At 37.7% G+C, this 269,504-nt stretch overlaps 12 protein-coding genes across 14 annotated transcripts; 8 read left to right on the top strand and 4 right to left on the bottom strand.

The window, feature by feature from the left end:
* The first annotated feature begins 42,531 nt into the window (after positions 1-42,531).
* LOC137388724 (lactadherin-like) lies at positions 42,532-61,607 on the top strand. Its single transcript, XM_068075179.1, has 12 exons — positions 42,532-42,633; positions 43,829-43,937; positions 46,462-46,667; positions 51,137-51,259; positions 55,592-55,730; positions 56,212-56,352; positions 57,188-57,360; positions 58,760-58,834; positions 59,165-59,357; positions 59,665-59,774; positions 59,881-60,028; positions 60,832-61,607. Exons 2-12 carry the CDS (start codon positions 43,883-43,885, stop codon positions 61,083-61,085), a joined length of 1,617 nt encoding a protein of 538 aa, XP_067931280.1. The 5' UTR covers positions 42,532-42,633; positions 43,829-43,882; the 3' UTR covers positions 61,086-61,607.
* A 157-nt stretch (positions 61,608-61,764) lies between these two features.
* Positions 61,765-86,816, bottom strand: LOC137388725 (nuclear speckle splicing regulatory protein 1-like). Of its 2 annotated transcripts, none has more exons than XM_068075180.1 (11): positions 86,796-86,816; positions 82,860-82,944; positions 82,692-82,757; positions 81,801-81,938; positions 80,586-80,669; positions 79,331-79,454; positions 75,725-75,914; positions 69,279-69,680; positions 68,080-68,135; positions 65,084-65,159; positions 61,765-62,046 (listed from the first exon to the last, which is right to left on the bottom strand). In XM_068075180.1, the coding sequence occupies exons 1-11, from the start codon at positions 86,813-86,815 to the stop codon at positions 61,950-61,952; spliced, it is 1,338 nt and encodes a 445-aa protein (XP_067931281.1). In that variant the 5' UTR covers position 86,816; the 3' UTR covers positions 61,765-61,949. The 2 variants fall into 2 exon arrangements, 1 of the variants encoding a protein (XP_067931281.1); XR_010978006.1 differs by having other exon boundaries at positions 62,022-62,046; positions 65,084-65,147; positions 68,067-68,135.
* A 298-nt stretch (positions 86,817-87,114) lies between these two features.
* On the top strand, positions 87,115-106,902 carry LOC137388723 (apoptosis-inducing factor 3-like). 2 transcript variants are annotated; one of them, XM_068075178.1, is made up of 15 exons: positions 87,115-87,132; positions 92,330-92,412; positions 94,018-94,111; positions 98,354-98,463; positions 99,439-99,548; positions 100,496-100,622; positions 101,126-101,238; positions 102,192-102,278; positions 102,511-102,751; positions 103,145-103,260; positions 103,369-103,504; positions 104,289-104,483; positions 105,194-105,292; positions 105,523-105,595; positions 105,974-106,902. In XM_068075178.1, the coding sequence occupies exons 2-15, from the start codon at positions 92,352-92,354 to the stop codon at positions 106,116-106,118; spliced, it is 1,707 nt and encodes a 568-aa protein (XP_067931279.1). In that variant the 5' UTR covers positions 87,115-87,132; positions 92,330-92,351; the 3' UTR covers positions 106,119-106,902. The 2 variants fall into 2 exon arrangements, with proteins under 2 accessions (XP_067931279.1, XP_067931278.1); XM_068075177.1 differs by lacking the exon at positions 87,115-87,132 and having other exon boundaries at positions 92,268-92,412.
* Positions 106,903-106,997: 95 nt separating this feature from the next.
* LOC137388727 (leucine zipper transcription factor-like protein 1) lies at positions 106,998-108,569 on the bottom strand. The gene is made up of 4 exons (XM_068075181.1): positions 108,015-108,569; positions 107,755-107,905; positions 107,509-107,658; positions 106,998-107,280 (listed from the first exon to the last, which is right to left on the bottom strand). Exons 1-4 carry the CDS (start codon positions 108,521-108,523, stop codon positions 107,170-107,172), a joined length of 921 nt encoding a protein of 306 aa, XP_067931282.1. The 5' UTR covers positions 108,524-108,569; the 3' UTR covers positions 106,998-107,169.
* Positions 108,570-109,214: 645 nt separating this feature from the next.
* Positions 109,215-116,975, top strand: LOC137388673 (EKC/KEOPS complex subunit TPRKB-like). The gene is made up of 4 exons (XM_068075135.1): positions 109,215-109,365; positions 115,198-115,320; positions 116,136-116,309; positions 116,612-116,975. Exons 1-4 carry the CDS (start codon positions 109,219-109,221, stop codon positions 116,699-116,701), a joined length of 534 nt encoding a protein of 177 aa, XP_067931236.1. The 5' UTR covers positions 109,215-109,218; the 3' UTR covers positions 116,702-116,975.
* Positions 116,976-117,056: 81 nt separating this feature from the next.
* Positions 117,057-153,353, bottom strand: LOC137388339 (putative leucine-rich repeat-containing protein DDB_G0290503). The gene is made up of 31 exons (XM_068074825.1): positions 153,345-153,353; positions 151,756-152,298; positions 151,098-151,205; positions 150,912-151,016; positions 149,446-149,566; positions 146,952-147,214; positions 143,950-144,123; positions 143,708-143,854; positions 143,528-143,620; positions 142,364-142,555; positions 139,642-140,306; positions 139,026-139,139; positions 137,849-138,131; positions 137,413-137,484; positions 136,574-136,822; positions 136,201-136,269; positions 135,027-135,119; positions 134,481-134,611; positions 133,826-134,076; positions 133,093-133,298; positions 129,603-129,836; positions 128,111-128,250; positions 126,586-126,766; positions 125,941-126,124; positions 123,411-123,751; positions 121,511-121,633; positions 120,942-121,124; positions 119,620-119,808; positions 119,240-119,407; positions 118,535-118,672; positions 117,057-117,233 (listed from the first exon to the last, which is right to left on the bottom strand). Exons 1-31 carry the CDS (start codon positions 153,351-153,353, stop codon positions 117,057-117,059), a joined length of 5,946 nt encoding a protein of 1,981 aa, XP_067930926.1.
* A 50,549-nt stretch (positions 153,354-203,902) lies between these two features.
* On the bottom strand, positions 203,903-224,075 carry LOC137387065 (signal recognition particle subunit SRP72-like). The gene is made up of 16 exons (XM_068073355.1): positions 223,944-224,075; positions 219,083-219,197; positions 218,526-218,646; positions 216,362-216,508; positions 214,955-215,066; positions 214,761-214,836; positions 214,037-214,175; positions 213,799-213,930; positions 213,071-213,199; positions 211,474-211,611; positions 210,189-210,284; positions 209,897-210,078; positions 209,011-209,139; positions 204,465-204,625; positions 204,228-204,270; positions 203,903-204,136 (listed from the first exon to the last, which is right to left on the bottom strand). The coding sequence occupies exons 1-16, from the start codon at positions 224,050-224,052 to the stop codon at positions 204,013-204,015; spliced, it is 1,953 nt and encodes a 650-aa protein (XP_067929456.1). The 5' UTR covers positions 224,053-224,075; the 3' UTR covers positions 203,903-204,012.
* On the top strand, positions 216,571-217,617 carry LOC137387067 (uncharacterized; the record flags this gene model as incomplete). Its single annotated transcript, XM_068073357.1, has 1 exon — positions 216,571-217,617. A coding segment is annotated over one exon (1,047 nt), but the record flags the coding sequence as incomplete, so codon positions are not given.
* An 8,711-nt stretch (positions 224,076-232,786) lies between the features above and the next one.
* Positions 232,787-233,389, top strand: LOC137388338 (nucleoporin NUP42-like). Its single transcript, XM_068074823.1, has one exon. It carries the CDS (start codon positions 232,787-232,789, stop codon positions 233,387-233,389), a length of 603 nt encoding a protein of 200 aa, XP_067930924.1.
* Positions 233,390-246,682: 13,293 nt separating this feature from the next.
* LOC137388337 (uncharacterized) lies at positions 246,683-247,624 on the top strand. Its single transcript, XM_068074822.1, has one exon. It carries the CDS (start codon positions 246,683-246,685, stop codon positions 247,622-247,624), a length of 942 nt encoding a protein of 313 aa, XP_067930923.1.
* An 87-nt stretch (positions 247,625-247,711) lies between these two features.
* Positions 247,712-249,586, top strand: LOC137388335 (uncharacterized). The gene has a single exon (XM_068074821.1). It carries the CDS (start codon positions 247,712-247,714, stop codon positions 249,584-249,586), a length of 1,875 nt encoding a protein of 624 aa, XP_067930922.1.
* Positions 249,587-255,802: 6,216 nt separating this feature from the next.
* On the top strand, positions 255,803-261,574 carry LOC137388334 (uncharacterized). Its single transcript, XM_068074820.1, has one exon. It carries the CDS (start codon positions 255,803-255,805, stop codon positions 261,572-261,574), a length of 5,772 nt encoding a protein of 1,923 aa, XP_067930921.1.
* The last annotated feature ends 7,930 nt before the right edge of the window (positions 261,575-269,504 follow it).

Below are 269,504 nucleotides of genomic sequence, written 5' to 3'. Positions count from 1 at the left end.
TAAGTATCCAATATGACGGTGAGAACAAACAAGCTTTGTACTCGTATCTAAACTATTTGCCTGGTCTACCAATAGTTGATTTGACTGCTGCTTAGTCAGTTTGGAGAAGACAACTTCTTGCAATTGAACTTGAAAAAAGATGATTAGATCCACGTTTACTGAGATTGAAGAAGTTAATGCAGCGGTTTTGTCTGTTCAATACATCTATTGTTACTACGTTGTTACTAGTGCATATCTATCGTTTGATTTACATTGTAATTTATGGCCGTATTCCTAGACATTATTGTACGCGCGTCAAAGAGCAAACTTGATTGTTGACATGATGGTACGGCTCATTCGAAACTATGTCTGCAAGTAATCTGCTAGCGGTCTGCACTGCAGGTCAGTGTGCTATCATATGCTCTATTCTCACACTCATTGCATGTTATTAGCCATTTGAGTGTACTTACATTTTATTACGGGTGAAAATTTAGAAAGTTTGTTGTGTCTAAGAGGAACTCACCTTAAATGACATACGTGTAGTTGAGAAGGGATTCATTAAGAGCAGCACTCCGAGGTAGTACAATTAGAGGTTTTACGGTACATCGTATATCACTATATCACTAACGCTTTTTGAATGGATACTTATTGAATGTATTCTGTGTTTAGGTCAAACGATTAATAGTTTCACTGCATGACACAATAGTGCTCTAGCTAAGACAACGTATACATTTAATTACAACAATTTTTAAGAATGTTTAAAAATTCAACATGTTTTAAGACAACAATTATTCCCGTGGTGAGTGATATACAATGTACCGTAAAACCTCTAATTGAACTGTCTCGGAGAGCTGCTCTTAACGAATCCCAGTTGAGAATTTTATCTCACATGATAGTGCAGAATTCTTACAAATCATAGTCACAATTCTAGCTGTTCGAGGTTTGCAGGAACGCGCATATCATTTTACAGGTGTAGACAACTTTCATATGATTTTGTGACAAACAAATATATTAGTGCTGTTTCAGTGAATATATTAATGTTATTTTATGGAATATATTAGTGTTATTTCATTCAATATATAATGGTATTTCATGGAATATATTATTTTTATTTTATTGAATATATTAGTGTTATTTTACTGAAATTGTTAGTGCTATTTCATTGAATATATTATTGCTTTTTTACAGATTATGTTAGAGTTATTTTACTGAAAATATTAGTGCTATTTCATGGAATATGTTATTGTTTTTACAAAATATGTTAGTATTATTTTACTCAATCTATTAGTGTTATTTTACAGAATTTTTATTTTACTAAATGTGTTAGTGTTATTTTACTGAATTTGTTAGTATTACTTTGGGGTAACATATTCATCACTCAAAGTCATAATATAATGTGCATGTATCAACTCGTAGGTTTCTGAAAATAGCATTAATTTTTTTATTTCACATTAACACAAGCAATGCATGAAGTTTTTAAATGTATCATAGTTTAGAAAGTAATTTCCGTTTCATACACTTTCTAACATTTCTTAACTATATATTTAAAAATGTTAACTTTATATTGGCCTGTAAATTTACAAGTTTAAATTAAGCAGAGGTAGACAATTTCCCAACAGCATGATATTTTTTCAAATGTTTTTGTGAAAAGCCATAATTACATGTAGGTTAGCCATCATTTTTTACTATTTATTAGCTATAAACTCAATTTGTAAAAAACATCTGAGGAAATTTTGAAACGTCTATCGAAGACCACAGTAAAATAATGCTTCTGGGAAGGTCTCTAATTGGGGAGGTCTTTTGCGACAGTGATTTAGCCTAGATATGATGACAGTTCAGATCCTTAGATAGTTGATAGTTGGCATATCTGTGGAATAAAGTATGCGTTTGTGTCATGTGAAAGTGTGGGCATAACCAAGAGCATGTTTATACAAGCTCTATTATGACAGAAATACATGGATGCAATCGAATGGAACAAACTTTTCTTTAGCTCATAGAAAGCTGGTTTTGTGAACCAATCAGTGATAGCTTCATATTTGAACTAGTACCCTGCAGTCTAATGAGCTGGTAGATATCGTCGGGGGTGCTTATAAAGCACCCGAATAACTACTTGCACTATTTTTATTAAACGCTGAGAGATTGTTTGAATTGCCCAAGGTGTTGGTGTCGCAGTCTACCTAACTAAAAGGCGTGAGTTCAAATCCCATTGGATGTAATCCTTTGTCAACCTCCAACCATAGTTTTGGACAAACAGTTGGACACGGTTCTTGTTATGATAAAGATGGAAAAACATAGTTATTTTGGGAAAAAGCTTTAGTAATCTCACATTCACTTTGCATTCTGCCCACTGGTATAGCGTATGAAGTGGATTTTGGTTAGCAGGCTAGGAGAGTTTGTCCGATCCCAACCCTCTGTTCGCAGGGACCGCAACTCCACACCCGCTACCGCTATTTGAAGGAAAAATACCACTTCTTCTGGGTCCTGACAAGTGAAAATGGCGAGAGAGATACAACTGTCCTGCTAGTGCACTGCGATGCTGGTGTGATTTAAGAAATTGCGAGACCAGTTGCTTATTGAAGAGGATGTTTGCTGGTGCAGTGCGAATGCTGTTGCAATGCAGATGATCTCTAGCTAGTTGATGCTTGTAAAAGCATTCAGAGAAGGTTTTAGTATGTCTCGCACTTTGCTCAAGAATGAATATAATCATACTTGCAAAGGTACATGTATTTATAACATAGATAGCTGCGCACCCGGCGTTGCCCAGGTATTAAAAATCAGTTTATAAACAATGAGAGGTAATGAGAGTTGCCTGTCACCTGCTATTAGCCTGGCACTATGCCAATGAGCAATTTGAGTAAGCTTACTAATAAGAGCAACTTCATGTCGCTACGCCATGACTTTGCGTGGTTACATAGTGATGTTGCTTGGTCATAATATATAGTGACATATATTGGCTAGGGATTCCCTAGCCAATATATGTCACTATATAATATATAGTGACATATATTGGCTAGGGATTCCCTAGCCAATATATGTCACTATATAATATATAGTGACATATATTGGCTAGGGATTCCCTAGCCAATATATGTCACTATATAATATATAGTGACATATATTGGCTAGGGAATCCCTAGCCAATATATGTCACTATATGTTATATAGTGACATATATTGGCTAGGGAATCTATCAAGCTTGTGTGGCTTAGTTAGTATGGTGGTCAGACTGGTGAACGGGAGGTTCTGAGATCAAACCATCTGCTTTATGGATTCTTTATTCCAAAATATGAAAATTGCTAAAGCGAACAATATACAACAAAATATATATATAGAAGAAGATAGAAGGGTGGGCCTCAACTGAACAAGTTCAAGAGAGGAAAGCCTGGTTCCCATATCGGTTGTGAGACTACGGCGGTAACTTGCGCAGCAAAACACTTGTGATGCTAGGCTGTTCACATATAAGCTGCATCGCTAAACATAATTGTGTAATCAAATAAAATGTTCACTCGCCATGCCATTTTTATAATGGTGACCTTCACCTGTACAGTGCATTTCAGGAAGGTCTGGCCTGCAGTTTTTTGCGAAATTTGAACAGTGCTAAAACATTGCGTTGCTGCCGGAAACTACCGGCGGTCTTCGGCGATACCCGTCGCGCAGGTTCCCATTTCACTGCTAATAGCCTGTGGTGCTGTCGCCGATGCTTTGCAACGTATATATAAAAACCAGGCTTAAAGGCTAGTTATATAAGAGTTACAAGGATCTGTAGCTGCAATGATCTGAGCAGAAAACAGGCCTCACCCAAACACATCATTATATACTGCCTCCTCCTATTATAGACATATGATTCCGCACACAAAAGGGAAATATATTAAGGATATGTACAGTTTATTGTTCATACCAGTTCACATCCCATACTTACCTGTTTTCAAGTTTACTTTACAGTTTATTATGGGTACTTGACTACATGTGACTGCTACTTACTTTTTAGTTAAGACTGTGATTTCTTAAAAATGCAACTGGGTAACCAATTTCTGTTGTAGTACTTGTTTTCCAACTATTGGGAGTGCAGCAGGTACTGGGTTCCCAGTCAGTATATTTTATGGAAGACGGCAAATGGAATTTGCACTGCAATCAAACCACATTCTTGAAACTCAGCGGAGACGAGGCTGAGGCGAAGTTGAGAGTCTCGCCTCAAACGCATACTCATCGGCTATATGGAAGTTGTGTTCTCCGTTTTAGAAATAAAGCTCAAGCACCTTTGCATTTGACCTTTCTTCATTATCCTGCATTTCATCGGTTAGCTAAGCCAATATTACTTTGTCACAAAAGGCCTACAGTAATAGTTCTTTTTTACAAAGCAACTGCATTGTGGCAGTAAACAATTATACATGTGCATTTGACCTTGCAAGCTTATTCAAGGTCATAAAAATGATTGCTTGCTTTACATTTTACACCTAGTTTCAGTTGATTAGTCATTACGGTGGAAAACAATTGAATAGAGATCATGTGAAATGTTGCCAGTACAAGCATGTGCTTGTTAGTAACTGTAACAGTGTCAGTTATGTTGCAGAAAATTGTGCATGAGCGTTTGCTAGAAGCGGAGAGAAGCTGTAGTAATGTTTTTAAAACGTGCTATGCCGTTGGTCCAGGTGCAGCAATGGTGGTTTGTCTATGTACGAAAAAATTGACGGCAAGGATAAATTACTATGGGAAGGGAGGTGCCGGGACGCCTCTTACAATTGGCCAAGTAGAATAATTATCTCTAGCACATCACAAATTTGGATCCGGTACACTAAGGGCAAAGAGTGGCCAAGCATACTGCCATACAGGTAAGTGAGACCCAAGCATACTTCCATACAGGTGAGTGAGACCCAAACATACTTCCATACAGGTGAGTGAGACCCAAGCATACTTCTATACAGGTGAGTGAGACACAAGCATACTTCTATACAGGTGAGTGAGACAGAAGCATACTGCCATACAGGTAAGTGAGACCCAAGCATACTTCCATACAGGTGACGGAGACCCAAGCATACTTCCATACAGGTGAGTGAGACACAAGCATACTTCTATACAGGTGAGTGAGACACAAGCATACTTCTATACAGATGAGTGAGAATGTAATGTACTTTTATACAGGTGAGTGAGACCCAAGCATACTTCCATACAGGTGAGTAAGACCCAAGCATACTTTTATACAGGTGAGTGAGACACAAGCATACTTCCATACAGGTGACAGAGACACAAGCATACTTCTATACAGGTGAGTGAGACCCAAGCATACTTCTATACAGGTGAGTGAGACCCAAGCATACTGCCATACAGGTGAGTGAAACACAAGCATACTTTTATACAGGTGAGTGAGGCCCAAGCATACTTCTATACAGGTGAGTGAGACCAAAGCATACTTCTATACAGGTGAGTGAGACCCAAGCATACTTCTATACAGGTTAGTGAGACTCAAACATACTTCCATTCAGGTGAGTGAGACTCAAGCTTACCCATGAAACAAAACACGATTTTTTGTGTCATCTATCAGATTAGCAAAAATATTTCTCTTTTTATGAGGAAATCGTCGTGAAAAGCTTCAGTTTATCTCTAAAAAAACGTAGAAAGCTGCTCTGAGTGATAATTTTTCAGATATAGGAAGACACTGAGAATCATTATTGCTCTTTTGTTCTACTCTAGTGAGCTCATAGTCACACATTCTCTTGTTCTACTATAGTGAGCTGATAATCATACACTTTTTTGTTTTACTTTAGTAAACTGATAATCAGACACTTTCTTGTTCTACTATAGTGAGCTGATAATCATACACTTTTTTGTTTTACTTTAGTAAACTGATAATCAGACACTTTCTTGTTCTACTATAGTGAGCTGATAATCATACACTTTTTTGTTTTACTTTAGTAAACTGATAATCAGACACTTTCTTGTTCTACTATAGTGAGCTGATAATCATACACTTTCTTGTTCTACTTTAGTAAGCTGATAATCATGCACTTTCTTGTTCTACTTTAGTGAGCTGATAATCATACACTTTCTTGTTCTTCTGTAGTGAGCTGGTAATCAGACACTTTCTTGTTTTACTGTAGTGAGCTGATAATCAAACACTTTCTTGTTCTACTTCAAGTAGCTGGTAATCAGACACTTTCTTGTTCTACTTTAGTAAGCTGATAATCATGCACTTTCTTGTTCTACTGTAGTGAGCTAATAATCAGACACTTCGCATTCTACTGTAGTGAGCTGATAATCAGACACATTCTTGTTCTACTTTAAGTAGCTGGTAATCAGACACTTTCTTGTTTTACTTTAGTAAGCTGATAATCATGCACTTTCTTGTTCTACTGTAGTGAGCTGATAATCAGGCACTTTCTTGTTCTACTTTAGTGAGCTGATAATCAGACACTTTCTTGTTCTATTTTAGTGAGCTGATAATCAGACACTTTCTTGTACTACTGTAGTGAACTAGTAATCACACTTGTCATTTTGTTCTACTGTAGCGAACTTGATTTTGAACTTTTACTTTCTCCTGGAACTTTTCGAGCTTGCAATGAAGCCTTTTGTAATAACAGAGGACTTTGTTCTCTCAGAACTGCTGATCCCCCGCGTAACCTCACAACCTTTGACAGCGATAGGCGAGTTGCACAGTGTTACTGTACTCAACTGTATAGTGGGCCAACATGCAGTGAGGTTTGTATCACTTAGAATGAGCAAAACTTTATTGTTTATAGTGTTTATAGGCGTGGTAATGGCTGCTTAACACAAGACTGCAAACAGCCTTGCAAAACCATCATCTTGATGTTCTTGAACAGTACAGTTTGTAGGAGCTTTTTGAGGTTTGTTAGGTTTACTAATAGCCATAACTAATGTATGGTTATTATTGATTAATCTATGTTAACTAATAATCGTGGGATAAATATATAACTTTTATCAAGCTACTTTCATGTAATGTATAATATAGTGTAATGTATATACATGTAATATAGTGTAAATATACTTAAATAGAGTACATATAATTTCCATATAGTGCAGATTGACTAGTGGAGTTGGACTTACACTGAAGCAGTGAAATACATCTACACACTTTTATGTTTATCTGTAAGCATTCACACCTGTTTTTATAGTTTATAAGCCTTCATTTCATGTAGCACCAAAAATTTTCATAATGAAATAATTGTCACTGCATACTGCATAGATATATTAATTTTGTTAAGTAGTAGCTTGGCTAGAAGTTGAGGCATAGACATGTTATTAATATGATCAGCATCATACAGAAGCATAGACAAAGATTTTCTTTAAAAGTGACACTCACGAAATCTATGTAAGCATTCTTCAATGTATTTAGTAACAGCGTAAGTCTGAATACTGTAAAGGATCTCTGTCATTCTTCACTTGCCACACCAAAGACACCAATATCTGTCAAAATATAATAAATATATTTCTCTAACTCAATAAAGTATACAAGAGAAAAAAGTAATACAATAAAGAGCACAATAGTATCTGTGTCCTAGCGCAGTTGTATGCTTTGTGGTGAGGTGCCGAGGTTTTGTGATGGCGACGATTAACTGTTCATTTTGAGCTTTTAAGAGCTTGTAATCACATTTCCACATATTTTGCACCTACAACACAGCAGAGTAAGACATGGTGAATCCTTTGATACAAAATAACTGTAATGTGAATTTTGTTGCAAGTCGGCCTTAAAAGTGTACTTATGAATTTGGAGTTGTCTTCTATATGCCTCCAGCAGTATGCGACTTACATAGCAATAATTCTATTGAAGATCCTAACTCAATAAAACATTTTTCACACATACCAAACGCATTTGTTAGAAGACAAGTGTTTGGTTATCATAGCCTGCAAACAATAAAATGTTTATAAAGATGTCTAGCCATTGATTTTGTTGACGCAGTGCCACACATGCGGTTATCTCTTGTCAACAGATTTGGTCTGCGTATTTCAACGAAGCCAAAGAATCATCATATTTTCCCCATAGGTTTGTTGAAGAGTACACAATTAGAATATGAATGCGTCGTGTCTGCCCAATTGTGTTCCTATATGTGTAAATAATCTACAGACTCCCTTAGTCCTTCCGGAGTATTAACCACTATGTATGAGAATACAACTCCAACTATGGTTATTCTGTTCACTGTCAGTGCATAGACATGTGAGGGAGTTTTTTTTATAATTACTGTTGTTCAGATTAAGTGTTTCCAGTTCTGGTTACACACATTAGAGTCAAGGTGTTGAAAGGAATTTGCGACATCCATCAGCAGCCAAATGCGAACAAGCATACACATGCTTTGATTCTTCGCTACAAACTTGCCTGAGAAGAAAACTCTCTTGCTCTACACTTAAAAAAAATACAAATGGCTACTATGTGCAAGATGCTCATCAAGTAGCATTTATTTGTAGAAAGTAGGTTATTCCTGGCTTGCCTCAGCTAAAAGCTATAAAATCCTATCATGGGATTATACAAAACTCAATTTCAAAACTTTATAGAGCAAACAACTCCTATGGAATACCTGACTGACCAAGCTATGCAGCTAGTTATTACATCCAGAAATTTTTCCAAAATATAGGTTAAACCGGTTGCGAGCGTCTGCTCTAACAATCCGTGTCTCAACCAAGGACTATGCATTCTAAACCATAGCCAAGCTTCTGGATATTTCTGTGACTGCCGGCAGCCATACAGAGGAGAAAACTGTGAGTTCAACAACGCTTCATGCTCACACAATTCTAAAATATGTGGTGAGAATGAAGTCTGTACCAGTTTACAAGGTCGTGTTCAATGTTTGTGTCGAAGCGGCTGGATGGGAATCAGGTGAGTTTTGAGTTTCTTTTTTCTAGCGCCTGATGTTCAGCTCCACAACATGGTAGCAGTGTATTCTTCATGTTTCTATTACAGTAAACTAATACCCCGGCAGTCTGGTGCACTGTGAGAAATTGTCATGTGTGCCAATGAAGCACACAGAATAATTACAGTTAGTCGTCGATTTATGATTTATGCGACATACGTCTACCCGTATTCAGGTAGAATACGAGTAGACGTATTCTACCTTGACGACCGTGTTCAGAAAGGTCAGGCAGTTCAGAGCGAGGTGTAGCGTAAGTCGTTCATTTTCATTAACCTTTCTCGTTATTTTCCGTTAGGGCGAGTTTTGTCTGCCACACGATAACAAAGATAATTTCTTTCAAAATTAAAGTTTGGCTATTTGTGTACTGATTATATATTGTGAATGTTTTATGCGACATTCACTTTCCTCCACTAGTACAAAACTCGGTGCACGAGTTTATACATATATTTCTACATAGTTCATAAGTTGTACAAGAATGATCAAGTAATAGGCAATGAACAGGCCCAGAACAGCTCGGCTCTTCTACACAAAAGTTCGAGCTTATATAGCTAGTAAGCTCCGCCTCCGTTCTATTTGGCTGGACCCGGCACTGCTCGGCCCGGCATAGTCTTGACTCGGCACGGCTCTGGCTTGGCTTTGGCTTGGCTAAACGTAAGGGGACGCCATCCACCACACACCCCTCCATTGGCAACTAAGGACTCCAATTTATGTCCTAAGGGAGCACCAGTTGGGCCAGGGCCTCATGCTGGCGGGCTCCGTAGCGGAGGCACTCCACCTCCTCCAGCAGTAGCTGGCGCTCCTGTCCCTCACCTGTTCCTCTGCTCGTGAGACAGTCCGGGAAGACAGGTGTTTGATAGTCCTCACTATCGTCTTCCTCCGCGGCCTGGTTTCCCCTAGCTCTGGCTCTCTCACGGGTGTGCTTTTACTAACGGTAACAATCGGCGGAGAAGAAGACAACTCCGGTGAGGGCAGGCTGACTCGTCTCCTTTTAGTGTGCAAAGCAGCCACCCAGGCACTCCTATTCCACTTCTTCCGGTCTGGTCTCGTTTAGCAGATCCTCCACTCTCTCCTTGGTTAGGGTTGCATCTAACAGTCCCTCTGCTCCTTCTTTGGTAATTTTTGATACGGCAGAGTCCGGTTGTCATGTCACATCCAGCTCCGTGTTGTCCCCCTTGTAGGCCACCATGTTTGCCGGTGTTGGCCAATCTATTCCTTCTCCAGCTTCTTTCAAGCTAATCGTGACCAAAGTCAGTCAGTCCTGTAGTGATGTGTTGCCTTCGCTATCCCTCTTTTCCAGCACTCTGATGTCGTCCAGATAAAACGAGTGCTTTAAAAAGAAAGCTTTGGTTGCGTCCGTGAGAACCGTTTTACATCCTTCCTGTTCGACCTCTGGACCGTTTTCCGGCAATTCCATAGAATAACATACACCATCTCCGTACCGTTCCGGCTTCCTAGTTGTCCGGGCTGGCCTCAGAGTGTGCTGGACTGGAGTTGATTGGATTGCGGGGTTGATGGGAGCTGGTGTTGTGGTCTCTTCAGTCTCCAATGAGTTTGCTTCAGGTTCTCCCGGAACGTTTTTCTGTATAGCCGTATTGATTTCCTCAGAACTCAGAGGGCGTCTTTGGCTTTCTCCTTCCTCCGGTCCGGCCGGATTTTCCTCCGGAGTTATCTCCTTCCCTCGTTTTTTTTGCAGCTTCTGGCAGCAACTTTTTCCAGCTGATGGCGGTATTATGAGTACAGGGTCTATTCTGACCTCCTCCTGCCTCCTCTCCGGCCTGCTGGGTCGATCTCATTTCATGTTAGGACCTCTCTTTCGCTCCAGGGTGGCCGGGGCTTGTCCCAACCTTTCTGGGCAAGCATGATAAGGTTTCAGCCTTCCTTCGCTCTGAATGGAAGACTGGCCCTGCCATTCCACCAGATATGTGTGTGCCCCCAGGCCTTCAGGACCTGGTATGGTCCCACGAACTTTGCCTGCAGCTTGGGATTTTTTCCCCATCTCTGGCGTTTATTCGTGAGCCATACTTAGTTGCCTGGGGCGTATAGCGGTGGTTCTTCCCTGTCCTCTTGCCACACCTCCATCTGGCTTTGCCGTAGTGCCTTGTGCACTGCCTGCAACCTCCGCTGCGCCTCAAGGGCGTGCTCGTGGGCAGGAAAGAACCTGGTCGGTGGGGGGGTGTCTTTCTAACTGGTCCGGCAACCTCAGCTCCCGTTCCAACATCAAAATTTTGGCCGTCTCTTCGGTCGCGGAATGGGGGTGCCTCGGTATGCCCTTATCAGCTGGGGAAGCAGCAGGTCCCATTCATACTGTCCTCGGGCCATGAGCCTGGGCATTGGCCTGTGGATGATATGGTGTCGTGTGGGTTTTTCCCACGTTTCAGAGTTGGCACAGTTCAGCTATCAGTTGGCTCTTGAACTGCGCCCCCTGGTCCGTGTAGATCTGCTCAGGTAATACCAGGTAGCAGAAGACCCGCTCATCCAGTGCATTAATGACCACCGGGGCCATGGCGTCAAGCAGTGCGTCCTGCCATCAGGTGAAGTGGTCGGTGAGGACCAGCACCCACCTGTTCGCCCTAGGCGTGACATGAAATGGCCTCACCAGGTCCACGGCGACTTTCTGCCAGGGTCGTCCGGCATAAAGCTTTCTTTTTCCTCCGGCCGCCTTTGTCCCTCCATGCTTTGCGGCCTGGCCACCTCACAACTCTTGATGAGCCGTCTGACTGTGGACGTCAGTCCAGACCAGTACCAAGTCAGCTGGAGGCAGCTTATCATTTTTCCCACTCCAGAGCGTGCGTTTGCTACACCATGGTCTCCCGCATGGTTGGTGGCAAATGGCGCACTATCTGGTGAGGCCTTGTGGGGCCACACGTGCTTCCAGCATGCCATCCTGTCGTATGCGCAGAGAGCTGCGCATGTGATGCAGAATATCCAGCTCTCTGCTTCCGATTTCCAGGTTTTCTGCTGGCACCTCTTCTCCTGTGGCAATGACACAGTACATGATGGCCACTGGTTCTTGTCCAGTGGCCTGTGTCCTTGCCAGTTCACCTTTTGGTCCTGTCAGTCCTGGTGGAGCTGATAGCCCCTCGGGGGAACCTCTGGCACCCAGGTTCAATCCCGCCACTGTTGGAACGAGAGTCTCGTGCAAGTTGCCGGCCGGGCCCTGGGGTATGCGACGTTGCCCAGGGTCGATCCCGCTTTGTCGAGGGCGGGAGTCCAATCCAGGCAACTGGTCGTTACCCACGCAGCTAACAGCCCTTGATCCTTTGCCAACTTGTTCCATGAAGGCCATCGTCCCTCTGCTCAAGGCTCGCGCATTGCCGGCAGTCCTCGCAGAATTGCCTGCTCAACCCGTCTGCGTTTCCGTGGCGAGTCCCTGACCGATGCTCTAGGACAGAGCGGAACTCAGCCAGGATCTCGAGCCACCGGGCTACTTGGTTCGAGGGTTCCCTCCTCATGCATAGCCACTGGAGTGACGCGTGGTCCATTCGTAGGAAAAACTCCTGGCCATACAATTACGGCCGAAAGTGCTTAACTGCCTTTATGTAAACAGCTCCCGTCGAGTGACACAGTAATTGTGTTCCGAGGGAGTGAGGCTCTTGCTGTAGTAATCAATGACCCTCTCGCACCCCTCCTGTACTTGGGACAGCACAGCCCTCACTCCACATCCGCCGGCATCTGTGTCCAGGATGTACTGCCTCCGGGGATCTGGGTAGATCGGGGCAGTGCTGATACTATCCTTCAGCATGTTGAAAGCGATCTGTTCCGAATATATTGTCGGCAGTAGCCGACCGTCTTGAGGAATCCTTGGAGTTCTTTCACTTCGCGCAGGCTCAGCCATTCCGTGATTGCCTTCACCTTCATTTTGATTGGGGGTCTGTAGAGACTCCGTGGGCCAGATAGCGGACCTTGGGTTGCAATAGTTTGCACTTGGATGGTTTTAACTTCAGTCCGGCTTTGTGGAGTCTCTGAAAGTCTTCCTCCAGCGGATGCAGTTGCGTATCAAAGTTCGGGGCCATGACTATTATATCATCCAGACATAGTAGCAGCGCTCTTTAGTGGAGGCCGTGTAGAACGCGTTCCATGAGTCTTTGGAAGGTGGCAGAGGCAGACGTCAGTTCGAAAGGCAACACCTTCCATTTCCATAATCCGGACCGTGTCGAGAAAGCCGACTTCTCCTGCGCCTCTGCATCCAGGGGTACCTGCCAGTACCCGCTCACCAGGTCGAGCGTGCTGAAATAGCAACTGCCGGACAGGACGTCCAGGCTGTCGTCGATTCTGGGTAGAGGGTGAGCGTCCTGTTTGGTGACGGCGTTCAGACGCCGGTAGTCAATGCAGAAGCGCCACTTCCCATCCTTCTTCCGGACCAACACCACAGGAGAGCTCCAAACTCCTTTGGCTGGCTCGATAAGCTCTTGCTTGAGCAGATCCTGGACCAGCCTTTCGGCCTACGTCTCCGGTCCGAGTCTGTGGGGGAGGGGGTTGCCAGATTGGCTGGGTGCTCTCCTTAAGTGGAATGGAATGTTCTACCTCGGAGGTCCTTCCTACGTCGTCGTCACACGTACTGAACACGGCGGCGTATCGACGCGGCAAGAAGGCCAACTTCGCCTTTGACCCGTTCCTTCACAGTTCGACCAGGCTGTTTGGAACAACTCCTCAAGGTGAGCCGCCCTATTGATTGAAGTCGGACCGGCGTCAAACAATAAGGGATCGTCCTCTTCAACCTGCAGGGTCTCCACTCCCGTGTAAGTGCCGATAGTGATTCCGCACCGGAAAGTCAATGGCCGCTCCGTAGCATTCATGCAGCGGGTGATGACCTGTCCTTTGGGTCCCGACTAATTCAGGCTACTTGCTACCAGAGGTCCGTCGGGAAATCCTTCGATCAGTCCCATGGGGCAGTAGTTTCGCATGTTGATGCGACAGTGTATTGCCGTCTCTGTCTGGGTGAGAACCACTACCTCCCTTATCCCCTGTGCCTTGCTCTGTAGCAGCCGCCCATGTCGATCCGTGCAGACTAGCTGTCTGCCATCCACTCGGACCACCAGTTGCTCAAATTCGAGACAGCATTGATGGGTCACAAAGAATGGCATTCCGAGTATGGCATTCTCACTTAGATGGCTAACCACAAAGATTTCCTCTATCTTTACATCCCTCAGCCAGATGGTCAAACGGATTATCCGTAGAAGGAGAGCCGTGTTCCATTAGCCAGTAGTCCGTGGCTGTCACTCTCCTTGAGTTGGTCCCATACGGCTCCTGGCAATCAGTCAAAGACCTGCTTATTGATCAGGTTTGTGGTGCATCCTGTGTCTAAAAGAAACTGGATGGACCGCCCCTCCACTCTTCCTGGGAAGAAATAGCTGGTTGAGTGAGATCGGCTGAAAGCTTGCGCCCTAGTGGTGTCCTCCAAGACATCTTCCAGGAGGCCTGGGACACTTCCTTTCTGCGATGGGGCGAGGTCGGTTCCTTGGGCCATCCCCGTTTTGGGGTAGACCCATGGCTCCTGTGATCGCCCCTCCCAGGGGGGAGAAGGGGCCGGCCAAGCTGCTTTTCAGGCAGGCTTCCAACTATCCGGTCCAGTGGGGGTAGTTCTAAATGTCTGGGGTGGAGGGGATTTGGGGGTCACCCTCCTTCGTTTCGTGCTACGTCCCTGCCGTTCGCATGGAGGGACGTAGGCGGTATCCGGTACAGTAGGAATGTCCAGACTGGCCTCACTCAAAGACTGGTAATAGTTTCGTGTCTCCACAGGTCTTTCCTGTGCACAAATTTTCCTCGCCCTAGTCCTTGCTGGTTGAGACCAACCGTCGGCTGTCACTGAATCTCATGTAGTCCTATTGTGTTTCCGGGGTTGTTTGGCCTTTACACAGCCAGTAGTCGGAGCTACTGCTGTGGCCGTTCTTCATTTCCCAAAGCTGGTTTGGTGTAGCAAGGGCAATTCTTCTAAATGTGCCTCGGTTGCCGACATCCTCAGCAAAGGATAGCTGGTTCCTCCTCTCGGTTGGAGTGCGAACCTGCTCCTGGAACCGCTCCACCTTGTCCGTGAGAGTTTGGACCAGCCAGGCTAGCCATCCTATAACATCGGTTTCGGCCGAGCTCACCTGGTCGGAGGCTCTTCCCTCCAGGGTTTGTATCAAAGTTCTGGTGGATTTACGCTTGCCTCCTTGGATTTGGAGGTAGTCGTTCCCGGCTCGTACAGCGTCAGCCAGCGTGGGTGTATGTATGGCCAACAGATGTCGCTGCAGCGCAGGGTTCCTGAGTGAGCTGCAGAAGGTCTCTATAGCCATACTATTTTGGTGTCGATCCGGCAAGTCCCCGTATGCAATGCGTACCAACTTCTCAACCTCCATAGCATGCTCCTGGAGTGTCATCCTTTCCTCTCGCCTAAGGGGTTAAGGTGGCATAATGCCTGCATGGCAGATAGCCCGAATCTTGCCTGGAGGGCATTGAAAATGGCCTCTTGGTCCTCAGCCCGTCCGCAGTCTTCAGCCTGTTCACCCAGTGCTTCCTGGAGATGCAATAGGGTCGCTCCTTCCGTCCACTGGTTGGCGTCGGCTACCTCCGTGAAGCGAGCAATGAAGTACTCCACATCTCCCTTTCCAATGTACTGGGGAGTCCTAAAACGTTGTGCCGGTTTTTGAGCCCTTGGCATCAGTAGTACCAGTTCTAGCGCCTTGACTAGTTGGTCGGGTCCCGGATCAGCACTTCTTGCTCTCCTATTGGCCATGTCTGGCTTTCAGTAGGTTTCTGCTCTCTTCCCAGAGCAGTGCCTCTACTGTGTCCGTGGCCGTCGGTTCCTTTCCAGGTTTCTTCCTTTTGAGGTTCTTCTAGTAGGAGCTCGCTGCTTCCTCAGGCAAGTCCTGTTGGAGCCTTTAGTAGGTTTCTGCTCCTGGAGCAGTACATTTACTGGGTCCGATACTGCAGGGCTTTCCACAGCTCTCTCTAGGTTTTTTCCTGTTGCCAGGAAGTTCCTCCAGTAGGAGTAGTGTCGCCATTTTTCAGGGCAGCCCAGTTCATCCAGAGTCTAGTGATCCTCCCAGTATCCAGTGATCCTGATGCGAGTCCTGTGGTAGAGTTCTTGGGATGGTTAGAAATCCCACTGCTGCTATCAGTGTAAAGGTTTTGTGCGACCTTCACTTTCCTCCACTACTACAAGACTCGGTGCATGAGTTTATACATATATTTTTGCTTAGTTCATAAGTTGTACAAGAATGATCAAGTAACAGGCAATGAACAGGCCCAGAACAGCTTTGCTCTTCTACACAAATGTTCAAGTTTATATAGCTAGTAAGCTCCGCCTCCGTTCTACTTGGCTGGGCCTGGCCCGGCTCAGCCCGACTCAGCTCGGTCTTGACTCGGCATGGCTCTGGCTTGGCTAAACGTAAGGGGACGCCATCCACCACAATATGTTATTAAAAGATATACTTTGCTCGCCATTGCAAGTTCAGCGCTATCTGTTATGATAAAAATGAATATGAAAAAGTTTTAAGAATTTAAAAAGTTTGAAGTTTACTAAAAAATAACTATACTACAAATTCCTTTAAGTATGTGTTTAGTAAGCTAAATTCATTTAAGTCAGATCAGAATTGACAGAATATACAGCATCGACTTCAACTTACGTCTTCAACAGTCCGAATCAACTTATGGCCGGCCGGAACCAAACGCGGTCGTAAGTTGACGACTCCCTGTATATGCACTATCGTTCTAAAATATGGATGGTGAATGAACAAATAATGAAATGGTTAGCGGGCTGTTCAGCAAGCCGATAGATGCTGGTTCAAATCTCGTGTATTGTAATGTTTTTTTCCTAACGACAACAATGTCCTTGGATGGTCATTATAGTAAAGACTATATGATGGAAGTTCCATGCGCTGTGAGAGATCTAACTATGTGGACAATAATTATTCTTGGACATGCAAAGGTGGTTGTGTGGTGCAGATGATAGTGTGCTTGGCTGGGTAGCTGCACATCCTGGTTCGATTCTTGTGTGATGCAAACTTTTTTTTAACGTTCGTAGCATCGTAGCATGGCTTCAGGCATACATGGCTCTCATTATAGTAAAGATTAGGTTGTAACGTTTCATCTCACCGTAAAATCTCACAAGTATAAAATTCAAAGCTAAACAATTGTACAATTCAAATTGTAATGCATCCAGCTGATAAAAGAAAAACTATAGTTATCACTCGAAACTATATAATATACTAAAACTTTATTTTCAAATTAAAAAAACATTTAATTTGTTTGAGCATGCCTGCATTATTTTTTTTACCTACAGCAATAATAAAATAATTCATGTTAAGATATGTCTATTGCTTTGGGGAGTTCTACTGAATGGTGCATCAATTTCCTTTGTCTTTACTGGTTTTTTTTTTTTGTCTTTTTCGGCGTTGGTTGGTGTAAATATAGTTCATATTTGTCTTTCTCTGCAGCAGGTAAGATTTGTGATTAAATCCAATTATTTTGTCAAATATTTTGCCCAGTTTCTTAACAGCATATTTCTAAGTAATGGCTATACACCCTATATGTACCCTGGCTATATATGTTGCTCTAGGACTATACATTTTATGTATAGTTTTAATATATTCACTTCGATAATCTTTTCATAACAAAAATAGGGCAAGGCCAAAGGCTGGTGCAACCGGTGCGCTAATAATATTGACATATTCTTGAATGAGGCTGTTCTGACTCTTTAGAGTGCAGAACTTTTTATGATGAATTTGTGATCAGTACAAGATTGTGACGCAACAATTGTATAAATTGTCTTCTCCTATAAATCTTCTTTTTACAGCATTCCCCCAGACTCTTTTTTATATTGACAGGTGTGAAACACCAAGCCCTTGCCTGAACAATCCTTGCCTTAATGATGGAGAATGCATAGCTGCATCAGTGACCGTCACAAGTTGCATCTGCAAGCCTTCCTGGACTGGTCGCTTTTGCAACGTTTCGTTGCTGCCTTCTACTTTTTCCTCGCTAATGAAAAGTAGCAGCTTTTCCATAGTAGACAGATTAAGCTCTACTAGGAGGACGTCAGTCATTAGCAACCCAAAAGGTTCAGCAACTGCTGACAGTCCATCAACCAGTAGCAGTTTAGCAATGACTTACAGTCTACCGACCAGTATCAGTTCAGTAACTGCTAATAACCTACCACGTACCACTCGTTCACCAACCATTACCAGTCCATCAACTACTGACAGTTCATCAACCATTGTAGGTTCAGCAACTGCTGGCAAATCATCAACTACTGACAGTTCAGTAGCAAACATCAACAGCGTGATAGTCGTTGACAGTTTACCAACCACTGGCAGGTCCATAACCACTGACAGTCCATCAACCGCTGGTAGCTCAGCAACGGCTTACACTCGCTTAACCACTGGTAGCTCAGCAACCGCTAGCATTCATTCAACCACTGGTAGCTCAGCAACGGCGAACACTCATTCAACCACTGGTAGCTCAGCAACGGCGAACACTCATTCAACCACTGGTAGCTCAGCGTTGGCTAACACTCATTTAACCACTGGTAGCTCAGCGTTGGCTAACACTCATTCAACCACTGGTAGCTCAGCAACGGTTAACACTCATTTAAATACTGGTAACTCAGCAACCACTAACATTCATTCAATTACTGGTAGCTCAGCAATGGCTAACACTCATGTAACTACTGGTAACTCAGCAACCGCTAACACTCATTTAACTACTGGTAACTCAGCGACCGCTAACATTCATTCAACCACTGGTAGCTCAGCAACCGCTAACAGCCTGTTGATCCCTAGCAAATCATTTGCTGCAGAAAGTGTATCTACCACTCGCAGTACATCCAATGGTCGAAGCCTATCCAACAGTACCACTGGAACAACTAGTGACAGCCTATTCTCACATGGTATTACAACTACTGCGTACAGGCAATTTACATTTAGTAGTTCAGCAACCAGCCAGAATCTGTCCTTCACTGGCAGTTCAGCAATCATTGACACTCGACTCGTCACCACCAGTTTATCTATAGCTAAAAGCTCGTCTACGTCTAGTCGCCCATCCATTTCTCTAAGTTTGTCTACAACTGCTAGTTCACCCTCTCTAGGTACAATAGCTACTCTTCACAGCTCACCAAACGTACAAAGTTTGTTCACCGCCAACAGCACTGCTGTGTCTCCTACTAGTGGTTTAGATACACGCGTAATACGTACCACTGGAACAAACCATAAAGTACATTCAACACTACCTTCCACTATTTCAGATATCTCTTCTAACATGACGAATGACTTTCTTTGGAATCTTACCAATTTCCCGGAGTTTTCTAATTCAACAGTAACTGCCTTTGTCCAGTCCAACTTCAGTCTAATCCCTATTGAAGAGCAGTTTGGTGAGAGTCTTAAAAGCTATTTTATAAACTACTGCTGTGAGGTTTTGTGATAATGCAGAGGAACTCATATTTTATTTATAGAGAAGCAAATTCCGTTCATATATATATGTGTAGATATGTATGTACATATGTACATATATCCAAATACGTATATATACATACATTCATATACATATATATATATATACACATACATACACATACATATCTGTATATGTATGTATATATGTATCTTTGTATACGTAATTATATATGCACATGTAGATATGTACATAGATGTATGAACATATGTATATGTTGTATATGTACATATGTATACATACATATATATTCTGGTACATATACAAACATACACATACATACAGATATACGTACAAATGTATACCGGGAATTGTTAGGATCATGAAGAGAGAGATTGTAAAAAGGAATTTCCAGTGCAATATAAGCCCTACGTAGTTGGTAAACGCCCGCAATGATAAGTAAATCTAAGGCTGGGAACTTCTTTTTCCTTAATGGTTAGAGCTATCTGCAAATTGTTATGTAGAGACTGCTACTTCGGGCTAGACATCCTGGTGAATAATAGAGCATATCTACTGCTCAGCCATTGTTTTTCACTACTACTATGAGTGCAAAAGCTATCTGCTTTACCATTAATGACAGATAACCTCTACTTTGGGAAGTTTGTGCTGAAGTTACTAGGATAGCTGCTAGGATAGCTGTTAGGATAGCTATGTTGGTATTTTGATAGCTGTACTAACACGCAGAAGAGCTTTGACTGGTGCTGTCAATGAAGCTGTCTAGCAGCCCTTTGTCTGGCCTGAACCCAGCTTGTGATTAAGAAAGGTGCGAGAACGCTTATTTAAGATGACTAGGGTACAACTGGTTACAACCGGTTGCAACCGGTTACAAAGAGGGCTAATATAGTGGCAATGTATCAACAACAAAAATTTCCTGGGATTTCTTCATTAACTATTGATTTAACCAAGATCCGTAATGCTACTGTTAGAATTGTTCAATCATAAAACAGGAACTATGGTAAATTAAATAATGTTAATTATTAGAGTTAATTTATGTGGTTGACCTGCGTGGTCGACCTACGCAGACAACCTGCGCGATCGACCTACGCTGTCGACGGCGTAAGTGGACTGCGTAGGTCGACCTGAGTGGTCGACCTTTGTAGTAACTCTTATAAATTGTGGTTGCTTTGATATGATTGCTTTTTGTCTGCAACCGCTTTTTAGGTTATTTAGTCAACAGACCCTTATGTACACTGTGAAAAACTAGCACAAAATACCTGTGTTTATACAGCTGTACAACAAGGCGCATAGTGCACCATAAGGATATTTTAATACATATCAACTTGTGCATGTGTGTATGTCATGCATACCTATTTGCATACTTGTTGTATGTACTTACCAAACCTTCTGCCTAACCAAGTTACAGTAATAAATAGTCTAATATTTGCAGGCTGAGAAGTCAGCCACAGGTATCACTTGCCCCTCCTGCTGTCAGATCAACTGACAGTTTACCTTTGTGGAGACCTTCTCAGCCAAGTGGCCTCAGTGTGGAACTTGTCGGAAGTCAGTTTTTAGCGACATTTTTAGGTATTTCAAAGATTCTCAGGTAAAGGCGGCTGTTCCATATGATAGTTTTGGCATCAGTCATCAAAGAAAGGCACACCATTGTTTGATTGGGCCATACTTCATATGAGCTGTTATAACAGTCTGTCAAATCAAGAATTTTGATTTGTCCAATTCATAGAGTGGTGTATCGCGACAAGAGGATTTATGAAGATTCTGATGCCTCCATGTTCCATCTACGGTTATTCTATGCCTAGGCGCAGTTCTGTTGAACCTATGTCTGTATGCGAGCTGTTAAGTTTCTCCTGAATGCATCTGTTATATTGCTGGGGAACACGTCTTATATATCACCAGTTGCCATCATATGAGGGGGCCTGACCCAACCCCCCTTTTTTAGGCCACTGATTATACTGTGAATCTTATGGTGCGTGTTTGTTATATTCGCTTGCCTGAACAATTGGTGTCAACAGTACAGCCCGGTCGATGAATAGTTCAGTTCAAGCCGCCAAATCAATAAAGGTAGACACCAAAAAGTCTCCATCTAAAAAGGCTGAATGATTCGCGGTAACATGGTGCCTCACAATACTCCACAAGAGTGAATGCAGAAAGTTCATTAGTGCTTGCTGCATATACTGTAACTATTCCATTTATCTGCAGGTACTAAGGACTACAGTTTTTTGCTATATTTTTTAGTGGGTCTGTATTGTCTCTAAAATCTGTAATAGCGGTAAGTCTGGGCATCTTGTAATCTAAGAAGTGTCTGGATAAACTAAGATGTCATGGTTCCTGTAGTTGACTTTATATAATGTCTGCATATAATCAATGCCACTGACCAATTATAGGTATGGCACCTTATGTAATGCGCATTAGACCTTTGTTGTCGCCCGTTGCGAGTTCCATGACGCAGATCCAGGACAAAACCTTGTTCATGCCAGCATGTCTCATGGGCAGTCGATCAGCAGATTGTAGCCACATCCAGCAGCTTGCGTCATTTCAAACACTGCATCATTCTATACTTTCGTGGCCTTCTGGTTTTGCTATCAATTGTGTAGTTTTTATGATTTTGGTTTGTTAACTTTTTTGTGTGCTGAACTTGGCTTATATGCAAGTGTATAGATTACATTTCTACCTAAGATAGAACCATCAATTATGCTTAGGTAAAATTAAACCTCTGTAAACATTTGGATTCATATACTGATTCATCACTGCCATAAAAAATTATAAATTTTATCATCTGTAGGAATGATCATATATTTTAAAAAATTTAAAAGCTGGCTGACTCACCTCTTCAGGATCTGTGCCTGAAGTAGAAACACTAAGCTATGCTTCAGTCGTAATATCATAGCAATACATTGGCATTGAATGTTATATAAAAGATGAATGGTAAGAGTGAAGCCATGAAAGATTGGCAGGTGTAATAAGTGTGTGTACAACTCAATCCATAGTATAGTCAGTTGGTCAGCGTAGTATATTGGATGAATGCCTGTCTGCAGAACTGGAGGTTGTGAGATCAAATCCAGCGAACAACAGAATTTTCAGTTTAAAGCTTTGTCGCTATAACTAACAAAAGACAAACAAACACTGAGATTTACATATCTATATATATATATATATATATATATATTTGAAAAATTATTGCGAAAAAAGTAAACTTTTAGTATTTGCGTTACAAATTTGTTTCGTGCGGAGCACTCATCAGACGCGATTGTACTAAAATGAAAAGCTTTACCGAATGTCCATTCGGTAAAGCTTTTCATTTTAGTACAATCGCGTCTGATGAGTGCTCCGCACGAAACAAATTTGTAACGCAAATACTAAAAGTTTACTTTTTTCGCAATAATTTTTCAAATATTTCATACTCTACTAATAATCTTTTAGGTTTTTAGTGTAGAGTTCTCTTTTTATATGCTTTTGCACTTGCTTTTAGTTAATATATATATATATATATATATATTTCTCAAAGTTGGTATGTGTGTCCCTCTAGCTATAGCTATTAAAATCTTTTAAAAAAGAGGCCATATCGCAGAAGATTTGAACTCAGACTCTCCGCTCACCAGTTCGACGTTTTTCCTATAATTCTGCCACACGAGCTTGATAAATCCATTAGGCGATATATGTCGTTATATGGGAGCAAATACGCTACAGCTCTCCGTCACGAAGCTAGCTCTTATTAGTAAGCGTACTCAAATTATTCATTGGCAATGCACCAGGCTAATAGCAAGTGGCAGGCAGCTCTCATTACCTCTCATTGTGTATAAGCGGATTTTTAATACTTTAAAAACAATTTTTCTAAGCAAAAATTTTTCATAAATACATATATATATACATATGTATTAAAACGTATATATATTCATGTGCGTGTTTAATATCACTCTTGTACTTACTAACTTTTAGAGGTCACCAATCCTCAAGAGCAGGCCACAATGCTTTATGCACCGGCAAGAATATTCCTCATGGTGATGGGTGGAATGGCTTTCCTTCTGTGTTTCCTCATCACTATTTTATGGATTAATAAAGCTAAAAGTCGCGACCCAAACAAAGAAGAAGCTTTTTTCGACAACCAAAACTTTAAGAGAGACAGCAGATGGAAAGGAATTTTAGCTCTTCTTCCATCACGTATGCATCATAATACAGTTAACCAGGCATCTGTCTGCAAAACCTATATATCATGGACACTTATAATTTTTGCTTGAAATTTATTGTATTTGTGTTAAGTAATTGAAGATCTCATTTGTCTCAATTCAATCAAAGGCTATGCGCTTTCTATCAATCTTTACTAAAGGCGTACGAAAAATACCTTTTTATTGTAGCTGCAATGTAACTAACTACAGCTGTCACTATACACTCTGTAAGCACTTTAACTTATGTATCTGACTCTAAACTCTGTAGGTACTTGAACTTCTGTGTCTCACTCTACACTATATAAGTACTTTGACTTCTGTATCTCACTCTACACTATATAGCTACTTTGACTTCTGTATCTCACTCTACACTGTATAGGTACTTTGATTTATGTATCTCACTCTACACCCTATAAGTATTTTGACTTATGTATCTCACTCTAAACTCTGTAGATACTTGAACTTCTGTAGCTCACTCTACACTATAGGTACTTTGACTCTGGTATTTCATTCTACTCTCTGTAGGTACTACCTAAACTATGCCTCGCTCTACAATTTGTAGGTACCATGACCTTTATATCTCACTATTCACTCTATAAGTACCCATCACATCTATAGCATCTGTCTTTATCAACACTCTGTAGGTACTACTACCTTTGTACCTCACTCTGTACACTGTAGGTAGTATGCCTACTATATCTCACTCCACTCTTTGTAGTTACTCTGTCCTCTTTACCTCACTTTACACTCTGTAGGTACTCTGTCCTCTTTACCTCACTTTACACTCTGTAGGTACTCTGTCATCTATATATCACTTTACAATCTTTAGGTACTATGATTGCTATGCGTTTGCTACAGGCACATCATTGAAGTATGAACAAAGCAAGCTGCTTTTGCCGAGTGTCAAACGCACCCAACAAGCTTCTCTCATTGCCAGCGAATTTAAGAAGATAACTTCTCACACAGCAATGACTGAATCTAAAAGGTTACATGACGCTGCTACTGCTAGGACAGAGGATACCGGTAAACGAAGGTTACAAGTCTCTACAGAAGAACTTATCACCCCAACAACGGTATGAAATACTGTACATGCATATTTAGAACAACAAGGTGCTAGTCAAATAAGATCATTAAAAGGTAACTTGAACCGTTGACGTAATGCAAATGGAATCAATCTATATATATATTTCTCAAAGTTTGTCCGTGGGTGTATTTGTAGGTTTGATTGTCCGGCTATAGCATAGTTGTAGTTGGACAACAATGCAGATGCAAAGTCATGGCTTATCGCCATTAGAAGCCTAGCTTATTAAGCAGCTTACTAGAATTTTCCATTGACAATGCACCTGGCTAACAGATTGGAAGTTACAGTTGTTTGACAAAGTTTTAAAACCTTTACAGTTGTTTTTATTTTTCTCTTAATTTATTTCAACTGCACAAAACACTTCTCTCATGATATGTAATTTGAAAGTTAGATTGGGAAATGTTGTTATATGTTAAATACAAATCAATTTTCTGTCCAAAGACTTTTTTATTACTCGGGCAACGCCGGGTAGCACAGCTAGTATCAATATAAAGCTAAGACATCAAGTTTTAATCTGATGTCAATTTAAAAGCCTTGTAACTCTTATGCTGCTGGTGAAGTTGATATAAATGCTGGCATCTTTCAAGTTTCAGTATTTTGAGTGGATCCCAAAGAGTTATCTACGAAAGCATTCTAACCATCATACATCGTCGGTGAAGCACGACTTGTTGTGTGATGCCTCTATGCTCAGCCGACCTTAGAACAAATGATAAGCTACTTGGTAGTTCTTTTAAAAGACATTCCCTTCAAATCCTATTTGCCAACTTTTATATTCATTTCCATGTACGTGTATGTACTTCTTCTATTCGCCTCTCTCTTTCAACGATTTAAGTTATTACACGTATCATGAAAAATCATGGTTATTCTTGTACAAGCTTTCTATAATACCTAGTATGTCTATACATAGTAGTATAGTGTACAGTATAGCAACAAATCTTTTATTAACAATATAAGGATAAAACTATTAGAGACACTCCAAAACTATTTTAGAGTTCTAGATGTAGCGGCAGCATTAGATTTTTAAAAAAGGCCAGAGCTGTTAAAGTTGTAGCAATTATATGCCCCTTTTTTCACATCGACATATATCAACAATAATTAATATTATACAGTCTTGAGACACTGTTAAATTGTTCAGCATCGCTGATTCACAAAACTTCTAATTAACTATAATCTATAATTAATCTTAACTATAATTTCTCAACCACTAAAAAAAACATTATCATACTATTATGTATTATTATTATATGTCTTATATTATTTGCATCTTTTATTTATAAGCTCAGTATGGTCTTGTTTGGATCATCGACCCACAAAACAGTTTTCATCTGTATACGTCTGGGATAACCTTTCTCAAAAGTGTTTGTTTTAAACTTCATTATCGAGAGTTATTCCCTCTCTGCTGCATGTATGACACTTTATTCCAAAGCAGATTTATCTTGGAACTAAATATACTGTGACCATATGCACATGTGATTTGGTACAGGAGTAGTTATGGCTGGATACCCTTTCTAACATCACCAATGTTTTGTGATTTGAACCACTGACCCACTGATTGTATGCCAGTCCACTAACCCCTGAAATATAATCACTGTTATAACACTTTCATGTTTCAACAGGAAGTGCATTAAATATCTTCACTCTTGTAGTAAATTATCACAAATTGATGAATTTTCAACGGAGCCCAGATATCGTGACAAGCAAAGTCAATGCAGAATTGTCTCTACTTTGGCATATTGTTATAGGATCACTCCATAACGAAAACTTTATAATTTAAAAATTCCCAAACTGTTTTTGTATGCAGCACCATCTAGGCAATTGGTAAAAAAACTATGTTCATGTTTGCCTGCAAAGTGGAGGTTCTAGGGCAGTAAGAAAATTTCTAGCGTTTTTGTTAAAAGGCAGTTTTAAATGATCCTAATAGAATTCCATGTCTTTATTGCCAGTGTTTATGAACTAGACAACCATGCCAGTAGTATATTCGTTGTGAAAACAGCTTCAAGTTTCTTCTTCTCAGCAAGTTCTTCTTCTCTACCCAGTTTAAGGAACTCAACTATCTTACCATGATTAGCTCATTTACCTACCATAGCACAAGTTGTCTAACATCCATTGCTATAAGACTGCCATAGCACAAGTTGTCTAACATATATAGCTATCAGACTGCCATAGCACAAGTCGTTTAACATCCATTGCTATCAGACTACCATAGCACAAGTTGTCTAACATTTATAGCTATCAGACTACCATAGCACAAGTTGTTTAACATCTATAGTTATCAGACTACCATAGCACAAGTTGTCTAACATACAGTATGTAGCTATCAGACTGCCATAGCACAAGTTGTTTAACATCTATAGCTATCAGACTACCATAGCACAAGTTGTTTAACATCTATAGCTATCAGACTACCATAGCACAAGTTGTCTAACATCTATAGCTATCAGACTACCATAGCATAAGTTGTTTAACATCTTTAGCTATCAGACTACCACAGCACAAGTTGTCTAACATATGTAGCTATCAGACTGCCATAGCACAAGTTGTTTAACATCTATAGCTATCAGACTACCATAGCACAAGTTGTCTAACATCTATAGCTATCAGACTACCATAGCACAAGTTGTTTAACATCCATACTAGCCTACTTAAAGCAATCTGTGTAAGAAAGATCATGTTCACAGGTCATACACTGTTTTAGGAGTTGTCTGCTCTGGGCGTTCTGTCTGTTATAAACTCCAACCACACAGGCTCACTAAGCTATACTACAGACTTGAATAGAACTAGTATAGATGTAAAATCTTTCTTAGTTGATGCTGATGGACGGAAGGAGGAGTGGTCAACTCCAAAGTCTCAAAGGTAAAATATGAACTGATTAGGTTTAACCATGCCAGTTTTTGAAAGTAAAAAGAAGTCGCATTTTATTAGCTTCGGTTTATGAAATTTTAGCTAATGGCCAAGTATATCATGAGTTAGCACTCATTATGCCTTTTACCGCTGTACAACCTTAGTCTAAGAGCAGTTAGAGCCATACAGATTATTTCAAGGTCAAACTAACAAGTAAATCTGGCACTTCCTGTTTATGTTATATACACAAACTAGCTGTACCACCCGGTGTTTCTCGGGTAATAAAAAAGTCTGGACAAAAAATTGATTTGTTTTTAACATAGAACAACCTTTACCATTCTAACTTTCAAACTACATATCATGAGAGAAGTGTTTTGTGTAGTTGAAATAAATTAAGAAAAAAATGAAAACAACTGTGAAGGTTTTAAAACTTTGTTAAACAACTGTAACTTTCAAGCTATTAGCCTAGCACATGGTCAATGGAAAATTGCAGTAAGCTGCTAGGCTTCTAATGACGGTACTCCATTACATTGCGTCAGCATTGTTGTCCAGCTGCAGTTATTCTAATAATAGCTAGAGCCGGAATGCAGACAGACATACGGACATACGACACACAATCGACATACTTTGAGAAATATATATATATATAGATTTAGCTGCACTTCCTGAAGACTCCTATATTTTGGTTTTTTTAGGATAGAGTTAGGAGGAAAAGAGGAAATGGCAGACCAGAAGCCAAACATTGAATACTTTAATCACGATATGGTGGGTAAAAATAAAACGAAGTTCTCAAGTAGGCAATTTAACACAGAAAGACAGAATGATCTCAGGTATTCAAAGACTTTAATGAATAATAATAAATCAACAGAATTGCTCCGAAGTCATTCACCATCTGCTAGTTTACGATTTGAACATTTCAAAACAGGACCAGCAACTACCAAGAACAATGATTCTAAACCAACCTCAAAGTTACCAATCAATTCTTTAAGTGGCTCTAAGGATACTTTGCGGGCTAATGTTTTTACGTCCAAAGAGATAGCAAAAAACAAGTTGCTGAGACAAAAACAGATGGTTCAGTCGGAAAAAATTTCACTTGAGAAAAGAACTAAAAAGTCAAGATCTTCTGTTTCAACTCTCGAGGGTACACAAACTTTAAATCCTTATTATAAAAAGTCTTCGCTTAGAAGGCATCATATGCCACTAGATGAAAACTTGGGTCAGTTTAAACCTACTCACCGTCTTCGAGTGAGTAAAGACAAACATGACAGAAAGGTTTCTTACAAGTCACCTACCCACCTTAGAACAAGTCATCCAAAAGTGTCTGCATCTACTACGAGGAGTCATGAGCATTTACGGTCACAAAATGTTGGCAGCCAGATCAAAAGAGATTCATCAAAGCATTTGAAACAGCAAGATGAGGTCAGCAAGTTCAACCGCAGGTCTGATAAAAGCTATTCTCGGAAGTCATCAATTGAAGCTGATGTCGAGGCAAAGCATTCTCACATATCGTCAAGTCAAATACAAAGCGACAAAGATCAATTTCTCAGAGAAACAAGTGCCAACCAGCAGGAGCATGTTTTACTTCATGAACCAACAACTAAAGAGTTCAATGTGAGATTTTCAGAACCTGCGATGATTACCGGACTACGACCAATAAGGCGCCTTCGTGTCATGGAAAAGCAATACCATTTCCCTTCTCATTCTACCAATATCTCAGCAAGACTTTTTTCAGATGCACTGCTGACTTCTGCAAGAAAAGACCCGAGTAAAAAAAGTTGTTTCACTATTGAAAGGTCACCTAGGGAGCAGAGTAGTACACAGGAAACAGACGATGGGTTCATTGACTCACATCAAGCTACAAGTTTAGAAGGGCTCTCTGACAGCAGATATTCCCCACCAGCTGAACCCGTTTTCTTAAATAATGTCATTAGGACAGCAGTGCCTGCTATGACTGCCTCTGACTCTGTTACATCTACAAGTGGCACTCCTGTTGTTCATACAGAATTATCCACTGGTTCTCGGTGGTCAACATCCTTTGAAACTGACTCTAGCTTCACATCTCATACTCTTACGCCATCACATGAGTTCACCCATTCTTTTAGCACATCCAATACCCTAGCTAATTTAGAAATGTAGGAGCTTACGCTACATTTCATTTGAAGTTGTACACATGTGTGGTAAATTTGTGGCTGCTGGTTTACATTGGTAAGAGTTGGTTTTTAAGAATGAGCTTACTTCAGGAAGTTAGCAATAGCTTTTCTATTATGTCAGTAAGATGAAAGGAGAAATTGAGTAGTTATAAACTAATTTGCTTTATTTTACATGTAATTCAAGTGTTGCATTTTCGTGGTTCTTTTACAATATATTATGCTGTTTACAATGTTTTGATTATAATATATTTGAAGAATGTAAAAAGATATTTAACTGCATATAAAGTTATTCGAGCTCGAAAGACAATGTTGGTGGTTGGCACAGCGCTAGCCTTCCGATTAAGTTAGAGTGATTGTTCATCTACCTAACTAACCTTCCGATTAAGTTAGAGTGATTGTTCATCTACCTAACTAACCTTCCGATTAAGTTAGAGTGATTGTTCATCTACCTAACTAATTCTATAGCGAAGCATTTCACTGAAGTACTTTTACTATCAAATAGAATTACAACTTTATAGTTTTTAATGGCTATCTTCTCTTGAGCATATTAATTTGACTAGCAAAAACTAGCTGGTCTTGTCATAAACTTGTACAAAGCCCTTTTATTTTGTCAAGTATCGCAAAAAATGAAGAGTGTTTATTATAAGAATATAATAAACACTTCATTTTAGCAATACTTATATAAGTATATTTCTCAAAATTTGTGTTTGTCCAGCTATGACTATTGAAATTTTCGAATAAAGAATCCATATTGCATAAGACTTGATCTCGAACCCTCCTGTTCACCAGTCCAATACCTTACCAATTAGTCATATGAGCTTGATGGATTCATGCGATATATGTCGTTATATGGGTGCAAATACGCTACCTCTCTCCATGACGTTGCTCGCATCGTAACGTCATGGAGAGATTAGTTAAGTAGTTAGCTCTTATTAGTAAGCTTACTCAAATTAGCCATTGGCAATGTGTCAGGCTAATGGCAAGTGGCAAGCAACTACATTACTTGCTACTGTTTATAAGCTGTTTTTAATACCTGTTCAATGCCGATGATCCTGCTAGTTCTACTATAATATCCTTCGTTTTTTCGTGACGTAATTTTATCGTTGTCGGCCATCTTTATAGACAATTTTTTTGTTAGAAACACGATGTTTTGGTTTGCAATTTTTTATTATAGTATCAAAACAACACTTGAAAGTACTAATAAATCAAAGAAAAACTATTGTTTTCTACAAAAATGGCAGCTTTTTCGTGAAAGAGCGCATGCGCAAACGGCTTGATGACGTCAAAAAAAAACGATGGATAGCTCGTCGGAGCAGTTGTAACCATGTTTAAGACTTGAAACTTGCTGCAGACTACATGTATTGACCTGCAATTGTATGAGTTGATTTGAGCTGTTGACTAAATTCTTCAGTTTTAAAATGTTAGCATTAAAATAATGTAGAAACAGCTGATTCAACTGTTTAAATTACTGACTCGATTTTTAGCTGATAAGATTAACTAATTCATAAGCTTCATTTAAAAATTCGTTAGATCAGCTCTGTCTAACTGATCTAAATGGTCAGCGCTATTAGTCATAAAGTCTGTAGTATTATATAAAGTATCCCAGCGCAGTTTCTACTAACAGTATGAAACAGCAAAACTCTATTTTAAGTGTTGTACAAGCAGCAGCAGCATTGGATTCTCAGATAAAGCCAGGGCCATCAAGATTGTAGCAGTTGTCTACCCCTGTTTACTCCAGAGGAAAGGATCATAGTAAGGTTCTGAAACACAAACATTAGTTGATGACTAAATGATTATACAGTTTTAATATTGAATATAAATGTTATCTATTGGTTGTTCATTTTTAACAATAGTGAAACAAGTACTAACTTTTGTCTGGAAAGAAGTCTTCTCTAGTTTGCATCTAGTTTATTTAACAAAGTGCATCAATAATTGGTTCTACTCTCTGTTCTTAGATTTAGAAAATTATGGGTTACCCATGGTAGGTTGGAGTAAACCCTAAAAAAGTTAAATTACATCTGTCTGCTATATTTACGTTATCCATGTGTGTAAACAAACACACCCAAGTCAGTGTAAATGTTGAATTTCTATCAAAAACTTAATGATCTTGAAAGCTATTACAACTGGCTGTTTTATGTATACAGAAAGTGATGTTGAACATAGCTAGCTGTAATCAGCTGCTGAAAGTATACAAAAAGTTCAAGTTGGCCTTCATATTTCTCACAATTGTTATTTTGGGTCCTGGGCAACCTGCAAAACACAAAAATAGCATTCTTAGTTCACTTGCATTAGGCTGATTTTAAGATATAGTCTAAGAATCTATAAAAAAGTATATAATATACCTGATAGTAATATACTCTGAGACTCTATAAAAAGTATATAATATACCTGATAGTAATATACTCTGAGACTCTATAAAAAGTATATAATATACCTGATAGTAATATACTCTGAGACTCTATAAAGAAAATATAATATACCTCATAGTAAAATACTCTGAGACTCTATAAAGAAGTATATAATATACCTGATAGTAATATACTCTAAGGCTCTATAAAGAAGTATATAATATACCTGATAGTAATATATTCTGAGACTCTATGAAGAAGTATATAATATACCTGATAGTAATACACTCTGAGGCTTTATGAAGAAGTATATAATATACCTAATAGTAATATACTCCGAAACTCTATGAAAAAGTATATAATATACCTGATAGTAATATACTCTGAGACTCTATAAAGAAGTATATAATATACCTGGTAGTAATATACTCTCTGGGACTAAGACACAGAAAGAATATTGCTTTCCATTTTCCTGATTTTTCATCAGCAATTTATGTTAGTTATCAATGTTAGTCTTATTTACTCCTGGTAGCAAGTTTCTGGCTTCTATTTTTCTTGTTTGAAATCACCTTCCCTTGAGTGAGAGCATAACTCCCATACTTTCTCCCGCCGTTTGTATTAGTTATTTCATTATCTCTATTTTTCTTTACCATTGCAACACTGATATACTTAAAAATTTGATAACACTTGGAGTGCTGTTGATTACTGAGCACTTCAATTGTTGACATCATTCAACAGCTGTTCAAACATATAATCAGCAAACCAGCATAATTACGTCTCAACATAAAAATCTTGCAGGTTTAAGCTATAAATTGTTAATCAGACAATATTATGCATAATGACACGTGAAAGGAATTAACCTACTGCTATTGCTGAATTGCTAATTATAGTTGTCAGTTGTTACTTTAAATGGTCGCATCATAAGATTTTTGAAAATTATATTCATTCCAATAAAATCAATCGAGTTGTATGTTTGACAGTTGATTTAATTAAATCTAGATTTATGATCAAGTTTCTGACACCAGATCAAACCGTATTCATAAAAATATTTTATTCAAAGTTGTTAATTAAATAATAGCTGTTCACACTTGTAACTTGAACACATTAAACGCAAATTAATAAAATACTGTTACGCATCAATTTAAACACCTTCTTTTGATGTTGGTGTGAATCACATGAAATGTGTGTAAATTATTATTTAGACGCAGAAATATGCCAATTGTTATGTTCTGTGGCACCAAAATGATATTAGAGTTGCAATTTATGTCTCGGCTAGACTTATTGTGTTTTTTTAAAGCTGTTAACTGTATTGCAGTGATTTTACTTGAAGAGCTCAGCAGAGACGTCTGACTAACCGCCGTGGGAAGCATTTCATGAGGGTGTAATATAGACAAAGATTTTATTATTTTTCGAGCTTCGTTGATTTTTTTTTATTATGTTTTTCAATGTATTATGATATTCAATGAGTGTTCAATAAGAAAAAATGTCAAACATTTTCCGATTTTGGCAATTTTCCAAAAAATATCAGAATTTTTGGCGTATGTCCAGAATATGAGTTACTCTAAATAGTTCAAAATAGAGAGGCTTTTATCTGTTCTTAAAACTTTTATAAATTTTTATAACAATAGCTTACAATAGTTTTCTAACTTTAATGAGTTTTCATAATAAAGCTTTCCAATAATCAGTTTGAAAAATATTGTTAAAATCTTAGTGACGCTGCATATAAAGCAAATGGTGACAGTGTAAAACTAGGTATAATGAGTTACCTTTGCCAACAACGACATTGTTTGTCATACGGTTAAAGCCTTTAATATTTACATTTTATGCTCAGGGCATTGTTTTATGCATACCACTCATTGAGAACTTTACCCTTTCCCAACTGAGACAAGCGTTTGCTCTGTTTGCTCCTTATAATGACTGTAAACATTCCCGATGGCAAGGTGACAGCAAAAATGCAATTCAATATTAATTTACAGCCAAGAAAAGCGGTGAGTGTGGATTACAAAACAAACTTATGCGTGTCTATTGTGTTGAGCTGAGTGCTAAAACCTGCTTACCCTTATTTATGAGCATTTGGGTGTAAGTCGGCATACCTTCGGCCGTCTCTTTAACCAGATGTAAGTACACTCCCATACAGGTATAAGTACAGTATGCAAATTTATTATTTCCAAGCGATGCCTGGTGATACTCTACAATGTGACATTTAAATTTTAAGAACCCTGGAGAAGTTGGAGATGTAAAAAAACTTGACACTCACCATCAGATGATAGCCTCATTCTCTGGAGAGTTCCGAAGGCCTCGCTGTAATGCTCCTCTAGCGATAGGCTATATTTAGATATTAAATCCTGGGCCGGATATATAGATTGTAAGCTATAGTAAACAGTAATGTTTACTAGTTGCTACCCTTTTTGTAGCCGCGGGTAAAAGCAACGAGCGGTAATGTAATATCCTAATCACCTTCCCCAAGGCTTCTTCACTCTTCTTATTGATCGTATTGATGCCTTTGGCCATCGGTCTAAAAATATACTTAAATTGTCATTCGTTGCATTAACACGCGCACTAACACATGCATTAACGCATTGCACTAGCTCGCTGTAAAAAACACAGTGCGAGAGAAGAAAAATTTCTCGTTGATTCAGCGCTTTTGTATTCTTGTTTCCTTCACACCTTATATACTCATTATATGTAGCCAATTCCTGACACACGCACCTGTTCTATGTAGTCACTTTCTGACACATACACTTATCATAATATCTATGTTGTCACTTTGCTATACATTCACCTGTCCTATGTAGTCACTTAATGACACATACATCTATCATATGTAGTCACTTTGCTATAGTGTAGTGACTACATAGCACATTCACCTGTCATATGTAGTCACTTCTCGACACATACACTTGTTATTGGAGCACCTGATACACCTGTCATACGAAGTCAGCTGAGTCAGAGGAGTCTTCTATCCCGATTACTCATAACTAAAACTTTTGTCTGGCCGAATTTATTTTGAGCTCTGCAAAAAAAATTAATATTGTGAGGAAACAATAAAGAAAAAAGTATATATCCATAGTTATATAGTTAATAGTCTCTATCATCTACTTCCTGTTTATTCATTATGTTGACTTTCCTTTTTTATGCAGTAGATCAAAAACATAACTTCAGATCAGGTTGAAGTTGATAATGATACATAAAGTCTCATGCTTAAAACAGCTGATCGTGCAGGTTTAGCAAACTTAATAATTAATAACCTTTTATAAAATGTCTATAGAAAAGAGCTGGCCCAAAAAGTGACATCTTTTAACAGGTGGTTGAGCCTGCCAGAGTAAATATCAAGTAGCATCAATTAGGAGTTATACTAGAAGAACATTCACAAACAATTGAGCTAGGTTTTACCACAAATTTTATTTGTAACACAAAAGTTTTGCTAACGTACAGATAAGATAATAGTACAAATACGCATGTAGCTAGAAGTTGACAGTGGATAGCCTGTTTTCATCAAACTAGCAATTTATAGAGGAGTGTATGCACTATAAAAGACAACAGGTGACAATAGTTAACATGTCCTGAAGAAGCCAACAATTGACAATAGTTAGCAAGCACTTGAGAAGCCAAGTATTTACAACAGATACCGAGTATTCAGAATCCACCAGTAAACATGGTAGCGTGTATTTTGGGAAACTAACAAGTGACAACAGATAGCATGTACTTGGGAAACTAGCAGTTGACAATTTTTAAAATATATTTGCCAAAAGTTGACAGCAGACAACATGTACATGAGAAGTCGACTCCAGACAACAGTTAGCATGTACTGGAAACAGGAATGTTTGACAATAGACAACATATGCTTGAGGGACTAATCAAAAGTAGACAACAGATAAAATGTACTCGTGTACTAAATGTTTGACACTGAGCAGCAGGTACTTCTGAAAACAACTTTTGATGCAAGTTAATATGTACTTGTGAAGTCAACAGTTGACAATGAAAAATATGTAGTTGTGAAATCAACAGCTTACAATAAAAAAGTGTTCACTTGTGAAATCGACAGCTGACGATGAAAGACATGTACTTGTAAAGCCGTCAGCTTACAATAAAAAGCGTCTACTTGTGAATTCAACAGTTCTTGAACCAGCGTTAAGTAATTAAGCTGAATACTTAAAAAACCACATTGATGACTGTTTGTTTTCACAACTTCTAAATAATTCACTCACCAAACAAACCTCTTATAGTTTGCTAGAGAGATTTGGTGTTCGTTACAGAAACTGTGTAGCTACCTTCGCTAAGCCATTCTAAAGGGTTCAATATAATTTGTAATTGAAGGTTAGTTGTGTAGAAGTTTGCCTACCTCACTAACTAATACAAGTTCATTAAGATAACTTTACAAATTTGTTTTAACTGGTCAAGTTTACAAGTTTGTTTGAACAGGTAAAAAAACGTATACCTCGCATTTTGGCTGATTACCAAAAAAAATTCCTAACCGGTCCAAAAATGACATGTCTGTCACAACTAACAACAGTGGATGAACAGAGAATACAATTTGTACAGTTTAGTTAGAATCTCATTCGGTGTCACCAGGGTAGCAAAAACTTTTGGTAAGACTTTTAAAATTTAAACCAAAAATAGTTAAGGAACTACACTGTACAAATTATTACAGAAGAGGAGTTGAATGAGACAATTGTTGGTCCTTTGTGGATATAAATGTAATATAAATAAATTAAGGTCGGTTTTGTCAACTCTTGTGATTTCTGTACAAAATAAAACGCTGAAAATGTATATATCCTCTGTAAATCAGAAACTTTAACAAAACCGCAACACAATTTTAAATAAGTCATTCATAGCTTTCACAGAAACTGTTCACGAAGATGCCTGTAGAATCATCAAAAATTTATTTGAAATAATGCTAATACAGACCCACACATTTTCTCCTAAATAGATTTTATCGTTAATATTTTTATTACTTGTTTATATTTGCTGTATCCATTGATTACTAAGGTCACACTAAGGTCATAAATGCAAATCCTAAACCTAGACAACAAGACTATGCAGGTAATATATTACATATTAACACTCCACAAGTTGTCATTGTTGTCAATCAGATGTCACAAGTGAAGTGATAAATATCTAACACTTGCAGAAGATATGTATTAGACAGGTATTAACTTTATCTACACTAGTCAATGATGTTTAGAGCAAATCAGACCATGAGACAAAAAACAAAAAAAGTAAAGTAAATTATGTGTTTTGAAAGAAAAGGTATTTTTACATAAAGCTGTTCTAAATTGTAAATTGACAAAGTGATGGTGTCTGGTATAATAGTAGTTTTTGGGGAGGTAGGAATATAATGGATGGTCGGGCAGATTTGAGATACGAATTGAGTAATTGAAACAGCAAATATCTAAAAACAGATTTAGCTTCTCATTTAGATGCTGGTCGTAACTGTCTATATCAGGTAGCATCACACTAAACCATATTTTGTTAAAGCATTCTAATTTTTCTTCATCAGTTGTCGATACAAAAGAATACAAGCTTAAGTACAATGGGCAATATACAGTTCTATTAGAACACCTAGTGATAAGCCTTTTTCTTTTATACCTATCTTTTTGAGCTAAATAGAGCACGAGTTGATGATCTAGTTTGTAAGATAATAAAGTTGACATGGCTTGACAACCGTAAACGATTGTCTATTTGTATGACCAGAAGCTGATACTGTCTGTATTTTTATGTTCAGGTTGTTTATGGTGATAGAAGTGCTGCATACAGTAGCCCCCTGAGACGAAATGTAACGCAGACCCACACATTTCCTCTTAAAATTTATTGGGAATATTTTTATTATTTGTTCATATTTGCTCTATTCATTGATTACCAAAGTCATACTAAGATCAAAAATGCAAATCCCAAACCTACACAACAAGGCCGTGAAGACGATATACTACATTTAAATATTTCATAACTCGGGTCTTTGTTACTGAACAGGTGTCTCAAGTGAAGCTATAAATATCTAACACTCGCAGAGGTTTACCAAGACCAAATGTAACTCAGACTGGTGGGAGGAATATAGAATATTGAGAAACCTATCATATGGCCTACAAAGGCATTACCTAACAGGCGAGACGAAGATGACAATGAGCAATTAAGGTCATGTTTTTAAGTAACCCTTTTCACAAATAAGCGCTGTGTAAGATACATGGCGTGATAAGTTAACTTCGGGACGCTTTGAATTGTCAAAGTTATATCAGTAAATTGAGGCCAGAGACCTTGGGCCTCCGCAATCATACAACCTTGACATGATTTGTTATGTGTGAACGCATTAAGGTCGTGTGTGACTTTAGTCCTGCCGTGATTGACTCTTATCTACTCACAGAAATTATTCTTAGTAGGATGGTGTTTAACAACGATTTAAAAATAAAAACCTATTTATAGCTGAATGGTTATATTTCACCAACTTGTGTAGCTTGCAATGTTTGGAGGAAGACAATAACTAGTTTGGAGTTGTGCGATTTCTTTGTATTTGAGGCCTTTTTATCTGTGAGACTGGAGTGGTTGTTCATCCTTGCCTTTTCTTGCACTTGTATCTAATTTAGACGCAGCAAATCATGATGTGATCGTGTTTCTTTATTTCCCAAAGCCACAAGTCACACAAGCCACATAGTACCTTTATCAAGTTATGTATTTATATATCTCTACCAGCTGGTAAAGATCTGTTGGTAGTAAAACTGGTGTATTTGTTGGATAATTCTATTAATCAGTATGTATGTATGATAATTCTATCAATAGATGTAATTGTATGATAGCTCTATTAATAGATGTATCCGTATGTGACTTTTATCAACTGTTGTAGCTGGATGATAACTGAATTAACTGGTATATCTGTATGAAAATTCGATCAACTGGTGTATCTGTATGACATCTATGTCAACTGTTGTATCTGTATAACTGCATCAACAAGTGTATGTGTATGACAATTTCATCATCTGGTGTATCTGTATGATAATTCTATCAACCGGTGTATCTGTATGATAATTCTACCAGCTGGTATATCTGCATAACAGCTCTTTGAAACGATCTTGCCAAAACCCCCATCACACACAGGGCTGCAAGGCACTGCCCTTTCTTGTATACCAAAGTGGCTGCACTGGTAGCAGTTACCCGTAACAGCTAGTGCAAGAGAAAAAAAATGGTTGTGAAACGCCTTGTCAATCAATCATGTGACAAAAGCTAGTGAAGGTCACATCTGCAGAAAGCAATACATTATCATTAGATTGGACAAATATATTCTTATATATGTAATTAATACACATGAATAGCTTATAGCGAGCACGAGGCAATTAAACTACAGGTGTTTTTATGATTGCAGCGACCTTATCCGGTAGCATCATTCATCAGTATTAGTTGGTGAGATGTTGCTCTCGGTGAAAGCCTGGTAACGGCTGGACAATTGCACTGCACAGCTTAAGCAGACATCTGTACAGATGGCAGGAGATCAACCGGTGGTGTAACCAACTTAGTCTGAGAAACCAGTCTTTGTAAGAGCGTATGTTGTACAATTGAGATAAGAGAATTTATCTTTTGTTTGGTAAAAACTTCACTACCAATTTGTTTATTGGGCCAATTACAGAGATAGAAAGGTGCTAAATGTAGCAGCACCGTCAGCCTGGGTGGTCTCTAAAAATACCATGAAGAAATTATGAAAAAGATTATACAGGGTGTTTAGTATGAGTTTGTATTATATGTAAAATAATCCCCTTGTATGTAGTATCATGGGTATAGTCATCAGATCAGGTAGAATATATAAATCTGTTACAGGTAATACCTGTAATTAGGTACTACCTGTATATGGGTCAGGCCAATAGCAACTAAATCATCAACCCCCATACGAATGGAGAAGGTGAGCTGAACACCCTTACAGAATAAAAAAGCAACATATGTAAACGCAGTGCGTTATACCAGTGGTGCACTGTAGAAGCTTCTAGAAGGGGGAGGATAACCAAACCTATTCATCGGTCAGCCACCGCAACAGGATAGAAATGGTAGCATGTCTCGACCTGTTTTTGCCTTCTGTATACCAAATCCTTCCTGTTAAGAGAGTGAATCCAGTTTAGCAAAAGGCAAAAATCACTTGCACACTCACCTCTATAAAATAAATGGCATGGGCGTTCAAAAATAATCTTTAAATAAATTGAATGCTTATATAAACAAAAAATGTAAATTTAGTTTACTATGAAGGAATTATGATAAATATTTTTTAGATATTCATAAACTCAATTTGATTTTATTAAAAACTGGTTTAAAATGCGGAGCGGTAGTTGAGATTCAGATTGAGATTGTGAAGGGATTTGATAAGATAGCGGTTACCTCCAGGCAGCTGGTAGATTTTCACCATGTTATATCGTTGAGTGTAGCTAAACAAATAATTTATGATATGCATTCAACACAGCAAAGTATAAGTAGTCAGGGTCAGCTGATTCAGCTGGCAGATCTCCAAAGGATGGTTCAGACTATATCGCTGTATGTTGCCGTTGATCCCACAATGCATTGGTGATCGTCTGTGATAACAATGTTCACACTATCACAAATCCATCGCCATTTACACATAGCATTTTAATTATTCAATATGGTCGCCAAAACGATGATATATTAAGCCAACAGCGAGTGTCATGAGAGGAAGTCTAGATCAAACAATCTGCAACCAACCATCTGCTCTAACCAACAAATATCATCTCAGGGCTGTGCTCGTGAAGTTGATATGGTGTGTATGAACAGTCTGTGCACCACTATCGCCGAAGTGGTGCACAGACTGGCATGCATGCTCGACGAAATGTCGGGAAAGTTTGACAACTGCAATATTTCCCTGCATATCCACTTTGCCTCGGTGATGGCATCGGTTCCTTGGTTTATGGTGCAGATAGTCGACGAATAATCACTGATAAGACAACCCCCGACATACGGCAATACAGTGTGAACCATCCTTTAAGTGATGGGGTAGTTTTAGAAAAATCAGTCCACCATGAACGCTTCCGCATGTCACATATTAAAGTCCTTGCTTACAAAAACCTCACAGCTCTAACCAACAAATATCATCTCAGGGCTGTGCTCGTGTAGTTGATATGGTGTGTATATAAAGCTGTGATGGTATATGTGATGGTCAGTGTATATATGGTGAACAGGATACACATGGTGGGCATGATACACATGGTGGATCTTATATACACGGTAGACCGGATATACATGGTAGACAGTAGACACATGGTGGACAAATATACATGGTGGACAGGATACACATGGAGGACAGGATATACATTGGGAACAGGATACGCATGATGGACAGTATATACACAGTGGACAGGATATACATGGTAGACGGGATATACACAGTAGACGGGATATACGTAGTAGCCAAAATAGACAAGGTGTTTGTTGATTTCCTTCAACTTATTAAAAGTAAAATTACATTGATAAGTCTATTTGAAACACATTCCCCCAACGCAGTGGCATAACTCCGAATAATTTAAACTAGTTGAAAAATGAGCCCACTACTCAGGTTCTCAGTAAATAATATCAGAAACAAATACAGTACTTGAAGCAAGTTTCTTTGTACCATAAAAAGTGATACCAAATGCATTTGCTCCGCTGCATTATCGCTTGTGTAATAACTGACCTAGAGCTCTTGATGCAAATTGGAAAAAGTACTTTACTTTGGGTAGTTACATATTATTAGATAATTGTGTACCTTTCCTCTTCAATGATACCAAAGTTTGTGCCTGAGTATAGTGTTAATGATAATGATAATATTACTTGTTAATGTATGAATAATGCTCCACCGTCAAAGTTCAAAACATTGAACATTGCTGCCATGCTGTTTGGTATCTTCACCTGGTCTAACCACATATAGTAAAAAAATTCCCTTCAGCTACTTTCTGTACTAACTTGTAAGGTTTTGCTTTTAAATGCCTGAAGCTGCTTTTTGGAAATATTTTGATTTAAAAAATTAAATTATATCAGAGCAGAATTTGCCAGATATTTGATATAGAAGCTATTCACGCTGTCATAGCCTCTGACACAAGGTTTTCAAGCTGTCATGGCCTTTGACACAAGGTTTTCAAGCTGTCATGGCCTTTGACACAAGGTTTTCATGCTGTCATAGCCTCTGGCCTAAGGTCGTCATGCTTTCATAGCTTTTGACACAAGGTTTTTATGCTGTCATAGCCTCTGACACAAGATCTTCATGCTTTCGTCGCCTCTGACACAAGGTCTTCATGCTTTAATCGCTTCTGACACAAGGTTTTCACCTTCTTATAGCCTCTGTAGTAAGGTTTTCACCCTGTCATGGCCTCTGACACAAGGTTTTCACGTTGTTATAGCTTCTGTAGTAAGGTTTTTACCTTGTCATGTCCTCTGACACACTCTCAGTCTGAATAATTGTACTCACTATAAACAATTATTGGCAGGTCATATTGTAATGTTAGATTGATGAATAAACTTGTTCTACAGCCTATCTCTTAGTCTATGTTAACATTAGATAGCGGGTGAAGTCACCTTTTCGCACTCAAACCATGCTGTTAATCAACACCTCCCTCAGTTGACTTAAGCTTCATTCCAAGCATTCCCTCTTGATCTTGGCTCATTGCAAGCATGCTCTCTACTGATTGGCTTAAATGTTCAAACAACTGATTGGCCAGCTGAGAATATCAATGTATTTAGTGTTGAACCTTAAATTATATATTGATACGTACGCTCTAGTCTCGCTAGAAAGCCTCTAGCAGCACAAAGCTTGTCTTCTGTATTAGTGTGGGCGTATTGGAGAGCAATACTATCCTTCAGACAGCCTTACAGCAGGTGAATATTACATAATAACTTGGTTCACTAAACCGTTTATTTTGTTTTCTAAAACAAATGGCAAACAGAAAATTTTTTCCGCCAAAATCTTGTAAATAAAATACCTATTGACAAACAGCCTTTGTTCTGCATGCGGAAAATATCATGGTCGCGAGTTTTTGTTATGTAAAACACATGCATTACTTTTTTGCAGGGTTTTATTAATTAACCTATTTCTATGTGCGTTAAATAGCAAAAGTCAATTGCCAGTTACTAATGTTCAATACATGCAATGCCACCACGCTATGCCTAAGTGTGTAAGGTTGGCAAACAAGTTTGCAGAGTACCCGCTCTATAGCTTGGTTCCATGTCCATAAACATACATGAGTTATGGTAAAACTTACAGAGGTGAAAAATGACAGAATCAAATCAACATAATGACAGGTCACCTGTCTAGCATAGTCAGTGTCACACAAAGAGATTTGGTTTCTGTTGCATTCATCAAAGCTTTCACAATATGATATTCACCTATGTCCATAAATTTCCATGAAGCCTTTACGTAATGATATGAGAAAGTGACAGTTTGGCGGCTCCAGTCTGACTCCAGACAAACTATGCTCCGAGGCAACCATTGCAGTTCAATACCTAAATATATTTTAGCGCTCGACCAAGGCTCTTCTCTGCCAAGATGAATGCATATTTATTAGGATATGAATAGGGGGAACCAATAGTGGGTGGCTTTGTTAGCTTCTTCTAGCAGGTTTAAACGCCTACAGCGTGTGGGACTGGTACGGTTTATCATCTATAGAGAAGGATGATTACATGCTTTAAGATGTACTGTTTAGCTGTGCGCTGCACTGAGGTAGCAGAAGATGCAAAACATTACGGCTGCTCGATACCAAAGTAACAATATAGCGGTATGAATTGAAATATTGGTTGCATTAACTATGTACATATACACGCTTGTTATAGAGCGGCATGACTGAGTTAGCACTTATTCTATGTATAAAACGGGCATCGGCTTGAGCCCATTGTATGTAGAATCAGAATGGAGCCTAGTTTATGATAGATTATGGGGCTGTGGTAGGGTGCTTTTGTATCCAGACAGCTCAACAAGAAGCCTGAGTGCATAAACCATTTTATTTAAACTGTTTATGCAAAACAAACTATTTACACAGCCCATTTACCATTGGTTCAAATCTTTTCTCGCTAACAGGTGTTGAAGTACACAAAGCCAGACCTTCTGCCAAATCTACTCCAGACTTCAGGCATGAGAGACTCTCTCTGCATACTGTTTTTCCTGTTCGTTCTGGCCGCTTCTGAAGGTAAGTTAGCCTGAGGTTCCTTAAAAGACTTTACACGCCTCCCATACGCATCTCATTGAAAGTATGTTTGTTTCTTTCTTAGATAAGAAGTGTGGTCATGATTGCAAAGCCATTATCTGATATCCTAATAGCAAACCCTCTTCCCATTATCTCGTTAAGTAAATGCTAAATTGCTGTGATAAATTTTACACAACTATCTCTTACAAATGGCTGATGGCTTTTTCAATGATAGGAAGATCTTTTTTGCTGCCGCGACATGCGTCATAAGAGCTGCCAGTTCATTTGTGCCAGTCTGTTTTCAGCGCTGTCAATTGGCAGCTGATAATCTGTCAGACCTGTGTGTGTGGGAAATCCACACTAACTGTACAATAACCACTCATCAAATATTTATCCATTCAGTTAACTCGACGTAATTTCACCTTTGTGTGCATCGCTTAGAGACCTTTTTTTAGAAAACTGGCTGGCAGACAAAACCTTAGGAGCTTTGAGGCAGAAAGCTATTATCTATTTAAATTGTTATGATTGTCCACTCCAGCAATCTTCTATCTGATTGGCTGATATTTTTAATTTCTCAGACTGCTCATGGTTTAGATACTATCCTCAGCAGCTACTAATAGCACCTATCAAAGCTTGTCAAATGTGTCCAGGCAGAGCTTGTGATTAGTGAATTAGTCACAAACTGCCCAAGTGAAGAAAAAAACAGAAAATATGAAAAATATATAAGTGCTTTAATGATCGAGTCATTTTTCTACTAAGTGAACGTTTTCTATATTCTTGTGTGAAAAGCGTTTCAAAAATTAGTATTTTTGTCAATTACAAAAATAACCGCGTTTCCTCTTTTTACTAAGAACGGGTACAGAGTTTGATAAAAGCTTTGTCTTAAAAATAAGCAATTGCTAACTATTATGATGTAATCATCACAGCAATATTAGAAAAAATGCAATATAATTAATAATAATCTAGTGATTAAAATATCTACGTAATACGGAGACACTGAATCAGAGACTATATTTTGACGCCTATCGTTGAGCAAAGTTTAATTTTCACATAACCCTCTTTCTGTAATCCTTTTCAGAAAATATTCTAGCTTCACTTGTAGTGTCTCCTTTGCTAGGCTATTGACAACAAATGTAAAATGAAGTTATTTTTATCTGTTCTAGTGTACATATTTTTTTAATAATATTATTGTAAGCTTTTGAAGATGGCTATTGAGATAGTAATTTTTATGGAGTGTAAAAGAAAGAAAAAACTTAGAACGAATTATGCATAAATAGTATAAAAATAGTATAGTATAAAATAATTTTTTTCTAATGGCAACAACCATAAAAACAAACTTGCATGGGCTAAACAATATCGCCTGGTCATAAACTGCAGAAAGCTGCTTAAAGCAAACCATGTTCTTTGGATTTTAAAAATACATGAGACTAATTTGTTAGACAATTATAGTTGAAGAAATTGCTAAAGGCTGGTTCACACTGTGTCGCGTTTAATGTTATATGTTATTGTTAACGTGTGTTAATGTTAACGTCTATGTTAATCCGACAATACTTTGATGATCGTCTGTAATAACAACGTTCACACTATCACAAACCTGTCCGAATTTACATCAGCTAATAGTCTGTGATGTAGCTTTCTCATTATACAGCGAGGTCGCGGAAACGATAAAATACTAGTCCCGCAGTAACTGTCATGAAAGAAAATATAGATCAAGCAATCCATGAGACCCAATCACCGTAGCCAAGGTGGTACACATTGCACAGACTGCCGTGGGAGCATCTGGAAAGTTTTACGGCTACAACCTTGCCAAACGTGGCCGCGTTGCCTCGATGATACCATTGGTTTATGTTTAAATAATTGAAAAATAATGGCCAACAGGACAACACCAACATATGCAATACAGTGTGACCCAGCCTTTAGGAAGAAGCTCATAGGAGCTGATAGACCAGATGGCTGGCACTCAACAATTACCTTAATCTTACCTGTTATCTTTAGGAATTATAGCAATTAGCTACAATAACGAGTTATCAGGAGATGAAAACAAGAGTGAGCAGCGTTTGAGGTCTGGAGACTCTCGCTACCACCAGGTTGCAGGTGGTAAAGGAGGTCACTACATAATGGAGGCCATTATGTAATGCCAGACAAACAGCTAAGGCTAAATTGCTCCTAGCTTCAACTTTGGAATTTCATCAAACTGCATGTCTAGCACATAAAACTTAAAACAGCTGCTAAGCTGAAACTGGAATGTTAGCTTTGCAATTTGCAGTACCCAATCTTCCAATAATGTGTTTAAAAATGAACAACAAAATATTTCTTAGACTACACCGGTGTAGCAGCGCCACATTAACCAACTGGCTTCCCGAAGTCAAGGTTTCAGTGGCGGGATAAATATTCAAATTGGTCTCTGCTGGTGACAGGAAGTTTGTTACCCTTCTGACTAACCATTTTGGCTATTCGTCTCGCTAACTTCTGTTGTTGTAATTCATGCTGTAAGCGTCACTGTTAATCTCTGTCTCTCTCTCTCTAGTCTGCCACAACAATGGACCTCTTGGAATGATTAATAAAGAGATCGAAGATTGGCAGATCACAGCTAGTTCTAGCTACCCGTCTGAGTGGGACGCAGGATGCAGCGTGTCTTATGCCAGGCCTTATCTCGACAACCGGCTTGGTTGGTGCGCCAGAATTAAGTCCTCCTCAGAGTGGCTTCAGATAGACATCGGAGTGGTGACCACGGTAAGGAGTACTAAATAAAAGTGAGGTAGCGATGACTAAAGGCTAAAATGGCAGCACAGTTGCAACCGAACAGCAGCTCACGAAGTGATCATATTTTCAAAGTTTTAATAAAGTGGCCAAACTAAACCAAATATTAAAATTAATGTCGTTTCTGCTATTCATCGTCTTATCATTTTTTTTATTGTTTTTATTTATTTTATTTTGGTGGTTCTGAATTACGATTAAACAAAGAACTACAGGGATGATAAGTTATCTCACCAAAAGCAAACTTTGCCTGCGGCGGACTCAACCAAATTGACCATGACGAAAGCCATTAAATTGTTCACCGGTTATTTCTTCTAATCGGTGCTTTCGACACCGGAAACTTTGGGTTGACTGTCATGTAGCCACAATCAAGAAATACCGAAACAGACGTTCTAGAAAGTTATACTTTGTTGATCTGTTAACGAAATGAATTACAGCCTTAAGCTGTGATCCTAGGCTGAAGTCTAGTTGTGATACGGATTTCACAGTCATTAATGACTTGAAGTATAACATTCAATTCAGGTTATGAATAACTGTGAACAGCTTAATAGGATAGAGTAGGCAGCATTTATTAGATTTTAAACTGACTTGTGGCTCTCACGCGGTCAGCGACAGAATCACAAGAACTCCATCTCATTAGTCATTACCTATAACGTGACGATCCTTCCCACGTCGCCTATTATGTTTCCATGACACGGTTTATCAGCAAGTTTGCATCATCCGCGAGATGAAAATAACAAAAATCTGCAAGTCAATTTTTTCTATAAGTTTTATGCTTGTAAAAGATGGAAACAGCGCACTATGCTGTTTCATTCTAAACATTCTCTACACGTTAGTCGTTTTATTCCGAATGCATCGCTATAACCTCTGGCATAGAGTTTCTTATCTTTTTTAACAAAGCGTCCGCATTAATCCGCATCATGCAAATATTCATTGAAATTCTTATTGTGTGGTAATTCAGCGTGTGCACGACTCCATATCCACATATCCGCACAAAGGAAACAATAAATATATGTTTCTCACATCTTAGCAATGTTCACAGCTCATTTTCTCTCTATATCTTTGGACATCGCCGGTGTCACCAGCTTATCGGCACGGATAAGGACAGGCATGTCCAATCGTAGATATTCATTTATGGCTACCTTTTCAAACCGTATAATTAGATTATCTCTAAAGACCCATTTCACGCCTAATCACTTGCGCCAGGTTAATCATTAGTGCGCTCGGCTTTATAGAAGCTCACCGGCCTCTCCGGAAATGTGAAATAATCTACACACCCTTCAGACTGTCTGGAAACTAATAACACTTATAACAAAATTATCGTAACAAAAGTTTTACGTATTTAAAAAAACTCTTTTAGGAAAGTCAAGCAATTAGTAGAGATCAGGCATTTGCTTTTGGTATTTTGAGAGGCGCGAGGGCCTCCCTTATCTTCTTCAGATAATGACTCTAAATTTCTTGTTTGATTTATGGTATGCTTTGGCGTTCATTAAAATTTTTAAACCGAGTTTATCACAGCTGCGGTTGAATAGTTAAAGGAAACATTTGTTTTTTGAGAGCTGATCAGAGGAGATGGGGCGAGAAAGTTACCACCAAGATTTCATTGACTCATTGGCTTGTTGGATAGCTACATACCGGGCTAGTCCACAGGCTTTCCGTGCTTTTGACTCGATAACTGAACTGTTAGACTAGGCCTATCACTGACTCATGAGGAAAAAATTTAATTACAATTCAACGAGTACGCTGGCGATTCATCTCCTTATGTCCACATGAGTAAGAATGGCCCATGAAATGCGATCAGATGGCAGTGAAAAGGCTCACAAATGAGTACCTTATAATGTTGTTACAGTGAATCTATTTAGCCAGAGAAAACTAGCATAGTTGTTATTAAATTGAGGACACACAGTGCACGTTTGTTTATAAATAACGTTTTTCAGATTTTGATTCATTATATACACTTAAGACAATCAGCTCTAATGATACGGACAAGTTTCCCATCGATAGCCGACTGCGAAAGAAAAACAAGTGGAGATTAGACTTGCAGCGACCAGGGCCGTTGAAAGGGTGCAATGAGCCGAGTAAATAGTCTAACTGTTTCTTATCCACCCCACAAATCTCTGCAATTGTTTGCTTCTAATCAGAGAGGCTGGCTCTGTGCTATTTGCTCGCCCTCGTCTATTATCAGCAATCGCTTATTCGTGATTCGCTTTTGGCCCACACGCATGCACCAAGTCAAGCGGTTTTCTTTGGAAATACGCAAGAACATGAATGCGATGACACGGTAGATTTTCTAAAAGTTGTTATTAAGGTTGGAAGCCACGTTTGATAATCCCATTAGGTGACTAAACACATCTCTTACCCGATGGTAAAGAATTCTTCACTGAGCTCGTGCCCGGCGCACAACTACTATCAGGCGATACCAACCATCTATCACTGTCCGCCTGCAGTAAGATAGATATGAACTATGTTATCACTTGCTCCCCTGTACTTTTGCATCTGTAAACGTTAAATGTAACTACTATTTGATGGCTGAGATAGGTATGAACTTTATTGTCATTGGTCAACACCATTAAAAGAGAATTAGACCATGAGACAAAAACAAAAAATAAATAAAGAATAATAAAGTAAAATTATATATACTGGAAAAAAGCTCTTTATTCATAACACTGGTCTGTAACGTCGATTGCAAGGTGCTGTTGTCTGTTATAAGCTACAGCGACAAACATTTCAAAAACGCTGAATCACCTGCATTTGCTTTAAAACTTGTTGACATAAGAGATGGATAAATATACATATATTTGATATAAAACTTCAGCTTATTTGCCTCAGAAAAATAGTTTCAAAATCTTGATTCAATTTAAAATACTTGACCTAAGTTTTTCTTTCTCCGGCAAATTCTTTTTCAAGATTAGCAAAAATTCGCATTGCTGGATTAATAATTTAAGATTGATTAAACTTGCTGCTACTGCTGGTAGCTCCGCTGGAATCAAATCTCAGTCAGTTGTTCACAGGTTGTATGATGATGAATTGTAACAGCGTTTGACGACAATCCTTATTGGAAAGTGATACAACCTACATGTAAATTATTACATCTTAGTGTAAAAATGGCATTATCTGACATATTATAAATTGTGTTTATCTAATAGAATGAGCTGGGTATCATAAAATGATCGCTTCTGTCACTATCTGACGCATCGGTAATTCACTATCCGATATATCATTAGTTCGCTATTCGACGTATCGTTATTTCGCAATCCAACGTATCGTTAGTTCACTATCCGACGTATCGTTATTACGCTATTCAATGTACCATTAGATTGCTATCCGACAAATCTATTTGGTTCACTATTCGACGTATCATTATTTCGCTATTTGATGTATCGTTAGTTCACTATCCGACGCATCGTTATTACGCTATTCAATGTACCGTTAAATTGATATCCGACAAATCATTTAGTTCACTATCCGACGTATCGTTATTACACTATTCAATGTACCATTAGATTGCTATCCGACAAATCTTTTAGTTCACTATTCGACGTATCGTTATTTCGCTATTTGATGTATCGTTAGTTCACTATCCGACGCATCGTTATTACGCTATTTTTAATGTACCGTTAAATTGATATCCGACAAATCATTTAGTTCACTATCCGACGTATCGTTATTACGCTCTTCAATGTACCATTAGATTGCTATCCGACAAATCATTTAGTTCACTATTCGACGTATCGTTATTTCGCTATTTGATGTATCGTTAGTTCACTATCCGACGCATCGTTATTACGCTATTCAATGTACCGTTAAATTGATATCCAACAAATCATTTAGTTCACTATCCGACGTATCATTCAGTATACTTGATATGTGATGCGTCCACAGCCTTCCAAAACCACATCTACAAATGCGCTGGGAACTCCTTCTACCAAACTATTGTACGATGTCTATGGAGGCTGCAACCAATATTTTTTATTTCAACTTGAGTGAAGTTAGCTGTAACTGGCTACTGGTAAAGCAATACTTGTCAGTTTTGAAGCACAACTTAATGATAATATTGGAGAGATAACAACAGATCTCACATGTAATTTAGATCAAGGTGTAAGAGATATCGGTAGACTACCTCAGACTGTTGACATTTTTATCTCTAAAGCTCAAATTTTTAAAGTTCATTTTGCAAATCTGAATGTCGCAGCGTCTTATGCTGGTCTTTATTCTATTTCGAAGTACCCAAGCACCTATCATCAATCATCCGAGTCACCATAGCGACAATTAAAAACCATTTGATTGATCACTGTTTTAACATTAGAAAATATAAACATGTTTTTGCACCAAACTAAAACGAACTGAGAATGCTGGAAAAGCCATAAAGCTCTGTCTGGCATGCTGTAATGGTTAATAAGAAGATGATATCTAGCAGCTATGATAGAAAAGTGGTATCCCTACAGGTGACAGCGATTCTCACGCAAGGAAGAGGAGACGGCAAAGAGTGGGTAACAGGTTTCCTTGTATCCTACAGCTCTGATGGAGAACTCTGGACCTACATTACTGAAGAAAATGGATCTTCCAGAGTAAGCCCTTTAGCTTCTAGTCTCTCCTTGAAAGAAATCAGAATCGGCAAGCTCGCGATTTCGTAACAAATTTTGACAATTATATATTTTTAAATAGATCAATTTATTTTGGTCATTGATTAGATGTTATTCATGCCTGACGACAAATGAACTACATGTATATTGCGGAGCCATTAAACTTCTCATAATGGTATAACATAGGGCACTACCATCAATAACTCTTTGATCGTGAACCAAAGCTTTCTATTTTAATTAGAGTGGTTTTCTGCTTTCAAATTTCTACCGATTAAGAGGTGATTAGAGATAATAATGCTCTGTGGCAAATGTATTCTCCACCACAATCATCTCGAGAAGAGATAATAATTGCTAGCGGTCCATTTCATGGCTACCGGACTGAGATACGCCAGAGTGCAACACGTGTTGTTGGCAGCATCCTTCTTGTTTTCTTGGCTTGTCGTAGCCAACTGGGCCAAGGAGAACATTAGAAACAGAGGTATAAACTAGTGCTGGAAACGAGTAGGCCTACTTTTTGGGCCAACGAGTTAAAACTCACATCTTTCCGTTCGAATTTTTAGAGTATCGGGTAGCTGGTAGTGCTTGGCACGGGTACTTATTGGCCAACGGGTTTTTTTAGGTATCGGGTTTGTTGATACAGATTTTATGTCTAAAATTTCCAAACATCGAGCATATCTTAAAATTTACAATGTAATTATAATTACATTCAATTTATTTATAATTTTTTACTATTTTCTATCGACCGATATTTGTGCTTGCAACATTAACAGGCGGGTTGTTAAAAAGTGTTCATAGCGCAAGGCGCAATAGACCGAGTTTTTGTTGTCCACTCTACTCGTATACCAAAACTCGAACTCGCAAGTCAAAACCCAAACCCGCAAGATCGAAATACTCTAAATTTTTATTACCCAAGACTCAAGAGAAGATGAACCCGCGAGTTCAACGAGTTTTATTACCGTGCCCAGCACTAGTATAAACCTCTAATAACATGACTGAAAATAAGGATGTATGTTATGAATGGTAGTAATGAGGTGACCTCAAGCTTTGGAGATTAACCAACGACATTTTATTATTAAGCAATTAGGTTTTCTCTGGACTCTCTGCCTGTATGGATTATTCGATTTAGTACATGTGCGGCATTCAGAAACTCTTAGCTGTTTTGACTAATGTCAAAACATATGGTTAGTTTTTGTTCCAATAGAGGTACCAGATAGTATAAGAAATGAAAAGCGTAAGTTTTATTGAGCGCTCTGACTCATCTTTAAAAGAGGTAGGCTGAAATCTTTACAAATAGTTTGTGTGCAGGTTATGTTAATAAAGCGCTAGCGCTATAGAAAACATGCTAAAAATGTTTTTATTGGACTCATTCATAGGTCAATCTATAATCTTTACTATAAGAAGAGCCAAGCCCATCCTTAAGTTTGCCCAAAGCCGAGTTAAGAGCATTAGGAAATAAGATTACATCACACAGGGATCAAACTCGGGTATCCAGATTTGAAGCCATGAATACCATTGCACCTCTGGACCATCTTTTAGTATCTTGGAATAGTTGAGGACATAGTGGTTACAAATGATGATTTCGGCAGCATACGGGCTGCTAGCATAGTAGTAAATAAGGAGTGATAGCTGTGTCTAACGCTTTATCCTTAAAAACTGCAAGTGGAAGATAACTCTGAGTTATCGAGCACTCGGATGTCTAAATAATTGCTTATCTCATGCTTTCAAGAAGTACGAACTACTTTTATGGAGTATGAGCTACTTTTAATGAGTATGCAAAGGTAATCGAAAAAACACCGCAACTTATCTGAGTTTTCTGACAGCAAAGTCTGAATGATATCGAGTTAACATTCAACAATAGATATACTCATTCAATAATCTTGAGGAAAACTAAATTGATCTAGGAGTTGTCAATAAAAATACATAGTTTTAATTTACCTTTTGCCGATTTCAGCAATACTGAGATTTTATTTTGAAGTCGCTGACACATGACCGCACTAAAACAAGTAACCTATGCACATCTCCTGAGTCCAATATTTAACCTTTAGCTATAAAGGCACGAAGTTACCCTCCATGTGAACCGAATTGCTTCTATTTTATATTCCCAGATCAGTGATTTTGAAGCAACAGTTGTGACTAATAATGATCAAATGGTCCCCCAGGATGGAAAACATCGCATAGATATGAACTCTCGACTTGGCTTCGATTATATTTGTAAAGAGAGATAATAGGAGCACGAACACTTATGTTGTCTGGCTTTTAAGAATTTCAACGCTAACGACCTCTGGCTAACAATGGTCAACTTTTAACCAAGATTATTCAAAAACCTAACCAACAGGTGGTATTCTGTTGATTGCTTGTAGCTATAAACAGCTGAATATTCTTCAGTCACAGTCTTGAAAAACTTGCTGAACACTTCTAGAGAAGAAATACTTCTAACACTTCCTGTACGTTTACGCACGTGCAGGACAGAATGGCTGGTTCAAAGATGAACTTAGAATAAATTTTAGTAGATTTTATCAGAAAGTATCAGTATTTTTATCATTTTTTATGTTTGAGATGATCTGACTGCCAGGATGTCTCAAAATTAAAACGACAAAACTTGGCTGCGGTTCAAACACTCAGAAAAAAATGTGCGAAATGACATCATTAGTTGTTATCGTTACGATAATTGATATCAGCTATTAAGTTCAGGTTGCAGCATCACGGGTATCTATTCTGTCGGTCAACTATAGTAGACGTCATAATCGCACTTTCGATTGATCTGGGCGTTTTTATTGTAATTGAATTTTATTGAATATAATGTTGAAACAGCCAATCAGATCACCTCAAACATAAAAAAAGTGCAAATGATAAAAATACCAACACTTATTTGATAATATTTACTAAAGATTTTGTGCAAGTTTATCTTTGACTTTTAATTGGCTAGCAAACTGTAAGATATTTTTTATCCTTGCTTAAAAAACAAAAACTGAAAAAAAGTTATTTTGGTTAATTTGGTGACAAAAAGAGGCCTGGAAATCCTAAATTTGCAAGATATGCAGTTAAAATGAGAAATAAGATTTCAGAAATTTTGATTGCTCAATTACTTATATACAGTCAAACATGGATAACTCGGCCACGGATAGCTCGAAAACATGGTTAATTCGAACAGTTTCTTTGGTCCGTTCCCACGTAATGATAAATTGCTATAGATAACTCGAACTCAACACTGTTAATTCGAACTGTTTTTTTGCCCAACGGCTACCGAAACGGTTGTTATCGCTTTAGAAAATCACTTTATTCAAAGCCATAGAGGTAAACCTCATCTCTTCGTAATTCATAAGCGTTGTTATTACCACCATCGGCAAAATAATTTTGTCAACGACTTTTCTAAAGGTTTGGTCAAATTTGATTTATACTGCTATACGATTAATAGCACGGGCTTGCCGGATCACGCGCGCAAGGATTTTCGCCACGCACATACAAAACAAAAACAGCATGTTGTTTTGTATGTGCGTGGCGAAAATTTTTGAGTGCGTGACCCGGCTAGCCCGTGACGAATAGTTTTCCTACGTTGATTCCGTGTTGAATCAACGTCAGAATGTTGAATGTTTAAAACGTCTTAAAAATGTTTTTATTAAACGTATACGTTGTCATAGCTAAAAAACTATTCATCGTTTGACCTAAACACAGAATACGTGTGTACATTCAATAAGTATCCATTCAAAAAGCGTGAGTGATATACAATGTACCGTTAAGCCTCGTAAAACTTTTAATTGAACTGCCTCGGAGTGTTGCTCTTAACGAATCCCAGGTGAAGTAAGGGATTTTTCTTTGGTAACTTTTTCTTGAAGTTGCATAAACTTCAAGAAAACTCGGCAAAATTGATCGTGGGTAAAACGCTCAAAAGAAAAAGATGTCTTTTCTTTTGAGCATTTCAACAACGATCAATTTTTGCCAATGTCAATCTAAAAAAACGTCCTGGCAATAACATCACCTCAAACAACAAACCAATCTCAAGTGATAGAAAAATCTCTATACTTTTTGATAAAAACGTTTTAAACTTTACATTAGAAGCATTTAATTTGAAACAAGCCATTTGTGCTTTTGATTTATATTATAGTTTGCATATGTACATGTATCTACTAATAAATAAGTAAATACATGGACTTGTGACAGTGCTCTGATAACTTGAATGCTCTGATAATTCGAACACTTTTGCTCGGTCCCGTGAAGTTCGAGTTATCCATGTTTGACTGTACTTCATATTTCCACACCAACCTCTTCAAATACTTCACCACAACAAAGAAACGTAGCATTGTTTACTGTGATGGACAGGTGTTCAAAGCGAATGTGGATTCCTATTCTGTGGAACATGTCTACCTACCAGCAGCTGTAGAAGCCAGATTTGTAAAACTGCATGTTCAAAGCTGGAACAAGCACCCGAGCATGCGAGCCGAGCTTATTGGATGTCAAGGTTAGTCCGTCAACAGCTTACGTAACCTACATGACTTTTAACTGTTGTTTCTATTTTTATCGTTGATCACGTGAAGAAAGTGAAATATACAAAACATTCTCTAGTCAGAACATCTGTGAGACCATAGAACTGTGTAAAATTCCTGTGTGATAACAAGATGAAGCGTGTTCAAGCATAAATTCTTGATAAATCTTTGGCTCAAAGTAACAATACGCACTTAGATTCTGCTAGCCAGTGAACACTTATAAGTGCCGCTCGAGTGCAACCGCTTGGAGAGGATAATAACGGTATGCTCAATACTATATACAAAGCGAAGAAGAGGTCAAGCGCCTAATCCCGGATAGTCGTTGTGAAGTGGCTCCTTGTTTGAAACCAATGGATAAATTTGTTGACTGTATAATTACAAAAAACTTGGAACAAAGAGAAAGGAAGAGACAGGTGAAGAACCTACCGTACGAAAACTAGTTTGTCTATGTTGCAGATAACAAAAAGGTTCTTGGACAACTACCGTACGGACAGTTGCAAGCTTCCTCTTCCCATTACTACAGGTCAGGAAGCTCGTGCCAAGCCTCTGATGGACATATCCTGAGCAGCAAAGCGTGGTGTGCCGCAGATAACAACAGTAAGTCATTTAGGGAGTCATGTGCCCAGTGTCTCGCTATCATATTTCTTGTCAACATTGCGAGTGTTACTTACAGGAGCGAAGTTTGTGACAAGAAACTGAAAATGCTAATTTGGAACTAGGCCGATGACAATGTTATTAATGACCAATAACATTTTCAATGAACTAAATACCACGACATAACGTTTTTGGAGCAAGTCAACTGCCTTAAGATGGCCACAACTACGATGTTTTCAAAAAGCACTAGTGTAGGAACAACTGGGTGCACCCTGCTGAAGCCCTACACAGGGCCGACAAGCAGGTCTTGTTTCCATAGGGAGCTATAATAGTAAGGTGATGGTTGTGCGATACCTTATGTCAAGGCTGTACCTCTAAGAGGTCAAGCACGCACAATTTCGATGCCATTGGTCGCTAAAGCCATCATTTGACAAAGATGGCGCATCGCATGGTTGGTTCGCCTCCAAACAGCGACGTTGAATCTCAACAGAATGAGGGCGACACGGCTGTTTCCATCAAGGCATTGCAGCGCCATATGGCGGTATGTTGCTACGGTATCGCTGTATGGAAACTTAGTATTGGTTCAATTATCTAGCATTCCAAAAAAATGATGCAGAAAGCAAATAGTTTGAAATCTGACCCGAGTCATCATAGCACAGAAGGTGTAGCCAAGTGTATAGAAGACAAACGGTTAACTGATTGTAAAATTGAACTTCCAGCAATTGCGCTTGGTTAGCGCTATTCATTCAGCTGGAATATTGTTCTTCATCTTGTCAAGCGTAAACGTGGGAGTTTACAGCAAAAAAATTTCTACAGACTGGTGACATCTCCTTTTTAGAGAAGCAGTGGCTGCAACTTGACATTGGACCACCAACGAAGATTTCTGCCCTAATCACTAAGGGTAGAGGTGACACAGGAAGGAAGCAGTGGGTTACCAAGTACAAAATATCTTACAGCAATGACTCGGTCACTTGGACCTTCTACAAAGACTCCCTAAGCCTCGAGCGCAGGGTGAGATTACAAACTGTCCACTCCATAGTGTCTGTTTTGATGATAAAATTAGACACTGCTCTAAAACATGCTCATTTCATACCTTTTGAAGAGTTTATATAGGCTATGCAGGTTTGATCATCTCCATGACTTGCTTTTATCAGTTGAGTTTTGAATTGATACAAAAGCTTTACTATGGTACTGAGGCTAAGAAATTTTTATTGGTTTAAAGTTTTGAGGTGATATGGTAGACCTAGCTCATACCACGCAGAATTATCAACAAAGCCTAAAGGTCCGGCCACACGTAACTAATTATTCTTATTCGTTCAATCTGACCGAATTCACGAATTTCACAGAATTTACAGATTTATTCGGCCGAATATCCCAGAATTGTCTGAGCTGCACACCGAATTCGTCAAGGAAACGTGTTTAATTGGCTAACCAATTTTTTTAGCGAGCACGACTCTAGCAGCTTTGACAATTGGTATAGTCCCAGACACGTACGACGACACACAATAAAAGTATAAACGCGATGTGACTTGATACATACGATGCAACTGCCTAGATGCACTATTGTTGGTTCTCTCTCGTTAGTTCACCATAGCAGGAACTTTTTATCGTGTCTCCAGTATTTTATTTTAGATGTTTTAGAAGCTATAAATTGTTTTTTTTTCAATAATAATAATTTCTTTTTATGCAGTAAAAGCTCCGTCGCAGAAACAGTCGCTATTTCTAGCGCAGATAGGCAGTTGCATCGTATGTATCAGGTCATATCGCCTTTATACTTTTATTGTGTGTGGTCGTATGTGTCTTGGACTATACCAATTGTCAAAGCTGCAAGAATCGTGCTCGCTAAAAGAATTGGTTAGCCAATTAAACACGTTTCCGTGACGAATTCGGTGTGCATGCACAGCTCAGACAGTTCTGTGATATTCGGCCGAATAAATCTGTGAATTCTGTGAAATTTGTGGATTCGGTCAGATTGAACGAATAATTCGTTACGTGTGGCCGGACCTTAAGAATGTTAGTTTGATCTCAGTCGTCAAACCTCATCAAAATCTTTCTGGCTGTTTCATCTGGCTCACCACATCAGCACAAATGTCATAACTTTCCACGAACAGTTATCTAATAGTGTAGATTTAGTTTAGTCCTACTTGGAGGGAACAAAAATTATAATTTTTTCCCAATGATCGAACAAAACCTAACATTTCTTGATCACCACGCGACCTTAATAGCTTGGCTCAAAGCAACTTTGCCATAAAGCTTTATTCTAGGTTTCATTCGAGATCCGTGCTTGTGTATGTTAGACATTACTCTGGTGCTAAGACTATGAAGTTTTTGACCAGTTGAAAATCTTAAATTAATGTTCTGAGGCACTTGTACTCGAGCTATGAATATCTACATTATTGAATTTTTGCAGTACACCGAAGCCGGGGCAAATCATTCTGGAATTTATGCCAAACTTAGGAGCACGCTAAGTCCAGATGGAGTTGTGGTAAGCTACTATGTATTTTGGCATTTGCCATCACCTGACTGACCATTATAATTAGTATTTAAAATTCAAGTTACGAAGCAGAATATGCTGATGTACTAAAATAATAGAGAAGAGAATTCAAATCATCTAATCAACAATCAAATTATTAGACAGCCTAGTTAGTTGCATTCCTATTCCTCAGGTTTTGCCTCATTGGCCTAGGACAGATATGAATACAGGAATGTGGGAGTCACCAAGTTAGATGCCTTATCTTCTTTTCCCTTTAAACTAAAGAGTAAAATGAATTCAACTAAATATTTTTAAAACCTATTCTTAAAAAATTAATTGCAGGAGTTTGGAGGGAACATTGGAAAAGATGACCAGCGAACACATTTCTTGGCCAAACCGATCATGGCGAGGTTTGTTAGGTTTCATCCTATCGATTGGAACAGGGGCATCGCCATGCGAGTGGCGGTGATGGGAAAACAGCATAGAGGAGAATGCGGTGTTGGTTTCACTAGACCTAATTCAGCATCTCCATGTGGTGAGTGGCTGGATCAAAAATGCTTTCACTTCACTCTGACCTAATTAAGCATTTCTATGCGGTGAGTGGCTGGATCAAAAGTGCTTTCACTTCACTCTGACCTAATTAAGCATTTCTATGCGGTGATTGGCTAGTTTGTTAGCGCTTTCACTAATCACTGTACAGCTATCTCAGTAGAAACAAACTAATATTAATTGTGTAGGCTACAAGATTTGAATTTTTTTGATAGCCTTGCAATTTGTGTATTAGTACGTTGATATAAAAGGCTTGTCAGCCAGTCTTGATAACTGACAAAAAATTATTTTAGTGGAGAACATAGCTTTCAAGAAAGAAACATGGCTGAACAAGGAGAGGCATAACAAGCGAGCTCTAGTTTCTGGATCTAAAGATGATCTTAACAAGAAGCTGGCAGAGAAGGTAAGTTAAGGAGCTCAACATATTCATCTTAATTATCTGCCGCAGTTTTGCCAAGCGTCGCAGGTGTTTGCTATCCATTTCATCATAATTCGGCAATAATTCTCAGGCTGTAGATGGCAACATAACTAATGCCCTCGACTCCTGCGCCATTCTCGACAACTACTATGATACGGAGCCTCAGCTAACAATAGACTTAGGTGTAAGAAGGGATGTCTCTGGAGTGGTTGTCTACCTTTGGGAAGGACAGAATGGTGGTGAGTATTATTTGGTATACTTGGCAGATACCTGGTACAAAGGCATGTTTGTATAATGTTCTTGCTGATTCTATATGCCTTACGGAGACCAGCCATGATTGTCGATAGCAAATTAATGCCCACTCGAGTCTCCAGGGAGCAAACTTGGCTTTTTAAAATTCCTGTTATTAATCACAAGCAGAGAAGATAAGTTAATGTCTTCAAGGTGTGCTGAAGGTAGGATGCTAGCAGTATACTAAACTAAATGCCTTGAAACCTTCGGTGACCTTTGTAATTCTTCATCCTTGACCCCGGCTGGTTATAGATAGGCATTGACTTCATTTACACCAGCCAATGCTGGCTAAAGAAAATTATTTCATGAGACCAAAAATTAGTGAAGTAAAATTATGTGTATTGAAAGGAAAAGCTCTTTTTGGATAACACTGTTATATGATGTTAATTGGCAAGGTGTTAGTGTCTAGTATAGAGTGTATTGATTTTTGGGGGAAGTAGGAATGTAATGGATGGTTAGGCAGATTGGAGATACGGTTTGAGTATTTTAGACAGCAAATACCTAAAAACACATTTAGCTCCTCAGCATTATGGGCATTTAGACTTTGGTCGTAACTGTCCATATCAGTTGGCGTAACTCTAAAGCATAATTTTTAAAAGTGTTCCAATTTTTCCTTATCAGTTTTCGATACAAAGGGATACCGACTCGTAGCAGTGTAAGCCAAATATACTAACCTCAAGTACTACCAACTGTTTTAGGCAGCCCGAGAAATCAATGACAAATGACTAAGTTGTTGCACGATTCTTTGTAGACTCAGAAGCCTACAAGAACTATGCTCTGAACTTGGAAGCGCTCTCTATATATGTATCATCAGGTAAGACAGGGGAGACATTATGCGGGCGAATTCAAAACAAAGACAATGCATTTCAGAAAGAACGCGAGCAAAAGCTGATATGCAGCAGGCGAATATATGGACGATATATCCGAGTTCAACCAGAGGCTCGCGGCGGCTGGTATACCAACTGGTACAGCGCTGTCATATGCGAGGTCATGGCCTTCACTTGATCCTCGTCTCAGCATGTTTATTATTTATTTTGTGCCACATTTTTATTTATGCAACTCTTATACCACTTAGGAAGTAGTTTACAAAGCACATAGACATAGATGTAATCATAACTGATAATTTGCTAACTTCTTCAGCGTCTATTAGATATTTCTAAACTAAACCATATCAAATCTCTCCTTTTTTATCAGCTCTTAGTGAGGCAACTCGGTGTAAGACAACTACCATTCGTCCTCACCTCAGGACTACTCTTTATTTTTGACTTTCTAGTTTATTTGGTTTTATATTATAATCTCAACGCATACACCATCTAAAGGTGTTCCTCTACCGGTAGGGAAATACATAGATTTGTAACTCTGTTGTTATCATTATTCGAGTGCGTCAATCAATCCCTTAATATTGCTACATTCCAGTTTGCTGTGCCTGCTGCCTAATTGGCTGACAGCGGTCGGCCATCTTGGTCTTTGTAAATATATCGAAAGACTGTGTGAATAGTTGACATTTTGCTATACATTATCTATTTATTTATAAGAAATATAGAAATATAGCATTTACAAATGCAAATGTTACATATTTACATAAAAGAGAACATGAGTTGCCTACGGCGTTCATTCGTAGGAGCTACCAGGCTGATCATTACAGATATGATCAATAAAAGCCTTTGCAACGCAAACAATGGAATCTTTCAAATAGGAAAGATCACAAAATATGGAATATACACGCTATAATTACATCCGTTTTGGCCAACGGTCATTAGCAACCAAACCAGAAGAATCTGATTGGTTGAACAACTGCTGCCTAAGTACTACCATAATGACTATGACAGCAAGATGTGCACTCCTAGCGGTCAATGTATATCTGCTGCTTCATACGGCTGCCCGACCAGCCTTCCTTGCGAGGTAACGCTCCTTGGCACTCTGAATCGAAGTGGAGTCATTCCTCTTTGCAAACCTCTCTTCCGCACTGACATGAGAACAAGCAATTTATTACAACCCAACAAACAGCGACCATCTAATACGGGTGGAGGACAGAAAAGGTTTAAGATGAATTAATGCTCAATAATGTAATACAAAATGTTACCAAAGTGTTATACAAAATGTTACCAAAGTCTGGGTGCTCAGCCGAGTTCAAGAACAAGCCTTGATAAAATTGTGATAGTACATCGTAATGGTACATCGTAATGGCACACCGTAAAGGTACATCGTTAAATTAACAGATGACCTGCACTACTGTGACCAGCTACTACCAGACTACCTGTTCTGCTGCTTCACTTAGCTACTTTCTGATTTAAGACTCATATGTTACCAGCTCCATCGAAGAACCCACCCTACTATGCTATCAGCGCTACTGCAGTGACCCAGGGTAACGTATGGCCAGTGCTCTTGTGTGGTAACTTGTACAACTTGGTCATGTCTTAGTAACTCGTACTGATGTGCAACTTGAAATATCCAAGTTTGCAACAACTCTAGAATGGCTTTACCGAATTGGTAATATAGTTCTCCCTCAGTTCACTAATAGAGGCCTAACGGATGAGACTGACTGACAGCATGTTGCCAACGTACGTACATTTTTATACGTACATATGTATGCACGTTCTTATATACATATGAAAATAAAGGTCACTCCATTTTCAAGGACATCATAAAAATATTTCTAAAGAGCAGAAAAATTCTAAATAAGAGTAAAATTTATTATTAAACAGTAAATTTTGATTCGTCAAATTTTTGAGAAATCTGCAAGTAACTGCAATAACTACTAGCACACTGATGCTTGCGGAGGAGTCTCACTCGGCCAAAATATGGAAGAAACTCATGTATTTTATGAATTTAGTTTTTTACCTTGTTTTAATCAGATTTTCAAATTTTTTATTTTTCAACTACCGTACTTTTCGGACTATTGGCCGCTACTTTTTTCTGATGATTTGAGCCATGCGGCTTATATAAGGGTGCGGCTATTCTGTGGCTTTTTTTTTGACTGCTAGGGCGCATTAACCAGAATCTACGGTTAGCGTACCTTTAGCGATGAAAGAAAATACGAAACGATGCCTAACGATACTGTTCCATTAGGCACTAGATTAAAAAGTGTCGGTTAATACGAAACAGTGCGGTTAGACACTGTTCCGTTTTAAACAGCAAAGTTGCAGCCGTGTTAAAAAGCACCGTCCTGAGTTCTGCGGCCTATACAAAGGTGCGGCCTATGTATTGTTTTATTATCGGTTTTTGGAAAATAAAGAAGATGCGGCTTATATAAGGGTGCGGTTTATAGTCCGAAAAGTAAGGTAATATTTGTTACCCTACGAAGTACTGAAACTGCAAAAGGTGGACCACGAAGTAGCAAGATCACTGTATCAAGGTCATGCGTAGGTCAAACAATCTCCCAGCAATGAAGAATCAAGAAGCATCAAGAACTACAAATTTCAACATTATAAACTAAAAAATAGTAAAGCTCAATGTATTGTATGTCAGATACAAATTTGTTACGAGCTACCAGAGTCTTGCAAATAACAAAGTGAGTAATGCCCATGCACCTGCAGTGAAGATTAAACCGTGAGAAAACATAATTACATGTATATGTACTGGTCAACATGTGATTGGATTTTTAAATTCATGCATTAAGCGTGTGCAATCATCTAATGCCCAGTAATTGCTTAATAACCTTGGAACAAAGCCGAGAGTGGAGCTACATGTAATAATATGAACAGTTAAAAATCCCCTACACCTGCACAAACGCCCATGAGATGCAAAAAATGACCGTGGCTCTACGGTGAGTGGGCTTGAAGCAAGTCAGACAGTTGGAAAAGATCTTAATCTCACAGTACCCCGCATGACATATACACAATAACGGTTTTGTAGAGTTGCCCTACCATGACTGCGCATTTAAGTGAAAAGTTCTACTTTGCCCAGAAAGAGTAATTTTTTTATCTACATAATGATGGTAAAGTTGATTGGTTCACAACCAGTCATGTGACCTAGGAGCCATTTTTATTTAGTTTTCTCAAAATTTGATCAAACTTTAAGTATACCGGAACTATCAAACTGAAAACATGTCACAGAATAAAAAAACTAGTATAATTATAAGAATTATTTTTTTATTTTTATATTATAAAATATGAAGTGAAAATTTGAATATCAGACATAATTTTCAGTCTGAGTACTGCGGGGTTAACCAATCAATCAAACAGATCAAATAAGGATAGACACAGCTCTAAAGATAACAAGTACACACTAAGCATGCTTTTTAATAAAACTCCTAAGTATTTGCCACAGATAAAAGCAGCCTCTATATTATTATAATTCGCATTCACAAAACTATTTTCATATGGTATATGAAAAAGTAAGCTTATCATTGCGTGATTCAATGCATACTTTAGAGTGCGTTGTTTATTTCATTGCGCTATGGAGACTAATTTTTTAAAAGTATTTGTGACAATAACTGAGTCAGTTAACCAACATCAAAGGTTAGGCCTTGGAGAAAGAATAGAGGCAGACATGACCCATAATTCTACTTGAACTGCGGCAGCGGTCAAAAAACTGTCTTTAAAGCTGAAAACCTGACAGATTTGAGGGAAGCTGCAAAGGGTCTCGTCTACTATATGCCCCATCACTATGCCTAAACCTTATAGTCTTTAAATGATGATTCAGTCTGACCATCGAGTCGGGCAGGAGACCAAACTCCCAAATGTTTAGAGAGGATTAGGCTGACATCAGACAGGCTATGTATAGCCTTTGAGTTTAGAATAAATGTAAAAAATTGGAAAGGACAGGAGGTCGAACTAACCAGCATGTGATAATAACAACCAAACTTTGACATGAAAACAGATGAGTGGTCAGGAAATGAGGTAATGCTAGCGGATGACTCATCCTGACATCCTGCTACCCAACCAGCTAACATCAAAGAAGCAAAAGAGCGCAAAAAGGTGGACAATAAGCTTTGGGTAAGAGCACCAAGGAAAAATAACTCCAAGGTATTAGAAGAACAAAGGACAACAACTCAAACTTACCTCTTACTAGCTGTTGGCTTATTATCTGTAGAATGTGTTGGGCTCTTTGAGCTGACCTCATCTTCTTTTTTTGCTGCTGTAACAAAAAATTCAACTAAGAACTCAAGCTGCGTTGAGTGAACCACTGGACTGGACTGTTAGCTCAGGTTAAAACATTAAACCATAACTGCCATGAAAAACTTTTATCGTATTTACTAGGTAAATCAGACACGCTAATTCCGATTTTGTACTCAAAATAAAGATTAGTCCACTAACCTTCAAAGTCATTTAGGCTTTTTTAAAGCGTTTCAATATCCGTTTCGAAAACAACACAATCGGCATTACAAGCTCCGCCCATAAATATGTGACGAAACCTAGGTTTTTCAGGAACAGAAGTTAGGAATGTTTAGTCCGATTTAGAATAATAGAGATGAGTGTCTTAAAACCCATTATTATCTAAATCTAGCCTGTAAAATAATTTCAGTTTTTTATGAAAAGTATATAAACTATTTAAAATTGCTCGTAGCTTGTTACATGACGTTTAAATGGGCTGGACGCTGAGAAAAATGAGCTCAAAAAGCGCGGGTTTTATCACAAGCTAGCGTTGTTATCGCGCTTTTTTAAATATGCAATGTTAAATAGCTCATCTACCTTTCAGAAAAGACTGATATTATTTTTAAGGCTGAATTTAGATATTAATGGATTTTAAAACACCCATCTCTATTATTCTAAATCGGTCTAAACATCCCTACGCAACTTCTGTTCCTAAAAAACTAGGTTACGTCACGTATTTATGGGCGGAGCTTGTTATGCCGATCGTGTTGTTTTCGAGACCGATATTAAAACGCTGTAAAAAAGCCTTCATTACTCTGAAAGTTAGTGGACTAATCTTTATTTTGAGTACAAATTTGGAATCAGCGTGTCTGATTTACCTAGTAAATACGATAAAAGTTGTTCGTGACAGTTATGGTTTAAAGGTTGACTTGCAACAAAATTCACATTACAGTTATTTGGTATCAAAAGGTTCACCATGTCTTACTCTGCTGTGTTGTAGGTGCAAACATGTGGAAATGTGATTACAAGCTCTTAAAAGCTCAAAAATGAACAGTTAATCGCCGCCATCACGAAACCGCCATAGATTGAAATCAGTTTATTTCTCTGACGTAGTCCTTACATTTGGTTATTGTTTTGTCACGTGATGTTCTCACGTAAATTGAAAGGCCAATAAAAAGCTCAATATAAAACCTCTCGTAGCACTAGTTTATGGCAAACACTTCGGGTTTTACCGAAGAGCCTTTACCAAATATAGATGCTCGCTAGTTTACAGTTTTGTTTCGGCTTAGCCTAATCGTCTAGTCGTAATCTGATTATGTGACCCATACTTCCTGCCAAACAGCGCGAATAATTTCTGCAGCATTTTTCGACTATCACGGGTGACCAACAGGCTCATCATGTTTATCAGAGGATGATATGCACTCCTTCGAGCTAAGGTTACAAAATTAAACGAACTTTTACGGTAGGTTTTGAGATATCAGTGCTCAAAGTAACAGCATTACAGTGATGATGAAATAGACGCGTAAAAACAATAGACATGGTTTTATTGAACGGGTGAAGTATATTTGTGAAATTATTTCGACGAATGAGGTTGCGTGAAAGTGTAAACAGAAGCCATCTTGTACAATTATGTTGCATTTGAGCCGTTTTGGAAAGGTATTCTAATCTACGGCGGTCTCGTGATGGCTGCGATTAACTGTTCATTTTTGAGCTTGTATTCACATTTCCACATATTTTGCACCTACAACACAGCAGAGTAAGACGTGGTGAACCTTTTGATACCAAATAACTGTAATGTGAATTTTGTTGCAAGTCAACCTTTATGGTAATATGGCCAATACTGATATAACAAGCTATATATATATTTATATAAATCTTAGTGTTTGTCATTTTGTTAAACCTTGTGTCCAGTTATAGCAATTAAAATCTCGAGATGAAAAATCTGCACAGCACTGGATTTGATCTCAGGACCTCCAGAACAAGAGGCGGTGAACTTAACCATTAAGCTACAAGGAGTACAATAGATTCATTGGGTGAATAGTCATTACATTGGTTAAAATAATCACACTTGAAGCGTTTGCTTGGGGTTAATAACTAGCACTGTTGAAAATTACGCATAATGATTGTTAAGCTGTCCCAAAACGCTGGTATTGTTTTAGTGAAAATTTTAGTAAAGATTTATCTTTCCAGGTAAGTTACTCAAATTTATTAGGTAATTATTCTATTACCCGTGCAACGCTGGGCATTCAGCTAATAATAATATAATAATAGAAAACTTTTGCAAAGAGAACATAAATAACTTGATTTGAAACAGCATCATAATGACCGAGATGCTGAACAGAATTCCAAAACTTATGATCCTGCAGTGTGAGCATTAGGGCTGTGTGAGAATTAGAAATATCTGCAGAACATATTCTAGTTCAGACAAGCTGACAGCTTCACAAGCTGCTTTGTGGTTTATCTGATGGTCTAATGATTTTAGGCAAGATTATAAATTCTAACTTTGTACTAGCTTCCTCAATTATTGTCATTCAAGTTTGGTACGACCTAAATACTGTTCATATACTCTGCTTGTACTACTCTGTAACCTGTGATATCAGGAAGCAATGGCCGCAGGTACACAATAGAGCAAGCAGTATAACGCTTTCATTGATTAGCCTCAGAACCAATCTAGACTCAGTATATGATAAAAGCCTCACCCTAATGTTGTAATTTGACTCACTTTCGATACCACTTCTACTATACACACTCGTGAACTGTAGTACTAGTGTAATGATGGTTTAATATACAAGCCTCAAATCTGACCATTCTGTGAGGCTCAAGGTATCACAAATACCATAGAAATATCATAAGCCTCACCACCCTATAACACCCCTTCCTACCACCAGCTTCACTACATGCACTGCCCTGCAGAACTATGTAAGACAGTACACAATGCCAATCCAACAACATACACGAACTACCTTGATCTCCTCCATTCTCATCCTTTCCGATTTCCGAATGCCTTGACACAGAGCTCCTGCAAAACAGGACTGACCAGTTTACCTACATGTATGTGAGGATAATGGACAGAGTATGGCCTATACATATATGCCTATAATGGACACATGTTTTATTCATGGAGAAGGTAAACAGTTGAGTATATTCTGGTGGAGTGATGCGCCTTTTATTATGGTTAAAATGTCTGACTGTAACGAAGTCAACGGGATGCTGGGCCTGCCTAGTATTACAAGAATCCCTTGAAATCATTTGGAGCACCACCTTCCAAATTTTATCTTTCCATTTACAAGTGTAGGTGCCTGGCTATGCCGACACTTAAATAAACACCTTACAGTAATTCCTGAAATAAACCCAGTATTGTAATCAGTAAAATAAATATACAATTTGTAAGTCCCAAACTAACTGTAACCACCAGAGCTGTGACAGAGTTCCTTTATACCGCTTTATTTGAATCAGGTGTGAGCGTCTCATGAAAGCATTAGTAAACACTCAACATTTTTGCACACAAGTAGTACAAAGGTATTGTCATGGCAGCTATATAATCTACTTTTCTGGACCAACTAAGAAAACTTTATGCTAATGTGGCACATCACTACCACATTGCTTTATCATTTTAAAACTTTATTTAAGACAATCTAATATTGGTTCAGAAAACAAATGGCACACCCAATTTAATTACATGTATGAGTGACTCGCAGTGAATTCGATTTTGTGGGTATACCATGCTGAAGACCTCAAGGGATGTAATAGTATCATGAACCACTGACTATTACATGTATTACGAGTAATACAGTATTGCTGTAGCACTCTGGAAGTCACCAAAGCTTGTTATTATGTGAATTTTAGTTTTAGCCAGATTTTAAATATATATACTCATGAGAAGTGCCGTGTAGGCTGCAGTAAAAGATTTAGTAGGTAGTAGTTCAAAACAAGTGCCAACATTTTTAGTCAACAAAGAGAAGACAAATCCAACATAGATTGTGACAAATGAAACTATGAACCAGCTGTCACAGCTTGTCACACCACCTCTAATATTGATGTTGCTATAACGATCTAAAGTTAGTCAAAATGTTTCCAATGACATGGAGTAAAATCTTTCATACTCTAATACTAGTGTATACCTATTTGAGAATGCACAGCGTGAAGAATTGAACGTAAGTACCTTCTCTTTGCACTGCGGCTCCTAGTCTCAGCTCTCTCCATCCTCCTAACCTCACGCGCAGTTTCATTTTCTGAGTGTGAGCTTTGCTTCCTTTCCCTGGAACTATGTCTATGTGAATCTTTTCTACTTGATTCTTTTCTATCACCTTTACTTCCCTCTAAGTGTTGTCTCCCCCTACTCCTTGATCTCTTCCTCTCCTTACTGCTCCTTGATATCTTTTTATCCCTACTCCTAGATCTCTTCTTCTCCCTGCTCCGTGATCTCTTCCTATCCCCGCTCCTTGATCTTTTCCTCTCCCCGCTCCTTGACCTCTTCCTCTCTTTACTGTTGGAACTCTTTGTAGCTGTGACCTGTCGTTCACCCTCACGAGATGGACTCTCAGAAGCACGCTGCCGGTAGTTCCTATTAACAGATTTTTTATTAGGTCGCCTGTGCGGGTTGCCTAGGCAAGTGCTACCTATAATAAACTAGCACACAACATCCCCTGGTTGGATTGAAAGAGGAGCAACTGCAACTGACAGGTTCTGAGTTCTTACAAAAACTGACAAGCCTCTTCAAGCACTGTTTCTCACTGAACAACTTCTTCACATCAGCCGGTAAACTATGACACTGGCTTATAAGTGAAAAAACAAAAGCTTACTGCCCTCTAAAAATTCAAATACAATGAAAGTTAAATCTTTTGCCAATAATAATTAACATTAAAACAATAATTAGCAATGCTAATTATTAATTAGCATTGCTAATTAGCAGTAACAATTAGTAATAGTAATTAGCAATGATATATAGAAGAAACAGTTGACAATAGTAACTAACAATGACAATTAGCAATACTAATTAGCAATACTAATGATAAATATTAAATAACAACCGAAATTAGCATTAGTAATCAGCAATAACAATTAGAAATTAGCAATAAAGCTTAGCAATGTGAATAAGCTGCGGAAATATCAAAAGCTACATCGGCAATGACACTGAGCAATGACACAAGCAAGAAACAAGCGATTTTTTATCATAATAGTAGTAGTCAAGCATCTCTATGGTGCTTGAGAGGTATATCTAGGTGCTCTATCGTGCTTGAGAGGTATATCTAGGTGCTCTATGGTGCTTGAGAGGTATATCTAGGTGCTCTATAATGCTTGAGAGGTATATCTAGGTGCTCTATGGTGCTTGAGAGGTATATCTAGGTGCTCTATAGTGCTTAAGAGGTATATCTAGGTGCTATATGGTGCTTGAGAGGTATATCTAGGTGCTCTATGATGCTTGAGAGGTATATCTAGGTGCTCTATGGTGCTGGAGAGGTATATCTAGGTGCTCTATGGTGCTTGAGAGGTATATCTAGGTGCTCTATGGTGCTTGAGAGGTATATCTAGGTGCTCTATGGCGCTGGAGAGGTACATCTAGGTGTTCTATGGTGCTTGAGAGGTATATCTAGGTGCTCTATGGCGCTGGAGAGGTATATCTAGGTGCTCTATGGTGCTTGAGAGGTATATCTAGGTGCTCTATAGTGCTTAAGAGGTATATCTAGGTGCTCTATGATGCTTGAGAGGTATATCTAGGTGCTCTATGGCGCTGGAGAGGTATATCTAGGTGCTCTATGGTGCCTGAGAGGTATATCTAGGTGCTCTATGGTGCCTGAGAGGTATATCTAGGTGTTCTATAGTGCTTGAGAGGTATATCTAGGTGCTCTATGGCGCTTGAGAGGTATATCTAGGTGCTCTATGGCGCTGGAGAGGTATATCTAGGTGCTCTATAATGCTTGAGAGGTATATCTAGGTGCTCTATGATGCTTGAGAGGTATATCTAGGTGCTCTATGGTGCTTGAGAGGTATATCTAGGTGCTCTATGGTGCTTGAGAAGTATATCTAGGTGCTCTATGATGCTTGAGAGGTATATCTAGGTGCTCTATAGTGCTTAAGAGGTATATTTAGGTGCTATATGGTGCTTGAGGTATATCTAGGAGCTCTATGGTGCTTGAGAGGTATATCTAGGTGCTCTATAATGCTTAAGAGGTATATTTAGGTGCTATATGGTGCTTGAGGTATATCTAGGTGCTCTATGGTGCTTGAGAGGCATATCTAGGTGCTCTATGGTGCTTGAGAGGTATATCTAGGTGCTCTATAATGCTTAAGAGGTATATCTAGGTGCTATATGGTGCTTGAGGTATATCTAGGTGCTCTATGGTGCTTGAGAGGTATATATAGGTGCTCTATAGTGCTGGAGAGGTATATCTAGGTGCTATATGGTGCTTGAGGTATATCTAGGTGCTCTATGGTGCTTGAGAGGTATATATAGGTGCTCTATAGTGCTTGAGAGGTATATATAGGTGCTCTATAGTGCTGGAGAGGTATATCTAGGTGCTCTATGATGCTTGAGAGGTATATCTAGGTGCTCTATAGTGCTTGAGAGGTATATATAGGTGCTCTATAGTGCTGGAGAGGTATATCTAGGTGCTCTTTGGTGCTTGAGAGGTATATCTAGGTGCTCTATGGTGCTGGAGAGGTATATCTAGGTGCTCTATAGTGCTTGAGAGGTATATATAGGTGCTCTATGATGCTTGAGAGGTATATCTAGGTGCTCTATAGTGCTTAAGAGATATATCTAGGTGCTATATGGTGCTTGAGGTATATCTAGGTGCTCTATGGTGCTTGAGAGGTATATCTAGGTGCTCTATAATGCTTGAGAGGTATATCTAGGTGCTCTATGGTGCTTGAGAGGTATATCTAGGTGCTCTATGGCGCTGGAGAGGTATATCTAGGTGCTCTATGGTGCCTGAGAGGTATATCTAGGTGCTCTATGGTGCCTGAGAGGTATATCTAGGTGTTCTATAGTGCTTGAGAGGTATATCTAGGTGCTCTATGGCGCTTGAGAGGTATATCTAGGTGCTCTATGGTGCTTGAGAGGTATATCTAGGTGCTCTATAGTGCTTAAGAGGTATATCTAGGTGCTATATGGTGCTTGAGAGGTATATCTAGGTGCTCTATGATGCTTGAGAGGTATATCTAGGTGCTCTATGGTGCTTGAGAGGTATATCTAGGTGCTCTATGGTGCTTGAGAAGTATATCTAGGTGCTCTATGATGCTTGAGAGGTATATCTAGGTGCTCTATAGTGCTTAAGAGGTATATTTAGGTGCTATATGGTGCTTGAGGTATATCTAGGAGCTCTATGGTGCTTGAGAGGTATATCTAGGTGCTCTATAATGCTTAAGAGGTATATTTAGGTGCTATATGGTGCTTGAGGTATATCTAGGTGCTCTATGGTGCTTGAGAGGCATATCTAGGTGCTCTATGGTGCTTGAGAGGTATATCTAGGTGCTCTATAATGCTTAAGAGGTATATCTAGGTGCTATATGGTGCTTGAGGTATATCTAGGTGCTCTATGGTGCTTGAGAGGTATATCTAGGTGCTCTATAATGCTTGAGAGGTATATATAGGTGCTCTATAGTGCTTGAGGTATATCTAGGTGCTCTATAGTGCTTGAGGTATATCTAGGTGCTCTATGATGCTTGAGAGGTATATCTAGGTGCTCTATAGTGCTTGAGAGGTATATCTAGGTGCTATATGGTGCTTGAGAGGTATATCTAGGTGCTCTATGGTGCTTGAGAGGTATATCTAGGTGCTCTATGGTGCTGGAGAGGTATATCTAGGTGCTCTATCGTGCTTGAGAGGTATATCTAGGTGCTCTATAGTGCTTAAGAGGTATATCTAGGTGCTATATGGTGCTTGAGGTATATCTAGGTGCTCTATGGTGCTTGAGAGGTATATCTAGGTGCTCTATAGTGCTTGAGAGGTATATATAGGTGCTCTATAGTGCTGGAGAGGTATATCTAGGTGCTCTATGGTGCTTGAGAGGTATATCTAGGTGCTCTATGGTGCTTGAGAGGTATATATAGGTGCTCTATAGTGCTGGAGAGGTATATCTAGGTGCTCTATGATGCTTGAGAGGTATATCTAGGTGCTCTATAGTGCTTGAGAGGTATATATAGGTGCTCTATAGTGCTGGAGAGGTATATCTAGGTGCTCTTTGGTGCTTGAGAGGTATATCTAGGTGCTCTATAGTGCTTAAGAGGTATATCTAGGTGCTATATGGTGCTTGAGGTATATCTAGGTGCTCTATGGTGCTTGAGAGGTATATCTAGGTGCTCTATAGTGCTTGAGAGGTATATATAGGTGCTCTATAGTGCTGGAGAGGTATATCTAGGTGCTCTATGGTGCTTGAGAGGTATATCTAGGTGCTCTATGGTGCTTGAGAGGTATATCTAGGTGCTCTATAGTGCTTGAGAGGTATATCTAGGTGCTATATGGTGCTTGAGGTATATCTAGGTGCTCTATGGTGCTTGAGAGGTATATATAGGTGCTCTATGATGCTTGAGAGGTATATCTAGGTGCTCTATAGTGCTTGAGAGGTATATCTAGGTGCTATATGGTGCTTGAGGTATATCTAGGTGCTCTATGGTGCTTGAGAGGTATATCTAGGTGCTCTATGATGCTTGAGAGGTATATCTAGGTGCTCTATAGTGCTTAAGAGGTATATCTAGGTGCTATATGGTGCTTGAGGTATATCTAGGTGCTCTATGGTGCTTGAGAGGTATATCTAGGTGCTCTATAGTGCTGGAGAGGTATATCTAGGTGCTCTATGGTGCTTGAGAGGTATATCTAGGTGCTCTATGGTGCTTGAGAGGTATATCTAGGTGCTCTATAGTGCTTGAGAGGTATATATAGGTGCTCTATAGTGCTGGAGAGGTATATCTAGGTGCTATATGGTGCTTGAGGTATATCTAGGTGCTCTATGGTGCTTGAGAGGTATATATAGGTGCTCTATAGTGCTTGAGAGGTATATATAGGTGCTCTATAGTGCTGGAGAGGTATATCTAGGTGCTCTATGATGCTTGAGAGGTATATCTAGGTGCTCTATAGTGCTTGAGAGGTATATATAGGTGCTCTATAGTGCTGGAGAGGTATATCTAGGTGCTCTTTGGTGCTTGAGAGGTATATCTAGGTGCTCTATAGTGCTTAAGAGGTATATCTAGGTGCTATATGGTGCTTGAGGTATATCTAGGTGCTCTATGGTGCTTGAGAGGTATATCTAGGTGCTCTATAGTGCTTGAGAGGTATATATAGGTGCTCTATAGTGCTGGATAGGTATATCTAGGTGCTCTATGGTGCTTGAGAGGTATATCTAGGTGCTCTATGGTGCTTGAGAGGTATATCTAGGTGCTCTATAGTGCTTGAGAGGTATATATAGGTGCTCTATAGTGCTGGAGAGGTATATCTAGGTGCTCTATAGTGCTTGAGAGGTATATATAGGTGCTATATGGTGCTTGAGGTATATCTAGGTGCTCTATGGTGCTTGAGAGGTATATCTAGGTGCTCTATAGTGCTTGAGAGGTATATATAGGTGCTCTATAGTGCTGGAGAGGTATATCTAGGTGCTCTATGGTGCTTGAGAGGTATATCTAGGTGCTCTATAGTGCTTAAGAGGTATATCTAGGTGCTATATGGTGCTTGAGGTATATCTAGGTGCTCTATGGTGCTTGAGAGGTATATCTAGGTGCTCTATAGTGCTTGAGAGGTATATATAGGTGCTCTATAGTGCTGGAGAGGTATATCTAGGTGCTCTATGGTGCTTGAGAGGTATATCTAGGTGCTCTATGGTGCTTGAGAGGTATATATAGGTGCTCTATAGTGCTGAAGAGGTATATCTAGGTGCTCTATGGTGCTTGAGAGGTATATCTAGGTGCTCTATGGTGCTTGAGAGGTATATCTAGGTGCTCTATAGTGCTTGAGAGGTATATATAGGTGCTCTATAGTGCTGGAGAGGTATATCTAGGTGCTCTATGGTGCTTGAGAGGTATATCTAGGTGCTCTATGGTGCTTGAGAGGTATATATAGGTGCTCTATAGTGCTGAAGAGGTATATCTAGGTGCTCTATGGTGCTTGAGAGGTATATCTAGGTGCTCTATGATGCTTGAGAGGTATATCTAGGTACTATATGGCGCTGGAGAGGTATATCTAGGTGCTCTATGGCGCTGGAGAGGTATATCTAGGTGCTCTATGGTGCCTGAGAGGTATATCTAGGTGCTCTATGGTGCCTGAGAGGTATATCTAGGTACCATATGGTGCCTGAGAGGTATATCTAGGTGCTCTATGGTGTTTGAGAGGTATATCTAGGTGCTCTATGGTGCCTGAGAGGTATATCTAGGTACCATATGGTGCCTGAGAGGCGTATCTAAGTGCTCTATGGTATATTGAAAGTTCGTGCTGTTCAGCAAACCATGGCATTTACGGAAGGAAAGCCGGCATCACTACTAGCAGAATGTACAAGTAGCAACAACTAATCATTACAGATGAATGTGAGCAAAAGCAAACCACCAACAAATATCTCTATAATTACTATGAAAGCTCAACTCTATCGCATATTATATCACAGGAAGCAAAAATTATCTAACCTTTGTTTGTGAGAATTTTTCGCAAGTTGAGCGGGGACAGGAAATTCAACCTCTTGCTTTATGGTAGTTTCAAGATTGCTGCTAGGCACTTCCTGCTTGACCTCATAGTCTGGTCCGGTACCCATTTCCTGTTTGTAGAGATTTCTGTAGAACCCGGTCATGTCAGCCTGCTTAGTAACGTCCATAGCAGCTATAACAGAAACGCTGTTAGATAGATGACAGCATTTAATTCTGAGAGGTAACCAAATAGCTGTAACAAGGAGATGACTGTAAACAAAAAAATTCTTTTATGACAAAAGAAGATGCCTGTACTAAAGGGAATAACTCTATGAAAGAAGATGACTGTACTAAAGGGAATAACTCTATGAAAGAAGATGCTTGTACTAAAGGGGATGACTGTATAAAAGAAGATGCCTGTACTAAAGACGATGACTGTGGGAAAGAAGATGCATGTACTAAAGGGGATGACTGTATGAAAGAAGATGCCTGTACTAAAGACGATAACTGTATGAAAGAAGATGGCTGGACTAAAGGGGATGACTGTATGAAAAAAGATGCCTGTACTAAAGGGGATGACTGTATGAAAGAAGATGCCTGTACTAAAGACGATGACTGTAAGAAAGAAGATGCATGTACTAAAGGGGATGACTGTATGAAAGAAGATGCCTATACTAAAGGGGATGACTGTATGAAAGAAGATGCCTGTACCAAAGACGATGACTGTATGAAAGAAGATGCCTGTACTAAAGGGGATGACTGTATGAAAGAAGATGCCTATACTAAAGGGGATGACTGTATGAAAGAAGATGCCTGTACTAAAGGCGATGACTGTATAAAAGAAGATGCCTGTACTAAAGGCGATGACTGTATGAAAGAAGATGCCTGTACTGAAGGCGATGACTGTGGGAAAGAAAATGACTGCTAAAAAACGACTACAAAAATGTAAAAGATCCCGGAATATAAAAGCAGGAAAGTTAGAAAGCGACTGGCATGAGAAAGAAAAGACTGATTGACTGGCATTGCATAAAAGATGATTGCAAGGGTAACAAGGCGAGTGAAGCACAGAGGATCTCGAGTACATATTGAATAACAAATATAACACAATTACACGTACATATGTCTAGGCCGATTCCTTGCATAGTAATACAAGGAACTGGTTAGAGCAACCTTGAAGGTTGACTTGCAACAAAATTCACATTACAGTTATTTACTATGAAAAGGTTCACTATGTCTTATTCTGCTGTGTTGTAGGTGCAAAATATGTGGAAATGTGATTATAAGCTCTTGAAAGCTCAAAAACGAACAGTTAATCGCAGCCATCAAGAAAACGCCGTAGTTTTTGCGGTAGGAATTTCAAACTACATATCATAAGAAAAGTGTTGTGTAGTTGAAAAATTTAAGAGAAAATAAAAACAACTGTAAAAGTTTTCAAACTTTGTCAAACAAATTTTAGACATCATATCACGAGGAAAATGCTTCGTGCAGGTTAAATAAATTATAAAAAATAAAATGGCTATTAAAAGGTTTAAATTTGAAATAATTAGCAAGTAATAGCTAAATTTTCTTGGTTTTGCTACAATTACAATAAAAGATGATTAGGTAATGATACAATTAATACAAACTGAAAAAACAAAATAACAAACCTGAATATGTAGAATTAATAATAACAATTAGTGCATAGATGTGTGTGTATAAATAAGGTTACTGTTCCACCAGAGGCTATCCATCAAAACGTTGATTACGATGATACAGGCACCTCTCGATACTGGTACAAACGTGAAAATGAAGTATCGTACTGTCTTTGTCTGACCGAACGGAGAGAGATTGTTAAATGTTGACTTGCAACAAAATTCACATTACAGTTATTTGCTATCAAAAGGTTCACCATGTCTTACTCTGCTGTGTTGTAGGTGCTGAATATGTGGAAATGTGATTACAAGCTCTTAAAAGCTCAGAAACGAACAGAAAATCGCAGCCACGCGAGACCGCCGTAGTTTGGATTCCCTTTCCAAAACGACTCAAATGTGATGTAGTTGTGAGAGATGGTTTCTGTTTACACTTTCATGCAACCTTATTCGTCGAAATATTTTCACAAATATACTTCACGCATTCAATAAAATTATGTCTATTGTTCTTACGCGTCTATTTTATCGTCATCGTAATGCTGTCACTTTTAGCAGTGATATCTTATAACTTACCGTAAAAAATTGTTCAATTTTTTAGCCTTAGCTTGAAGGAGTACATATCATTGTCTGATAATCATGACGAGCCTGTTGGTCACTTGTGATAATCGAAAAGTGCTGCAGAAATTATTTGCGAAGTATTGGGCCACATGATCAGATTACGACTTGCCGGTTAGATCAAACCGAAACAAAACTGTAAAGTAGCGAGCATCTATATTTGATACGGGGTCTTCGGTAAAACCTGAAGTGTTTGTCATAAACTAGTACTACGATAAGTTTTATATTGAGCTTTGTATTGGCCTTTCAATTCACGTGAGAACATACGTGACAAGACGATAACCAAATTTCGTGGCTACGTCATCGAAATAAAGAGATTCCAATTCACGGCAGCTTTTCGTTTTTGAGCTTTTAAGAGCTTGTAATCACATTTCCACATATTTGGCACTTACAACACAACAGAGTAAGACATGGTGAATCTTTTGATACCAAATAACTGTAATGTGAATTTTGTTGCAAGTCAACCTTTAAGGCTTTTCCTACGGATATAATATAATGGTCCGCCTGAGAAGAATTGGTCTTGACACCAGATTTAGTAATTGAACCTTACGGAAAATATTTCCTAACAGGGGCATCATAACGCGTGGGCGCAATGCCAAAATAATTAGCGTGTGCATATGGTATAAGATAAGGTGTTTGATCACAATGCCTTATAAACAAACTTGCAGATGTATTTGTCGTGAGTTCAAATCCATCAGTAAGCGAAACCTCAATTCCAAGATTTCAATAGCTATAGCTGGAAACGCGCACATACGGCAAAGTTATACTAGGTGAATGCACTGCGTTGCACGGGTATTAAAACAGCTTATAAACATTACATTAACTTTAACCTACATTACCTGCAAGTGTTTATAAGCTGTTTTTATAACCAGTGCAACACCATGCATTCACCTAAGAAGACCAGCTGGTAGGCTAATCGTTACGTGTGATACATCGTCGTTTTGCAAATTTTAACCAATGCAATGTACCTTTACCATTATTGATAGCTATATTCAGTTGAATGCTGTAGGCTAATGGCTAAGCCCGCCTCCTCTAAATCTGTAGGATCTGAGATGAAATCCAACGCCATGCGGGTTTTCATTGCAGGATTTTATAGATAAACGCACAAACTATTCACAGAGTCACTATAAATGAAAGTAACTTGATTGGCAAAATATGGGTATGAACTGACATAACTTTGATAAGAAATATTGTAAATTAATTAACACAATTACTGCCGTATAAGATAAAACTGATCCTGTTGAAGAAATATCGCACACAGAAATGAAAGATCAGCCTGATTTGACCAAGAAGCAGCAAAAGCATGGCAAAGCTTCTATTATAGGGCTTCCTTTGTGATGACAGACAAGCAACACAAAGAGTCTACCTTCAAGAGCCTCTTTTCTCTTTTCTTCAGCGTCTAAAGCTTGCATTTCGGCCATCTTCTTTTTGTAAGCAGACGTAACAAACTTTTCCTTATCAGCAAACTCGTCACCTTCGGCTTCCCTTTCCTGCCAGAAAAACATCAAGTGAAACCACTAGACAGGTACTTCATGGCCAATCCGAAATATTTGTTGTGTGTTGATAGCGAGGTTACTGCCACTTATTCAGGCCTAACTGCAGTTTTAAAGTACTTATAGCCAGTCTTAATGCCTGTTATATCTGTCAGCCTAAAATGTAGGGTAAAAAACTGCTAAACCAATTCTATATGTTTACTCCCCTCGTCTTTTACCTAGTTAAAAGGCAGTCTTTGAGATCTTTAAAAGCAGGGAGTACAAGCAGTCCACATTGGACGTATGATGGGTGTATGATGGGTGTATGATGGGTGTATGATGGGTGTATGATGGGTGTATGATGGGTGTATGATGGGTGTATGATGGGTGTATGATGGGTGTATGATGGGTGTATGATGGGTGTATGATGGGTGTATGATGGGTGTATGACGTATGATGGACGAATGATGGACGAATGATGGACGTATGATGGGCGTATGATGGACGTATGATGGGCGTATGATGGACGTATGATGGGCGTATGATGGGCGTATGATGGACGTATGATGGACGTATGATGGGTGATAGATATTTGGAGCTAATTCAACTTGAACTTTAAAAAGTCATATCTGGCCATTCAACTCTCACTCACTTCACATTTCTCCTTCGTTCTTGCTCAAACGCCTAAAATAACTAGTAAATGGTTTTTGGACTTTGAAACCATGTATTAACTATGCTTACTTAAGTGCTTCATGTTTTTTATAATTGTGTAGACAAAGTGTGTATAGATATAGAATATTTAGACGCAACACGTATAGACACAACGTGTATAGACACAAGGTGTATAGACACAAGGTGTATAGACACAAGGTGTATAGACACGACGTGTATAGACACGACGTGTATAGACACGACGTGTATAGACACGACGTGTATAGACACGACGTGTATAGACACGACGTGTATAGACACGACGTGTATAGACACGACGTGTATAGACACGACGTGTATAGACATAGCGTGTATAGACATAGCGTGTATAGATATAGCGTGTATAGACATAGCGTGTATAGACACAACTTGTATAGACATAGCGTGTATAGACATAGTCTATATAGACATAGCAAGTATAGACATGAAAACACGCACCTTTTGCACTTTCTTCTCAGCCCTCCGCTCATGCTCCTTTGTTCTCTTCTCAGCTGCCTTCATAAGACCTCCGATGTATCGGGACTACGAATAATCAGCACAGACACATACAGGGTGTATGAGTAATCACAGGTAGAGTATCATACTATAACTTAGATGATATACATACTAGTAATCATAGGTAGAGTATCGTACTATAACTTAGATGATATACATACTAGTAATCATAGGTAGAGTATCATACTATAACTTAGATGATATACACACTAGTAATCACAGGTAGAGTATTATACTATAACTTAGACGATATACATACTAGTAATCGTTGGTAGAGTATTATACTATAACTTAGATTATATACATACTAGTAATCATAGGTAGAGTATTATACTATAACTTAGATGATATACATACTAGTAATCACAGGTAGAGTATTATACTATAACTTAGATGATAGACATACTAGTAATCACAGGTAGAGTATTATACTATAACTTAGATGATATACATACTAGTAATCATATGTAGAGTATCATACTATAACTTAGATGATATACATACTAGTAATTATAGGTAGAGTATCATACCATACTATAACTTAAGGTGATATACATACTAGTAATCATAGGTTGAGTATCATACCATAACTTAGGTGATATACATACTAGTAATCATAGGTAGAGTATCATACTATAACTTAGATGATATACATACTAGTAATCATAGGTAGAGTATTATACTATAACTTAGATGATATACATACTAGTAATCATATGTAGAGTATCATACTATAACTTAGATGATATACATACTAGTAATTATAGGTAGAGTATCATACCATACTATAACTTAAGGTGATATACATACTAGTAATCATAGGTTGAGTATCATACCATAACTTAGGTGATATACATACTAGTAATCATAGGTAGAGTATCATACTATAACTTAGATGATATACATACTAGTAATCATAGGTAGACTATCATACTATAACTTAGATGATATACATACTAGTAATCATATGTAGAGTATCATACTATAACTTATATGAATATAAATACTAGTAATCATAGGTAGACTATCATATCATACTATAACTTAGATGATATACATACTAGTAATCATAGGTAGACTATCATACTATAACTTAGATGATATACATACTAGTAACAATAGGTAGAGTATCATCATCTGGCTTCCATATTCACCTACCTTTCTCTCAGAGCTGTCTGTCACGTTCATCTTTGCTTCAACCTTCTTTTTCTCCTCACTTTTCATATCGTCATACAGTTCATCATAAGCATAGACATTTGGGTCATCGGCTATAGCTTTGTCTATTTCCATCTGTGTCTACACAAGTTTAAAACAAAGCAGCTACTTATATATAAAGGTGAGAAAATACAGAGACAGCATAATACTTATAAGGTAAGCAGAGACACAAAAAAAAATTTGTGAAACCATCAACTTCGGATGTTGAAGTTTTTTCAATTGTTGCGATTCAGTAAACTAGAAGGTAGCTTGTTCAATTTTTAGCGGAACGTACAACAGACAGCATCAAAAACGTAGAACAGGAAATAAACTAACCACTCAGTGTTCAGAGCAAAACTGAGTTACAGAGAATGTGGTGCAAAGAGACAAGGAAACAGTGAGTGATATGAGGTGAAGATAACATGACATTTCAAAGGGTTTTAAATGAATTACCACAAAACACTAATTATGCGTATGACATTATTAAAGATGAACTTCCACAAAATATTAGTAGATGTTATCAGAAAGTTATCAGGAACTTTTCTATCTTTTATAATTGTTTTTCATGTTTGAGGTGATCTGATTGCCAGGATATTTTATGATTAAAATCAATAAAAATTGATCATGGTTTAAACACTTAAATCAAGCGAGAGTGCTATTATGACATCTATAATTGTACAGAGATCAACATACGGTAATAGAGAAGCTTAACGCTGCGACTCGTACGCAATAGCTGATACCAACTATAGCAACTAGTGACATCATTTCGCACATATTTTTCGGAGTGTTTGAACTGTGATCAAGTTTTTCCAATTTTAATCTTGAATCTTCAATGCCAGTACGAAGAACTCTTACCTGTCTTTTTGTCTTATTTTTTTGCGAAGACAAAATAATCTCCTTGTTAACTGCATCCATTGGATCCTACAAATATGATAGAAACGCATGAGCCAACTTAATTACACCCCTAGTTCAGATATTAACAACACTGAGATAACTCCCTACTAACTAACTATCACTACTCACCTCATCGCTGTCATCATCGAATATGCTAGCTTTGGTCAGCGGCGCGGGCTTCTCTCCTTTCTTGGGCAACTTTATCAAACCGTATCTGAGAACATGCAGCGCATGAAATTGTACCTAATCCAGCATTCAGGGTAAGGAAATGTCTAAACATGATGAAACATAAAACTAGGTAATTGTAAAATCTAGTATTAAGTTGAACAAATTTTGTTGTTGTTGATTGAGACCAACAAAAATTAATCTTGAGTATTTATTCATTTTTCTATTCATTCATAAATAACGACACACTATCGAATTAATGAGATAAAAGTTCATCATTTGAACTTGTTACTGCAAGATAGAGGTTAGCTGAGCGATTGAAAATGATATAATCAACATAGCTGCCACCCTGCCAACAGAGTAAAGCTGCCTAAAATTGAGTCAATAAGCTGCTGCAACACTCAACAACAAGAACATAAAAAGCGTCTTAGAGTAGCCTGTCTTGACAAACTGTTGTTTTTGCGGAGTTGTCCCCCGTCAAGCGGGCGAGCAACACAACAGCTTGTCACAAGACGTACTGCACCTGATGGATCAGCTGCACTTATAGGGAGTTGTTCTCTCCCGTCTATGCGGCTTGGTTGCGATGTTATGTCGGTCGCTCCATTGGTAATCATAACGGATTTCGCGCAAAAACTCATGTAGAAAAAAATAAGATTACAACGTTTGATATGACCTTTGCGGTCATATGAAATAATGCAGCAAGCACTTATTTAAAATGTCAAGGACAGTGTACAAAGTATATAATATTATATTTAACAAATTTTAGCAAGTATAGTTTTGATTATCATTTTAATATAAATATGAGAGAAATGACATTGACATTGAATCTTTATTTACCAAATATTTTGGTAGAATCAATAAGATAATTAAATTATGAACTGTTGTGATGACTTTATGCTATCACACCCTAATAATAATATCTTACTCCCTAATTGTGTCGAAGTCAGCAATTTAGGTAACACACGGGAGAAACAATAGACTGCCATGATTTACGGGGCAATTGATGAATCAAGAGGAATATATACACACTCGAACTATGCGATTCGCTTTTCATGAAATGCATTTGTAATGTAAATGTAGTACAGCTCCTAAAAGATATTTACAAATCAGATGAATAATGTGTGAAGGGATGGCTTGAAAATACTACAAAGAGAAAAAAGCCTATATAATGATGGGTTGAAGAAGGAAGTCCTTACAATATACATTGAATATCTTCAATAGATGTCACAGCTAAGGCAGATTGTAAGCAGAATAAAAAGCTACTAATATTTAGCTTATTTGAAAGTGAGGAGACCAATCATCATTGACCAATCTACTTAGTAAAGTACATCTTGCAAATTAATAAAGCGTTGTGCATAGGAATTTTCTAAAGAAGACTAACCTACTGACATATGACTACATAACATGTATCAGCCTGTAAAAATGTTTTGTTACTTAATATCGCTGCAATCGATGAAATGATTGGTGCTGTGAACTGCAGTGACGGTACTAAACCTTTTGGAGGCTTCCATTGGTGTTCAATAAAAACGTAGCCGTGCTACCCGGCGTTGCCCGGGTAATAAAAAGTCTTTGGACAGACATTGATTTGCATTTAACATATAACAACATTTGCCATTCTAACTTTCAAACTACATGAGAGAAGTGTTTTGTGTAGTTGAAATAAATTAAGAAAGAAAATAAAAACAACTGCAAAGGTTCTCAAACTTTGTTAAACAACTGTCATTTTCAAACTTCATATCATGAAGAGAAAGTTTTGTGCAGGATAACTAAATTAAAAATGAATAAAACTACTGTAAAGGTTTTCAAACAACTGTAACTTTAAAATTTCATAACTTGAAAGAAGTGTTTCGTTGAAATAAATTAGAAGGAAAAATGTGAATTAATTATCAAGTAATAGCTAAATATAGTCTAATTTCACTACAATTACAGTCAAAAATTATTTGGTATACAATTATATAATTTCAGTTCGTTTCAGTGTTGGCATGCAAAAATTGGCATGTAGGCTAATATCGTAGGCTATAAACGTACATATAGTGTTATACAAACCTATAGTCATTATCTAATGCAATCACCTCCTGGTAAAAATCATCATTAAAAATAGTACCAATACACTATGTTAACTTTAGTAACTATAGGTACCTAAAGTAACTTTAGTGCAATTTCGTGGTTATGATCTGCAGGCCCAAGATAATATAACATTACAATGTACTACGTGAAAAATTCTTACCTTCAAGACAGACGTGTAACATAAACGTTGAATCTAACTTAAATGATTTTAGTTCACTAAACACATACTTGAAGGAAGTTTTAGTATGTATTTTAGTACACTTCAAACTTTCAACAGAAATTTTTTCATTTGTCCATTTGCAAATCGTTTTCATTATAATGGATACCAGATATACTGGATATCGCATACGAATAACTTGTCATGGTGAGTTCAGCACACATGATAATGTATAATCAGTACACAAATCGTCAAATTTGAAGTTCGAGATAAATTATTGTCGATACCGTGGGGCAAAATAAATTAGCCCTAATGAAAAAAACAAAGAAGCATCATTTTGCATATATTTAGGTCCCAAAATATTTTTTAACAGAGGCATCGTAACGCGTGGGCGCAATGCTAAAATAATAGCTCTAGCTGGACAATCACATCCACAGACGAATACACACACAAACTTTGAGAAATATATAGATTAATTAACAAAATGGGGAATTAAATATTCTATTGTTGACTGAATGGATAACTTCTAGTCAACTGATCACAAACAACAAGAACGATGGCACCCTATAACATCTGATAGAGAAAACTGGACATTGAAAGTTGTATTTGTTGACTAAGTAGTATTTAATCGGGCAATCACAAGCAACAGAACACAACAGCACTTTGACCAACTTTTTGATAATATCAAGACTATCTACATGAATCTCTGCTGGAATCTCAGAAAAGAATGCTTATGACCCTTTCATGTTTGATTTCAGGAATTATCGAGATTTTTGTTGATTATGGCTTGATTTACCCAACTGTGGATATTACTTATTTCAAGCTAACTGATTCTGCTGCTGATTAGAACACAACTTGAGAAATGAGTTTCAATGCCGTAAAACCGAGTCTCATGTTCAAGAGGGCTATCTAAATACTGCAATATACCAAAAAATGCACAACTATCATATAGAAAATTAATATCAATATATCTGAAAAAGTCTGAAAATAAAAAAAACAGAGTCCAGATGACAAAAAGAACTTGCAATAAGCATCAACAAAGCCAAGCTAATAGAATACTTTGCAAGCCATTGGTCTTCTCAATACTGAATATGTTTCTTATACATAAGCTCCGACTACATATGAAAACATTGCAACACCGGAGAAATGTGACAGAAAATGAACTTGACACGTGAAAAAGCATACTGCCATATCTTACCATACATAATTTCTCCGTTAACGTAATTAATAAACAATAAAACAACTGTGCAGCCTTAATCACGAGCTCAAATCTTTGCGATATTAAAAATAGGCAGCTGGCTCTATCAGAAATAACGAAGAGTTTTAAGATTAAGAACGAAAAGAACAATCAGCAACGCTTTACTAACGACATTTTAAATGGATACATGCTGTCACTTCAAACAAAGGCAGCCCAACTATTAGTATAAAACTTAGGCACCGTTAAGGAGAACAAGATAACGAAACTAACCATTCCTGCTCATAATGGAATTGAAAGATGATAAAAACACAAAAACGCGTGGCTATATTATATAAAATAATGTCAGGAGAATGCCTTTCCAGAGCTATTAACCAGCTACTGAATCAAACCTTTAATAATGCATATTCTAAGAAACTCAAGATATCACAAGACTACACAACAGATTATACCGTAGCCATATGAATCACTTATGCATTACTTTTTGGTGGGCGCTGCCATACTTAGCTCTTTTTTTCAATATAAATTCATAGACTTCAGAATAAATGTTTTTTTTTGATAACTGATTCGTTTTCTGATCATAGAAGTTTTCGTTGTGTCAATGGTTCCAATTACGACTAGGCAACAATTTCATAAGAGTAGACAATAAATCAGAGTATTTCTATGGTTTGTAGGAGAGCTTAAATGAGCGCAGCTAACTGTTTGTTTTTTAGAAAGGCTACTTCGCTAACGAAATTGGATCGTCTCTGACAATTAACTATACGATTGCCAAATTTCCTAGGCGTACGTCCCGCACTATTTATCGGCACCAGCTAATGGTTCGTTTGTGTTTACACTCTTCATTGCTTGGTGCACTGTTAACAATTAATCGACTCGGACGTGTGCGTTTTTTCATTACATTTTTTTTATGTGAAATATGGTTTATTATACTAGTTAGGTAGTTGATTTTAACCTAATTATTTCGACAAGGCGTATCTATTGATGTAGCGATTTTTTATCTTGAATATGTTCGCTACAGTACGTGTTACATTTAAAGTGGTTCTGTACCGATTTTTTGAACCAACTCCAACATCGTGAAATTGATAAAAAAAAGTTGCCTTTCTGGTGTCAGGTGAAAATCTGACGCTAGGAAGGCAGCGTTCTATATGCATTTTACGGATAACATCTTGCTAAAATGGGCAGGGAAGGAAGATGGGGATGGACCCAGCAGATGGGCATGGACCCTAGCACAATTTTTGTGGAAGTTAGCAGAGCTACACCCAAAATTGTTACAATTGTTTATGCTAGGACCAATGGAGGGGAAATTCTTGAAATTATTGCCAGTATTTATGAAGACCCTAATTACAATAGAACAAGTTGTTGTGAACTTCTAAAGATTTCAGTTTACAGACAGGTGCAGGTTTTGGGAAATACACTGGTGCTTAATACACTGGTGTAATTATTAAATCTTTTAAACTGTAATCTACTTTTAATACTTGTAATGTCATATATTTTAAAAATATTTTTAGTTTCTAAGCTATTGCGCGTTACAAACTTTGCATATTTTTGGTCAGTTTTTTATTCCAAGATCCGTAGAACAAAAAATATATTGACAGATGTACCTTTGATGCTTATAAAAAAGTTTAAATTGTGCGATGTTAAACTCGTTGAAAGATTAAAACATAAATTGCTTGCATAGGATACTGTATTCGAAAAACTATTTTAGTTTTAGACTCATGTGTTCGCAAACTATGCTATTAGTCACCTCATCATCTACATCGTCATGATTTGTACACTTCTGCTGTCTCTCCAGCTCAGAAGCCTTCCCTATCCTATTACGCTATTCCTTTTTATCATTGCTAGCTTCTGCTACCTGTTCAAATTTCATTCCTATAGATTTTAGGTCATTTTTGATGGTCTTATTATAGACGAATGTAGGGGCGCACCTAATCTTTTTTATCAGGCGTTTATATTTCCATATTGCTTCCCTGATAGGGATTTCTTTTAGCAGTCGTAGTAGGACATATGCCCTGTGAATCTCAGTCTTGGCTCTCTAATAATTTCACTCTATAGTTTTTCTTTGGTGAGATTATATAGGTTGATGCTAGTAGTGGTTTAATATATGTTTTCAACTATCAAGTAATGAACATCAACATGTCTACCACAGCAACAAGCATAGTAGCGGAAACTAATTATTTTACGTGTCATTATGTATGTCATTAATACATGTCAATGTCATGTCTTATGCATGTCATTGACCTTAAACTGCCTACCTCATTTTAACAAGACAAGCGTATTTTTTTGCTACATGTACTTTCAATGCAATTATTATTAGTAATTGTATTATGCCGTTTCAATGCAACAATATTTCATGTCAGTTAATTTTCCTGTATAAATGTCATGAATGTGCCGTATCATATATCAATAGCACTACCTCCAAGATTTGTGCAGACGTTTATATTATTCATAGAATAGTTGCACTGAAGTTGAAACCAGATTCAGTTTTATTTACGATTATTTTTACCAACTTTTTAGAAGTTATAATCACAATTTAACATTGGCCTTTCAATATGAATATAGCTAGAAACTTTAAATTTTTGTTATTTTTCCTGAACATTACTGACTAATTATATAATTTACTTTTGGTATTTAAGCTCATCTGCAAAGGTATTCTCATTTTCAACAATTACTAGCGGTGCTACCCGCCATTACTTGGGTAATAAAAAAGTCTTTGTTCAAAAAATTGATTTGTATTTAACATATAACAACATTTGCCATTCTAACTTTCAAACTACATATGAAGTGTGTGTTTTGTGTAATTGAAATAAATTAAGAGAGAAAATAAAAACAACTGTAAAGGTTTTGAAACTTTGCAAGCAACTTCTAAAATTCATATCATGAGGAAAACATTTTGTGCAGGTCAAATTTAATTTAAAAAGAATATAGTGACTATAAAAAAGTTTAGATATAAATGTGAAAAAATTAGCAAGTAATAGCTGAATTGAGTCAGTTTTGCTACGATTACAATAAAAGATGATTCGGTAATGATACAATTAATACGAAATGGGAAAACAAAATAAAAATTTTGAATATGTAAAATTAATAATAACATTTTTTTCATAGAAATGTGGGTGTATAAAAGGTTACTGTTCCATCAGAGGCTATCCATTAAAACTTTGAATACGATGATGCTGGTACCTTTCGACACTGGTACAAATGCAAAAATGAGTTATTGGATTGTCTTTGCCTGATTGAATGGTGAGAAAATATAGAGGCTCTTACCACGGAGATGCTATAATTGTCTGCGTGAGAAGAATTGGCCTTGACTCCAGATATAGTTATCGAACCTTACGAAAAATATATCTTAACAGGGGCATGGTAATGCGGCGCCGCATTTGTAAAATAATCAGCATGCGCTATGGCTATGACCGGAATGACAGATCCGCGGACAGACATACTTTGAGAAATATATATATACTAGCTGTGCTACCCGGCGTTGCCCGGGTAATAAAAAGTCTTTGGACAAAAAATTGATTTGTATTTAACATATAACAACATTTCCCATTCTAACTTTCAAATTACATATCATGAGAGAAGTGTTTTGCGTAGTTGAAATAAATTAAGAGAAAAATAAAAACAACTGTAAAGGTTTTAAAACTTTGTCAAACAACTGTAACTTTGAAGCTGTTAGCCAGTCACATTGCCAATAGAAAATTCTAGTAAGCTGCTTAATAAGCTAGGCTTCTAATGGCGGTAAGCCATGACTTTGCGTCTGCATTGTTGTCCAGCTACAACTATTCTAACTATGCTATAGCCGGACAATCAAACCTAGAATGCACATACGGACATACTTTGAGGAAATATATATAGATATAGATATGAAAGAAACAGTAAAATAGCTTAAATTAGCCCAGTTTATGACATAGTTTAGATAAAATTTTCACCAAGGAAGAATGTTAAAATTATGTTTCAAATAGTTTTCTTCATGTCATGAATATATGGTATTTTTGCGCTGTGCTGTTTTTATAATTAATTTGCAGCAGTTTTTATTTTGAGAAAAAATTTAGCATTGCATAAGCGCTATAACTATGACAAATTGTTCGGAATCTATTTTACAACACAAATATCCTGATGATACTGCAATAACAGTCCTGGAAACATCAGCAAGGGCGTCATGGTCTTCGCATAACTTCTGCCAATTCTCATTGGTCAATCTATTTGTCAACATGATGCATCATTTAGTGATGTTGGTGTGGGTAGTCACAGCAAATAACAACTCTACTAGCCAGTGATGCATTTCTTGGTGTGTAGCCAGGCCTTAAACGAGCTACTCACAGATGGACAGAAACCTCTCAACTTGAGTGCTATTTATTGGATTGATAAAGTTATAACTGTCAACTTAATTCGCTTCTGTTAGATCCATCTACCAAGAATCTCTTCAGCAAGATAGCTTGTTTCTTAACTAGTAAGATGAACATTTTACCTTGACCATCTGCTATTTACATTACAAAGTGAAACTTTCAGCTTGACTGTCTGCAATTGAACTTACAAAGTGAAACTTTCAGTTTGACTGCCTGCTATTGAGCTTATATACCCTGTGAAATTCTTATGTTATCAGCATGCTATTGGACTTCCAAAGTGAAACTTTCAGCTGGACCACCTGCTATTGGGCTTACTAAGAGAAACTCATATGTTAACAGCCTGCTATTGGACTTACAAAGTCTATTTTGTTAAACTGATGAAGTAAAACTCCCAGCTTGCTTTTTTAAATTTTCTTGTTAAAAGTTTTAATTTTACTGAAGATGTTTCTTTTTCATTATTTGACAATTGCTTGAGGTAATTGAATTGTAAATAATAATTGAATTGGTAAAAAATGATATTAGTTACCTATAATATAACAAGAAGGGAGCAACCGTCGTTCAGCTGTTAGGGCGCCGGTGGTTTATTATCAGGAGATCAGTGACTTGAGTCACACAAGGCGCATTGGTGGTGTTAAGAAAGGCATCCAACCACATTCTCTCCTGCATCTAATGAGCAAATGATCGCAGTAAATCTTATACTAGAAGGTTGACCATTTGTGGTGGCGACTTCTAACGGAAAATGGCAAACGTAGAAGGGTGATAGTATAACAGGGGCGTTTGTATTGGTGTTAGGTGTTAGCTGCTCTAGGTGTTATTGGAGGTAGTAGAAGTGGTAGTTTAGACACAGCATGCTGCCCAGGTATGGTGCCAAACTGTACAAGATCATATGATGACCTTTTGTGTTTGCATCTCGTTAATTCGCTGTTATTGCTGCTCCTTGCACATGGCAACTCAGCCTATTCTCTACCTCCAATTCTTTTAAATCTGTGATTGCTAATCGATTACACGTGAATTTTGTTTTTTGTTTTGCCTCATCTATTACATCTGGCTGGTTTATCCAAACATGTTTTCTGTCAGCATGTAGAACCTATGGAGAAGCTTAGCATGATTACTTTTGCTGACCCTAACTATAGAATGTGGCCCCAACTTAAATGAGGTTTCAAATAAGGCCAGTGAAAATGTAGACACGATTATTGGAATACGTATGATGAGTTCTATCCATTCTCATACTACCTAGTTAGACAGTATCAAACTAAGAGTACACAAACTCTCCATCTCTCTTTGTCTATCATTGATTTTCTCTTGCATCATACAGGTCATCGTATGTCTCAGTATGGCATCAATGTAAGTTATAAATGAGTTGGTGTTTCTTAAACAAATGTCTGATTTGAGTTAATTGTTTTTTTATAATTAAGTTGGGATGTTACACCGTTTGTCATGTAAGAGCTTTCCTGGTTATCTACATTGAAGGCACAACTCCAATGATTTAAGGTTGTTTACGAGGTAGCCATAAGATTACTGAAAGCATATGCCTGTCACGAGACCGATTATGCAAGCTATACGCTTGAGTGCTCATGCAGTGTTATTATACCAGATTTGCTCTAGATAGCTGGCTTACGGCTGACAGAACAGTACGCTACACTCTACCTTCTATCAGGTAATTTCTTTCTTATAGGAGAACAGATAGAGCTGGAAAGATGGGAAACAGCCAGAGTGGGTCCGCTGACGTCAGCGGTGGTGCTGCCACTGCAGGTACAGGTATGTATAGATTTTTGGTGCATTTCGGTCCTTAGCGAGTGTTTTTGTAGATATATTCATGTTCAAACCATTGTTTGTTGTAAATTAGCCATAGCAAAAGGCGCTCACAAAGGTTGTGACCAGGGGAGTGTCAACAGGTGTGTGATGCAATTGCGACTGGTTGTCTCCAATGTAAACATGTTTCTTTGTCAACAGGTTAGAAACCTATTCGTTTGTTATTGGTCACCAGAGTTGAAACTTGTTTGTTAAATCCACGTTTTTCCAGTTCCAATTGTCTTCAACTAAAGTTTGCTCATTAATAACAGCAAATTCAGTATTATTAGGAAATTCTCAAGTCAAGAAAAACAGATTAACGAAAATGTAGCCATAAATACTTGCCTAAACCCTATCATTAGTGGCCGTTTCGACTTCGTGCTAGATATTTGGTCAAGTGAATGATAGTGTTTTGAAACTGATAAGATGTTTGCCAAACACAGCTTAGATGCAATGGTCTTCTCTTCATTGAGGTCAATTTTCATTAGCTGATGTACTTGTTAACGCTGCGCTGCGTAGGTGTATTGTTAGGAGAGTGAGTTTTTGTGTCAAGCCGTCTGCTGCACAAACCTGTTTGTTAAGTTGCAAGATTCATTTAAAGATAACTTGGACAAAATTTTGGTGGATTTTATCAGAAAGTATCGATATTTTTCTATTATTTGGAAGTGTTTTCATTGTTTTAGATGATCAGGATGTTTTTAGATTAACATTGAAAAGATTTGAACACAATTATGACCTTTATAGTTTCGAAAAGACCAACGGAATAAAGACTCGTAACACTGCGACTTGAATGCAATAGCCGATATCAACTATAGCGACGATAGGAACTAGTGACATAATTTCGGCGTGTATTGTTCTTCTGATCGTTTTATCTGTGATCAAGTTTTGCTTATTGCAATCTTAAAAGGTCCTGGCAGTCCGATCACCTCCAACATTAAAACCCGTTGCAAATGATAGAAAAATACTGATACTTTGTGATAACATCTACTAAAATGTTGTGTGAGCTCATCTTTAAAAACCTGTTCATCCTGGTAGCCATAACAGTAGCTACTAGGAGCATTTGGTGTATCCAAGGAGCGCAATGTAACCTGTCTGGGCGCACACACAGCCTTGCTCACATACATGTCTGTTTTAGCCAATCACAAGTAGTAAATTCTGTCTTTCTAAGGGACGTGAACTAGAGTTGTTTTAAGGAATAGTGCATCGTCATAGTGCCTGCACCGGAGAGCAGGAGGCTCCTGCTCGCCTCTGCAGACAATATAATGCATGTTTATTAGGAATGCTCGTTGCTGTGGAATCACTAGTAGTGATCATCCATCACATGACTATAATGCTCCCGCACCCTGTATAGTTATGAGTCTGCATAATGTACGGCTAGAGGCTTCGGATGCTCCCAATTGTCCACTGAGTATGCCAGCTGATTACTCATAGATGCTGAGACACTCTCTCTGCTCACACGACAGCTTTATTGTAAATTCTATGGATTGTTTACCTGTGTTCGTGTACTTGCACAATAAGTACAAGTATTGTTACTTGTACTTATTGCCAGCACATGTGTCTGTCTGTTGTAAGGTGCATCAAGCAAGAAGCCCTCTAAGGGAGAGGAAAAGCCACCCAAGCCTGTGCAGCAGGTCCTCTGTGACTATGATGAGCTCGTTGATGGACAGTATGTTATCAGATCTTTTCCTCCTTGCTTGCATTTAGATGATCCTAATCTAAAGCCTGGTTTCGTATCAACTGCGAGACTCACTGACGGTCTTTCTTACTGAAACATTGGTAGCCGAGGCTTGGCTGCTCATGTTTACAAAATTTGCATCGCTAGTATTCGCTTGGCTAAGTTCTTTAAAAGGGTCAAGGTCATGTAGAAAATTGTTGTTCTCGTCAGAAAACAAAAGCTGGTAGGCAATGTTAGATAGACACAGCAATCTCATGCAGTAGGCCTATACTTACCAATCCTTACACACACAATGCATTCTGGGAAATGTTTGTATGCGGCTTCTTACAAAAGTTGAACAGCTCTCAATGCTGTCACCTATTATTGACAGGGAATAGCGACATTTTAGGATATGTGAGCCATTTGTCAGTTGTTGTGGTCGATATTGGTCGAAAAATTTGCTATGGATCAGTTGCTGTATGTAAAATTAGAGAAACCAGAGTGTGTGTGTTTGTGCGTATCTATTTACTCTGTTAGGTCTGGTTCCTCATATGATTGAAGAACTGGTGGCCAAAGATGTATCTGCATTGAGGAAATAAAACATACAGTCAAACATGGATAACTCGAACTTCACGGGACCGAGCAAACGTGTTCGAATTATCAGAGCGTTCAAGTTATCAGAGCGCTGTCACAAGTCCATGTATTTACTTATTTATTAGTAGATACATGTACATATATACAAACTATAATATAAATCAAAAGCACAAATGGCTTGTTTCAAATTAAATGCTTCTAATGTAAAGTTTAAAACGTTTTTATCAAAAAGTATAGAGATTTTTCTATCACTTGATATTGGTTTGTTGTTTGAGGTGATGTTATTGCCAAGACGTTTTTTAGATTGACATTGGCAAAACTTGATCGTTGTTGAAATGCTAAAAAAAAAAGACATCTTTTTCTTTTGAGCGTTTTACCCACGATCAATTTTGCCGATTTTTCTTGAAGTTTATGCAAAGATTACCTCACTTTACCTTGCGGATGTTTGGTATAAATCAAATTTCACCAAACCTTTAGAAAAGTCGTTGACAAAAATATTTTGCCGATGGTAGTAATAATGACGCTTATGAGTTACGAAAAGTTGAGGTTTACCTCTATGGCTTGGAATAAAGTGATTTTCTAAAGCGATAACAACCGTTTCGGTAGCCGTTGGGCAAAAAACAGTTCGAGTTAACAGTGTTGATTTCGAGTTATTTATAGCAATTTATCATTACGCGGGAACGGACCAAAGAAACCGTTCGAATTAACCATGTGTTCGAGCTATCCGTGGGTGAGTTATCCATGTTTGACTGTATATGCATAATTTAGTGTTACATGTATACATAAAGTTTGCTTATATCCTAGGTGTATCTATATTTATATAATCCAGTGTATAGTTATTTGATGTGCACGCGCATGTATGTCTGTTTGCTTGTGCATGCATGTATCAGTGCATATATATAGTGTAGGTTTGTATGCGCCGTACACATGTATATTGTATAGGTTCATACACACCGTGTGAGTCCCTGAAATGTGCTATTAACAGAAACTGCTCGGTAGTTTGCGGAAAGGCGACGGATTGAAAAAAAACTTGGATACTAGAAACATATACAAGTATGCAATCACTTGCTGGTTGCTCCTCTTTGGTATTCTGCCATGGTAGAGCTAGTCATGCATAAAATGCTGGTCGGCTACATGAAATAGGAAGTTGAATTAGAGATAAAAGGCAAAAAGTTATGCAACTGGCATTGCTCGGGAGTCATATTAGTAAAAGTTTCACAAAATAAATGAATGGAACATGAATGTTTGATCTAACCGCGTGCTATAATATCCACTAGTACATCCGTACGTATGTGTATATATATATATATATATATATATATATATATATATATATATATATATATATATACACAGTTTCTCGTGTCCGATGGTACAATTTGTATCATACCAGCGCCAAGGGACTCTAGTGACCTAATTACTCATTCTTGTGTATAGCCTTTGTAAAGTCATATGACAGGAGGGTGTTTGAGCTAGCTTTATTATGCTCTCATATACATAAAAGAATTTAAAGATTGTCAGGTCGGGGCAGGTGCTATTGCTTCTTGTTCATGTATAATCTTGTACAGTTTAGTACAGATTGATGGACAACATCGCCTATATAGGAACTCTGCTCTTGGGTATTTGTTCAGCAGTGTATATATCCTGTAATCAATGGTAGATTAGAAGGAGACCTTTTTATCTTTTATGCCTTTGCTTTTTCTGATCCTCTTCTGTAAAAGCTACAATCAGGCTTTACCAACTGCAGATTACTATGTCTGTAACCTCCTGCTTGGAGTACCCTAGGACACTTATGTATTCGCCTCATCTAACTTTCGCGTTTTCGTGGAGTCATCCTCTCGCGAAAATTTCATGTGCGAAACTAAACTATCATAACGAATGAGCGAAAACGCGAAATTAAATATGTAGCTTTGTTTATTGATAGTCCAAGAAACAAATGGCAGCAAGCGATCAAATTGCATTATCGACCTCGCCCACTCCATTCTACCTGCGGTTCACAATTACAAACTAATGTAGTCCCAAATTGAATTTTTTTCTTATCGGTGAGGTGTGAACTGAACCTGAGGAATCTAATTATGTTTGTTCCACTGCATTTATTTACACAGCACTATATTTTCGCACTCATCAGAGCTGCGAAATTAAGGTGCAGTGAAATTTTACTCTGTATGCTACTCACGAAACTAAATACTAGCGAAATATAAGTGTCCTAGGGTAGCTACATAGAGCCTAGTAACTGTTGACATAGTTACAGCGGATATGATTGCTTGCTGATTGATATCCACTCATTACTCAGAGGGATCTTAGACAATTCTAAAACAATGTCGATGCTTGGAACTGCTGCATCTTTCAAACTCAATTTACGTAATGCATCTTCTCACTTTCATGTCTTGAGATATCATTAGGCAACCTTGTTATGTCTAGACTACCGTAAAACCTCTATTGCCATGATGCAGCATTTTTCAAGCCATTTCCTCTTGTGGTGTTATATTGAGGGGGTGTTACAATAGAGGTATCCTAGTCAACAAAGTAGCGTCGCTTAAACAAAGGCTGTAGTCTATGTAGTCTATGTAGGCTGTAGTCTATGGACTACCAAAAGTAAAGACTAGTTCTAAGGCTATAGTGGTAGATCATTAGGTTTGAGGTGTGCTAAAAGCTATAGTTTATGGACCAATGAGAATAGAAGCCATGGCACACTTAGGAGATATACATGTAGAGTGCTTTAGTAGGCATTGATGCTGCGACACACACAAACACTAATTGTATTGTCAGGAACTGCTTTTTGTGATTGACTGGCAGATTGCTGTGAATATCTTTTAGACTGAAACCGGACATGTAGTGAACCAAGTAATTTGATTTCTAAACAAACTGAATCTTTCTAAAATAATATACCATTAAATTTACAAATTGTCTAAAAATTTAATATATTCAAAATGTATAGTACAAAATATATAGTTTGTTACGCCATAATAAAATTGCTATGTATAAATGCCAAGATCATATTTTCTGCCGGGACCGAGAAAAATACTAGCATTTAGCAATGCCTCTCATTCCGTCTGCTCCAATCATGTGACTCAATTTTTGTTTCTTATAAACATTTTAGCTGCTCATAGCTATCCATTACTGGCCTCATCTATCGGTGAACAAGGGAAGATGACCTATTGTGTCGCAATCTGCTCTGTATGTATATGCAGCAGATACATGTATTTCTATTAAAGACTGCTATTTTCTATGAAGGGTTGTTTATATGTGCCATATGTGTCAGTACATGTATATATAGTGTTGGTTTATCTCTACTGTGTATCTATATTTATATATAGTGCATAGTTATTTGGCGTGTTCGCGTCTATGTCTGTTTGCTTGTGTGTGCATGTGTCAGTACATATATATAGTGTAGGTTTGTATGCACCATACACACGTATGCTGCATAGGTGCATAAATTTTGCGTGAGCCCATGACATGCACTGTTATTAGAAACTGCTCGGTAGTCTGCGGAAAGACAAGGGATTAAGAAAAATATGAGAAGCGTGAGAAGACAACCTTTCCAATTTCATCTGGATAGAGTCAGAGCTGTGAGATTGATGAGGGCTTTGGAAACAGACTAAGCCACAAAGCAATAAGTTATTCAGTCCATAGAAATAACCATTCAGACATTTCTTTCAGGATGAAAGAGGTTGAGGTTGAAGGTCACAAAGTCCTCCTCGCCCGGGATCAGGGTGCATACTATGCAGTTAGTCCCAAGTGCACACACTTTGGTGCACCTCTCGTTAAAGGTAAGAATTCATTTTGAGAGAAATCAGATCAATGGTAAGAGTTATCAATAGTCTTGGCCTATTGCTAACTCCGATGGTCAATAGCGGTGGAGAACCCGATATCACAGACTTTCTAGAATAATTTTGTTTTTGACAAAGGCTAAGCTCGCAACTGTTATCATAGCCTTTGTAACAACTTGTTAAACAGGGACAGGACTTTTAGCAAAACTTGATTTCCAGCTGTAAACTGTCATGTTAAATAGTTAAAGACCAATAGCTATAACTGATACTGTTAGCTGAAGATGTCTGTACTGCAGTAGTACTCCTATAATAGTATCGTCATACTATTGGAGTTATCTGTTCTTGCCTTAAAAATGTCCTAGCCTATTAGCAAAACGTGAACAAGCAACCATTAGTGGGCCCTGCTCTAAGTGTTTTTGACAAAGGTAGTTGACAGCGGTTTATTTTTATGTATTTTTGGGATATCAGGCTATATGAGAGAACATCGGGCAACTCAAGAGTTATTTTTTTCAGAACAAGCCTTGATTTGTTTTTTTTTGCATGACTATTTATCTAAGATGAGTTCAAGAATATTCCAACCATTTCTCTGACCAACTGTAATTTATTGGGCAGCCATCAAACTTGGCGAACACACAGATGCAAACGTCTGCTGGTTACTAAATGTGCCTTTGACTATCTCCTTTAAAGCTGTTGGCCAAATCATTCATTACACTCAACATAGAGAAATACTTGGTAAACATTGCTCTCTTATGTATAATACGATGATAATGTCCATAAGATGTACCTGCAGCAAGTCACAGGGCGGTCGCTGTTTTGTAACAGCAAATATACTACCTTAATTGTTATGGAGCACAGGCTATTCATATTTAGACCCATTTAAGTATACATAACAAAAAATAACTAAATGTGAGGTTTTATTGAAAGTGCAAGCTAGCTTTAGCCGACTCTATCCTAATGATTGGAGCGCTGTTATAGGTGCCTTGTGTAAGGGTCGAGTCAGGTGTCCATGGCATGGAGCCTGCTTTGATTTGACGACTGGAGACATTGAGGACTTCCCAGGTCTAGACTCTTTGCAGTCCTTTGAGGTAAGCAGGTTCTTTCATTTATGTGACTCCTTATTACTACGTACAATATCCAGCATACAGCCCTCTAGCACACTGCATGTGAAATCGTGCTTCACACTTGATGTAGTCATGCAATATACTGCAAGTAACCAAACATTACACTACATTTAATCATGCGCTACACTACATATGACCTTGCATTGTATTGCATGTAACCATGCATCGTGCTACTTGTAACCATGCATCGTGCTACTTGTAACCATGCATCGTGCTACCTGTAACCATGCATCGTGCTACCTGTAACCATGCATCGTGCTACTTGTAACCAGGCATCGTGCTACTTGTAACCATGCATTGTGCTACTTGTAACCATATGGAAGACAATAGACATAAACATGTGGTGGTGAGGAGTTGGCTATTGTCGCGTTACTGACAATGACTACATGTAATACCTTATGTTACTAGCGTTCTATGACAATGACTACATGTAATACCTTATATTACTAGCGTTCTATGACAATGACTACATGTACTACCTTATGTTACTAGCATTCTATGACAATGACTACATGCAATACCTATGTTACTAGCATTCTATGACAATGACTACATGTAATACCTTATGTTACTAGCGTTCTATGACAATGACTACATGTAATACCTTATGTTACTAGCGTTCTATGACAATGACTACATGTAATATCTTATGTTACTAGCGTTCTATGACAATGACTACATGTAATACCTTATGTTACTAGCGTTCTATGACAATGACTACATGTAATACCTTATGTTACTAGCGTTCTATGACAATGACTACATGTAATACCTTATGTTACTAGCGTTCTATGACAATGACTACATGTAATACCTTATGTTACTAGCATTCTATGACAATGACTACATGTAATACCTTATGTTACTAGCGTTCTATGACAATGACTACATGTACTACCTTATGTTACTAGGTACAAGTCAAGGATGGAAAAGTAGAGATAAACACGGACACTGCTGCTCTTGCGACTACCAAGCGTGTAAAGAAAATGTTGACCAGAGATTTGGAGTGCACTCTGCTCTATCTTATAGTCGGGGGAGGTAACTACTGCTTTTATGATCCGAGTAACTCCTAGTCGTATAGGCACGCAGTTTGTTTATGGAAGTCATATAGTCGGAGGAGCTAACTCCTAGTTGAATAGGCAACTCGCATCTCACTATTGCTGATTCTCATTACTGTAACGCTGCTTCAGTCGCGTTAAAACTATTTTTGCTCTTATTTATTATACATTTCTATATCTGGTCGGCAACCTCTATATAAATGGGTATCAGTTTCAGGCTTCTGACCTTTAGAGGCTGATCTTGCCCTTCAAAAGTTATGTTAATTCTAGGAGTTGTCTGTTATTTATATTTACCTACAGACTCGCTCATTAGCAGCATTCATGCATTCATTCATATCATACAGTATTAATTGTAGTATATGTATCTGTGTATAAGTATATGGTGGAGTCTGGTTTAAAACAATACAAATCAGAGCTATGTTATATCACATTAATTAGCCAATGATTCTTGGCTGTATTCATGGTATTGATGGGTTCATGCAGGACCTGCCTCTCTTGAGTGTGCTGAAGCCCTGAGACAAGAAGGCTATAAAGGAAAGATTATGATTGTTACCAATGAAAATGATCCACCATATGACAGGACAAAGTTGAGCAAGGTATGTTGGCGAGACACAAATCATTGAGCTAACGGTGGGTGGTACTAGTTGATATAACTGTGGGCGGTACTAGTTGGTATAACAGTGGGCGGTATTGGTTGGTATAACAGTGGGCGGTATTGGTTGGTATAACAGTGGGTGGTACTAGTTGGTGCTGCAGCGGGCAGTACTAGTTGGTATTACAGTGGGCAGTACTAGTTGGTATTACAGTTGGCGTACATGTGTAAAGTTGGCGTTGGTATACATTTCTAATACAACCAGCGGCATGACGTGTTCTAGCAATAATAGGTACAATGTTACTTGGTATAACATGCTAATTGGAAATACATTGAGTTGTTTTGGGAGTTGATACAGTCAACGGCTCTATGTGAAATATACGTAGCTGTCAATTGTGTTGAATTATGCAGCAGGAGGTGGTGCTAGTTCAACGTTATGCTATACTCAAAATATAGCAGAGGGCTGTAATAGATGTTACAACCATGGGTTGTACTAGATGTTACAACAGTGGGTTGTACTAGATGTTACAATAGTGGGTTGTACTAGATGTTACAACCGTGGGTTGTACTAGATGTTACAACAGTGGGTTGTACTAGATGTTACAATAGTGGGTTGTATTAGGGGTTAAAACAGTGGGTTGTACTAGTGGTTAAAACAGTGGGCTGTACTAGGGGTTAAAACAGTGGGTTGTACTAGGGGTTAAACAGTGGGTTGTACTAGGGGTTAAAACAGTGGGTTGTACTAGATGTTACATAGTGGGTTGTACTAGTGGTTAAAACAGTGGGTTGTACTAGTGGTTAAAACAGTGGGTTGTACAAGAGGTTAAAACAGTGGGTTGTACTAGATGTTACAACAGTGGGTTGTACTAGGGGTTATAATATTGTGCGGTAAGTAGTTATTCATATAACAGTACATCAAGAGACCACAGATGAATAGATGTTGATTTTGTTTTGCAGTCATTGACTAGCACTGCTGCAGAGCTTGCTTTGAGGAATGAGGAATTTTATAAGGTCTATGACATCACAGTTAAGACGGGAATGGAGGTAGGTCCAAGGCAGCAGAGCAGTTGCTAGAATGTAGGCAAATCTTGACATCACTAATTATAACATTGCTAATTATGACATCACTAATTATGACATCACTAATTATGACATTACTAATAATATAACTGAATTAGATTCAGATCTATAACAGGCAAAATATGACTGCGATAACATTAGCTCTCTGTTACTATGAAGGTCGATGAGGGTTTAATGTAGAGTATTTTAACAACAGGCATTTGCTGTGGACACCGAGATGAACCACATGTCCTTCAAAGGTCACGAGTACACCGACTTCAAAGTGGAATATGACCAGGCAGCCATCTGTACTGGCAGCAGCCCGATTGAGTTGGATGTACCAGGTGTTGAAACTTTCTCCAGCAGCATCCATTATCTTCGCACACCTCATGACGCCAACCAAATTGCGAAGAACAGCGATAAAAAGAATGTGGTCATCGTGGGATCTGCGTTTATTGGTTAGTTACAGTTTCAGTTGGGTGCGCTGAAGTGTCCTGCCATTGCAGTGCACTGACATCAGCAGTGCAGGACATCAGCTTTGTTGATGTCCTGCCATAGCAGTGCACTGACATCAGCAGTGCAGGACATCAGCTTTGTTGATGTTCTGCTATAGCAGGGCATCAACAAAGCTGGATTTTATATACACTTTCTCTTAGTTTCTCTTTCATAACACCTTTTCATTTAGGATGCTGTCTGAAGCTGCCTCATTTGACTATTTAAGAGGGCTGACAACTCCTTACACTAATATTTTCATAATGTTAAAAAGGTGCTCAACGAGTCTGTATTACAATTTATTCTATTCTAGTTAGTGGATTTGCATTGTGCATAGCTGATATCTCTGTCCTTTTTAGGAATGGAAGTTGCTGCCTTCCTCTGCGGAAAGGCCAAATCTGTGACAGTGCTCGGCCGCAGTTCCCTACCTTTCGCAAGAGTTCTCGGTGAAAGGGTTGGCAAGATCGTTCTTGATGTAAGTCTTGTTACGAGAGACCCGTGCAACCTCTTCTGCCTTTCGCTCTAAGTAGGCATCTTCTCTTATACCTTTTCCTTTATTCCTTAAGTTATGTATTAACTGCAGATGTTTGAGGCGAAGGGAGTAAAGATGATTATGAACAGCGAAGTGGAAGAACTGCTCGGGAATGATGATACTCTGAAAAAGGTTAAGCTCACGTCTGGAGAAACAGTTGATGCTGATCTCTGCATCGTTGGCATTGGTGAGTGTCTCTCCTTTCGCCTCTACACTGAACTCTCACTTAACATGATATGCAATAGTAGTAGTGTTCTTTGGACACTCGGAGAAAGTCTCTTGATATCTGAGAAGATTTAAAAGTTTTCTATAAATCCTCAGTTGGCTTTTTTCTAAATCGTTGTGTCAACTCGCGGCTGTTTAATTAAGTTATCAGACCACTTATACCATTTACATATTATGGAATTCACTGGGTCACTACTATCAGTACATACCATGCCAGATTTATGATTATGACAGTTTTGGCCTGTCATTTGGTATCTTTAAGCAATTAGACTTTTAACCAAGATAAGTGTCTTGCACAATAACAAGCTAAAAATATCCACACTGTATGACTCAGCAGAATTGAGCCTGCGCTTGTTAGAGTAGTAACTGACAAACCGTGGTTACTAGCAAAACATTACCATCTCTATTTCACTTCCAAATTTAAGCTAAAATTGTAGCATAAATTAAATGGAGCCAGGCTAGTTATATATTGAAAGTGCTATCAATAAAATTTTAGCCACAGTTGTCATGGCAATTGATCATTATTTTGTGAGCTACTTGAAGCGTGTCATAGCCTGGTCGCAGTCAGTGGCATCGCTCCCTTAGTACATTTGTCAATAGATCATTTCCAAATCACGGATATTTGCAGAGCTTCATGAAAGCAGATAAATTAGCACCACTGATTAGCATTGCCTCTTCGTTCATCCTTCTTATGCAAACATAGCCTGAGTTTTATGAATCTGTTGTAACTACATGTATGTCAACAGGAGTAAAACCTAACACGAAATGGCTTGAGGGCTCCGGAGTGAAGTTGTCTTCTTCTGGACACATAGAGGTTAGCAAGTACAACAAGACAAGCGTTGGCAACATCTATGCTGGTGGAGACTGCACCACCTTTCCCCTCTTCATTCGTGATGATGAGATGCATACAGTAGGCCATTATCATATGGCACTTTCACATGGTAAAATATAATCATAACAGTAGGTATGGCTGGAGCTTCTTGATATGGCGATTGATTGTTTGGTGACAACTTTTAAAGAAAATATCGCCAATCGTATAAACAATATAATTGTGTGATGGCGATTTATATCCTACCTGATGATTTTCAGAGTGAGTGATACTGGAACTGCACAGACCTTCTAGTTTATAATAAGCTTATCCCATAGCCTCCCACTCACGAGCATCCATGTAATAGTGTTTCTAATTATCACAACCACAAAAGTTTTTTTAAAAGTTTAAATATGCACAAAAATATCTACAAAAATTTAAGTTTTTGTTACATAGTAGTATCGCAATACGTTACGAACCGTCTATTTGCAATATCACATCGTCTGGTGATTTTTAGAAATTGTGAAACTTTAGGTATAACATGGAACCAACCAGTATGTTTTTAACAAATACGCTTATCATAGATATACTCACGGGATATTTTCTTATCATACGATTTCATTGGTTTTGTGTTCACTGAACTCTAATCTATGTTGTTAGTAACAGACTTAGTTTTAAAACTATCTGCATTTTAAAGTTAACTTTTTAAAAGACGAAATGCAGTTATTTTTCGAGAGATGACTCCACTCGCCAGACGTTTCGATAATTCTTTGAGATTAGTATTGTCTGCCAGATCTCTGGCTGCGTGCGTGTTGACTATATCCAACCGGTTGCTTGTTGTAGGCAAATCTGCTGGCATGAACATGTGCCACAAGGATGAAGAACTCCGGACTGTTCCGTACTTCTGGACTGTTATCTTTGGAAAATCCTTCCGCTACTGTGGTGAGTTTAGGATACCGCAGTGATGACGTTTCTCTAATCATGTCATGTTGTCATTCAGGCATTGTGTTGCATAGACCTATTAACTATACAGTATTGTTAATAGGTCTATGTTGTGTTGAGGCTATGCTGTGAAACCATACAGTTATGTGGCGGAGGGTTGGTCGTGTTATGAGTCCCTTCAGTTGCTGTTGTCCTTCAGATATATGTATTGCGCTCTGTCTGTCTTGTAGGCACGGGAAAGGCTACTGAGGCTGAGGTTGTGTTTCATGGAGAAGACACAAAATTCGTGGCCTTCTATGTCAAGTAAGCAACCACTATTTTATCTGTTTTAAATCCATAGCTGTAGTTCTTTAATTTGGTACAAACCAGTGTTATTATCTCATTCTTTCCAGTTCTTTGGCTATAAACTACTTCGACTACTGTCGATTATAAAACAAGTCATGTCACCTAACGTTTTTCATCTAACAGTTGCATGTCCTTTTTGTTGATGTCTTAATTTTCAGCATCGGTTGTAGCAGTTGACTTCTGAGATCACACATACATTATTGCCTATAGTGCAGTCTTACCTTTTTTCTTGATCCGAGGATTCACAGAGGTTTTTATGAACAATCAAATGAAGTCTATCATAAAATATTTCATTCTCTACAGACTCTGTTGTTTGTAAATCTTGCTGTTTTGTAGAGACGAGGTGGTTGTAGCTGTGGCTAGCTTAGGATGGGATCCATTAGTTTCGGTGGCAGCAGAGTTGATGCGAGTCTGCGTTCCCATTCCTGCAGCTAAGATTAGAGAGAACCCTGAGGAGTTGCATTCTCTCATCCCTAAATAATCTCAAATATGCGTTGCTCTTCCTGAAGCAAGCTCCTTGGTCCTTCATCTGGACTGTCCCGCTCTCTGGGAAAAGGCTGAACATTTATGCTCTTGTAAAAATGTATCCTTTGTGGTCAGACCATTAATACCTGTTTTAATTGTGCCGTTTAGGTGGTGAATCTATCTTCATGGCTGCCCAGACTGACTGGTCTTCAATCCTCGCTGCCATTTGCTCCAGACATGACTAGTTTTGCAGGTGGTAGATGATTCAATATTTTGATTAGTTTTGAGAATAGATATTCAGCCTAGCTCTTGGTATTCTGTGTTTCAATTTGCTTTTTATCAAAACATCCATTATCTCTTGTAATTGATGACAAGCATTTTATCTGGTGAATAATATCTGGTGAATATCTATATTTTTGGTTATGTTAATTACCTATTGCTAAGCAATTAGCTGGATGACAGCATTTTGGCCCTAATTTGTGTCATCACTATTAACACAATTCGCACATTTCTCTTTATCTCTCAGCTAATATGAATGCACCGTAGTGAGACTGATGTAAAGCTAAAATGCCAAGTATGTTTTCATCCCAAGTATTCATTCTCTTCAGTTGAAACCAACGAAGATTTGTTGTTTGCTGTAAAACATTTGGCATACTTGTTTCTAATTGGCATTATTTTCTGTATACTAGAATACTCCTTATCAATGGTTCATCAATAATTTCTTGCCTGTATTAATAGTCTATCTGTATTTATCCTGTTATTACTACTATTACGCAATAAAGAACACAAACATAAAATAATGACTAACGGTGAAGAATGTGGAGTTTTCTGCTGTAATCGTACAATAATATGGCTTTTCTAACTGGTGAAAGTGGGACAACTCCAAGAACTAAATGGTGTGACGAAAAAAATGCGCTGAGTGATTGTGATGCAATATACAATATAGTCCCTTTAGTAGGGGCGCCCCAAAGATTTGATTAAAAACAAAAGTTGATCAACCTGAAAACTCTGCTAATAACCACTATTGATATGAATTGCACGAAGATAAGAAATGTCATTTCTTTGAGCTAATCATCCAGCCCTTCATATTTTCCTAGCCGCCGTCTCAAGTCTTTCATCTGCTCATTCTTTTTCTGCAGCATTTGCTTGAGGTTTTTGAATTGTGTTGTCTGGCTCACCTGCTCAAAAGACTTGTGTATGAGTAACCAGCAGAGATAATTGATGAAGTAACATTCTAGGCGTGTGAAACATGAATGTTTGTTGAGCTTCTTGAACTAAAAGTTTGTTACTTGACCACAACAAAACAACTGGTGGACCAATTCGTCTGTCCTAGATGTCTACCAAAGGCAACTTCAAAATCTATCTCAGACACGGTTAATTGATGGATAGGGCAAATAAAATCCCACCTTTTTCTCTAATTCCATGTTTGCCATTTCGAGCATTTCCTGAACCTTCAAAAGTTCATGTTTCGAGGATATCAGATTTGACTGAAGTTCTGTAGCTTTGGATTTGGCTTGTCCTGCATCACCTTCCATTGCGCCCTTTAACTTTTGCAACTAATGTAAAGCAACAGAACTTTGTGAATACGATGTAGGTGTCATATTCACAAATAATGCAAACAATGAAAGCATATTGCTCATACACTGACCTACCTGTTTTTGAAGATCTTCAACTTCCCTAGAATCATAGTTTGCCGTTTTATTCACAGCCGCTGAGAGCTCACCTTCTTTTGATCTCAGCTGGGAGAGTAGTTGAGATTTTTCTTCTGAGATGCCAATCGCTTGTTTTTCAACAGATCCCAATCTTAAACAAAAACCCTAAACACTTACATTCAATCTTAGGAACAATTGAAGGATTTAGCCAATGAAAAAATTATCAACTACCAAAACGCAGAGCAAGATGAGACACTCACTTCGATCTAAGTCGCTCGTTCTCCTCTTCAAGGTCTTGAATTTTCATTGACAACAAAGCAGAGGTACCGCTGTCATTTAGAGGCTCTAACTTAGTCGTTAGATTTGACAAATCACTGTCACGTGAAGTACCAGTAAACTCTGCTTCTTCAAAATTTTTAATTTTTTCCAAAAGCTCTCGGTTCTCTAACTCGGATATGTCGGCTTGCAATTTCAAATGCCACTTTTCAGCTTGTTGAAAAAGCTGCCTCATTAAAAGAACATTTGTATGAGAAGTGTTCAACAATTCATCGTCCACTTCTCCTCTGACTACAACCAGGAGGCCGTCTAGCATCTCCGTAACCTCGTCAGCCGTGTAAGTATTCTCAAACAATCTGCTAGATTTCAAATCCTCAAAGCAAGCGTCAACACAGCGCAGTCTTTGACCTCTTTGGTATTTAGCAAAACGCATATAGTTTACTACCGTAGCCTGATGATGATCGTTTAAACCTAATGCCCCGGTGCCCGACATTGTGTTTTAACTTCGACAGAGTTTTGCAGAGCCAAAGAATGTTAAATTTACGTTGCACCAAGGAGATATCAATATGGAAGCTCCTCGTTAGGTGACGCTTTAAAAAGAGTCGTGCGACTTTCAATTGGAACGTCCGTTGCAACAACGCCCCGCAGTTTAAATGGTAAAGATGAGAACCCTCAAATCGATAACGTAAAGCTGTTTAGGTACAACAGTACTGACGCATTTTATTATACAGGTTTTATTAAGTCATTTAATCATTTTTATTATTAGTTAATTTTATTTAACATTAAATTACGTTTCATCCTTATTTTTTGTTAAATGATAGCTAAGTAACTATCAATTGATTTATTATGGTTGCTATAATTTATTTGAAGTCATCCTCTCATGTTAATTTTCTTTTAACTCTTTCTCAAATAATCTCAAACAAAGTATAAATTGTCCACTGCAATTTTGTATTCAGAATATTTTTATAGTTTTTATTTTATTTTAAAATATGCTGGCAAATAAATTTTTTATTTATTTAGTTGTCACAAAAATAAAAGATTACGAACTAACGTGTTTTGCAGAATGGTAATAATGGATGCAACGTCGTTGCCCAAATACCATGAATGAAGACAGGATCAAACCTATCATCTCGCGACAAGTTTTCGCTACAACCTAAGAATATTCATTGAATTATCTGGCGCGTCTTCATGTTTCAGGCAATGTCGTATAACACTGTTACATTGGAAGATACGCAGGCGTGTATAGCGGTCATCATCAACGTTTCTAATGGTCCGATTTTAAGGAAATCTTTGTTGGACGGCAAACTTTCGTCATCACTTCTCAACTGTACAAACGTTAGTACTAATTCGTCCGTTGGCAAGACATAATTTACCAACGCACTGCAGGATCGTAGGTTTATATGGACCGTGCATTGTTATGGTTTTAATCCTTTAGCGACGGCCGGCTTACGGCTGGGAAAGTACCAGCGGACGGGGCAATTATTAGGGCGATTTGAGCTTTCGACATGGCTGCATAAAATTGCAGCAACTTTCATCACGATTGTGGTAATTACATAAACTAACATGCATAAGAAAGCTGAGGAATTTCTCTACAAGCGGATATTTTTTCTATGCAGATAGCTTGCAAATGCTTACCAACAAAAGTCTCAGATTTTTGAAGCAATGATTTTTTTATTTTCATGTTTCCTTTTCCATTGCATTTTTCTAAATGCTAAAGGTAAATGACAATGTTTTATAAACACTAGTTGCAAGGATTCATAAATTCACAACAATTTGCAAAAGAAATTGGTCGTTGGAGAGCCTTAAAAGTGGAGTTATGAGCTCCGAAGCATTACGGGAGGGCCATTCGAAATTCTCAGTGCGTGACCCAAAAGACCAGCAGAAAATTGAGGCCTCACATGGTCGCCTAAGCTTCGCTATAACTTACATGCAAATTGGCATGAAGCTACAACTGAATATGCATCTGAAAGCTGAGATATTTTCCTACAGACTGAGATCTTTTCCTCCAGGTAGCTTGCAAGTCTTTGCAACTCGAGATCTATTTATTCGCAGTTGGTTTCTGCAGTCAAATTTATATGTGTTTATTGAAACTATAGATATATGTACATGTAATAATTTTGCATATAAACTCATTGCACAGATTCATGTGTGCTGCAGAAAAGATTAACTGGTTGTGTACAAGAAAAATTAAGTGGTGAATCTGTATTCACACATTTGGGGAAGCAACAAAAGACAGGAAGCAACATTTCTTATGAGCAGAAACAGCAAATCATGGACTGCTAGATTGCAGAACAATATAAGAACTGAACTATTTGATTAGGTGAGTGCCCTGAGGAGAGCAACAAACCACAAATACAACATACCAATGCCCAACAAATACAATAGATTATGACATTTCAGCGAATGTAACAATGTACAAGCTAGCAATACGAAGCAATGAAGCATTTGTAGAAACTAAATAAAATACAATTTGTAAATAAATCTAGTTAACATGACAAGGATCAAAACATGACTCGCACAAAAATACTCCACAAGTGACTTCACTGCACCTTCAGCTAGCTCTCGCTCCTCACCGATATATACATACAACTTGTGCACATAGCGAGAGACAACATCGCAGAGAGCAAATAACTTTATTCCAAATCTAGATCTATTAGATAGAATATACTGCTTGAAGCTGAGCCATCCTTTCCATACCAGCAAGCTTTCATCTATAGATATAAATTTACCAGACAGCTAAACAGAATATAACCGGTCGTATATCATGGCAAAAACATCCTCCAACTTAAACAATTTATTGCCAGCAAGCTGTTCAAAATAGTCAGCAAAAAGAAAACCTGTTTCTATTTTGCTTTCTATTTTTAATTTTTATTAAAAATCAGCGTAGATAATGAAGGATTGTGGAGCAGTAAGACAACATAGTGGGCTTTTTAAGAATATTTGTATGCATAGCTAAACAAATAACTCGCCAAATGTATTTACCATCAACAGGCTCCGAAGCATCGCAATGTTTCTGAAAGCCATATTTATTCATTTCGGTAATTATAACATTTACAATGGCCGATGTTATAAAAAGCTTTAAATGATAAAAAAAATTTACCTGTTTAAAAATTCAAACTTTTACTCCTGCCAAGCTGTCAGCAAAACGTAATTCATTTGGTTTTAAGTCAGCTCCCCTTGGAAATCCTTAAATACTCCCGGTTTCATCGCCAGCCGTTGCACTGTCACTTTCGCAATCCAATTCACTCTGTTGATCTTTTTTTATTCCATCGTCTTCTCCACATTTTTCTGACCTAGTATCCTCTTCTTCACTTCCAAACCAGTCGATGTCTTCCTCTAAACAAACTTTTTAGCCGAGCTTGAACAATTGCGTGCGTACACGATGAATAACTTTCCAAAAAAGATCAAATCTTTTACAACGTGTTTTGCTTGCACATGCGTATTAGGGATTATTTATAGCCTCAAACAAGTAGTATAAAGCCTACCGAAATTGATGGAATTATTAATTTTAATTTTTAACGATTTTTTTAATGAATAAAGAATTTTAAAAAAGGTCTATCGAATACTGAATTATTTCGGGAAATACGGGATCCAGCCGCTGAGACATTGCTCGTTTTATGGGCTTTGACGGGCTTCGACTCGAAAGAGTAAGGTTGACTTGCAACAAAATTCACATTACAGTTATTTGATATCAAAAGATTCACCATGTCTTACTCTGTTGTGTTGTAGGTGCCAAATATGTGGGAATGTGATTACAAGCTCTTTAAAGCTCAAAACGAACAGTTAATCGCAGCCACACAAGACCGCCGTAGTTTGGATTCTCTTTCCAAAACGGCTCAAATGTGACGTAATCGTGAAAAATGGTTTCTGTTTACACTTTCATACAACCTTATTCGTCAAAATATTTTTACAAATATACTTCACGCATTCAATAAACCATGTCTATTGTTCTTACATGTCTGTTTTATCGTCACTGTAATGCCGTCACTTTTAGCAGTGATATCCTATAACTTACCGGAAATATTCGTTTAATTTTTTAGCCTTAGCTTGAAGGAGTACATATCATTTTGTCTGATAATCATGACGAGCCTGTTGGTCACTTGTGATAATCGAAAAGTGCTGCAGAAATTATTTGCGAAGTATTGCGTCACATGATCAGATTACGACTTGCCGGTTAGACCATACCGAAACAAAACTGTAAAGTAGAGAGCATCTATATTTGTTACGGGGTCTTCGGTAAAACCCGAAGCTTTGTCATAAACTAGTGCTACGATAAGTTTTATATTGAGCTTTTTATTGGTCTTTCAATTCACGTGAGAACATCACGTGACAAGACAATAACCAAACTGTCATGACTGCATCAGAGAAATTATAAGTTTCCAATCTACGGCGGCTTTTCGTTCTTGAGCTTTTAAGAGCTTGTAATCACATTTCCACATATTTGGCACCTACAACACAGTAGAGTAAGACATGGTGAATCTTTTGATACCAAATAACTGTAATGTGAATTTTGTTGCAAGTCAACCTTTATGTTTGAATGGTGATATGGACTGAAGATGGTGGCATTTCGATAATGGTAGTAGCTGCAGGCACTGGAGGAGACTCGTGGTACTGGTCTTTCTATCAATTCTCCTAACACCACAGATTAGACGCACAGCTCGCCACTGCACAGCCTTCAGTTTTTCAGAGGTACCGCTTGGTGCAAAATGTCAAGATGCTGAGGCATCTTGAGATTTCGAGATCTTAAGGCATGTTCCAGCACAGGACGCACAAGCTGTTTGTTCGCAGTCACTTTAACCATCTCTGATGTTGTGAGGATATTGCGCCTAATAAAATCTGAGGTGGAGTTCGCTTCAGTGGAGGTGCCATTGATATGAGACTGCCACAAAATTTTTAATTTTTGATGCTTTCGGTTTAGCGGTATTGTACAGGTGGACTTGGTTAGCAGCGGAAACGCTCTTCCGGGGGACGAGTTACCATTTTGCAGGATGAAATTCCATATCCCATTGCCTTTTCCATTCTTTCAGTCCGTCTAAGTCGACCTGTAGAGATGCGACATTGGTGTTGTATAAACAAGACGAGACTGTGGACACAGAAAAACATGTTGGGTTTACTTTTTAGAAGATTTACGGGTGAGTGAGTTCCTCGCGATTGACGCTGACTTCTGTAATCTTGGAGGTAAAGATTGGTTGATTCATCGTTTGTGATGAATTCTTCTCATTTTGAAGTTTTGAAATTACTAGTTGGTGCTTTCCTGATTATTGGATATTTTGATGCGTTGAGTGTCTTTCTGTTTGTATGTATTTGTGTAATCTTGTGTTCCGGCTCCTCTCTGTTTGTATTTTGTTCTGGTGATATTTCCATACAACAAAGTGATTGTTGATGTTGAATAGTCATTTATTCGTATAATTTTTTTTTGACAAAATCTACAATGAACCACGATATGAACAATATCTACAATGAACATAGTTTTGCTAAGAATATGCATAGCAGATCATGAGCTATGCATCCAGAATAAGTATGGCTGGCACAATTATTGACTAAACCGGTGAGTAAAATGTAGAATAACTTTCGTTACACAACAGCTAAACCCATGTTTGGTACTAGATATCTTCCATAGGCAGCTAATTAATGTATGCTTTTATTTGGCACCACCGAAGAGATGAGAATGGAGTTACTCTCGCCTTCCTATACAATAAACTTGATTTGACTTTGGCAGCTGAAACGCTATTTTATTATCAGACAAGATTGTGATTCGTAATTGTGAGAGTTCAGAGTAAATCAACTGTCATCTTTTGTTTGAAGCCCAGAATATCAAACAGAACAGCCAAAAATTTGTAACAGATTGTAACAATAAAAACTGAAGATTTGCTTTTAAACCTTAAAACAAGTAATCTATAAGTTTTTGTATGTCCCATTAATCAGGGGTACACCACTAAAGCTACTAGAGAGAATTTCGATTGGCACCGGCAAGAGTGTACACTTTCAGGGGTCAATGTTTTTGTAGGTTAAACCATAACTGTCACAAACAACTTTTATCGTATTTACTAGGTAAATCAGACGCGCTAATTCCGATTTTGTTCTAAAAATAAAGATTAGTCCACTAACCTTCAAAGTCATTTAGGCTTTTTTAAAGCGTTTCAATATTCATTTCGAAAACAACACAGTCGGCATTACAAGCTCCGCCTATAAATATGTGACGAAACCTAGCTTTTTCAGGAACGGAAGTTAGGAATGTTTAGTCCGATTTAGAATAATATAGATGGGTGTCTTAAAACCAATTATTATCTAAATCCAGCCTGTAAAATAATTTAAGTTTTTCATGAAAGGTATATAAACTAAATAAAAATAGCGTCATCTAAACTTCAGTGTCATCTAAACTTTATGGACAGTACAGTGCATAAATACAAACAGTGCAGCGCTTAAAAAATACAAGACCTTCACACATCAGATTATAAACAAACGTGCTGATAGTGAATCACCTGCAAATTGATTAATATTTGGCCGCTCGGATTGGCCTGCGCCGACCTTGTATCAATGCCAAAATCGCACGGGTTTAATGAAGAAACGTAGAAACACTTACATAATGAATATTCACACGCACACATTAGCTAATACTTTTCACATTTTGTTACCGATTTTAGATAAAAATAAATGTTTCATATTGTAAAGAGAAATTATGCGTTTGCCGAGTTTCAATATTGTAAGTATAAGTAAGTATTCTAAGTGTAAGTCAAATAATCAAATCATCCATAAAATAAGCTTATTTTGGAATGACGAAATAAGAGAACAGTCATATTGTACCATCTTTAAAATTGCCCCAAAACCGTTAATATACACCATAAAATTAGCAGCAAAGTGTTGTTTGGAGTGATTTAAGTGGATCACCTCCAAGACAACAAGTGTAAGTAGTTTCCTACCGTAGCTTTAAACTCGGCATGTACTCACACTGCACAATAACCTTAACTCATATTTCATGAAAGAGAGTGGGATACTTGAATGTGCCTCTCTTATAGCACAGCTACTAGTGCTCTATTCAACCTTACAGTATGTTTAATATGTTATAGAGTGCACTATAATATACTCTAATAAACTCTTGGCTGAGGAGTAGTTTTCTATATACTGTAACTATTGAACTTTCAGCTGCAAGTTTTACTGTTCTTGCAGATACTCAACCAAGACCAGCTCAATCTTGCTGTGTTCAAGGCGATTGTATCCCAGGCACAAAACTGCATGGTCACTAGAAATATATACTCAGAGATCATCTATCAGCTCTCTCCCAACAAACAGGTTACACACCTTCATCATGGTCTCGATGACTTCCTATTTTTATCTCGTTTGCGTGGCACTTACCTTGACATTGTTATGTAGTCAGAAATTTGACACCACCTCACATTTTAAGACATTTGCTGGGAGGGATGGTTAACTTCCCTAATTTTACTAAAAAATCAACAAACCATATATCATTTGATGCAGGATTTTCTATTGAATAATATGAAGTGAGGTTCTAATAAGCAGCTGTTGGCAATTAATTTTTTCAATAAAAATGACAACTGACTTTGGGGAGCCAAAGGATAGTCTAGTTCTTTGCGTATTGTATTTTCAACAAATTAATTTTGTGATACTATCGCAACATAATTGGTGGCGTGATAAGGGCCTTTGGATGTCTGTAATTTAGCTGTTCTCGGGCACTAAAAGATGTCACTAATTCCGTCTGCTATAAAGTGAGACTGAAAGCCTTTGTTTTATTTTGTTACAAGAAATTTTTTGCATCCAATTATGTGCGGTATGTGATAATCGAGTGGATTAAATCGGCCTCTGCAATGGCGCCAAGATGAACAGAGGTGTGAATTATTAGGTGGTCTCTTAATTTCCGAAAGCACTGTAATTGTGCTCTTAGCTCGCCTTTTATCATCTTGTTTTTGTGCTGCGTAAATGGTAATCTCCATCAAATAGGGTTGCAAGTGAATTATATTTTCATACAAGTTGCTGTCTTTAACGACTTAATAAATATACATACATCAGTCAGTTGTCAGTAATACCTAAACTTTCTGTGATTGGATGTTATATATCTTAACCTCGGACTACTTCTATTCTTGCTGTAGATCTCTCAAGCCTTTAAGCTGTTCAGTATGCAAGAAACAGATAAGGAGTTTGTTGCTATTACACTGGGCCATCAGAAAGAAAAAGACATGGAGGAAGTTATAGCATTATCTGGTGGGGAGTGCAGGTCACTGGATGACATATCCTCTTTCAACTCTACAGAAGCTATCAAAAAGGTGGCGTTATCATGCTGCCTTATTTATTCCATGAACACTGGTGATTTGTAAGAATAAACAATTTTTAATTTAACTTTTGCAGCTGATGATAATGTATTGCATATCCGCTCAATCCTTCTGAGATTAGCTTTCTATCAGGTTTCTAATGCAGTACTTGCACTCTGTATTAAATGGTTCAAGTACAGATTAGACCCAATACTATTGGAAAATTGTATTAGGTTTCCAATACCACCAGGGCTCAAATACCTTTGCATCTTGAGACATAATGCGCACTGTTATCTCATTTTCATCAATCTTTGCAGACATATAAGATAGAAGAAAGTGAGCTCTTGCTTGGCAGTCTTTCTGACGCAGTCATCAGTAGAATAGCTGGTAAGGAGTTCCTTGCATGATACATGCCTGACAGCCATCGACAAGTGTCTGACAGCCATCGACATGTGCCCTGCACAGCTATGAACGATGTGAATTCAGAAAACGTTTTACAAAGCCTGTGCATGACAGTATGGAAAGATCCAGTCATATCGGTGATCAAACAGTTATGTAGAGCACACCTTAAGAGCACCACATGCTTATATACTATGTTCTATATTGCTACCCGCTAATTAAACAGCATGTACTCTGATTATCTCTTATTCTGTTATTCTCTTTTAAACTAAGTGAAAATAAAGCAAGGAAAAAGGTCTTCAATATAGTGTATATTCACAAACAATAGAGACGAGACTGTGGACACAGAAAAACATGTTGGGTTTACTTTTTAGAAGATTTACGGGTGAGTGAGTTCCTCGCGATTGACGCTGACTTCTGTAATCTTGGAGGTAAAGATTGGTTGATCCCTCCATTGGATGCACTTTTGGTGTGTTTCACTTCTCTGTATTCATTTGCAGAGTCTTGAGCCATGAGGGCTGGTGTTGAGTCTCTAGATAGCTGTAATAATGTGTATATATATATACAAAGACTGAGAATATACTCTTTGAATCACTGTAATATTACTGTAGCAAGCCAAATAGTAGAATGTACAACTGTCAGACTACTGCCTTCCGTTTATCAAACCAAACTCGTGCACTGCTTAGCCTCCCCTTAGCCTACGCTCCATAAATGTGTCTCTTAAGATAGTAACAATTAGTAATTATCAATTAATGAGTAACAATAAAAATTGTTTTACTAATTATTGCTTCAATAATTTAGTTTACTGTATAGTTTAGGTTTTTACATTTACTTTTTTTTAAATGTATCTGTTTTAATGCACTGTAATTAAGTATAGTGGTTCCCCAGTTTTTGAAAATAAATTTTTCCAGATTTTTGTTGAGTCAATTTGCCTCCTTAAAAAAAGGGAGATATCGAACAATGTGTTCCTAGACATAATATAAATTTATAACTTTCTTGAAAAAAAGAATTAATGCACGATCTAAAACATAACTGTAAAAAGGAAGGTAAAAGATGCATGTTGTTGTCAAACTTTGCTGTTATCTCGATCATGGTCTTGACAGTTGCGCAATGTACAAAACATACACAAAGTGTAAGTCTATCTTCGCCCTTAGGCTGACTCACACTGACACCATCGAATCAATGCTCGCTTAGCAGTTCGAATTCCGAAACAAAATATTCTGTAATTTCTTGTTCGAGTCGTGACTTGTTCGAATCATTCAAATACCGAGGTTTCACTGCGTTTATAGTTGAAGCAGATTATAATGAATTCTTACACTGATGAATCGCATATTCTGCGTAGCTAATATATTGTTGATGCACCATTTCGAAACGAACGTGTTGGTCTTTGTTGGTAAATATAAAACTGATGCAATTGTGTAGGCTGAAATAGCTGACTATAAGGATATAAGGGCATGAAATATCTACGCTAGACGCCGGGGATGTATTTTACTGGTGTGTACCCTGACCTTCACTTTATATATCAATGTTTGGCTATAACTTGAATGTCTTGAGGTTAATGCCACAAAACAGATACATGTAGCAGTGAAATAACAGGAGTGTAGATCAATAAAATGCATCACCGTGATTGTAAAATTCGCTTCGGTCCTCGTGCGTCACCTTTGTAGAATAGCCTTTGATGTCTAACTGAGAGTCAAATTACATTTTGACTTTACATTTTCCAGAAGGTTAGATGTCTCGGAAACAACCACTTGCTTGACCAAAACGAGAAGTTGGAGACATAAGAGTTTAAGATTACAATTTTTTCAAAAAGGATATGAAGGCAGTTGAGTAAGACTTACCTTAGTTCTGTTCTCCATGACTTTGAGTACATTGCGAAGATGACTTCTCATCTCAAGTATTTCTTTCTCCCTTTGCTCGAGCAATTTCATTCCTTCTGTACCCATCTTCTTTATCTCAGACCTCAGCGTTTTTACCTCCTATAAACCCGACAGATGTTTGCACATCCTTACACAATCATGAACTTGGCTACATCTATTGCGCAACCTTACACTTTGATATCCTCTACAACCTTTTGGCTGCACTTTATAAATGCCTATAACCTGTGACCTTCACCTTCTATCATATGCAACTAAATTAATTATGCAATGATCAAACACGATCGCACCTTGTGCACATTCAGTACACAAAAAGAACGTGGAGTAATAGTTTACTTGCTAACAATTTTAGCAAATTTAGTTAGGAGCCTGGCAAGTAGGCTTAATAGACAACGAACAATTAGTTCTTACTCATTGTAAAGTTAAAAGTTGGTTCCTCTTGCATTTTAGTAACAGCAACAAGAGTAGACAACTTGTTATTTTTTGTGCATCATTGGTTGTCAAACTTGTTGCATATGACGACATACATGGCTAAATATTTATATGTATAGTTATAACTTCCGTCTGTGTTTTTAACATATACTACTCAGATGTACCTACAACTGCGTCAAACACAACATAGGAGCTTAGACATTCCTTTAAACAGACCCAAACCCTAGTATAGCTTGCCTTGTTCTTCTTCTCAAGTTTGACCTTGAAGTCACTCTCAGCCTTGTCCAGGGAAGTGCTTACTTCTTCTACTTGTAAACTGAGGGACTCGATTTGGGCCTCTCTGTCTTGCAGTAAAGAATACAGCTCAGTAGAAAGGTTTCCTCTATCCCTAGCAATCTTCTCCAACTACGATCAGACAGTGGCAGATGTGATGTCTATCACATTTTCAGTTGAGAATGGCAAAAAATGGTTGAGATATGATTATTTCTTAGACTAGACTGAAGGAAGTCATATACAAATTTGATGAAAGCATAATGCGACTAAACAACAGTCTTTAGCTAATTTTAATGTCTATTCTAGCGATTGAGATAGTTCATAGATATACTCAGTCACAATACCTTTTCGTAGACTTCAGCAGTGTGTTCATCTTTGACCTGAAGAGCCCGAGTGCTGTTCTGCCTCACAGATGCTATTCTCGTTTCCATCTCTCCGTTTAACCTCTCGACCATCTTCTCATAATAATTCTTGTCCGCTTGGCATCTCTCTAGCTCCTTCTTCATTTGTTCAGTCTTTGTACTTAGCGTCTCCTATGGATAGAGGTAAGCATAGAATGGTAGCTGTTATCCTATATGTAAAGCAGATAAAAGCTTAGGAGGTTACTTTGATGTAATTTAAATTCTCGCAATTAGAACTTGCAAATGACAGGATACAGCTAGCCTAATTTTTGTAGTGACTATTAGATAACTTATCTGGGATGAAGGAGATTCAGCATTTATACAGAACCTATGCAAACCAGTAAATCTAAAAATCATTGCTGATAAGTGGCTTCTCTGCAGAAGTCAAAAAACTACCACAAAGTCGCTCATAATAACACAATATAGCTATCAGGGTAGTATAGTACATATTATATACATGTTTATATACATGTATATATACATGTATATAAACATGTATATATATACTCATATGAGTTTTGGTCTTATGATGGGCTGAAATTGTAGCTGAATAAGCATACATGTAGTTCTACTGGTTTCATGCCAAAAATCATCAAAATTGAACATAAATGCAAAAATTTCTATCATGATGTAGGACGAAAACCTGGAAAAACAGAAAAGTGGTGAGGTTGAGTCAGGAGGGAAATAGGAATGAATGTCAGGGTGGGGGTCAGTAGAGAGGTAGTGGGTAGGAGGAAAGGCTACAATTAATAGGGGGATAGCGTGTCACAAATGAAGGTACGGCAAAAACTGAAATGGGAGCTTCCTAGATTGCACGACTTGGCAAAAGTAAAGGCAAAATGTTTTCCAAAGGAGCTTCTGTAAGAACAACTCCTGTTTAGCAGGCTAAAGAATGCATGAATAGGTAAAAGTTTAAAAAGGCAATTGTTTACAGCAACAACTGGTAATGAATGATGAGACAGCTTTTGACAAATGAAAAAAGATGCTACATTGGTATGCTCACTGTTACCAATAGCCTCTACCTATAGACAAGGCTGTAATGATAAACACAGAAAGCAAATAAACAGAGAAAGCAAATAAACACAGGAAGTAAATAAACACAGGAAGTAAATAAACACAGGAAGTAAATAAACACAAGAAGTAAATAAACACAGGAAGTAAATAAACACAGAAAGTAAATAAACACAGAAAGTAAATAAACACAGAAAGTAAATAAACACAGGAAGTAAATAAACACAGGAAGTAGTTTGCTATATGAAACCTACTTTCTGCATGCTTAGCTCTCCCTTTTTTTTCTCAAGCTCCTTAACCTTCTCTCGCAGCTCACTGATGATCTTAAGATCTTTTCGTTGCCCAGCGACCAACTTGTCATTCTCTTGTTTGAGTTTGCTAGCTTCAGTTCCCTTCTTAACATTCAGATGAGCTTTCTCGGTATTGATCTTGTCTAACTACATACAGAGACAAATACTTGACGGGCTACCTACAGCTCTATCGTAGTGATACCTGACTGTTCCGTCTTCAAGGGTGCGTCAACTCAAACATCAGCTAAGGTAATCATATCTGACTGATGAATCTCGATTAGATCCGCTCAGCAAAAATTAAATAAATCTAGGTGTTCTGACACCAAACGTCAAGTTTTCCCAAATGCTTTACGTGTGTTGATATGAACACAGTGTAATGATTGGCCAGTATGACAACACATTGGAAAAAACAGCCATTTTTTTATAACTAAAAATACACAGAATGAGGCTGATTATTTCACGCAGCATTTTCGCCCCTATACTTATTAGGTGTTATTACGATCATATAGCATCTAGAGATATAACCTGCCTACCTTCAATTTCAGTTCGTCTTTCAGTTGACCAATTTCCTTCTCCTTGGCAGCTCCAAGCTTTGCTGCTTCAATTTCAGTTTTTTCGATATGAGCGTTCAGTCTCCTTATTTCTATTTGCTTGTCCTAAAATAGACAGGAGTTCAGCTGTGTACAGAAACTCTCCTCTACACATAAAACTTGCCAAATTGAATTAAACTCTGTCAAATTGTTGAGACAAAGAATAGTAGAATACAACAAGAAGAACATATATGTAATCTTACACTCTATAAGCTAACAAACGCTCATAGACATCGATGTGTAATTTGAAGGCATTTACTTTGTAACTTGACATATCCCTGAATTACTATAAACTTATAAACTGACAGGCAGAATATTGTTACCTCAAATATTAATAAATTGCTCCAATTTCAAAGTGGTTAGTTTTGGGTTTGTCTATGTAAGCTTGATATGTAAGTCTGCGCTTGCCACGAGAATAAGTCCAGAAATTGTAAGGTTTTATTTAGTCTAAATGTATTCATTTATTTCTGTAAACTAACAATATTTTACTTGTTCAATTATAATGAAAACTTTAACAAATGTTTATTATATTACTAGGTAAATGCCCGGCATTGCGCGAGTAACAAAATAATTACACAGTGAATTTGAGTAACTTAAGCTAGTAAATTGATCTAATCTAAATATTTACTATAATAAGAGCCATCCGTCTCTCTAAAACCAGCGTTAAATTAACAGATTGCGTAACGATTTATCATGCAATCATGATCTTCAAGCCTGCTATTTAATCAATCAGCATTAAAGATTGGCAGGTGTAATAAGTATGACGTTCACAATTATTCCATAGTATGGCCAGTTGGATGCACAGTGTAATAGATAGAATGCCTGTCTGCGCAACTGGAGGTTCAGGGTTCAATACCAGTGCGAAGCGGATTTTTCATTCTTCTAACCTTATCGCTACAACTAGACGCATGAACAACAGACCAACACTGAGATTTATATAAGTATATTGTGGCTTCCAAAAATCAAAATGCCTTCAGTTGGTTGTGAGGCTTTTTGCTTTAGTGCTATTTATTGCTTGAAATTCTTATTTTAGAAATGTTCTTTATCAAAAATCCATTCATTCATTAGAATCAAGCCCTGTAATATTATATGTACAAACGCTTAATTTTTGTTTTAAAATTAAACCCTAGGTGGTCATTTATTGCTAGATAAATGCGTAGAATTTAGAAAATTGTATTGGTGAAAATAAGGGACTGAAACCCCGTATGAAATTCAGTGTTGATGATAATTATGGGACCATCTAGCAATTTTTTTCATGTTCTTTGTCATTTATGGCATGAAATTATTTTCTTTATTATTTCAGACCATATGTATTATGCATATTTGAGAAGCAAGCTTTATAGTCACTCTGTTTGCCATCAAAATTATTATCAAGGAATATAATTTATTTATTAAGCACCTATTTTATCTTATCCTGTGATTGATAGTCAGGGCTGTCCAACTAAATATTAAGATACTACTGATTATCTAAACGTCACCAATTTACTCTCATATAGCTACTAGTATACGTATATTCCAAAACCATGTTAAGTTTGAATAATCAAAGCTGAGTTTTCATTGGTTTTTTGTCATAATGTGACACCGAAACCAAGCTATAAAAGCAAATACCATGTATATTCAATATAGAACAGCTCAAACCTTTTATTAGTATTACTTGACAATTACTTGACAAACTGTGAATTAATAATGAATGACATGTTTATTTTAAATGGTCCACGTATTATGATCATTTATGAGTTCAGCCACCTCATTGCTTCACTGATGCAGCAATATATTGAAAAGCACAGCAATTACAGAGTTACTCTCTCTTTCCTCTCTATTGACTGTCGAGACAACATATTACCTGAATCATTTTGGCGCATTCCTCCTGGAAAGTAGCCCGTTCACTCTGGACATTCTCAAGCTCCTCTTGCAGTCTTGCCAGTTCCTTCGTGAGCTCCTTCACCTCACCATGCAGGCTTATATTGAGCTCTCCTATCTCCGTATAGAGTTTGTTAAGGCTATCTTCTGATATCTTCTCGACAGATGCAGTTTTGTTTATCACCTCCATATGCTTTTGTTGAATGACTTTTAACTGTTTCGTTACATTCACCAATTGAATCTCCGTTTCTTGCTTTGGGTTTCCCAGACCGCGCTGGAGTTCCATGTGGCTGCCTCTCAGCCGCCGCAGTTCATTCTCTTTTGCTAAAATAGTAAATGACTTTAGGCTAAGCTATATGCCAAAAATGGGTCTGGGGTACAAGAATTTGTGGCTATGGTTATCGGCAAAACAAAACTTAACATGGCATTGACTAAACGTTACAACCAAACTTGATATGGTATTGACTAAACTTGATAACTACACTTGATATGGTATTGACTAAACTTGACAACTACACTTGACGTGGCATTGACTAAACTTGACAACTAAACTTGATATGGTATTGACTAAACTTGACAGCTAAACTTGATATGGTATTGACTAAACTTGACAACTAAACTTGATATGGTATTGACCAAACTTGATATGGTATTGACCAAACCTGATATGGTATTGACTAAACATGACAACCAAACTTGATATGGTACTGACTAAACTTGACAACTACACTTGACGTGGCATTGACTAAACTTGACAACTAAACTTGATATGGTATTGACCAAACTTGATATGGTATTGACTAAACTTGACAACTACACTTGACAACTAAACTTGACAACTAAACTTTATATGGTATTGACCAAACTTGATATGGTATTGACTAAACTTGACAACTAAACTTGATATGGTATTGACCAAACTTGATATGGTATTGACTAAACTTGACAACCAAACTTGATATGGTATTGACTAAACTTGACAACTACACTTGACGTGGTATTGACTAAACTTGACAACTAAACTTGATATGGTATTGACTAAACTTGACAACTAAACTTTATATGGTATTGACTAAACTTGATATGATATTGACTAAACTTGACAACTACACTTGACGTGGCATTGATTAAACTTGACAACTAAACTTGATATGGTATTTACTAAACTTGACAACCAAACTTGATATGGTATTGACTAAACTTGACAACTACACTTGACTTGGCATTGACTAAACTTGACAACTAAACTTGATATGGTATTGACTAAACTTGACAGCTAAACTTGACAACTAAACTTGACGTGCCATTGACTAAAATTGACAACTAAACTTGATATGGTATTAACTAAACTTAACATCTAAAATGACATGTTCTCTTTTTGTCACTGAGTAAGACAGAAATAGAACATAGCAACATGGCTTAAAGAGACACAGGTGACACGGGTGGACAGGTGATACATTTGTCAACTACCGATGACATGAATTTAACATGTTTGTCAATGTGCCTGACAAAAATAAAAGTGGTTGCTGCTCTTTAATAATAAGGTGAGAAAGAATTGAATTAACCTCCATAAAAAGAAAGATAAAATATACTTGTGCATTGACCATACACGCATAGATGCCTCAGTTTGAACCAGATACACCAGATGAGATGTCAGTGACTAGCAGAAAACTAGAAAATAAAGTTAGCTAAGGTACACATAATATGTCAGCTAAGTTACTAGTATAACTTTTCATGGCTTTTTAAGGCCTTCAGCTAAGTATAGTCATACCTTGACATTCGAGCTTAATGCTTTCCTGGGCCAAGCTCATATATTAATTAACTCGTATTTCAAATTAAATTTTCTCCAAATAAATTAACTAAGCAAAAATTAATCCACTCCAACCAACTAATAAGAAACGAGACAAAAACAGGATATTACTGTTTTATCTATTTACTGGAAAATTGTGTTTTATATGAGTTTAGCTTACCATTCACACACTTAAAACTAAGTGTTCATCTTACGCTACATAATAAATAAGCTTAATTCTGTTTTTGGTGTTTATTTTCAGTCTTTTTAAGTTTCTTCCTCTTTTGCTTCACTCTTCTATCTCTCTCCACTCTCTTGACTCATTTTTGTTTTAACTTTCAACTGACTTTTAAATTTATTTTAACTGATCCAACAAAAGAAACCGACCGATGTGCTCATAAGCAGCCTCTCGCATGCTGAGCCAACTAGCAGCCACATCAAAAAGTGACAAATATCTCAAAATTTTCACGTATCTCAATTCTTTTTCGTATTTCAAGTTTCTCCTACATGTATGCTGGGAAACTTGTATGTCAAGGTATTTGTATACACAATTACAGATAGCTGAATGCCTTCATAACAGCCTGAACTAACTAGAAGTGAATGATTGGATAAGCGCCAATTCGTATACACAGAGACATGCGCAACTATCTAGTACCCATAAGTTAGTAGAAGATGGATAAAAGTCAGTCAAGACAGCCTACTGTAATGTAATGTACATTTATACCATTGAGCATTATTTCATATTTCTCTGTTTGGTCTTTGAGCTCACGATTCTTCTGATCATGCTGTAGTTTCCAGTGAGTGGCTGAACCTTCTTTTGCTTGCGCATCCACAAGAGCATTCGTCAGTTCCTTTTTAACATAGGCCAGTTCAGAGGTCATTTCCTCGATCTGCTCTTTCAGTTTTACCTAAAAAGACTAAGGAGTGTAAGTTTTCAGGTATATTGCAATGAAAGGTAGTAGATGGTGAATAAGCATAAGTGTATGAATACTAGAGGCTGATTGAGATGTGATGCATGTGCGGGTGTTTATTAGATGGAGATCAGTACTATCATAGACCTATTAACTATACTGTATTACTGTATAGTTCATAAGTCTATGGGTACCATATTGGAAAATAACTGAAGTTAGATACTGTATGACAGAGATAAATTCTCTTGGAAATTCACCAGTATAGTAGATACTTGCTAATCTGCTCTGAATTCTAACACAAGAAGTCATCTTAGTTTCATGACAGAATAGGTAGTTGTCTTCTCTTGCCAAACTTGAAATTCATACAAGTCATGACATTTGTTAAATGGTTACATGCCCAGTTAAACTGGTAGACCTAATGTTTTGCTCCAAGAATGACTGCGAGACAGTTTTCCAACCTGCATGTTTTCAAGTTCTTCCTTGTCAACATATTTGTCTTGAGCAACCTTTTCAATGGTCGACCGGCAAATCTCTTCTGCCTCCTCTTTTTCAATTCTCAGAAGATTGTTAGCAAGTTCCGACTCTTTTAATTTTCTCACCGTTTTGTTAAGCTCTTCCTTGGATTCATCACATAGGTTTCTAATGATAGAAATATGAAATTGGCAAGTAGAGGCATGTGTGTGCTGACTTGACATTGTTTATTTGGCAGCATCTTGTTGAAGGAAATGCATAATGACCATGCTAAAGTGTGATGAAAGATGGCAAAGGTTGTTAACTACATCATAAAAAAGGGCCCATTGATCATTTTTTCTGCACCATTTATTCTACATTACATTATATAAATATATAATATACACTGTATATTAATGTACAATGTATATATGTATTTAGATACAATGTAAATTGTATATCGTATATAATGTACATTATAATGTATATAATGTACATGTATTATAATGTATATATTGTACATTATAATGTATATATTTTACATTATAATGTATATAATGTACATTATAATGTATATAATGTACATTATAATGTATATAATGTACATGATACTGTATACAATGTACATTATTATGTATATAATGTACATGATACTGTATACAATGTACATTATTATGTATATAATGTACATGATACTGTATACAATGTACATTATTATGTATATAACTGGCGAACGGCCAGTGTTGCTTGAGTAATAAAAAAATTTTTGCACAGAAATTTTATTTCTTATCAACATATACAACATTTACCATTCTAATTTTTAAATTTTAAATGAAAATGTTTGTTTATTTCTGTATGGGCTATAACTTTAATTAAGTTTATGCTACATGTATATCTATATATATTTATAGCACTTTGGAGAAAGTCTAGGCACTTATTTTTCTTTTAGTAAAAGTTTTCTCCTAGTAAATTAGTGAAGTATGGATATTTTAACTCATCACAATTGAAGATTGACAGGTGTAATAAATATGTGCACAATTATTCCATAGTATGGCAAGTAGGCCGCGTGACCTTGTGGATAGCAAACAGAACTAAGTTTTACGAGTTCAATTCTAGTGCGAGGCGGTTCTTCATTCTTAAAATTTAATTGCTACATCTGGACACACAATTGACAAACACTCACATTTATAAATATGGATGTATTCATAATGCATATTAATATAAATTATACTTTTATGAGCTATAAATAACTCACAAAATCGGTATACGTTATTCAGCCCAAATGTTGGTATGCTACTTAACTTCAATGATAATGGATTCCAGTTTTAAAGAAACTTTAAACTTGTTAAGAAGCCAACAGAATCAATTTTACTAATTGGAGGCAAAAATTATTTTGATGTCAGATAAAACAAAACGATGCTTCTGAAGGAATAAAGGCTAAATCCGATAGAGAAAAGAAGGAAGAATATTTTTGCCAATATAGTACAGCTTGCATAAATGTGTCGCATGACAACCTTTCAACCACACACATACCTAGCTTCATAAACATCAGCGTGAAGTTTGGGCAATGTCACCTTTTTGAGGTGAGACAACTCCTTCATCTGCTCTACATAGTCAAAATTTTCTCCTTCAAGAACATCTAATTTGTCACACAGCTGTTTCATCTCATTCTCCTATGACAGAAGTAAGTTACAACATGTGAATTCAGTAGAGATGTAAGTACAGTAGATTAAGAAGAGAACAGAAGTACAGTAATACTTCAACTTACGAGTGCTCCAACGTACGATAAACTTGAGATACGAGCCAGCTTTTAATCAAGTTTTAGCACCAACATACGAGCCATATTTGAGATACGAGCACGTGAGTCAGTTGCCAAGTATGCCAGAGGTGTTTTATGACAACAGCATCAATCGGTATTTTCAACTGCACAGGTTATACTTTTGTACCGCGTTTTTGTGCACGCTTTTCAGTGCAGAATTATGTGAATTAAAAGTACTGTGCGTAAACCGAAAGCTTGCCAGTAAAATGAAAAATAATGCAAAGAAAAAGCAAATGATAACAATTGATATTAAACGGAAAATTATTGAAAAATATGTGAAATGTGTACGCATGATTGAGCTAGCTCAGCAATATGACAGAAATACATCCACAATTATCAAACAGAAGGATTATATTCAGGGCATTTAGCTTGCAAAAGTACTAACCGTAGTTTCTAAACGGTGTGGCGATCTTCACCACCGCTGATGGATAGACCGCTCAGGCATTGGATATAAGATAAAAAATTGGCCGGTGACAGCGTAACTGAAGCGACGCTATTTGAGAAGGCTGTTGCTAGCTATCAAAACTATAAAAATAGACATTCGGACAAGTTGGCTAGTGGTCGTGCATTAAACCTTTGTGACGACACCTGGGTTCGTCCTAATCGCGACATATTGAAAGGGCGACAAAGGCCAACGTCCTTAGATAGGTTCATCTTAAAACGGCCGGCTAGTCGTGAAAGCGAAACAAAGGAAAAATTAGCTAACTAGCGAGAAACTTCAAACTATGAACACCGAAGAAATTTTAATTACGTTAAGTTAAAAATGAAAGTTTGCTTTTAGATTTGCTTCTAAGTTTGTCTTTTAAGACTTTGATAAAATCCAAATTTATCAAAGTCAACTGTTGTAATGAAGGATAACCTATATATGTCTCTCTGGCAAATGCTAGCGTTAGCTGCTATTGTATGTATTTAATTTTACATTTTAACTTAACACATTTCCTTGCATTAATTTTTATTTGTTGCTTTTTGAAAGCAAGTGGTAAGTTAGGACAATAACCAACATGTTCCTTCTATTACAATATATTGTTTTGAGTGTTTTACTTGCATTTTACAGAGTATGGAAACCAATAAATATATATTTAATTGTTCTATATATAGATAAATTGCACTAACATGCGAGTATTTTGACATACGAGCTCAGTCTCGGAACGCATTAAGCTCGTAAGTTGAAGTATGACTGTACAGTGTATAAATCTATGGTGTTACCTTAGACTCAGAGCCATTGATCCAGTCGTTGATGAGACGAGACAGCTGCTGCGCGTAGTTAGTTCTGATGACAATAATTTCGCTGTCTCTCTCTGAAAACACCGAGTCCTGACGCTGTGACATCGTAGCTATCTGCACCTGCAGTCGACTTAATTCCCCTTCTCCTTCCTTTAGCTTCTTCGAATAAGCATTGAGTTCCTTTTTGGACATGTGGGCTTTGGCAGCCACCTCATGCTGTAAGAGATACGCCATACTATTATTACATAATGACATGCTCAAGTTAGAACACTGCGCACTCGTTATAAGTTGTACATACCAGAGTATTGTCAAGCAGAAGTGGCTCTTCTACTGCTAGTAGTCTCAAAGACCTAACCTTTAGAATGTTGCTAATGGAGTAGGGTATGTCCTCAATATATTCTCATGTAGAAGTTAGTTATGTTTGATACAGTAAGAGAGCTGTGTGAGGTAAGTAAGATGTGTGAGGCAAGTAAGATATGCTGTGAGGTAAGTAAGATATGTCTGAGGTAGGTAAGATATGTGAGGTAAGTAAGACATGCTGTGAGGTAAGTAAGATATATGTGTGAGGTAAGTAAGATATGTCTGAGGTAAGTAAGATATGTGAGGTAAGTAAGATATGCGGTGATGTAAGTAAGATATGTCTGAGGTAAGTAAGATATGTGAGGTAAGTAAGACATGCTGTGAGGTAAGTAAGATATATGTCTGAGGTAAGTAAGATATGTGAGGTAAGTAAGATATGTGAGGTAAGTAAAACATGCTTTGAGGTAAGTAAGATATATGTGTGAGGTAAGTAAGATATGTCTGAGGTAAGTAAGATATGTGAGGTAAGTAAGATATGCGGTGATGTAAGTAAGATATGTCTGAGGTAAGTAAGATATGTGAGGTAAGTAAGACATGCTGTGAGGTAAGTAAGATATATGTCTGAGGTAAGTAAGATATGTGAGGTAAGTAAGATATGTGAGGTAAGTAAAACATGCTTTGAGGTAAGTAAGATATATGTGTGAGGTAAGTAAGATATGTCTGAGGTAGGTAAGATATGTAAGGTAAGTAAGACATGCTGTGAGGTAAGTAAGATATATGTGTGATGTAAGTACGATATGTCTGAGGTAAGTAAGATATGTGAGGTAAGTAAGACATGCTGTGAGGTAAGTAAGATATATGTGTGATGTAAGTACGATATGTAAGGTAAGATAAATATGTGTGTGAGGTAAAGTGTTTGAACCAGTGATTTTAAACCCTTTTTAAGTTGCAGGACAAATTTTACATTAATTTATGAAATCCTGGGTCACACTAGATTTCTACCAAAATGACACGGAATGACACTGTAACACAGCTTTACATATACAGTGTAGTTAATAAATTTTTTAATGTATTTATACACCCACTTAGTGTGCCGCCTTTGGATGTTTTGATACACACAACATGGATATTAGAGCAGAAATGATAGAAAGACACAAGCGAGACCTTTGCTCAACAGTGCGTCTCTCTCTCTCCCTCTCTCTGTTGTTAGCTTTAATCGTAGTCAAGCAAGAGAAGCTCATCTCAAACATGTGATTGAAAATGGAAGCAATGTCATAATGGTTTTGTTGGCCAGAATGAAAGAACTACTTAGCAATAGACAAGTAAAAACTGTCCAAAGGGAGATGGGCAAATTTTATCTTTAAACTTTGATCTTAATTTAGCTCAATAAGCTGCTCTTGCTCCTTGAAACTCATGACATTCAGTTTAGTAGACTGACACTCTAGATAACTCCACTAATCCACCACCTTATTAGACTGACACTCTAGATAACTCCGCTAATCCACCACCTTATTAGACTGACACTCTAGATAACTCCGCTAATCCACCACCTTATTAGACTGACACTTTAGATAACTCCGCTAATCCACCACCTTATTAGACTGACACTCTAGATAACTTCACTAATCCACCACCTTATTAGACTGACACTCTAGATAACTCCGCTGATCCACCACCTTATTAGACTGACACTTTAGATAACTCCGCTAATCCACCACCTTATTAGACTGACACTCTAGATAACTTCACTAATCCACCACCTTATTAGACTGACACTCTAGATAACTCCGCTGATCCACCACCTTATTAGACTGACACTCTAGATAACTCTGCTGATCCACTTACAAAGTTCCAGAATTATAGTTGTGAAAATACCTATTCTGTGTTTGATGACAGAAAAAGCGAACCAACAGATGTTCAACGGCCAATAATAATATGAATGAACTATGAAAAAATACCATTTATTGGTAAGTGCCCATGGTACACTTGACAATCTCTCATGATACACCAGTGCGTTACACCTCACTGCTGAAAAGTTACCGGTTTAAACACCTGCTGCAACTCTACAAAAAAATCTGATGATGGTAGGCAGTTTTTTCACACTATACAGTACACCTTTGGGTTACGATTACCCTGTTATATGGTTTTTCTGCTTTACGATGTCACATGCGATATTTTTTCACCCAACCATACAACATTGTTTTTGCCCTACGACATCAACAAAAATCTTTCTCGATTTGTAATGCTGCAAATGGTGTGCTGAATACGTCAAAATAACTACGTCAGAAATCCTTCCCAGGACGCCTGAAAGATATACGAGGCTTGCTCGAACTCAGTTCAACATTATTCGTTACAAGTTATAGTGAAAACAAAACTAGAAACAGATAGATGATGAAATACTCAGTTCAACATTATTCGTTTTAAGTTATAGTGAAAACGAAACTAGAAACAGGTGATAAAATTTTAGATGATGACAAATGGTACAGTTTCGTTTAGTAAAATAAATACTAAAACTTAACTTTGTGCTGTTTGTTTAGTAAACTTAATTAATTCAAGTTAAATTCATCATTTATATACATCTGTCTTGAAGGTAAGAACTCCCCATGATACGTATCGATAGTACACATACTACATTGTAACGTTACATTTTATTGCAGATCGTAACCACAAAATACACTAAAGTTACTGTAGGTAAATATAGTTACTAAGGTTAACATACTAATTTGTTACTAATTTTTAATATGTACAGTAGGTACATAAAGTTTTGATCTTTTTACTAGGGGCTGTTTACATTAGATAATCACTAAGAGTTTCTAAACCCCTCTATACGACATTTTCACCTTACGATGCCAACACTGGATCGAATTAATGTCATATGGCGAGGATTCACAGTGATTGTATGAAGACTTTTAGCTGATTTGTCCTCTCACCAGCAGGGCCAATTCTTAAAGTAATGATGTAACTCACTTGCTGAGAGAATGGGAACTTTGTTGGAACTAACTTTGATGTTTTAGCATGGTGCAAGTTTGCTAGTTTCGTCAAAATTGAAAACATTGAACTCCGTATAGGAAAACTTGAGAAAATAAAAAAATAACTTGAAGACTCCAGAGTGTTATACAATGCGTTAAGTGGTGTATTGACCCAAGAAAGCATGGTAAATAGGTCAACTTACAAGTTTGAGAGTGTTACGCATCTCAACCAACGAAGCCTCCTTCTGCGCTGAAGAGTTAAGCAAATTCTCTTTCTCATTAGTCAACTGGTCAACCTGTTCCTTGAGCTTCTGATTTTCCTCAGCGAGCACAGCTAAAATAGGTAAAGTAATACTGCTAGTATTTAAGCCAGCAATTCCCAATAGTGTTAGACTCAAACAAAGTTTCTCTGTGATATACATGTAACTGTATGATCAATTCTATATCGTAGAGCAGCCTCTCTCTCTAAGTACCATGACCTGTGAAGACCTAGACAATCATGGTTTTCTCCTCCTCCTATAACCATGACTGTTCTTGGTAGGTTTTAACAGTGGTTTACCATTGCCTTCTGTGGGGTGATTTTATTGAGACATCATCTCGAGCTAGCTGACCGGTGGCTGTCAGAAGAACTCATTCGTCCTTTTTAAAGTTTTGTTTTTAGTTTTGCAGGGATGTAGCAACCCTCCTTATCTATGCTGGAGCACAGATGAAGGAGCCAGTTTAGTCGCCGATGACCTGACTTGTCACAAGAGCAGTTGTGGCTGGATGCCCTTTCTAACGCTGCCGATGGTCCTTAATGTGACTTGAAGCGTTGACTTCCTGATCATAAGCCAGCACTCCAACCACTGAATCACGGCTGCAGTTACTACAGCTTACAATAACAAACAAATCAGTTGGACATGACGGGAATAAAACTAGCAAACATGAATAACTTACTAGTGACAAGAGCTCTATTTGTATTGCTCGTCACCCTTGAGAGCTCAGCAAAACTATCGGCCAAATCCACCTTGCTGACTCTACTGGTGCTGCCTCGGCATCTCCTCTTTAGGGACAATGGATCGGATAAGAGTTGCTTGCTTTGGTTCACCAGGGACCTTTGTAACTCAGCAACCTGACCTTTGAGTTGTTTTATCTCTGTCTCTCTCTCACGCACAATGTAGGCTATACTTGCTGAAGTGCATCCTCCTCTGCATTGAACCAACAGAATCTATGCAAAAACTTGAAACACTTGAGCTCCTAAAACTACGGATAAATTGTTATGTCAACCATTGAGTTTGCCCAAGTCTGGAGTAATACTTGATACGTATTTGGTTATTCAAGTTACTCTACCTATGATTGCTACGTATGTAATAGTCTACCTTTGATTACTAGTATGTACATGTATATCATTTAAGTTATAGTATGATACTCTACCTATGATTACTAGTATGTATGTCATCTAAGTTATAGTATGAGACTCCACCTGTGATTACTAGTATGTATATCATCTAAGTTATAGTATAATACTCTACTTATGATTACTAGTATGTATATCATGTAAGTTATAATGTAACAACTTAGTATTAGTATATATTAGCATTGATATTCTCACTTGCCACAGAATTCTAACTCTTGTTGACTAGCTGTGAGTCGTTTTCCCAACTGGTCAATCTCAACTGCTTGCTTATTTAGTTTTCTTTTCGCTTGTTCAAACTCCGTCAGCACCTCTGATTCATCTGTGTTCTACAGCGACAAACCGTAAACAAAACTAGCAAAGCTATTCTAACCAGTTCTACCAAACAACCTCCTAATCACAAACTAATTACGTTTGTGTTGTAAATGTTTGAGCAGCGAATGCATATCCATCGTTTTTTTGACGTCATCAAGTCGTTTGCACATGCGCTCGTTCACGAAAAAGCCTCCATATTTATAAAAAACGATCGTTTTTCTTCTATTTACTGGTACTTTTTGGTGTTGTTTTGATACCATAATAAAAAAATTGCAGACAAAAGCATCGTTTTCAAAAATTCATTGCAAAAGCTTCGTGTTTTCAACGATAAAATCGTCTATAAAGATGGCCGACAACGATAAAAAGACATCACAAAAAAAACGAAGGATAACAATGGTCATGAGAATTTCAGTGATCTTTAGAGCAAACCTTTGAAGGAATCAATTTTGTGAGAGCGTCCACTTGTTTAGCCAAATCTTCGTTCTGATCCGTCAGCTGTTGGATTATCTTAATTTTTTCATTCTGTAACAAATGACTCATATAAGCGTTGTTGTTGAACTGTCCGTAAATTGGCATAAATGTGAATAACAATGCTATGTAGCGCAAATAATGCTCTATAAATGAGTCTATAGATGAGTCTATAGATGGTTCTACAGGTGAATATTTACACGGCTCCTTAAATTATTCTATAGGCAACTTTAAATCGATCTAGATCTAGACTCTAAGCGATTATAGATGACCTTATAAATGATTCTCTGGATAACATAAAATATGATTATAATACAATTAATAAGCTTGTTAGTTCTAAAAAATTTAAAACAAACAACAATATCTGTTAGCTTTAGGTGTTAATTTTATTTTTGAATGTTATTGATATGTATATTCCATGCTTGCAAGCTCATGATAATTATTACTTCCAATTACAGAAGTACTACAACAACACCGCATAATTATAACAGCATCAGAACAAATTTGCTACAACACTACAGTAGTTCTATACTAATACAAGAACAATACTACAAAAATACCGCAAAAATTTTATGGTTACACCACTTTAGCACAATAGCAATGCCACACAAGTACTATAGCAGCACCACAACAGTACTATTGCAACGTCACATCATTATGACAATACCAGCATTGCCAGACTATGGCAAAACTACTACAGTATTGCTACAATAGAAAAATGCACTGTTGCAGCAAGACCACTTCAGTAATATAGTGATATCACACCAGTTCCACAGCAACTACACACCAGTGTGATAGCAATATCACACCAGTACCACGGCAATACTACACCAGTTCCACAGCAACTACACACGGGTACTATAGCAACATCACACCAGTTCCACAGCAATACTACACCAGTTCCACAGCAACTACACACCAGTACTATAGCAATATAACACTAGTACCACGGCAATACTACACCAGCTCCACAGAAACTACACACAGGTACTATAGCAATATCACACCAGTTCCACAGCAATACTACACCAGTTCCACAGCAACTACACACCAGTACTATAGCAATATAACACCAGTCCCACGGCAATACTACACCAGTTCCTCAGCAACTACACAGTAGAACTAGTAAACTTACCAACTTCTGCTGAGCAAGGCCACCTTCAACGCTGGTGACAGCTGTCAATGGTCTGGCGGTGTCTTCATCCTGCGCATAAAGACCACTCCCCTTATATTTTAAAAATATAGGTGTATATGTAGATTTGTGTGCTTGTAAAGCAAACAATGCAGAGTTGTAGCCATATTTGAACAGCTAGAAAGTGTTTAGGAAAATCATACATGTATGCTTTGCAAAATAACCTACTCAGGGTTTCCAACATGTCCTACAGACAAATACGAAAGCGCAAACATTCTAATATCAGAATATCACATACTAACATATTTACGCCGTAGTTACAAGACGGCTAATACATACTCATGAAATTATACTTGAATGTTTTAGCAACTCTAACCTTTTCATTTTTATCTTTGTTGAATAGTTCTTTAGCATCAGGAGGTAGCTCCTTGTTTTTGTCAGAATCTATCACACCGGTGTCATGCGCATCTACATCTACTTTAACGATCTGTATTAGTTGTGGTACAGAGATGGAATTGTATCTCTGTGCATCTGCTAGCAGTTTTCCCTTGGCTATCATTGATTTAGATTTTTTCAAAGAAATTTCAGCCTTTTCAAGTACTCCACTGTGTGTTACAATAAGTTCCTGCATATATATAATTTCATGGATAAAACAAATGACACATGCTGACTTTATCATCTATATATCACTTACCTCAACCTTATCATCTATATATCACTTACCTCAACCTTATCATCTATATATTACTCACCTTAACCTTATCATCTATATATCACTTACCTTAACCTTATTATCTATATATCACTTACCTTAACCTTATCATCTATATATCACTTACCTCAACCTTATCATCTATATATTACTCACCTTAACCTTATTATCTATATATCACTTACCTTAACCTTATCATCTATATATTACTTACCTTAACCTTATTATCTATATATCACTTACCTTAACCTTATTATCTATATATTACTCACCTTAACCTTATCATCTATATATTACTCACCTTAACCTTATTATCTATATATCACTTACCTCAACCTTATCATCTATATATTACTCACCTTAACCTTATTATCTATATATCACTTACCTTAACCTTATTATCTATATATTACTTACCTTAACCTTATCATCTGTATGATCGCCTATGTCAACCCTATTCACTTCATATAACTTACCTTAAACATTATCCTAATTTAGCTTACCTTAATCTGTTCATCCACATCTGCCTGAAAACGAGTTTTGGCAGTCTCCAACTCAGCCTGCAGTTGGCTAAGCTGTAAAAGACAGTCATAACATATTATTGCAAGGGCAGATAACTTTACTCTTCTCAATTAGCTGAGCATAAAAGAGATGGCATAGGCCTACCCTATCACTTTGCTTTAGTCCCTGCTGCATGTTTTAGTTAAAAACACGCTGTACTCGCTGTACACACGATAAATGACTTGATCCTTGCTCTAATTCATTTTAAAGGATCTAAATGTTATGACAGAATAAAATCAATCATATTTTCACAAATTGCATTTTCACGTTCGAAACAGCCTTCGCCTGAGTTCATTAGACGTGGTTCGATTTTACTCTCTATAAATGTGTATACAGGGATATTTTTGCATTTTTTATTATACATGCATATGCACCAACCTCGGCTTCCATGCGATTCACCTGATTCTTTAAGACTTGATTTGACAATAGCGTGTCATCTACCAAGTCTTCAGCAGGCCCAACTATTTGGATCCTCTTCAGTGTCTCTATTTCCTCTTTCAGTTTTTTGCATTGCTTACACTCAGTTTGAACACCGGAAGCACTCTGTGGTTCAATAACTGGGAGAGAAAGCTGAGCAAAGGATGCTTCTAAATCTGTTGTCTCTATGGAGGCACTTTTCTCTGATCCATGCCCAATGGATTGTTCTGTCATTAGCTTGTTCCTTGTGTAAAACAGTCGGGATACATGTTGAGTGTTGTTGTAAAGGTCAGTCACAGTTCAAATATTAACAGTTATTGAAATAAGGTCACAAACCTTATAAACTCACTGTTACCCTAACTTTCTGTGACTCTAAAACAAAGCTACCCAAACATTCTGTTACCTTGCATCCTGTGACCATAAAACACCATTACCCTAACACCCTATTACTCCAAAGAACTGTTACCTAGCATCCTATAAACACTAAAAACCATTAGCTAGCATCATATAAACATTGAAACTTTTGCGTAGCATGGTGTTACCCAGCATCATATAAACATAGGAATCTGTTGCCTAGCATACTGTTACCTGCCATCATATAAACATATGAACTGTTGCCTAGTATCCTGTTACCTAGCACCATATAAACATAAATAGCTGTTGCCTAGCACCATGTAAACATAGAGAACTGTTGCCTAGCATCATATAAACATAGGCAACTGGTACCAAGCATATTAAAAATATAGCTGTTACTTAACACCCTGCTATTACTGTGCTAGTACTGTGACCTCTTACTTTTTCAAAATCCTGTTACTGTGAGATGCCGCCACGCTACTAGTCTGTTGTTAATATAACAGCCTAAAACCTTATCACACAGTTACACTGACACACTGTTAGCCAGTTCGCTATCTGAAAATTCAATATTTATGACTACTGCTAGTGAAACATCTTGCAGGAGCAACATAAAACTATACCAATGCTAACACAATGAGCTAGAGCTTTCCTATGTACTAGCTTTGTTAACATTTTACTGACTTCAGTATGATGTTGAGAAATAAATAACTTTATTCATATTATGCTCTTCATGTTTCATCATCAATACAGACTTCAAAATGAAAGTGATAAATGTCGTACATACCTCTTTCTCTCCTGTTCTATGTAGATGCACATGTCATGGCATAGCCTGGCTACAGAGGTTGCCCTCTCTCGACAGACGAGGCATTCAGACACCTGGTTGTTGAGCTTGTTACAGCTAGAGAAACAGGGTTATATAGATTTCATTATAATATAAACTTATGCTCATAAGTTCAATCTATTACTACTAGTTTGTGAATGAGCCATCAGATCGATTTGCTAATTGTCTATCAATAACAATTACTAATAATTGCTAATATTTTATTAATATACAGTAATAAGTCTCCAACAGCTATAACCTAATAGAACATCCACTAAATATGTGTTTATTATCCATTCTTAGTGATTTCTTAAATATCTGTCACAACTCTTTCAATAATCATCTGTCACCAATCTTTTGCTCGCTATCTGTCACTACTTTTTTTCTAGCTATCTGTCACTACTCACTCCCTAAGTATCCGCCACTACACTTTTGCTAGTCATCTGTCCCTACGCATGCGGTAACTATCTCTCACTGCTCCTTTGCTAATGAGGTAGGTTTATCCGTCGCTAGTCATTTGCTAAGGAATCATCACTTTAACGTTTATGACAAACAAGCAAACCTAGCAATTACAACTTACTCAGTAGCTACTTGCAGGAGACGTGACAACTCCTTTTTCTTTTTCACACTCTCAGTAGCTTGAATAGAGCACTGCTGAATCCTATAAGACTGTTCACTCATGGCATACATGAGATCTTTATTTTGCTCTTGAAGGGACTTGATCTGGGCATTGGCTGTCTCTAGCAGCCCATTTACCTTTGCCAGCTCTTCTGGGTGCTTTTCAGTCAACACTTTAGAGAACTCGGCATTGTCAGCTGTCAGCATTTTGACTTTCTCTTTCGACCTCTCCAGCTGTTCATTTAACCTGTCTAATTCATCCTGGCAGTTCTCCCTAATGGCAAACACTATGTTACCGTGTTGTTCTTTTAAATTTTTGATCTCTTCTTTGGCTATTTCAAGAGATTTTTTAACCGTGAGCAGGTCTGCTGTGGGAGAGCTGTCATTCAGGACTGATAACAGTTGTACCTTTTCCTCCTCAAGTTTGTTCAGGTCGACTTTAGCTTGCTCAAGGGCGCACTTAGTGTCTTCAATTTCTAGAGGCAGACGTTCGGTTATCGCTAGTGACATCGCATCATTTTCTCGCTCGAGAGAAGCTATACGTTTCTCCGCTGCATCCAACTGACAAGTCTTATCGTGTACCTGCGTCTGAAAGCGTGTCCTCTCTTCGGACCAACTCTTCTGTTCCTACATAAGATGCATAGAAAAGACCTTTATCACTTTTGCCATAATATTGTGGACATGAGTACAGTGAAGCTTTAGTGAAACGAAGCAGGCCGGTAACATTAAGCAGGCATTTAAAAAATAGTCTTAGTACCACACCATGCTTAGGCTGGCTCTAAATTCAGCCTTTGAACAAAAAAATGATATTTACCATTCAAATTATAGTCTAAAAATAACTAATATGTCTATGTAAGTGCTACTTGCAGAACAAAGCTAAGCCTCTACAAAAGAGGCTCCAAGAATCTTGTGCAGAAGTCTAGTGTTTCCAGCCAGTCATCAACCAGAAGGTAGATAGATGAGAGACTGCTAGAAATGGCCCTTATGTCACTACTGTGAGTAGTAAAGAAACGACTGTACTATTTGAGGGGACTGTCAGGATAGCAGAAGGTATGATTATTAGATAGTGAGCTATGCTAACCATCATTTAATGCCTTTAAATACCAGCTAACTACTTTCATAAACAATGATTTATTTGAAGTTGTCTACCCAATACAATGATCAACAATATCCTTATAGTTGCTCAACATTCGAGTACTCAGCACTGTAGACGCCAGGCAGAATAGAAAAATGTCTTCTGTAGAGAAGTTGCTCAATGCATTTATAACTTTATACTGGCATGAGTAATCATCAACAAAACCATGTTTTCCATTACATGCCAAAAGGAAATGAGAAGGCAGAAATCAGGAATTATTGAGTGAGTTGAACAAATGCACTTTATAAGTTAGAATCTAACAGTATTGTAGAAGAGTCGGGAGAGTGAATTGAAGGTTGAAGTAACAGAAAGTTCATAAACTGAAACATACAGTGGTGGATGTAGTATGTTGGTGGCATAGAATAGAATGACTCAATGACTAGTTTAGCTCTATGATATGGCTAAAAGACAATAGAGTTAATACATCTATTCCAGTAATAACCAGCCTTAAAAGAACTAATCTAATAGACTTGGGAATTTAGATAAGGAGAGATAGCCTGCCTGCCATCAATGTACTTACCGCACCAATAAATCATCCTAATATTATATAAGACTAGAACATTTGGCAGTCCTTTGGCAATCACTACGTGCATAATTAACTCTTTTGCTACCAAACTAATTTCTTTAATGGGACATAATTACATATTTTTTAAAACCTAATATTTGACAAGCACGAATATAAATTGACATAACTTTCCAACCAGATGGTCTATAAAAGATATTTTGATATCAAACTAATCAGTATAAAACATTTGCTGATGCTATAAAAATATGACAAATGCATTGTAGAATGAGAACGAACACTTCTTGGCCATTTTCGAAAAGACCATGAGGTTGACGGACGATTTATTACTATTATTACAGTTTATTATTTCTGATAAAATATGAATGACTCGTATATACTGCACTATATATAATATATAATATTATACAAATAATATGAATGACTCTCAGTAGTACTCAATAAAATCACCCAAAGTCCATAGATCTGAAGCTGTAATGTGTCTAGCACGACTGGTCATTGCTACCAGCGAATCGCGATAAAAATGAATTTTTGCAAAGCGAAACTACGCTCAAGATAGGTTTTCAACATATTTTTATTGGCTCAATGCATGCAGATAATTGTTTCCTTTCATTCAAGAACGGATACAATAGAGTAATTTATTAACTACTCAAAAAGTTAAAGAGTTGATGCATGAAGTGGAAAAGCGACTGAGTGGTATTGTGATAGCGTGATTGCCTATGAACCTGATGCCTGAGGTTCAATCCTCACACGAAGCAATTTTATTCCTAACGCCCCTAGCGTGGCTTCTGATAGACAGAGGGATGGACACTGCCCATATTATAGTATAGATTCATTTTTATTTCCAACAGTCAATTTCGTTTAAAGCATATTAGACCATGAGACAAAAACAAATGGTAAATTATGTGTATTGAACGAACATATCTTTTATTAATATAGAAGTGATTGTCTCTATGATCTTACATGTGAAGAAGAATGATAAGTAGTGAGTCTTGAACCACTACTAACTCCATCAGCTTTACATACCTTATCATGCTCTCTTTCTAAAGACTTGAGAGCTGTCTGAGATTCATGAGCCTCACTGTTCGCCAGTCTGACAAGATCTCTCCAGTTATCCAGCTCCTCGACCTGACCCTCGTGTGCTCTAGCCATTTCATCTTCCCACTTTATTACCTCGCTGTCAAACTTTACTAGCCGAGATTTCAACCTGTTCACCTCCTTCAACACACATGATCAAATTAAGTTTCACAACTACAGCAAAAGAAACATTGCGATGTACTTGGAGTATCAATGATTCTTACATCAGTACTTACCCAACATACTTCTCTAAGTACTTACCCGACATACTTCTCTAAGTACTTACCTGACATACTTCTCTAAGTACTTACCCGACATACACTACTTCTCTAAGTACTTACCCGACATACTTTTCTAAGTACTTACCTGACATACTTCTCTAAGTACTTACCCAACATACTTCTCCAAGTACTTACCCGACATACTTCTCTAAGTACTTACCTGACATATTTCTCTAAGTACTTACCTGACATACTTCTCTAAGTACTTACCTGACATACTTCTCTAAGTACTTACCCAACATACTTCTCTAAGTACTTACCTGACATACTTCTCGAAGTACTTGCCAACCTAATTTTTGCCAAGGATCTGCAAACTGGAACTGTTACCTCCAGACCTCACCTAGTGCCATCAACATCTTTTTTCAACTTGTTATATTGATACTAAGTGCATTATTTCTAACCTCCAGCTGCTGCTGTGGTACAGCAATTATTGCATTCAGTGCATTGATGAGTGTGTGATGCGGTGACACTACTTTTACACGTATGACATAACAACACTATTATTACATGTGACATAACACTGTTCAGCATGATAGATGCAAGCCTGTAACATACAGTCAACAATTATATGATAGGCAATTCTTTGGTTCGCTCCTGATTTGGGCCATATAGTGTATGACAGACTTGTTCTTGGTGTTACTTCGTTGAGAGAATTGCTTAGCAAGCGTTGACTGTTAGATGACCACATGTTACAACATATATGACTTGTGATCTACACTATCTATTTACTTGTCTACCACAACCATCTGTATTCCTACCTATACATGTACCTGATAGCACTGAACTTACTTAACTACAGTATTTTAGCTCCGTGGTATGTTTAAAGACTTACTTCCTGTAGGTCATCATTCTTTTCTTGCAGCTCTTTTTTGTGCGCTGCGTACTCCTCGAACTTGGAGGTGATCTCATCCTTCTCTTTGAGCACCTGCTCACCAACAAATAGATGTTTTAGTTCAAAAAAAGTAAAACTGACTAAGAGGTGAGAGAAAACAAGTTTCTGCTGAAAGAATACCTGATTATGTCTTTTCTGGTATTGAAGAAGTTTGTCTCTCTGTTCAGATACTTGTCTTTGGAGGGCACTCTCTGTTTCACTGTAGTTCTTGACTTTTGTTTCATATTCCTTCAACCTTTGTTCCATGTTAGCTGTTTCTCTCCTCAACTGAATACATATAAATGTAAAGAATGTACTCGCACAGACTTAGCCTCGAGTCTGGAGCTTCTAAAAACAGCGACACATCAGCTCAGATTTCCCACCTTGTTAGTCTCTATTTTCAGTTCAGAGTTTGAGGTCAAAAGGTCATCTTTTTCTGTAATCACTTCCTCGAGTAGCTTTTCAACACTTTTTAATTGCCCAAAGGCCACCTTTCTGTCTTCGAGAGCACCTTGCAGTTGGCTTTTTAAATCTCCATTTTCATTTATTCTACATACCTGGGAAACATTGACAGAATTAAATTAGCCAATACAACGGACTTCCGTTGAATAGTTTATAAGAAATCATCCAAATATATTTTCATTATCTAAAATATTATTGGAGCTTTCTGAAAAAAAGTTGAGCCAAAAGTCATGCTTTGAGTTCGTTACCGGCAATATTATTTTTATAATAAAACTTTATAGTAACATATTTATACTATTATAAATTGTATTATAATCGGCTTACATATTAAATGATCACAAAATAAAATAATTAACAAATATACTGTGTCATAAAAATGTGTGATTTCAAATGACCCAAATGGATTTTTTTTGGAATTTTGGATTTCTTTTCATCAACAATAGTAGTAAAACAAAACAAAAAAGCGGGAAGAGTGATGATGCCCATAATACGCATTAGCATAGCTAGTCGTGGTGTCAGGCTGTTGGTCATCGTGAAATCAACATCAATTTTTATGAGTAATTAATTAGGTTTTGTTCACTTGTTAACAGATGTAATTTAAGTTCTTTTGTGAAACTGGCCACTTTCTCTATGCTTTTTATAGTATTAGAAAGTTGGTTCCAAAAAATGGCCTGTTAGTAATCCACCCTGTGATGGCCTGCACGGGAAGATTGTGTGAGATTTAGACAGAAATTTGAGAATCGAGTTGTATATATTGTGCGAGGGATGTAATTACAATAAAATTCATGATGGGCTGAAAGTATAATGTGATATGAATATAGTGAACCAATAGGTAGTATGGATGATGATTTAAAAAGAGGGTTGGTGTGGGTGAGGCGGGATTTTTGTGAATGTTTCTTATCATACGCTTTTGAAGTGTTATTAAACTCATAAGATGGGCGATAGGTGCATCGCCCCATGCCTCAATGCAATATGAATGTTTGGAATTAACCATAGAATTGTATATAATAAAAGCAGAGGTTTGTGGGGTAAATATTCAGATGTGCAGTAGAGTAAGCCTGATAAGGGTCTCAGTTGTTTTAGTTAATATCTGATAGGTCTTTTGAAATGAATTTAGTGTATAAGACTGCAAGAGTATCATTAATGATAGTAAAATATCACAGCTACTACCAGCATGGGTTGTGACACAGCGAACAAATTTTCAAGTATAATAAGCGCTACAAAAGGAAACAAACAAATAAGTTGTTAAATGGAAAATCGCAATGATATAAAGCTGAAGTGAGTAAAACTGTATTTTTAAGCAAAAGTTTGTATGTAGAGGTGATCGTAAGTCGAGATTTGATGACATTATAAAAGAGTACAATGGTGGATTGAAAACTTATCTAAAGCATCTCAGAAACCATCTGACTACACAGAATGTGTTAAAAAACAAAAAGACAAAAAGCTGTCAACTTTAATAATCTGAACAGAGTGAGTGGATGAGGTTAGCTGATCAGACCACATGGCAACATCTGGTCTAGCTACTTTTCAAAAAAGTAACTAGACCAGATATTAAAGCTACTACCAATACGATGTCCCAATAGAATTTTTACTATGATAAAAGCCATGTCAGCCTGTCTGTTCGTCTGTCCAAAGCCAGGGTTGTAGGCTGGGAAAAAGATCACATCATACCAGATTCGAACACAAAACTTTCAACATGATTTTCGGCACTCTAACAACTGCACCAATCAACCACTCACTACCAGACATTATTTAATATTTGTGTGTATAGTTATTACACGGGAGGATCTCTCACGTTGCACTAGACTGCCAGGGTATCAATAATAATGATAGTAAAAATGAAGTCTACTGATAACCAAGGAGGTTGTGCAATGGGTTAAAATTTGGCATTGTTGGTATTACCTCACCGAATACATTAGAGCATTCTCTAATAATAGGTGTCCCTACAAGGTTCTACACTACTTTTTGCTTTGAATGATTTTATATCGCTATGTTTCCATGACGGCCTTGATGCGTGAGTTGGTGTCAATCTACGTGAGTTGGTGTCAATCTACGTGAGTTGGTGTCAATCTACGTGAGTCGGTGTTAATCTACGTGAGTTGGTGTCAATCTACGTGAGTTGGTGTCAATCTACGTGAGTCGGTGTTAATCTATGCAAGTTGGTGTCAATCTACATGAGTTGGTGTCAATCTACGTGAGTTGGTGTCAATCTACGTGAGTTGGTGTCAATCTACGTGAGTTGGTGTCAATCTACGTGAGTTGGTGTCAATCTACGTGAGTTGGTGTCAATCTATGAATCATCCGCAACATGGAAATGATAAAAACTCGCAAGTCAAGTGAGTTTTGTTACTTGCAAATTTTTGACAAATGTTTCACGCTTGTGAATGAAGGAAACTGTACTTGCAAATGCTGTGCAAAAAAAACTGCTCAGGGTACTCCATTTCAAACATCTTTTAGTTATTGTTATTTCGATTTGAGCAGTTCGGAATGCTCTAATGTTCCGAATGCTGCTAAGCGTGACAAAACTGTGTCTCTAATTATTGACTTATGACATAGCGTCCCTTACTTTTTAACAAAGCATCAGCGTTAATCCGCATCATACAAATGTTCATTGAAACAATTATCCCACGGTAACTCAACGTGGGCACAACTCAAAATCTGCATCATGAGCGTCATGGAAACATAGTGTATCATTCATACTTTAGCTGTTACCTCTGTGGCTTTTGAATATATTCTGCCAATATTTCAACTATTTATTTTTTGCAAAATATATAGTAAATTCATCCACTATTGCATGTAACCTTGACCTTGTTAGATCTAACACACGCTGTTACATTGTTACACTTGATACACTAGCATTCAATATTACATCTATCAAAGAGTAATTATGCTCTGATAAACCCTGTTGCAGAACAGAAAATACCTGAGGATCTCGGAGAATGCTCAATTCCATTTCCGCTGCTGACAGCATATTTTGTGTTTTAGATAAATTACTCAGCAGTTTCCCAATTTTAGCCTCAGAGCGATCGAGTTTGTCTGAGGCGAGGGCGTTAGCTTCTAATTCTGTTTCGTATCTCGTTTTATATCTTTGAGCATCGGCCACGAGCTGCTCACCATACAGACCTCCAATGCCTACCTCTCCCTCTAGCCTTTTCACTTCGTTCTCTAGCTCACTGATTCTTTGATCTATTGTGAAAGTAAAATGATAAATGAAATAAATTTCTGTAACAGTTTGAAAGCATTCGTTGCTATTATTTTGATATGTTGCTAAACATGTTCTATAAAAAAACACTTAATTTTTTTTAGCCAAGTCTTATAAAAACTGCCAAAAATTCATACAATTACAGATTCAAAATGTCCTTTTGCAAGATTTTCATGAAGGGAATTATTTAAGTAGCTTTTTTAAATTAAAAAGGGTTTGCTCGCAGCAACATAATCGTATCTTCCTAAAATTGTGACAAGCTAGTTGGAAAATACAGCACCACCCATTATTTGAACATCACCTCTAATAAAATGTCACTATATATGAAGTGTTAAAAAATACAGCGCCATTGTGTTAAAATAGAGGTTTCACGGTATATACCAAACACCAATGTATATACGTAACTAACATTATATTTGGTATGGTATATGCGTGAACACCAATTTACAAAAATTTATTGTTTTTGGAATTCAAGAACTTCGTTGGAAATAATTTTGTATGTCAAGAAAAGTATTTGATCAAATTAATATAAAATGATCTTTGATCATTTTATATATATATATATATAAAATGATCAAAGATCATTTTATATTAATTATATATATATATTTATTATATATATATATATATATACAGTGAAACTCGGATAACTCAAACTTCAAGGGACCGAGCAAAAGTGTTCGAATTATCAGAGTGTTCAAGCTATCAGAGCACAGTCACAAGTCCATGTATTTACTTATTTATTAGTAGATACATGAACATATACAAACTATAATATAAATCAAAAGCACAAATGGCTTGTTTCAAATTAAATGCTTCTAATGTAAAGTTTAAAACGTTTTTATCAAAAAGTATAGAGATTTTTCTATCACTTGAGATTGGTTTGTTGTTTGAGGTGATGTTATTGCCAGGACGTTTTTAGATTGACATTGGCAAAACTTGATCGTTGCTGAAATGCTCAAAGAAAAGACATCTTTTTCTTTTGAGCGTTTTACCCACGATCAATTTTGCCGATCTTTCTTGAAGTTTATGGAAAGATTACCTTACTTTACCTGGGATTCGTTAAGAGCAACACTCCGAGGCAGTTCAATTAAAAGTTTTACGAGGTTTTACGGTACATTGTATATCACTCACGCTTTTTGAATGGATACTTATTGAATGTACAAACGTATTTTGTGTTTAGGTCAAACGATGAATAGTTTTTTTTAGCTAAGACAAAGTATACGTTTGATTTCAACAATTTTTAAGACGTTTTAAACATTCAACATTCCGACGTTAATTCAACACGGAATCAACGTCGGAAAACTATTCATCACGGGCTAGCCGGGTCACGCACTCAAGGATTTTCGCCACGCAAATACAAAACAAAAACAACATGCTGTTTTTGTTTTGTATGTGCGTGGCGAAAATCCTTGCGCCCGTGACCCGGCTAGCCCGTTCTATTCATCGTATAGCAGTATAAATCAAATTTCACCAAACCTTTAGAACAGTCGTTGACAAAAATATTTTGCCGATGGAGGTAATAACGACGCTTATGAATTACGAAAAGTTGAGGTTTACCTCTATGGCTTGGAATAAAGTGATTTTCTAAAGCGATAGCAACCGTTTCGGTAGCCGTTGGGCAAAAAACAGTTCGTTATAACAGTGTTGAATTCGAGTTATATAGAGCCATTTATCATTGCGTGGGAACGGACCAAGCAAATCCAGTCGAGTTAACCATGTGTTCGCTATATCCGAGGGCGAGTTATCCATGTTTCACTGTATATATATATAAATATATATATATATATATATATATATATATACAAAATTACGGCAATAAAGTCTGCTTATGGTTATAATAACTATAAGCGGACTTCATTGTCATAATCTTCCGTTTTAGTAAATTAAGATTTATATAGTGTAGATTTTCATATTTAACTTTTTCACAAAGTTTTGCATGTACCTATTTTAATGCAATATGTAATTACCTTAAGCATTTTTAATCAAATTTTAGAGCCATGGAATAAATTAAACAAAACACAAATGTATTCATGTATGAATACTTGACCCAACATTTTTTTGTTGGGTCAAGTTTTGACAATCCAACAATAGTTTTGACATCTGAGTCAAATACACTTTGTATGTTGAGGTTGATCAGACTGTAGCCCATGTTCCAAAACAGCCTGTAGAATATGAGATAAAACAAGAAGACTAGTTATAAATCAATGCTTGCCTTTCTCATCATCCCTGACCACTTGTGGGTTCATGTCACCTAATGTCACAGTAGAGCACGTGTCTTCATCTAAATCAAACGCCGTTTTTACTGTCACAGTTCCTTTGGTCGGAGGGGTCACCTGTTGTAGAACAATTATCAATCATTAGTTATTAAACACCAATTATCAAATACCAATTACAAAAGAGAGAACAAGAGCATTTGAACATAAAAAAATATAAAAACCAGACAATACATATTTCCTGATCGTTTTACCAACAGCCAAGTGATAAACAGAACAAAGACGCTCTCGGATTGCCTATGTAAAAGGGGCATGCAACGCAACAGGTACGGTGCACATGACGTGTTTGAACTTTAGTTGTGCTGCACCCATCATAATTGTGTTGATAATTATTGCATTGATTGAGGTATATGATGATATGATATAACCGGTCACAGTGCAGTGAGAGTGAAAAAGTGCATGTGGGTAGATGCATGATTAAGTCCTGGGAACAAGTATTTTTATGAATACCGATTGGCTCTATCAACACCTCAGAAGGTTATACTTAGGCAAGTAAAAAGCATCTCATTGATGATATTCAAAGTGCACTTGTCTTGTCTAATAATCTACTAAAAATGGTGACATGGTTTTCAATACCCGGCATTGAGAATACCTGAGGCATTTCAAATATTTCACAAAGGGCTCCCAAAGGGAAAATTGTCTATGCAGCTTAGACTTTTGTGAAACCAAGTCATTCCCAACATTCATGAAAATGAAATGTTTGTAGCATGCGGTTGCTATGACCTTCCTGGATGTCAACAAATTATACTGTTTAAAATCCAATCCATCGTCTTTGAAAACAAATTTTTCAGTTTTTTGTTTTGATCATATTGACCAACACCAGCTTCGACAAAAAACTGTATTTCAGGTTAAACTTCTTCGATTTCAATTCCAAAAACAGTTTTGAAAAGCTGACAAAATTTTCTATTACATCGAGCTAAAAACGATTTTGTGATCCAACATCATTTGTACTAAAAATGATATGGCCTGTCACATTAATGCGCAGACATAATGACAAATTCAGTGAACCTGAACAGTTAGCATATTGACATCAGAGCAAATCATTATTTATACCTTAACAAATAGCCTTGATTGAACATGTATATAATGGGTATGATATATTTGAGGCTGACATGTGAGGCTGTTTATGTGTAGCTTTACTTGATAGTATTACGTATATGGGTTGAAATGTGTAATACACATGATGTTGTGATGTGTGAATTGCGCATATGGTGTGAAATTTGCAACACATAGATACATGTAATATATGTGATGCTGCGTATGGTGTGAAATTCGCATCACATAGATACATGTAATATATGTGATGCTGCGTATGGTGTGAAATTTGCAACACATAAATACATGTAATATATGTGATGCTGCGTATGGTGTGAAATGCAAACAATGATTAACTAATATACTTTACCTGTTGGCTACTAGAATGGGATGAACTTTCAGTATCAAATTTCAATGCTTTTCCTTGAACCGATTGACACTGAGGGAAACATATTTCAGGCAACTTTGACAGCGTCTACAGTAGGACGAAAGGTTAGTGAGATACATGAAAGCATTCGCCGTTAAACTCATACAGGTTATAAAGCATCGGACTTACCTCTACGCCAACAGCACCCTGCTCTGTCGTCTCATCAGAAGGAGAGCTGCATGATAGGAAGTTTCGGGGAGAGGAAACGCTGGATGAAATGTATTCCTTATCGAGGAGCTGAAATACAACTCGCATGTATGTAAGGTTTGAATATAAACATAATGACCATCAAAGGAACAGCTCAGGGCATGAGAACTAAACCTCTCTTCTCACAGATACTACTCACAGCGTTTGCGAAACTGCACCAAAAACCTCTCTTTAAAAGGATTATATTTGTACTGGAATATAGGACAGCTTTAAGATGCCTTGAGTATTGTTTCATATCTCAATATCATCTACTACTATTGAATATAGCTTTTAGAGATACAAGCCTGCAACATTATTAATGACATCTGGCTTTATGAGGCGTGTTACTTCAAGCCTAGCAAAAGAAGGTTCAAATCAAAACCGGAGCTATCAGCCAGTTTGCATTGAACTGGTGGGTAATTTTTTTTTATATTGTCAACTTCAGAACAAATATCTATTCTTTTTCTCGCATTATTATTGTTATCATTATTATTATTATTGCTTTTACTAACACTAGATTTTTATTCAATTTTTGTCAGTGTTTGGATAAGAGAATTTACATATTCAATACTTACAATAACCCTGAGCGTACTGCACTTACATATTTTTCCGTTTTTGAAAATTGTTTTCGAAGGGATTTTTCTAATTTGTCAAAGTCCACATCTATGGGAGCAACCTTTACACCTGTGCTAACTCCGACACGAGGGTTGCCAGGAAGTTCCTCTACTTTAGAACAAGTCATACTGCTGTCTGTCAAATGGATGGTATTATAGCTGTTCACACACTCTTCTTTCTCCCCATCTTTTGGCTCATCACTTGATACAATTATTTTCCCGTCCAAAGTGTCTCCTAGACTTTCTGAACAAGGTAATTTTTCTTGAGTCATTTGTAAGTGCTTAGCAAGATGTTGTCTTTTTTCACACCCTTTTTTCAAAGTTGGCTTGAGGTCATTTCTACTAGTTGCATCTGTCGATGACTTATGATCAGAATGCAGATGTTGAGGTTCTGCGCTGAAGCTAAGCTCTGGGGGCGAGTTCGTGTAAGGCATGCCTGCGGTTGGTGAGCTGCTGCTGCTTGGTGAGTGTTCTTTTGGCTCACTGTACAATCCTTCTCTAAGCCTCTCATCCCTCCGTAGGTTTCGTGTCTACGCAAATATATATGCATCTTAGACAATTTAGATCGCATTACCAGTTAAGCTCTTCTACAACACAAACTCAACAAATTGCGTACAACCACTAACAATTATTTTGAAAGTATCATTGCCAGCTGCTTTAACAATCTTCCACTTGATATCCATTCTCTTATCAGAGAAAGGCATTTTAAACACTATTCGTCAAATTATTTATTCAATTTTAATGGCTAACTGTTGCCCCTTGTTTGTTTTTTTACTACTGTTGTATGGCCAAATTTGAAAAGAATTTATATTTTTGAAATGAAGTTATTGCCAATAAAGTATTATATATATACAGTATATTATATAATATACTGTATGCTCTATTCGCTATTGCAAGGCTCCTAACAACATAGATATACGGTTATTACCTTTGTCGTATGTAGCCTGTGGATCTCCTCGATATGAAGTATGGAATGGCGGTATGGTTAATAATGAGTGTATTTTATTAGCGTAGCGTTAGTGCAATGTGATTCTTAGTAGTGGCTGGCCAGCCCGGTATTAGATAGTACAAGCTAAACGTTGTGATTAGAATACAGTAATAATATATAAGGTTTATCATACGTGCATGTCTCTGAAGCATCAGAATATGGCACACACTAGTCTCTCGTGATCTCGCGATAGCCATGAGTGTCATCATGACAACATAGATAAACGTAATGTTAATATGTAATTAATGTTAATGTAATTAAGCATAATGTTACATCCTTCCTTCCAAATTGGATGTCGAGGTGTAGTCAGATAACCACAGATGAATGGCGCTGATGAAGCTCAATTGAGATGATTGAATAAAAATGAAATAGACAGATGTCAACTGTAGGACAATAATAAATTTATATGCATATGCGTATCCACCAGCTAGTACATTTGGAAGTCTTTGTACTTCGCAGGAAGTGCACCCTGATTGTGCCTTCTTGCACGATGTGATGGTGTTGGCTGTTCAGATCGCGCATTCACGTCATCCGCGGTTTCCAATAGTATGTTGCTGTCCATATCCGGGGTGGAAGTTGAGTTCTCACCGCCGTCATCCGTATTGACAGATTCTCTGCTCCTGTCAATCTTCCGATGAGCACGATTACGTCTCAGTCGGCTAGAGTCATTCTCAATGATATCGGAATATAGGACCTGAGACAAGGATGTTGGCCGACAATAGTCGCTGGGGTCCACTGCTTATCATCCCCTGTCCGTACAAGTACAGCTTCGCCATCCTGAAGCTCTGGGAGTTCTCTGGCAGTTCTATCATAGACCTTTTTTGCTACTTGTTGGCGTTGTTTTAGGAAATCCATAGGCTCTGTGACTGTTGGGGCCAAACTGCAATCAGTAATGGGAAGGCTACTTCTGATTGCACGGTTAAACAATATTTCGCCTGGGCTGTATACACAGCCAGCTAAGGGGGTCTCCCGATATGCTAGCAAGAAAGGATAGATGTCTTGATCCGTCTCCTCACTCTTTTTTAGAAACTGCTTCATGGTCTGGCCATAGCGTTCAGCCATGCCATTGGATCTCGGGTAGTGTGGGCTTGATGTTGTGATCGAGAAGCCCCAGTCCTGCGAGAAAGCATGCATCTTCTGACTGTTAAAAAGCATGTTGTCAGCCATAACTGACAATGGAACTCCATGGACCGAGAATATGGATTTGAGGGCCATGATTACATTACTAGCTGTCTTGTTGCGGAGTAGCCGAAGTTCAGGAAAATGGGAAAAGCAGTCCACAACAACAAGGTAACTGTTGGAGCGAAATTCCATTATATCTATTGCTACATGGCCCCATGATAGTTTAGGCACCTCATGCGATATCAATGCTTCTTTTTGTTGACGGTTAGCAAATCTAGCGCAAGTTGAACAGCTCGAGACCATCATCTGAATATCATTACTCAAACCAGGCCAGTATTCTGATCGATTAGCTCGCTCACGGCACTTCTGTATCCCTAAGTGGCCCTGATGAAGCTTTTCTAACATATTTCTTCTCAATGAGCCAGGTATGACTAGTCTTTCGCCCAGATAAGCAAAACCCTCCTACTCATGAACTTCATCTCTGACATGCCAGTATGGATGTAGTAGGGGAGGAGCAATCCTTTTGCTGTTTCAGTTCTATCCATCCCTGATGGCCTGAAGTAAAGCTCCCATAGAGGGATCGGCCGCATATGCTGTGGCTAACTTCTCATGCACAGCATCCGTCACTTCAAGATTGTGGACCATAGAAATCTGCTCTCCCTCCAGATCCACTTGACCGCTAACTCCATCTGAAAGGTAGGCCCTCGACAGCGTATCACCTAAATGTAGTTGTTTTCCTGGTACATATATCACCTCGTCAATATAGTAGTGCTGTAACCTCACAAGTAACCGTGGCAGACGTGGTGAGGCCTTGTGGAGTAACTTTTTCACAATGGTGACAAGAGGTTCATGGTCTGTCTGAACAGTGATGGGGCATCCATAGACATAGTGATTGAATCTCCCACAACCAAAAAAAAATTCTAGCAATTCCTTATCAATCTGTGGATAGTTCACATCAGTCGGTGTTAGTGAGCGTGACGCGTATGCTGTTGGGTGGCCCTCCTGCATGAGCACAGCCCCTAGACCATGCTGTGAAGCATTCACTTAAAGCTCAGTCTTCTTCTCCAGGTCAAAGTATTTCAGGATGGGGCCATCGGTCAAAATTTTCTTAATGGCACCCAAGGCAGTTTCATGCTCGGGGCCCCACATCTATACAGCATCTTTTCTAAGCAATGTCCTGAGCGGCTGAGTTACTGTTGACATGTTGGGTAAGAATGTCCCAAGAAAGTTCAAGGTGCCAGTTAATCATTGTATCCCTTGTCAGTTGGAGAAAACATTTTCTCAATCACTCTCACCTTCTCAGGGTCAGGTTGTAGCCCCTCACTTGAAACAATATGGCCTAGATAGGTAACTTCAGATTTATTGAGCTGGATTTTCTCTTTATTGAACTTCACGTTGACATCTCTAGCACAACTCAATAGTTTCCTAAGGTTATCGTCATGTTCTTGCTGATTCCGACCAGCAACAACCAGGTCATCAAAGTATATGGCAATATTCAAATCACCAAAGAGTTGTTCAACCCTTTTTTCAAATACATCGGCAGCGGAATGAATGCCAAAAGGCAGCCGTAAAAATTTGTACTTCCATGTGCTGTGTTAAACGTTGTGAGCAGACTGCTCTTATGGGACAGTGGGATGTGCCAATAGCCATGTTTCATGTCTAATATTGTAAATGCTTCATTCCATTGAATTTGAAAGCAATTCCTTCTAAAGTGGGTATGTAATGGTGTTCTCTTAAAATGGCTTTGTTGAGATCTCGCGGATCCAGGCAGATTCTCACATCGCCATTCTTTTTCTCCACTACTACCATGCTGCTGACCCACTGACTGGTCAACTTTGGTAATGATCCCTTGGCTTTCCATGTTGTTAAGCTCATTCTTGACTTTTGTCAGTATACTCAGTGGTATTCTCCTCGCTGCATGAACCACAGGCTGAACACGCTTATCTACTTGAATTTCATGTTCACCATCTATGCGACCAATCTCTTCAAACACATCACTGTATTCATCAAGAATAGACGGAACTGTATCTACACATTGAACTATTGCCAGTTTAATACACGAGTCCAGTCCAAGAATTGGCGGATAATTACCCTCCACGACTTTAAATGATAGTGGCTCCTCTCGTTGTCCATGCTTAACAGTGAGGTCAGTTTACCCTACATTGTTTATTACAGGACTGTCATACCCGACAAGTGTGGTACTTGAGGGTTTCAGCTGACCTTGCAGATCATTTAAAATTTGGTGAGTTAAAATGCTCACTTCAGCTCCAGTATCAATCTTGAATCAAACGTCAAGTGATCTTATCTGACTGCTTACCTTAACAGGAATGACCAAAGACCTAGCCCCATCTACCACCTCATGCGATCTCACTGTTCCAACAAACAAAGTGTTCATTTCTTCTTTCGCGGTGTTTGTTTCTTCTTGATGCCCTGCTTCTACTGCTCGCACTCTCCTAGACAGACCTTTCTTAGAAAAATGGTCCCTTTCACCACACTTGCGGCAGGTTTGCCCATAGGCAGGACACGTACCTTTTACATGATGATATCCACAAAACTTACAGTCAATCTTTCCTTGTTCTCCATGAGTCACAGTCCTTTTAGATCTGGTTTCAACTTTATTGACGGAGGCTGTGGCGTGATCACCAACATCCATACGACTCAGCTGTACCTGCGTAACTTCTGCCGCACAAAGCTCATTCCTATCTCTTTCTAATGTGATGTCTGCATCTCTTAGCATCCGCTCTTTGAGGGAGACTGAGGAAATTCGAAAAACCAGTCGGCAGAGAAGCATACGATTCCTTAAATCACCAAAATCACACTTGGCTGCTTGGGTTTTCAGTCGCTTCATAAAACTGTCCACACTTTCACCATCAGCTTGAACCAATGACCAAAACACATACCATTCATATAAGATGTTGCGACGAGGATTGCAATATGTCTCAAAATTACTCAGCACATCAGCCAGTGTATCTGCATTATGACCTTCTTCATACTCAAACTGTGAATATACTTCATACGCCTCCTCACCAGCTGCATTAAGCAGCACAGCTACTTGACGGCGAGATATGGCTGCGTTGCCAGCAGGTGGGTTTTCCGGATCAGCAACCGGCTCCTGCACTAGATCAATGGCCCTGAGATAGTTCTCAAATCGATCTCAAACCAGTCATCAGACACATTACCCTCAAACAGTAGTTCTCCAGGTGGCTTGATACCCTCCATCACCACCACGCAATTCAGAAACTCCAGATAAACCAACTAGCACAACCAAAACACTCAAGAGCGTCGGAGACGATCACGCTGCCACCATGTTCTATTCGCTATTGCAAGGCTCCTAACAACATAGATATATGGTTATTACCTTTGTCGTATGTAGCCTGTAGATCTCCTCGATATGAAGTATGGAATGGTGGTATGGTTGATAACGAGTGTATTTTATTAGCGCAGCATTAGTGCAATGTGATTCATATTAGTGGCTGGCCAGCCCGGTATTAGATAGTACAAGCTAAACATTGTGATTAGAATACAGTAATAATATATAAGGTTTATCATAAGTGCATGTCTCTGAAGCATCAGAAAATGGCACACACTAGTCTCTCGTGATCTCGCGATAGCCATGAGTGTCATCATGACAACATAGATAAACGTAATGTTAATATGTAATTAATATTAATGTAATTAAGCATAATGTTACACTGTATATATATAAACTTTTTAGGCAGAGCTTTAAAGTAAAACTGTAAGTCAAGAGCACAAATCTTAACGTTATGGGAGCCAACTACAACACTTCAGAAACAAAAGTGTAGCTTTCAAGCATTGATGCTTTGACCTACTACAATTCTAAGGAAGCAAGACTAGGTACATAAGAAGGCTAAACGGCAACACTAAAAAAGCAAAGAGTTTATACTTTACAAGCAAAACTGTAACATTGGGAAAGACTCTACAGACAAGAGAAGCTAATGCTAACTTTAGGAAAGTATCACCTAACAAAACTACAACTTGGAAAAAGCACAACAAACACTCTAGGCACTCAATTAGCAAACAAAAGCTGACAAGATCGCTACTTCTTTTCTTGCAAAACGTAGTCAGCTGTACATAAAGCATACACTATTCATATTTTACAAGTGATCAGTGAAAAATAACTATTAACGCTTCCGGCGTATAGCGCGACTCCACATACTATCGTAAATATAACATACACAGGTTGTATGCTGAAGGTATGTTTCATGCACTATCATAAATATAGTGTAGACAGGTTGTATGCTGAAGGTCTGTTTCATGTACTATCATAAATATAGTGTACACAGGTTGTATACTGAAGGTATGTTTAATGTACTATCATAAATATAGTGTACACAGGTTGTATATTGAAGGAGGTCTGTTTCATGTACTATCATAAATATGGTGTGCACAGGTTGTATAGTGAAGGAGGTCTGTTCAAAGATGATGAGTGTCAACTCGGGGCACTGAACTTTCTTAAAACAAGTTGCTGTTATCAACTTTATCCCAGTAGAAATTAAAATCTGAATTTCTCTCAACAGTAGTAACATAAAGTACAACGACAAAAACTCAAATCTCAAACAGTGTTACACTTGTTGTTCAATGTGACGGTATCTGTGTTCGTATCCGTTTTACTGCATGAAAATACAGAAAACAGATGATAACATATAAAAACAAAATATGTGTGTTTATGTGACAGCCCGTTGCTCACAAATTAGATTGCAAGACATAGTTTCAGCAGGAGTTGTAAACCTGTTACAAATAGAAATAATACTACATCTTTGGGTAAGTAGAGGTTTAACCGTAGAACTAAAGAGTCTTGTGACAATCGCAATGAAAACATGATAGAGTTAATTTTGGCAGTGTTGATAATAATGTTAACAATGCACTGTTAATAATAATGTTAATAATTTCAGTGTTAATTATGGTGTTAATAATGTCAGTGTTAATAATAATTTTAATAATGCAGTGTTAATAATACAGATGCTGACAAGACAGGCTATGGCTCATCTCCCTCACCTGTCTATCTGTGATCAGTGGTTCCGTGTCTGGTCTAGCTTGATCATCGCATCTGTATTGTGCAGATTGGCAGTTTAGAAGGTCCTCCTGCAGCATACAGTATGTATGAACTCCAGCATTAGTTAGTACATTCGACATCTACAGTAGCTAGTCTATATTCGACATCTACAGTAGCTAGTGTATACTCGACATCTACAGTAGCTAGTGTATATTCGACATCTACAGTAGCTAGTGTATACTCGACATCTACAGTAGCCAGTGTATATTCAACATCAACAGTAGCTAGTGTATATTCGACATCTACAGTAGCTAGTGTATATTCAACATCTACAGTAGCTAGTGTATACCCGACATCTACAGTAGCTAGTGTATATTCGACATCTACAGTAGCTAGTGTATACCCGACATCTACAGTAGCTAGTATGTATTCGACAGTAGGTAGTATACTTAACCTCGAGAGTATCTAGTATAATTGACCTCTACAGTAGTTACTATATTTGAACTCTCTATAAGCTAGTATAATTGACCTCTACAGTATAATCACGCAATACTAAAGCAAACTTACTTGTTCCTCTCTTTCAGCTAGTTTCTCATGAAGTTTCTCCAGAGCCTCTAGTTTTTCAGAATCATCATCAAATGAGTCGAGTTGCAAGCCAGAGCTGAAACCAACTTTAGGATTTACTACACGGCGGTGATGGTCGGCGCCTCTCACTGCAACAGGCTCATTGCTGGAAGATTCACTTTCTAGATGCGCTCTGGTTCCAATAAATCCTATATTACTGCTCACATTGCTTACTCTATCCTCTATATCATTCCTATCATTCTTATCATTATTATTATCCATCTCTTTATATACATAAACGCTTCCTGTTTGTTTGTGGCTAGAAGAACAACTACTATGGCTGGTATTGGAAGAGATATGTAAGGTCCCCTGTTGATCACGATTTACCCTCGGCTCACATATAACATCACTTGTTTTTGCGTGACAGCAATGGTTGAGGCTTGGCCATTTTCCTGCGCTCGAAGTGTGACTGCTGTGATGTGAAAATCCTGCAGCAAAACTTGGGTTGTTTTCTTGCAAAAGTTGACGAGCGTGATATGGGTTGATGTTTAGCATTCCGTCATCGCTGGAAGAGGAGGAATGGTGAGAGTAAAGCTTGTTTGACTGAGCCTCGGAAGAGTCTTTTTTATTGCTGAGACTGTATCCTATCTGTAACTGGTTGGGTGTGGTGAAATTTTTATGCGATGTAACTTCTGGTTTTGACAAAATGGAGGCATTTGTAGAACTACTATTGCCATTTTCAAGGCTACAGCCCAAGGAAAGTTGCTCTGCAAGGCCAACCCGGTTAGAATCAAGGCGGCTTACTTTTGGGTTCCAGCCTTTATATATTGTATCTTCAATTTGCTGCATGGCTTCAAAATCATCTGACATTTGAACCTAAATAGAGGAAAAACAGACAGAACCTAGAGCAGTGGTAGCAATCTGTAGCAGACTATAGCGTACCTGTCATTGGTAAAGTTAAACTTATCAGACTACTTATGTATGTTCCATGAATAGCCCTTAAAAACTTACACTTAACACTAACCCTAGCACAGCTGCACCTACAACTAGTATTACAACAAGTATGGTAAGTATTACGACTAGTGTTACAGTAAGTACTACTAGTAAGTCATACAACTAATACTACAGTAAATACAAGATTTGATAGCAACTAAGTAAGCATAAGCGGTAAGGCAAGCATTAGAATTTAAAGTTCAAGCCACAATGATTGGTACATATTGTAATCAGCACTGAGTGGAAAGTTGTCTGATACAGGAACCTTCATTCTTTTTCTAAGTATTTACAGAACAATTTAGTGATGTTGCTATTAATTCCAAAACAAAAAAATACTTTACCGCAGATGATGTGTTTACTCGTGCTGACCGATGATCCATCGTACTAGGTAATGTTGGACAGCGAGTAGAAGAAGGGGTGCTGACATTGCTTTTCCAATATGATGAAACTGAGGTTTTATTGGCTAGTCCTTCAAAGGTTTCAGTTAAAGCTACCGCAGGTTGAGAACTAGAACTCTGACTTGGAAGAGAACTCTAAAATGGCAATGCAATTGGGTACAGCACAAGAGTAAATGCTTATGTTCTAGACCTATTCCTTGAACACAAAGTCAACAGAGTTGCAGGAAGTTTTGGTAGCTTTATAACAAATGACACAAAAAGATATCACAAACAGCTGTACATGAACATTTACAAAATATAGACTATTGCCTTTTTATAATAACTGACATTAGGAAAAGGGTTGATAACTCTTCATATTGCTCAATTGTATCATGCTAGTGTGTGCTAAACTTACAAGAATACTGATTCAGACACACGTCTACTAATCGTGTGCTGCCAAACCAGTCAAAAATATTTTTAATATTTCGTCATCTGGTGATCCGAGTTACAACAAAAAAATTGACATTACAGAAATATCATAAAAAATGTAGATAATACATGTACATTGAATCCATTTAGTGAATATAATATTTTTTAGTGTTGGCATTTGTGATTCTGATATCGCCCATTGATTATTGCCAATTGACCATGGTGATTTCAAATCTAAAACAATAAATACAATAAGTTTATGGCATTTTACCTCATGGCTTGGAAAGTTCTCAAGGTGGTCTTGCGCGTCCAACGGGCCTGCATCTTGCTGTAAGTTGAGTAAAACACAGATGTTATCCGTAGAATTGTTATACATGCTGTGGTCTAGTCTGTGGTCTAGTGTGCACTAGTCACTTGTTATCTTGTGGTCCTTAGACTAGTCATTTGTTATACATACTGTGGTCGTTATTATAAATGTCAGTTGTTAGACATGATGTGAACCCATACACTAGTACTAGGTTGTTGACATCTATCCAACAGGTTAGGGTTCAAATCCCTTAAAGGCCACTGGTATTGACAACAATGACACTCAACGCTAAACTACTCTTATGCCAAACGCGGACACTCATCAGAAACCTCTAGACATCAATGTATTCTGTTTCAAGGCTCTATGGTTGCGCTAGTAATCCTCACAACTAGTGCTATAGCCAGTAACAGCGGCACTTCCAAACAATATTAAATCCAGTACATGAAGTACAAAATTGACCAGACTGTAAGAATTAAAGTTCAAGCCACTAAAAGAGGTGAAATAAAACAAGTTGGCAATATTAACCAACCGGAGTTCTCACCATTGTCATCGCGGAACAGAGCTCACGAGATGGAAATGGTGGCCCTGAAAAGGGCCGAGATGAGAGAGAAAGAGTGAAGTGATTATCAGTCGGTACCCGTAATTATAGGCTGCCAGCGTGCGTAATAGAGTTGATGATGCGTTCTCTGGATTTATCACAGTTTAATCAAAATTGAATAGTTAATTATAATGCGCTCACTTAGTACATGTTCATTGTAGTATATATGTATGTTTTATAATGGCAAATTTTTATGTCAAAAGGTTGACTTGCAACAAAATTCACATTACAGTTATTTGGTATCAAAAGATTCACCATGTTTTACTCTGTTGTGTTGTAGCTGCAAAATATGTGGAAATGTGATTACAAGCTCTTAAAAGCTCAAAAATGAGCAGTAAAAATGGCCACAGGTTGGATCCCTTTATTATGATGACGTACTCAACTTGACGCGGTTATTGTTTTGACGCGTGATGTTTTCAGTGATGTTATCGCCTGAAATAAAAGGACAATAAAAAGTTCAATATAAACTGCTTTGTAGCACTAGTTTATGACATTCGCTTCGGGTTCTACCAAAAAGCTCTCATCAAATATACAAGCTCGCTACTTTACAGTTTCGTTTTAGCTTGGTCTAATCATCTAGTCATATTCGGATCATGTGACCTACACCATCCCCCCAAATGGCGCAAAAAAGATCTGCAGCATTTTTCGACCATCACAGGACCATAACAGGCTCCTCATGTTTATCAGAGGATAAAATGCATTCCTTCGAGCTTAAGTTAGAAGATTAAACTGATTTATATGCTATGTTTTGAGATATCAGTGCTTAGAGCGACAGCATTACAATTATACTGAAATAGACGCGTTAGGACATTAGACATGGTTTTATTGATTGCGTGAAGTTTATTTGTGAAAATGTTTGGAGGAAAGAGGTTGCATCCAGGTGTAAACAGAAGCAAATCGTGTTCCTATCGGCGTTCCTACCATAGTGTTCCTACCTACAGCATATTTGTGATGGCTGAGATAACTGCTTGTTTTTGAGCTTTTAAGAGCTTGGAATCTAATTTCCACATATTTTAAACCTACAACCCAGCAGAGGTTGTAAAAACACATGGTGAATCTTTTGATACTAAATAACTGTAATGTAAATTTTGTTGCAAGTCAACCATTAGCAATTTATTACCATATTGTTTTAAGACTTGTATGTTACTATATAAATACTCAGAAAATTGTTACGTAATACTTGTGTTACTTGATTATCTAGTTACAAATATCCTCGTTTTGATGTTTGAAATATTTTATTATGGCAACGGTTGACCTAATTATTGTGCAGCCAATCAACTGGATTCTTCTCTTGGTATGCTATATAACTTTCAGTTTTGCCATTGCTGGATGTGTTACTGCTTTACACTGTGAGTGATAGTACTAATAAAGTTACTGCGTTCATTAACTACAGCTCTGCTTGATTGTCCAAGGGAAAGTAGAGTATCAAATTCATGCCAGTGTTTCTGACTTTAGCAGTGTGATATCAGTCAGCGAATCATAGCTTTATTCAGTGTACGTTCTTTTGACCGAATATCAAGAATAATGGCGATTGGCTTACCAGGATGTAAAAGTTGGGAGAAGGCAACCATGAATCCGTTTATCGGCTCGCCCCCCAGACTGTTTTTCGGCTCGCTCTCGAGTCTGTTTATCGGCTCAACCTCGAGTCTGTTTATTGGCTGGACCTCGATTCTGTTTATCGGCTCGCCTTCGAGTCTGTTTATCCGCTCGGCTTCGAGTCTGTTTATCGGCTCACCTTCGGGTCTGTCTATCAACTCGCCCTCGATTCTATTTATCGGCTCGCTCTCGAGTCTGTTTATCGGCTCACCATTGAGTCTATTTATTGGCTTGTCCGGGAGTCTGTTTATCGGCTATCCCTTGAGTATGTTGCGGGCTGGCCCTTGAGTTGGGAGTTGCCTATCCTTGTTTGTAGGGTTTACCTAAGAGGTAAAATTTCTAATCCGCGCTGTCTGGGAAGTTATTTGATACAGAAACCTAGTTTCTTTTAGCAGGTCTTTACAGAACCATTTAATGATGCTGCTATTAATTCAAAAACAAAAAAGACCTTACCGCAGAAGATGTGTTTACTTGTGCTGACCGATGATCCATCGTACTAGGTAATGTTGGACAGCGAGTACTAGAAGGGGTGCTGACATTGCCTCTCCAATATGATGAAACTGAGGTTTTATTGGCTAGTCCTTCAAACGTTTCAGTTAAAGCTACAGCAGGCTGCGAGCTAGAACTCTGACTTGGAAGAGAGCTCTAAAATGGCAACACGACTGGGTACAGCACAAGAGCCAGTGGTTTTGTTCTAGACCTATTCATTGAACACAAACTCAACAGAGTTGCAGAAAGTTCTGGTAGCTGTATAATAAATGAAACAAAACGATATCACAAACAGCTGTACATTAACATTTACAAAATATAGACTATTGCCTTTCATTTTAGCTGACATTAGGAAAAGGGTTGATCATTCAGATGGAGAGAGTACATTGAATTCATTCGGTGAATATAATTGGTTTTAGTGTTGGTATCCTGATCCTGATATCTCCATTTGACTATTGTAAATTGACCATAATGATTTCGAAAAGCTAAAACAATAAATACAATAAATTTATTGTATTTTACCTCATGACTTGGGAAGTTCTCAAGGTGGTCTGGAGTGTCCATGGGCCCTGCATTTTTCTATAAGTTGAGTAAACACAGATGTTATCCGTAGAACTGTTATACATCCTGTGGTTTTCACACTAGTCACTTGTTATACGTACTGTTACCCTAGTCACTAGTCACTTGAGTCAAGTTGCTACACTAGTCACTTGTTATATATACTGTGACCTTACACTGGTCACTTGTTATACATACTGTGACCCTTACACTAGTCACTTGTTATACATACTGTCACCCTTACACTAGTCACTTGTTATACATACTGTTACCCTTACACTAGTCACTTGTTATACATACTGTGACCCTTACACTAGTCTCTTGTTATACATACTGTGACCATTAGACTAGTCAGTTGTTATACATACTGTGACCCTTAAACTAGTCACTTGTTATACATACTGTGACCCTTACACTAGTCACTTGTTATACATACTGTTACCGTTACACTAGTCACTTGTTATACATACTGTGACCCTTACACTAGTCACTTGTTATACATACTGTGATCCTTACACTAGTCACTTGTTATACATACTGTGACCCTTACACTAGTCACTTGTTATACATACTGTCACCCTTACACTAGTCACTTGTTATACATACTGTTACCCTTGCACTAGTCACTTGTTATACATACTGTTACCCTTACACTAGTCACTTGTTATACATACTGTTACCCTTACACTAGTCACTTGTTATACATACTGTGATCCTTACACTAGTCACTTGTTATACATACTGTTACCTTTACACTAGTCACTTGTCATATATACTGTGACCCTTACACTAGTCACTTGTTATACATACTGTTACCGGTACACTAGTCACTTGTTATACATACTGTTACCCTTACACTAGTCACTTGTTATACATACTGTGATCCTTACACTAGTCACTTGTTATACATACTGTTACCCTTACACTAGCCACTTGTAATACATACTGTTACCTTTACACTAGTCACTTGTTATACATACTGTGACCCTTACACTAGTCACTTGTAATACATACTGTGACCCTTACACTAGCCACTTGTTATACATACTGCTACCCTTACACTAGTCACTTGTTATACATACTGTGACCCTTACACTAGCCACTTGTAATACATACTGTTACCTTTACACTAGCCACTTGTAATACATACTGTGACCCTTACACTAGTCACTTGTTATATATACTGCTACCCTTACACTAGTCACTTGTTATACATACTGTTACCGGTACACTAGTCACTTGTTATACATACTGTTACCCTTACACTAGTCACTTGTTATACATACTGTGATCCTTACACTAGTCACTTGTTATACATACTGTTCCCCTTACCCTAGCCACTTGTAATACATACTGTGACCCTTACACTAGTCACTTGTTATACATACTGTGACCCTTACACTAGCCACTTGTTATACATACTGTTACCCTTACACTAGTCACTTGTAATACATACTGTGACCCTTACACTAGCCACTTGTTATACATACTGCTACCCTTACACTAGTCACTTGTTATACATACTGTGACCCTTACACTAGCCACTTGTAATACATACTGTTACCTTTACACTAGCCACTTGTAATACATACTGTGACCCTTACACTAGTCACTTGTTATATATACTGCTACCCTTACACTAGTCACTTGTTATACATACTGTTACCCTTACACTAGTCACTTGTTATACATACTGTGACCCTTACACTAGTCACTTGTTATACATACTGTTCCCCTTACCCTAGCCACTTGTAATACATACTGTGACCCTTACACTAGTCACTTGTTATACATACTGTGACCCTTACCCTAGCCACTTGTAATACATACTGTTACCCTTACACTAGTCACTTGTAATACATACTGTGACCCTTACACTAGTCACTTGTTATACATACTGTTACCCTTACACTAGCCACTTGTAATACATACTGTTACCTTTACACTAGTCACTTGTTATACATACTGTGACCCTTACACTAGTCACTTGTTATACATACTGTGACACTTACACTAGCCACTTGTTATACATACTGCTACCCTTACACTAGTCACTTGTTATACATACTGTGACCCTTACACTAGTCACTTGTTATACATACTGTTACCCTTACACTAGCCACTTGTAATACATACTGTTACCTTTACACTAGCCACTTGTTATACATACTGCTACCCTTACACTAGTCACTTGTTATACATACTGTGACCCTTACACTAGTCACTTGTTATACATACTGTTACCCTTACACTAGCCACTTGTAATACATACTGTTACCTTTACACTAGTCACTTGTTATACATACTGTGACCCTTACACTAGTCACTTGTTATACATACTGTGACCCTTACACTAGCCACTTGTTATACATACTGCTACCCTTACACTAGTCACTTGTTATACATACTGTGACCCTTACACTAGCCACTTGTAATACATACTGTGACCCTTACACTAGTCACTTGTTATATATACTGCTACCCTTACACTAGTCACTTGTTATACATACTGTGACCTTACACTAGTCACTTGTTATACATACTGTTACCCTTACACTAGTCACTTGTAATATATACTGTGACCCTTACACTAGTCACTTGTAATACATACTGTGACCCTTACACTAGCCACTTGTAATACATACTGTTACCTTTACACTAGCCACTTGTAATACATACTGTGACCCTTACACTAGTCACTTGTTATATATACTGCTACCCTTACACTAGTCACTTGTTATACATACTGTGACCTTACACTAGTCACTTGTTATACATACTGTTACCCTTACACTAGTCACTTGTTATACATACTGTGACCCTTACACTAGTCACTTGTTATACATACTGTTCCCCTTACCCTAGCCACTTGTAATACATACTGTGACCCTTACACTAGTCACTTGTTATACATACTGTGACCCTTACACTAGCCACTTGTTATACATACTGCTACCCTTACACTAGTCACTTGTTATACATACTGTGACCCTTACACTAGTCACTTGTTATACATACTGTTACCCTTACACTAGTCACTTGTTATACATACTGTTCCCCTTACACTAGCCACTTGTAATACATACTGTTACCTTTACACTAGCCACTTGTTATACATACTGTTACCGTTACACTGGTCACTTGTTATACATACTGTCACCCTTACACTAGTCACTTGTTATACATACTGTGACCCTTACACTAGTCACTTGTTATACATACTGTGATTCTTACACTAGTCACTTGTTATACATACTGTGACCCTTACACTAGCCACTTGTTATACATACTGCTACCCTTACACTAGTCACTTGTTATACATACTGTGACCCTTACACTAGTCACTTGTAATATATACTGTGACCCTTACACTAGTCACTTGTAATACATACTGTGACCCTTACACTAGTCACTTGTTATACATACTGTTACCCTTACACTAGCCACTTGTAATACATACTGTTACCTTTACACTAGTCACTTGTTATACATACTGTTACCCTTACACTAGTCACTTGTTATACATACTGTTACCCTTACACTAGTCACTTGTCATACATACTGTGACCCTTACACTAGTCACTTGTTATACATACTGTTACCCTTACACTAGTCACTTGTCGTACATACTGTGACCCTTACACTAGTCACTTGTTATACATAATGTGACCCTTACACTAGTCACTTGTTATACATACTGTGACCCTTACACTAGTCACTTGTTATACATACTGTTACCCTTACACTAGCCACTTGTAATACATACTGTTACCTTTACACTAGTCACTTGTTATACATACTGTTACCCTTACACTAGTCACTTGTTATACATACTGTTACCCTTACACTAGTCACTTGTCATACATACTGTGACCCTTACACTAGCCACTTGTTATACATACTGTGACCCTTACACTAGTCACTTGTTATACATACTCTGATCCTTACACTAGTCACTTGTTATACATACTGTGACCCTTACACTAGTCACTTGTTATACATACTGTGACCCTTACACTAGTCACTTGTTATACATACTGTGACCCTTACACTAGTCACTTGTTATACATACTGTGACTTTACACTAGTCACTTGTTATACATACTGTGACCCTTAAACTAGTCACTTGTTATACATACTGTGATCCTTACACTAGTCACTTGTTATACATACTGTTACCCTTACACTAGTCACTTGTTATACATACTGTGACCCTTACACTAGTCACTTGTTACACATACTGTGACCCTTACACTTGTCACTTGTTATACATACTGTTCCCCTTACACTAGTCCCTTGTTATACATACTGTAGTTCTTACACTAACCCCTTGTTATACCTACATGCTGTGAACTTTACACTAGCCCGGTGGTCTGCAACCTTTCCCACTGAAAGAGTCATTTGGAACCCTTTTGTTCGCAGGAAGGAACGCAGTGGGAGCTAAAAACTCCCTCTGATATTTTAGATGAAATAAAAAATAAATTACATGTAACGTTTTTGTTTAGCTTTTAATGTTTTAATACAATGTTCACACCATAAAACGAAAAGGTGTGGCATGTATAATGATTTAACTGCTGAGAAACCAAAATTGCACTTTTGCAAAGAACAATTAAGTAGCAAATGATAACTTGAACGTAACGTGAAAATATTATGTTGTTTTGAAAGTTACTTTCAAAAAAGAATTGCCACTTCATGTTTATTTCAGTCCTTTTAATGAAATGCCGATTTTAAATTCTAACTGCAGCAAAAGTGTGTGGTCATTTGGCTTTAGATTTATCACAAGCAATTGAGTACGCCACAGCTTTATTGATGTCTTGTATTTGCTGCCCCGTAATGCTTTCTGCCATTCGATGGTCCTGTTTTTGACCGTCTTTGCAGACAGGGCCATATCTCTGATTCTCTGCACAATTTCAGTCTTATTTTTAAAGTACGTGAACAGAAGCTCAGAAAGCTTAATCAATGACTCGTTAATATATTCTCAATTGGTAAACGGCTTCTCATGCCGGACTATTTCTTGAGCGGCCACAAAACTAGCATACGTAGTTAAATTTGCCGACTTTACCAAATTCTTAAAACAATTTTTGCTTAGATTAGCCTTAAGCATCAGTTTCAAAACAGCCTATTTTTTCACAACTCCTTCGGGATATGTTCAAGCAAAGGCTGAGTGTTTTGTTTTGAAAGTGTCTTGCAACATTTGACTTTTTGTTGTTTGCAGATGTCTTATTACATATTAAGCAAACTGGTGAACAGGTCTCATCAGCAGTGAAAGCAAACGAATCAGCCCATGTAAGATTAAACGTTCTATTTTCCTGTCACATTTATTTTTTAGTATTCGTCATAGTTTGTTTACCTGGGGTAAAAAAACCCACGAACAGTCGTGCCGGCTGGTGTAACTTTGGCGATCTGATTAGCGCATAAACAACGACGCATAACAACCGACAATGTTTGATTTATCACCATAATTACCTTTTTTAAAATTATATTACAAAATCTAGAGATAAAACTTCTATATTTTCATGAATTACTTTGAATATGGTAGAAAAAGCAAAGAAATTCCAAATTCAGAGGAAGCGGCAGCGAGAGGATGAATAAGCAGCATGCGGCTCTGGAGCCGCGGGTTGCTGACCCCTGCACTAGCCACTCGTTATACATACTGTGGCCGTTACTATAACTTTCACTTAGACATGATGTGATCCCATACACTAGTACAATGTTCAAGAGGTTGAGGTTCGATTCCTCGAAAAGCCACAAGTAATGATAACAATGACACCCAACGCTAAACCGCTCTTTATGTCAAAAATGGACACTCATTCGAAACCTCTAGAGGTCAATATGTTCTTACTCAAGGCTCCAACGTTACGCTGGCAATCCTCACAACTAGTGCGATAGCAAGCCCTAGTGGCACTTTAAAATGATACTAATTATGGTACTTGGAGTAAAAAAAATTAGTCAGAGTGTAAGAATTTTAAGTTCCAGCCATAATGATTGGTACATTTTTAATCAGCGCCGTGTGGAAATTTATCTGATACAGAAAACTTCATTCTTTCTCCAAGTCTTTACAGAACCATTTAGTGATGTTGCTATTAATTTTAAAACAAAAAATACTTTACCGCAGAAGATGTGTTTACTCGTGCCGACCAATGATCTATTGTACTAGTAGGTAATGTTGGACAGCGAGTAGTAGAAGGGGTGCTGACATTGCCTTTCCAATATGATGAAACTGAGGTTTTATTGGCGAGTCCTTCAACAGTTTCAGTTAGAGCTACTGCATGCTGAGAGCTAGAACTCTGACTCAGAAAAGAACTCTAAAATGGCAATACGATTGGGTACAGCACAAGAGTCAAAGGTCATATTCTCGACCTATTCATTGAACACAAAGCTCACAAAGTTACAGAAAGTTTTGGTAGCTGTTTAGTAAATGAAAAAAAGTATATCACAAACAAATGCACATTAACATTTGCAAAATAATAAATATTGCTTCTTGTTTTGACTGAGATTAAGGAAAGGGTTGATAACTTTTCACATTGCCCAATTGTATCATGCTACTGCTAGCCAAATTTACAAGAATTGAAGACTCAGATACACGTCTACAAATAATTTTCTGCCAAGCTGATTGAAAATATTTAAAATCCATTAATCTGTGTAATAAAAAATTAAAATTACATTCTGTAAATATTGAGAAGTTGAGATAACAAATTAAATTATTCTTTAGTAAATATCATTGGTTTTAGTAAGTTTGTATTATTGACTCTCATCGATATCTTCAGTTGATTATTGGCAACTGATCATAATGATTTCAACAGCTAAAGCAATAATGACAGTGAGTGTAATGTACTTTACCTCATGGCTTGGTAAGCTGTCAAGGTGGTCTTGAGTGTGCAAAGGGCCTGCATCTTTCTGTAATTTCATTGAAACAAAGATGGTATCATTAAACATACTGTACCTTTTACACAATATTTACTCAGTTTAATTAATGCAAGTTTAATGCAAAGCTAAAGAAGGAACTTTTACCGCAGAAGATGTGTTTACTCGTGCTGACCAATGATCTACTGTATTAGAAAATGCTGGACAGCCAGTAGTAGAAGGGGTGCTGACATTGCTTTTCCAATATGATGAAACTGAAGTTTTATTGGCTAGTCCTTCCACAGTTTCAGTCTGAGCTACTGCAGGCAGAGAGCTAGAACTCTGACTTAGAAAAGAACTCTAAAATGGCAATACACTTCTGTACAGCACAAGAGTCAATGCTTATTTTCTAGACCTATTCATTGAACCAAAGTCAACAGAGTTACAGGAAGTTTTGGCAGACGTTTAGTAAATGAAAGATGATGATTTATGTTTTAGCATGAATTTTCCTGAAAGGTGTTTTGAGTGCTTAGGAAATGCAAAAGAGGAGCATCAGTGTCGGATTCTCGCGATAGCAATAGATACGGCACTCCCGATAATGAATCTTCTGATCCATGGTGAAGAAATTTGATCGTTAGTAGACACTGGTTGTCAACAATCTGTAGTGAGTGCCCAGGCTCTGCAGTTGCTAGATGTCAGATACAGCGCACATCATACAACTGTGATGATGTTAGATGGTAAAAATTCAGAGTGCCTAGGGGAGGTAGATTTGTAAACTGGTACAGGGGAAAATACATTTAAGCTACGCTGTTTGGTTTCCATTTCTTTAGTGCGTGACTGTTTAGCGATCACTTGGATGGATGCGGTGACAAGATTGAGCAGTGTGTGCGCTGAAGGTGTGCTGCCTTTTAAGATTCGCAAGGGTACAGAGCCAACAGCAGCAGTAGGCATACGCAATAAACTTGTCGGATTAAAAGTTGAAGACACTGATTTCATAGCCACATTTGATGGAAAGGAGGGAAAACCTGTTCTGAAAAATCAATGAGGGCAGTACAGCATCTCAGATGAGTGCAGAGAAGGCTATGAGCAGGAAGTTGAAGCATGAATTGCAAGAAGAGCATGATGAAGCAGTACACAGCAAAGTGCCAGGCATACCTTTCATGGCAGCACTACAACTAAACAAGGGGAGAAAGATTTCGCCTGTGATGGACTACAATCGAGAATTGAACCAGCATATAAACTGCAATTCAAGTGCATATGTAGCCGTATGTCAAGACAAGCAGCGAAAATGGCAAAAGTTTGAACCCAACTGTTGTATGCTCGAACTGAAGAACGCCTATCTGCAGTTGCATGTGAATGAGCTTTTGAAATTCCAGGCTGTAAGGTAAAAGAAAAGGTCTTTGTGATGACTTGCATGGGCTTTAGGCTCAATGTGGCACCTAAGATTATTTCAAAGGTGCTAGGTAAGGTACTTTCATTGGAAAGCAAGATTGAAGCTGGTACTGATAATTACATAGATGATATAATTGTTGATAACAAGAAAGTTTCAGTAGCACAAGTAAGGGAGAATCTCACCAAATATGGCTTAGTGACTAAAGAGCCTGAGCGCGTTGATGATGCTAGAGTTTTGGGCTCCGCGTTAAAAAAGATGAGTCCGGTAGACTTCAGTAGTGCAGAGACAATGCTGGTAAAAAGACAAAGAACATGATGAAAAGGGAATTGTTATTTCTGTGTGGGAGGCTCATAGGCCACTATCTAGATGGTGGTTGGTTGAGGCAGGCCTGTAGTTATATAAAGAGAGAAAGTCACGAATGTGGCTGGGATGGGACAATTCTAGAGCCAGTTCAGGTAATGAATGAAACATGATACAATGGAGATGCTGAAAGAAAAAAACCAGTGAGTGGTCAGTGGTCAGTACTTGAATAAAGATGTAGAACAATATGGTGTGATGCAAGCAACCTGGCAATTGGTGTGTCTGTGGAGATTAATGGGCAACAGGTGAAACATGGCCGCTGGTTACGCAAAGATGATGGTAGCCATATTAACGTCGCAGAGCTGGACGCGGTAATACAAAGTGTTAGTTGTGGAGTGAAATAGGGCCTCATATCAGTATGTGTGATCACTGACTCGACTACCGTTTATGGTTGGGTCAAGTCTATTATCACCAACAGGAAATGACCAAAGGTATGCAGACTGGGAGAGATGCTTACATGAAGGCGGCTCAGTATGATTGCCGAGTTGGTAGAACTGTATGACTTACATGTAAAAATAAAATTGGTAAAGTCGTAAGAAAACTTAGCAGACACGTTGACAAGAGTTCCCAAGAAATAGCTAAAGGCCCGAGTCTGTGCTACAGCGGTTGTCAGCATTCACCCAGTCGAAGCAATCAGAGACCTTCATGACACTAATCACCTAGGAGTCGACGGGACCTGTTATTTAGCCCATTAAAAAGAGGGGGACTCAGTGTCAAAGAAGGATGTCAAACAGGTAGTCAAAGAATGTCATATCTGTAGGCAGGTATATTCCTCACCAGAAAGGGATCGCGGTGAACTGGCTGTTAAAAAAACGTGGCTAAGTAGTAGTAGTGAGAGAGCTCAAACCAATATTTTATGAGCGCTGTCCTCCCAAGGAATTTCTGTCAGACAACGGCCCATGCTACCGTGTCAAGTAAAGAAAAAACTGATCAAGAAGTGGGGTATTGACCACATATTCGCTTGTGCCTACCGACAGCAAAGGAATAGCATCACAAAATGGCAGCACAAAACAGTGAAAAGAAAGATGGCTTGAACAGGTTGCAGTGCCGAAAAAATGCTATATTGGCATAACTTCTCTCCAAAAGATTGATGGGCCATTCCTGCTGAAGAGGTGTACAATTATAAAGAACAGCATACATCAGATGTTTCTGAAAATTCTTCTTTGCCCAAGCGTACTGAGCTGAGTCCATTCAAACCAGAAGATAATGTGTATGTGAAGCCACCACGGGCAAGGTGTACGACACAATGGCAAAAGGGCAATGTAACATCATTAGAGTCAAACAATGCAGCGAAAGTAGACTCATTGTCCAGACATATTAGTGATTTGAGGCTTTGCCACCCACATTCTGCAGCTGAGAGTGGTGACACATACATAGAAGTGTACGAGCCAGACACCAAACAACAAGTAGAAAACGGTAGCTTAGAACATGACAATGACGAATTGAAATATGCCCCAGAACAGCTTTCGATCTAAGAAGACTGTGATAATCTGGCTGACAATGTCATGATTTCCAGTGACTATGCGCAACCAACACAAAACAGAAAAACCCCCTCATGGTTTGCTGACTATCATATGTATTAGGTTTTGAACAGCAAAATGTTAATTTTGTTTTTGTTTATTTAGTAATCAAGTGTGACGATTTATGTTTGAGCATGATTTGCTGACCCAGTGTATCTTGAGCTATTGCTTAGCTTGAGGGAGATTCTCCTTTTGCTGATGCACATTGGCTTGCTTACTAGTAACTGATTGGCCAGACTAATTTACTAATTTTGCATTGCATGGGCTCTGGCTAAGAAGATTGTTCTGGCTAGTGAATGAAGAGAGAATGGCAATAAACTTGTTGCATTCTAACCACAATATATTGCAAGCAACTGTACATTAACATTTACAAAATAATAAATATTCCTTCGTGTTTTTACTGACATTAATAAAAGGGCTGATAACTCTTCATATTGCTCAATTGTATCATGCTATAATAGCCAAATTTACAAGAATACTGATTCAGGCACCCGTCTATCAATCATTCACTGCCAGGATGATTGGAAATATTTAAAACATTATAATCCAGTCTTCTGTGTTAATAAAAAATCTAAATTACACAAACATTAAAAACTGTAGATAGCACATTGAATTCTTTTTAATAAGTATAACGGGTCGGATTTAGTTTGTATTATTGATTCTGATCAATATCTCCAATTGATTATTCTCGATTGACTGTAATGATTTAAGCATATAAAGCGATAATGACAGTAAGTGTGATGTATTTTACCTCATGACTTGGTAAGCTCTCAAGGTGGTCTTGACTGTGCAAGGGGCCTGCATCTTTCTGTAAGTTCAGTAAAACAAAATGGTATCAGTAAACATACTGTGAAATTTACACAAGATTTACCCAGTTTAATGCAAGATTAATGCAAAGCTAAAGAAGGAACTTTTACCGCAGAAGATGTGTTTACTCGTGCTGACCAATGATCCATCGTACTAGGTAATGTTGGACAGCGGGTAGTAGAAGGGGTGCTAACATTGCCTCTCCAATATGATGAAACTGAGGTTTTATTGGCGAGTCCTTCAACAGTTTCAGTGTGAACTACTGCAGGTTGAGAGCTAGAACTCTGGCTTGAAAGAAAGCTCTAAAATGGCAATACGATTGGGTACAGCACAAGATTCAAAGATTATATTATTGATCTATTCATTGAACACAGTCACCAAAGTTACAGGAAATTTTGGTAGCTGTATAATGAATGAAACGATCAAAGATATATCACTAACAACTGTACATTAACATTTACAAAATTTAGACTTGCTTTTTCTTTGAACTCACATTAAGAAAAGTGATGACAACTCTTCATATTGCTCAATCGTAACATGCTATTGCTAGCCAAACTTACAAAAATACCGATTCAGACACACGTCTACCAATCATTTACTGCTAAACCATTTGAAAATATTTATTTAGTATTTCATAATTTGGTAATACGCGTAACAAAAATATTAAAAGTAAAAAAATATCATAGACCTGTGAATAGTACTGTGAAATCGTTCTAGTGAATACAATTCATGTTGGCGAGTTTGTATTGTTGATACTTATCAGTATCTCCGATTGATTATTGTCGATTGACCATAATGATTTCAAAGTCTAAGACAATAAAAACAGTAAGTGTAATGTATTTTACCTCATGGCTTGGTAAGCTCTCAAGGTGATCTTGAGTGTGCAAGGGACCTGCATCTTTCTGTAAGTTCAGTAAAACAAAATGGTATCAGTAAACATACTGTGATTCTTACACAAGATTTACCCAGTTTAATGCAAGATTAATGCAAAGCTAAAGAAGGAACTTTTACCGCAGAAGATGTGTTTACTCGTGCTGACCAATGATCCATCGTACTAGGTAATGTTGGACAGCGTGTAGTAGAAGGGATGCTGACATTGCCTTTCTGGTATGATGAAACAGAGGTTTTTATAGCATGTCCTTCAACAGATTCCATCAGAGCTACTGCAGGCTTAGAGCTAAAAGCCTGAGTTGGAAGTGAGCTCTGAAATAGCAATACAAATGGGTACAGCACATGAAATAATCACAAACTTTGTGACCCCTTCATCGAACATAAAGTGAATAAAGTTGCAAAAGATTTTGCTAGTTGCATAGTAAATGAAACAAAAATATATCACTAACAACTGTACATTACCACATACATAATCTTGAACTTTGACTTATGTTTTAACTGACATCGAGGAAAGCTTTGATAACTCTTACTATTTCACAATTGTATCAATTGTGACCAAGCTTGTGTGAATATTAGCTCAGGCACTAGTCTAAATATAAGTTAGGAATACAGTATGTTTGCTGCATATTACCTCTGGATGCATTTTACCCCTTGATGCATTTGTTTTATGCATTTCAAGATTGTCCTGGGTGTGCAGAGAGCCCGAAATCTCCAGTAAATTTTGTCAAATGAAAATATTCTAGGCTAGTCACTTATACACTCATTACCTTACGCCATACTTATACACTAGTCCCTTTTCCTATGTGATGTTCACCCTTTAAAATAGAGTGCTGACCTTTGATCAACAGATTGGGGTTTTATTCATTCACACGACATTAATGTGCTCTTTATGGCAAAAAAGTGAACACTCATCAGGAAACTGTAAAGATGTAACTAGTTATGTCTCGGGTCATAGATGTTTCCTTGTCTTTGAGCTTAAAAATTACTAGCTAACACGCCAAAGCCATTGTTTGTGCAAAGTGCTTTTGCAACAAATGCAAGAAGACAGGTATTATATGCAGCCTTTGACTAGTCGAAAACAGCAAATAGTCATGTTATAGTTGGACTATTTGACCAACAAAATGTTTCGTCAGTTCCTAGTTGTTCTCTTCTATAAACACCGGGAAACATAGCTCGATGATAAGTCACATTTGTAAGGCAATTGTTACATTTTACATTTAGCTATATAGTAATACCTTAATTAAGATATGAGCCTAATGTGTTTTGGGAGCAAAATCGTATGTCAATTAATTAATATCTCAAGTCAATTTTCTCAATATAAAATGAGTCAATGCAAATTAATCTGTTACCACCCTCTGAAAAACACTTGAAAATAGGATATTATAATGTGAAAACGTTTATATTGTTGTAGTTCACCACACAAACTCACAAACTGTTAAATACCTATCTAGCCATTAGAATATGCAATAAAATGTTAGATTATTATGTACCGTATTGCGTGGAGTTCTGTCATCGAGACAGATGGGAGTAGTTAATGGCGGTGTGAGAGAGACTAGATGGCTACCCTTTTGTTACCCTACCTAACATAACAGATACTTCAAATGTAACTCAAATGAACTTAGTTCATTATACACACTTGAAATAAGTTTTAATCCTACGCTAGACTAAATTCTAGTTTTGCTTTTTTTCATTCTTTTCACATTTTTCTTCCAGCTTGGCTCTTTCTGCTTAGCTTTTCGACTTCTCCCTTTTAGCTAGCTTTTCGACTTCTCTCTTTTAACTAGCTTTTCGACTTCTCCCTTTTAGCTAGCTTTTCTAAATTTTTTTGATCAGATGAGAATGACCGAGCAATGATGTTCTTATAAGCGGCCTTACACATAGTCCGCCGCCTACCAGTTTCATCGGGAGACATCTCGTATCTCAAATCTGTCTTGTAAGTGAAAGTAAAGGTTTGCTCAGAATTCTCAAATCACAAAATTTTGTCTGTTGGAATACTTGTTTGTACTGTAGGAGAATTCCTTTTCATCTTTTGGTATCGCATAATTTAAGTAACTGTTTTAGATGATTATTGCATGGCACCATTTTATTGCTGCGTTGGACACGAACTGTGAACGGCTGGGTCTTCTTCACATAATCTTTTTAATGTGTGCTTGTATCAAAAGCACATCCCATAACCAAATAATGCAGTCTCATAATCGGACACCCAATTCCACTTGTTACAAGGCAATAAAAAAATTGAGCCTAAACTATAACTATCAACAAACATTCCCAACTCTTAAGAGTGTTTAGTGCGCATTATCAAGAGCGAGAAGACAAGTTCAAGCGTATTGACTCTATTAAGGTGACAACCTGTTTCATGAGAAAGTCGAAGTTTAGTTTAATAAAATACATTCTAAAACTTAACCTTAAGTATGTTTTCAGTAAGCTAAATTCATTTAATTTAAATTCAACATTTGTTTTACTACGCCTGTATCTAAGGTAAGAACTCTTTATTGTACTTAGTGCACATAGTACATTGTAATGTTCTACTTTCTTGCAGATCATAACCCCTAAATACACAAAAGTTACTGCAGGGAACTATAGTTATTAGAATTAACATATTATTTTGTTACTAGTTTTTATTATGTATAGTACATACATAAAATTCTGATGATTTTTACCAGGAGGGTTTGCATTAGTTTGGGTTTCTATACTACTCTATACGACATCTTTGCCATGCGGTGCCACAATGGAATGAATTAAAATCGTATGGCGAGGGACCATGATATTTTTAAATTAAATACTAAATAATATAAAAGTAGTTATACAGCACATGTGAATGCAAGCAGTTTTTGTACACAGCAGTTTAAACCTTGCAAACCAAGTCTAATTTGTCGAAAAACAACTTTTCTTCTAAAAAATATTGTAGGAAATGCATGATTCAAGCGACTAAATATTTGCTTGACTTTTTAAGCTTTATAAGATAAAGTGACAATTATTCACCAAATATAAAAATTTGATAAAAGAGTGCAGAAAGCTGAGTAATGCTAATTACAACAGAAATATTTTGTCCATCAACTTTTCTTAACACAAACAATAATAATCATAATAGTATTGTTACACGCAGTTCAACCTTTGAAAGGTCATTACAACTCTACCAACTTTTGCTGTTGTCGGCAAAGCTTGGTTACGGGAACAAATGCATTTATGAGAAAAAAGCATAAAACAGTGAAATACCATAAACCAAATGAGTGCTTCATGCAGCCCACCAGGTTAGTTGCCAATTAAATACAAGGTGGTTAGTAAAGAGAAGAGAGTTTCATACATAAAAATAGTGTAAATAGTTAAATGCATAGAACTACCTACCTGCTCAACAGATATGCTCTCATTAGACGTATGGGACGTAAGACTGGAATGCAGGTCTTTACAGGCTGTTGTTGGCTTACGGAGATGCTAGAAAAAACAGGGCTCTTTTTGAACTAAGCAAAAAAGCTCAAATTTAACACTTATCAAAAGCATTTAAAAAACCTACACTATATACAGTCTAGAAAAAAGCAATGACAATCAAGAGGTTTGAGGCTAGGTTAGCTTGTTTAGTTAAGAACTGTACTCTGCTTCATAGGCATTTTATAGCTTACCAAAGCAAGCGATTGTATTTCCTACAGGGTAAAGTTGTTATATGTAAGTGGCTAGTTATATGTAACGGCATATTGCAAGCAAGTTCCAATATGCCGGCTAAAGTAAAATGCTCTACCCACCATGTAACATGGAGTTGTACACTCGTGCTAACTTAATAGAGATATGACTGCACGACATTCATCTTGCCCACTTTGTCTATCTGATAGTTTTTATATAAGAATATCACTGTACAACACTCACCTGCTCTGATATGCGTTTTCTCTCAGACTGCTCAGATTGAGGCTCCAATCGCTGCCCAATATGCTCAGACTGTGGATCCAATCGCTGCCCAATATGCCATAGAATCTCCTCAGATGGGAAGCTGCTAGAGAGAGATGTCTAAAGAAGATAACAATGAAATAAGGCAAAAGTAATAAAACTACACAAATATTAAACATTATCTTACTTGATTTAATACCCTCTGAAGGAATGCTTATTAATAGGAAAATTTGTAACCTGCATGCAACTACATGTATGAACTACTGTAGGTGCATGAATATAGAGCTACATGAATTAATTTATAGCTGATACAGTTACAACAGCTATAACTAGACGCATGAGATACAAATAGGCGTATCAACTGCGCGTGTATGAATACAGGAGTAAACAAATCTAACGTACAATAATATAGCAAAAACACTACTCACTCTGGCTGCCTGCAAGGACTCTGTAGATGCCCGATTGACTACTTCATGTCCAGCACAATAGTTATGAGAGACAACTTCAGGAGGGACAACTTCAGGAGGGGCACAAAAGTTGTTTTGGGTTTCTTCAGGAGAAGTCCAACAGCTTGAAATATGTTTCTTAGAAAAGCTCTGTAGCAAAAAGAAGAACAACTTTACCAGCACAAAAAAATGAGTCATAGCACTACTAACACTGATTCAAAATGCTGCAAATACTGCAAAACACTATTAAACACTGCAAAACAATGCAAAATACTGAAAAACACAAAAAAACTGAAAAATTCTGCGACACTTCAAAACGCTGCAAAGCATTATAGAACACTAAAAAACTCTCTGACTTTAAACCCTTGAAAGGTCCTCATCAAAACTGATCTAGCTATGTTGTAAGTACGCTATGTTGTAAGTACGCTATGCTGTAAGTACGCTATGCTGTAAGTAAGCTATGCTGTAAGTACGCTATGCTGTAAGTACGCTATGCTGTAAGTACGCTATGCTGTAAGTACGCTATGCTGTAAGTACGCTATGCTGTAAGTACGCTATGCTGTAAGTACGCTATGCTGTAAGTACGCTATGCTGTAAGTACGCTATGCTGTAAGTACGCTATGCTGTAAGTACGCTATGCTGTAAGTACGCTATGCTGTAAGTACGCTATGCTGTAAGTACGCTATGCTGTAAGTACGCTATGCTGTAAGTACGCTATGCTGTAAGTACGCTATGCTGTAAGTACGCTATGCTGTAAGTACGCTATGCTGTAAGTACGCTATGCTGTAAGTACGCTATGCTGTAAGTACGCTATGCTGTAAGTACGCTATGCTGTAAGTACGCTATGCTGTAAGTACGCTATGCTGTAAGTACGCTATGCTGTAAGTACGCTATGCTGTAAGTACGCTATGCTGTAAGTACGCTATGCTGTAAGTACGCTATGTTGTAAGTACGCTATGCTGTAAGTACGCTATGCTGTAAGTACGCTATGCTGTAAGTACGCTATGCTGTAAGTACGCTATGCTGTAAGTACGCTATGCTGTAAGTACGCTATGCTGTAAGTACGCTATGCTGTAAGTACGCTATGCTGTAAGTACGCTATGCTGTAAGTACGCTATGCTGTAAGTACGCTATGCTGTAAGTACGCTATGCTGTAAGTACGCTATGCTGTAAGTACGCTATGCTGTAAGTACGCTATGCTGTAAGTACGCTATGCTGTAAGTACGCTATGCTGTAAGTACGCTATGCTGTAAGTACGCTATGCTGTAAGTACGCTATGCTGTAAGTACGCTATGCTGTAAGTACGCTATGCTGTAAGTACGCTATGCTGTAAGTACGCTATGCTGTAAGTACGCTATGCTGTAAGTACGCTATGCTGTAAGTACGCTATGCTGTAAGTACGCTATGCTGTAAGTACGCTATGCTGTAAGTACGCTATGCTGTAAGTACGCTATGCTGTAAGTACGCTATGCTGTAAGTACGCTATGCTGTAAGTACGCTATGCTGTAAGTACGCTATGCTGTAAGTACGCTATGCTGTAAGTACGCTATGCTGTAAGTACGCTATGCTGTAAGTACGCTATGCTGGTTACTTCAGAGGTTCATAAATTAATATACCGCAAACTAGCCATTGACAAATCAGCGGTGCTCAGAAGGAACTTATGGAGTGTATGGTAACCATCAAAGGTTTGATTTTATGTTGCTATGAAAAAATGAACTTTATATTGTCAATATAAATATGAATTCTTGATAATACAGACAATTTGTTGAAAGAGATTATAGTGGACTAGTACCCTGGTAGTTTTGAGTGATGTCAGATATTGTCAGGTGTGCTAGGAAAGCGCAGAGAATACGCATATGTACAATAATTATAAAGCAACTTGTAGTTCTACAAGGGGTACAAGTGGTAGCATGCTCGGCGATGCCAGCGAATGCTGCGAGTTCAAACCCCGTATCACACAATATTTTTCCTAATCTCTAACTGTTTCTTCGGACAGACGGACAGACACAGATATCATTATAGTAAAGAATATTGCTAGGCAATGCTCAATGTTTGCTAAAAATATAAAACTATTACAATTATTGTTTTTAACACTTCAAATTTACCAAATTAAAAACTGCTGTAATATAAATAATTAATAAGAAGCTTTTCAAAGTTGCTAAGAGTCAGTAGCATGAAACGGAACAAAATAAGGCATTTTTCATTGGAAGCTTATTAGCCTTGGCTGCCTTGTGGCAAGTACCAGCTGATGTCTACCAATAATCAAACGTTAATGTTCAGTTGCATGTGTCACTCCTTCATCCCAGACATAAATACAGAGCGCATTGTTTAAACACATTGTCTTTTAGTCAAGTAGTTCTGAAGTCAAAAAAACAAATTCTTGAGGATATTACAAAAAACATCAAAACAAATGTATTATACAAAACTAAACATTGTAAACAGCTGCATCGTAATTTAGCATAGTAAATGTAAAACAAAATTTTGTTCAAAAATTTAATTAATAAAGTAATAATCAATAAAAAATTAACTTTCATCATTACTTTGAAGGCAACAAAGGTGTAAGCTTGTCAAGGTATGCACATGCAGCGGCAGAGAAAGAGTGATAAGAATACACTGTATAATCTGCTCTAAAGTTGCTTTAAGATTAAAATAAGTTAAATTATACGTGTTGTATTTTTAAGTTTTATTTTTTGTTCCAGCTGTTATACTATTGATTGTTTTTAAAAAAAATGTTCTGTGGTAAATTACTTCCAATATTAAGATAAAATGTGCTTACATTTTATGGTGCGAGTTAAAATATCTATAAGTAAATATGTCAATAAGACACTGGCCGCGTACATTATAAAATAATCTACAATGATAACAAGTATTTAGGCTCTACCAGAATTTTCCCAACTCCTGTCTGAAAAAGGCTAGATAGAATACAAAAATAGAAGAATATTAGCATTAAGTAGTGTTTAAATAGACTATAATTTTACTACAATAGTTTTATTAGATCAACCTAATCACTCAGAATTTGGACAAACAATATTAATCAATATTGATAATCAATCAATAATAAGTAATCAATATTATTAATTATTGGTTGTCAGCTATTGTTTACGATCAATGGTATAGAATCCAGTTATTAATATCTTCTGCAGCTGGTTGTTTTAATATCCTTATCTCGTTCCAACATTAAAAAAGTGACAATGCACTGACTATACCAGTTCAAATGACTGCAACATGATTTGAATCAAACACTCAAGGTTATCAAGAGTTGTCTTACCTCCAGCTTTTTACCTTCAAGACCTGTGAGACAGCCTGACTTGTCTAACAGTGTAGCATCATCCTGATGAGGGCGTGTCAAACGGTTTGAAACGCTCAACTCTTGACCAAAAGTAGGTTTTGATGGATCTGTCAATGATTCAAACTCCCCCATTGCTTCTCTGTAGCTAGTATTAACTAAACCATGTGAGTTGGAAGCACCATCTCTTTCTAGACAACACGCTAAATCAGAGGCACTTTTATTCTGCAAAGAGAAATGTGGTGTAATAAACATAAGCACCTGCCCACAATTGTCATCTCACATAAGGTGAGATGACAATTCATGTGACAATACTGAGAAATAAAACACTAACAGACTTTAGTCAGAGTTAACAAATTATTTCTGTTACCAGGTTGATAAGATGAACAAGGTTGGTTATCGTTAAAATATAACTAAATTTATTTCCGTATAGTCTCAGCAAAATATTAGATAACCTGATTGTATAACTTTACATAAGATGAATATTTGCTGCTGAGCACTGCCTGCTTATAAACAAAAACAAAACATGCAAAACCTTTCTGAATAGACATGCACATTCCACACCAATAGACATGCACATTCCATATCAATTGTAAAATCATGAGAAATGCATGAGTCATGAAGTGGTCATGCACAGAGCAAAATCAACTCTGCTGTAGTCACAGCAAACAATGATATATGTTCATGAACCACAGAAAATGCTAGTAGCGCGTAATAAAATTATCAGAAACCAAAGGAAAGGTGGAAAATAATCAAATCAAACAACACACACTTCTATATATATTAAACGTGTACAATTAGGCCCACAAGTTATGACAATGTACTGTTCAGCTGTTCCAACTATCAAAATTGCTGAATCTGGCTCCTATTACAGGCTTTTGTTATAGGAGCCAGTTACAGGATCCAAACCTTGCTTCCAAGTAGTTGGATTACAAGAGTGCACCACCACTCCCAGTTACTTACCTAAAAGTGTTATAGGTAAGTAAAAGTGCTACAAGTAAATAAAAGCGCTACATCTAAGTAAAAGTGCTATAGGTAAGTAAAAGTGCTACAGGTAAGTAAAAATGTTATAGGTAAGTAAAAGTGTTATAGGTAAATAAAAGTGCTGCGGGTAAGCAAAAGTGCTATCGGTAAGTAAAAATGCTTCAAGTAAGTAAAAAGTGCTGAAGTAGTGTTACTGACAAGCAGAGAATGCTAATGCTGAAATGCACTATAGGTAGAGAAACCTGGCTACAAGTATGTAAAGCAGATTATAGGTGAACAAAGTGTCAGGGAGGTAAGATACAAGTAGGTAAGGAGTAACAAGGAGTATTATAGGCAAGAAAAGAATGCTAAAATAAGAAATACCATCAGTCTGTAAGGTGTATCGACAGACCTATTTAGTAACAGGGAGAACAGAACATGTTAGAGACGCCTTATGTATGGAGTATCAGAGGGTAGGAACACCGTTGTAGATAGCAGCTTTTACAGAAACAAAATTGTAGCGCCAACATGTTTTCAACAGCTATAAAATTTTATTTTAATTACCTTATCACTGTTGCCACTGTTATCAATGTTGATGGTGGATACAACTCTATCATAATTGGTAGTCCACTCTGAGCGAACCTACAAAAGTGCTTAAATAAACTCATTCTCTAGTTACCACTATAATAGCTACTAATATGGCTGAAGACGGAGAAACCTCAACTGAGGTACTGCTTAGGCCAAATTACAGAAAACTGAATAATCTTTAGGTTGTGATTATTGAAATAATAATTATTATTAAAAATAATACTTCATATGACTAGGAGGAAGTGGATTCATGTCACTTGTTGACTTAAAGGTTGACTTGCAGCAAAATTCACATTACAGTTATTTGGTATCAAAAGCTTCACCATGTCTTACTCTGCTGTGTTGTAAGTGATTACAAGCTCTTAAAAGCTCAAAAACGAAAAGCCGCCGTAGATTGGAATCTCTTTATTTCTCTGACGTAGTCATGAAATTTGGTTATTGTCTTGTCACGTGATGTTCTCCCGTGTTTGAAAGGGCAATAAAAAGCTCAATATAAAACTTATTGTAGCACTAGTTTATGACAAACACTTCGGGTTTTACCGAAAACCCCGTATCAAAAATATAGATGCTCGCTACTTTACAGTTTTGTTTTGGTTTGGTCTAATCGGCAAGTCGTAATCTGATCATGTGACCCAATATTTCGCAAATAACTCCTGCAGCACTTTTCGATTATCACAAATGACCAACAGGCTCGACATGATTATCAGACAATGATATGTACTCTCTCAAGGTAAGGTTAAAAAATTAAACAAATTTTCACGGTAGGTTATAAGATATCACAGCTAAAAGTGACAGCATTAAAATGACGATAAAATAGACGCGTAAGAACAATAGAAATGGTTTTATTGAATGCGTGAAGTAGATTTGTGAAATATTTCGACGAATAAGGTTGCATGAAAGTGTAAACAGAAACCATCTAACACAAGTACGTCACATTTGAGCCGTTTTGGAAAGAGAATCCAAACTACGGCGGTCTCGTGTGGCTGCGATTAACTGTTTGTTTTTGCGCTTTTAAGAGCTTGTAATCACATTCCCACATATTTTGCACCTACAACACAACAGAGTAAGACATGGTGAATCTTTTCATATCAAATAACTGTAATGTGAATTTTGTTGCAAGTCAACCTTTAAGAAATTGCTGAGTGCCTTCACCAAATTTAAAAATAACTTAGATATGTGCAAGTGTACCCTTCACCAATCAGCTTGTGTGATTGATTTCACTGTTATAACGTGAAACCCTTTTACCATGGAGCTGGATTTTTTTAAATTACTTTTTTTAAAGCATTACTTTACACAGAACCTGATATACGAACTAGCATCTGACATACAAATGAATATAATATATAATATTCATTATATATATATATTATATATTATTTATATATAATATAAATAGTATAAAAAATATAAACAAATAATATATACTATAATGTATGAGTAAGTTAGTATATGATAGAAGTACAACATAAACAGTAGTCGCTCCTGTAACATAAATTCCACATAACATAACAAATTTATGTTAAGTGTTTACTTTGTACAATGTAAAAAATTCCATAAAACATAACGTATCAAGTCAGTACAAGTTCCCAGATTCAATTTGCTAACGAGAATTTCATAGTTAGCCTTAAACATATCACTTTCTCTTTTGATGCAATATCAAAAAAGATGATGCATAAGGCTATCCCTCTATTTGTCATGAGAGATCGTCAGGTGTATTGATAAGTCGCAGAGAATAAGTAACCACGCAATTATTGATGATCGTGGCCATTATTCAAAAATACTTAAATGTGATCAAGTAGTGGATGTGTCAGTGTCTACCAATCTGAATGTCACAAGTTGAAGCAATCCTTTATCCTAATCTCTAAGCTCTAACAATAGTGATAGATAAAATGACAGTCAAACAGACTCCGCTCTTTTACGTTTAGTAAAGATTTTTTTAAAAATATATTTTAGATGTACAAAATATGTTTTTGTATTTTTTCTTTGCAGAAGTGATCTTGCTTTCTATACAAAATGAAGGACAGATGTAAATTGACATTGAAAGTGTGCGATCACCTTAACTTTTTGTAAAATTACCATAATCACGCGTCATGAACCGAGTGAAAGTAAAAAAAGGAGAAAAGTTGTCGATACAAACCAATAATATACTGTTACTGTATAGTCACTAAATTAAAAGGTTATCTCTCGCTTTTTCTATTTGAAGGGCCAAAAGAATGAGTTCGGTAAAATCTTAGAATAGACTAGATAAGTTACATGTTACAGTTATTTTACTGTTTGTATAGCATAAAATCTCTATAATGTAAACGTTCATGTAACGAATTATTTCTCTTTTTGGAGCATCTACTGTAAATAGTGTCAATGATCCAAATTTAATCTCAAAGCTTTGAAGATGCTTTTTACGGGACACCAGATAAGCGATCTGAGTCTGTTTTTACTGAAAACTTTGTGATCTGAGATAGACTTGAATCATTTCGCAGGACAATTTGGCAACACAACTAATATTCTACAATAAAGCTAGTTGCATTGAAGCTCCTTGCAGAATGCATTTATCTAACTATCGAATGATGTATGCTTGTGATGAGTGACGCTTCAGGTGCTCTCCATCAAACACTGTTTGTATATACTATGTATATTAACTATTCCCTTTGCCCCGGTGAATGATTGTCAATGGTTACTGATTGAGGTCTACCAACCTCTGGCAGTGAAGTCAGGCCAGTTTGAACACTCCCGGAAGCACGATCATTAGCCGAACTTGTAACTCTCTGATTGCTGTAACCATTTCCTGCGTGCTCCTGTAAATAACAACACTCGTTACTAAGCAATGGTATAAACAAGATGTTAAAAACCTTCTCCTTACTCCCATTTCTGCAATTTACCGTACTTTTTGGACTATTAACCGCCACTTTTTTTCTGATAATTTGAGCCGCGCGGCTTATATAAGGATGCGGCTATTCTGTGGCTTTTTCTTTCACCGCTAGGGCGCATTAACAGGAATCTCCAGTTAGTGCGCTTCTAGCGGTGAAAAAAACCGAAACAATGCCTAACGGTACTGTTCCGTTAGGCACTAGGTTAAAAAGCGTCGGTTAATAAGAAACAGTTCTGTTTTAAACAGCAAAGTTGCTGCAGCGTTAAAAAGTACCATCCTGTATTCTGCGGCCTATACAAAGGTGCGGCCTATGTATTGTTTTATTATTGGTTTTTAGAAAATAAAGGAGATGCGGCTTATATAGGGGTGCAGTTTATAGTTCGAAAAGTACGGTACTTCCACGAGAAAGACTACCAGAAAAAATTTGGGTTGGCAAGTCTATGTAGTCTCATGCACGGAATTCAGGAGCAGCTTTCTTTCTGTTAATAATTGCCCTTACTACTAAAGTAAACTTGTAATTCAATTTTGGCTAAATCTAAAAAGTAAATTATAGTTTTTTCCAACATTTTAATTTTTGTGGTTTGCTGTTTGAAAAATAATACGATAGTTTAAAAAAAAATATTGAACAAATTTTAGTTATCTGATAAGAGATTTAGTGTCGTATGGCTCCCATATTTTTATCACAAACAATCTTAAACTATTGATTAATATTTGAAATTTCCCTTAGGTTCCTTAACTGCATAGCAAATGGAAACATTAATGCGGTTTGAATGCGTGAGACTTTAATAAGCATCAGAAACTGTTTTAAACAATACATGATAAGAGCTAATGACTCTATCGATGAAGGTGTCAAATGTGAGCAGGTCTAAACATATTAGAACATGACAGCCATGTAGTCAAGACTAGTTCTAAGATAATTGCTTTATCTTCAGATAAATAACGTGTAGCTGTTTTTACTCACTCGCTTGTTGACACCCGACTGCAGGTGTCTCGGAAGACAAGACTCATTTTCAGGGTCTGAGGAAAAGCCTGAAAAACATTTCATTGGCTCTGAAAGCTCTCCGCAGGACTTTTGGTTACTTTCATGTTCGTTATTTGCACCATCATCACTGCGGATACTGGCAAATTTATTCCAATGAGAATCGCTATTGGTCGATGTTGGTCCAACTTGCTTCTGGCTAAAGAATGAATTCCAGCTAGAATCACTTTTAGACCGCAGTTGTTCATTGGAGCCTTTGCTAACAAACGCATGCCAGCTAGAATCGCTTTTAGACGAAGTGCGACCTACAGATTCAGCAGGATTCTCTCCGGCATCCAACCGTACAGTATTTGGTTTTGCACCACGTTGAGGCGGTGAAGACCTTTCAACAGAAACCAACGTTTGCCAGCTCTGTTGAGAAGAGGGCGTCTCCGGAAATACATCTTCCGGCACCTGTCAACAATACCATGTCAGTTTTAAATAGCCCGTGAATGTTTTTAACATACAACAACGTTTGTATTAGGATAAACCTTACGTTTACCTGCTGTTGATCCGGGTCTTCTGGTTTCTCTTTGTCCACAGAGCTCCCCCAGTCATTCATATGCTGTCGTTGCCAGCCCACCCAACCTTCTGAACCGCAACTTGTGGCAGAACTTTTCTGGTTCTCTGACAGAATTGATGACCGCTCGACTGCTTCTAGTTCTATGGTGTCTCGATCCAGAGGGCTCCGTTCTTTCTCCTGCTCACTTACGGGGCTCCTTGTCACCTCTTCATCTTCACTAGTGACCCCATACTGCCTGACACTACCACTATCCGTATCGCTCTTCTTAACCTCCGGTCGTCTCGCTCCAGAATTTTCTGTCTATATTTTGAGAATAATTGTACAAACAGAAGATAATTTATCAATAAAAAGTATTAAATATTTTGTTCTAAGCAGGTAATATGAGAGTCTCAGCCAATGCATGCTTTTTCCTATTTGAAGAGCTAAAGGGGTGAGTTTGGAAAATCTTAAATGGATTAAGTAATTTACATGTATTTTACTGTTTGTATAACCTAAAATGTGAGCCAATGTCGGTGCACCGCGACTCAGAAGAGTACAAAATAGCTACTAGCCTAACAAGATTGGTAAGTAGGCTTTATTCTTTCAATATCAACAAAAACAGGAGATCAACTAAAAAGCAAATTGTTCTACTAAAGTTTACCGTAGAGACTGGTCGCTAGTTAAACGTTGTAATCTTATTTTTTTAAATAAATTTTTGTGCGAAATCCGTTATGATTACCAATGGAGCGACCGACATGACATCGCAACCAAGCCGCATAGACGGAAGAGAACAACTTCCTATAAGTGCAGCTGATGCATCAGGTGCAGTATGTTTTGTGACAAGCTGTTGTGTTGCTCGTCGCTCGACGGGGGGACAACTACGCAAAAACAACAGTTTGTCAATTCAGGCTAAAGTTTACTGTGTATTTGGTATGCCCACGGCACCCAGATTTCAAGCACTCACTCTCCACACATGCAGAAAAATTATAGTAGTTATTGAATAAATGGGGCAGCAAGCAATGGGGTCTAAATTACATTGAACAGGCGTAAGCCTACCCTGAATAACGTAGTCTGAGATTTTCATTGCCATTCAATACTCGCGCACTGAAATAACTGACCCTTTGCTTTATCACAGATATACTTGCTAATTGCTAGCAATCATGTTGAATTTATTATAAATTACCATTTTGATTGCGTTAATGGGGAGGGGATGATAACTCCGAATGTATTGATCGTTATGGTGTTTGTTGTATGCCTCAGTCAAAGACTGAGATGTTCCATGAGGATTGCAAAAGGAAATTTATTAGCCCACCCCAAGCTAACAGCAATACGATCAGGGCTACTTTATTTGATTTGATTATCTGGCATAGCTATTTACAAGCGCGGTCAGAGCGAGCATATACCAACCTGTACTTCTGTCAAGACCTGCTCGTTCAAAGTAGGCTGTGATGCTGCAGTGTCTGTTACGGGCTCAAGTTTATGAAGAGCATTCTCTGACCGGGTTTTCATCAAGTCCAGCTTTTTATGCTTGTGCTTTGTGCAGTTTTCCTTGCCTCCGGGTAAGAACTGGCAACTGTCATCTGATGAGAAAGTTTTGGCTGTGATTGTTTTGCTCAACCTAATGGTGGGTATATCCAGATTGAGAAGGTAGTCGGGGTCCAACGAATGTGAAGGGTCATCCTTTGACACCCCATCTTTTCCATAATCTTCACCATTTATCCTGATGTCAACATCACTTCCTTCCTGTTCACTCACATCACCAGTGCTCTTAGCTCTTCTGCCATTCAGACAACACAAATATTAATAATGAGCTAATTACTTAATCTAAGCATTACAGCAGAGTGCTATTAGCCCGAGTGCTAACAATACAATATAAACAGGGGATGAGTGAAGTTGTCCTCTCCCTGATTAATTCCTAATAAGCTGAAGCGGGTACAGTAAAACCTCAACTATTGATCACTTCAATCAGTTGCTTGAAACATTGCAGATGTACATGTGAACTTCACATGAATCAAGAAAATTTAGATTAAAACGTAAAAGTTTATAAAAATATTAAGATATTTAAGCTGAGTTAGTTTGAGCTTCACCTAGCCTTAGGACATAGTCCCGAGTTGAATTGGGTTACACCGCATATCTCTATATCCATCTCTACTTCTGTATTATTGGGGCTATACCTCCGTTTCCATGCCTCTAGGGTTCAAGCTATACTACGAACCTCTTTTAAATAGAATTATTAGTTCAATTTTTACATATGATTGGGTTTTATACAATAATTATTATATAAAAGTATATAATATTGTATTATAAAATAATTTAATATAATTTAATTGAGTTATATATAATGTATTTCTGTTATGTTATTTGTGAATTATGTATTAAGGAGTTATTGTACATTTGTCAGTGGTGGAATAAATTTAACAAATGACATCACATTTTAAAAATATTTGCTTCAGCATACCACAGTTTAAATGTATAAAGCAGATATCAGAATAAATTAGATTTCTATGTTGACGTTAATCTGTAGACTCGACTAATTTAAAATTGTAAAATTTAACTTATAAAGTTCCGAAGTATCAGCAAACATTGCCGTGAGATTAATATTTTCATATATGCGCATTCTCCAAACTAAGATTTCTGTGCATGATGTGACGGTTGTAGCGGCAAGTTCAACCCTGAGTATTCCCTGTTAATTTATAAATAAAAAACATGACAAAATAGGAGTATAACTACTACTATAACCGAAATTGCCTTCTATTGAACAGCAAAAGAGAACTTACATACAACACCATCTATTCTCAATAACCAATAGGCTGCAACTGGATATCAAAAAAAGAGTTGCTGTTCGCAATGAAAAGCTTCGGTTACATGTATATTTAAACCCCTTTCTGAGGTAAATGTTATTTTTAAAGGTTTCAGCGTGAGTTGTACAACTTTTAAAAATAACTATTGATATAAAATGTTTATATTGCCAACTAAGAGTGTAATACAATGTAGATGAGTAAATGACAGGTTCCTAAAAGATATAATACAAAATTGAGCTATTTAGAGTATTCATGCATACTCAAGAAAGAGAATTACTGTTAATTTCTCCTCGTCGCATAGAGGCAGAGTGACTTACATGGTGCCGTCTCCGGTAACAGATCTTCTATGTTGAAGGTGTCCTGTATCTGATTGGATTTGCCTCTGAAATGCTGTGGTCTCATCTACATTTGTACCAGCCTGCAAAAAGACTTTCTGGAACATTCTACGGTAGAAAACATAAGTATTATATACATGTATCATGTTTACGAAAAGTCTTACATTCCTAACGCAATTGTTACGCGGGCCAATGGTAGGCAAAAATTATTGTGCCAGTGTGCTTAACAAGTGGTTCCTATAACATGACGCTACAATATCATGTCGATGTTTTTTGCATCTAAATGTTTCTGAAGTTAAAGAAAATGACAATACAATGAGAGAAAAATTATTTTTAAAGATATAGTTATAAATAGAGATAGTGGTGATAAAGTAGAAAGACCTAATCTCAAATTCTTACGCACCCATGCGTAGCCCGCGTGCCTAAAAAAGCCTCAGCGCCATTCCTTCGCTGATACCCTACATAAATTTTATCTACTCAAAAAATTATCGGAGTATTTTCAGTCACCCACCAAAACTTGCCACATAACAAGCAATGTTTTCAATTTGAGACAACAAATACACTTAATTTGTATTATCAAAAGAAAACAGAAAGAATCCTAGCAATCCGTTTCCTATGTATAATGATGTTTCATTAACAAATTGGAGGTCTGATCTTCAATCATATTCGACTGTCTCATCTAAACTCTTTTTGTTGCGATGAAGCGTGTTGAAGACTACATGGCATGTGAGGAGTGCAACTAGGGCCTTAAGAGGGTCAGTCCTGACAGTTAGCAGGTCATGCAACAGCATGGATAATTTAATATCTTTTAGTTAGAGACCAACTTATAAACTCTGAAAAGTGAATACTGCAGCATTATCTTTTCTTCATCTATTCAGTATTCATAGAACCGTATTTACTGTCTTTGAAAATCATGCGCAGAAGAATTATTCAAACAGAAATTTTCACAATTATATAGGTCAGTGTGACCTAAATTGTAATGATCCCTGGGAACAGAGCCCCGTCGCTCTTTTTTGTATATGCTCATGGTTATTGCTATGACTCTTATGTTTATCTTTATTTCTTCCACTGAATACAAAATAGCAAGTAGGATTTGACACCCGTGTGTTACTGGTCTTGTCCATGGTATGAATACGAGGCAAGATGATAATTTCTGCTGAATCAACTCATCTACCTATCTGAGTCTATCATATTCACAAGGAAGGCTTACATTACTATATCAATGAGCAGAACTCTGGCACCACTAATTTGAGAAACCCACGCGGCATGTATATGACCCACCATCAATATTATAAACATATTGCATAAATGATATAATATTACTATTGTTAATACTAGGCAACGCGAGTGAATATGCCTTTAGTTGTTTTCTATTGTAATCTGTGGTTCATTTTGGTATCTTTATCGGCAACAGAAAATTTGGTCTTTTTGCAATCAAACTTGAGTCTTTTGATCACGACTACAAATGAAATGGCTTTTGGTCATAGATAAGGCTGCCTTAAAAATTAGAGAGTAACTTGTGCCACTTCCTTCGCTCACACACGGCAGCCAACCAGACCCGGTGGACTCAGTGCAGCAAGGATGGTAGCAGTTTATCTTTCTTTACATGGTAACTTATTAGCTATAAGTGATATTACATTGGAACCAACTAATAACATAATAACATCAATAAAATTAATAACATGATAACATTAGTAGAATAATAACATTAATAACATAATAGCAACATATAAACCTGAGTTTGTTAGCATCATACAAAAAGTTGATATAATGTTTACAACCAAAATATTTGCTGTAATTCATGCCCTATTTTATAGTCATGCTTTTGAACCTTCAGAGTTCATCGTAAAAGAAATATATAAAGGAAAAGGTAAAAAAAAACCAACCAGAGAGTAAACCCACTTACATAGACACTTTCATTGTCATGATCTGTGAGGTCAAACTCCTTATAATCTGTTAGGGATGTGTCCTCTGGCACAGCCCTTACTTCCTTAGCACCGCCTCCTTTTGTTCCGCCCTCCTGGCCAAACAAACTGAAGATGCCTCCTGAGAAGATCCTTGAAAGAACACTTGGCTTCTCTCCTATAACAGTGTCTTACGTCAGAACTTTGGTTACACTTTAAACACTGCATGACACGCTTACAAAATCTACCACACAGGAATTGTGTGCTCTTGATAATACAGAAAATCTCTCTTTTGCAAAACTTATGCAGAATAACTAAGTGCTTACAAAATCATTCACCGACCCAATTTTTATCTGAACAACTTGTTACTGTTTGTTCAAAAACTAACCGTGGATCAAGATTCTGGAATCGGATGAAACCGTGATAAATACCATTTATACAGCTACGGCATTTAATGTACTCCTAACATAATTATATTCTTCTGTCAGAAAAATATCAACTATTTTAACATAGAAAAACATCCTTGCTTTGTGAGCAAATGAGTAGAAAGTTTCTGTAGAAATGCAGTTCTTTTGTTAAGCTGTTATGTTGTGAGACCTTAAATCCACATCAAATAAACCAATGAATAACACAGATCTGCCGTGCCGCTAGTATCTAAATTAACAAACGCAGGCTGTCTATTATGTGAAATTGTTGTGTCATCTTTTGCCATGAAATCTTTTTAGGCAATTCTGAAAAGCAATGAGTTTGTAAGACAGTTCTAAATACTTGTTCTCGTAGCAACTTCAATATAACCTAATAATACATAGACTTAGAACATAGTGACTAAGTAGTTTACACCTTGTAATGAACACTATAAGAGAAGACAACTCACCAAAAGCATATTTAAATACATAATTTTGTAAATACGTATTGGCTTAGGGCTGCTGAGCTGGTGTCCTTCGTAGGCTGTTCGACCGAATACGCAACGCAATAGCTTTGGCATGTTGTTGTGTTGATGACCACGATGGCATAAGCGGTAAACTAGAAAGCACCCTGATATACCTCGTAGTATGCAAATAACATAGTTTCATAAGATGTTTAAAACTGTTGTACACATCAGCCATCCTTTGTTATATTACTAGCTGTGCCTCCCGGTGTTGCCCAGGTGTTAAAATCAGCTTATAAACAATGAGAAGTGATGAAATTTGTTTACCACTTGCTGGCAGGCAACGCTCCAGCAAGTGGCAGGCCATTGCCAAGTGGCCTGACACATTGTCAATGGAAAATTCCACTAACCTAGTTAGTAAGCTTCAAATGTCCGTAGGGAATGACATTGCGTCAGCATTGTTGCCCAGCTAAGCTATTCTAATAATAGCTACAGCCGGAATACAAACAGACATAGGACATACTTTGATAAATATATATGTGGGCTTGTCCATAAATACAGCCAAAAAGGACTCAATTTTCAAAATACTTTCTGCACATACAGACTATGTTTCATTTGTTTAGAATAATCGTGGGGCTAAGAAAATATATAGTTCATCATTATGCGGGCTATACTCTAGTTGTACCATAATATTGAAGTTGAGGGTTCTCAAGTTGCCCTCAAAAATCACTTTTAATGGTAATAATATTGTTGCTAATACTAGGGAAACTAAAAATGCCAATTTACTAAAAATCATTTCATTCTGTTTGTTACACATAATGCAACAATGGGAAACAAGGAAACAATCAAAAATATGAAACCTCTGTCTATACTACATGTTTACAACCACTAGCTTTAAAACTGTCACACGACTAACCAAAAACATTCACAAGTTACTCTTGCACCCACACTGTTTAATTCTCAGTATTTTTATTCTGAGTTCTCTTAGCATTTACCATGAGCTCACCATAGAATGAATTTTGGCCTTTTAGGTTCAATTGGCTGGCTGTGAGATGGTTAGTCGCGTGACAGGTTAGTCGTGGGACACCCCCCCATGTTGTTGTTTTTTTGCCTTCATGGTCCAATTTTAACATATAAAGCAGACTTGTATGGGTATGGTTAGCAGACTTGTATATGTCTGGTTAGAAAACAGTACTAATCCTTTTGAGATTTCCATAAAATTTATGGTATATACATGTAAAAGAAATATGTATATAGACTTTCAAGATCTGAACGTAAAGTCTAATACCTTACTGGCAGACTAGCTAACCAGCACAAAATTCGTTTGCCTGGTCGTTTGATGATCAAAGGAGATGATATCCGTTGTGTACAATTTTATGTTCCCATAAAAGGACACAGTGGATGCGCTAAAAATCAGTATATCCTTGTTCATCATGAGACACAGTCGACCCATGACTAATGCCAAAAAGGTGAGCACTCACAAGGAGTGAATAAAGGAGGATCATGTTAAGTAAGAAGTGTTTAAATGATAGAAAGCAGAACAATCAAGGATTTCAATGCAAAAGAGAAAATCCAATATGATAGACCTAGAGCAGCAAAGAGCTAGCAACAGAAAAAAAGCAAAAGCAGAGGGACCTAAAACGTAAAACCAGGTATGTAGTGATGGTTACAGCATAAATAGAGAGCAAGACGAGTGAAGTTTGAGGTTGGTAATATCACATGGACACTTTTTGGAATGTTGCTGACTAGAGCTGACCATTCTTCGGTGGTTGGTGTATTCTTGTTATCATGGATTTGTTTTTTATTGCAGGCCCTTCTCTCTTTGGCTCTGCACAGTCTGCTGGAAAAGTATTGAGAAAAGCTGAAGTAGCTCTGTCAATAAGTCCCAGAAAATTAGCCCGTGTACTTAAACGTCTCATTGATCAATATGACCAGATAACCCAAGCACAAGTCAATCAGCCTCAAGAAAAGGAAAGGGCTGAATGATGCTATGATCAAAGGAGTCAATGAATTCTATGGGAATGATGACATCAGCAGGATGGCTCCAAGAAAAAAGGATTCAATCAAGGTCAACGGTGAGCTGGTCTAGAAATTTCATCTGTACAACAATATCAGTGAGACATCCGACCTGTACAGAGCTGACAACCCTATTGATGTCATCAGTCGGAGTAAGTTTGCAGCTCTTAGACCCACACACGTACTGCCATTCAAAGAGGTGTCATACACTGTCTGTGTCGTCCATGAAAACTTCTGATTTCTGGTCGAGGCTCTTAAAAGAACAGAAAATGACATGCCAAGCACCAGAAGAGAGCTGGTTGATTTGCGTGTCTGCAGCAAAGAGAACTCTATTTGTGTGATGATTGAAGGCCCTTGATGTGTTGGATGCAAGGAACCAGAAAAAATCTATCAAACCATTAGCTTTTCAGAGGTGACACAACTTCAATGGTACAGATGGTCCACAGTTGAGGGAAGAAGTTTGAACACAAACTAGAATGGCACAGCGGGAGAAGCAATGGTTGCACTTCAAGAGCAATGGAAGGCCTATCTCAACCACTGCTTCTACAAAGATCACCAGTCAAAGTACCTTGACCAGACAGAAGCCAGTTTGTCTGAGAACGAATGCATCATTCAAGTTGATTTTTCAGAGAATTATCAGACAAACTACCAGGATGAAATTCAGTTGGCTCACACTACCTACAAACAAGTTAACATCTTCACTTGCTGTGCTTCGTTCAGAGAAAGTGTCCAATCCTATGATCTTGTTTTCGACTATCTTCAGCATGAAAAGTACAGTGTTTACCTTCCTACAGGCACTGATCACCTAAGTAAAGCAGCAAAGTCCTAGAGTTTCATCGCTTTATTTATTCTCTGATGGCGCTGCTTCACAGTTCAAGCAAATATTCATCTTATTAAGTTCCACTCAAGATGACCTAAGTCATCTTGAGTGGAACTCTTTTGCTACTTCACATGGCAAAGGGACAGTTGATGGAGTTGGTGGGAGTCTGAAGAGGCAGGTTTGGAGATTGGTGAAGGCTCAAAGGGAGACTGTTGCCCATGCAGCATCATTCTGCATGGTTATTAAAGCCCACTCCAAGATAGAGGTTTTGGAAATTCACACCACCGCAATCAACAGCAATACCAACTTTCTTGACCAGCGCTGGGAAAATGTGAAGGGCATACCAGCACTGCAGAAAATCCATCTTGTGGTTGCCAGTGGAAACGAATCTGTAAAGTACTCAATGCTGGAATGAACACCAAGCGTCACCAGTCCAAAACAGTCAGCAGACAAAGAGAGCGCATTATTGATGATGACATTGTTAAAGATCTTTGAACTTTAGTGTAGCACCCATGTTGTCACCTTTATTTTCATTATCTTTTAATATAATCAAAGCATTGTGCCTTTTTTCTCTCAATATTTTGTATGTAGGATCACAGAAGTCACACGACTAATTTTTACATGTCACACGACTAACTATTTTACATGGAATTAGTTTGAAAATTAAAATTGTTCAATCAAAATTAAAATTGGACTAATATCATTGAACACTTTGTTGTTGCTAAACTTGCAGTAATTTTGCTATAGGGCATCTCAATTCACAGAAATAATAAACCAAACACAATGCCTCCTATTAAACAGAATTTTATGGATCACACGACTAACCAATAATTACATATGTAATTTCTATGATTTTACATTTGATCTAAATCCAACTTATCAAGGCTCATGCATGCCTCAAACACTAAGTGTTGTAGTCCAAAAATTATAAATTCAGAATATGTTGAATGGTCATATAGCTAGGAAAGCTTTACAAATGTCACACGACTAATTATGGACAAGCCCATGTATAGAAAGATAGATATAAATTACAAAATTACAAACCTTCATTTTTAGCTGCTACCTGTCCAGATGTTTCCTCAGTATGCCGTCTCAACAAGCGTTGGAATTTTCTGACACTTTTAGTGAATAGTGCGAGGAGATCCTCAAGCGCTGTCTCTCCATCGGCTCCCCTTCCTATCCCTTCATCTGTTAGCTCATCCAACTGGACTCTCATATGCTTTATAGCCTCGTCGTCCGCCTCTCCAGCCCATTCTGCTATCTCTGGATTTAGCTAAAATGCAAATTCATACTTGTACAGTATATACTTGTATAGTATATACTTGTACAGTCTATACTTGTACAGTATTTACTTGTACATTATATACTTGTACAGTCTATACTTGTACAGTATATACTTGTAGATTATATACTTGTACGTATACACTTGTACAGTATATACTTGTACAATATATATTTGTACAGTATACACTTGTACAGTATACACTTTGTATATATATATATATATATAGATTTGTATATACTTGTACAGTTTATACTTGTATAGTATATACCTGTACAGTATATATTTGTACAGTATATACTTGTACAGTTTATACTTGCAAATTATATACTTGTACAGTATATACTTGTAAAGTATATATTTGTACAGTATATACTTGTATATATGTACAGAATACTTGTAATGTATATACACGTACAGTTTACACTTGAACGGTTTATATTTGCAAAGTTTACACTTGTAGTGTATACCTGTACAGTTTATACTTGTTCAGTATATACTTGTGCAGTACCTACTTGCACAGGTCATATTTGTAGTTTATATTTGTAGAGTTTATATGTGTACAATTTATACTTGTACAGGTTCTACTTGTATAGTTTAGAGAATTTTCCAGGTACTTCTGGCTCCGAGGCCTCAAAAGGGACGATTATAAGAATAGCAAAGGGGGAAAGAAAAGATGAATAGGAATTTTCACTAAAAAAACAGCATTCGCCAAATCTAACAACTGAGCTGAGCGATTTGTGAGGATTACTCATCGGGTTTGTCAGCGTTGATGTTCTTCTCCTCTCACAGACCTACTGAAGAACCCTTCCGGACAAGGGTAATGGTTTAGAAACTGTTTATTCCACATGCAGATAGTAGAAGTTCCTCATTTTATTTCCAGCTAATATCGCTACATAAACATTAATTCTAAAATACCACTGCCTACTGAACTGTACTACCATTGCACACTACCTGAATGCATTTTACCTAAAGCCAAACTATTATTACATGCCTTGATACACAAGGCATCCATGAACAGCGGAGCAAAAGCTTTTGAAAATGAGTGAACAATCTTACTAATACTTATAGGCTGTTGCATACTAAATCTGTTAGCTGAACTACAGCAACTGAGTGAGAACATGACTTGTTTTACCACGCCACAACAGCTGTATAAAAGCAAGAATTGTCTTCCCATGTTTGTGAACAATGCACCAGCAACTGTGCAGTACTACCATAACTTTTATTACTATGCCTGAGTGCTATACTACAGTACCTGTATAAAAGTATAACCTATTTCAACCATGACCATAAACTGTGCTACATACACTGTTTAAAAATGGCCAGCCACATCTAGAAACCGTGCAACAGTAACAGCAAAAAAAATGGTTGACCACATCCATGAACAGCGCCACAGCAAATGTGTAAAAGATGGCTGGCTATATCTATCAATCGTGCCACAGCAGCTGCGAAAGAGATGGTTGATCACATCTATGAGTCTTATTACAGCAACTGTCCAATTGATGACTTACCTATGAACCAGACTAAAACACTTATATAAAGGTTAGACTTAGCTTACCACATCAGTGAACTGAGCCACAGCAACCGTGTAGGACTTGTAAAGAAGGATACAAGCCTGTAGTTCACCCTCATCTAAATTATCCTCCCCGAGCTGACTGACCTCAGCCTCATGCTTGTTTCTAAATGATTGAATGAGCCCGGCAGCCATCAGTTCTGATCATAGCATGAGGCCCACTACCTTAGTGTTTGTGAGTGAAAACATCTAGACATTCTCAAATACATTGGCAACTGCAGGTTTTCATTGTTATAGACTTATTCAATTGTATTCTTACATTGCAATCATGCCGATTCCCACTTTTACACCACAAGGGTATTATCCTTGTACTAGATACGCTCTATAATATTTAGTTATATTGCTAGGATGTGTCCATGATAGCAAGGCTATGATACTTGCTTAGCTATTATAGGAAGCTAGCCATAAAGCAGCTATAACCAATTAGCTAAAATTTGACTATAGCCGCTTCACTATAGCACAGCTACGAACAAGTCATCAGGATGAGGCAAAAACTAATTAGCTATACCTTAAGACTATAGCTATAGCCACTTGACCATAGTACAGCTGTGGCTATAGCCACTTAACCATAGTACAGCTGTGGCTATAACCACTTAACCATAGCACAGCTGTGGCTATAGCTACTAAACCATAGTACAGCTGTGGCTATAGCCACTTAACTATAGTACAGCTGTGGCTATATCCACTTACCCATAGTACAGCTGTGGCTATAGCCACTTAACCATAGTACAGCTGTGGCTATAGCCACTTAACCATAGTACAGCTGTGGCTATAGCCACCTAACTATAGTACAGCTGTGGCTATAACAACTTAACCATAGTACAGCTGTGGCTATAGCCACTTACCCATAGTACAGCTGTGGCTATAGCCACTTAACCATAGTACAGCTGTGGCTATAGCCACCTAACCATAGTACAGCTGTGGCTATAGCCACTTACCCATAGTACAGCTGTGGCTATAGCCACTTAACCATAGTACAGCTGTGGCTATAGCCACTTAACCATAGTACAGCTGTGGCTATAGCCGCTTAACCATAGTACAGCTGTGGCTATAGCCACTTAACCATAGTTCAGATGTGGCTATAACCACTTAACCATAGTACAGCTGTGGCTATAGCTGGGCTAAAGACAATTATTAGTCAATTTAGCCAGAGTCTAGACCAAAGTTATAGGCACCTAGCTATAGCGCAGTTATGGATGGTTTGCTATTGCCCGTCCATCAGCACTAGCTATAGAAAAGCTATAAATAATTAGCTATAGTCTGGAGATTACTAATTGGCCACAGCTCAGTTATACAGAATTATAATAGTCCCAAAATAATTTACAACATACCTCACTTAAAATTCAGGCTTCGTCAGTGAAAGCGCAGCTGTTGGAGAAATTTAAAAAGAACATAAAAATCCTTGAAGAACACAGTGAATGCCCCTTGTATGTAAACTTCCAATCACACAAATTCCAGCTAATGTATAGCATTTGTGTAAAATTTTTGCTTGTATTACTTAAAAAATAGCGTAAAGCGTTTAGTCGGTGCAAGTTCTCAATTTCAATTGGAATAATGAGAATCCCATAATTAGCATTAAAAATATCATTTTCTCTCCTGCTGCATTTCGGAGCAAAAACGATGCATAGGTTATTATTTCTATTATATACACTATTACCCTGGCAGTCAAGCATGCCATGAAAGATCGTCAGGTATGCAGCATAGAATAAGTAGGTGCACAGTTATTCAGGAATAGCTGACGGCATACAATTAGTGCAGGTGTTAGAGGGTCAGTCTACCAAGTTCAATGTTCGTTGAATGTGATCTTTCATCTTAACTTCTAAACCCTCCTTTCGGACAAACAGACAGACAACTTTTTTTATCGTAGTAAAACAGTGTCTGTGTACATTTTCTGCCATAAAGGAAACAATCAACCGCATACCCCTACAAATCTGTGTCAGCATCTGGATCAAGTTAGTTTCCAATAAGGATTAGGAGATCTGATCAGTACCAGAGTCAGCTCTAACTTTCACTAACAAATGATAATGGTATACAAAAACAGTAGCACACTTGAGAGATCTGCTGATGTTGTGAAGAGTGACAGAAAACCTCTGCTGAACTAGAAAATAGCGACAGGAACGCTGAACAAAGGTAAGACGCAATAAGTAACAGAATAAGTTTATTTATTGAACAATCTGTGTAGAAGGTGCGATAGAAAAGGCAAGTAACAGATTTAACGATGAAGACACGAGGCAACATCAGATGGTAGAGTCTATTTTTTACCCTTCTTTGTTTTTTTCTTCTTCTGCTGCTGCTTGCTAGCCGAGTATCCCTTACTAGAAGATGCAGGCACTGGTTGGGGTGCTGCTTCACTCGTCTCCATCTTCGTGATGTCCCTAATAATACAAACCATATTTCCTTCAGTAACTACTGTGACTACATATTAACTACATGTGAATAGAAACACTGCGTATGAAAGTGACTCACAACTCTGGTCCTCCTGAAAGAGCAGTCCCTTGACTTCCTTTGCCTAAAATAATATGTAGAAAATGCACCAAGTATTGAGAGAGCTCCTGAAAACAGCCATCAGTAATGACAGACGGTGACATAGCAATCAGATCCTATGCAAACAAGTACCCAAGCAAAGACATTAAAAGGTACTAATGAGATGAACTTATGTATTGTGTTATATTGTGATAATGATCAATGTACAAGAATACCTACCAACATGTTCCTTTCGTTTGTCTCTCCTTCTACCCTTCCAAGTCGATCGTTCTCGTCTCGGTAACCATCTCTCTGGATCAGGATCAACCGCTGGGTTGTACTCCTTTGGCAGCTTTCCCTTCCTTTTTTTCCTTTTTTTCTTCTTCTCCAGCAACTCAAGCCTACAAATATGTTTAAAATAGTATGATACTCTACCTATGATTACTAGTGTGTATATCATCTAAGTTATAGTATGATACTGTACATATGATTACTAGTATGTATATCATCTAAGGTATAGTATGATACTCTACCTATGATTACTAGTATGTATATCATCTAAGGTATAGTATGATACTCTACCTATGATTACTAGTATGTATATCATCTAAGGTATAGTATGATACTCTACCTATGATTACTAGTATGTATATCATCTAAGGTATAGTATGATACTCTACCTATGATTACTGGTATATATATATCATATAAGTTATAGTATGATACTCTACCTATGATTACTAGTATGTATATCATCTAAGCTATAGTATGATACTCTACCTATGATTACTGGTATGTATATCATATAAGCTATAGTATGATACTCTACCTATGATTACTAGTATGCATATCATCTAAGTTATAGTATGATACTATACCTATGATTACTGGTATGTATATCATATAAGCTATAGTATGATACTCTACCTATGATTACTAGTATGTATATCATCTAAGTTATAGTATGATACTGTACATATGATTCCTGGTATGTATATCATCTAAGTTATAGTATGATACTCTACCTATGATTACTGGTATGTATATCATCTAAGTTATAATATGATACTCTACCTATGATTACTGGTATGTATATCATCTAAGTTATAGTATGATACTGTACATATGATTCCTGGTATGTATATCATCTAAGTTATAGTATGATACTCTACCTATGATTACTGGTATGTATATCATCTAAGTTATAGTATGATACTGTACATATGATTCCTGGTATGTATATCATCTAAGTTATAGTATGATACTCTACCTATGATTACTAGTATGTATATCATCTAAATTATAGTATGATACTCTACCTACGATTACTAGTATGTATATCATCTAAGTTATAGTATGATACTCTGCCTATGATTACTAGTATGTATATCATCTAAGTTAGTGCTGGGCACGGGTAGTAATACTCGTTGAACTCGCGGGTTTATCTTCTCTCGAGTATCGGGTAATAGAGATTTCGGGTATTCCGGTCCTTCGGGTTCGGGTTTTGGCTTTCAAGTTCGGGTTTTGGTACACGGATCCGTCGGGTAGTGTTAACAAAAACTCGGTCTATTGCACCCTGCGCTCTTAGTCTGGGACCACAGGGCATCTCTGTTTCATTTTTGCTAAGGAGGCATGACAATGGAGTTTGACGAGTCTTTAATTTAATAGATAGCATAAAATGTATCATACCTTATTTACTATGCCTACTAGAAATGTTGTAGTCAAGCAGTGATTACTTGTCATTAAAAGGTGAGAAGAAATACATCACATTTTATTTGCGCAATTAGCCAAATCGGCTTCGTAAACAAATCTAAGCAAATTTTAATACGGCGCGTGTTCGCTATCACCGATAACACATAGGTCCTTAGTCTGTTTCCGCTATCGCCTTGTTAAAAACAGCTATTAGCGTTGATAGTAGCAGTGAAAATTTAATAACTCTGTTAATAACTTAACAGAGTTAACAGTTAACTTAATAACTATAAAATTTAATAACTTGATTACCACAGCTAGCTATTATGGATTACATAATTCATTATAACTAAGTTTTACTAAGCCTTACTAACGGAAAAATCCGATAATGTAAAGTTTTTTATGATATTTGGAGCACCATCTACAAAAGGTCAGAGGTACATAGAACATGTTTAAGTATTAAGCTACCATAGACCCTATCTTCTGCCACCCGTTGACACGAAAATGCCCTGTAGCCCCAGACTATCTTGACTGTTTAACAATCCACCTGTTAACGCTGCGAGTACGAATGTCAGTCAATAAAACTATGAAAAATGATAAATAAATTGAAAAAAAATAATTGCTTTGTAAATTTGAAGATATATCTGTTTAGAAAATTTAAACATAAAATCCATATCAATAAACCTGATACCCGAAAAACCCGTAGGCAAAGAAATACCCGAGCCTAGCACTACTAGCTACCCGATACTCGAAAAACCCGAACAGAAGGGGGCGGGTCTAAACCCGTTGACCAAGAAGTACTCGTGCCCAGCACTAATCTAAGTTATAGTATGATACTCTACCTATGATTACTAGTATGTATATCATCTAAGGTATAGTATGATACTATACATATGATTACTAGTGTGTATATCATCTAAGTTATAGTATGATACTCTACCAATGATTACTAGTATGTATCTCATCTAAGTTATAGTATGATACTCTACCTATGATTACCAGCATGTATATCATCTAAGTTATAATATGATACTCTACCTATGATTAATGGTATGTATATCATCTAAGTTATAGTATGATACTGTACATATGATTCCTGGTAGGTATATCATCTAAGTTATAGTATACTCTACCTATGATTACTGGTATGTATATCATCTAAGTTGTTGTATGATACTGTACATATGATTCCTGGTATGTATATCATCTAAGTTATAGTATGATACTCTACCTATGATTACTAGTATGTATATCATCTAAGTTATAGTATGATACTCTATCTATGATTACTAGTATGTATATCATCTAAGTTATAGTATGATACTTTACCTATGATTACTAGTATGTATATCATCTAAGTTATAGTATGATACTCTGCCTATGATTACTAGTATGTATATCATCTAAGTTATAGTATGATACTCTACCTATGATTACTAGTATGTATCTCATCTAAGTTATAGTATGATACTCTACCTATGATTACCAGTATGTATATCATCTAAGTTATAATATGATACTCTACCTATGATTACTGGTATGTATATCATCTAAGTTATAGTATGATACTGTACATATGATTCCTGGTATGTATATCATCTAAGTTATAGTATGATACCGTACATATGATTCCTGGTATGTATATCATCTAAGTTATAGTATGATACTCTACCTATGATTACTAGTATGTATATCATCTAAGTTATAGTATGATACTTTACCTACTAGAAATTCCACTGTCATACAGCCCACAACCAAAGAGATATTGGAAAAAAAGAAAGGATACTGATAGTTGAGAAATGCAATATTAGCAGTCAAATGGCACAGCAGTGCAATAGGATAACTGCAATGGTAGCTGTAATGTACTGGGTGTTATTATAGACAACAAATAGCAATAATGAAAGGAAAAGATTATATGTTTATATCTCCCCCTGCAATAGGAGAAATGCAATATTGGCCAATATTAGAAGTAAAATGCACTGATATTATTAGAATAACCAATATTATTAATATAGTGATAATATAAAACCAATGCACAATTTTGTTATATTTCAAAACGTCATAGCTAGCAATATCAAAAAGTTGTGATATTTATATAGATTTTTAGAAAATCTGTACTACGTAGTCATTGTTCTGTAGCCATCCAAACTTATAATTAAATATTGTAATAACCTCATGAGGATCATTAGAAAAAAAATCATCGTCATTTCCTTTACTTACACTGCGTTGGACATCAGTTAGAATACCAAAGCACTCAAGAGTGTCTAAAATGTCAGTTACTTTGAAATCGGCAAAAATGAAACTTTCGTGAAATGATTTCAGTACTCCTACGTTAATTACAGAAACCTTCGGCAATTCGACAATGCTATCGACTGGTGAAATGCGCACGTTATTTTTTCGTGAAATGCGCACGACTTAATCGTTCTATTCTCTGTCGCTCGGCGTTTCAATTTCCGGTCTTAACTTTTATTAAACCAAGCTTGTCAAGCGTTTTGTGAAGAATTTCAGTCAAATTAATTTGTCTATTTGTGTATAATCCGATCAGATGGGTAAGTTTTAAGATAATGCCGACGGTATACAAAGACTTGGTAATATATTTAAATAGGCTTATATGTGTTTTGTATCGTTATTATACATTAACGACTCTAAAAAACGATAGTTAAATTTGTTGATGAGATTTCAAGACAAGGGTTCGTCTCATTGTTGATGAATAATTCTCGTAAGTTGTGTGCACATGCATTTATCATAAAAACTCAAACTTCGCATCCGCTTGTTTGGTCGTGGGATGATTACTAATATGTATATCATCCAAGTTAGGCGGTTACGCATTGTTTCGCTTATTCTTTCCCCGCTAGAGGCGCATTAACCGGAGATTCTGGTTAATGTGCCCTAGCGGAGAAAGAAAAAGCCACAGAACAGCCCTTATATAAGCCACATGGCTAAAATCATCAGAAAAAAGTAGCTGTTAATAGTCCGAAAAGTAGGGTCTGTATATAATCTATGATATAACATGATATTTCAACTGGCTATGGTAGAGTACTAGTCTGAGTATGAGTAAATGAATGCTTCAGCTGATATTCATTCCAATTTGACTCACCCATCACCAGATGGTTTATCTTCCTTCCTTGTCTTAGACTTGTGTGAGAAAAGGGCGGTAGAGCTCTCAAGAGCCTCTATATCTATGGCCTCAGCCAGGCTCTCTACTGATGGAAGCTCATTGCTCACCCTGATGGACAACAAAGTGTATGTGTTAGGGTATGTGAGATTAGAGATTAAATCTAGTTGGTTGATGAAAACAATAAGGCTCAGGAAATATACCTACTTCAAATGAACGGAATACTTCCGTTTTTTTATTTTTGTTGTTTTTTAAATTACCAATAAAACATTTTTGTAAATAAAGCGACACAGAATAGGATATTTTTTTTAAATATTAACAAAATAACAACTAAAACTTCAGAGTAAAAACATAAAAATTTTCAAAAAAAAGTTTTGAGTAAATGTTTTGCCTTCATTGTACCACATGAACAAGTAGTAAAATACAAAATACATGTATCCTTCTCTCAGCTTTGGTGTCAGCTGCGCCTTCAAAATGCTGTATATCGGTCTAGAGCAGATATTTACTATAATAAGTGTCTGTCAAAAGCCACAGGTGAATGTTACGAAAAAACATTGCACTGCCCAGGATTTGAACTCATACATCCAGTTTAGCAGCAAAGCATACCATGATCTGCACCACTAAACCACATTGCCATAGTGCAGAATAATTGTGCACATAGTTACTACGGCGCACCGGTCTGCCTGGATGCTAGTTTCTGATTAACTGAAGATCTTCACAAACGAATATGTTTCACTCCAAGTTTTAGACCGAGTACCTAAATTGATGCATACTACGTGCCTAAACGATCTCTTCACTTATAGCTAAGTTACCTGAGTGTGAAATGAGGTGATTTCAGACAGGCCAGGCAAAAGATAAAAATACTTACTGCTTTGCCTTGTCAGCGTCAAACTGTGAATAGGCGGCAAACAACATGCTCAGGATTCCACGGTCTCCAGGAGTCAACTTCTTCAACTTTTCAAGCAAGCTGGCAGCTAGCCGGGGATTTTGTGCTTTGAGTTGGAAATCGGCAGCAGCCCTAAGTATATCCTGGAGGGCACGACTCCCATCCTGTACACACGCAGCAATACTATATGTTATACGTATGTTCTAAACTAACAACACGAAGCATTGCCAAAAGAAACTCAATAATATCTCGGCTACATCCAATCATTACATACCTCATTGCGCTCATACCAGGAAATAACTTCGGCAAAAAACTCTGAGATGGAACTTTCATCCTGCTGACTAAGGTAGAGACTGACTAGAAGTGACACCTGCAGAAAACCAACACCGGGCTACAGCATCCAATGTGGCAGACGAATCAAACAGCTTATGGTTTATAACAAACTAGAAACGCTACTTATGCTCCCTATGGCATTAGTATTTAAGTTTTTAACTATGAACTTCAACTGATGATGAGTGTACACAACTCCTAAAACAAGTCTAACCCTGTAAATTAGTTTAGTTAAGTACTGTAGACGTTCCTACAACGCAAATAATCGACTACGAGAACATTTTTGTTCTTGGGATTTTACGTTATACGAACAGTAAAATACATGCAAACTGCCTTTTCTCGTCCCCGATCGTACAAGACTGATCCCAAATAGAAAAAACTAAACTTAGATTTTTAATTTAATGAATTTTTGTACTGACAATTGTTCTCTCTTCTCTTATTCCTTTGGCTTGGTTTAGGATTCATAAGTTGAGACGAGCGCACACCTTTAATGTCAAGTTAAATCGATTTTTTTCAATACTTTTCTAGACAGCAAGGTATACGCTGCAAAGAAAAAAATAATGTTTATGCCCAATATAAATTAAAAACAACATATAAATTTACTATAGTAAAACGATGTCTGTCTGTTTGTTCGAAGAACTAGAGGTTAAGATAAAAGATCGCTTTCAACGAGACTCCAACTTGTGACATTCAGATTGGTACGCCGACACTCTAACACCAATCTCCGTCACACCTGCACCAATTCCAATTGACTGCCTTTAGATATTTCTGAATAATAGTGCGGCTACCTATTCTCTGCGACACACCTGACGATCTCTCACAGCACGTTAGACTGCCAGGGTACTTGTATATATAATAGAGATACCCCTATGTGTTGTTTTCTTTACTAAATGTGGCAAGGAAAAAAAGGATATTTTTAAGGTGAACTACACAACTTTCGTTATTCAAATCAAATTTGAGAACTTGCACCAACTTGACACTTCAAGTTCTGTGCAATTTCTTACGTAATACGAAGCAAAAACTGTACAGAAACTCTTTGCATTAAAGTTTTATGTTAAAGGAGCGTCTGTCTACTGTATATGAAGTGTGTCAGGCATGTCGACCACTGACTATTCTAGAACAAACAGGCCAGTTACACAAAGCTTAGACCACCCAGCAAAGAAGCTCCAAACGTACCATGGATTCTAAGCAAAGCAAACAACCTAAAAACCTGTAAAAATATTACTTACAATTGCGGGCTTGTATGTGACGGGGCCCAACTCTCGCAAGACTTCACATAGCTTGCTGATCTGACCCACAGATAGATAAAGGCTAGCTAAGGAGAGCTGAGCAGCTAGACTCGGGCTGGTTGTTGAACTCATATATGACTAAAATATGAATATAACTCTGGCTTCGAGTGCTGCTACCACATAAAGGAACTAGGACTTCTGCATAACGAAACCACAGATATGATCTAATAAGAGTTATTGAGTGATCATTTTGCAGGCATAACGGCACACAAATCAATGAGAATATAGAACTGGTTCTTGATATACTTTTTAAAATTTAGATTTGTAGCCTTTCACCGCTGCAGAATGTCAATCATGTGGCATAATTTCACCGTGACCAAACTGTTCCAACAAAATCACAAACATAAACGTACCTTATTGGTACACTGTCTACGATAGCGATAAAATTCCTGCTAGCCCATGCTCCTAGCGATGCATTTAATAAGGTAGATGAATGAATATACACATGGAGTAATTTGGGTTGACATAGGCTAGCCAGTGACTATAAAAAATTGTCTTTTGCGCAAACTTGACACCGAGAAGATCATTTAGCAGTCCGTTGATAACCTACACATAATTTCTAAACTCACATATTAGTAAACTTTAAAAGCTGTCGTAACAAAATACCATGACACTAGGCCTATTTCGAAATAACACAATACCACAGATATTCGATTCCGTCGAAAAACATTCCAAGCGTAAGACTTGAAGACATTCAACCATGTCTTATGATGAACAATGACCTAGCAAGAGTTCACTTGATGCCTACACTAACAGACATTAATATGGCCATCCTCTACATGTACGCTCTCACAGATACTGGACTCGTCTAGGTTCTAGATTGATCTCATAGCCATATTAAGCTAGCATACTCAGGAATGGTTTTAAAAGATGATACTCAATGTAATTCACACATATAGGAGGAATGTTGATGGTATGATATTTGGTTAACACACAACCGATGCCCGCTGTCAATTAGTTAACCCATTTATGTAGGTACAATAATGTTATGCACCTGAAAACACAATCTCCTAATTTAGTAGTACTTATTTACAGTCAGACCTTTCATTATGAATAAAACTGAGATAGGATTTAAAAATGAAGCATAAATTAACAGAAAATAATATAAGTTAATCTAAAATGTAAATTAGATGTGTATAAAGTACACAACCAATTAACAAATGCATTGCCAAGCCTACACTTCCTTTCACACGCTTCTATAGTAAAACAACCATATAAACCTCTGTTAACTGATTATCACAATATTTCTAGTATTTAGCTTCTACGTAAAACTTAGGTATTGACGTTTAGTTTTTAAGGTTTCATATATGCATTTGGTTTGGAAATATTGGCTCTAAAATGAATATATACATTATTTATGAAAATAATTTTTCCGATTTGGCAGTTTCAACATACTATGTAAAAATATGTGCAGATTAACTGGCTATGCAGGGGCTTAACAGTACATACTGTCATATTTCTAATATACAGTTTGTAAGTTTACCAAAAGCATTAATTGTTGACCAAGCAATGACCTATCGGTACCCATTAAAGTTACCTGCAACAGTTCAATAGCCTTAGCGGGTTGCCTAGCCTTGATGAGAAGACAACTCTCTATAAGAGCTGCCGTGTCATGATCAGAATGTTTCTCTTTCAGTTTTTGACAGCAATTCCTGCAGACGTCTCCCTAGACAAGACAAAGTAAACAACCTAACATTGCGTTTGAACTGAAGCGTGTGTAAATGTTGCTTAACCCATTCGCAACCATCGCGAGAAAACTTGCAAATTTTGATCGTGGCTAGGCTACTAACGTGAGTTATCTCGCCTTGGAAATTTACCCATTCCATGTACTGTTACTTATAGAAGTTATAGAAGAAAATTCTTGATTGGTTAAATAGAAAAATTTCTGCCCAATCAGAAAAACTTACAACTATGCCTCAACGATATCTCGGGCAATATTTATAACCAAAATACTAAACCATATCGACGTCTACTTAAACCTGAAAAATATCACAGCGACTTAAAATTCTAGCGATCGCGATCAATTTTTCAAAATTCTAGAAGTGAATAGGCAGATTCAGAAGTGGACAGTGAAAGACTGCATAAATTAAATTAAAACATCATTTTTTTATAGTTTTAATAATTTCAAAGTATTAAAAATCACAAACTAAGAAACATCCCTACCAAAATAGAATCACAAGCTAAGAAACATACTTACCAAAATAGAATCACAAGCTAAGAAACATACATACCCAGATAGAATCACAAGCTAAGAAACATACTTACCTGGTTAGAATAGTAGGCTAAGAGACAATTGTTTACATCTATATTTCGTAGCTGTGTGGATGTAAGTTTCTTACTAAGCTCAGGGGCTGAGGCTAACTTCATCTTCTTTTTACTGTCAAATACATTCTGGTCCTGAAAAAAACAACGAAAAGAGTGTTAAACAACTACTACAATGATAAGCTATAGAAGGACTACAGCCCACCAGCCACTAAACTGCAAAATGAAATATAGAGCAGACCTCATTGATAGAGACAACATTGTTGGCAGCGACTGCTGTCACACTCATATCACTGGGCTTCTTCTTGAACAGAGCGTTATAGATCTTCATAGCCTCTGTTGTATTGCCAAGCATTTGTGCGCAGTATGCCATCTGAACTCTGCAAAATTGTATGCTAATATGTTAGAACAAGAAAGCTTGAAATAAGACTCAATCCTATCACTAGGATCAATAAATGTTGTGGGTGCTAAACATACAAATTACCTGTAATTAAATGCACTGTGTGTATGGAAATCTACAGCTGTATTGTTAAACAGTAGATCTCATGAGATATTTTGAACAGACTTGCTAGATGTCTCGTGTGTGAAAAACTCAATTTACATATTGTATATAAATCTCAATGTTTGTCTTTTTGTGCACCCTATGTCCAGTAATAGCGACTAAAAACTACCAATGAAAAACCTGTACCTGGGTTAAAATCTGCATAGCGACTCTGTGTTACGCGCAACATCACTAAAGCTTGCTCCCACAGCTTTTATTAGTAAGTTTAGCAATACGTATACAGCTTACTCAAATTAGCCAATAACTAAATTACCCACCACTGTTTATAAGCTTTTTTTAATACCCATGCAATGCTGGACATTCAACTAGTAAATTATTCCAGCAGACAATAATGGAAAATCCAGTGCTTAATATACAAGTAGAAGATCAGGTGCTGTCTATATCTGAGCACTGAGTACGTTACCTTATAATAGCAAGCTCATCTTCCTTTTCCTCCTCTGTCATATCATCATCCTCATCTAATGTTTCTCTGCAAAGCGCTAAAACAGCACAAAAATATATTTCTCCACGCTCTTGATGTACCTCAGGATTCTAATCAGAACACAACACATTTCATATGTCCCACGCAGAAAAAGGATGAACAAATTGTAGTCTTACTCTCAGATCGCGTGAGCTGCTGAGCCGCCCCACTGTAGTCTCCTCGGCCAATGAGAAAGCAGGCAGCGTTATAACATCTGTCGTAATTGTCATCTGCTGGGTCGGGGGATTCCTACTCAAAATATGGCTTTATTTGAGATAGTTAACATAGCCATAGTCAGCCATAACAAACTAGAAGCTAGCCAATCATATCCACACAACTGATGAGCTAGCCAATCATATCCACACAATTGATGAGCTAGCCAATCATATCTACACAATTGATGAGCTAGCCAATCATATCCACACAATTGATGAGCTAGCCAATCCTATCCACACAATTGATGAGCTAACCAATCATATCCACACAACTGATGAGCTAGCCAATCCTATCCACACAATTGATGAGCTAGCCAATCATCCGCACAATTGATGAGCTAGCCAATCATAATCCAAACAATTGATGAGCTAGCCAATTATATCCACACAATTGATGATCTAGCCAATCATATCCACACAATTGATGTTATGGATGATGTACAGCTTATGCACTTACCTTATACAATCAAACTCGAATAACTCGCCCTCGGATAGCTCGAACGGATTTGTTTAGTCCGTTCATACGCAATGATTAATTGCTTTAGATAACTCGACCGAAACTCCGTTAACTCGGATCTCAACTTGGTTAACTCGAACAGTTATTTGCCCAACAGCTACGGGAACAGTTGTTATCGCTTTAGAATATCACTATATTCCAAGACAGAGTCTCAACTTTTAGGAGTTCTTAGACGTCCTTATTACCATCATCGGCAAAATATTTTCGTTAATGACTTTTTTATAGGCTTGGAAAAAATCAAATTTTACCAAACATTCGCTTAGCGATGGCCCACCGAAAGCAACCTAAAGAAAAAGCAAAACAAAAAAGCAAAACAAAGAAAAATCGGCTAGCTTGATCTTGGTTAAAACGCTCAAAAAAAGATGTCTTTTCTTCTGAGCATTTCAACAGCGCTCAAGTTTTGCCAATTTTAATCTGAAAATGTCCTGACAATCACATCACCTAAAACGACAAACCAATCTCAAGTGATAGAAAAGTCTCTATACTTTCTGATGAAACTGTTTTTTTAACTTTACAGTAGAAGCCTTTTAATTTGCAACAAGCCATTTATGCATTTGATTTATATATAGTTTGCATATGTACATTTATTTACTAATAAATACATGGACTTGTAATAGAGCTCTGATAACTTGAACGCTCTGATAACTTGGACACTTCGTTCGGTCCCCTGAAGTTTGAGTTATTCGGGTTTGCCTGTATACATATCTATAAAAGGTATAAGCGCAAGCAGTCAAAAAGATGACAACTACCAATTAGGAAAAAAGTGTCAACCTTACAGAAGAACCTGCTTGTAATTAAAAGAAGATAACTACCAAATCAACAGAGGAGCTGCTTAGACTGAGGGCAGCAGCAACAGCGGACACGTTAGTTTGCCTCTCATCCTCGTAGTCATCCTGAGAATTCTTGGCGACATCCTTGTAGAGGTCATATGATCCTTCAAAATCTTCAAGTCTGTACAGCTAATAAATAGAGACAAACATCAAATCCCTTTTCACCGTCAGCATCACTATCATCACCATCATCACTGCCAGTATCACTGTCATCACCACCAGTCTCACTGTCATCACCACCAGTCTCATTGTCATCACCGACAGTCTCACTGTCATCACCACCAGTCTCACTGTCATCACCAACAGCCTCACTGTCATCACCACCAGTCTCACTGTCATCACTACCAGTCTCACTGTCATCACCAACAGCCTCACTGTCATCACCACCAGTCACACTGTCATCACTACCAGTCTCACTGTCATCACCACCAGTCTCACTGTCATCACCACCAGTCTCACTGTCATCACCACCAGTCTCACTGTCATCACCACCAGTCTCACTGTCATCACCACCAGTCTCACTGTCATCACCACCAGTCTCACTGTCATCACCACCAGTCTCACTGTCATCACCACCAGTCTCACTGTCATCACCACCAGTCTCACTGTCATCACCAACAGCCTCACTGTCATCACCACCAGTCACACTGTCATCACCAACAGTCTCACTGTCATCACCACCAGTCTCACTGTCATCACCAACAGTCTCACTGTCATCACCACCAGTCTCACTGTCATCACCAACAGCCTCACTGTCATCACCACCAGTCACACTGTCATCACCAACAGTCACACTGTCATCACCAACAGTCTCACTGTCATCACCAACAGTCTCACTGTCATCACCAACAGTCTCACTGTCATCACCACCAGTCTCACTGTCATCACCACCAGTCTCACTGTCATCACCACCAGTCTCACTGTCATCACCACCAGTCTCACTGTCATCACCACCAGTCTCACTGTCATCACCACCAGTCTCACTGTCATCACCACCAGTCTCACTGTCATCACCAACAGCCTCACTGTCATCACCACCAGTCTCACTGTCATCACCACCAGTCTCACTGTCATCACCACCAGTCTCAATGTCATCACCAATTGTCACATTGTCATCACCAACAGCTTCACTGTCATCCTCACCAGTCTTTCGTTCATTCCAAAATGGGAAACCGGCTAGGTACTCAAAAAACTGGCAAGCGGGTATTTATATTTCACATGATCAACAGCATCTATGAACATTGATAAATATTTCACATACATAGTGCCTTTTCGTGTCATTGGCTCTTCTCATGCTTGTTGTGTAATTGCTAGTAGCTCTACTCCAACTTACATGTAGTTTGTACACTACAAGTTTATACGATTGTTGAATAAAAAGAAATTTTGAATTTAAATTCAAGCAAATTAGCATCCTGAATAGTGGGCTTACCAGCATTCTGATGGGCAATGCAAAACACAGGCAATTTCCATGAGCAAAAATGAGCAACAAACTCACATTTATCAAATTATCAAAAAAAATCACAACAGTCAAAAAATCAATGTAAATGAAAAAATCCCATTTCTTTGAAAGAAATTCATGATTTTTTCAAACGCAGCTCTCATAGTCATGTTAAACTAACTTTTTTTCGTTTCAGATGATAATTTTGAGGGCGTTTAAAAAACATAATGAGAAGTGTCACCAAGACTTTGCACTTTTAAAATTTCAAAAACATAACAAGAAAACAGCGACCTGCGATGTCTGCTATCACAATTATGCTCCCAGATGGGTCTCACCAGACCAGAGTATAAGAGAGATTTACATATCTTGTGTATTTAGTTAACTTTCATTTAGTTAACCTCTAATTTAGGTAACTTTTAATGAATATCTTTTTTCCCCGCAAAGTGTTGGGAATATGAATTAGTGAGGAACTACTATATTCTCATATAAATATATAATGTGAATAAGTTGAGACTTTATGATTGAACCAACTATTAACCCAAGTCTTAACTATAGTTAAACTTTTCAACTATTTAACATCCTTTAGTGCAGTGACTCGCTTATATGTCAATGACACCATCTCATTTAATTCAAAGATTTTAGAGAGCAGAGACCAGCTGTATTCTGGTTCGAAATAAAAAGGTGTTCCAGGAAAAGATGTCCTCTTACCAGCTGGGCTAGTAACTCTTTGCATCGCAAGTCAAGTTTGGAAGGGGATTTAAGCGTAGCCAGTGCCTCCTTGTTCTTGTAAAGTCTGTACTCAGCATATGCCTTCTCAAACACCAGCCCGCTGTATAACAATAGCCTTAGCTCAACAACAACTATGGCTCTACATCCATAGACAATTCTATTCATCTAAATCCTAGTTAGATGATTGCCTATCAAAGTGCAAAGTAATATTTAGTGTTGATTTGAAAAAGAAGGCAGTAGAATGTTGAGTGCCCTTTCTGTCACCAAAAATAGCTATTCTAAAAACCGAACACAACCTGTTGTTCATAGGTGAGGCGCTTTAGGTCCTTTTATCTTCAACTTTTTACAACGACGGGTTTCGGCAAAAAGAATTATGAGATTTATGAATTTGTGTTACCAGCTTGTTCTGTACCTAAAGCAGTATCAGAAAAACATTATATTAATCAATAATTTTAATTCATTATTTAAAAATAGAATCCCGAACATTGGTGCAACTGCCATAAGATGACCATAATAGAAAACTGAATTTTTTCTACCTCCAGTCTTTCAATTTCAAGATTTTATCCAAAGCTTTTTGAAACTCATTCTGCTGAAGGAGACAGACAATCAGACAGTGAAGAGCCTCGATCTCTGCAGGTTCCTCTCGCAGGACTGAAAAAGTATATCAGTGATATAGAGAGTGAGTATCAGTACTATAAATAAGTATATCAGTGATATAGAGAGTGAGTACCGGAACTATACAAGTATATCAGTGATACAGAGAGCGAGTACCAGTACTATATAAGTATATCAGTGATACAGAGAGTGAATACCAGTATCATATAAATATCAGTGATACAGAGAGTGAGTACCAGTACTATATAAATATATCAGTGATACAGAAAGCGAGTACCAGTATTATATAAGTATATCAGTGATACAGAGAGCGAGTACCAGTATTATATAAGTATATCAGTGATACAGAGAGCGAGTACCAGTACTATATAAGTATATCAGTGATACAGAGAGTGAGTACCAGTACTATATAAATATATCAGTGATACAGAGAGCGAGTACCAGTATTATATAAGTATATCAGTGATACAGAGAGCGAGTACCAGTACTATAAAAGTATATCAGTGATACAGAGAGTGAGTACCAGTACTATATCAATATATCAGTGATACAGAGAGCGAGTACCAGTATTATATAAGTATATCAGTGATACAGAGAGTGAGTACCAGTACTATATAAGTATATCAGTGATACAGAGAGTGAGTACCAGTAATATATAAGTATATCAGTGATACAGAGAGTGAGTGCCAGTAGTATATAAATATATCAGTGATACAGAGAGTGAGTACCAGTACTATATAAGTATATCAGTGATACAGAGAGTGAGTACCAGTAGTATATTAAAATATCAGTGATACAGAGAGTGAGTACCAGTACTATATAAGTATATCAGTGATACAGAGAGTGAGTACCAGTAGTATATAAATATATCAGTGATACAGAGAGTGAGTACCAGTATTATATAAGTATATCAGTGATACAGAGAGTGAGTACCAGTAGTATATTAAAATATCAGTGATACAGAGAGTGAGTACCAGTAATATATAAGTATATCAGTGATACAGAGAGTGAGTGCCAGTAGTATATAAATATATCAGTGATACAGAGAGTGAGTACCAGTACTATATAAGTATATCAGTGATACAGAGAGTGAGTACCAGTAGTATATAAATATATCAGTGATACAGAGAGTGAGTACCAGTACTATATAAGTATATCAGTGATACAGAGAGTGAGTACCACTAGTATATAAATATATCAGTGATACAAAAAGTGAGTACCAGTATTATATAAGTATATCAGTGATACAGAGAGTGAGTACCAGTACTATATAAGTATATCAGTGATACAGAGAGTGAGTACCAGTACTATATAAGTATATCAGTGATACAGAGAGTGAGTACCAGTAATATATAAGTATAACAGTGATACAGAAAGTGAGTACCAGTATTATATAAGAATATCAGTGATACAGACAGTGAGTACCAGTACTATATAGGAATATCAGTGATACAGAAAGTGAGTACCAGTATTATATATCAGTGATACAGAGAGTGAGTACCAGTAATATATAAGTATATCAGTGATACAGAGAGTGAGTACCAGTATTATATAAGTATATCAGTGATACAGAGAGTGAGTACCAGTATTATATAAGTATATCAGTGATACAGAGAGTGAATACCAGTATTATATAAGTATATCAGTGATACAGAGAGTGATTACCAGTATTATATAAGTATATCAGTGATACAGAGAGTGAGAACCAGTACTATATAAGTATATCAGTGATACAGAGAGTGAGAACCTTCATCTGCCATAAACAACACATTGTTAAATTCATTCTTGCCAATAATACACAGAATTAAACACTAAACAACAACTGTACAACTGCTAAATAATCTATAAGAAGGTTTACCAAAATTTAACAGATAGCTGCTATTACATCAGACAATGATTTTGGTGGAACGAAATTTTGATCTATTTAGTAAGTGGTTGACGTGATAAGAGTGTAAGTTAGCCAATTGTAAGTAGACATAACAATACTTGTAGGTTGCGTAGAGTTCAATGTTTCAAATTTGGACGAGTGCTATTAGGCCTGGTTGTAACAATAAATATTTTATCAAGGCTTTACAAAACAACTAAATAATCTCTACACAGTACCGGATGATTAATTTACAAACTAACTAGGCTACATGATCTCTACACGGTACCAGACAAAATAGTTAAAGCACATCAATTACATAAGTACGGTTTCAGCTTATTCAGGTTCTTCAATATCTTGGCTTTCAAATGAGCCATTGTTTGACACGATGAGACAGATATTGGTTGGTGTTTATAGGATTTCCCCAGAGCTCTACCACAGAAATGCTCAACGGTATAGGCGCGTAAATTATGACATCGCAATTTTCATTTTCGGTGTTGTGTGCTCTTACCGCTTAGTTTTATCGCTTACCGTTCATTTTTATCGCTTACCGCTTGTATTTATCAACTACGATAATGACACTGGTGGCAGGCGAAGGTAGGACAACTCTAGAGAACCAATGAAGATGTCAAAGGAATCAGTGTCATTAGCTCTCAATGTACAGATTATTTTTATGATAAATAACTCATGCACCATACTCCGAGCACCATACTATATTTTTCCGATGATATTATGCACAAGCCCTCTCTTTTTATTGTGATGTTGAGGGGCACGACTGAGGCTAATTAATTTCAAGCATTGCATGATCTCGCAAAAGTGCAACTTACATATAGTCCTAGGGCCACGCCACTGCAGGTCACAATTTAATCGATGTGATTTCATTACCTTTACCACCACAGGTGGTTAACATCCAGGTATGTTGTTAGTAGTCCTTTCTGTTTTTGTTTGATTTTGTTGTAGAAGTCAATAGAACTAAATCATTGGGGTTGACTCAGTGCACTCCAGGATTGTTCAAAATAGAGAAGCCTACTGTAAATAACTTAATCTGCCTATAAGCTAGTATCATACACAGAGTGATTAATTTACCTGTCCGATACACCTGTTTTCTATTTTTCATATAACTTATTCGATAGAATATAAATATTTTAATTTTTATATTTTTTTTCTTTTTGATATTTAATTACTAATTGGTAATTAATCAAGTTATTAATCATTTTTGTATGGGACAAACAATGCCATCATATAAAACGATGTGATGATAATTAATATAAATGTTTATAATGAACGAAAGGATGAAAAAAGCAAACTCTAATAATCACCCGAAATCTATTAACCCAGAACATGTGTTTGTATTGGTCAGGCGTAAGCACGATCCCTGGGCATTGTTGATGATCTAGAATGCTAGTTTATTATTAGCGCTCTCTGGGTTTAAAAGCACAAATTGCCACAGAAAATCGCAGCCTCAATGGCAGCGAAAGGTATCGATGACCTAAAGCTAAATAATAATTATGACATCACATTGTGAGAACCACAACCAAGTGTTTTTTATTGCAGGACACACTTTTGACACCTTGCTTTTCATAGTTCTATTATTCTTTGTGTATTGAATATAGGCTCATTCGAAAGCCAAGACTATGATGTACTGAAATATATGAAAAAGTACTTATGTAATTGATGTGCTTTAACCGATTTTAGTCAAAGTTAACAAGTAATGTGCTGTTCAGCTGTTTAAACTCTCAATCGTTTTGATTCTAACACATATGATTTTTTTGTTTGGAAGGATTAGAAACTTTTGTTAGGGTTAGAAACTTTGACTAGAAGATAAAGTATTTATCTTGCACACGACGATAAATACTATCTCTACATAAACAAATCTCAGGTTTTGTCTTTTGTTGGTCTGTCTGTCTGTCTGTCTATATATAGCAACAACGTTTTAGCAATGATAAGTCCGCTGTGCATTGGATTTGAAATTTGAACTTCCAGTTATGCAGACAGGCATTTATCCATATTACATTGCAAATAGCTATGCAATGTCATAGATTGTACACACACTCAATACACATGCCAATATTTCATGACTTCATGCTAAACTCCTCAGCTAGCATTATGCTAGAATCTAATTCAGACTCAATCTTTTCCTTAACATGTTTGTCGTCTCTCATCCAGATAGGCTACTATGGGTATTCATATATAGACAGAATGCTCAGCTTTTTAATGAATGCAACTGATATATTTTTGAAAAGATTTTTCAATTTTCTCTTCATTTAGTGAGCAACTTTCATTGTAACTGAAATTTTAAGAGGATTGTCAAGTCATTTGCTGGCTGACTAGCATACAAACACTAAAACTAAATTCCCCGACTCCAACTGTCGTTTTAAGGACTATCATATTGCAAAGAGTTATTGAAACCTGTTGAAAAAATAACATTAGAGAGTTTCGATCACAGCTTCATTCATCAAAAATGTGACAATTTGTGATACTTGTATGCCCCTTGTATGTAGGTTACACCCTAGTCAACAAAATATTATAAAATTAAACTAATTACAGTGTTGACAGTATAAAGAATTGGAATATAAAAGTTTTAGAAATTTATCTGTAAAAACTCGAAAGTTATTCGAGTACAAAGATGTAAAGCCATGCATTGCTGATTGTGTGTCCAAACTATACTGATATTTGTCGTAACTACTTAGTTTGTCAGGTATTGTACGTATCGATAGACCAAACCGAAGTTATTGCATTGATTACATAAAACATTTGGAAGTAAATTCGCAGCATGCGAGCCATTGGCAGATAATTTTCATGAGTCAGTTTCGACGTTTGCCAATAAACCTTTATCGTTTAGACATTAAAAATGGCTGAGTTTCTTTCATACTTCACTAAACAAAAGTTTGATTTAAAATTCCAAGTCACTAAATTACTTGTCTCGGCTGCTCGAATAGCCTTTGTATAATCTCCTGCTTCTTCAAAGCGTTGCAGATCTCCATATAACGTGGACAGTTTTTGCGATTCTTGTTTCGCCACCGCCATGTTGCACTTTCTAGCCCAACTACTGATCTAGCGAAGGGACTAGTTGGTGCCAACCGTCATATTCTATAGCCTTAATCTTTTAAGCCTAAATCGATTGAAAATACTATAATGTGGATATTACGTCGGCCCTAGCTCATTCGGCGACCTCCAAGTTTCTTTAGTTTATTCCAGGCATCGTATTACGGAGCCGCTGTAACGCTTTGCGATTAAACGCTGCATTGCCAAAACATTGCATTGCTCACATTCTTGCATTGCCAAAACGCTTTATTTAGTTTGACGCTGGAGCGTGGCTTGCTAATAAGGATTAAAGTAAGATATTACCTTACATTACGTAGAGACAAATTTTTTGCGACAAACTTTGCAACATGGCTACTCATCATTCATAGTGTGTATTTATTTTTGGCAGATTTTCAAAACGGCTTTCGTTTATGCATATCTTTTACGATGTAGTTAACTGATACTTAATGTTTTTACAGTTGTAGAATATTGTGGCTGTCGATTTTGCCTTTAGGTGGTTCCTATAGAGCTTATCTAATAATTAATGAGTAATGACCAATTACATCTAATGTATTGGAATGCAAAATGTATGTTTCTCATTAGTTACTAGTGCTAGATGACTGTACACGTGGGCGTATTTTGTTTCCAATTGCATTTACAAGTAGGCCTACATATATTTGTTTCTGAATTTCAATTTTATTGACTTTTCTCACTTGCAAACTCCTGAAACACTTCCTTTCATCACATGTGAATACTATGGTCAAACCATAGATATAACAAACCATTATATCTATTTATTATATTAATATTTATTATATTTATGGGTCATGGTTTATTATATTTTGGGTCAAACAAGAATTTTCTCTGACAGTCAACATGGTTTCTGAGCTGGTCGCTCTCGGGAGAGCTAGCTGGTACAACCTCTTGGTCACATCTTGTCATTAACAGATAAGGGATATATCGCTAACTTCATTTTTCTGGACGTTTATTAGGCTTCTGATACTGTAAACCACCGTAAACTGAAAGCTAAATTGAAAAACACCAAATTTTATGTTAATGTTATCGTTTGAATTGTTGGTTCTTTTATATGAAAGGAGACAGTAGGCCTATATGTGATAAGTAAACTTTCTCCAATGACTGCTTGTATTCCAAAAACGAATCTCTCACATCTACCAGAAAGTTAAATAATGAGCCAAATCCATAATGAGACAATGTAGCCACAAGTGATAACAAAGACACAGCCAATTAGACACAACCATTTAGTGCAAAAGTAGCTGAGACAACAATATTATATATGAATACAATAGACTCACAGAAAGCAGAAGGTTTATTTTATATACAAGTATTTAGCCACATTCCCCCTGATCTCTATGGTCAACCTAGTCTGTTATGTAAAAGTCGGCTAGTCATGACAGGGGTTTCTGAGTTCTCACGGGGCGTGTTGGGTGATCAACATTTTCGTTATCATCAGGCTGGCTATGTTCACTATCAGACGAGTTGCTTTATTCACTGTCATTCCCAATGTTTAAGTCAGCATGTAGAAACACTGGCTGCACTTGATCTATACAGTCAGGACGCCAGCCAAACCTAACATCTCCGTGTGTAGACATATTGTCCACTTTAACTGCTGTGTTTGAGACGAGAGCTGTGATTATACCTGGTTTTCATACTGAAGTGCATTTATCATTGCCTGGTTTCACATATACATGATCGCCTATTTTATATGGGTTCAAGCTGGTATTATTTCTTATAGTTCCTGAGGCTTCTAAGTACTGTGGCTTGTATTTGTGTAGTCTCTCAAATGGCACAACACCATCTGAATTGGCGAGTTATTGTACCAGTACACCATTTCGTTCACACTGCCTCCTGACCGTGCCAACATCCGTTTAATAGTTCTGTGATTCCGTTCAATGATGCCATTCCCCGACGGCCTGTATGCGCAACCAAATAATTGCACGACATTCCACTTAACATTTGTGTCAGAGCTCTAAAGCATAGTCCATTATCCGACAGTAGTTCAGCAGGAGAGCCACATTCAGTAAATATGTGTCCTAACTGCTCTGAAACAGCCGACATTGTTTCATTTTTTAGTTTCAGCCATATTGCATATTTACTGGGTCCACAGTCTATCACTGTTAGGCACGGAATACCATTGTGATGAGTTATGTCCATCGACAACCTATGCCAATCATCAACAGCATCTAAATGTCCTGATTCCCATCGCACTGGTTCAGGGTCGACACCTTTACATACACGACATTCTGCTATGATCTTTTCAACATCTTCTCTGGTGATCTTAGACCCCCAACGCACAGTAGCCATATGCAATGTTCGTCCAATGCCTAGATGATGAGTATCATGCAAATCACGAAGCTTAACAACAATGTCAGAGTCAGAAATCAGTGCACTTACGCTACATACACGCCTTTCCAGCCATTTGCGTGGTACTCTAGTCATCTCGTCAGCTTTGTTCTTCTCTGATTTCACCAAGACAATGCTCAATTTCAGTCCATATTCTGCAACAAGCTCACCAATTAGGTTCAAACGTCTTTTGATGACCATTTCACTAAGCCCGCTTACTTTTGGTCTTATACTGTCAGTCAATACGGATCTAACCCAACCACAGACTGTAGTGGAGTCTGTCATCACTGTCGCATTTAGTAGCTTCCACTTGATAGCCAGATTTATACCGTTTATCACTCCATCTAACTCAGCAAGGTAAATGTGTGCACTATCATTATTACCTCTTAGCCAGCTGGCATCTTCTACTATTTGATTGTCCATTTCTAAACATACTCCTATGGCCAAACTACTTGCATCGCACCATATTTTGCCTCTGGTTAGATCATTGACATTCCATTGCCCAAACACTGGGTCATGCTTTTTAAGCCTGTCAGATACCTAATCCGACATTTTTCTAACCTCACTGGTTACTTCATGGTCTCATTGACTTGACTGTGCCGCTCGTTTAATGTAGCTACAAGCAACTCCCAACCACCGTTCAACAGGGTAATGACCTACATATTTACACAAATAGAATACAGTTCTCTCTTAGTCCGCTTATCGGGCACTGTTGGCAGCTCATAGTCTACCCCATTGAAGTTTGTCACTGGTGTTAGCTTTCACTTTTAGTCCCAAAACTCGGGTACAAGCTAAACTTTCAGGTTCTTTGGATCTTAATCCATACTTGCTCAAAAGTTGTTTCACCGCACTTACTGATACAATATCCTCATTTACTATAATGTCCTCAATATAGTGATCGGTACCCCTACTGACATTTTTATCAAGATCCAAAACCTTTGCTAGAATGCGGGACATTATCTTTGGAGCAACATTTAACCCAAATCCCATTCTGGTCATCACATAAGTTTGCCCTTAAATCGCACAGCCTGGAATCGCTGTATTGACAAGTCCACATGTAGCTGTAAATAAGCCTTCTGTAGATCTAGCATGCATGCATTTTTACCAAGCTTACGCCATTGGCGAGGCTTATCTTGGCAGACAGCTACATCATTCCCAGGGTTGCTATGCACATGTTTATTCAACTCTTTGCTATAGTCCATAACAGGCCTTATTTTCTTGCCTTTGTTTGGCTGGAAAACAGCCATTAATGGGATAACTCTACTCACCTTACCATGTAATGCTCTATTATGTGGTTCTAGCCATCCATCGTTAATCTACGGTGTAATCTCAGCTTCATACTGCTCTTTATGATCTACATTTACTGAATACTCAGCGCACTGGTTCGTTAACACAGGCTCTTTTTGGTCTTTCCATTTCCATGTGACTATCCATTTGGTTCCATCAAAAGCTGCCGTGAAATCAGTATCTAAAATAGTCAAATTCTCCCTGAATAATTGTTTTTCCTCACCTGCAGTTGCTACACAGCTTTCTACCCTGAATTGCACCATACTATTGGAAATAATTGTTACACCGCATAATGGATAGATTGCATCTACTCCAAGAATTAATCCACAACCACATACTAGCTCTGGAGCAACAAGACGCTGAACTGGTATAGCCTGGCTACTACTAAGACCCACTGTTGCATTGACCTCGCCACTACATTGCGTAGTGCTTCCATTCAGCATTCTTACTGTCCTTTGCTGATTCCGGGTAACTAATTCCAATCTATTTACTACCATTCTTGATAAAACAGACTGCTGGCATCCACTGTCAATGAGTGTTTTACTGGTAATCCATCCACAGTCATAAATATGACTGGTAGCGCCATATTTACTGCTGGTTGCTTGGGCAAGAATCCGGCGCAGATACCCCCACGTTCTCGTTTTCCTGTTTTTTAGGGCACTGCCTCTGAATATGTCCAATATGCTGGCAGTTATAGCAGCGAGGCTACCTATTTTAGCCTGTAGACTTTCTTCCAGTAGGGTACTCTTTTGAAATAAGCCCAAAGCCTGAACAAGAGTGACATTACACAGCGTTTTTGACCTCATTTTGAATGGCTGCGCTACACACATAAGCAGAACTATTACCACTGGTAGTAGAATAAAAAATTGTTCGAGCTCGAGACACTAGTTCATCTAGACTCATTTCCTCTACCCTTGCTGTAGCTTTGAGTTGATTTGCTTTGTCTACTGGCAGTCCTGATACAAAAGCACATTTAAAAAGTGGATTAGATTCCTTTTGACCAATGGCATCTACTAACTTCCTCAAGTCAGCCAAGTATATATCCACCATTTCACCTTCTTGCAAAACTCTTGTTCTTAGCTAATCGTAAGCGCTGTAATAGTTTATGCTAAATGCTGTCAGCATTTCTTTCTTGAACTTGGCGTAGTCGCTTTTAATGTCCTCCGAGGGCTGGTCATACAATGAAAATGCTGGTCCATTTAGAAACAATGGCACAAATGACTTTAGATCGTCTGTCTTCTGTAACTTAGCCACAAGCTCAAGCTTACTAATCCAAGACCTGAACTCCCCACTCGTGTTGCTGTCCTCATAGGTTTTTATCAAATCGGACAATTTAACTGACATACTGTAGCACTGCCGAAATAGCTTGTGATAAGTAAACTTTCTCCAATAACTGCTTGTATTCCAAAAATGAATCTCTCACATCTACCAGAAAGTTAAATAATGAGCCAAATCCATAATGAGACAATGTAGCCACAAGTGATAACAAAGACACAGCCAATTAGACACAACAATTTAGTGCAAAGGTAGCTAAGACAACAATGTTATTTATGAATACAATCGACTCACAGAAAGCAGGTTTATTTTATATACAATTATTTAGCCACAGTATATGGGTGTGGGTCACCCTTGAGATCTGTAAGATCGGACTTTCTTTAGGGATAGGTTTTTGGGCCATTACCATTTCTTTCTTCGTTTCTAAATGAGTTACCATCATCAGTGTCATTTGTTTGGGACGACGCTTTGGATTATAGCCTGGATAGTAATATGTTGCAACATGATCTTAAAGAACTTAGTGATTGGGCTATTAAATTGCAAATGAACTTCAATGTCTCTAAGTGTTTTTTTTATTAAAGTTGGCGATAAACATCTGGCAGACCCTCAATTCTTTTTAAATGGTCAAGTTTATAAAAGTTTCCACTCACCCTTATTTGGGAATCAATTTGCAAGAGGATATGAATGGGATTCTCAGGTTGATGTCATTGCTTATAAAGCCACCAGACAGTTAGCTAAGCTTTGAGAAGATGCAGAGAAGAAGCAAAGCTTTGAAAGATACAGATGCGCGAACAAGGAATGTAGCATATTTCTCTATCGTTAGATCTTGTGTTGAATTTGCTTCTCAATCATTGGATCCCTATTAAAAAGCATGTTAAAAACTAGGCAACGTTCACAACCAGGCCTTGTGTTTTATATTCAGACTGAATGGTCGTGTTAGTTTTACGAAAATGAGAAAAGACAGGCTTCCAATCAAGTGCTACCAAAAGGAGAAAAATTGTCAGACACAAACTATGTTCTATTGTTGTGCTGAACGACTTGAACCACCATCTGTTACAGATATTTGTAAAACTAAACGAGACAGAAAAAGGCACATATACTCCTTTAAATAAAACTTAACAAAACTACAAATGCTTCTGACCTAAAAATTTAGGGGCTTAGATGCTAGGGATACACTTACGTCAGAAGAGCGAAAAAAAAACGGAATTTTCTTAATTGAATGGTAAAAAGTTCAACATTTTTTAATTCACAATGTGAGGCCTTAGTGAAAAAACCTCATTTTATCGTATGAATTGAGTTTAAGCTTAACTGTGGCAGCAATGCCATAACTTTATTTTTACTAATTGAGTCAATAAGACTGATCTGCTCTATATTTGAGGTTTGTGAAGCGCCAGCATACTTGTTGTTTAACAACTTGTTCATAACAGTCAGCTAAAACATAGATGTCTCACTGCTCCAATTATAATACCAGTGCTGCTGATTAGCTGTGCTAAATGCCTTTGGTAGTCGTAGCCTTTTTTATCACATACAATATTCTTATATTTCTGATAAACCTTTTTTGTGTACAAGATTTTGACCAACGAAAAACTACTGGCGTGATTGTGTTGTCTTACATGTTTGTAATTGACTGATTTTCAGACACTTATAATTGGTTTGAATAAAGTGCTGCTAGCCTGATTAAAAAGATACCTAAAAATATTTACATCAATCTGTTGAAATGTAAGGAAAATTATTAATCAGCAGTGTTATAGTTAAAAAAACAAACTTGTTGCTAGGTATCATATATAAAAGCAAGCTGAAAAAGTAAGATTGTGAGTGACGACATTTCAAGTTGTATAATTACAAACTCCTATGCATGAACATTAGCTTAGGCTCATATACATTTTCACATAACTATGATTCGTTTTGGAAGTGGGCAGTTTTTGGACAGCTCTTTTAAAAAGCCTATAAGGTATGCAGGTTTAGTTAGCAGTTGTCAAGCCGACATGACTCCTTGCACTTTAGTTAGGGAAGCCAAAATGTTGGTAGCTCAAAGGATTCACCATTTGTCTGATTGTTGGGTTGCCTCAGATACTGAATTAAGGGTAAATGCCCTAGTTGGATTAAATCTCATTAAACTTACAGTTGCTGGTCTTGATGAGACAAGTCTTCCTACTGTTGCTGTTTTTTTAATGTTTATTTCAACCCTCAGTTACTGTTTTCAAATTTGCTGATTACTAACTAAAGATTATTTCGTTTTATTGCTTAGTGGTTAGAGCCCAAATAGTTGCCAAATATGGCAGCCGGCCTTTTTGTAACTGAACCCTAGCATCATTAAAGCGTGTTGTTTCTTGCAAAGCCCCCAAGTCGCTGTCAAGGCAACTATTGTAGACTTTGCAAAGATATAATAGACCCTGCAAAAGCTGAACAGAAGTATAGTGTTCTCCTAAAGGGATATTACCTACAATAGCTTCGGCAAAGCTTATAAGCTCATGTTTTGCCTCTCATTCTGCCTGACCACCACGTTTCGATAGTCCTGCCTAAATCAGCAAGCTGTTCTTTGATTACTCAATTTCTAGCAATACTTTATTTGCTCTTCAGTGATGAAAAACTAACCATATGATAATTTAATGTTTTCCAAGGTCCAGAAAGCGATAGTATGTTGGAAAAACTTAAAATACATCGTAATTGTTTTAATTCACTTTACAATCAAAAACCTACTAGGGCTTGTTGATAAACACTGCAGTTTATTAATTACACATAGCATTCTGGGAGCTTTTGGGTTTGTTACGCGTATGCTAGGTTAAATGTCGAATAACTATAGTAGGATTTGGTACATGGTAACCTTTTGTTTGATTATGTGTGTATCGATAAACTTGGGGTTTATCATCTACATGAGTGGTTGTATCAACCTATGCAGTAATTACCCTATTGTTGGTCATGGATGAATATGATATCACATTTTAGTTAACACCGAACATGTTTGCTATAAAGCGAGCATTTGTTTGTCGCAGCATAAAACATTAACATATTTATAATGATCTCTGGCTATGGCTCTTACTGATGAATCGCCATGCATGTGCTTATGGCTTGTCAATGGACACTACCTGGCGAGGTTATCACGTACCTTCGTCAAGTGTCAGGGGTATATGATTGGAATCCGAATTCATTATGTGTACCCAATCGTGAACCTCTTATGCGTAATGGGTCTGAAAGCAACCTAAAACATCTGGATTATATAAAATTGTGCCAAAACAAAATAATTATATATAAAAAGCTAGATTAGCAAAGTAACTGTAATCAATAAAGGGGATTTATTGTGAGAGGAAGCAGGGGCAGAAGGTGGAAAGGTAGAAGTGGTATTGATTGTTTTTACTTAGAATAGATAAAGGTTATAGGCCTACTAATTTTGCTTTCAATTTTTTATTTCTTTCAATGCTATATAGACTATTTTCTTTTCAAATTTTACCAGAGTACTTCGAGACATTTTAAACATCAGTTGTTGGGTTGTATATACAAAAAAGAGCCCATATGCCTAGACTAACGGGTCAAGCCTGGCCCTCTTCTTTAGTTTGTAATGACAATGGTTAACCTCAGCAGCTTAAAAATTGGTCAGTTCAGCATAAAACACACACATGCAAACAAGGTTTTGGGCAAACCGCTAATATCAGACTGTCAAATATTGTTCAAGCGCTCATTCAAATGCTGTACGCTACCATCACCTTCAGCTGTGAAATTGAGCTGTAGGACTTCATAAAGCTGCACTAAAATGGTTAAATACTAACTGTGATAGTTTATTTTAATCCAAAATTTTAGTTATTGTGTATGTTGTAGAATGTCTTTGTTCAAACAGCACAACCAGAATGCTGCTCAGCTCTTCGGAGGCTCTGCTTTTGGAGGGAATAAACCTAGTGGAGATAATAATACATCAGTTACTGGCATTTCAAATAGTCCACAGGATAGACTTGTTAGGCCTAGTTCAAGTTCTTTGTTTGCTAAGAAGCTTGCCAACACTTCAACATCTAGCCAACCTTCTCAACCCCGACCAAATACTGTCTCAGCTCAGTCTTTTTTTGCTAATGCCGTCAACAAACCCTCAAACTCATTGTTTGGTAAGACCACTTCTACCCAATCGGCTTTTGGAGGTAATTCTGGAGGTAGTTCTGGAGCACACTCGCAAATGACTGAAACTAACCTCCCAAGATCCAATTCTAAAGCTGCGCCTATATTCAACAGCTCGGAAAATTCCAAGCCAAAAACATTGTTTGGGAAGAAAGTTCAATCTCCCGCGAGCCATTCAACTGAAGATTACACAAGATATTATTCTGCTTTGACTGATTTGACACCTGATGAACTTGCTGCTTTCAAAGCTAGCAAGTTTACTTTTGGGTGTATTCCTCTTAAACTTCCACCTTATCAGCTTTGTGCAGGCTCATAGTTTGATGGTTTCTCAGTACATTTCAATCATTTTTAGCTGTTTGGTGCATCCTTTTTTATTAGTGCTAGAACTTTTGTATTGTTATATATTCCGGGTTGTGCTGTCTGAAAATGCCATGGCATAGATTACACCCTATAAGTGGAAGGAGGGACAACTACAGAATTAGTTTTACCACATGGTTACCCAATTCAGGTCTGCTATAATCTGCATAGATTATGTGTTATAAATTTCTTTTTTACAAACACAACTAAAGTATATATCTGTATGAAGCATTAAAATACTCCTTCACTAACTTTCGGATGCATGTATACCGAATAGGGAAGAAAGTTTTTACAACATTTACCTATAATTTTTTCCGTTGGTTTATAAAACGCACCAATAAAGCAAACCAATAGTTTTGATTTAACAGATTGCTCAGGTTTCGGTACTAGGTAACTCGACATTAAAAAGCCTACTCTAGCGAAAGCTGTTAGGAAGACTAGCAAGGAATTGAATTTAATGTTGTGCTAATCATCAACATGCTTGTAAGGGTTTAATTGCTCTGTTCAGTGTGTCCCTAAATTCACTATGTTTCCATGATGCGCATAACTCGCAAATTTGAGCCAATCCAAAAGCTATCCGCGTCATGGAAACGGCATGAATCCGAAAGCTAAGCGAGTTTTGCCACCACAAAACTTAAGCGAATCTATCGTGTTTGCGAATCATGGAAATTGCACTTGCGAATAATGCACATTAGAATATCGATGGCTATTGCATTTAATACATTTTCACGCTTCAGTCATTTTTATTTCGATTTGCGCAATCTCCAATGCCCAACGTTCCGAACGATTGCTGCTAAGCTTAGCCTGACAAGACTGCGTAGCTATTTATAGTCATTAATTAGGCTAATACTTGATCTATGGGGTCAAGCGCTGGCGTTAAGTCTGCATCGGCAAGTGTTCATTAAAACGCTCGATTGCAAAGTAACTCAACTTGCGAATTATTCGAATCATGCGAATTATGTGAGTAATGGAAACATAGTGATTGACTATCGTTGTCTAGTAGCGCTTAACCAGTAGCAGAATTGCGATTTGGAAGATGGGAGTTATGAAAAACCGCATAGTTATAATATAGGAGTGAAAGAAAGGCTTGAGACCTCAGTGAATTCACAGGGTAGACTTAAAATGAAACAGTCTTATCAATTGATCTAAATCAATTTTTAAATTGATTTAGATCAATTGATAAGGCTGTTTCATTTTAAGAGGCCACACCAATTTTGGCTTCTCAACTTTCTATGGCAACAATTAATATCAGTCTTTTCAGAATAGTTAAAAAGCTAACATACCGGTATACCAATTATAATCATTTATGCCTTCGGCTAAATGAAACCAGAACAAAGCCCACCCTCAGTTTTTGACCACAAGTTGATTCTAAATCATTTTGTTTTAAAACTCAAACACGACTTATGAGCACTATTTTACACCATAAGCTAGCTTGCGAATAGCAGGTAATCTCACCACCAAACATGAGCGAAGCGATTGGTTGGGAGATTTGTGATAAATGCACATGTGCACACAACTCACGGAAATTATTCATTAATGGTCGTCGCAAACCCATGGTACTACGGCTGCGCTCAATATTGCAGTACTGCCAAGCCGTTTTTAATATCTGCAAAATTAAGTAATAGGCCTACATTTTCTTATAGATATACATCTATTTCTATGACAACCAGCTAAAATTTGTTTAGATTTTCAAATTCAGCATATTTCTTTAGATATAAATACCGAAATCTAGATAAATATCACAACCTCTTGATATTGGTTGCTATGACCAATGATATACAGCCCCCAGCAATATATATATATATAATTATATATATATATATACGTATATTAAACCGCAGTTTGCCATATTACTTCTAATATTGCATTCTCCTGTTGTAGGGAGAGATATAGACACAATATTTTCCTTTCGTTATTGCTGTTTGTTGTACATAATAACTAGAGATGCCCCGATTCTAATTTCACCAACCGATTCAGATACCGATTCGATATACCGATTCTTAATGAAAAATAATCCGATTCAGACACCGATTCAGATTCTTTTGTCTTGGATAGATAGTTGTTCATTTGTTATGCAAGTATAAATATAATGCAAAGAAAATATAAGTATTAATGTATTTATTTGTATTTATGAAAAAAGATATACATGTACAGTCAAACATGGATAACTCGTCCATGGATAGCTCGAACACATGGTTAATTCGAACATTTCCTTTGGTCTGTTCCCACGTAATGATAAATTGCTATAGATAACTCGAACTCAACACTGTTAATTCAAACTGTTTTTTTGCCCAACGGCTACCGAAACGGTTGTTATCGCTTTAGAAAATTACTTTATTCAAAGCCATAGAGGTAAACATCATCTTTTCGTAATTCATAAGCGTCGTTATTACCACCATCGGCAAAATATTTTTGTCAACGATTTTTCTAAAAGTTTGGTGAAAATTGATTTATACTGCGATACGATGAATAACACGGGCTAGCCGGGTCACGCGCGCAAGGATTTTCGCCACGCACATACAAAACAAAAATCGCATGTTGTTTTGTATGTGCGTGGCGAAAATCCTTGAGTGCGTGACCCGGCTAGCCCGTGATGAATAGTTTTCCGATGTTGATTCCGTGTTGAATCAACGTCGGAATGTTGAATGTTTAAAACGTCTTAAAATTGGTGTAATTAAACGTATACGTTGTCTGAGCTACAAAAACTATTCATCGTTTGACCTAAACACAGAATACGTGTGTACATTCAATAAGTATCTATTAAAAAAGCGTGAGTGATATAGAATGTACCGTAAAACCTCGTAAAACTTCTAATTGAACTGCCTCGGAGTGTTGCTCTTAACAAATCCCAGGTAAAGTAAGGTAATCTGCATAAACTTCAAGAAGAAACGGCAAAATTGATCATGGGTAAAACCCCAAAAGAAAAAAATGTCTTTTCTTTTGAGCATTTCAACAACGATCAAGTTTTGCCAATGTCAATCTAAAAAATGTCCTGGCAATAACATCACCTCAAACAACAAACCAATCTCAAGTGATAGAAAAATCTCTATACTTTTTGATAAAAACGTTTTAAACTTTACATTAGAAGCATTTAATTTGAAACAAGCCATTTGTGCTTTTGATTTATATTATAGTTTGTATATGTACATGTATCTACTAATAAATAAGTAAATATATGGACTTGTGACAGTGCTCTGATAACTTGAACGCTCTGATAATTCGAACACTTTTGCTCGGTCCCTTGAAGTTCGAGTTATCCATGTTTGACTGTATATATACAGTGAAACATGGATAACTCGCCCTCGGATATAGCGAACACATGGTTAACTCGACTGGATTTGCTTGGTCCGTTCCCACGCAATGATAAATGGCTCTATATAACTCGAATTCAACACTGTTATAACGAACTGTTTTTTGCCCAACGGCTACCGAAACGGTTGCTATCGCTTTAGACAATCACTTTATTCCAAGCCATAGAGGTAAACCTCAACTTTTCGTAATTCATAAGCGTCGTTATTACCTCCATCGGCAAAATATTTTTGTCAACGACTGTTCTAAAGGTTTGGTGAAATTTGATTTATACTGCTATACGATGATTAGCACAGGCTAGCCGGGTCACGCGCGCAAGGACTTTCGCCACGCACATACAAAACAAAAACAGCATGTTGTTTTTGTTTTGTATTTGCGTGGCGAAAATCTTTGAGTGCGTGACCCGGCTAGCCCGTGATGAATAGTTTTCTGACGTTGATTCTGTGTTGAATTAACGTCGGAATGTTGAATGTTTAAAACGTCTTAAAAATGTTGTAATCAAACGTATACGTTGTCTTAGCTAAAAAAAACTATTCATCGTTTGACCTAAACACAAAATACGTGTGTACATTCAATAAGTATCCATTCAAAAAGCGTGAGTGATATACAATGTACCGTAAAACCTCGTAAAACTTTTAATTGAACTGCCTCGGAGTGTTGCTCTTAACGAATCCCAGGTAAAGTAAGGTAATCTTTGCAAAAACTTCAAGAAAGATCGGCAAAATTGATCGTGGGTAAAACGCTCAAAAGAAAAAGTTGTCTTTTCTTTGAGCATTTCAGCAACGATCAAGTTTTGCCAATGTCAATCTAAAAAACGTTCTGGCAATAACATCACCTCAAACAACAAACCAATCTCAAGTGATAGAAAAATCTCTATACTTTTTGGTAAAAACGTTTTAAACTTTACATTAGAAGCATTTAATTTGAAACAAGCCATTTGTGCGTTTGATTTATATTATAGTTTGTAGATGTTCATGTATCTACTAATAAATAAGTAAATACATGGACTTGTGACAGTGCTCTGATAACTTGAACACTCTGATAATTCGAACACTTTTGCTCGGTCCCTTGAAGTTTGAGTTATCCGAGTTTCACTTTATTTACACACTGACATACCGTGCATCTAATAACAAAACAGTCCATGTTTTTTTAAATATGTTATTATTAATGGTAATTACAGTTAGTGTTACATCTTTCTCTGTGATAATGAAGCCTCTCTTCTACTGCTGAACGAACTGCTGCACCTGTACAAGTCTAAAGCAAATAAATGCGTCTTCTAATTACCGTTAGTGATTCAATTATCTCAGTGAGACGTCTTTATCTTCTATCACTATCGATGTAGCCAGTCGTACTAAAGGACTGACTTTAAATGGGACATACACACAGATGATATTACCTCTAGAGCATATCAAAGGTTAGGGATGTTGAGGAGAGTATTACACGGAGCACCCAGAAACGTCAAAAAAATTGCATAACTTAGTCTGTGCAGGCCCGTTTTGGAATTCGCTTGTGAGGTATGGGATCCATACCTCATAAAACATGAAACACAACTGGAAAATGTCCAGAGGCGCGCTGTGCGTTTTATTGCGGATCTTAAAGGGGTGGAAAGCGTAATTATGGCCAGAGACAAATTAGGGTTGGAATTGCTTAAGAACAGACGGAAGTCGGCTCGAATGGTTTTACTTATAAAAATTCTCTCCAGCAGTGTGCATGAGTCTTTAATCAATAATTTTAACAATATACACAATGACACACACTCACATCATACCAGATCGGTATCCAATGACGTACCTAGGGCTGTTCCAGCCAGCAAAACATTTTATCATAACAGTTTTTTACCGAGAACTTCTCGCGACCTACGAGGAAATTTTTACCCCACTTTTTATAGTCATGATTTTACTTACTTCGAATATTACTTGACTTTTATTGAAAACATTTGAACTAGATCTAGATACGTACATGATGGCCCTTTTTTCCTCGGGGATCGAGGTCTTAGGGTTCGATTGACCAAGACTCGCACGCTACAGATGATGGAGGGCAGGCTACACACCGATAAGCCACTGAGGTTATTTCATGCGATACAAACGATACATCATATCGTTAGGATCAAGAGAGAGATAGATAACTTTATGCATTTTCTGTTCAAATTACTTTCGCAATGCTAGTAAATAGAAACATTACACCGCATTCTTGTTGCTCGTTATGGTTCTCTTGTTCGTGATTGGCTGCAACAAATCATGTCGCTGTAATTGGGAAATACCGCACTTGGTGATTACGTCCTGACTAAAGCCAAAATATTGCGCAGCTGTGTGGATGTTTATTAGGCTATAGACATGAAATAGATTGTGTGACAGGCTTGGAAATCATTAGATAACAGCAAGGAACTTGCAGCTGATGATTTGTTATTAAAGTAGCAGGCTAAAATACAGGTTTCTGCTAAATAGTTGATATGTAAAAAGTATCTGAAGTGTCCGATTTTTTAAGAAAAGATCGGCCGATACCGATTCAGATACCTATTACCCATATCGGCACCGATACCGATATTGAGATCGGGGCAACTCTAATAATAACACCCAGTATATTACATCTACCATTGCAGTTCTCCTATTGCACTGCAGTGCTATTTGACAGCTAATATTGCATTTTTCAACCAGCAGTACCCTTTCTTTTTCCATTATCACTTTGGTCGTGGGCTGTATGACAGGGGAATTTCTAGTATAAATACTATAATGATGAGAAGCCTGGGGAATGCATTGATATATGCACAGCAATTCCTAAGTCTTGCCGTCTCAGATCTTTGTTTCGATGGATATAATACAGAATAGTTTGCATGCTTTAATCTGTTGAAACAATAAATTAGTACCTTAATAAACTGCATTGGACACCGATATAAAGAAAGAGAATGAGAGAAAGGTCGAACAAAAGATGGAGAGAACAACCTAAAAAAGAGAAGTGAATTTGGTAAGAAAATGGTGAGGCCATTGTCTAACATTGAAAACAGATATGTGCTGAACATGACACTGCGAAACAAAATAACTACAGTTCAGTAGGACCTTGAGATATGAGCTTGATTCTCTTCAGACCCAAGCCCGGATTCCAAAATAACTAATGAATTTTAAATTTTGGCATCGGACACCATGCATATCCAGGCATCATATAATAAAAATATATGAAAAACCCCAAACCCCAACTAGCCCTGAAAATGGATGGCGCTGGAGCGCGCGGCCTATACCGGGCCGTCGGGGCAACGCGTGTGAAATGCCAGGCCCTGACGAGTAGGAGGGCGTGTCGGTGGCGTAGAAGCGTAGTGCGCGAGCACGCGTGGAGCCGCCTTCAGTGCAGATCTTGGTGGTAGTAGCAAGTATACAAATGAGAACTTTGTAGACCGAAGTGGAGAAGGGTTCCATGTGAACAGCAGTTGGACATGGGTCAGTCGGCCCTAAGAGATCGGAGAGTTCCGTTCTGAACGGGGGGAGACGCGTCGCGTGCCGCGCGATCGTCCGAACGCGCGAGAGAGCGCGGCACGCGCTCGCGCGCGGTCGACTCCCGATGCGATCGAAAGGGAATCGGGTTAATATTCCCGAACCTGGAAGTGGAGATCGGGCCCTCGGGCCCTCGGGCCCCCGTGCGGTAACGCGACCGAACTCGGAGACGCCAACGTCGATCCCGGGAAGAGTTCTCTTTTCTTTGTTAGGAGCGGACTCCCTGGAATTGGCTTGTCCAGAGATAGGGACGTTGCATCCGTAAAGCGTCGCGCCTCACGCGGCGTCCGGTGCATCGGCGTTGGCCCTTGAAAATCCGAGGGAGGCAGTGTAATTTTCACTCCAGGCCGTCCACCAAAATATGAGTCATGGCAATTACTGACCAAATAAGAAGCCCAGTTAAACGCTAAAATATGACTAACAACTATCCTGGACAGTAGTAATAAAAATTTGCAGAACAAAAACCAGTGTTAGACACATAAATAGATAAATAATAATCGGGCACAATAATATTATTTAGTTAAATTGCCGGAGTGAATTTTCTATGTACAAGGATTGTGAAGCCATAAGGAGATTGTTTTGAAGCAGCCATTCTTGGAGCCATTAATAACTATACGACGATGAATGCATTAGGTATTACATTGTAGAGAAGCCATCTTTGTTAAGTAGATTAGGCTCAGTGTACATCAACCATTATGTTTATTCAGTCACTTCTAAAACCTCATACCTTTGAACTAGCTGTGCTACCCAGCATTGCTCAGGTATTGCAAATCAGCTTATAAACAATGTGAGGTAATGAGAGTGGCCTGCTACTTGCTATTAGCCTGGCCATTGGTTATATTGCCAATGGATAATTTGAGTAAGCTTACTAATAAGAGCTACCAGCTTCTCGTGACGTTATGCCATCACCCTGCGCAGTAACGGGAAGTTATATTTATTTGCTCCCATATAGCGGAATATATCGCCTAACGAATCTATCAAGCTCATGCGGCTAAATTGATCGGGCGTCAAACTGGTGAACCGGAAGGTTTGAGATCAAATCTTCTGCGATACAGATTCTTTATTCCAAGATTTTAATAGCTATAGCTGGAACTACTTACATACACACAAACTTTGAGAAATAAATATATAGATAACCCTGGCTGTATATATATTTAAAAAAATACATAATTATATATAGAGGAAATAGAAGACTGGAAGTCATGGTGTTCCTGGTAGAAGGACTGAGAAGAATCTCATCTAGTATAACTGAGTTGAAGCAGCTAAAATTATTGGCTGTTGTGAATGGCAAAATGTGTGTAAATGGATAAACATGCACTCCAACTCCCACCTCACTTGACAACCCCGATTCTCAGTTTCCACCTTACATTTTGCCATATATCATGGGTAAACCAAATTTTGCGATATTTCTAACGATTGCTCCGCTAATAAGTATTGAAATGTGCTCAGGGTATCTGGTGCATCACCAGTAATGCTTCAGATTACAGTTTTTTGTTGAAGCTTTGAAAGTAATACCATCAAAATAATTAATATATTTAATATAATAGTTAATTGAATAACTATTTCTTCACTTAGAGTAGTTCCGTGTTGAACTCGGTTTAATACTTCGACGCATATGAAAAACAGTTGGCAAAAAGTCTGAAGTCGAAGGCATTAATATCGTTCTTTCCGAAAGAGACGATGACGATCACTTCGCTCCATACAAGGGTTAAAACTAATTACCCAAAACTCTGACTAGCTAGTGAAACAATACAGTGCTACACCATATTTGAACGTCACTTCTAATAAAATGCCACTATTGGGAAAAGGTTGAAAAATACAGGGTCAAATAGAGCTTTTACTGCATATGTGTTTACTAGCCTAATCTGTTAAGCATTTTAGAGAGTTCCCTGTATGATATTAAAAATTAATATACAAAAATGTGACACCTGTTTAAATTACTAGTGAAGTGGTTGGCATAGACAAATTTTCTACTAAACTATGCATTCTATATTCACATATATTATGAAAGTGCAAAACTCACCAGAATGGTTTGCATAGCGGGACTTTGGAGCATATCCAATGTGGAGACACTTGGAAAACTTGTAATACTTCTCTGCAATGCATTGATCTATTGAAGTCTACAAACTCATTAAAGGATAGATGCTAGCTCACAAAATTGAAACGTTTACATAAAAAATGGGTTTTTTCAGTCTCCTGACAGTTGTTCAACATTAAAGATGTGATTGCGTCAAATTTAAGTTGATTTCAAAATAATTTTATTTTTTTGTCTATCAGTTTATATGTGGTTCGTTGTGTTAGACAATCTCATTGTCAAGATATTTAGAGATTAAAATCAAAAAAATTGATCGCGGTAAAAACGCTCAGGCCAAAGAAACATGCCCAGACTGTTGTGGTATGGGATTTATTAGGCTCAGTCTGGGCATTGGTGTCTGAGCTCTCTGAGCAGTACAGGTGGTCTTGGTAATTACGGTGAGTGAACAAAGCTGAATAAAGCTAGTGGGTAAAGCTAATAGATTAGGTAGTGAAAGGCAGTATTGGGAGGATATAAGGAAGTGTAAGAAAGATGGATGCTCTTCGTGACACCATTACATGTGAGTACATCCATTTATACGACACAGACTTGCCCAAAATGATGTAACGAGTGATACAACTTGTATCTACCTACCTTGTATACCTCTACCTCTCGTATTCACATCAGCTATTGCGATAAAAGTCTAGTCCTACGCGGCTCTATTAACATATATTTTATCTTGTATTTGCTCATGTCGGCTAGAATAAAGTTTTAAATCCAGCTACAGATACATTATTATGAATGTTTCAAACGCCTCAAATAATGGAAATTAAAAACTTGTCTTATTTGCTTCCTCTAAATGCTGTGTAAACATCTGAGTACCGACTACGATTCTGCCGGTCTACGGTAATTAGGTCGTTGAGTTAACTTATTTCAGCGCGGCCTTTGTTCTGTAGCAGCTGAAAAAAAAGTAACTCAGCCGCGGATAGAAATAAATATGTTTACTATCACCAACAGTAGCAAATGCAACGATTTTAAGTAGTGGAGATGTGGCAATTCATAGACAATACACCATTGAATGAGAAATACTTACCTTTTTGAAGTAGAAATTTAGTAAGTAAAACACAGTAGCAATAGCCGTGCAAGTTCTGTAGTAGCTGTAGTGCTCGTAGCTGGAAAAAAATAAAAGTAACTCAGCCACAGAAGGAAATGAACATGATTACGATTACCAACAGTGGCAAATGCGACGTTTTTAAGTAGTGGAGATGTGGCAATTGATAGACAAAACAACATTGAATAAGAAGTACTTACCCTTTTGAAGTAGAAATTTAGTAGGTAATTTTTGAAGCGAAAAAAATTGTCTACGTGACCGGGAAAGACACTCGTTCACATGACCTTTCATTGGCTGTAAATATTAACTTACTACTCATTTACTAATTAAATTTACTACTCGTTAATTTGTTTAATGAGTAGTAAATTTTATTTAATTTTACCGATGCATTTACTACTCATATTAAATCAGTTTGCTTCATACGGCCGAATCAAAAAAAGGATAAGACAGTTCTATAAAGTGGACTAACACATACACACATAAATATACAGATAGATCTTTTGCTGTTAATAGAGTAGACAATGTTCTGCTCTTTTCTAGCTTTGTGCTGCTGCTACCTTGCTTTACTAAAAATTGATTGCTCTAATAAAAATCTTACTGACATACACCAGATTGTTATAAACCCTATGTATATGTAGTAGAATTACATAGTCTAAAATTTATTATTCACATTTATCAAGTTATTGTTCATTTTTTGTTTTATAAGTATAGTATTTATTCAAGACAATACAGTAGTTAGGAAACTGTAATGTTTTATAAAGAATGTGCTACTAAGAAGTGGGCGGAACCTATTCCCACGACCAAACATGAGTGAAGTGATTGTTTGGGAGATTTATGATAAATGCATATGTGCAAACAACTCACAAAACTTATTTATCAACACCGTCGCAAACCCTTGTACCGAAATGTCATCAACAAATTAAAAAAATTTTCAATGGAGTCGTTTAAGTATAATAACGATACAAAACAAATATAAACCTATTTAAATATGTTACCAAGTCTTTATTATTTGTAGACAATATCATAAACCTTACCCATCTGATCGGAATATACACAAATAGACAGATTAATTTGGCCTGAAATAGCAGTAAAACACTTGAAAAGATTTTTTTTTATCATAATTAAGACCGGCCAACGATACGTCAATAAAGCCGTTCGACAGATAGTAGAACTATTAAGCAGTGCGCATGTCACGAGAAAAACGTGCTCATTTCACCAGTCTATAGCATTGTTTAATTGCCGAAGGTTTCTAATATTTTTCCGTATTTAATATCTTGCAAAAATATTTAATTATAAGAATAATTATTCGATTTTATAAAATTATAAGATTTAATCCCACGACCACACGAGCGGAGCGGAAGTGTGGGAGTTTTTATGATAAATGCATGTGCACACAACTTACGAAAATTATTCATCAACGATGAGACGAACCTTCGTCAAGAAATTTCATCAACAAATTTAAGCATCGGAATGTAAAGTCGTTAAAGTATAATAACGATACAAAACACATTTAAACCTATTTAAATATGTTACCAAGTCTTTGTAAACCTTCGATAATATCTTAAAACTTACCCATCTGATCGGATTATACACAAATAGACAGATTAATTTGAACGAAAATTGCCACAAAAAACTTGAAAAGCTCGTTTTGATAAAAGTTAAGACCGAAAATTGAAACGCCAATAAAGCCGTGCGACCGATTGTAGAACTATTTAGTAGTGCGTATTTCACGAGAAAACCGTGCTCATTTCACCAGTCTATGGTGTTGTTTACTTGTAATCGAATTTTTTCGAAGGTTTTTGTAATAAACGTAGACCGTTTGAGGCGTAGACCAATTTACAGGTACGAAATTGTGGTACACCGTTTATCAGCCTATGTTTTTTGTCCAATCACCGAAGGTTTCATTATTTAAAACGTTAGCTGAAATTCTTTACAACTTACGTACCAGCTAGGGCCGAACTACAACGCCCGTTTATGACGATAACATTTTTTTTTATTTTGCTGCAGTTTGCAGAAAACTTTCAGAAGTGTGAACGCTCATACTTGCTTTCTGTTAAAGATCGCTATCAAAACCATTCTACATTCAACGCAACCAACTTTCAAACTGTGTATAGTACACAGTAGCTTGTCATTTTACTTTTAATTTTGCATTTCAGAGTTATAATAAACATATTTCCTTATTGTTGTTGTTAAATTACATACAATACAGTAGATTAGGCCTACAGCTTTATAACACTTTTATAACAGCTTTCATTTTGCTGCAGTTTGCAGAAAACTTGCAGAAGTGTGAACGCTCATACTTGCTTTCTGTTAAAGATCGCTATCAGTACCATTCTACATTCAACACAACCAACTTTCAAACTGTGTATAGTACACAGTAGCTTGCCATTTTACTTCTAATTTTGCATTTCAGAGTTACATGTATAATAAACATATTTCCTTATTGTTAATTGTTGCTAAGTTACATTATTAAACTGGAAATTCCATTAACATTATTAAATTAATTACTAAATTACGCTATTGTTAAGTTACTTATTGTTAAATTACAGTAGGTTAGGCCTACAGCTTTAACTAATATTTTTTAGTGTTGTGAAACAGGTTTGAGATAGTAGTAGATTAGGTGTGATTTATTGTTGTATTAAACCAAGTTTTTTAAACGTTTTGTGGCGATTTTCAGTAAAATCGGGTTGTAGAGCATATCTTTGGGATAGTAGTGGATTAGGTGTGATTTTTTTACAACCTTTTGTTTTGCATAATTGACTTTGAATTTAATTTCAAAACAACTTGACAACTACCATGGACATACAACTTCCCAGAACACCATGTCGCGGCCGACGCAGTGGCCGTCCACGTGTCTCTCAATTATTACAGCGCAATAGAAGGATAAATAGGTCCTCACAGCAACCATCTACATCAAATGCTAATGTTCAACAACACGCTACTCAAATTAATAACAACAACTCATCTGATTCAGATAATTCTTTAGTAGATGTTGTAGGCGATGTTAATGACATCGACTTGACAGCCCCTTTGTTTCCAGATGATGATCATGATTTTATGGACATCATTGACAATGAAAATATTGCACAAAACAACATTGCTCCTCCCAATAATGCCCCCCTTCATCACATTCCTCATTTTCAATCTGTAGATTGTCCTGCTTTTCAAGAACTGTGTAACAACTTTTTAGGCAGACTTGAGAACAACATATCACAGCTCACATGTACTGAATGTAATGAGAAACATTTTATTACATACAATGCTAAAATACAACTATGTCATACGTGTCAACAAGTTAGACCTGACGCTGTTAATAAATTCAGTGCAGCCAACAATATGGACCCAGGTCCATCTGTTGAATTGTTATCTTCTCTTACACTTATAGAACAGTTACTCATTGCTCAGGTTAATCCTACAATGTCTATATTCCGTCTTCCACTTGGTGGCCAATTTGGGTTCAGAGGTCATGTCATCAATTTCTCTCAGAACGTAAATGACTTTGTAATAAATTTACCTTGCCAATTACAACAAATTGACATCATTGTCCTTCGTCGTCGCGTTGACCAAGTTGCCTTGCCAGCCAATCTCTTTACAGTTTGTCGTCAAAGAGTTCTTGCCGCGCTCATTTGGCTTAAAACTAACAACGAATTTTATCGTAACATAAACATTATCCAAGAAAACATAGATGCTTTGCCAATTGATGACATTGTGGAATTACCTGACCATCATATAGTACAAGAGTTAGATGCTGACCTACCTCCAGCACCTAATCCAGATAATGGCGCCAACAACGCAAATGAAGCCAACAACAATGAACCTAACTTGCAACGTCAACAAAATATTCCAAATGACCATATCATTCCAAATACATGTACATTTGCACCTGCACAAAGGCCCGCACCAAATGAAAATCAAGCTATTCAGGCTGCAATTGATAACAATGATGTAATTGATTGGCCTGCAATACAAGGTGAACCTATCAACGAGTTCAACACTGTTGGCTACATAACAAGAGCATTTCCTGTTTTGTTCCCGACAGGTTCCGCGGATTTACGTGCACCCCATGCTAAACCTGTTTTCGCGCGTGACTACTTCAAACATCTTCTTTACTACAAAGATGGTCGATTTCAAGCTGATCCTAGATTTGTTTTCCTTGCTTACAATAGTACACTCCGCTGGCAATCCATTCAAGTAGGTCAAGTCTTCATACAGAACAACCCAAATGAACGTGAAATGTCTGTTGCTGATATTCGCCAACTTGTCAATGAAAATCAATGAAACTTGAGCAACAAAATTCTTAGGTTCGGTTCCCAAATCAGGGGTACTGCTCAATACTGGTATAGCCGACGCAATGAACTTCTGGCAATGAACAAACAACTCGGAAATGCTACTGCTTTCTTCACATTTTCAGTTGCTGACATGCAGTGGCCGGATCTTGCACATTTCCTTGATACTGACAATAGAACCATTGCTCAAGCAATTGCGCACTCACCTCTTACTGTTGACTCATACCTAGGTGTTAGATTTGACACATTCTTCAAACATTTCCTTACACCTTACTTTCTAATTGATGACTATTGGTACAGATTTGAATGGCAACATCGAGGCAGCTTGCATGTGCATGGCCTAGCTTGGTTACAAAATGCCCCAAACACACAAACTTGTACACAACTTGAACTAACATCGTATTGGGATAAATATGTATGCACTTGGAATCCTGCCATTGAACATAACCAAAATCCAGCTAATTTCTATTGGGATGTTCGAAACCACCCATGCTCATTAAGGGGTCAAGATGTAGATAACTTAGAAAACTACTTGAAAGACCTTGTCAACATTTGTCAAAAACATACACGTTGCAATCCGGGGTACTGTTTGAGAACACAGCCAGATGGCACTCAAAAATGTCGATTTGGCTTTTTAAAAGAACTCCAAGCACAAACATCTGTTGATTCTGTTCTAGATGAACAAGGTCGTAGAACATCTATGGCTATAAAATCTGCTACTAATGACCCTCTCTTGAACAACTATAATTGCAGATGCATGGTTACATGGACTGCAAATCATGACGTTTCATTGACTTTTGACATAACCGATGCAGCCAAATACATTGCCAAATATACTTCAAAAGCTGAAACCGCAAGTACTGACTACACGCAGGTTTATCATCAAATTATCACACAACAGCTTCCTCCTGAAGCCAACATACAACGCACTGCAACTGCTTTACTACTCAACACTATTGCTAGAGATGTTTGCGCACAAGAAGCAGTTCATGTCGTTGCTAGCTTACTTCTGTATCACTCTTCACGCAGCTTTGTCACTCTTAAAGTTGATGGTCAAACAATACAGGCTAACTTACCTGGACAAGGAAACTCTGATATGCGAAAATACATGGCCCGTCCTCCTGCTTTCCACGCCATGTCTTTCTTTGCATTCACAAAATCATTCAGACTTATCCAACACCGTAATGCAAACTTCCTTACAGCTCATGCCCGTATTGGTGGTGATGCCATCATGCAAATCTTCCCCAAATACAGCTCAGATCCAGTAAGTGACAAATTTGCCAAGTATTGCATGCAGTTTTTAGCTCTGCATAAACCTTTCACCCAGTGGAACCAATTGCTCGCAGGCTTTGAGAACCCAGTCGATGCTTACACACAATTCAGTCATGAAAACCCCCTACTCGTTGACCAAGAGCAACCACTTGAAAATGCAGTGGAACAAGCGGCGGCCCAACTTGCTCAAGATGCAGAAATCATTCTTGAAAATCCTCCCCATGAACGTAAGCCCTGGATGGGCCTACTTGACCAAGAAGACGACTTGCCTTTCGCTCAACCTGCTTTACAAGCCAATCCGGATTTTGACTGGGTTGACGATAGCCAACATCTCCTACACCTTGATCCACACGCTCCTACTTCTCTAATTGATGCTCAAAACAATTACAACCCACCTCCCATTGAAATACCTCTTGTTGATATTTCCCAACTAAACAATGAGCAAAGGCAAGTCTATGACCGCATAGAGAACCATTCCCAACTTCCCAATCCTCTTCCCCTCAGAGCACTTGTTCTTGGTTCCGCTGGAACAGGTAAAAGATTCCTAATTCAAGCATTGCATCAACTACTCGGTCAATGTCGCAAAATTTTGGCTCCTACTGGTGTTGCAGCATTGAACATCTCTGGTTCGACCATTCATTCTTTCCTACACTTTGCTAAACCTACTGACACTCGCAGCTAAATGGCCCTGCTTTGCAAATTCTTCAAGCTAAGTGTCTGCAAATCAAACACATTATAATTGACGAACTTTCAATGATTGGCTGCTGCCTGATTAATGCAATTGATAAACGTTTGCGACAAGCCTTCCTTGAAAAATCAGACCAGTTTTTTGGTGGCTGCTCCATAATCATGTTTGGTGACTTTGGTCAACTACCGCCTGTTTTAGATGCCAGAATGTTTCAGCTCAATGTCAGGAGTGCTGCTTGTTTGCATGGCCACTCAGCTTACCATACCTTTGATTCTGCGTTCTTCTTATCCCAATGTATGCGCCAAGCAAACGATCTAATCTTCCGCGATCTATTACTAAGACTCCGTGATGGAGAGTCGACAGAGCAAGACTATGAACTCCTGTCGCGGCGATTTCCTGGCATTGCTGATCACGATCCCGTCTTCGATACTGCTACTCGTCTATTTCCAACATGTCAATTGGTCCACGACTACAATTCAAACAGACTTCTATTACTTGGCAATCCCATTGCACAGATTAACTCAAAACACGCTGGCTGCAATGCTCACTTGGCATCTTCTAATCTTGCATGCAGTCTTCAACGCACTGTATTTCTATCAGTCGGTTCGCAAGTTATGCTTAGAGCAAATCTTTGGGTTGAGAAGGGATTAGTCAATGGTTCAATTGGTACTGTTTTGCGTATCATATACTGTGCAAATCAAGGCCCTCCTGCATTACCTGCTTTCGTTGTCTGCATATTTCCAGATTATACTGGTCCAACATTTCTTCTCGAACACCCCAACAGTTTTCCAGTTACTCCTATCAAGCATATTTGGACTGCTGGCCATGCCACCCTTAGCCGTACAGGCATTCCTCTCGATCTAGTGTGGGGTTTGACAATACACAAGAGTCAAGGTCTTACCATGGCTAAAGCTGTCATTGATATAGGCCATCACGAAATGACCGCTGGAATATCGTTTGTTGCTCTCTCTCGAGTTCGAAACATCAATGGCTTACTTGTTAACAACTTCGCTAGGGAGCGCATCACTCGATTAGCTATCAATGACCAAATCTTACAATGCAAAAGAGAGGAGACTAGACTGCACGACCTTTAACAGATACTGTATACTTATAATAAATATTACAATATCAATAATTAACCAATTACTCGTATATCTGGTTTCAAACCAACTTTACATCCAAAATAAATTATTAGTTGCACTTTTTTAGAGTCGTGCTCCCTCAAATTTAGTTTATATCAACTCAAACAAGTCTCATTTACACTATATTCTGCTGAGAACTACTTTTTCAACAACCAACAGTACCCTTTCTTTTTTCAATTATCACTTTGGTCGTGGGCTGTATGACAGTGGAATTTCTAGTTATTAAAATAATTATTTAAATTTATACGAAGGTTTCTGTAATAAACGTAGACTGTTTGAGGCGTAGACCGATTTACAGGTACGAAGTTGTGTTACCTATTTTATCAGCCTAGGTTTTTTGTCCCATTACCGAAGGTTTCATTAAATTATTTAAAACGTTAGCCAAAATTCTTTCCATCTGATGTACAAGCTAGGGCCGAACTACAACGACCCTTAATGACGAGAAATTTTTTTTATTTTGCTCCAGGTTGCAGAAAACTTTCAGACGTGTGAACACTCATACTTGCTTTCTGTTAAAGATCGCTATCAAAACCATTATACATTCAATGCAACCAACTTTCAAACTGTGTATATTACACAGCAGCTTGCCATTTTACTTCTAATATTGCATTTCAGAGATATAATAAACATATTTCCTTTTGTAAAATTACATACATTACAGTAGGTTAGGCCTACAGCTTTAATTAATATTTATCTTATTGATGTAAAACATAGGTTTGAGATAGTAGTCTCAGTCAATTTCCGCTGACAACTACTTTTTCAACAACCAGCACTACCCTTTCTTTTTCCTTCATCAATTATTCCATTATCTGGTCGTGGGCTGTATGGCGGGGGAATTTCTAGTATATACATATACATATATGTAAACCTGTATATATACACATATATATACATGTATGTAACCTATATATATATACTTTGTTTCATATATGTACACTAAGTGTGCTCAATATAAAATAGAGCTAAAATACATAAAAGTATTCGGTTAAAGTTTATTCACTTTATTACTACAACCATTGGTTTCATACAGCCAGCGAGCTAGCTGCAATCGTCAGGTAGTGTGAATGTTTACAGAGCAGTTGTCATCATCAAAGGATGTTAGGAGGATTGAAGGAATTGAAAAGCTAAAAGCTTGAAACTCAAAATTGGAATTGCTCTCCATAGAGGTATAATTGGCCATTAAGTGTTCTCAAGTAAATATTTGTTTCTGTGTCTACATGATGACATAAGTTCTGATCGTTTATTTAAAGTTGCCTGCTCAGGTCTAAGTATAAAGTACAGTTTCTCTGTCTGGCATAAGTTATAAGTCTTGGTTACGTCGGAGTACGGCTGCGCTTTGGTAACAATGTTCCATGATGTTGTAAATCCTATATTGTTGCTCTTTAGGTGCCATATGTGTTTGCTCTGCTCAGTAGCGTTTTGGTTTTTTGCGTGGTTTTTATATACATATATATATATAATATATATATATCTAAAGCAATTTATTATTGCGGAGTAATGGACCAAAAACAAATTCTATCGAGTAACCAAGTTTTCGAGCTATTCGAGGGCGAGTTATCCAAGTTTGACTGTATCTAAATATATAAATATCATATTTACTGGTAAGTAATTACACTGATTGGCTGTATGACATGCATATTCTACTGACTTGTACAACTTGAAAATATCATAAAAACTTCCTGATGTACATTATTCAAATACATATACAGACAAACATGGATAACTTGAACTTCAAGGGACCGAGCAAAAGTGTTCGTATTATCAGAGCGTTCAAGTTATCAGAGCACTGTCACAAGTCCATATATTTACTCATTTATTAGTAGATACATGTACATATACAAACTATAATATAAATCAAAGGCACAAATGGCTTGTTTCAAATTAAATGCTTCTAATGTAAAGTTTAAAACGTTTTCATGAAAAAGTATAGAGATTTTTCTATCACTTGAGATTGGTTTGTTGTTTGAGGTGATGTTATCGCCAGGACGTTTTTCAGATTGACATTGGCAAAACTTGATCGTTGTTGAAATGCTCAAAATAAAAGACATTTTTTTCTTTTGGGGTTTTACCCACGATCAATTTTGCCGGTTTTTCTTGAAGTTTATGCAGATTACCTTACTTTACCTGGGATTCGTTAAGAGCAACACTCCGAGGCAGTTCAATTAGAAGTTTTACGAGGTTTTACGGTACATTTTATATCACTCACGCTTTTTTAATAGATACTTATTGAATGTACACACGTATTCTGTGTTTAGGTCAAACGATGAATAGTTTTTTGTAGCTCAGACAACGTATACGTTTAATTACACCAATTTTAAGACGTTTTGAACATTCAACATTCCGACGTTGATTCAACACGGAATCAGCGTCGGAAAACTATTCATCACGGGCTAGCCGGGTCACGCACTCAAGGATTTTTGCCACGCACATACAAAACAACATGCGATTTTTGTTTTGTATGTGCGTGGCGAAAATCCTTGCGCGCGTGACCCGGCTAGCCCGTGCTATTCATCGTATCGCAGTATAAATCAATTTTCACCAAACTTTTAGAAAAGTCGTTGACAAAAATATTTTGCCGATGGTGGTAATAACGACGCTTATGAATTACGAAAAGATGAAGTTTACCTCTATGGCTTTGAATAAAGTGATTTTCTAAAGCGATAACAACCGTTTCGGTAGCCGTTGGGCAAAAAAACAGTTCGAATTAACAGTGTTGAGTTCGAGTTATCTATAGCAATTTATAATTATGTGGGAACGGACCAAAGGAAATGTTCGAATTAACTATGTGTTCGAGCTATCCGTGGACGAGTTATCCATGTTTGACTGTATATGAATATTATACCCTACAGAATAAATTTATTCGCGGAGTTATATTTCGCGAAAATTGCCATTTCATGCATATTTGCGGATTAATTTATTCGCGGCTGAAAACTGTCACGCTTGTCGCTGAAGAGTTAACTCTATTACGTCTACCAATAGAGTTAACCCTACGCATGCGCGCATTGCGTGTTTCGTTTTCTATTTAGCTTACAACTATGGGTCGATCGTGCTAAGCAATAAACTTTTTGCTGCGTTCAGAGGTTTTTATGAATATTCATAGATTTGGAGGCCTTTGATGAACCAACAATTTGTGGTAAGTAATGAGTTTTTTCAAAACCATTTACCAAATTAGTTGAATTTTACTTTGGTTCTTTGGTAAAACGCAATATATATTTTTCCATCCCTACTGCTTCATTATTTTTTATTTTAGTGTGAGAGAGATTTTTCATCATACACGCAAACACAATGACTGCAAGGGTGGTATACAGTATGTCATTCTTAGAAGATCACCAATCATTCAGGGAGTTCTGAAAATTGAGGTAGAAGTGACCACAGCTACTTACGAGGAGAATCTATCTGTTTAAAAAAAAGGAACAAAAACGCCTTTACGAGCACAAATCTTTGGCCAACCGGCAGAACTTCGCAATAGTCAGCCATGAGGAGAGTTCTGATGATAACTTCCTTACCAGCCATGTAGTAACAAGAGAATCGCCTTTAACATCTACCCAAGACAGTGACAGAGATATAGGACTGCTATTACCAAAATAACTATTCAGAGAGCACCATTACACACTAGTATTCACTTATCAAGAGTACCAGTTTAATTTTATTTCTAGACAACCGCCATATGGACTAAACTGTTTATATTTACTCCATTCATTGTTTGTAAAATTTTATTTGTATTTGAAATATTTTATTTGTAAAGGACAGCCTTTTATATTGGACTAACCCTTATATTTAACTTAGTTAATTTATGCCTTAACGAAACTAACAATGCTGAGTCAATGCGTGTGAGTGGTGCAGTGAAACTATTTGGCTGGGGTGCGTTTTCGCCGTTACAATGCGTCCGGTCACGGGGCGGTATCGGCCGATAGTTTTAGTGCCGTTTTCTCAGTTAGTCATGCAGAACGGCTTAGGATTACCTACGCTTTTCATCTAGTGTAGATCAGTTGGTCACACCGGTCTCTGTAGTTTGGTTGAGTTAATATACCGTGTATTGGACAACTATACCACTCTATTCTTAAGTACAAGGTATTTACCATTTAATATTTATCCAATTTCTGATTTTGTCGTTTTTCTTTTTAACCAACTTGAATTATTTGCGTATTAATATTTCTTAAAATCTGTTTTCTTTATTAGTTAGAAACCACTACGGCGAGACAACTCATATATGATTATAAACTAACACAAACCTAGCCGTACCAGAACATTAAAGGGCAAAAGGTAATTACTAATCTTTTTTTTATAAACGTATTTCCTATCGCATTCTTGCCGATTTTACGTATTTTGCGCTTAACATTACGACTTTTATTTTAGCTTTCACGGTGCATACCAAGAACTGGCACGCATAATAAAATAACCTATTCAACCACAAAGAATTGTGTCTAGTCCTATTGCACCCGTAGACGCACACCCTTAGACATAACCTGGTACAGCTACAGTGAAAGCTTACCTATCGAGACTATCAACCAGACCACCCTGTCCAGGAACCGGAGACGCCGTTGGAAACAAGATACGCAGACGTTGCACACCGTTACGGAACGACGGACAGCTAAGTATAACACATCTACGAACGTTATCTATCTACACTTAAACCTGAACCTTATCTAGTTACTTTATACAGAATTTTGTTTAATTTTCCTTTAATCCTTTCTCATTCTATTCCTTAGTTTACTCTACAATCAGATTATTTGTAAACAGAGACTGGGTTGACCAATTCTGCTTTGAAAAGTTACTGCTTTACCGATTTATTCAGTTTCGGGGGATTCACAGTAGTTGAAGCCCTGATATCGTTGGCCCTTACTGGTTCCTGCTGGAGGGCGTGTTGTGATTGCGTTGGGGTTCCGACAGCCTGTGTTGTTTTCCTGTGCCCTCATTCCGCGCATGTCATTGTATTGTTAGCCAAACTTGAGTAAACAATTAGGCAGCCTGATAAATCTAGTAAAATTTCCACATACATGTACTATAACTCCGTTGTATTACTCAACCAAGCATGAGTGTACAGGCCTACAGGCGTAGCTTACGTCATATGGATGAAGATGCATTGAGACCCTTTATCAAAGCTGAGCTATCGGATGCAAACAATGCTGTACTCAACATAAGCACTAAAATACAACAAGCAGCTAACATTGGTGATAGTACTGGTACTGATGTGTCGCTAGAGCCTGAGGAACTGAAAGAGTTTTTGGAGTACACTAAACCATACAATTACACTATGCTGCTGATAGATGAAATTTTTAAGACACTTAAAGGTGTATCACATGATGAGGAAAATGAGCTGAGTGAAGAAATCTCAGAGTTATGTCAAACTATGGCTGAGCTGCATGCTACTGTAGGTACGTTTCGCGACACTATAATTCAATCTTTACAAAACAAATTCTCACAACTGAAATCGAAGGCTTTTAGTACATTCGCTGACTGTCAGAAAGACATGGCTAGCAGCCCTACCCGAACCACAAAGCTGGAGACCTGGATCGGCACCCTAGTGAAAGTGGATCAGGAAATAATCCAAGTATACGAAGATTTACGCAGATGGTCAAATGGAAAGCTGTATGGCAGTACTCAACAGGACATGGACAAGATTAGTCAGAATGTCAGAAGCCTCACTCGAAAAGCAAATCAGCTACTCTTCGCCGCAGAAGAATGTAATGACGAAGGGGCAAACTCTGAAGAAGAGGACAGTGTGGTAGAACAAAAGTCCAGTATACACACCACATCATCCGTTCACAGTCAATCTGTTAAGTCAGCTGTTTCCAAAACACGAGCTTTGGTTGAGGCAATGAAAAGGGAAACTAGCAGCAAAGAAACAGACCTTCTAAGCTGCTCTAGTCAAGACACACATGGAGGTATAGCACTAGCCAAGGAGTTCGCACAGGCGATTGCTACAAGTTTTGCGCAGAGCATGGAGCTGCAAAGAGTACCAGTACCCAGCCTGTACGTGTTCAATGGAGATCCTCTGGAGTATGCTGACTGGGAGATGGCATTTTCAGCAGTAGTCGACAAAAGTGGAATATCTGAAGAGGAAAAGATGAGACATCTACAGAGAAGCGTAGCAGGTCCAGCTAGAAAAACGATACAGCGCTACTTCAGATTGAAGTCACCTAATGCTACCAAACAAGCCCGACAGGCTTTGAGAGAGAAGTTTGGCGATGACTTCAAGATATGCGATGCCTACAAGAAAGAATTGGACAGCTGGCCAAAGATTGGTGGTAAAGACCAAAATGCACTCACCGACTATTCAGAATTTCTGCATCAGTGTCTAATTACCATGGATGACGTTCCAGCTTTGTGCTCACTAAATGATTGGAGTGAGATACGAAAGGTAGTCGATAAGCTACCAGACTGGCTAGTCAATCAATGGAAGAGAAAAGTCACGTCATACAAACGCAAATACAAAGTATATCCAAAGCTGAAAGACCTGACAGAATTTCTACAAGATGAAGTAGAAGTTAATGGGACAGAGGTGACAACAGAAAGTCGTGGTGCTACTGCAATGGTGAAGCCAGCTATAAACAACAAACCCAAAAAGTCAGCTACACTAACTGTCAAATCAACAGAGAAGACACTTACCGAGAAGAAAACTTCAAGTCGGCCTTCCCATAAATTTTGCTACAACTGTGAAATGACCAATCATATGAGTGTTGACTGTGGTCATCTACGCAGGAAGCCTCACGCAGAGGTGATAAAACTGATCAAAGAGAAGCAGCTATGCTTTGGTTGCCTGCGGCCTGGTCATTCGTACAAAATGTGTCAGAATAGAGCGCAGTGTACCAAATGCTCCAGACGCCACCCTGACTGCCTACATACCGAGGAGAAACCTGAAGAAAAGAAGAAAGAAAATATTGAAACTGTTCAAACCTGCGGCAAAGTACAGAGCACAACAGACGGATTTACATCAGCAATGATTGTACCTGTTTGGGTGTCACACAAGAATAAACCTCATCAGGAACTACTTACCTATGCCATGCTCGATACCCAGAGCAGCTCTACCTTCATGTTAGACAACCTGTTTGACAAGCTCAAATGCCCAGCAACTAAAACAAACCTGACAATCACTACCCTCACTTCCAAGAAAGAAACAACAGAAAGTCTGAAGATCAGTAACCTTCAAGTAAGAGGATACAGGCAGTCTAAGAAACTGAACCTTCCACCGACATACACAAGACAGTTTATTCCATTTGACAAAGATCATGTTCCTACAAGAAGCAAAACTACTTCCTGGCCTCATCTTCAACACGTGGAGAATGAGCTAGAAGAACTCTTTGAGTGTGATGCTGGTCTGCTGATAGGATATGATTGCATGAGTGCATTAGCCCCAATAGAGACCATCAGAGCAGAGGGTAATGTTCCTTACGCTGTCAAGACTGAATTGGGATGGAGCATCGTGGGCACAGTAGACCAGAGAGAAAGTGCAGATAGATTAGGAATCAGCCACAGAGTAATCATGAAAGAGTCAGAGGCTGGAAATCAGCTAGCTTTTGAATGCAAAACAACGATAAAGGAAAAGAATTTTTCAAACGAGATTACAAAAATCATGCAGACAGATTTCACAGACATTAAAGACCATAGCAAAGCAATCTCTATGGAAGATAGATCATTTCTGCAACAACTGAGCAAGAACATCCACCAGGATTCTGAGGACTTTGTCACCATGCCACTGCCGTTTCGTGAGAGACCTACCAGTCTACCAGACAACCAAAAGATGGCCGAGAAACGACTCCATCTACTAGGAAAAAAACTCCAAAGCGAACCTATGTTCAGACAGCAGTACACAGAGTTTATGACCAACTTACTGGATCAGGGTCATGCAGAAGAGGTCACCACACCTGGAAAGAAAGGAGAGTGTTGGTTTTTACCACACTTCGCAGTTTTTCACTCAAAGAAACCTGGCAAGATCAGAGTAGTATTTGATGGCAGTGCGAAGTTCAGACAACAGTCCATCAACGACCACTTACTGCAAGGTCCCGATCTCCTGAATGGATTATTAGGAGTGCTTCTGAGATTCAGAGCAAAGAAAATTGCCATCATGTGTGACATCGAGAAAATGTTTCATCAGTTTCGGGTGGCGGAGCATGACAGAGACTACTTCAGATTCCTGTGGTGGGATGACAAAATGGAGACAGTCAAGGTATACAGAATGGTTGTGCATCTTTTCGGCGCTACATCTTCACCTGGTTGCGCCACATTCGGATTGAGATATCTGGCACAGAAACACCAGAGCACACATCCGAAAGCTGCAGACTTCATTCAACAATCTCTTTATGTAGATGACGGATTGATATCAGTCAGTAGTGAGCAAGAAGCAAAGGAGCTTATAGAGTCAGCTAGAGATCTCTGCAAGAAAGGCAACATCAGACTACACAAATTTGTAACAAACTCATCAGAGGTGCTGGAAACTGTTCCCCCTTCAGAAAGATCCCAGAACCTGCAGGAAGCCACTATAACCACGACTACTCCAACACAACCAGAGAGAGCATTAGGAGTACTCTGGTGTGTAGAAACGGACACCTTTCGTTTTACCATGCCGGTCTCTAAGGAGATGCAAACTAGACGAGAAATACTATCTCTGATAGCTTCAATATATGACCCGCTAGGGTTCCTAGCACCTTTCATAATTACGGGAAAACAAATACTACAGGAGCTGTGTAGACGCAAAGCAGATTGGGAAAGTAAACTACCATCTGACCTGACACCAATGTGGCACAAGTGGACAAGAGGACTACGAGATCTTTCAGAACTATGTATAGTAAGATCTAACATAATAGAGGAAGATGCTGCTAAAAGTGAAATACACTGCTTTTCGGATGCAAGCACCACTGGCTATGGTGCATGTGCCTACCTCAGACAAATAACCAAAGAAGGAGAAGTGAAGTGTAGTTACCTGCTTGGAAAAGCAAGAGTGGCACCCCTCAAGATGATCACGATTCCGCGCATGGAACTTCAAGCTGCTGTTGTTGCCACGCAACTAGTGAGCGTACTTGAGAAGGAGCTGAAAGACTTGCTGCCGGCCAACACTGCTACACACTACTGGTGTGATTCTATGATTGTACTAAACTACATTTCAAATGATGCTAAGAAATTCAAAGTCTACGTAGCAAATCGTATCCAGCAAATTCGAGACGTGTCAACACCTACACAATGGCACCACATAGCATCTGGAAATAACCCTGCTGACCACGCATCCAGGGGTTCTGAAGTGAAAGACATAATTCGACATTGGATTAATCCACCAAGTTTCCTTCAGCAGTCAGATATCAAAATACCCACAACGAAACTGGAAAAAACAACAGATAAGCTCCCTGAAGCACGTTGCCTCTCTACTTCTGTAAAAGAAATACCTGGACTTTTAGGGATGATGGAGCGGTACTCTAAATGGGAAACGCTAATCAACACCTTTGCGGTGTTCATCAGGGTTGCCATACATAAGAAAAAACAAAAACTAACACCCCTACAACTGAGAAAAAAAGCTATCAGGCTAATCATCAAAACAGCCCAAAGTCGACTAGAGAACAAACATCTTAAACAGTTAGACCCGTACACAGATGACGATGGTATCATACGCATAGGAGGGAGGCTAAAATACTCTACCACTCTCACCATCGACTTGAAGCACCCAGCAATTCTGCCAAAGACATGCCACATCACAAACTTGATCGTACAGTACTATCATCGACTAACTGGTCACTCTGGAAGAGGGCTGACAACTGCTACAATACGACAGAACGGATATTGGATCACAGGACTATCTACCGCAGTGTCTACGGTAATACACAATTGCGTAATATGCAAAAAACTGAGAGGAAATACGGAGACTCAAAAAATGGCGGACCTACCAGCCGTACGATTGGAACCAGCCACACCATTCCACTACTCCGGAATGGATTGTTTTGGGCCGTTTCACGCCAAAGATGGACGCCGTGAAGTTAAACGCTACGGACTGATGTTCACATGCCTAACATCTCGGGCAGTCCACATAGAAATGCTAGACGATTTGACCACGGATGCGTTTCTGAACTCACTCAGATGCCTAATAGCCATGCGAGGCAATGTGAAGTCACTCTATTCAGACCAAGGCACTAATTTCAGAGGTGCACAGACAGAACTGAAAAAAAACCTGGCTGAAATAAATGAAGAACTGCACAAAAAACTTGCAGAAAAGTTTGAATGTGAATTTCTTTTTAACACCCCATCGTCGAGCCACATGGGAGGCGTTTGGGAAAGACAAATTAGAACAGCGAGACAGGCTCTGGAAGGACTAATCCAAGAAAGACACGCACAGCTCACTAGTTCTTCTCTCCGAACACTCTTCTACGAGGCTACCAACATTATAAACAGCAGACCGCTCACAGTGGAAGATCTAAATGACCCCAACAGCTATCCTCTCACACCAAACCACCTGCTGCACTTCAAATCAGATGTTTGCCTACCACCACCAGGGGACTTCAAAGACGCAGACGCCTACTCCAGAAAACAGTGGCGAAGAATACAACATTTGGCCAATGTCTTCTGGAAGAAATGGAGGCTGGGATATCTGCAAACCTTGCAGCATAGGCAGAAGTGGACCGATGAGAAAGAGTCGCTAAAAGTCGGCGACATAGTTTTTGTGATGGATGCTAACCCACTACGAAACCAGTGGAAGCTGGCTAAAGTAACAGAGATGATCAAAAGTCATGATGGAAGAGCTAGAAGAGCGAAGTTAACACTAGGCAACACTCAATTAGACCGACAAGGTAGAGCTATCAAACAAGCTACGGAGATAGAAAGACCGCTGAACAAGCTGATCATTCTGACTCGAGTTTGAAATCGTTCCTTCCAGGAAAGATTTCCGGGGGGAGTGTAAAGGACAGCCTTTTATATTGGACTAACCCTTATATTTAACTTAGTTAATTTATGCCTTAACGAAACTAACAATGCTGAGTCAATGCGTGTGAGTGGTGCAGTGAAACTATTTGGCTGGGGTGCGTTTTCGCCGTTACAATGCGTCCGGTCACGGGGCGGTATCGGCCGATAGTTTTAGTGCCGTTTTCTCAGTTAGTCATGCAGAACGGCTTAGGATTACCTACGCTTTTCATCTAGTGTAGATCAGTTGGTCACACCGGTCTCTGTAGTTTGGTTGAGTTAATATACCGTGTATTGGACAACTATACCACTCTATTCTTAAGTACAAGGTATTTACCATTTAATATTTATCCAATTTCTGATTTTGTCGTTTTTCTTTTTAACCAACTTGAATTATTTGCGTATTAATATTTCTTAAAATCTGTTTTCTTTATTAGTTAGAAACCACTACGGCGAGACAACTCATATATGATTATAAACTAACACAAACCTAGCCGTACCAGAACATTAAAGGGCAAAAGGTAATTACTAATCTTTTTTTTATAAACGTATTTCCTATCGCATTCTTGCCGATTTTACGTATTTTGCGCTTAACATTACGACTTTTATTTTAGCTTTCACGGTGCATACCAAGAACTGGCACGCATAATAAAATAACCTATTCAACCACAAAGAATTGTGTCTAGTCCTATTGCACCCGTAGACGCACACCCTTAGACATAACCTGGTACAGCTACATTATTTGTAAACTCAAGTTTGTAATAAATTGTAATATATCTATACATGAAATAAAATATATAATTTAATCATGTTTGCTGCAGCGATATCAAGGAGTTGTTGTCGATGAAGGGGTCTAGGTTGACTGGTTGCTTCTCTGCCAATATTCCTGTCTTGACGAATTTCACTACTTGTCTCTAGTTTTCGTAATCGGAGTACGTTGTTTCATTCTCAATCTGCAGTAAACACAAAAAAGAAAAAATGAGAGAACTTTGCAGAGAACTTTCAGACGCGTGAACACTCATACTTGCCTTCTGTTAAAGATTGCTATCAAAACCATTCTACATTCAACGCAACCAACTTTCAAACTGGAGATAAAAGGAAAAAAAAGGAAATATGTTTATTATAACTCTGAAATGCATAAGTAGCAGTAAAATGGTAAGCTATTGTGTACTATACAGAGTTATAATAAACATATTTCCTTATCGTTGTTGGCAAAATACATACATTACAGTAAGTTAGGCCTACAGCAGGGGTGTCCAAACTTCGGCCCGCGGGCCAACTACGGCTCGCAGTCCATTTTTAATTGGCCCGCAAGAAATGTTATAAACAGAATGGAATATGGCCCGCACTTCAAATTTTGCCTGCACTTTTAAGTTTTAACACCAGGGGGAGCTACTGTTGATCAAGGCAGTTGCTCCACCAAAAAGGCAAGTTAATACTAAAATAATAGTTGTGATATCTGACGGCAGATATAATATTTTATTACGTTCGTGAATAACGGCCAATATATTGCATACTATATAGAACGTAGATCTGAACATAAACCGAGTCGCTAATAATAAAACTCAACCGGATATCGATATAAATCTATGACATTTAGTTGATCTTTATTGAATTAATATAAAATATAATATTCCTTGTGCCTCTATTTGCAGGCAAGAATACATATAATATATAATTCGTAAAAATATTACCAAAAAATATTCGGCTTGTTCAGTCATTCAGGTCGTTCGGTCATTTGGCGCCTTCGGCTTTTCGTATCTACCGCCAAAAAGGCCAATCCCAGAAGAATTTACCCGAAGAAATTTACTAAACATGGCAGAACCAAAGAAGCGAAAGGTAGAAAGTGAGTGCAGAAAATTTCAGACACGGTGGGAGAGTGAATATTTCTTCAAAGAATTCAAGGGGAAGTGTGTCTGTTTGATTTGCACTGAAACTGTGGCAGTTATGAAAGAGTATAATGTACGACGTCATTATGAGACCAAACATCAGGCCTATGCATCCTACACTTTTCCTAAAGTCCAGGAAAAGGCTACAGTAGCCAGCTATGAGGTCGCCCAATTCATCGCAAGACACGGCAAGCCTTTTTCAGGTGGAGACCTCATAAAACACTGCCTCGTTAAAGTCGCCGAAATAATGTGCCCAAAGAAAGTGCAGGACTTCAACAACGTCAGCATGTCCAGAAATACAGTTGCACAACGCATTGAAGACTTGTCAGCCAACGTTAAACTGCAACTGTCTGATAAAGCTTGTGCTTTTGATTTTTACTCCATCGCATGCGATGAACGCACTGATGCCACAGACATCGCACAGCTGCTAATTCTTTTCCGGGGAGTGGACGAGAACTTTGGAGTTACAGAGGAGCTGCTCGATCTTAAAAGTCTAAAAGGCACAACAACAGGTATGGATATTTTTGAAGCTGTGTCAGACTCAAGTGACAAAATGGGACTTCAATGGGACTTCAATGGGACAAGCTGTGTGGAGTTACAACAGACGGGGCTTCAGCTATGGCAGGTGCACATAAAGGAATGGCGTCTATGGTGTGCGCTAAGGTGAAAGAGACTGAAGGTGAGGCTGTTAAAAGGCTGCACTGTATTGTTCACCAAGAAGCCCTTTGTGCCAAGACAGTCAATCTTGGTGATGTAATGAACACCGTTGTGAAAACTGTCAACATAATCCGAGCAAGAGGGCTGTACCACAGACAATTTCAGGCTTTTTTTTCTGATGTGGATGCTGAATATGGGGATCTACTCTACCACTTGGATGTGCGCTGGCTAAGCCGCGGTGCCGTGCTGAAGCGTTTTTACTCCCTGAGGTCAGAAATTGACCAGTTTTTAAAAGAGAAGGATCGACCTCTTCATGAACTGAGTGATCCTCTATGGTTGGCAGACCTAGCATTTTTAGTTGATCTTACTGATCATTTAACCACCTTGAACAAAAGCCTAGAAGAGAAAGATCAGCTTATACCACAACTTTATGAGCACATGAAAGTATTTTGTGTGAAGCTCAATCTCTTTAAGACACAACTGCGCAACTTCAACGTTGTGCACTTCCCCACACTGTCCGAGATCAGAACTGCGTATCCACAGGCCAACCTTTCTGCTTGTTATATGTGTTATCGAAAGATTTGACTTACTTGACAGCACAATAACATCAATGATTAATGACTACAAGATCCACTTCAATCTAAACTATGCCAATGTGATTTATTATGTTTAGGTAAGCCGCCTTGTTGTTATGAATTACCAAGAGTGTGGAGTCCCAATTGTAGGACTTGACCTAGATCTTCAGTGTGAGACTAGCTATGTTGAATGTTAGAGGTGGATTATGACAATCAATTATACTTTATTCTTATGAACCAAAACCCAATACACAAGTAGCAAAATTCTAGAATATAAGATAGATAACAAGTAGTAAAAGCTAAGTAGAATAATCTCTTACGCCAACAACTGTATATCCTCTTAAGCTCGTCTTGTACGTCTACAAGTGTCACGGTATATATAATGTTCGTATCATATACTATGTTGTAGGAGTAAGTCCATTGGAAGGAACACTGTCTTTGGATACGTCACATGGAGAGCGCTGATATTGTGGCTGGATGCTAGTATTGCATAATATTGTTTCCGTCAGCACCGTAATATGTCATGGAAAAATACCGGCTTAGGGTGAGGGTAAGTTCAGTTATTTTTGGTAGTGCTTGGTGATGGGTGGATAGATGTAATTACTCCCAAATTCCTTGGCGGTTTCCACAGGCGGTGTTGACGGTGTTGACTCATCAGTTTCCAAGATTGATGTATTCTAATTCTGACATTTCCAATTAGAGAATCTTTTGATGTCTCTTAGGCGTCTTGATGCTTGTACGAATTATATGCTTGTACGGCAGTCTGGCTACATTCCCTGCTGGTATATTGTTTTCGAAGTATTTCCATACAACATTTCTCCCGTTGTTAAGGAACGATATGTCCTCATGTCGTATTTCGTAGTAACGTTGCTGTTGGCATAACGGTAGTAAAATAGACAGAATATATAAAATGAAATGAAGTTATAAAGTTGTGGTTAGAATAACGATATTTAAAACCCATGTACCCGAGTTAAAAAAAATTATATAATAATTCGTAAAACCAAAACCATGAATAAAATCCAAAAACATAAAGATGTTAAAAGTGAAAAATAAAAGTTTTTATTTTTTATTTTCTCAAAGCAATAAGGTTTATGTTAGTAGTAGAAGTATATGGTTGTTAGTTTGCCATATGGTTTAGGTGAGTGTCAATTGTCCTTTCGGTGTCGCGTATTATTGTCCTGGTTTTTGTATTGCGTCTCCCTTGGCAAAGTAAACGGGTCCTCCCGTATGTCGGTATGTATGGGTGGCTGTATGCGGCGAGTAGTCATTGGTCTTATGGTCAGGAAAGAAAGCTAAATCTTGAAATAGAAACATCACATAACATTATAGCAAAAACTGGCGTGTCTTTTTAGAATTCTAAAATCACAAAATAAATGTTATAACATGCATGACTCAGTTGTGCGTAAGACATTTTCACTTTCCACTGCTGGGGCTACCTACAGAAAGAAAAATTGTCCAAGCATCTGCTTTCATCACTAACCTGTTTTATCCTAAAAAAATAGAAAGTCACAATAGAAGTTAATAGTTTTAAACGAGTTCGTTTTCTGGTATGTGCCGTGTCTATTTCACAATAAAATCTATCCTAAAAATTCAAAAGTCAATTTTTGTTACATGAGTGAGACACGCCAATAATTGTTATATTTTTTTTAGTGGCTAAATTTAGCTCCCATCTCAAGGATGAATGAATCGCGGTGTATTCAATCAAATTAGGTAATCAATCAGCTACTATTGATAAAACCATACGGCACGGTGTACCTGTCAAGGAAATATAGGTGTTATTATGCGGCAATTGGTGTACAACAATTAGTGGTAAGCATGGGTGTTCGCAAAGAATCCGTAGCGACAGCAGGGTATAAATACAGAGTGGAGGCTCTCAGCAGCATTTACAGAAAACATGACAAGCAGAACATTTATTGACGCTGTAATAGCTGAGTTATTAGCATTCGTGAGGAGGTAAGTTGGGTAGAGCATAAGCGAGCAACTTTAGATTAAGGTAGGACATTATTATTATGCCAAGGTACTTACCAATCATGTATGAATCTGCGTTCTATATGGGTAGACTCAGTGAGATAACCAAGAGGGAATTCCCGGGTGCTCAATGGCATCCCACCTCGGATGCCAGCACACAGACCGAGGCCACCTCATCGGGGCTGTTTAGGCCTGTGCAGCGGGTTGTGCCGATGGCTAGGAGGGTGGTGTCATTCTGGATGATGAGTGTCTCGGGGCGGGGAGGAAGGCTCCTCCGCCACTTGGAGGAACAAGCTAGGTGGGTCTTCTTCTTATGTATATCTGTATCATCTTGTCATCCTCCGTATCCAAATCAGTGGTTATGCAGAAGTTCCATGTCTTCATTATAGGCTACAAGCTCCGAGGGCGCTCCCAGCAGGGGAGGAAAGTTCGGAGGAGGCGGTGGGGTCGACAAACCCGACAGAGTGTGGGCCGCAATGTCTGGCCTGGGTACGGAAAGGCTATAGGCGGTGCGTCCACGGGGCTCGGTTTTGTACCGATTGTGGCAATTTTACCCACCAAAATCTCTGGTGCGAGTGTGTCAACGGGGTGTAATCAGTTCTATTATTTTTAGCTTTTCCTTCCTCTACTGTACACCTCAATACCTCGCGTAATAAATCTTATAAATAGCTGAACTTATTTGTATGTGTTTCAATCGGCTGTCCTTTGTAGTTTACTGGAAAAAGCTGCTGTGGCTGTCAGGTTGGGGTGTGTAAGAGAATAATGGTTGTCAATTAGTCATTATCGTTGTGTCGTTGATTTTGTCAGTCATAGCGGGGATATTTTGTGATAAATCATGTTGACCTTGAATCTAGTTAATCAACGCTTGACTGTGTGATGGTGTATTAAGTGTAGTTAGCGTGTAGTTGTTCTATTTCTGTCTGGAGGTCGTTTTAATGGTTTGCGCAATCGTTGGTCTTGGAAAGTGGGTGGAGCTACTGGTTGGCTGGCGGGAAGATATTGGCCAATGATGGAGCCCGTTTGGTGTCATATGATCAGTATACTGTCCTTCGGCGAGTTCTTAGTCCTGTTCCCTTCATTCTTCTTTGTGTAATTGAAGGAAAAACATGTACTGTCACGGGGTTGTGTTTTTCTCGGTTATACTTTGGCTGTTGGTTTGGCCTTATTCCATCACGGAAGCGGTAAGTTCATTTCTTTAATCATATGCGTATGAGTGATTACTAGATGATGGTAGTTCATGCCGGTGGACATTTCTTGGATTGATTCTTTTAGCCATGTGACCTTACTAGGTGCACTTGTTTCGGCAAGGTTAGCGCCTGCATAAGCCTGACAACCCGTGCACCCGCGGCGGATGTTACCAGCGAGGATACCTGGGGTACGGTTATGGCTGGAGTGGGCACCATCCTAGCGGGTATCACTGTCCCGACTACTTGTGAGTGGGAAATTTTTTTTTCTTTTGTTGTTTTCATCCGTTTTCTTATTCCGTCGTGCCTGATGTCAGTGCTAATGCTTCTTGTCACTAATGGTTCTTTGTAGTGTCTGACGCTTCAACTGATCCGACCTTACGCCAATCCTCGGGGTGGCCTTCTCACTTCATAATGGGAGAAGATGTCACGTCTGATCTTTCAGTGGTCGTCGGTAGGTTATTAAACTTGTCTTAATTGTGGTCTCATGAAAATGAAATTGAGTTCCCAAAAAAATTGTTTTTCTTTTAAATGGTTGTCTCAAGCGTATAGTGGTTATTGTCTTTTTTTAGATCCCCGGCTCGTGGTGCCTCTCTGTTTGGGGGGTGTGGCGGTGATTGTTATCATTGTTATTGTTGTTTGTTGTTATAAACGAAGAAAATAAAATATGTTGAACTTCTTGTTCTGTTAATCATAATCCTTGGGGTTTAATTCTTGAGGAAAAATTTGTCTTAGTCCAAAATCTTGTTCCATTTGTGTAGGTAAGAGCTACAGCTATTCATAATATTCAAAATCTTCTATCCGCTTGGGCTTCGGGCTTCTTCGGAATCCGTGAGCTCTCTCTTTCTTTCGTTCCTGTTCATAGCTAGGTGGCAGGGTTTGGCTATGATTTTCTGTTGATTGCATGAATTCTGTTTCAGGTTCATATACGTCATCTTGATTTATGTCTGTCGTCAATGGTTGAATTTCTGTTTCAGATAAATCGTCGTATGGATCTTCTCTGTCAGGATTTTTTACTATTTCCGGAAGTTGGAAACGTACTCTCTTGTTCCTTGGCATATCTACATGTTCTTCCGTCAAATTCATCTTTGAAATATCCAGCTGGTCACTCGGAAAAGGACGGCGCTTCTCTGGTCCTGCATGAGTTGTTGGCACGCTGAGCAATCGTAAGTCTTTGACTAAACTTTCTATGCTTCCCACTATGGTGTCCTTTGTCAGCTCAAAAGGTGTGCTGGTTGGGTTGATAATAGGGATTATTATCTTATCTTGGACAACTCGGGTGGCTGATCTGCCAATCATCAGTCTTTTCAGAGTGTCAGTGTTCCTTCAAATAAGCATTCTTTTCTTTCGTAGTCGCTATCTACGTTTGCTACGATTGCCACTTCTGTAAATGGTGCTACTTGGACATTGTTGCAGACGTATGCTGAGCAGGTGGAGCAATTCTTTCCCATGGCGATGGCTGGTCCGTCATTGATGTGAAGAGTACATCTATCGAAATTCTAAGTAACTGCGCCAAGTTTGCTCATTAAGACTGTTCCTAAAATTACTTCATGTGAGATACCATCTGCTATGTAAAATCGATGTTTTCCATTCCATTCGCCTTCGATGTTCAAAATTAC

This window comes from Watersipora subatra, chromosome 2 (assembly GCF_963576615.1).
Source record: "Watersipora subatra chromosome 2, tzWatSuba1.1, whole genome shotgun sequence".
Lineage (NCBI taxonomy): Eukaryota > Metazoa > Bryozoa > Gymnolaemata > Cheilostomatida > Watersiporidae > Watersipora > Watersipora subatra.
Note: the sequence above shows the minus strand (reverse complement) of the source record. Positions and strands in the feature narration are given on the sequence as shown.

Bases quoted from the DNA above. Each gene is read 5' to 3' on its own strand.
- LOC137388724 (XM_068075179.1), top strand. From the start codon at position 43,883: ATGAGAGACTCTCTCTGCATACTGTTTTTCCTGTTCGTTCTGGCCGCT. The intron at 59,358-59,664 runs GTGAGTGGCTGG...AAATTATTTTAG, and splicing joins TAATTCAGCATCTCCATGTG to TGGAGAACATAGCTTTCAAG. The intron at 59,775-59,880 runs GTAAGTTAAGGA...AATAATTCTCAG, and splicing joins ACAAGAAGCTGGCAGAGAAG to GCTGTAGATGGCAACATAAC.
- LOC137388725 (XM_068075180.1), bottom strand. From the start codon at position 86,815: ATGGCAGCGCCCACCAAAAA. The intron at 81,939-82,691 runs GTAAGAGTTCTT...AAACTTGTGTAG, and splicing joins AAAATAAGACAAAAAGACAG to ACACAGATGGAAATAGACAA. The intron at 79,455-80,585 runs GTGCGTGTTTTC...TTTTTCTGGCAG, and splicing joins CTGAGAAGAAAGTGCAAAAG to GAAAGGGAAGCCGAAGGTGA.
- LOC137388723 (XM_068075178.1), top strand. From the start codon at position 92,352: ATGGGAAACAGCCAGAGTGGGTCCGCTGACGTCAGCGGTGGTGCTGCC. The intron at 92,413-94,017 runs GTATGTATAGAT...GTCTGTTGTAAG, and splicing joins TGCTGCCACTGCAGGTACAG to GTGCATCAAGCAAGAAGCCC. The intron at 102,752-103,144 runs GTTAGTTACAGT...TGTCCTTTTTAG, and splicing joins CGTGGGATCTGCGTTTATTG to GAATGGAAGTTGCTGCCTTC.
- LOC137388727 (XM_068075181.1), bottom strand. From the start codon at position 108,523: ATGTCGGGCACCGGGGCATTAGGTTTAAACGATCATCATCAGGCTACG. The intron at 107,659-107,754 runs GTAGGTCAGTGT...GCTTTACATTAG, and splicing joins TTGAAGATCTTCAAAAACAG to TTGCAAAAGTTAAAGGGCGC. The intron at 107,281-107,508 runs GTGGGATTTTAT...TCTTTTGAGCAG, and splicing joins ACATGGAATTAGAGAAAAAG to GTGAGCCAGACAACACAATT.
- LOC137388673 (XM_068075135.1), top strand. From the start codon at position 109,219: ATGTTTCAGGCAATGTCGTATAACACTGTTACATTGGAAGATACGCAG. The intron at 109,366-115,197 runs GTTAGTACTAAT...CTGTTCTTGCAG, and splicing joins CACTTCTCAACTGTACAAAC to ATACTCAACCAAGACCAGCT. The intron at 115,321-116,135 runs GTTACACACCTT...TTCTTGCTGTAG, and splicing joins AGCTCTCTCCCAACAAACAG to ATCTCTCAAGCCTTTAAGCT.
- LOC137388339 (XM_068074825.1), bottom strand. The intron at 151,206-151,755 runs GTAAGTGCAGTA...GTTGTATTTCAG, and splicing joins TTTCAAAAACGGAAAAATAT to CTCCTCGATAAGGAATACAT. The intron at 123,752-125,940 runs GTATAAATGTAC...TTACTATTTTAG, and splicing joins ATATGAAATAATGCTCAATG to CAAAAGAGAATGAACTGCGG.
- LOC137387065 (XM_068073355.1), bottom strand. From the start codon at position 224,052: ATGGCGGTGGCGAAACAAGAATCGCAAAAACTGTCCACGTTATATGGA. The intron at 215,067-216,361 runs GTAGTTATCTTC...TATTTTGAGTAG, and splicing joins GCAGCTCCTCTGTTGATTTG to GAATCCCCCGACCCAGCAGA. The intron at 214,837-214,954 runs GTAAGACTACAA...GTGCTGTTTTAG, and splicing joins GCAGCTCACGCGATCTGAGA to CGCTTTGCAGAGAAACATTA.
- LOC137388338 (XM_068074823.1), top strand. From the start codon at position 232,787: ATGTCTTTGTTCAAACAGCACAACCAGAATGCTGCTCAGCTCTTCGGA.
- LOC137388337 (XM_068074822.1), top strand. From the start codon at position 246,683: ATGGACCCAGGTCCATCTGTTGAATTGTTATCTTCTCTTACACTTATA.
- LOC137388335 (XM_068074821.1), top strand. From the start codon at position 247,712: ATGAACAAACAACTCGGAAATGCTACTGCTTTCTTCACATTTTCAGTT.
- LOC137388334 (XM_068074820.1), top strand. From the start codon at position 255,803: ATGGATGAAGATGCATTGAGACCCTTTATCAAAGCTGAGCTATCGGAT.